We start from the raw sequence: 257446 nt of genomic DNA, 5'->3' as shown, positions 1-257446 counted from the left end.
TTCGATAGCTTCGTTAGACCAGATGACTTCGGTGGCAGCATGGTGGAATATTTAACAGGCTATTCGTGAAAGATAGCAGACAAACGGGATAGTTTATTGCCAACTATGTGACTCACTCGTGTCGAAACAGCCAGTAATATACTTGTTTATTAGGTGGCGCCAACAGGTATTTGTGACCAACAAGTGGCGTGTGCCAGGTACGAATATTGATATAGGCTGTTCGATTAGTTTTGATTTTATGAGGTTTCTGTGTGAAATTGATTTGAATATTGACAACTATTGTTGGCAATAGGCGGTAGGAAGAATCGCATCGAACTGGGCAAAAAGTTGGAGTGTTCTGTAAGTAATATTTGTTGATGTCGAGCAATAAATAGTAATTTACTAAATTGCAGCTCTACGAAAATCGTCATAATCTTGTTTTTAGGAAGTCCCGTAAAGCATTGAATAATCATGCGTAGAAATAATTATAAAATGAAACAAAGTGGAGTGGTAACTTCTTTGTTTCATTGTAGAATAGGGCGAGGTAGCCAGCAACGTTTCATTAGCGCACCGTTTATTCGAATCACGCGCCTTTTGATTGATACAATACTTAATTTTATTTAATTGGGCAATGATGCTGCATACTTAAAAAGGGCCCTCATCTCGCTTACAATGCCGGTTCCCGTTACGTGCCACCAGTGCACCAACCTCAACTTAGGTTAATCAGCTTGCTGTCTGTTACCTATAAGTATCTGCCATCGTACATCGTACATTGTACACAGGAAAATAATTAAACCCAAATAATATACCTTTTTTACTTAAATTTGGGTATTTTTGAGCTATGCATCTCATTCGCACTTACAAGGTGGGGTTGGTCTAAGAGACACGAAACTCTACTCACGAAACACGAATTTCCGTGGAATTATTTAAACAAAGCAAACTCTGCAGTCCTTTTTAAAGTTCTCACAACAAATCTCTGCAGTGACTTTGAATTTTACACACACAAGCATTTTCCAGGTATGGAGTTTGCTATACTCCCAACAGAACTTTCACCGACGCTGCCCAAGAACATAGTTGACTTATAGACGCAGAAGCAGACGTAACAGCTTGAAGATAAATTCTAAAAAAAATCATCGTCCACGTGGTCGGGTCGCTAAAACAAATAATTTTGCACGAAACCTTTCATTTTTCGACCATCCACACACCGTGGCAAATTCTATACGGCAGTAGGAAAGCTAGGTCGAGAATTAATGCTCTTCCCCTACGAGGACAATCTGGGCGGCAAACTTCAGACTGTCTAATCTACTGAGCCCTTCGGATTCCTTGTACCATTTAGTACAGCTTTCTCGTTGTGCTCCCGAACTACTCGGCCTAGTCCCCGATGATGGACCTAGCCTACTCCGACGGAGAGTTCTCCGGCAAGAGAAGTTCTTCCGAAACCGAGCCAACCAACCAGTTTCCGAGGTCAGTTCCGGTGGAGCAGGACGTTCGGTTCACTGGTGCCCCGACAACCCGCGACTGGTGGTGCTTCGTTGTGGTCTGCTCAGTCTAGTCCCCGGCGGTGAATTTAGTTTATGCCGAGGGAGAGCTCCCCGGCGAAAGAAGTTCTTCCGATGCCGATTCTTCGCTATACTTCTATAGGACCAACCGGTAGGGTGCAGTCGGTCGGTCCAGCGATTCCCGGGTTGAGCGTGGCGTCCGGCTCGCAGGCACTCCGACGACCCATACCCGGCGCTCTGTCGCTGTCGACTCGAGTAATCGCCGGGGGTGGATCTAGCCTACTCCGGCGGAGAATTTCACTGCCGTGATTACTCTCCCAAAACCGTTGCTCGCTGTTCATCAGGAAGTCTATCTCCGCTGTAAGTAGGTCGTGATCAGCGTCACCACTCTATCGACCGCGTTCCACGTTTTTACGTCGCTTGTCATTCTGTAGACGACGGTTCTCCCGTTTCAACCATCAAACTTATTACATGATTTTTGCAACATAAATAGAAAAGGCTAGGGATGGTCTGAAAATGAAAAACTTTCCAGCATTTAGCCAATCACAATCGGCACATATAACACGGTTTAATGGAAATACCTTCCCCCAAATCGATCATGTACTAATGACATGAATATGGGTCATTCCACGCGAAGTGATCAAGGCACGTGTAATCGACCTTCACGGATTTCAACCAAATTTGGAGGAATTGTTCATCTAGGGCTAATATATAAAAACCCAAATTGCCAAAACCCTTGATTTTCATTTGATCATATCTCCGGTTCTATTTACTCTAGAATCAAACCGCAAGATGGCTTGTGAAGAAAATTGTTCAAGAAATCTAGAAAAAATATTAATTTTTGGCGGCAGAGCTGCCAACTTTGCGATTTTTTCGGTTAAATATTAAAAGTTAATTTTTCTCTCAATACATATATTTTTATTTTGAAAATTCTAATGCCATCGTGTTCCTCAGACATTTTTACATAAAAAAACACTTATAACCTCAATATAATTTGAGCGAAGAGAAAAAACCGCAATTTCCCATATAAAATGGCAAGCGCACAGCTCTAAAAAAACTGAGTCGAATGGGATATGACACTCGGCCCTCCGGGCCGGGATTAGGTTGACGTTTTTCAGAGTGATTGCATAACCTTTCTATATGAGAAAGGCAAAACAATAAAAAAAACAACTTGAGTATTCTGAGTTCAAACATAATTTTTCGTAAAGTAGACGAGAAATGATGAAAAACTATGTTTTTGGTTTGCTTTTAGTAGGTCAGGGTCGATTTTTATGACCGTTTGAAGATTTTCTCAATTTTGGCCAATAAAAATGGATTTTTATATGAGAAAATGCAAGTCAAAACGGTATATCTCAGGATGCGCTCATATTATATTGAGATAAGTGATTTTTATGTAAAAATGTCTGAGAAAGGCTTTGGCATTAGAATTTTCAAAATTAAAATATATGTATTGAGAGAAAAAATTACTTTTAATATTTAACTGAACTTTAATATTGTTTCTAGATTACTTGAACAATTTTTTTCAAAAGCCATCTTGCGGTTTGATTCTAGAGTAAATAGAACCGAAGATGTGACCAAAAGTAAATCAAGGGTTTTAGTAATTTGCCAAAACGGGGGGTGCCCCCATGACCCGAGGGGTGGTTCAATTGGCACAAAAATTTGAGTTTTTATATATTAGCCCTAGATAAACAATTCCTCCAAAAATGGTTCAAATCCGTGAAGGTCGATTTCAAGTTTGCATCTTTTTTTGATCACTTCGCGTGAAATGACCTATATATAAAAGAAATACTTTTGCCATGAGCTCATCATCGACCATAAAATAATTCAATGTTCCCTAAAAAGGAAACCGGGATCCAAAACGGCAAAGAAAGAGCATACGAACTCGCAAGTAGCCCATAGCTACTGCAAATGATGAAATATGATCTAGAGAAACTATGATAGGACGATGAGCAACGACAACGTTTTAAAGATTGAATCGATTAGTACCTAAAGAAAATACCGCGGGACACAGAATATTAACAATGAATGGAAAAGAATACTCTTCTATCAAAGAAGCAGTAAAAGCAATTCTCGATGTACCATCTCCAATTATCTCAAATAGGTAACTTTCCAGTGACAAATAACTCAGAGCCCACAGGGATGAACTGGCTGAGACACAACCCAATACTAAAGCGATTAGCGAAGACGGTCCGAAAAAAGCATTACCAATAAATTTCTCGATACCATAAAGAACAAAAATGGTCTATCGCAAATGACCAAAACGTTCAGATTCCTAAATTAGCACAAAAGACTTAAAGAAACACGGAAACGAAAATACATCAGCATACCAAAGTGGAAATAAAAGACTAAGTTATGGGAATCGCACAGATCCTCGCCGCAAAACGTAGATATCGACGACGACAGAGAAGCGGGACTTGAGCCAACGATAGACAAAATACGCTCAATACGAAAAAACAGTACCCCGGGAACGGACAACCTGCCTAACGAAATGGTCAAACATAGATCAGCAAATCTTATCAAATTCAAAAGCATTCAGATTGAACTTAGCACCCAAAAGCTGGATAGAAACAGTAGAGATCCTGATTCGCAATAAGACGAACCCTCATGATATAGTGTGTTAGTACGACGCAGTTGATCAAATGATGAAATTGTTACAATCGGGCTATTCTAGTGAAGAAATGGAAAACCGCATAGTGGTATACTTAGGTCTCAGTGTCGCCAAAAGAAGTTTTGAAAAGTGCCCAAGTGTGCAAATACATTAGAGCCGGACTTTTAATGCAAGTGCCCGATGAACGCATTAACGGCTTCCATCTCGCCAACGAAAAACCAATTTTAAAAGTGCACGTGTGGAGAAAAAAGCTAGTGTCGTAGAAAAGAAGACCGTCCGCCAACATCTGGTGCCAGTTTCGACCACTATGAAAAAGCGGGACCCTACTGTGAGAAGAATGATGGGTGGACACCCCCTGGACGTGTGAAATTATTATCGACGGAAACAGCACCCTGCGCGTCGCTTCGAACCTCGGACATTTGAAGACCACATGCTCCGATGTCTCCTCGACGTTCTCCCACCGCGAGCACAAAGTTATGTTGTGTGTCCGAACCGACGAAAATACTTCCTGAAGCAGCCGTGTGTCAGCTGGAAGTTCACCTCCTCTATTGACCTACGTTGACAGATTTGGGATGCACCGGTAGGTCCACCTTCTCTTTTCCCTATTGCAGCATACCTGCTGCCACCTCACCATCGAATCGATTCTCACCATCTTCCTCACGTTACTGGCGACTCTTCGATTGTATCACTCGATATGCTACGCCACGGTAAGGCAGATGGGGATCATCTCGGCTATAATGCATACTGCCACCGCCGATATTGTTCTGTACGCGCTCGCGACTCGTACGGCGATCAGCCGGAACGTCCTACTTAGCTTTTCGCTGTTCCGCTTGGCTTTCAGCGCCGCACCCCAGCCGTGAACCATATATCGCAGTATCAATGACGAAACACTAGATAGCCAACGTCTCGTGCTGCTTCACGGGCCGCCGACGTTTGGCATGATCCTCGCTATTGCGTTCGTTGCCTTCATCGACTTTTCGCAAGCGTAGTCGAAGTGGTTGTTGAAACTCAACCGGTCGTCGTTTATAGCTCCAAATTGCTTCAGTGCACGCTTCGATGCAATCACGTGCTCTCAGACGTCGATCTGCATCCACTGAACCGCCTTGCAGTTTCTGATCAACAACACTCCCGTATTGTGGTGAGCTATTTGCAGCTTGAACCCGTTCATCCAGTTCTCGATCGCGTCCATTGTCTCCGTCACAGACACCTCCATTTCTTTAAGTGTCTCACCCATCACCGTTAGTGACACGTTGTTCGCGAAACTCACGATTTTCACTTTCCTGGGCAGCCGCAGTTTAAAGACCCCATCGTACATCACGTTCCAAAGAGTTGGACCGAGTATGGAGCCCTGAGGAACACGCGCTATCACTCGCGTTGACTTCTGCCCTTCGTTCGTCTCGTATAGAAGCACTCTGAAGTAGCTCCTCAGAATTCGGCATAGATAGTCGGAAACTGTCATTCTGAGCAGCACTATGGCGATGGCTCCCCAGTTGGCGCTGTTAAATGCTGTCTTTACATCTATCGTGACCACAGCGCAGTATCGCCTTCTCCGCACTCTCGAGCACTGTCCGAATTACATACACTGCCGATGCTTCTTTGCGGAATCCGAACTGCATCTTGAACATTCCGCGCTCGCCCTCCGTGCATTTCGTCAACCTGTTAAGAATCCGTGTATCCAACAAACATATAGGCCTATACGAGGCCGGATCTCCCTGTGGCTTCCCTGGTTTTGGCAGCAACACCAGGTTTGGTACCTTCCACATTTTGCCTTCATCTAGACACTTCTTCAGCACTAACCTGAAAATGTCCGGATATGCCAGGATCACAACTTTCAGTACCATGTTTGGTATTCCATTAGGATCAGGGGCTTTCTTTCCAGTCACTTCAATGCTTCTACAAGCTCATCGTTAGTCACTTGCCGATCGTCCGTGTTTGCTCCTTCTTCTTCGCCGTACGGTGTCGTGGCCAAGCAGTTGGATCGTGCTTCGAAAAGAGTCCGTAAACGATTATCTTCAGCTAACTTGGGCACATTTCAGCTGGCGTCGTTTGGGTATACTTCTCGTATACTCTCCAATCCATGTTTGCCGTCAGTGAAGTGCTAAAGAATTTGACGTCGATTGTAGACTCCCTCTCGTCTCTCCGAAATATTCTAACGAAACCTTCATTGCACAATCGTTCGTCTAACTTCGCTGGAGCTTTCTGCAGGTTACACCCTCTTGTGTTGGTGGCTCACCACCAATGACTACCGGCTTTCGGCCGATCAACTATTCGGTAAACTTATCCAGCATTAGGCTGAACTACTCCATTGTTTAACTTGGAGGAGCGCAGGAGCTGCACACGAAGACGCCGTTAATTTTAGCGATCACGAATCCTTCGTACGAGCGTTCTAACACTTCTTGAATGGGGAATCTGCCCATAACTTGTATCGCAGTCGCTCCCGATCTATCCGACACCCAGTCACCGTCATCAAGGGGGACTTGATATGAATCTGCAATCAAACCGAAGTCACACATCGTTTCTGTCGTAGACTGCCGCAGCATTTGCTGTGATGTGTCACAGTGATTTAGATTTATCTGGAGTATCTCCATTACCGTTAGCCTGCATTGGCCCTCTTACAGGCAGGTCATTTGAAGCCATCCGTGTAATGGTCATTTCCAACCGCTGGAGAACAAAGCATTCACTTCGGCCTCTACGTGCAGTCTCTCGCAAGATGGCCCGTCTCTCTGCAGCTCCGACACATCCTGGATCTATCCGGGCCTTTGCAAGCACCTGCCAAGTGTCCAAAGCCCAAACACTTGCAGCATTTCTCAACCATCCAACCGTAACTTTGCCTATCTGCAGCGCCTTGTCAACAGCAGTTACCGGTAAACGAATCGTTGCTGTCTGAGTTCCTCCGTTCTCCCTTTTTAACCGGATTGTCATGAAACCTCACCTAGGTTACACTGCTGCATCAGTGCACCTCTCAGTGATCTCATCCAGGTCCTTAACAACAGTCACCGTCTCTGGGTTTAAGACTTTAACTTCAGCCTCTTCACCCAGTGATTTGATAATAATCTCCTGCATTGTCGAGCTGTTAATCGTGAGATCCTCCTTCAACTCGAAGAGCATCTCACCTTTTTGGATACGCCTGGTTCTTATCACTGTTTCCCCCAATTTCCTCAGCTCCCAATCCTCTCTGACCTTCTTGAGGAGAGCTGCATACGTCATTGGCTTTGACAAGCACGGCTTCACTCTTTGGCGCCTTCTGACGAGCCAGGGGTTTTACTTTACTCTTCTGCTCCACTTTTCTCTCTTCGTTCCGCTTTTGCTGTTTTCCGTGTTGCTCCTTCTCACCTACAACGGTACTACAGGTTTCTCTCGGTTGATTGGCATCCTTCCCTTCAGCAGTAAGAGCGTTCTCTCGCATCTGCCTCTGAGACCCCCCTGGGCTTCCAGCTCCTAACGAGGTTCTTGCCCTCTTTAGAGTTACGGAAACTGGCGTGTTTCCCACTCCAACCAGCTTCTTTTTCCTCTGCTCCTATGGAGTTATACTCACCCCGTTCTACACTGGCTGTTCTTGCTGCTGCTTCTCATCCTCCTACTCTTGTTGAATAGCTTCCGCTGCTACTGGTGGTGGTTACCTCACCAAACCACCTCTGGTGAACGGATTCGTCGCACCTGCTCCGTATATGTGAGCTTCTTATTTGTTCTCTAATTTATTGGGTCGCCTGTCAGCCCAAAGTATGTAGACGTTCGCAATAACCAGTATGCCGTAATTAGGATGTTACTGGAGTCGATTCTGATGTGCCGGTTGGGCTAGGGTGCTTTGATTGCTAAGATCTTTGATTTCTACAAATTAGGGATCTTAGCAGAATCGGCACAGACTGGATTCGTTGACACTACATTCGGAATAATGGCATGTTGTAGAGGTTTAGCAGAGTTCGAAATGTGTGTGTGTCTTTGTATAGGTACACTAATGTCATGTAATTATATCAGCTATAGCTGAACCGATTTTAACGAAACTAGTTTCAAGCGAAAGGCCTAACGTGACCATCTGACGCAATTATTTTTGTTTTTGCACATGTGTTTTACTTTCTGATATAAGTGGTTTGATCAAAACACGACATGTTTTAAGCATGCAACTTTTAGAAGCATAATGCGTTTCCTAATGTATAGCTTATCAAAATACGTTTCTACCAATCAGAATAGAATGTTAAAATCCGTTCACGGACAGCGGAGATATTAAACATTTTTTATATGTTTATTCCTCACTCAGTCTTGACAATTTTTAATAACTAAAAATGAGACCGTTACATAAAGAGTACTGCTTTAATGGTGTTTTAGAGACAAAGTTAAGCCGATTTTGACTAACGGGATTTGAAAACACATCTATGTGATTCAAGGAACTCGATTCCGAAAACATTTTTTGAATTTACTAAACAATGAATGAACTATTATGCAAAAAGCTGCGTGCTAAATGTTGAAACGACCGAGTAATGAACAGAAGAAAAAGACCCCGAAGAGAATTTCTCATTGTTACTTACGTCCTACTCTAAATTTTCTCTAAATTTCTCAAAAATTGTAAGCTCACTTCTAAGACAAAATTATGTGTAAGTTCAACTCAAAGTGGAAATCCAGAGTTGATATATTTACTCCTTGGATTAAGCATTGCGTTCAGCGTTCGTAAGATCTTCTACTAATCTGTAATATTTGTTTATGTCCCAAGTTTGGGAAAACAAAATATTTTTTGAGTGATGTTTCCCTATAAAAGTTAGTGTATTTTATAATCAAGAGAAAAATTGCAAAATGTTTGCATTATGGGAAAACCACAACTAATATATGTTCAAACCTTGCTTTCCCCTGAAGATGAAGGGAAACGTTGCACTATGGGGAGGCATGTGGCCAAAAACCGGAATATAAACAAGCGAAACTATGTAACTAGAAAAATATCAATTGAGACTAAACAATTTTAAAAGTACATTAGAACACTGATATGTGATTTCCCATCCGATATACATGTGCTATTTTTAATACAGCTCATCTGGCGCCACTTAGACATCCAGCAATAATATTCGCAGTTTGAGCACCATCAGTAATACGATACTACGAGCATGGTGTCATTATCACCATCAATTTTATTATCGTTTTTTTTCTTCGATGGCCCATCCTGACCGACTATAGAAAATGAATTGGTGCTCCTTGCGACTATGCCTTCTGAACACTAGCATCCGGGTCTATACGGATTTAATACAGGCGCCTGTCTCATTATCGCATATCCGGGTTCATCAAAGGGGAACTATTGGATAGTTTGGATTCTGTCGGGATTGTGGAAAACATAGTAGAGTAGCACATTCTTTATTTTTCCCACTAGTTAGGCTTAGGCTTAGTGCAAATAAACACAATAATTCATTAACCTTTTGATCAAAATTTTCTTACTCTACATAAGGGGCTAGGTTGCAGCGAGGGGGAGGTGGAATGGTGTGTTTCTCCCCGGGCCCGGAGATCTAGAGGGGTCCCAGACGTTTAACATAAACTAAAATTCTAATACCAATGTGTAATTATTTATTGCCTTCAAAATTTTAATTGCGAAATTACATTGCAAAATTTCAACTTATGCATTCTTGCATTAAAAAGCGTAAACACTACATAGAAATGAAGCTTGAAATATATTCAAACAACGGACTAAATGTAAAACAAAGAAAAAGTACATATAATGGCAAAAATGATTAATCATACGTTCTTCAGGAATTTTTTTAAAAAAGAAAGGAGAAACGTATAGGAAATGGTAAATAGAAAAAGTACTTTAAAAATAGGCTAAATGGAAGAATGGAGAAATAATAATAATGAACAAAATGTAAGCTTAAGAAAATAAAAAAAATAAATAAACATAATTTAACAAAATGGAAACAATAGAAAATGAATAAATGGAGCAAGTAGTCAGATTTTAAAAATTGGATGAAAAGAAATAAATAAAAAGCGGGCTATTAAAATATCGAACAATACAAAAAATAAAATAAAGAAAGGAGAATTTCGTTGCGTGGAGTTGTGGCGATGATTTTGGCGGATGATTATTTGATACAGCATGATAACCACCATTGCTGGCGCCCCATCTCCAACACCGAGAGGGGCCCTTCTTTTCGATTAGAGCCTGGGACCCGCGGATGACGTTTGTGATGACCGTGTGCTGGACGTTTTAAAAAATTATGCTGAGAGTTCCTAATGAAACAAGGGCAACGCAAAGCTGCAAAATAATCCATTGGATTATTTCGGCCGAAATCCGAATTGCCTCAATGAAGACTCGGAATTCATCTCCAAAAACTCGGTGTGACAACCCTAAACCGAAGGTTGAGAAGTTTTCTTTTTTTTCTAATTAATTTTTTCGACGATAATCCAGCAGTTACGATGACAGGTAGGGGAAGATGGGGTGAAACGCACCCCTATGGAAATCATAACTAAGCTATATAACATCAATTGGGAGAATTTAATTAATGATGTCGTTCATTTTCCTCTCGAATCAAAATCATAACGCTTTGCAAAATATTCAAAAACATGAAAATAATTCAATTCTTCAAAATCACTAAATCTCATCTTTTGAAAAATAAGCGGGGCAAAATGCACCTGTGCGGGAGCAAAATGAACAACAACAAAGGGGCATAATGCACTACAACAACGGGGTAGAATGCACCGCAACAACGGGGCATAATGCTCGGCGAACAAGCAAGTAGTTTTGTTTTCTGACGAGATTTCACAAAAGTGTGCCATTAAAAAGCCTTAGGTTATGCAATTGGTAGGTTTGTAGCACGATTTTTCTGTTTTCGATCAAAAACCAGCAAAATCAGAGAAGAGGGCATTTTGCCCCGATGGAGCAGAGATATAAATTTAGCAAAAAGTGAATTATTTAGTAGATTTTTCAAATGTAGTGTGACAAAATAATGAACAACGGTATAAATAGAACTGGAATGCAGTAATATAATAATAAAACAGTATTTATAAGAGCGGAAAATCCTTGTTGCACGAGACACAATAATTACATGAGAAGAGCACGTTATTGTTTTTTGTTTATTTCTCGAGCTGCTATTGATGTACGGTTATCAAACTTTTACAGTGTATGTTTACTATGGCGGATTTCCGACTGGTGTTACCGTTTTCTAGAAATTTTCAGTTGTTTTCGATATATGCAAAGGGTGCATTTTGCCCCGGGGGTGCGTTTTACCCCATCTTCCCCTAATCTATATTGGGGAAATTCTAAGACAACACACACGAAAACCGGTTTCATGTATTGCTACAGTGTAAGCTTTACGATGAAAATTACTAACTGGGCTTTTTTTTGTTATTTCACTTTTTATCATGACGATATGTGAATTTTTGGCCCCGATTTTCGCCAAACAAGTCTTTCCCATTTACTGAAATTGCTTTCATCTAAGTACCCCCGCTATTAGAAAGCTGAAGCAGTTCGAGTGCTTCATTGGCCTAGTCGTTCAACCTATTAAATATTTTTGACTATAGTTTTCGTGTTTGTTATTTTGATTGTTAATAGCTCAAAATTTAACACTTAGGTTGGCAATCAAAACTTGGAATTTGGAACAATATTTATTCAATAAATTTAATGGCTGGAACAAAGATCATTTTTAGCAAATAGGTATGTAATTTTTCAGTGCACGTCATTGTTTACATATGTTTATTCTAGATTTCTATTGTCTTTTTCAATTTTTGATTAATTTAAAAAAATCTATATTTCTTTCAATTTCTTCTTTTTATTTTCTCTATTTTGCATGTTTCTAGCATACCATTTTGATTTTTCTACTATTTTTGCCTTTCTCATATAGACGCAATCATTCTGAAAATCGGTAACCTGATCCTGGCCTGGAGGACCGAGTGTCCTATACCATTCGACTCAGTTCGTCGAGATCGGAAAAGTCTGTATGTTTGTGTGTGCGTATGTACGTGTGCATTAGGGTGACAATGATTTATATGAAGAAAAAAAATCGCAACCTACACCCCCTAGCGTCGTTCCAAATCATGAAAAAATGACACTGTCGAAATTTGAGCGAAATCGGTTAACTCTAACCCCTCCCCCAAAGAGCTTAAAGTTTGTATGGGATTTTCGGCCAAAATGTATGGGGAAACACTCGCAGTTCACAAAATCGCCGCTAGAGGTCGCTGTAAACTTCCAATCACTGACCTAGGAAGGAGTTAAGCTTTTGAAGATATGCTGAACAAGTTTGTCGAAGACTGCAAGACAATCCAACCAACCATTAAAGAGTTATTAACGTTTAAAGTTGGATACTGCTTCTAAACATTCGCAAAGGGCGTACTCCGCTTATCTCATGTATGTGAACCACGAGTGAAGGTGGGACGAAGTTAGGAAAAACTCATATATCTCTGAAACGATAAGAGATAGAAAGTTATGATGTTCCACAAAGTTGTAGAGGAATAAAAGGACTTTTTGGTTTCACTAGAAAGTTTCAGGATTTCTCCGCAAGGTGGCGGTAGTGAGCCAAGCAATTTAAAGGGAATACTCCTATCTGTACAACGATAAGAGATGGAGCATTTGAATGTTCTACAAAGTTGTAGAGAAGCAAAAAATATTTTCTTTTCTCGTTTGAAAAATGCAGAATTCTACCACATGGTGGCGCCAGTGATCAAAATTAATTCAAGGTAATACTCCTATCCATGCAATGGTAAGAGCTAGTGCAATCTGATGTTCTGCGAAGTTATACAGTATTTCAAAGGCTTTCGTGTCTCGTTGAAAAAATAGAATTTAGGCCGTTTAGTGGTGCAAACAGCATAGAGTATGAATATATTTTAATACACCTTTTGAATGTTTTCTAATTTTTTCGAATTTTTACTCCTATTTCTTGTGCAGAGATTCTTTTATTATACATAACATGTTACAAAGTTTTCTTAAGACTATCATGCTATGATAAAACCTATATTCTTAAATTTCTTCGTAACCCCATTTATATTTCTCCTGTTGCATTCATTTATATAGCATTTTTAATTTTTTTATCTAACTGTTGACTAACTTTAAGAGCGCTCTTGTCTCAGAGATGTCGTGTATAGTGCCGCGCGTCAGTGTTCGTTTATTACCTCTCGCAGAAGAAGCGTACACAATACGCTGTGAATCCAGTTAGACTGGCATTGGTTGCACGATTACAGAGCTGATAATTTGGTGATAGGTGAGAACTACTAGGGTCATTCGAATGCCTAGAATATTGCCGGCCTGGGATAAATACCTAAGTAGGCTACAATCCAATTCGCGCTGTGCTTCTATTATATTCAGCATCCTCCTTTTTTGCAAATAAGCAAAGCGTGCATGCCAATTGCGCTACCTGCCCACCAGATCACCACATCACCAGATATTTGAATTTTGCTTTTGCAGATCTTCTAGAATGGGTGGATCGTCTCGACAGCTGGGTATTTTATGCGGTTCATCGCGCATGTTGCTCGCTATCGCCGGAGGCATATAGTGTATGTTGTTGTCGTCGGTGCTCGTTGGTCGCCTCAAGGCGTGCCATGTGCTGCGAACCCAATTCAAATGATATTGGTTATACGAGAACAGGACTGATATTTTGGTAGTAGGCAAAGGATACTACGCCCATTTGAAGACCCGATGGTCAATTTTTCGTCGTATCTGATACCACACAAAACTTCCAAACTGAACAATTCAAATCAATACTTTGGAATTGTAGTCCATGTGAGGTCATAGAAATAAGGATTATCATTCCACAGTGATCCAGAATGTAAATTTAGCAGGAATTTTGAGATTTTTCTAAAACTAAACAATTTAGCCTTAATAAGTCTTTGGAGAAGTTTTCGTACTTTGTGGGCCTCTTCTTTTTGTTAAAAAAAACAGATAGGGTAATTGTACCAAGATCAAAAAAATAACTTTTAATTATTCCAGCTAGAGCCAAATAACCTTCAGCGAAGTTGTAGAACGACAAATCTTGGAAAAGTTTGCTGAAGACATGTGAGCTCTACCTATCATACTTTTCATTTTACAACTTATACTTTTATTTTAAAATTGAAGGTTAGGGTGTTTCTTAGTGTTTATCAGAAAAACTGTTTTAGTCAAATAACTTCTGCGGTATTGATTTAAAAGTGAAGTAGTCTACAGACAACTTTAAGATTGTTTTAAGGAAAATAACTTGTTTCATGGCAACTATTTATATCTGTTTCATGGCAACTATTATATCTAACTATTTTTGCTGATGAGTTATGAGCACTTTTTCGCCAACAATAACAATATCACTCATTGGGGCAAACAAATAATAATTCTTTTTCAAGTATAACTAAGGTCATTACTAGAGTTATGATTGAGCACAAAATAACGAATACGTTATTTTCTAAAAGTTCATAAAGTTGATTACAAAAATTCTATTTTTGATATTATAAGTTCTTATATCTTTTGAATAATAGAACCTAGCGTTTTAATGTGGGTGGTTCTAATTGTTTAAAATCCTAAAATTAACTTTTAAATGGTTCGAGATAGAGCTTCGTAGAAAATAAAATTTTAAAAAACTTGGTCGAAGACACTGGAACTCTATGTCGTGTATTTTCCATTTTACAAGAAATTTACAAAAAAATAGGATGTTTCTTAACAAATGGTTTTCTTTATATAACTTTTGCAGTTTTAATTTTTCATAAGGATCACGTAAGAAAAACTTTCAGATATAGGAGAGATAGGATAGGAGAGCATTTTGTCTCAATGTACCGAACCTCTAGCATCTCTCGTTAGAAAGTTATATATACTTTTTACTAAAAATAAACTCTTTTATGAGTAAATATTGCAAGACGTAAAAAATATTGTATTTGCCATTTTTTGCGCTCTATACTACAAAGCATGCTATATCATATGACAACAACAATATTTAATGTTAAGTGTCCTAATCGAAGATAATGCTATATGAAAAAGTTATATTTTTTTATAAAAAAGTTCTCATACCTTTCAAACGACAAATTTTTGGTAGTTGGAGTTTTAAAGAAAATTATGCACCTTAAAATAATCTTGTACCCCTGTCCATAGGGTACTTTAGTGTAAAATGAAAACTTTTTATAGAAATAAAACCGTTTTTAAGGAACACCTTACAGCTTACATTTGGATTTGTCGGGCAATAGAAAATATAAAAGCTAGAGCTTGCGTGTTTTCAGCAAATTTGGCTAAAATGTGTTGTTCTACAACTTCATCGATAATAGTCAAGCTCTATCTCGAACCGTTCAAAAGTTTCATTTTAAATATTGCTAAAGTTAGAACCACCCTAGCTTCTGTTTAAAGCAAAATAAAGGGCTTGTAAAGTACAACAACTTTGCCAAACATATTGTAAGGCTAAATAATTTAATTTTATCAAAGAGATAAAATTCCTGCTAAATTTACATTCTGGAGCTCTGTCCATTCCAAAGTACTAAGTAACTCAACAGTGACATTATTTCTAGGACACCAAAGTAAGCCAGTAAAAGTGTACTTTTTCGAAAATTGTACCGCGGCGGAACCCATTATACTATGAAGTGCTGTTCCGTTTTTGTCGTGGCTAACGACTTATCATTCAATATACGGGCCCTTTTCAAAATTTCGGAATGAAAGTCGTGTAAGGTTTGGAACGCTCATATCTTTTTATATCATACTGCATGGAATTAATCAATTTTCGGAATTTGTCGAAAATAAGTTCAACAATGTTGTATAAAATTTTGAGGTATGTATGACATGCATTAATAACGAAAACCTGTTTTGAAAAATCTTTCGAAAAAAACTACTTGGAAATGGGGAAAAGTTTCAGCTCATCTCAGTCAGAGCCTTCAATATGATGCACCAACGGGACACTTAAATGATGAGAAATTTTAAATGTAGGTCCGCTACAGTTTTATTTCAATTTTTTGTGTAGAGATGTTTAGAGCGTACAGGGTTCTCCAAGGGCTGTACAATATCGGGAAAAAAATATTTGTGAACTGTACACGGTTGGTGGATGAATCAATTTGTGTCGTTATCTACTACTAACAGAAGAAATTATTTTCATTTCTGATAGAGAGTAGCATGCACGACGAAAAACCGGATTTTAAACACCCACCCGTAACCAGTTCGTGATTCATTACTGCTAACTTCATGCACCGAGCCGAAAAAACGGATTTTACAACACCCAACTAAAACCAGTTCGTGATTGGTTACCGCTAATTTCGTGCACCGAACCACACATCTTGAACAAAATAATTGTAATTTTAGTCGGTTTCTATTAGTCGACCTAGTTGAATAACATTTCAACATTTTTCCTGCATTCGTGAACCTTTTTCCTAATAAATCTCTGTTTTAGGCTTTTAAAATTGTATTAAAAAATTCTCATCTACAAAACAAAAATAAAAAAGGAATTGTTAAGGTATGAGAATTACGATCAATTTAAAAAAAATAAAGACAATCGGTTGAGTGGTATTTCAGGAATCGTGATCACGGGAAAACTATTTTTTTTAAATCGATATTTCGAGATAATCGAGTTTAAAATTACCACTGCGCTTGGTAGACGAAGCACGCTTGGAAGCGCTGTAACTTTCGATCTATTTCTTGGATCTCTATAAAATTTGGAAAAATATTCTCAAGGAGTTGTACTTTCAGATAAAGTAATAAAAAATTCGATTTTTTGAAAAATAAAAGAAGGTATGTAACCCCTTAAGCCTCATACACACAGTATATATGCGTCCTTATTCCAATTTTAATAACGAGACACGAAAGCCTTTGAAATACTGTATAACTTCGCAGAACATCAGATTGCACTAGCTCTTACCATTGCATGGATAGAAGTATTACCTTGAATTAATTTTGATCACTGGCGCCACCATGTGGTAGAATTCTGCATTTTTCAAACGAGAAAAGAAAATATTTTTTGCTTCTCTACAACTTTGTAGAACATTCAAATGCTCCATCTCTTATCGTTGTACAGATAGGAGTATTCCCTTTAAATTGCTTGGCTCACTACCGCCACCTTGCGGAGAAATCCTGAAACTTTCTAGTGAAACCAAAAAGTCCTTTTATTCCTCTACAACTTTGTGGAACATCATAACTTTCTATCTCTTATCGTTTCAGAGATATATGAGTTTTTCCTAACTTCGTCCCACCTTCACTCGTGGTTCACATACATGAGATAAGCGGAGTACGCCCTTTGCGAATGTTTAGAAGCAGTATCCAACTTTAAACGTTAATAACTCTTTAATGGTTGGTTGGATTGTCTTGCAGTCTTCGACAAACTTGTTCAGCATATCTTCAAAAGCTTAACTCCTTCCTAGGTCAGTGATTGGAAGTTTACAGCGACCTCTAGCGGCGATTTTGTGAACTGCGAGTGTTTCCCCATACATTTTGGCCGAAAATCCCATACAAACTTTAAGCTCTTTGGGGGAGGGGTTAGAGTTAACCGATTTCGCTCAAATTTGGACAGTGTCATTTTTTCATGATTTGGAACGACGCTAGGGGGTGTAGATTAGCGATTTCAAAAATGGTCGTTTTATTGTCACCCTAGCGTGCATGTACCAAAAATGTCACTCATTTTTCTCAGAGATGGCTGGACCGATTCGCCCAAACTTAGTGTTATTAAATTGTGTGTCGATCTGAATTCCGGTCCCGGAGTGACGGGTTCAAAAGTGCAACCAAATAGAAATTACCCATATGAACTGGTGCCACTATGGTATCAAAATGATGCAACGCTTTTTAAAATTGATGTAAAATTGAAATTATCGAGATATAATGTAATCCTAAAAAAATTTGACATTGATTGATTTTTTTGGATTTTGGTACATTTTTGCCTTTCCCATATAGAAAGGTTTTGCAATCACGCCCCCTTTTTTTACTGGCATAGGGTTTCTGGAGTTTAACAGGGGTGTACGGAGAGGGTTCCCCCTTTCACTGATAACCCCCTCCTCCATTTAAACCCCTCTTAGATCACTCCTCTTTACACGTTCCTCAGAGCGCCACCCCATCCATCCCTCATACCCCTCCCTACCACTCAACCAAATCATCTTTCATCATCATCACAAGACATACCAAATTAAGCTGGGGAGTGATTCGTACGTCCGTTTTCCACCCTTACCCCGTTTTTCTTACACACCAACTCTCGCATGTCAAAATTAGATAGCAGGAAGACAACAATGCTGATTAGGCTAAGTATGATATTTTTTTTGTTTCAAATATGTCACGGTCGACACGTAGCTCATCAGGTTCGTGGTTGGCGAGCCATTGTGTTTAGGTGCAAAGTGTACTAAGAATGTAATAGACATTTCCACATTTATATTGATTATTAGCCATAGTTTGGAGAAATGAGAAGGACACTACTAGGTGTTTTAAAACAAGTTTTTGTTTCTAATTTTGTCCGTTTGCTCCTTTTTTGTTTAATCCAACCTTCCAGATTTCATTTTTTATTTGTCTTTTCATAATTCCAATTTGCCATTTTCATTGAATGTTTCAAAATTTTCCGCGTTGTCCATTTTTTTAATGTTTCATGTTAATTTAATTTTTATCCTTTATATCTACTCCACTATATTTATGCATTCTTAACGTTTTACTCACGTGTTCTATTGCTTTGAATATTTCTTGTTTTTTATGTTAAATATATTTTATCTTTTTAGGTTATTGAGTTTGTCAGTTTCATACATTTTTAATATAAAGGTGCGTATTCTTTAATTTTTGACGTCTTAAATTTTTGGAATTCGCTTTTGTAGTTTCCTGTTTTCTTTTATCAGTTTTTTATCGTTTCTGTTTTGGTTTTTATCAATTTTTTTTTGTCGAGAGTTGTCCTACTAGAGCTGTAGAGCTAGGTTCTCGGAAGGGCTCCTCGTCAGAATCACATACTACAATTTGCAGACGAGACAGACAATGTCGCCCACTAAACCACTGCATTAGGCCAATTGTAGCGGGCCATGATTCTGAATGTGATATTCATTGTACGGTTCAGGTATGTGCGGGTGTAGGGACTCGCGATCGCGTCTATCATCGCGAAGAGCTCGCGTGTGCGTTTGTATGTCGCGTGTGCTAACGTGTATGCAACTTCGCGTGTATGAATTCTATTTTATAATCGTGTGCCTTTCGCATATTCGCGTGAGTTCTTGGATAATCGCGCGCGGACTGTGAATTTAATACTTTATTTTTTGGTGTACTGAGGCCTTCCATATCACTAGAGTGCCCGGTGATGTCGCCATGGAACGTGTTGTCTAGTGGATATGTGCTTTATTTTTTGATTGGTCCTACTGAATGTATGAAGCTAAGTTATTAGGACAGAGAGTAATAGTTTCCGGACGTTACCGATTCATGAGCGCGCGAAAACGGACGTTTGTAAGTTCGTGTTTGAGACAGCGTTTGAAACTTCATGAGTGCTAAAACGTTCTCCTTATTACCGGGGTGTTATTAAGTTTGCGCGATAGCGAACGTAGGTGTGCATTGTTAATCGCGAAGGGCTTAAGCGTTCGTACGTTAACGTGTTCGCCACGTGTGCTCGCGTTCATGTGACTTCCCGTGTACAAGACTGCATTTTGTAACCGTGTGGCATTTCCTATATACGCGTGCGTTCTTGGAAGGTCACGCGGACTTTCATTCTGATAGTTTTTGGTGTACAATTCACATTCTGACAGGGAGTAAGCTACCCCATATCACTGGAGTCCTCGGTCATGTCGCCATGTAACGTGGTGTCCGGTGGAAATGAGAGCTTTCTTTTTTTTCCAATTGAAGGCAAGGACCTAGTCTGCTGATATCAAGGATAGAAACATCCGGAAGTGACCGATTCATGATCGTGCGGGAGTTTTTAGGTTCACGCTTGAGACCGCGTTTTAAAATTTATAGGAGCTGAGACATTCACTTTATCACCGGGATGTCATCATGTTTACGAGATCACGGGTGCAGGTGCCGGGGATGGTCGCGAAGGGCTCAAGCATTTGTATATTAACGTGTTTGTCACGTGTATGTGACTTTGCGTGTATAATTTTGATTTTATAATGATGTAGCGTGTATTCTTGTTTGATCGTGCGCGGACCGTGAATCTGATGCTTAATTTTTAGTGTATGGATTAGATGGTAGTTCGTTTCCCTATGGGGAAACTTGAGTTCCAGACTGGTAAAACTTTCAGACGTGACCGTTTCATGGTCGCGCGAGTGGTGGGTTAATGTTTGAGACCGCGTTTGGAAGTTTAAAGATGCCACGTTTACTTAACTACCGGGGTGTTTTCATGTAGGCGAAATCGCGGGCGTAAATATATGTGGATTATTGCAATTGCATGATCGCGTTTGTGGCCAGGTTTGTGTTATCGCGAAGGACACGAGCGTTTGTAGCTATATGAGTATAGATAGCGTATAGTAGATATATACTAATAAAAGGAATCATAACATGCCGAATAAAGAAAAAAAAGATGAAAAGAGCTTGACTAGAAGTGTATAAATTGAACAATACTATTTTGGTATACATAAATTATGGAAAAGCAAACTAAAAGATGTACAACAGACTAATGAAGTAGAATAGAAAAACACATGTAAAATGCAGTCAAACTCGTCTAAATGCAGCAAATGTTGTATATTTATCATTAATGACAATTGCATGCTGTTAGACTTTCATAATGCTATGTTGGCCAGGAATGGATGACTCACGTGCGTCGGTAAATTTATTTTACCCTAATTTATCCAACCCGACTTTCCAGAATGAATAGAACCAAATGCTCAGATTGATCACCAGAAGTATTAGCCACTATTCTATCATACACGTCAGTTCTGCATCCATTCCCTGACCCAACTGTCACAAATACTCAGACGAATACATACATAGATAGACATACGACAAGCACATAACACTTGTACACTAGTACGAAAAACTACGATTATCGCAAAGCTACAACTAATAGGTTTCTACTTATTCTACTTTATTAAATTAATTTAATTATTGAATTAATTTAATTAGTATATGCAGTGCACGATGACGAAGTCGACCGATAAATGGACACACAATGACTCCCTCCGTGAGCCCCGTCCACGAATACCACCAATAGAACAACATTTGCAAACACGGCACACAGCAAGTCAATCTACGTCGATCTGCCAGTCGGCCACGCCACCGCGCATAGACCAGTGGTTTAGCGTAGGTATGCGCAGGTGCAGAGTATTAAGAAACATATAACATAAAAAGGCGCATAAGCCCTCTCGGTCTCTTCGATGCACCACTATCGAGGCGTAATGCAATACCCATCTTAAAGCAATTGATGCTTGCTAAATCTTGGGGAGGGGTTTCTGTTTTGGTTTTTATCAATTGTACATTTTTAGCAATTGACTGTAATTTGATAATTTGGGTGATTTTGTAAAGTTTTGTTTTGTTTTTGTACATTCTTTCAATATTCAGTTTTTCCATTGTTTTATTTTTTCCTTTTTTCCATTGGTCTTATCTTATTCCATTGGTTTAGAAATTTTTAAAATCACTATATTTTTAATCTTTCCATTAGCTCATATTTTTAATCTTTCCATTAGCTCATATTTTTAATCTTTCCATTTGCTCACGTTTACTAATATTTTTACATTTCTTATAAAAGAAATGTATAGAATTCGCTCAAACTTTCACGATTTTTTTCGAGGCCCGGAGGGCCGAGTCTTATATACCAATCGACTCAGCTCGACGATTTGGGACAATGTCTGTGTGTGTGTGTGTGTGTGTGTGTGTGTGTGTGTGTGTGTGTGTCTGTGTGTGTATGTAATGGACAAATTCTCATTCGTGTTTCTCAGCAATGGCTGAACCGATCTTATCCAAACCAATTTTAAATGAAAGAACTAAAAAACAGTATGAACGCTATTAATTTGTTTTTGATTCTGATGTTTAGTTTCCAAGATATGAATGTGTGAATGCGCAAAAATGGTGTTTTTTGCAGTTTTTTGAAATTATCTGCCGAAATTGACAATATAGATTAACAATTTATATGTTTTTAGACAGCTTTAACGAATACCTTTCGAACAAGCTATAGATTGTTGAAATCGTACTATTATCAAAAGAGATATTTAACATTAAATGCGGACGAAAGATTTTTATCATTTCCCATTGCCAGAAATATGACCAAAAACATGTAATCTATTATTAACGTCAAAACGGCTTATTTTAGGTCAGTAGTATCTTCGGAGAATTTAATGGAGGCTATATGCCCTTTCTTTTGGTATTGTACTTTTGCTGATTAATCCCCCTATGAGTGAGATATTTTCACAAATTTTCTTGGAAGTGATTATATCGAAATGATGTCTTCAGCAAATTTGTAGCTCTTACTTTTGCGAATACCTTTACTGAAGACTTCAAATATCTATTTTGAATACTTTAAAAGTTATGGCTTGTTGTTTTTGGATTACTGTTTGTCGCCTATTTATTGTTCAATATAGTAGTAATCCATTGAAATAAGCCAAACATTATTTCGTTAAAACGAATTTTGTATTTCATTTTTCTATCTACAACCGCTAGAAATAATCACCGAACACTTCCAAGTTGTCTGGAAGGAACTTGATAACTTATCAGTACAAAAATGTTCATTTGTGCGAACCTTCTGACTGCAATTTTTCTAACTTATAACCATCGGATCGATCTGAAACATATCGGAAAATGAAAAGCGAAATAAATTACTCCAAGCATCGGCGTAGCCAAGAGAAGGTTTTGGGGTTTAACACCATACAACCCCCCACCCCCCACCACACCCAAAAAAATATTGGCTGGAAGTTGAAAATTTATTGATGCAGACTGATTTAATTCAATACTACAATAACAATTATCTGATACGTAGATTGATAACCTGTTGTCGTAAACATCATGAGGACTTTTGATAAATTGTCGGAATGGGGTCCTGATATGTAACTGATCTATTGGTCTTGATTTCACAGTTGTCTAATAGCATCAATATCAAACTCCTGCCTGAAAACATTCCAATAGAAAATTCCAGAGTTCTGTAATCAATCATAATCCTCAGATTTATTTTCAAATTGAGCTCGTTTTTGTAGAAATGTACTGTAATAAGGATCTTTATTTAATAGGAGGCGAAGTTAAAATTGATTTAATGTCTATGAAACATAGAACTGCTCACCAAAAAAATGCATAACTTTCAACATTTGCTAAAAATGTTTTTGCCTTTCTCATTCACTCTAAAATTCGTCAATCTAATCCCGACCCGGAGAGCCGAGTGTCATATGCCAATCGATTGAGTTCCTCGAGATTGGAAAATGTCTGTGTGTGTATGTGTGTATGTGGAAAAAATGTGACCTCTGTTTCTCAGAAATTGCTGAACCGATTTGCACAAAGTTAGTCTCAAATGAAAGGTACAACCTTTCCATCGGCTGCTATTGAATTTTTTTTATTGATTGGACTTCCGGTTCCGGAGTTACGAGTTGAAGAGTGCAATCACACAGCAAATTCCCTTTATAAACTGAAATGAAAAATTTTCAAAATCAAATTTGTATTTTTGATGCCAAATGACTTTAAAATGCATGAAACATTGAGATGTTTGACAAAAATTGACTTTTTTGGACTTTGGTACATTTTTGCCTTTCTCATATAGAAAGGTTATGCAATCACTCCAAAAATCGTCAATCATAACGGCCCGGAGGGAGTATGCAGTGAGGGGTTGCTACTTTAAAATTAAAACTAGTTTAAAATTTCTTAACAAGTTGAAAATTTTCGGCAGGACCTGGATCTCCCGGATCTTTCTATATGATCCGCCGCTGGTTTCAAGCGATGTTTCAGTATCACATAGTATTTCAAGATCGTGGCTGTCGATCCATTGTATGTATGTGCAAATCGTACTGAACATGTAATATTCATTTCCACCATTATATTGAACATAACCAGCCATGGAATCATAGTCTGGACAAATGAGAAAAGCACAATTGCACCACTAGGAGGATTAAAACAGGTTTTTTATTTAACGAGGATAACACTTTTCGAATGTAGAGAGAAATTTATGAAAAATGACGATTTCCATTCGATTCTAGCAGGTTCTGATCGATTTTGATGAGCATTTGATTTTTGTTGTATGACCAATTATATGTATAGGTCAAATGTTTAAAAACAGTAATTTAAGGTCAAGATAGCATCATTTTGAAACCGCCAATTTCGGAGGTTTAGTATCTTCGATGAGTTTTACAAACGTTAAACAGCGCATCATTTGATAAAATAATTTTGACGGTATATCGTGCAAGACGTATTTATGGTGAATTTTCTCAGGTTAATATTCATGACTACAATAAAGTCTCAACAAATTCGCTAAAGACACGAACTTTGTTACTATTTTCTGAAAAATTAATTCTGCATAATTTTAAAACTTCAAAAATTACGGTTTCGGAATTATGCCGTTTGGACAGTATGATCGATTTTCACCAAACCCCCACCAAACCGAATTTCTGGCTACGCCGCTAACTTCAAGTAAGTAGAAACAAAGTCGTTCTACACTCGTTCACAAGAAACTTCTTCGAATGCTGAATATCTATTATAATACATTGAAACCCCGATTTTATCAGCCAAATATGAACATATGTTTGATGGGCTCTAGCAGACGAACAAGACTGAATTCGAGTAAATCCTTTCTTGAGCATGTTTTCCTTATCATGAAGATGGAAATATGCAAAAATAAAAAGTTCATCATGAACAGAAATAGTTATCTGACTACATCAAGGGACGGGAAGAATATTTTAACAGGTTCAGTTTATTATAAAGAAAAAAATGCCCGATTTAGTCAATGTCCCCATTTTGTCAGCCTAAAATACACCATGAGATTGATAAAAATGGTTCTTTAGTGTATGTATTATTCACTGTGTTTGAAATTAATAGGTACATTTCATTTTTGGGGATTTTTTTATTGCATCGAACTACAACCATTTTTAGGTAGCTTTCAAGGGGTTATTTTATAGACTTCTTCCAAAATTTGGCGAACCTATTCCAATTCGTATACCAATTAATTGGTATACTTAAGGGTTTATATGTTGCAGATAGAGAAAATACTGAAATTTTCAGCTTTTTTCCTACACAATACTACGAAAGCTTATTAAACCATTTTTCCTAATAAGTTTGTGAAAATTATAAATTATTTGAAATTTTTTAATAGTTTAATTTTTTATTTAACCGTGATTTTTTAATTAATAGTGACCATCGCTTCACAACGTAGTCTATTTTTCATGGCTTGCGGTGAGCACGATCTCTCGAATTGCTGAACTGAAAATTATGGAATAGAAAAACAATTTTTAGTATTCTTTACAGATTTAGCTCGCCGCGCAGATGGAATTAGACCCGCTGGTGCCCTAAGACGATTTGGGTAGATTTTCAGAGCACTGTGCACCCAGTGCATTAACGCAAGTGACGGAAGGTTATCGAAAAGATTCGTGAAAATGAAAATTCCAGTAATGATGATGATTTTCCCAAACGGTTCGTTTTCGAGAGGTTTTTATTTGTTCTTTGGCATTAGGATTAGCGATAATAATTCAAATCAAGGATACTACTGGGAAGTCACCTTTAGAAAAAGTCGATGTCGAAGTAAAATTTGGAACTATGCACGCATGCACTTCAGAGATAGCGTTATATCAGGAGCTGCGATTTCATTTCAACCCTTTTTTGTGAAAATGGCGATACTTACAAATGTGAACATAAGGCTTTTTTCATACATGCGAATGATAGCTTTGAAACGCAACCAATTAACCTAAAAATTTTGATTGTACTATATTGCTTTCTTAAACAACAGCAAAAAATACAACGGGCGAAACTGTATTTTTGTAATTTAAAGTTTCGCCCTCCACGCTCCATGCAAACAAACAGGGCGATACTTTTTTTGCTAGCAGTTGATAGGCGAAACTGTTATTTTCGTATTTTTTTAGGATTATCAAGCTGATACCAGCTGTAAATAGTAACAATGATTGCTATTGAAAAAACACGAACAAAATCGGTGGTGTAGAACGGTAGTTATTGTAAAAAAACGTAAGGGCGATACTTCAATGCTGGGACCGAAAAAGTAAACAATCGCCAAAGGGGCGATACTATCATTTTGTCAATTTCAATAGCAAAAACAAATATTAATTTAATAATTTCAAATACTTTATGAAGTTTTGGGTTTCGATCACTGAATCATGCAATCTAGGATGTAAAAAACACAATAGTTCTTAAATAGGAAATAAAACCAAGTCTGGAAATATTCACTGTTGATTTTATGCGAATGGTGTCACTGATAGTATCGCCGTTTTCTAGAGAAAGCGTTGATTTCTTAGTTCTCAGTCGCGTTGGACATTTGAGTAAAGTATAATCTTCAAATCGATTCAAAAAAAATTTCGATTTTTTTGGCTCAGTATAATATATAACCCCTTTAGGAAAATTCAGTTTTCCCACCACAATGCATTGATTGAAGAATTTAGATATTTTATTAACAGAGCATTAGCAATAATTCGTTTGTATGTCTATTTTATGGGCCATTTTTTCGCTTTCCCATTGATTTGGTTTGAGATTTCTAGCACTGATGTTGTCCTATGCTGATTTGAGTGATTCTCTGAGTCCTTGCACTATCCCATGTAGTATGTGTTATCAAAAACATCGCGAAGCATCAAGTTCTAAATGTTCTCAAACGATATAATATCAGAAGAGAGTGATAAGAGTTATAAGAAATGTCTCATCACACTGTTAGGTGGATTAAAAGCGTTTTTCCTTCCTAATTTTCATTTTCTTAATGTTTTCGTTTCATTCATTTTTTTTAACATTTTTAAATTTAAATTTAAAGCTAGCCCGGTGTGATGAAGAGGCTTTATCAGCAGAGTTAATTATTCCTTGGGGAGAATCCAAGCTGTTTACTATTTTGTATGGTGATTGCATTGTGTTGCCATTTTCCATTTCCCTACCATTTTCTTTCATCTCGCTTTCGCTTCCCATCAGGAAAGTGGTGAGACGACATGGCAAGGCACAATTTTTTGAATAACATGAAGAACGTACCAATCGAGCCAATATATTCGGATTACGGATTCAAATTCGTCAAAACCAAGTTGTAATGGAAGGTGTCATTGCCTGTTTAGTTGGGGTCGATTTATTTCGGAAGAAATGATTTGCCTTTCCAATATTACCCGTCAATTATAACGGTAGTGAAAGAACAGTCACACCGAAAATAACGTTTGCATTCCTTAACATACAATAAGAACTTTCTCAAATAGGTAATACTAAACGATCGTACTAGTTCATTGTGTCCGTATATTTAGTTTTCACATTTGCCTGGCTATGCGGTATCTTTCGTGTTCGTATATACTGGTTTGTTTATTAATATACGTATGGTAGGAATAAAATGCACTCGTGATTTCTACTATATTGTTATTTTACCTTCATTTAGAATTATCTTAACGGCAATGGTTTTCACGTATCGACCATCTTCTCTACTGACTGTGTGTACACACTAATCCAGACTTATACATATTTTTTTTTTCTTTGAAAATATATCTCCATGATATAGTAGCTTTATGGGTTAAATAATCTTCATATAATTTGGATTTTGCAGTATGCTGCTCTGGGATCAACTCCCCTTTTCAATGGTAGTACTGTTTTTATTGGGCTCTTCACTATTCTATAGCATTTCAAACATTTCTCAAACACAATCTATTGCTTGTGATTCCAACTATTTACATCTTACGACACCAGTTCCCATTTGATGATGTGTGGCTCGATTGCTAGCTTCTGCTGCAATATGGACTGCATTACATACTCGGTTGTGCAGATCTGACACGCTCCGTGTTTGCTCTTCTGAATGAATGGCTGAATAAAGATGCGGTCCTCCGGGCAGCTTACGATCACATAACATCCCGGTTTATCTAGGTTCGTTTCTCGGATCTTTTTGACAGAGCGTGGATTTTTTTCTACCACACCACCGCTCAGTTCAATCATTTGTTTTACATCCTTAATGGATGGTTTCACCTGGGGAGTAATAAAGAAAATCTTTCCTTCGAACAGTTTATTCCGGTTGGTCGATTCAAGCACTTTATAGAGTTCACATTTGAAGGTGTCGTCCAGTTCTTTAACATCCAACCGGTAGTTGTCGACCGGTAGGAAATAACCGGCATTGGCACTTTCGGTAATCCACTTGCTGGACAACAGATACCGGATACTGGTCAACGCCGTAATGAGCTTGACAGTTCGAGCAACTCGTGTCATTACCAGATGCGTGGCATCCGCCGGTCCGTTAGCGATACGACCACCAAGTGTCCTACTCGAAAGAGAAATAGGAATTGAAAACCTCTGACTAATCGGTTTATCAAAATCAATTCATGTTAGTGAATACTTACATAACGGCCCTGGTAAGTCCTTCCGTATTATCAATTTGAGAGAACAAAATTTTCGGTATGCTATCGGCATCTGGTTGACGCTGACAGATGATCTCGCTGGGAATCGGTTCCAACGGCGGAAGCGTACGAATCTTCTTCGCCGCAGACACCGGCTGTGGAGGTTCCGACAAGCTACGCTTCACACGTTCGTGTGATTCTGGAGTAAGGTTAATCGGAGCTTTCCAGGCAGCTAAAATAAATGAAAAATTGTTTAGTTAGTAACGATGATTAACACGTTATCTCAGAAAAACTAACTCATCAGATGCATCACCAGATTGTAGTCGATCCGGAACGAGCAGCTCAGATTGAACTGTTGATATTTTGGCCCGTCGCACTGCTGCATCGCGCTGAGATTACCGAGCAGGATGTCGCTTAACCACACCGTGTTGACCGTCGGGATGTTCCACTCTTTGGCATACTTGTACTTCTGGTTGTCGATTCGCTTGCAAACCAGCACCGTGTTCGACTTGCTGAAGTACGGTGTCATTTTTGCTCCAGATTCTTCAATCATCTGTTTGATACGGATACGCTCGTCGCCCTCGAATCCAGTGATAGACATGTTGTGCTTCGGGGCTGGTTTCTGATTACCAAAGATGGATGGTGTTGGAAGATGTAGCGCTTGCCATGGTGGAAGCAGTTGCTTTTTAAGCACTATGTCGTTCAACCAGTAGGAAGTGATGCATCGTTTGGCGTCACGGATGGCCTGCATGACAACGCCATGTCTTTGAGTTCGACAGAGAACGTGGGTTACTTTGGGACTGTAGTATTGTTCAATTTCACCACCGTGCTTTCTGATGATGGTTTTCCAGTCTTCAATATCGTTTTTATGCGTTTCATCGTACTCGATGATGACGAACACGCATCCGAGAAGGAACAATTCCGGCGGAAGCTTAAGGTTAGGATTGTGTCCATAGTATTGGGGTCGTGGGAGAGGAGCACGTCCAGGACTGAATGGAGGGGCACTTTTCATGGTTGAGGGCGATTGCGGAATACCTGGTGTTCCCGGTGGAACCTGCTGAACAATTTGGTTGACTACAGTGCCAACCGGGGCTCCTCCGGCGTTGGTGATATTGCCAAGACTGCGACGTTGTTGCTGTTGTTGAAGTACGATTAATTCCTGAGGAGACCGAGGGGTCATTGTTTGTTGTAAAGCGGCATTATGTTGAGCTGTCATCATACGTAATGTTCCAGCGGCGGAAGGTTCAGCTGCAGAAGCTCCCTCTGGAAGATTGGGAACGACACTGCCATTCGATCCTAGTCGATTGCTGAGCATATTTGCCAGGGCAGTTTTTGTTTGATTCTTCATCTGCTGTGCACCGGGTGTACCATTCGGATCCTGCGGTTGTCCAACAGGGGATCCGACAATGGTTTGCTGAACTATTGTAGCAGTGCCATCGCCAACGACATCCGATGGAAATCCAGCTCCACGCGGAGAAATGACTTGGCCTTGCTGAGATTGACCCTGGGCACCCTTTTGAGCTTGCTCTCGCTGCAGCTGCATTTGAAGCAACCGATGTTGTTGTTGACGCTCAAGCTGAATTCGCTGCTGCTGTTGTTGCTGCTGCTGGGGAGAAGTGTTAGGATCCACTGGAAACTGACCCATTGGAGAACCGGGTGGTGCTACATTTTGTTGTGTGATAGGACTAAGGCCTGGAGCACCGGGACGTACCACTCCTTGGCGAGCATTTTGCTGCTGAATCCATTGCATTTGTTGCTGCTGGTTAAGTCCCGGAGGCATTGGTCCCCGGTAAATTATTTGCTGCTGGCGAACTCCTGGTTGGACCCCCGGATGACCCGGACGAGCTTGAAAAGCAGCAGCCTGCTGCTGCTGCCGTTGCATTAAAACCCGTTGCTTGCCCAGTCGATCAATATACTCTTGCCGACTGGCGGGATCTAATTTTTGTAGAGTGGCGTGAGTTTGTGGATCCAGCTGAATGTACTGTCGTTGTACTTGAGGACGAAGCGTAGATCGAACAAATTGTGGAGGTCCTCCAGGTTGACCTGGTACAACACCGGGCTGCCCAGGAACGGCAGCTCCCGGTGGAACGATTGTTTGCTGGATAATAGTAGCACCAGGGGGGAGTCCTTGAGCTTGTTGTTGGAATTGATGTATTGGAGATTGATTCGGTTGTTGGATGGGACTTTGCGGCGTCCACTGCTGTGATTGGCCAGGTTGTTGACCAGGTATCACTTGTTGGATAATCTCGCCTCCTGGGCCTGTTTGCTGTAAAATTTGACCTTCCATGGATTGAGGTGTTTGCGGGGGACCTTGTCCAGCGATCTGGTGTTGTAGAATCGTAGGGCCTTGCCCCTGTGATGGGCCAGATTGTTGCAACAACTGATGAACGGTGCCACCACTGGTGGAAAGGGTCTGTTGAATGATTTGTTGCTGTGGCTGTCCAGGGGCAGAACTCTGAATAATCATGGGCTGCTGTGCATGTTGCTGTTGTTGAGCAAGCATTTGCTGTTGTATGATTGTTGGTTGCTGACCCGGAACCATTTGGTGCTGCTGCACGACTATTGTTTGCTGTTGTTGAGGTGGGCCGGTTTGCTGTCCAGGCATCAAGCCTGGCCCACCGGAACTCAACACCTGTTGTTGTTGCTGCTGCTGCTGTTGTTGTTGCGACTGTCCTGACATAGCAGATTGTTGATTAATGCTCTGCTGTAACGATCGTTGTTGAATATGAACCACGTTTTGTCCGGCCTGTTGCAAAATTTGACCTTGCTGACCAGGACCAGCTCCACTAACGATTATCTGCTGTGGTTGCTGTTGTTGCTGCTGCTGCTGTTGCTGCTTCTGCTGCTGTAGGTTTTGCATATACTGAATTCGTTGTTGTTGTGTCATAGCTTGCATTTGACCCGGCAAAGGACCTGACGAGGAAGTGATAATTTGCTGCTGATTGGTTCCCTGGTTGATAATGACAATATTTTGCGGTTGTCCTCCTGCTTGATTGCTACCGGGTGGGCCTTGAAGCACTTGCTGTTGAACGATACGCTGCACAATCTGTTGCGGCGGGCCCTGTTGTTGGCCAGGTCCTGCCGGTTTTTGCATTTGTTGCTGATGTTGCATGATCTGCTGCTGCTGCTGTTGTGACTGCGACTGTTGCTGCTGCTGCTGTTGCTGTTGTGGATTTTGCGGTTGACCAACAATCAGCTGTTTTGTGATTGTTTGATAGTTGGTCGAAATGGGTGGATGAATAATTGTTTGCTGGATGATTTTTGGCTGCTGGCCTTGTCCAGCTTGTAGTTGCTGGATACTCTGCTGCTGAATTAATTGACCAGCTGAACCCGGTTGAGACCCTGCTGGGTTACCCAACTGCTGCTGTGAAAGTGTTCTCTGTATCATTAACTGCTGCTGCTGCTGTTGTTGTTGCGGTTGTACCTGCTGCTGAACCTGTTGTGAAAGATGACTAACTGGGATCTGCTGCTGACCGATTTGCTGAATTTGTTGTTGGGGCTGGGGCTGTTGTTGGACACTACCCGGAGGACCCTGGTTGATGGTAACCTGACGAATGATCTTCTGCTGTTGCTGTTGTTGTGTGTTTGGTCCTTCAGTGCCAGCAGTCAAATTGGACATAATCTGTTGGATCTGTTGTTGAGGAGTTTGCAGCTGCTGTTGCTGTGATTGTTGTTGTTGTTGCTGCTGTTGTTGTTGATTCTGAGGCCCTTTGAATACAACCTGAATATTCTGCTTTGGTTGCCCTGGCTGCTGTTGCTGTTGAATGACTTGTTGTATAATTTGATTTTGTTGTCCCTGTTGCATTTGGATTTGATTCTGGTGTATGATTTGTTGCTGCTGAGGATTCTGTTGTTGCTGTTGTTGCAGTATTTGCTGCTGTGGTTGAGTAAGCAGAATCTGTTGCTGCTGTTGTTGTTGTTGCTGCTGCTGCTGCAGTTGCTGTTGTTGCAATTGCTTTTGCTGTTGAAGCAGCTGCTGTTGAGCCATCTTCTGTTGGATTTGATTAACATTGTGTTGCACCTGCTGTTGCAGAGTTGGCTGCTGAATATTCTGCGGAGCCGTTGGTTGATTCGGTTGCTGTAGAACTTGCTGCTGGATTTGTTGAATTTGTTGTTGCTGCTGCATTTGGGGAGTGTTTTGTTGTTGTTGTTGCTGCTGCTGTTGTTGCTGCTGTTGTTGTTGCTGCTGCTGTTGTTGTTGCTGCTGTTGTTGCTGCTGTTGTTGTTGCTGCTGCTGTTGTTGTTGCTGCTGCTGCTGCTGTTGTTGTAACTGAATTTGTTGTTGGTGCATCTGTTGTTGTTGCAACTGCTGCTGCTGAAGTTGTTGTTGTTGCATAGCAGCGCTGGTAATACACAGAAAAATAATTTTAGTGACACATTGCAGTGAAAAAAAGCAAAAATGCTAAAAAAATATATTCCCGAGTTAGTAAAAGAGTACCCATCTCTACAAGGTCTCCTAGTCACCAGTTACAGTAAGGCAAAACCAGGCATGATCATCGGTATTGAGCACGTGTATTTGCTCACCAGACTGAATATTCAAATAGGTTAAAAGAATGATCCATTAGCGACGAGGACCCGAAAAAGCTAGCGTATCCATGGAAGGAATTTCAGAAGTGAAGGAGCAGTAGAACAAATTGTCGACAAAGGTATGAGTCACAGTGACCTGCATGGCTCGACGAAGAAGTTTTTCGCCGTCGAAGGAGCTCTTGATTCTGAACTAAACAGGTTAGAACCGAATCAACGAGCTTACAATATTTTGGAAGCTACGACGGAGATAGTGAATTGAATTTGGGTGGCTATGACGAAAGGACAACATTCAATTCAGTTACAAAATGGGACTGAGCAGACTCCGAGGTTCTTGTTTATGGCACGTTCCCATGTTGATCGATTTGTGCCTTGCCAAATTTGTCTTTTCATCATTTCCCTTCCAAAAGCGGTAAGGTTAGAGATAAGCAAAATAACACGGAACAATTGAAACAGGGTATTCTGCACTCCCGTAAGGATGCTGAACGATCTGCAGGTGCTGCAATAGCAGGAATAAAACATCTGACCCCCGGAGGGAATTAGAAATTTGTATTTAAACAGTAAGCGAATGTAACGAATATAATAAAATATTGTCATTCAAATACCTCTTAAATTATAGGTCTTTTGCGCACTGGGTTAGGAACAAAAGCATATCGTTGAGTTTCAGCTCTCTGCACATAGGTTCATCTATATATGGAGAACCAAAAATCAGGATACGCAATTTCATTCATGCCGGGCAGTTAAATATCAAATGAGATGAAGTTCCGTGACCGAATTCACTCACAAAGATCACATGAATAATACTCAGCACGCTGAATAGTAGCCATGCGATAATTGAGTTTGCAATGCCCAGCCAGTGCCCTGATTATAGCAATTGTTCTTGGAAAACGCAACAAATTCTTTGACGTTTTCGAACTCACATCCGGCGGAAAAGTCTTTGTTTGCAAGCTACGCCAATGGTTGGCATGTTCAGATGCAGCCCAAGAGCGAATCTTGTGCTTTATCCAACTTATCAACAGTGTTAGAACTGGTTCTGGGCCAACAGAGACAATTGCAGCGCCCATTCATTTCCAGTAATACCGATATGGTCGGATACCCATAGAAGGTAGATAGCATTTGAAAGGCTAAGTTCTTCGATTTGAGTTTAACATTCGATTACTAATATCGATCTCGAATCCACCGAACAAGGTGCTTTCAAGGTAGCCTGTCAAAGCAAACATATTTTTTTACCGCGAATTCCCTGTTGAAGTGCCGATCGTACGCCACACAGAATCGCAAAGATTTCTGCTTGGAATATGGTACAGTATCTACCAAGCGAATGAGATTGGTTAAATCTCATTTCACGACAATAGACACCAGCACCGGATCGGCCATCCAACAAAGAACCGTCAGTATAACAAACTACGTATTCTTCAAGTTCAAGCTCCATCCAGCCAGACAGCCATTCGTCGCGAAGAGAAATTCTCATATTGAAAATTCTAAGGTGAGAGTAAGGTCACTGGGAGCAAGTGCATACTCATCCCAAGTGACCATTAGGGGCCACAGTCTTGTGTGGGTAGTTGCACGATCTATTGGGTTACTGTTCCAAAACCTAGTAACTTTAAGACAGAATGCAGAAGAAAGTGCTTCTTGTTTCAGAAACACATACAGTGGTTTTATGTTCAAGAATGCCTCTAGAGCAACAGTAGGTGTTGTCGAGAACGCACCAGTCATCGCCATCGAGACCATGCTCTGAAGACGGTTTAACTTTGATTGAACTGTCATAACTTCTCCCCTCTGCCACCAAAAAAGACACGCGTAAGCCAGTATTGGTCTAACAATTGTGGTGTAGATCCGCTGAATGTACTTGGGTAAGATTTGCCAAAAGCTCGTCTACATTGGTCGAAAGCCATGCAAGCGTCCTTGATCCTGAAATCGATGTGAGATGTTCAATTAAGTTTTGAGTCAAGAATTACCCCAACGCACTTAACTCGGTCTGCGATATTCATTTAAGAGTCAAAGAACTGATATGGACGAAATCCGGTTGTAATCCTTCGTTGCGTAAAAAGCACCATTATTTGGATTAACTGGTAGTCCAACATAAAGACACCATTGCTCAACAGCACATAAGGCTTGTTGTATCATATCACAAAGTGGGTTAATGCAAATACCGGTAATCATTATATGATAATCACGCAAAACTATATGTCGGAAACCCAAGCTCATTAAGTTTCCGCAACAAGCCATCTCCTATTTACGACAATGTTCCATAGAAGTGGTGACAGCACACCACCTTGAGGACATCCGCAGATACTCAGTTTCCTTACTTGTCTAACGATGAGCACAGATGTCGATTGCTAAGCATTGGCACTCCATGACCTCGTACTGCTTCCAAAATGGATTCGAAAGGCACGTTGCCACAAGCACCTTCAATATCGAAAAAAGCTCCTAAATTTGATTGTTTTTGTGAAAAGGCTTTTTCTATTTTGTAGACAACATTGTGTAATAGGGTGGTAGTATACTTCCCTCGCTAATATGCATGATGCATTGCATGCAGCGGGTGTTCGCCCAAACTAACATACCGAATGTAGTGGTCAATTAAACGTTCCATTGATTTGAGAAAGATGGTGGTCAGACAGATCGGTCTAAAGTTCTTTTCCTCCTCATAAGTAACTCGGCGACCTTTGGGAATGATTTTTACAGTTATTTCTCGCCACGCTAGTAGAATGTATCCTATGGCAAGACTACAAGTAAGTGATGAAGTGTTCATATCCTCTTTGTAGTAGAGCTGGAATGATTCCATCTTTTCCCGGAGACTTGTACGGAACAAAACTGTCAATTGCCCATTTGATCGAATCGGTTGTCACAATTCTACGAGCAAATGCCCAAGAATCAGAACTACCTGAAAATAACTCAATGGCAGTCATCAGTGATGACTTCATACAGCCTAAAAAGTGTATGTCAAAAAGACAGTTGAGCACTACATCTTCGTCCGGCGAGTATTCACCATTAGCAGTTCTAATCGAACGGACATGAAAATCTTTCGATTTCGAAAGTAACTTATTTAATCCGCTAATCTCGTTGAGACTTGAGACATTTGTGCAGGGGCTTTTCTGTATACTTTACGAGCCAACTTAAAGGCCTCCGACCCGTCCCTGCGTCTGCGACTTCAAGCTCTTCTACAAAACTTTTTCAGGGTGTCGACTCATTTCTAAAAATGAAATTCCCTGATTTTCCAGGTTTTTCCAGACCTATTTATAAATTTTCCAGAGTGCTCAAACAAATCAAATTAAATTAACATTTTTCAATGTCTATCGTTTGAGCTTACACCATTTTTTTCATTTTTAGTTAGTTTTAAACTTTTTGTATCTTCCATTTCAATTGAACCACTTTTGGTCTTTTAACTGTCATGTAATTTAAATATTTCCAAATCTGAAAAATGGTTACCAAGCTCGAGGGATGACCGACAAGCAAATGAGTGCATGGGGCCGTGTATAGAAGGAGGAGCTAATGTTCTGGAAAAATAAGTGTATTGACATTTTGGGGATGAATTTCCTCATAGTGTTATGTATTTTAGTCTGTGTGGAAATGGTGATGAGTCTGGGATCTTCCGTTAATCTTCCGGCAGTCGCGCTGGTGCACTGAGTGCACGCTGCTCTGAAAAGCTAGCGAATTGTCTTTGGGCAACTGCGGCTGCTCATTCAGTGTCATGCGCGACTTCCGGAGGGTTAAGTAGGCACCGTTTTAACATACTCTATTATATTCCAAACACCCTTGAAGGTGGTCATAACCCATTCTTAGGTCAATTTGCAATGTAAAGTTTGTTCGCGACAAAATATGGAAACCTAAAAACACATAGATCTCTTGATATATTCAACCAAAAATGAAATTTTTTACAAATATTGACGTATGTCTTTTTATCCAAAAATACATAATTCGTTGACATGTTAAATGCGCTTTTAAAAATGGTTCGAAAGAAATGCGAATTAGAAATAATATGTGCGGTCCAAACTAATACTAATACTCATGGCAATCATATAAAACATATAAAAGAAATGCAAAATACAATCTTAAGAAACGACGAAATGGATTCGATAGTGAGACAAACATTCTGCTCGTACACTAATAAAATAATAATAAAATAAAAACGTCAAATGTGTTTGTGTATAATTCGAAGCATCATTAAGGAACGAAGTCATTGAAGGTATTGATTATTTCGAATTATAGTGATAGGCAGCATCTGAGGGCTAAACATTTCTTCGAAAATTGAAACGTGGATATTCTGCCAATTTTTCCTGTGTGGCAACGGATTACAAAACTTGGACGTAGAAGACTTCAACCAAGCTTCATGGCATGTAAGGAAATGAAGTATTAAAGTAATTCTGAACGATAGAGAAGTCTAAGTTTCTCAAGAAATAATTGGTTAAGCAGGTCTTCTGCAACAGTGGGTGAACCAGTAAAAACTTCATACCAACAGGAAGGTATCTCAGAATATGTACTAAGAAGATTGTTTACAGAAACGATTTAACCACTTCTGTGCAGTAATAATCCGCTTTTTATGTTCTGGTTAGATTTGGATTCTTCTTTTTAACCTTCCGGAAGTCATGCTAGTGCACTGAGTGCACGCTGCTCTGAAAATCTAGCGAAATCGTCTGAGCGCACCAGCGGCTGCTCGTTCAGTGGGCCATTTGCACGACTTCCGGAGGGTTAATAATGATTGCGTTGTTGATACAAAATCATCCAGCACTTTTTCACAACTTTAAAATAGAGGCATAATTCAAGAAAATGTCGAATAATCACAAGAAAAAACAGACAGGTCTGCGAACAAATTATAGAAACCGGTTTTTGATAAGTTTGCTTGTGATTTGAGACAAACAGTTTTTTAGTCTCTCATTTGCCTGCCATTTCCCACCAATTCGTCATTTCAGAAATTAAGTACCCTCTAAACTGCCGTTGAGATCGTATTCGTCCCATGTTCTATGAGATTCCCTCTATACATAAGACAATTATGCGTTGAACGGCAGTGAATATTCCATCTAGGAATATAATAAATACAAACAAATAAATAAAGCGATTTTTTATGCAATCTGGCAATAGCAGCACGTTGTGAGATGAGTGAAGCTTCGCAGCAAAAGGGAGGCAAACTTCGGTTAAATACACTATTTGTTGATTTTAAATATTGTCGTATCCGCCCGTCTGTCGGAAGGTGATATTGAAACGGGAGCTTGCGAAAGTCATCTTCATACAGTTCTATTATATACGGAAACCCATATCGAAAACGTTGAATTTTTAAGCGGAGTGGAGTGTACGAGTGTAGTACGCGAGTACCTTTCCAGATTTCAATTAAAATTACAATTTGCTTTCCATAACTAGAACCTGAAACTTGGTGACATCATAGTACATCACTAGGCATAAATTTTAGTGAGATAAAATTGAAGATGTAGTAAATGGGCCTGAGGGGAACGTTTTGGTAGTTTCTATCACATAGCAGACTAACAGTGTAATGGTCATTACTATTACAATTTTAAACTTATTCAAATATTTGTAGATGGTTTGGAATCAAGAAGTCATCTGCTTTTTTAAACCTGCTATAAGGAATCGCATGAGATCTTGTTTCCGGACACCCGGTCCTGGAGGTGTATCCCAGCTATGAAATACTATTTGTAAATTTCAAAGAATCCTAGCAATATGGATGTCAAAATTCTTGGATTTGCCACAGAGATTGTTAACAATCGTCATGGGACTATCTGATAATTTGACCCCGGAGCGGTCTTCACAACTTTATTTAGTTGTTTAATAATTCTGTCTGTCAGATATGAAAGCTGTGCGTTACCTAATGCCGTTATGGACTAGCACTTAACACGAGTGGAATTGAGTTGCGCTTAGAATTAACTCGATGGCTAGTACATGAAAGAACTTGAATAAAACAAGTTTACGCCGTTGAGAGTTAGTTGATTACAAACCCCAAAATATAAGTCATATAAGCAAAAAGTAAGCTGCCGCAAAACAAGAGATCAGCTACAATTCGATATACTGTTATAGGTCATGAAGACTTATTTCAAGAATCGGCATTTTTAAAAGAATTTATTGCTTTATTATTTTGGAAATGAAACTAGATTATCAACAATATGGCCGATTTAATAGGCATAATTACTCTACCACTCTGTATCTCTAACATTATTGACCCATCTTTTTCGTCTACAATTTGTAAACATAAAAAATACCCACGGTTCGGCCAAGCTAATGCATTAAGCCGTGTCAAAGTAAACGGCCTGTGCACACCAAGCGTACTTATATGTATTTACCTTGAGTCAGAAGAATCACAACAAGGCCGTCGATAAATCAATTGGCATCCATATAAAATATTATATATGAGTAATTCCACGTCAGATTCACAACCAAATTTTTCTTTGCAATCTTTAGCCGAAAATTGTTCACACTATGTTTTGTTTTTGTTGAATATGATTATTTTTTTAAATTTACGAGTTTGTAAAATTTTGAATTTCATTGAATTGAACATTTTTCAATCACTGATAACTCAGAAACTATTCAATTTGTATGTATGTAGGTTGGTAGCAGCCATCCTAGCTCGAGTCTTGCTCTGCATGCAGCTCCACTTAACAGTACGCTCAAATTTCGTTAGAATTCTGCATTCAGCATACCACTGTATGAAAAACCAACAGGGGGGTAGCGGACCCGTAGGCAATTACACCTACTCAGTATCCGCTGGAATCAATGAATCTTCTACTCAGAAACTATTCAATTTGGAGAAAAAAAATTATATATTAAATATTAATTTAGTGTAAAATTGGCTTGTTTTCAGTTTATAACTGTAATATCTCGCATTGTATTTTGATATCCACTCCATATTTTTTCACAAAAAAATTAAACATGATTCTTAATATTTAAAATTGGCAACTTTAAAAAAAATCAATTTGTTTATAATAATTGCAGATTTCATAAGCTATATAAAAAAATATTTTTTATGTTTTTTTCCGGTAAGCTCATGCAAAAACTACTTTTTGTAAATAATATTTTTTCCATGTTATCAGTGATTGAAAAATGTTTATAAACATCAAAAGTAAGTGCGTTCAACCGAATATTTGAGCCAATATTTTACAGTCGCATTTAACCCATTATATCCTAGCGTATGAAATTTCATACGCAGAACTATCCATCGTTTAACGCGTATTTACTGCAGAATTTTGGCATCTAACTGTTTTATTATTGCACTAATGGGATCATTGCACCTGATATTTCATTGTGAAACAAGACAACTGCCATTTTTTATAATTTTGTTTGCATTTTTGAACCGTGTATTACTGGGGCAAATGGCGGCTGAAAAGTAAGCAATACATTTAATTGAATTTTATTGTTGGAATTCCTGCTAATAATTCCATTATGTGACAAAACGTTCCTACAGATGTAAAAGAAGTGTTGTCTATCAGAAAATTCGAAGAAATATGTCAAACAACTTAAAATTTGTTGTTTTTATTTAAGCGCACGAAATTTTTTGCACGAGAAATTTTCATTCTCAGAACCATTTTAAGCGGTGATTTTATTTTTCCCATAATCTTTGATACATTTTTTGGTGGAATTGAAGATATCACTGCATTTGGCTCACTTTTTGAAACCCCTGGGTTATAATGGGTTAAAAAAAATATTAACACCAGATCGAAATTTCTCCCTGATTTGAATACAAATTCCCTGAAAATTCCAGGTTTTTCCAGGTCAAATAGAATTCCATGAAATTCCCTGATTTTTCAGGTTTTTTCCAGGAATCGCCACTCTGTTTTTGAGGCGAACAAGTTCGGTATTCCACCAAGGTGTCCCTCTAGAAGCACTCATAGCTCCAATCGGGCAAACCTCTTGGTATGGTACTACTATGAGTGAGTTTGTTTTATCCACGACCTCATCCAACCCACTTGGAGATTCAATCGTCGGAAAATACCCATGAAACCTAGTCGCCAAACCCACTTCGTAGAGGTTCGTAGACGACGGTTCGAGCTACAACCCAGTTTGCCAACTCATGCGTAATTCCGTCAGAGCAGGGAGTTACATCTAACACCTCTCCTCCTCCAGCTCTTGCAAATGTAAAACGGTTGCATAAATTAAGGATGTGCAGATTTGCACTACTTACGTATTCCATTAATTTGGTGCCTCTCAAATTGATATCTGAGCTGCCCCAAATTATGTGGTGGGCACTTGCTTCACCGTCGATTATGAGGGGAAACGCATTTCTGCCACAGTATGATGCAACCCTTTTGAAATTATCAGAAGGGTATGGTTCATTATGCGGCAAATATGCCGAATAATAGAAGTATTTCTTGTTTATGCTATCAACAATCTTGACTGTGACAGCATAAATATCGCGAGTTGTGAGGTCGGATATGACATGCGTCAATGGTACTATTCGCTAGAATACATGCACGAGCCATTTCACATGGATTTGGCATGTCATTTTTGTTGAAAGCTACGAAGACTGGGTTAGGTAGCTTTCCAACATAGAAGATTCCTTTATAGAAATACGGCTCTTGAACCAAAGCTATGGAAGCTTTTCCTAACTGCACAAGGCGGGATAGACTCATAGTTGCTGTACGTTTATGCTGAAGATTAATTTGTGCTACTCTAACCATACTCGATTACAGCACTGTACATTTCATCATCAGCACTTGTTGTACAGTAACTAAAAGATACCAAATACGTTGATTTATAATCGCCTATAGCGAACTCCGAAATGGGTATTAGTGACATGACCATCATTTAAATACTGCGATTTACAAGACACAAACGTCCCCTGTGTCAGAGATTCGCATAACACAGTAAAGGTAAGACCCACGAATTACAAAATGGAGCTAAGCAGGCTCCGAGATTTAGAAAAGCGGCTAACTAAAGATCCAGAGCAACGACGAAGGGTGAACGAGCACATCGGCAGCTACCAGCTCAAACACTAGGTCTCGAAATCATCTCGAGAAACAATGACTAACTTGAATCCTCAGCGAGTATGGCACCTACCTTTGTGAACAGTGATAAACCCTAAGGAATCCAGTAAAATTAGAATGCTTTGTGAAGTCTAGTGGAATCTGCTTCTGAAAGAATCAGACTTACTTGAATCGCTGGTAGATGTCTTACTGCTGTTTAGGCAAGGCAAAATAGTGGTGTGTTCCGCTATAAAGGAAATGTTTTACGATGAAGATAGATGGTCACAATGCTTTCTATAGAGGAACAATCTAGAAGAAGATGTATAAGTCTGCGTGATCCAAATAACTATGTTCGGTGCTACAAGTTCGACGCATGTACGACGCGTTTTGTCAAGAGTTAACGGGAGCGTCTGGTGTAAAGTGCTCAAAACGAAAATTATTTTGCTTTACGATGTTGAAGGCAAGGCAACAAAAGATCTTTTGTGTAATGTTAGGATTGCTTTAGTAGACGTCCAACCATGTCCAAGTCGAGGAGCGCTGCGACGAACACGATAACTCTCGATAAAATGGTCTGATTTTGGAAATTTAATAAGTTTTGTAAAGCTTAGACTTGTAGTTAGTCGATGAGCCGCAAAAAATAGAAATAAGTTCGGGTTTCGGAAAATGGCTTCATGAAAACCGAAAAATCTCATATTTTCCTGTAAAATTCGCTCATTTTTTTCAAAATAATAGGGAGAAAAAATTTTATGCAGTTTTCTGTAGTTCATCGACACACATGTTGGGCATCCTCATAAAAAAATCAAGTCTTCGTTGATTAATTTTTGAGTTATCGTGTTCGCCAATTTGAAAAAAATTGAATAAGCTGATTCGAGAAAAACGCTATTAAAGGGTGTCCCACATCAAATTGCATCACGGAAACGCTGTACAAAATGACCCATTGGGAATTATATCTTGAAAATTTGGGTAGAAGTACTTCAGAGTGTATTGTTTACACTGTATTTTTATCGCTGTCAGCTTTTCGAAAATTCTTGCCGATAGATTGAAGTCTGTGTGCAAATACGCGCGTCGAATGATTCGCTCTAATAGCCGCCGTTACCATCAGTTGCTCACTGGAGTAGATGAATACATCTACGTACCTTATCGAGAAAACATTGCGGATGATGCCATGCAGGGACCTCATTCGACCCAACATGTCGTTGTTATCAATGCTCACCATTGCAGCTAGATCCGGAGAGTCAGTGGCCCACGGAACAGTCGGATGATATTGATGCAAAGAACGAGGAAATTCATACGATTGCCGTACATCGAACAGTATCAGAAGTAGTGAATGTGGAAAGTTTGTCCGGTTCTTGCGCGCAACGGTTGAACTTTCATAAACTTTTTTTTCATGTCTCCAGTATTTCAAAAAGTGCTCTCTGCTTTTTAAAGCACGCTTGATTACATGACACTACACGATACTGGCTTGCCCCCGCTATTCATTACAGCGAAAAAAACAATTGTTTTCTTTGTGGTAATACCACAAACTAATAGACATAACAATATGAGTGAATTCCTTCAAAAATATCGACCCGTCATTTTTACTATAACACTAGCTCCACCTTTTATACACGGTCCCAACCACTAATTTACAAAAGGACCAGGCTCGGGAACAATTTTTCACTAGTGGTCTATCCCCCATATACTTGTGCATATATCATTGACTCCATAAACTCAAAAGCGACTACAGTCCCAACTAAAAATATATTTAAAATGGCCGTTGAAGTGAGCGAAGCATTGTGTTCGTGTGTTATGTCTGTTAGTCTGTGGTAATACTTGGACGGATGACTAATATTTTTTTCGAATCTAAAGATTTATTTGAAACGGCTGAACGCGTTAGCACAACTGAGCCGTGGGTCTTTTAATGTTTTACAATAAGCAAAAATAAAAAAATTAAATGCTAAGAATGTCGGTCTTCCAGATCTTGTTGACGCAGCTTGCTGCTGCGTGTTGAGATCCTTTTCCTTGGCAGTGAAGCCGCTTGGGGGTTCATCAGTCTGCCTTCTCTCGCGTTATCGTTCCCGTCCATGTCATCATCAGTACTGCTTTCTTGCTGTTCACGATCAGAGGTTCTTATTTGTTTCTTGTTCTTACGGGTCGCTGTTGTAAATCCGTCTTCATCGGTATTTTCTTCTTTATTGGCGGTGCTGGCTGTTGGTTTGGGAGCGGTTGTCGAGGTCGTTGTACCTGCATTATTGGTTAATTGGATCGTTGTTTTTGGTTCAACTGAAGGTGTCGGTGGCTGCTTGTCAGAGTTGGCTGTAGTAGATGAGTTCTGACTGGTTGCTTCGGCGCATGTTTTTCCGTAGTGAGCTAGTTGTTTGCTTATAGGTCACACCATCCTTCGATAGTCATGTAAGAAGATATTGGTTTAGTCACTCGCATCCTCACAATACGAACGCCGTTGGGAATGCCGGAGAAAAAATTTATCCAGGTGTCATTCGTAAGATTCTACTTCTCCATATTGCGACATGATTTGTTTGATGTAATCTTTCTTAGTGCGCGGGGCCAAATCATGGCTACGTACGTCCACCATGTCGTTTTCCATATGCACGGGGATCTTGATTCTGGTGTTATTAAACTCGACCTCTTGTTACATATTGTTCTTTTCAATGAAGTTTTCTGCCTGTGCTAAACTTGTAAACGCGATCAAAACACAGTTTTTAACGTGATGTAGCTGAATGTATGTAACTTCAGTGAGATTAAGCTCCATTTTAACTTTAACTAATTGCTCCACTTCCTGAACTGTGGGTCTAACACGAGTTTTATTAAAGTTGATCGAAATCGTGTTATCCCGTAGCACGGGCACTTTTGTTTCATTTGGTAAACTCATTTAACTCGGCAGCCGGGGGTAACAATACAATATTGTTTGTGCACTGATATGATATGGAATGCTTGTGCGATAGGCACCGATCGGCTTGTAGGTAAAATTGACTGGTTCACTTGTGCGGGACGATTTTTAGCTTCTGCTCAGGGCGAGATGTGAAGACAAACTAATAGTTTTTGCTTTTATGTGGAGTCGCTGCTGCAAATATGCAACTCGAAGAATGTTTGTTTTTATTTATTTATTCCATCTTTGGTCCGAGGCACCACACAAACTATTCCTTAAATTAAAATTGTTACAATAGCAATACATGCATTTAATTACACATCATACAATTGTAAACAAAACACACGCTTAAGGTTTAAGTTACCTTTTTTGAGCATGTGTTAGATTTGAACGCTGGGTAGTATGGGTAGGAAAAATTGTGTTCAGCTTTGCCACCGGATTATCCATTTAAACCTTTTCAAAACTCTAAAAGAAGAATATCAGCCGATTTATTAGATCACAACGATTCAAATCATACAAAATAGCTGCTGGAAAAACTATCGGTTTCGCTAAATGGTGCTTTTGAAAAAGTGGCTATGATTTTTTGTCACACTACCACACCGTGCTGCGATACGCAACACAACTGCGCAATGAAAAAACCACAGCCACTTTTTCCAAAGCACCATTTAGCTAAGCCGATGGTTTTTCCAGCAGGTATTTTGCATGAATTGAATCGTGATGATCTAATAAATCGACTGATATTCTTCTTTTAGAGTTTTGAAAAGATTTAAATGAATAATCTGGTGGCAAAACTGAACACAATTTTTCTTACGCACACTACCAAGCCTTGAGGTAACTTGAGCCTTAATTCAACACTGACAGCATTAACCAAGTTGAATCTTCGAATAATAACAATGCTAACAAATCATTAAGGTTCCCAAACGCTGAAGTGCTAATGGAATTCACGAAAACAAATTCCGCGAGGCCAAGTAGATGGAGACAAAGGTCTACGTTTTAGTTTCATTTCGATACCCACCTTAAAAGAGATGATGCTGTATCCTTCCATTCGGGTACCAACTTTTTCACGTTGACAGCATCACTACCTAATGACTCTGCTACCATAGAGGCAATTTCATTTTCGCTCACGGTGTTTTTTTATTCTTGTGAAGAACAGCCAGCAGAGTGATGAGGCAGAATTTCTTCTCATCGAAGAGTGCGCAAATCTCGATACGGTACCAGTGCCTTGAAGTATTCGTGTTGATGACAGATCTGGAGAATTTTCTACTTTCGATGTACTATCGAAACGGACTCGGGAAATCTCGGCGATAGACTTTTGAATGACCACAATCTGTTGTTTCAGTTTGCTTCATGGTCATGTCACGTAGAACACAACTAAACCCAAATTCACGCAAGAGACCACGGCTGTTAATCCCGGATGAACCACCGCACCGCGATAACATTTTCGAAGGTACAAAAGATATTGAACAGGATGACGCTATACCATTGGTCTCAGCTATAAAGGATAAACAGTTTTGGCTGTACTTATCTGGTTTCGATCCTCAGACGACAGTGCATCAAATCGAAAAGCTAATCAGGAACAATTTAAAAACAGGCACAGCTGTGGACGTCGTTAAACTTGTACCTAAAGGCAAAACTCTCTATGAACTCTCGTTTGTATCGTTTAAAGCTGGCATTGACTTGCAGCTAAAAGATTTAGCACTATCCAAATCAACATGGCAAAAGGGAATTGTTTTCCGACCATTTGATTTCCAGCCCTCGTCGAACACACGTAATATTTTTCGCTTCTTGCCAACACCAGCAGACACTAAATCACAATAAGCCACTCTTCACACGTTCCTACTGTAACACAGAAAGTTCTACTGATGCTCAAGAATTACCAGCTGATTTAACCTGCATCCGCACACCTCCGTCTGCACATCAGTTTTCTGCTACCAACAGACGTGGTCCGAATCGTGAAAACAGTTACCGTCCAATCTCGCTTTATTATCAGAACACGCGCGGAATCCGGAGTAAGACAAATAAGTTACTATTAAATGTTTCTCAGTGCGATTATGACGTTATTGCCTTTACTGAAACTTGGCTGAATAACGACGTTTCAAACTCTGTGCTAGCTCTGAACTATATTATTTACCGTTGTGATAGAAATCCCCAAACTAGCCAGCACAGACGAGGAGGGGGGGGGGGGTCCTGATAGCAGTAAAAAACGACCTTCAGAGCTCTGCTATTTGTATTGCTGACTGTCATCAATTGGAGCAGATTATCGTTCGCATCTCATCACCAAACTTTGATATGATAGTGTGCTGTATATATCTGCCGCCCAACAGTGAGCCCCTGTTGTACGACCAACATGCAATATATGTGAAAAAATTAATTGATCTTGCGGGTGATCGTGGTCTGGTTTTAACTGTTGGGGATTATAATCTCCCTCATTTACGCTGGGTGTTGGATGAAAATTTGAACTGTTTGCTACGGTTAAATGCTTCGTCTGAACAGGAAATATCCCTGGTTGAGTCGGTTTTGGCAAACGGAATGTCTCAGATAAATGATCTCGAAAATGTAAATGAGAGACTACTTGACTTAGCGTTCATTAGTGACACTAATTGCGTTGAATTGTGTGAGCCACCGTTACCATTGCTGAAAATCGACCAACATCACCGACCTTTTATCTTATTATTCGAGCTTGACGTTGTGAAGCAAAACGCTCCTGGTATTGTTGTTCATCCACTTGGCTTTGAATTTACCAGCTGTGATTTCGAGAGGCTCAACACATTGTTAGCCGATGTTCATTGGGAGGAATTTCTTGTTGGTTGCAGTATTAATGAAGCTGTGACAAATATGTACGATTAAATGTATGATATATTTCGTGATGTTGTTCCTGTGAAGCGACCTCGTCGTTCGCGTGGTAAAAAGCAGCCTTGGTGGAATAACGAGCTACAGAATCTACGGAACCGTCTTCGCAAGGTTAGGAAACGATACTTTCGCTGGAGAGATGATCAGCACAAAGCTGAGCTGCATGCCATTGAGAGCGAATATAACTCTTTGCTTGCGCATTGCTTTCGTTGCTATATTCATCGCACGGAAGAGAACCTGAAGCAGGACCCCAATTCATTTTGGTCATTTGTAAGAAGCCGTAAGCAGTCGTCCGGAATCCCACAACGTGTTAGTTACAACGCATCTACAGCCGAGTCTCCGCTTGAATCGACAAATCTATTCTCATCCTTATTTCAAAGTGTGCAAAGTAATAACCGACCACCTTTGTCTGAAGCATATTTGAATAGTCTACCGTCGTTCGATTTGAATATGTCGCTATTCAATTTCTCGCCGAGTGATGTGGAGCTGAAGTTGCAGTCTATAGATGGTTCTAAGTGTGCTGGTCCGGATGGCTTACCGCCTATCTTCTTCAAGAGCTGTGCTGAAACGCTGGATGTTCCTGCGAGTATAATTTTCAACAGGTCATTGTCCGAAGGAATTTTCCCGAGTGTCTGGAAGACAGCATCTATTACACGGATCCACAAGGCAGGTAGCATCCACGATGTTGAAAATTATCGAGCTATTTCAATTTTGAGCTGTTTACCGAAATTTTTTGAAAGCCTCGTTCACGATTTGCTGTACCCGAAGGTTCACCATATCATTTCCGAGTGGCAGCATGGATTTGTGAAAAAACGTTCAACGAGTACTAATCTTATGGCGTACGTTTCGTCACTTAATAGCGCGCTTGGAAAGCGTCAGCAGGTTGATTCCGTGTATGTTGATTTTGCAAAAGCGTTCGATAGGGCGCCTCATTTGTTAATCGTGGTCAAATTTGAGCGAATGGGACTTCCTGAGTGATTGACACGGTGGATAATGTCATACCTCACCGAGCGTAGTGCATTTGTGCGCATAGATGAAACGAGATCATCTCCGTTTGTGATAGAGTCGGGTGTGCCTCAGGGAAGTCATTTGGGCCCGCTACTGTTTATTTTATTCGTAAACGATTTATGTTCCGCTATACAGTCTCCTAAGTATATGTTTGCTGATGATCTGAAATTTTTTCCATGTAATTGCGTCGGCAGTCGATTGCTGTGCCATTCAAGCCGATATTGATGTGCTGCTAAATTGGTGTACTCATAACGGCATGGAAGTAAATGTGCAGAAGTGCAATGTGATATCGTTCTGTCGAAACAGGCACGTCATGACATTCGATTATAGAATGGCAGAAAGCAGTATCAACCGAGTTAATACGATAAAGGACCTAGGCATTCTCCTCGATAACAAACTAAATTTCGCGCAGCACATTGCAATGACTACAACTAAGGCCTATGCCGTGCTGGGGTTCATTAAACGAAACACGCAGCAATTCAGCGATATTTTTTGCCTAAAACCGCTCTTTTGTGCACTCGTGCGTAGCATCCTGGAGTACGGCGTGCTTGTGTGGGCGCCTTATCATGCTGTGCAAATCAATCGCGTCGAACGAATTCAGCGTCACTTTGTTCGATACGCTCTGCGACTACTGCCATGGAATGATCCTGTTCGACTACCGCCATATGAACAACGATGGAACCTTCTACGTTTACCGACGCTTGCAAGTCGGAGGATAATGCTGCAACGGCTCTTTGTGTTTGATCTTCTCGGAAACAATGTTGATAGCTTAGAGTTGCTGAGCCAGGTTCGCATCAACGTACCACCTAGACCTACCAGACGAACTGATTTCTTTCGCTTAGAACAATCCGTTCAATGTGGTGCTGTCGTAATTTTAATGATGTAGCTAACCTGTATGATTTTAACATAACCAAGACTACTTTTAAACTTAGAATTAGTAATAATTAAGGAACTGTCCGTACGAATACTTCGAAGACCAGTACCAATAAATAAAATAAATGATCGTTTAAACTGTTTTCATCTGCTTGCGATTCTGTGTGAACAGCAACAGAAGGAGCACGGATGGGGAGAAAAGATTCAGCATCGGATATAACCTGTCTTTTATCACGAAACGCTCTGAATTGCCTAGCATCGCTCATAATATCTGCGCATGGAGTACACATCCAAAAAATATTTCGATGTTTATTGCAGCTTAGTGCCTCAGGAACGGTTAATGCAACGCATTCGGCATGGTACTGATCGAAACAAAAACCTTCGCAAACGATAGTATTCTTCCTGGAGCAAACAAGCCGACACACTTATTACAGCTCATCTTTACAATCTACTAGCAGCAAGCACTGTCTATCGTTTTATTTGTTTCTTCTTGATACAACACTTGTTTGTTTTGTGCGGAATCTTGAAATGTTTCTTGGTTTTCGATGGCGGGGAACAAAAATAACAATTTAGCGACTAATTTCAGATAAACTACAGTCAGCCAGTTAATCAATCGAATTGTAGTGCAATTAATACGACATTTAGAGAGTTCAACTTTACTACAAACAACACTAACACGGCAAATTTTACAATTATCACGAGCGACGTACAAGCACACCCAGCAGAACTTGACAATGATCAATCGTGACAATGTTGGATCACGTACTGAGGTAGATTTCACTATTGCAATTTAAATTAAAGAAAGTTACAAGCAACGTTTTTGGATACTAGATACATGGTAGCTTCGACATAGACATGGTGCTTACAGTACCCTCAAGGTGAAACTCAAAAGGGACCCAAAATTGTTTTTCAAATCCTTCAGCATGAGCCCAGATGTTTGTAAGAAGTTTTTGAACTCATCCGTCCAAAGCTTACCAACGAACGTGTGAGGGCTTTTAGTTCAGGAATTAGTTTGGCAATGGCCCTGAGGTATCTCGCTACTCCATTAGCTTTCCAATTTCTAGATGGCTTTTCCACAGCATGTAATCTGCCCATAATCGCAAGTCAATCCCATATTCTATGGGATTCCCTATATACATGAGACTGACGTGCAATTATAGGCAGTAATATCATTCGTGACACAATGCAAGCTATTTGGGAGATCTTAACACCAACGTATTTGTCGGAACCTACCGTTCAAATGTGACATAAACTCGACGTTGCATATTTCGAAATGTATCAAGTGCCACTTTGTCTCGGGTTGATGAATGGTAAACACCTTCAAATGTAAAAATGTACCATATATTCATATCCAGTGATATAACTACAAAAAAGATTTTTCATTCGTTCTATCTGCTGTATGTGATGCTAACTGTAGATTGCAATCTCAACCCATGCGCTGTTTCAACACAGTAAACTTTTACGTTTTTTTTCTTGTCAAAAATCAAATCTCTCACTGAAACAGCACTGATCAATTCCACTTCAGCACTTGAATTGCTGGGACTCTTGAATTCTGCCAACGAATAAACAGATACAAAAAACAGATCAATGCGCCGTCTTACACTATACTGTTCATCCATTAAGCCCAGAAGCTGTTTTTCCTCTCAAATTACTGTGTAGACAATTTGTTTACCTCCACATTAAAATGTCAAAGCAGCTCAATACCAATGCAGCTTGTTAAGACTATAGAGATATGTGGGTACCTATATACTGTACCACATTTTGGCAAAAAACATTTCTCAATCAAATCAGCCGGAGTCCTGCCTGACTTCCACAACAATGCCGCTTCCCTCTATTTTATTCAAAAACTTAGATATCCTTTTGTTCAAAATGCCATGCGATCGCAAAGACTTGTCAAATAAAAAGGGAAGCCAGGTTAAATAAGACCAATTTGTCCGCAAATTGATCAGCGTGGCATAACGGCAGATCTTCGTTTGATTCCCTCAAAGTTTTTAATAAAGCAAAAATATGGTTCTCGAATTTCGTGACATTCCGAGATTTTTTCGCGCTGTCCTTTAAAGGAAATATATATATTCGACCTACCTTTGTGCTTGGATTTGGTGTTGCTGATGTTGCTGCTGCTGCTGTTGCAAATGCTGAGTTTGGTTAGGCAGCTGCGGTTGTTGTGATGGTTGCTGTTGTGGTTGTTGCATTGTTTGTGGATGTTGTTGTAGCTGCTGAATCATAGGTTGTGGCGGCTGTTGTTGTTGCTGCTGCTGCGGCTGAGTATTTTGACTCTGAGGTTGCTGCATTATAATCTAGGGAAAAAGATGAGATCACCATCTTTAAAAAAAACTCGAAAAATCGATATTCAATAGTGTTATTGAAGCTTGCGCCAAACGCTAAATCCTGACACTAATGAGGTTTTTGTTTGAGGCGAAACTGAGTCAGTTCCTAACCCCAACTGCTGTCAAAATGTATGAACTGACAGCGGTTGGGGTTAGAACCTGACTCAGTTTCAGGTTCAAGCGAAATCGTCATAAGTTAGTGTCGGATTCTGATGAGAAGTCTAAACGCAAATTCCATAGCTAATTTTGTCGTAGGTTGTGCCTTTAATACGCAAATGTGGATTAAAACAAGTTAATCCTTAGCGGAGAAGTACCTAAATTTTTGTCCACTAATGATAGCACAGTACCAAAAACATAGATATTAATTTTGCTCGGTCACGGTCACGATGGGAGTTGACTCAGTACAAATTTAAATAAAAAACATGAAAAAATCATAGTTTTCATCATACCTTCTGGAACTGCTGCTGTATTGACTGTTGTTGCAACTGTTGCTGTTGTTGCAACTGTTGCTGTTGTTGTTGTGGCTGCTGTTGTATTGACTGTTGTTGCAACTGTTGCTGTTGTTGTGGCTGCTGTTGTATTGATTGCTGTTGCAACTGTTGTTGTTGTTGCTGCTGTTGTTGTTGCTGCTGTTGTTGTTGTTGTTGCTGTATTGACTGCTGTTGCAACTGTTGCTGCTGTTGATTGAATTGAATTTGCTGTTGTTGATGTAGTTGCTGATTCTGGAGCTGAAGCTGTTGCTGGTGTTGCAAGCTCTGACCGGTTGGGCCAGCGGGTCGAGTTAGATTTTGTTGTTGTTGAACTTGCTGCAACTGATCTTGAAAATGTTGCTGTTGCTGCTGTGCCGGTGGTCCTGGTGGTCGGGCAAATCGAGCGCCGGCAATCTGTTGCTGCCCTTGTATGTTTTGTATGACCTGCTGTGGTGGTGGTGGCGGTTGTTGATGTTGCTGCTGTACTGGTGGTTGTTGATGTTGCTGCTGTACTGGTGGTTGTTGATGTTGCTGCTGTGGCGCTTGTGGTTGATGTTGCTGCTGTTGCGCCGGTGGTTGATGTTGCTGTTGTGGTGCTGGTTGAGGATGTTGTTGCTGATGCGATTGAATTTGAATCGTCTGAACTGGTGCTGTACTTTTTTGTGCTTCTTGAGCTGTCTGGGGCTGTACTTGCGCACCAACTACGTCTTCTTCCTTCTTACCGTTTCCACTAGTCGGTACCTCTGTTTTGGCTATATTCTCTTCGAAATCAAATCCTATTATGCTGGCCAGAGGCTTCTCCGGTTCCAATTTTTGTATCGGAGTAGACGGTCGCTGCGTAGCTTGTTTGAAAAGCCTTGGTGTTATCACCAGCCGCGGATGATAGACTTCGCAGCCTAAAAGATTACCGCTTTTTACACACTCAATAACCCAGTCAGGCGTCACTGGTGTTACTCCGCCGGATCCAACTGCTTTCGTGTAAATTGATCCTTTCGCAGTACCGCAAATTAAATGTGTAGTCTGACGATCAAACTGATTTCGGAATGATCCTCCGTGAAAGGTAACTATTCCGTATAGCTTCTTTAAATCCCGGTTATCTAGCTGTGTAGCAGCAAATGTGAGATTGCTAAAGAGAGCGGTCTTTAGAGGGAAGTATGCTTTAGTTGAGGCAGGTCTGCCGAGGCGAACCGACGCAATGACCCACGCTTCAGAGACGGAAGGAACGTCGTAAAGATCTGCAGCTTGGCTTATTTCGTTTTCGTCGTAATTGGTTCCGCATACGACGTGAGTTATAAAGTCCATAAACTTAGAGATAGATGCTCCGCCATCTTCGAGCAGTTTGGCGACCTGTGTGAAAAAAGAACATGTAAACAGAACCTTCCCAGATATCCAAAAAACTAGCTTACCTTAACATCTAGCGTACCAGTGATAAAACACTTGACTGTCTTGAACAGATCGTCTCGAATCTTTAGGTTTTCCAGGGCACCGGTGACGACGGAGGAAGCACCGGCCACTGAATCGTTTACCCGGCTCTCATCGCTCAAACTCATCGTTACGGTCAACTCCAGCACAATCGGTCAACAAAGACGGAAAAGAGATTTTCATGGAAAACAATCCACAGCGACGATCATCGGTAAACACTTTCATCTCATACAATACCAGCACAACCAGTCACGAAAGCGACGAATGTGGACACAACAAAAAAAAAATACGCAAGCGTTTCTACAACACTCGGAAAAAACACCAACACTGCCGCCTCCCGGAGGAGCAGCACAAGAAGAAGAGTTTCAGGCTACTAATTTTCTCATCTTTTTCAAACACTGTTTAATTGGAAGAACACTCCGGCAACCGACGAACTTTAGCAAATTTCTATCCAGCAACACCGGCCGCACCGACTAATGGCAATTTTAGCAAGATATTTTCACTTTTAATACGGTTTTTCGCCTTAAATGCATAAAGTGAAAAATGCTGATCCGAAAACTTCTTGACGCACTCCGATTTTCAGCATACGGTTATGGGGTAGTATGTGTGTAGGATGCGAATGCAAAAATTTTGACATTGGTAACGGACAGGGTGACCCATTCGCATGTATACACTTCGTACGGAGTGGGATTCTGAGATGCCGTCACAGAGCGAGGCGGTGCAGGTGTCAGCATTTTGTTGTATACCGGTTGCAGTTGAAAATCGAAATATTGAACTTGCACCTTTCGTTTTTTTTTTCCTATTTTCAGCGTGAGCCAATAACAATAATCTTGTGTATATTGTAGAAAATCAACTAGCCCATCATGTACACTAGCTGCACCCGTTGAAAAAAAAACGAAAAGCGCGAGCTCACTGTTTCGAATTTAAACTGCAATCAGAATATTTGAATTTAATTTTTTTTGTGATGTAATTTTTTGCCAATTTTGTTTATGACAAAAAGCGGTCTATACGACATATTAGAATAGAATGAATTTTTAAAATTGTCCCCTATAATGATTTCTCGACAAACATATCTCGACAAACATATGATTACGGCCTAAAAGCCAACTGTCAAAATCCACTTTGAATGGAAATTCCAGACAAACCGTTACTAGTCGAACACAGTTCGCAACAGTTTATGAAAGAGAAAACTTTTCTCTTTCGTTTACTACCAACATCAGTGATTGGCGTGTAACGGTTTGTCCGAAATTTCCATTCAAAGTGGATTGTGACAGTTGGCGTTTAGGCCGTAATCATATGTTTGTCGAGATATGATTACGGCTTAAAAGCCAACTGTCAAAATTCTCTTTGAAAGGAAATTGCGGACAAACCGTTACTGGCTAAACACAGTTCATAGCAGTTTCGAGTAACGGTTTGTCCGGAATTTGCTTTCAAAGAAAATTTTGACAGTTGGCTTTTAAGCCGTAATCATACGTTTGTCGAGATTTGTAGAAAGTTCATTTACATAATTGAGGAATATATGCAACAATTCGCTGACTGTAGCGCAATTAAAACAGCAGAAATACACCAAGATGGGACCGGACCAACGTCGTTGACTAGGTTATGTGTAAGAATATATTAAATTTTCAATTTTAATTATCGGTCTCACAGGTGACATGATACCATGCAAATCTACTGAAAACGGTTAACTACGAAACAGTTATGCATCTAGCGAAAAAAATTTAGGAATTATAAAGTGTTATGATAAAAATAAAATATTTTCAAACTGGAAGAAAAAGCTACCTTACATTTAACTTCAATCCAAACTTTAAAAATAGTTCCGAAAAGAACATTTCTAATTGTACATACATTCAAAATCAATAAAAATATGTTTATATTCGGAAGACGGATATCACCCTTTTTCTTGTATATACGAAGAATGCGAGATTCGTTCGAAAGCGATTCGAACAAATAGTGAGGCCATTTGGTCGGTATTAAGTCAGACCGGACTAGGTCGCAAAACATCAAAATATGAGATAATGATATCGCTGGATAAAGAATTTCTTAAGCTACGCTCGACTTTCATCAGATTTAAAATATGTAGCAATAAACAAGAATAATGGCAAAAATTAATTTCCAATTATAATGCAAAGGATGCTGCAATTCAAACTTTAAACTCGTTTTTCTCGAAATCAATATATTGTCACTCAGTCCGGTCTGACTTAACACCGACCATTTGATTATGGAGCTAAATTGGAGTAAACCCCCGAATTTATACTACAGGTGCACTGCATATAGCTACTAAAAATTCTACAACAAAAATTAAGACGACAACAACTAATATTCCAAAATTTTGTAAATGCTCATGTTCAAAAGAAGGCCAAATTTTACAGAAGATAAATGACTTTTCGCACGATAAATTTGACATGGAGTGGCTTTGATTTTATTGATTTTTCGTGTATTTGTTGATTTTAGGAAATGATGTACAAGGCTTATGAACATTTCACGAGACACAGAATACGATTTAGCATCAAAAGGCTGAAAATCAAAAGGCCGAAAACTTAAAAGGCGAAAACTCAAAAAGCTGAAAACCCAAAAGGCCGAATCTCATAAGGCAAACTTTTTTTTATTATTCGATTATTTCACATTGTGTTCTTCCTGATTGATTAATCGCCTCATGTTTGGGTAAATCGAGCAATCGGGCGAATCGCACGTTTACGTACGAAACATTTCCAATACAAAAGAAGGATTAATACTCTAAAAATCCACCAAACCCTTTGTTAAATTGTACATTCATTGCGATTTTAATTCAGATTCAAAGAATGCTCGAAAGAAGGAATCATCCCCTATGTTTGAGTAAACCGGGCAGCCGAAGTGATCACAAGTGTGCGTGCAAGAGTTATTTGGCATACAGATTCAAAGAACTGCTCATATTTGAAAGAAGGAATCAATCCCTATGTTCGAGTAAACCGGGAATACGAACAGTTATGCAGTTGTAAGCAGCTGGCATGTAGCACAAATGTTTGAGCATAACGGCAACTACCTAAATATTTAAATAACTTTAAATGAGTTTGTTTACCAATAGTACTAATATTGTACTTGAACCAAAATTAATTAGATTATTCTTCGTTATTAAATAATAAAAAACATTTACGCCACATCGCTTCAAGTCGCGTGCTATCTAACATCGTTGTCGCTCCGTCGGACTTAAACTAATTTATAGCCCCTGTGTTTGAGTAAACCGGGCAAACGAGTGGATCACAGGTTTGCATGCGAGGGGCCGCCGCTTCGGATCCTTGGTCTCGGTTATGCGGCAAAGCCGCATTACGCTGGCTTCACCCCAAGTGCTAGAGCAGTGTAACAACCGATGGTTGAATAGATGTAAGATCATTCAATAAATCATCGTTTGAAAAACATAGCGAAATTCACAAATGATGAAGTATATAATTCGAAAGAACAGCTCATGATATAAAGAAAGATAATAAGGATAATTTTAATTATTGAAACGCTGTATGGAAAACCAAAACTACTGGGGTGGGCGTAGCGTAGTTGGTAAATCGATTGCCTTGTACGCAGCGCACCTCAGTTCGAGTCCCGCTATAAATTTTTCACAAGAGATTTTTCTAACCCGAAGAGGCGAATGACCTTATGGTTAAAACCTCTATAATTGAAATAAAAAAAACCAAAACTCACGTCTGGTGGATTGCAATTTTACACTATACTATACTAAAACGTAAGTCATAGCCAAGAATCCATAATTGCAAAAATGAACAAGCACAAAAATGAAACTCAAAAGAACTGCTCATATTTAAAAGAAGGCAAAATCAGTTATAAAATGTATTCACTCGAAATATAATCAATATCAGGTAACTGATAATAACACATTATTATCATTGCTTTGTTTGTTTCGTCCTGTAAAAAGTTTGCCTTTTGAAATTCCGCCTTCCAGAAAGTTTGCCTTTTGAAAGTCCACCTTTTGATTTTTCAGCCTTTTGAATTCGGCCTTATGTAATTTCGGCCTTATGATTTTCAGCCTTACGGCCTCGACCCCAGAATACATCTAATTATCAAGCTATATTGTATTAGTCAACAAACAAATTCACATTTTCATTTGAACAAGTTATTGGATTTATTTCCATTATTTATCAATTATCCATTTAATTAGTATTTTTGCTAAACAATTTTCTGAGCACCGCAGTGCACATCCGATTGACTTCACCGACAGAACACCGCTCAACGGTACAAGTAATCGGCGTTAATATTGGATGCAATCTCGGACTCCCACTTGTCACCATTGCTGAGCAGCTTTTCCTTGTTGTACAGCAGCTCCTCGTGCGTTTCGGTCGAAAACTCAAAGTTAGGACCTTCAACGATGGCATCCACCGGACAGGCTTCCTGAAACGTAATATACATATATACAAGAATCCATCCATAACCATTATCCACTTACCTGACAAAAACCACAGTAGATACACTTGGTCATGTCGATATCGTAACGAGTAGTTCTCCGACTACCGTCGGCCCGTTCTTCCGCTTCGATCGTGATGGCCTGAGCCGGACAAATGGCCTCGCACAATTTGCAAGCAATGCACCGTTCCTCGCCGCTGGGGTAGCGACGAAGAGCGTGCTCCCCGCGAAACCGGGGACTCAAGGGACCCTTCTCGAACGGGTAATTGATGGTAGCCGGTTCCTTAAAAATGTGGGCCAACGTTACGGCGGCTCCACGGAACAACTCGGTCCAGAAAATAGTTTGGGCTGCACGGTCCGTAATGTCAGCCATGTCCATGCTGCCATCAGTTTTATTTACATAATAGTATTGCTCCGGTTTGATTGAAGTACTGTACTGACGATACGTTACGGCCGGACGTAAAATTCGATTGCCTAGAAGGAACGTCGCAGTTGATTACCACTAGTTATTTAAGGCTTTATATAATTCACTACTTACTTTGTTTGGCCAGGGAGAAGATTCTAACAGTCGACATCCTCGGTTGAGAATATGCAAGGAAAAAATAGGCGGTCAGTGTTCCTCAAGTTTTCCGTACAAAAGTCGAGAAAAATACGGAAAGATTGGTCAAAATGTTTTTGACATCTATCTTTTTGTTGTTACGTAAGATTGGTAGCATTTTGACATGATGCATGCCATAAAAATAGAGCTGGGTAGGTATCGTGTTGGTAGCATTGTTCCAATGTCCTGCATTTAATGGGTGAGGAAGAACGTCCAATAAAATTTGGACATTTTTAGAGCTTTTATTCAAAACGACATATCTCGACAAACATATGATTACGGCCTAAAAGCCAACTGTCAAAATCCACTTTGAATGGAACTTCCAGACAAACCGTTACTAGTCGAACACAATTCACAACAGTTTATGAAAGAGAAAACTTTTCTCTTTCATTTACTACCAACATCAGTGATTGGCGTGTAACGGTTTGTCCGGAATTTCCATTCAAAGTGGATTTTGACAGTTGGCTTTTAGGCCGTAATCATATGTTTGTCGAGATATTGTCTATCTCGAGATAATCTAGCATTCAGTCGAGTTCTTGCTATATGGGATACACACGAGTGCGATCGAAACAAAAACAAACGTCAAAACGTTTTCTCACTCGCACTGCTGCAAACTAGGTGGGCGCGTAACTCAACGCACGGCCTGGTGGCGCATGGCTGAAAAGTCGCAATGTGGATTTAAGAAAAGATTCGCAATTTCTTTGTTTACGTTCTCTTTCGATTTTAACGGCGTCACTACCCGGATAGAATTTTACAATAGCATTTACCCTACAAACAATCATAAAACAATAAATATTTTAGTTATTACTGTTTCAACATTGTTCGATGCCAAGTTCTCACAGTAGATTTACAATAAAATTTCATGTACCAATGAATTTCACTGTACAGCAAAAAACTGATACAGTGCATTCACATTAAGTTTTACTGTTTTCGGGAAAAAAATTGATTTTATTAATATTAAGATACATAACCACCCCCCTTTTTCACTGTAAAAGTCTATTTTACATTGAAATTTACTGTAAAAACGTTAAAGTTTATTGTTTTTGTATTGTAGCATAACACTAAAACTTACTGTAAATTATTGTAAAATTACTGTACTGTCACAGTGAAAATGGTTTTGTTACTGTACATTTCTATTCGGGTACAGCACTTTTCACTTATTTGACAGTACAGATCGAAAGACGGTGGTTTTGACTACAGACGGTTTATTAGGCTTCCTCTTGCACTTCCCCTCTCAAAACCCCTCATGCTCGTTTTGCTGCACTTTTTGACAGTCCGTTTGGCTGCAATTTTTGACACTTCGCTAGTCTGTGTATAAAATTAGCTCGCCTAAATTATTTATAATAGTGTTGAAATGCACTATGTCGCCGTAAAACTTATTGCAGAGACGTACAATACCGATTGCATGTCGTTTCCCGGAATACCATTTCCCGGAACGTACTTTTTCTTGGCAGTTTATTATTGAAATCTAAAATACTTTGAGAACAATTGCATTTAGAACTATGTTGCTACACAAATATTTGTTTGGTTCCCTTCACAGTTTGTCTTTGTTCGCTGATCATGTTAATGAATTTGAAAAACTAATTCTCATGCATATGTAATTTTATATGAAATCATTATCAATCAATCGAAGGTCCAGAAAATAGCTTATGCTAAAAAGAAGGCGTTATCAAAGAAGGTCGTAATTTAATTTTAAATTAATAGCATTTCAAAAATATGCTACGAAAATGTTAAAGAAGGCAAATCCATTTCATTGTATTTATTGTATTTAAATCAATGAAATTCTAAAATTATTTCCATTGATTTGTTATTGTTCCAAAGAAGGCTAATTCACATAGAAAATTTTAATACAAAGTTAAATTTAAAATAACTGAAGGCGTTTTCAATGCACTGTTACTGTAAACAAATATTAGTGAGAATAAAAATCAATAAAAGTCCAAGATTATTTTCAGAGAAACTATAGATTAAAATAACATTCTACACAAAATTTCAAAGAAGAATGCATATTTATAAGAAGGCAGCATCTTAAACAAATACATTCACAATCTATAAAATTTCAAAGGTTCCAGGAATATTTCTGACTAAATTTTAGGAAATGTTCATATTTTTTCATTACATTTTACCTAATTTTTTATAAAAATCAATCAACGTATTCAGGGCATTTTTAGAGTACTGTGATTGGTTATCATATAAATGTTGCCAACGTTGTGGAAAACACTGCCTTTTCAATTTCAAAGATGGACGCATTTCGAGGTGTTCTAAATTGACCGTTACGAATTTACACTATCTCCTGTAATGTTTGTAAGATAATTTCCGCGAAATGGTTTTTCCGGGAAATAATACATTCCAGGAAATAGTTTCCCGGGAAGTGGTATTCCGGGGAATGGTATTCCGGGAAATGACGCACAATCACAATACCGATTGGTCAGGATCCATCATGAAAATAATCCGACCGAAAAGCTATTTTCGATGTGTTTTCCTTCACCTATGACAGCTGGAGGAAACAAATAGTTAAACACACTAATACAGTTATGGATTGTCAAGTACACTATTGTTTATATTATCGGGTTTTTGTGCCATATTGAAATGTGAATGTATAAGATTAGTATTTCTTGTGAATATACACGGAAAAATAAAACAACCCGCAGAATAAGTTCTTTTAACTTAAATTTAGGTAGTTTTGAGTTTTGTGTCGCTTTCGCACTTATTAGTGTTGTCAAAAACAAAGAGAGAGATTCGACTCAGTCGAGGCCTTCCATGGAATAAGGTATTTTTGAGTTGTTTAAGGTATACTCAAAATTAGGTAGATTCAACTTAAATTTAGGCAAGGTTGAGTATAAATAACCTGTCAATGAGTTGGGTTTTTGCCGTGGTTAAAGGGAAACTACCTTCAACACGGTTTACCTAATTTTACCTTATTCCAAGATACCCCGAGATTGAGTCAAAAGAGCTCAACTTTTGGTAACACATAAGGTTGGTTTCAGGAGAAACAAAAATATGCATTAGCATACTTTCTCTTTCCGTCTCTTTTCTTCTGCTGTGATTTTTATGCATTTTCATGCATATACTTCTAGCACAGACTAACAGACATATCACTATAAGGGAATTCCCTAAAAAACATCGATCCGACAATTTTCCCAGAACACTAGCTCCACCTTTTATTCACGGTCCCAAACACTCATTTACTGCTAAGTTACCTCTCAGGTTTGGGAGAAATTTTTCACTAGTGATCTATCCCCCATATGCTTCTTCATATGACAGTGGCGCCATAATTTCAAATGTGGCCACAGTCCCAACTATAAATATATTTAAAATGACCGTTAAAGCGTGCGAAGCTTGGTTTTAAAGTGTTATGTCTGTTAATCTGTGCTTCTAGTAAGTGTTGTGTTCAATGAGTGGATAGACCGAATATGTCCAATGCATAAAATTTACAGCAGAAGAAACGAGAGGTAGATATAAAAGTATGCTATCGATGCATAAATAAAATTCTTCGTGTATGTGCCAGGAAATAATGTCTTAATTATACCGCTAATTGCAAAAATCTATGTTTAAATTAATAGACACTACATTTAGGTTTTTAGCAGGTCCGCAGATGCTAATTTCAAAAAAATTGTGGCCTCTGCAGAGGACAGATTATTCTGTGTAAATGGCAACTCTGCTCTAACGGCGTGCTGATACGTCAACACGCTCATTCATAAAAACTCAAATTTGAGTGGCCAGCCACTCAATTTCATAAAAAGTGCAAGTAGTCAAAAAACGAGTTTGCTTCGTTTACTCAGTTCTGAGTTTGGGATGAAAATATCAACATTGAGTAAATTTTACTCAGAAAGCAAATGCAAAAAATAATCAATTCGTATTTTAATATAGCAACAAAAAATCTCACCGGCACTTCAAATAACGATGCCTGGAAATATAATCCGAGAATGTTTTTCCTCCTATTTCATGTAAATCAGCGCCTCGTTGTAATGACAGAAACTACAAAAAACAGGAAAGGATAATTGATTTGAATAGAAGCAAAACACTTACCTTTTAATTTTGTGAATGATCCGAATCAACTCTACAACTGCTATGTCCGCGACATGGTCTTTTATGCAAGTTTTAATTAACGTCGAAATTCATTAACTTTTTCTTGTATATAAGTGCTTTTTTCACTCGAAATTTTGAAAATTGAATAGTTACTCACCAGTTGAGTTAATTTTACTCAAATAAAAACTCATTTTGACATATTGCTCCCATTTTTGAAATTGAGTGTTGTGTACTCAAATTTTGAGTAGTTTTGAATGAGTGTGAAGTTCATCATGTCCAGACTTTTACTTGAGTGACATTAACCCTTTCTTGTTCTTTTCTCGATGCTTCGGTAGAGCTCTGGAAAATATCAGATTCTCAATTTGAAAACAGTTTCGTCTGTGAAGGTAGTGATTTGCAGTGAACAATAAAAGTAATTAAGATTATTCAAGTACTGGTATATACCTAAAGCTTTCAGTCACAATGGCTCAGCAAACTATTGACAATGTAAGTAAATGGTTGGATTGTAGATTATAATCGCGAAAATACATGAAAATAATATTCCAGCTCACTTTGGATTTAGAGGAGCTTCGTCGGTTGGCAGAGGACGCAACACGAACTCGTGTTCAGCAGATACTATCGATCGAAATTCGCAAATTGGAAACCGATATACAGCACAGGAAGAGTCTTCTGGCCAGTAATGAAACGCCTCATTCATCAGAAGTCGCAAAACCACCGGCTTCACTTCCGGGTGATTGCAAGCGCTACCATGTCGAGCTGAAAGAGTACGCATGGGATCAAAGTGATAAGTTCATTAAAATTTTCGTAACAGTGAATGATGTTCAGCAAGTTCCGGAAGAGAATGTTAACGTTGAATTCACCGATAATTCATTCAATCTTTTTATTGGTAACCTTAATAACAAAGACTACACATTTGTGGTAAAACATCTGCTGAATGAGATTGATCCGGTCAAAAGTTACCGGAAGATAAAGTCGGATATGGTTGCCATCTATCTCGCTAAAACAAAACCCACCAAATGGGCTCATCTTACGGTCACGGCCAAACGTCTGCAAGATCTTAAGGATGAGAGACTATCGAAAGACACGAAGAGCGCCGAAGATCCAACCGGGGGTTTGATGAAAATTATGCAACAGTTGTACGATAGCGGTGATGCGGAAACCAAACAAATGATCAATAAGGCTTGGCACGAGTCGCAGCACAAGAAAGCCGAAATTGCCGGCGCCAAGAATGAAGCGTAAATTAGCTCAACAGGGTCCGATTGTCTGGGCGGTCGTTAGTAGTCACCCGTTGGATAGCTAAGCATTTAACACTGATAATATGATAAGCGTAACGAATATTTCATGTAAGATAATAAACATTTGATGTTGATACAGCTTTCGTACTTCGTTATTTATATTTCCGCTGTATGGATCGATGGGACAAAAATCTTGATAGATCAAATGACCGGCTGAAATGTTTTGTTTATGTCGATTGTAGAGGTTTTTACTCTGGGGTGATTTGCCTTTGTTTTTCAGATTGGAAGCTTCGGGACTAATTTAAAACTGTTGTCGGTACATCTCGCTCGCCAATGACAACAATCCTGGACATCCAACAGATTTTCAAACCATGGTCTAGCCAACGTTACTATAGCTTTATTACAAGTTTCCTTATCAGCAAGTTAGGTTTGGAAGTCGTAAATTTTGTGGATTATACTTTTGGACTCTCTTCAAGATTAATATGCGAATTAAATTGCAGTACGCTTTCAGGTTTTATTAGAAAAAGTAACAAACACGTACTTTTTGCTTACATTTTAACATAGTAATATAAAGATGCGAGCAAAATCAACGATAAATGACACCAATCATTAACAAAACAAACAACTCTGTCAATAATTCATACTTATTCGATACTTTTTAGGTTTTTGTGAAATGTTGAATGAGCAATTTCGAAATAAGGGAAATTAAAAATAATCAGTCTAAATAAACTCAATGTTCAGCGGGTGCATCGTCGAATTCGCGCACCGCTCGAACCCCATAACGAAAGCGCAAAAAACCATCCCGCATGTATGCAGCGAGTTTAACCTGCGGTAGAAACTTGGATTGTCCGTGCAAACCTTGTTCGAATTCGTGAACCGTTGATATTTTGTGGCTCTGCTCAAACTGAGTTGCGTGCAGCAATTCGATGAAGTATTCATACCTAGAACGAGTAAACCAAATCAACTATCTTTGGGTCGTCCGTTCGTAGAAAACTAATATCCTACTTTCCCTTTGGTCCGTTACATTTGTGAATAAATGCACCCACAAATCCATCTGCAGAGTTCACATTCAGGCGCCATTCCGTCATGTTCCAATCGTAGATTTTCTGGCTTAGATAGCAAACTGGTTTGCTCTGTTCTATCGCCTGCAGATGGGAAACAACAAACGTGCCAATCACAAACTGGCTCAGTTGCCGAATTGTTTTCTTCAATGATACAATTTCGTTGCGCTGCCGGTCAATGAGTGTTTTGTTGTAGATCCGCTCGGTAGTCGGATCGGCTGGACCGATTCCACAGCGTAGTTTAAGTCGGCCCTCCGGGCATACATATTCATCCGATTGCAGTTTGGATGTCTTGAACAACTCGATCACTGGTAGTAAATCGGCTGAAGCAGGATTCGGAATCGTAAGTTGCACTTGATATACTTTAAGTGGGTCATCGTTAAGTAGAACAATAACGGCTAGGAAACTGCCACTCTGGTTGCACTCCTTGGTAATAATTTGAACAGACAGAATCTCGTCCTTGTTGAACACAAGCTCCCACTTGTTACCGTTATAGTCGGATATTGGAATCTTAGGCATCAAAAGGGCATCTCGCTCGCTACACTGATGATCAAAAATCTGTACCGATGTAGTCACCAAACGAATTCGAGGTAGCAATTTACTGAAAGAAAAACAAAGGCTCAACGCTAGTAGAATAAACACAATGCTAGTTACCATCGTATATCGTAATAATCTCCCTGCGCTGCCTGATAGTAGGAAAGCGGTTTATTCATAAGTTCATCCAACTGCTGGTGGATTTTGGCCTGCTCTTCTATGAAGCTTCCCTGTGACATTGTGTAGATTTTTTCGCAAAGATGATCCAACGCTCTATTCTTGCGACTGGGTATTCGAGAGTTCCTGACCAATAGTTGCTTCTGCTGTCTGGCGCTTGACACTATTTCCTGCTTTGCCTGCTGGGAAATCGAGTCCAACCGTTTTAGCATTTCCTGTTCAATTTTCATTACCCGATACTGGATCTGCTGTTTGTCAGCATTTGCTTGTCGTATCTCTTGAATGTAAATCTCAGTATTTTCCAATTTTTCTTTCGTTGTTTGAAACTTTTCACGGTACACCTCGCTAACTGAATCGATCGTGTGACGCTTATGATCTCGCCCGCTTACCAAACATTCGGAACAAACCAGCTGTTCACAGGTCAAGCAGTATAGTTTCAAGGCTCTTTTGATGTGTTTCGAACAGTACTCATTATACTCACTGCCACCATCCTTTTGAGACAGTTTGGGTTTCTTTTCAGCTGGAGGAGCGATATCAGGTGATTCTTCCTGGACGAAAACTTCGACGCCTGAACCGCTGGGCTCACATTCTGCATCCTGCGCATCGATTCCAACTTGTTCCTCGTTCGATTGCTCCAAATCGCAGTTGGGACAAATACAGCCGAAACAGGTGTAACAAAACAAGTGCAAGCATTGTCCACAGCTTTGGGAAAGCGGTTCTTGGCAAATATAACAATCAGTTTGGAGTTCGTCTTTGATCTGCGTTTCGCGAATATTATGTATGTACCCGTTCATTATAATGTGGCGTATCTAATAGTAGATCCAAAGATGGTTACAGAATTATCCGGACGTAACAATTTTACTTTACTATTCGAGCCTCTATCAACTATTTCCTTGACCTGAAATACAGTGTAAACTAACAGGCTTTCGTAAAAATGATAAAATAAAAATACAAACTTCGTTCGTTAATAATAAAGACGCTGAATTTCTGGTGTAAAGACCACAACGACGCTGAATTTCTGAATAAAGACTCGGCATCTCAATCTTTTGTTTACAACCAGGACTCAGGACAGTGCCCACCCAAGCTTGAGGAGAAGGAAGGATGTGCACCCATTTGGTACTCTTCTGAGTGTTTAGCTTTATCACAGAGAACAGAGGTTCATCTCGGGCTTTTAATTCTCCCATAGACAAGTCGACCGATTATTAGGCGTTGGATTAATAGACTTCTTAATTAGATATATCTCATTCAAATATTTTAACAGGAATCAGAATATATTGCCTTAAATGGCACGTTCCCCGTATGTAGTCGGGGATTTGTGCCTTGCCGCGTGTTTTCATCATTTCATCAAAAACAAACAGCAGGCAAGTTAATCTCACAAGTAGTTCAACTCGCCACCGAGTGAGCCTAAAGCTATTTACCACATTTGTAACCACCGGTTACGACAGTTGTTAGTTGACTTTGCCAAATTGATAAGTGCCGCTAGGTTTGCTCATTCCCTTTCCCAATCCCTAACTCCTACTCTGTGTAAAACATCAAAATGTGTGAGTGATGGCCTTCCAAGTCCAGGTTGTCATCTGAGACGGGTGGGTCACTCACGCAGAAGGGTTGCAGGCGCTCACGCAACGTTATGCTCATCACAACGGTGTGAGCATAACGTTGCGCAACATGCTATCCATCGCTGTCGCAGCCATTGGAAGGGCTGCCAAGGTTTTGACAATTTAAATGTCAGTTCGGATTATATCGCAAAAATTGAGGGTTTTCGGTATCATCCGAGCTGAGTTAGGCTCGGCGGTCGCCAAGATAGTTCTTTCGGTTCTCGACATTCGAGGAAATCAGAAGAGCGCGCGGTTTTTTCTCATTATTCAATGTGATTTTTCTTGTACAGTTTAAGTGGTGTATTGTGTGAATAATGTTCTTTTTTGTTTTAGATACAGATAGATTAGATTAAAAGTAAAAGTTATCATATAAACATTAATTGTAAACGGTTATAGTACGGTTAGTAAATAGTGATAGCCCGTATAAATAAATACCATTCCAGAAATCTTCGGAACCATTTCCAAACTATTCGTATAATGCTCACCATATTGGGAATACTACTGATATATTTCACCGTTATAATTGAACTGTTATACTACCATACCCATTTTAATTACCATTTCCAATACCTTCCGTGTATCCTATATTGGAGATTTGTATACTACATTGTCCTTTGGCGCCAGAGGTTAATATTGCTCTGGTGGGCTTTGTTATTCGTATATCTGTTTACCCTGCTCCAAAAATCTGTAGTTTAAGACGGTCAAAAATCCTCGTCTAATAATATTACGGAGATAGCTCAATTGGATAAAGTGTCAGTCCACTTAGTGTCAACGAAGCATTCTTCAGAAGATGGCGAGAGCAAAATAATATTTCATCAATCGATAGAATTGAAACGTGAAGGGGAAAAGATTTTTTCTCCAGCTAATATTTTATCCATCGCTAAACCTAAAATATGCATGCCACCATAAGCTGTATGGTTCTTGAATCGTATGTTGTCAAAATGTATATGGAAAACAGCACATTTTGGTATGGTGACTGTTCTTAACAACCCGTTGTTTGTACGGTCGAGTATGGAAAAACGACACTGGTTATGTTCGATATTATACTAGGCAATGGTTAATATATTGTTGAACGAACCATATTGAAAATGGTTTTGAGACGATTGATGCAATGGTTGGTATATGGTACACATTTATGCGGGAGCGTATTGTCCTAGTATAAAACAAATTGTAATTTTTTGTATGTATTTTAACAGTGTCACAAAACGAAGAAAAAACGAAGAAATTGAAAAGCACGAATCACATACTAATTAAAATCAAGTTAAAAAAGGTAAAATTACTACATACAACAGGTTAAAAGATGGTGCGGGATAGGATTTCGAAACACCTTAGTATATGCTAATTTGCGCTGTGTAGGTCCACAGCGGGCCTTTTTTTTCTCTGGCTTCGGACTACGTCGAAGGGTTTCTTCGCAGGAAGCACGCTAAACAGAAATCTTCAAAGCGAACCGATTAGAGAACCGAGAGTCCTTGCTGAAGAACCCTAGATCCGACGCGCTGGGAGATTCGCCGCCATTTTTGGCAACTCCGCCAGTGTGCTAACGCCGCCATTGTTATTGACGGTGTACAAGTACGAGGTCGGCAGGTTTGTCGCCTTCAAATTTCCGGACCGTTTTCCTGCCACCAGCGAACCCAGAACCACCGGAATTCGCCATGGCTGTAATAGTCAGCCGCACAACCACTGTAAACCTACACCATATAAAAAGATCCGCAAGTAGCTAAATCGTGACGTCACATAGCATTAAGTTTAGTTAGGGTATGGTAATAAATTGTATGTATAAATTAAATTTCTGTACCATCTGTATATTCTCGTATAACATTGTCCGTACAATAACAACACTACTTTGAATCGGTTTCCGGACTCGAAAGGAGTCGTAAGTCCTCGTCCTAGGATGTTTCCGCTGAAAGAGCATTCACGGTATCGCTTTTGAGCATATTAAAATATTGCTTTACCTTTTCAGAGTTGTCCACCTTGTTGTTGTCGCTGCAACAGCGATTGAAGGTCCGGTTTCCCCTGTTCCCGAAGTGAATGAGTACCGTGGTGAGTACAACTAAAACCCTGAATGTATACCAACAGTAGAGAGCATAATCCCCCTCCAACCACCCACTGAGCAAGTCGAGGGGCTACACATTGGATAAGAAACTTTAGTATGTATCTGAGTTTCAGTCGTCCAAACATGATGTCGTCTATGTAAGGACGGCCGAAAACTTGAAATCGCAATTGCCGTAGGCTGGACAGTTGCATATCAGATTATATGAAAAAGGCTCTTCGCGCTGAATAGTTGCCATGTGATAATTGAGTTTGCAGTGGCAGGTTAAAGCCCTGGTCAGCATATCGTAGTGGAGCTTCGAAAAATGTAGGAGATTTTTCGAAATCACTGGGCACGGTTGTTCTAGAAACGCATTTGTTTGGCGACACGTTTATAGATTTCTCCAATAATTGCGGTGCTCGGACGAAGCCCAGGACCGTATTTCATCCATTATCCAACTTGTCGAAATTGGCAGGGCGGGCTCAGGACCAACTAAGTCAGTCGCTGAACCTGCCCTGGCCAATTCGTCAACCCATTCATTTTCAGTAATACCGGAATGTCCGGGCACCCAGACAAGGTAGATAGTGTTGACAATGCTAGCTTGGACCGTGATTTGTCTGAGCTAAGGGCCTTGATTGCAGCCCAACTATCGGAGCAAAAGTTTATTCATGATCTAACGCTAGATGTCGACCGCCAGAGGGCACGAAAGTTCAATGATGATGTTTTTATTTTCATCTGTCAAAACGCATTGGAAAGTAAATTCTGATTTTTTTAAATTCAATCAATATTATAATTAAACGTTATTTCTTCAAATGAAAAGTAATATTGGCGAAGAAAATATGTTTCCTACCTCTGAAAAATATCCAGATGGTAAATTTCTTGTTACTTCACTCACATTTGTTCTTCCGGTTTCAATTTATACTAAAATGAAATTCAGAGATTGAAATTTCGATAGAAAACACGAAGGTGGGCAAAAATCACTGGATTAAAGAGTGTAGTTGTTGGTAGTCGAGGTTACACACTGATAAGTCCAATTTCTAGATAAACATTTTCCATATCTAAAACAACCAACCTAACCTCAACAATACAAAAATAATTCCGGATCTCAATAATTCGTAATAAAATATTGAGTTCAACTGAATGTTTTGGTGTCAAATGAAAGAACGAGTGTTTTCTTATCACCTGTAATCAAGCCTTTTGTGAAACTATGTGATATTTATTTTAAAACAATTAAAATAGAACAACCATCCTATACCATCAATGCAAGAAAATGTTTTCATCATCATTTGACTAGTACCCAAAATGAAATCCAGTTGGCGCATCGAGCGAAAAAGTTTCACGTTTGAGAGCCAATAATTTTGTCGGACAAACTAAGTTGAAGGGCCGATTGTACCCCGCACATAATCGCAAAGATTTTTGCTTGGAATACAGTACAGTATCTACCTAGTGAGTGAGATTGTTCCAATATCATTTCATGACAGTAGACACCTGCACCAGCACGTCCCTGCATCAGAGAACCGTCAGTGTAACAGACCACCTGCGTTTGTTGTTGTCTTTCCACAACCACTCCTTTCGAGAGGGAATCACCATATGGAATGTCCTGTAAGGAAAACAACATGTAAGTTCAATATCACTGGGAGCAAGAATAACTTCACCCCATGTAATCATTTGTGACCACAATCGTGTATGACTTGTAGGAAGATCAACATCGTTACTGTTACAAAGCCCAGTAACCTGCAGTCTGTATGTACATGCTTCTTGTTTGAGGTGTATGTGTAATGGTTTAATATTTAGAAGTGCTTCAAATGCAGCAGTCGGACTCGTGGTAAAAGCACCAGTCAACGCCATAAGCGCCATTCTTTTAAGATGGTTTAGCTTTGACTTGACCGTCACCACCTCTCCCCTCTGCACTACACAAGGCATCCGTATGACAGTATTGGACGTACAATTGGTTAGACTTCCGCTAGTTGGACCATTGTTCAACTAAAAAGCATCTGAATCCTAAATTCTGTCAAATTTACTTTGACAATCAGGACCCTTTTTTTCACAGTCACGTCGCTTAGTGACTAGAAGGAAATTTCCAAGAGAGTGAATGTTTTGACGTTTCTTTGTAAAATGAGTGAAGCCAACATAAGCTGGCTTGCTAGCTCGGATAGTTGTCAAAAATGACAGTGAAACTAGGGGCAGATCACTTGTGATGAATTTTGAAAAATCAGCGAAATTAAATGCATTTCTTTCCATCAAAATAGAAATTCAAAATGTATTTTGCGTTGCGTGCAATGTATTTTGCGTTGCATGTAAGACGTCAAAACCCTACAAAAAACTAGCCCTATATTCAACACAACGTCGAACAAAGTGGATCAGCGTAGGACGATTGTTCAACAGCAGCGCTAACTCGAGTCCCGACTTTTGCGGAATTATGCTTATTGGAGACGGCAATAAGTACGCCCCCTCCTCTGCTTTTTTTAGAAGAAATAGGATCACGATCGTTTCGGTAAACTGTGTAGACATTACCAAACAGTTGAGCAGAGTGGATTTCATTATTCAGCCAGGTTTCGGTAAGCACGATAACATCATATTTTTCATCTGACACAACCAAGAAGAAATCCTCAATTTTAGTTCGGAATCCTCGTACATTTTGCTAGTTCACCGTAATATGACCGTCAGTGTGTGTTGCTGAATCGCTATTGGAGTCTCCACTCGTATAATGACGATTGACGAAATGACTATCGGCCACCGGATCCGAAGATGTTTCAGGCGTGATGACATGAAAAGGAGGTATACTCTTGATATGTGTAGTTTCTGCAGTCGCTTCGGGTGGACATACACCCGTTAAATTATTACCTGTGAGAAAAGATAATCCCACGATGTCAGTTTGATGTGTGGTAGTGCAATCATTCTCAGGGTACAAGGGCCGATGAAAGGTTCTGGCACTAGCTGTCTCATCGCAGGTGGAAGCATCGATCGCCAAATCCAATGTTATGTCTACATCAGTACATAAAAGGAGATTACTTGGACTATGTGTAATATCTAAAGTTACTTCGGGTGGATATATACCCGTAATTGTATTACCTGACTGAATGACACGTCCCACGTTGTCAGGTATTAAGTCACAGCACGCTCATTCATAGCAACTCAAATTTGAGTGGCTGGCCACTCTATTTCATAAAAAGTGTACGAAGTCAAAAAATGAGTTTGTCTCATTTACTGAGTTTGAGATGCAAATGCCAAATTTGAGTACATTTTACTCAAAAATCAAATGTGAAAAATAATCATTTAGTATATTTCTTATTATTACAAAGAATGATATCGATACTTCAATTATCATTTACCTGTACTTCCAGGCGCTAGCGATGTCCGGAAATATAATCCGACGACGTTTTGGACATCTCTTTCATGCCAATCGGCACTTCGTATTAATGGCTTAAACTATAAAAACAAGAAAGAAATTTAGATTTGAATAAAAACAAAACTCAGAGAAACCTACCTTTTAGTTTCCTGAATGTTCCGCGTCGACTCTACAGCTACTAGTTCCGAGGCATGATCTTTTATAATGGTTTTATTCGGCGTTAAACTCCATGCTCTTTTACTTGAGAATAACTATTTTTTTCACCCGAAGCTTTAAAAATTTAATGGTTACTCAACAGTTGAGTTAATTCTACTCAAATTGAAACTCATTTTTTGACAGACTGCCTCTATTTTTGAAATTGAGTGCTCTGAACTCAAATTTTGAGTAGTTTTGAATGAGCCTGAGGAGTCGACAGCTGTAGGAAGAGTGGCTAAACTCGTTTCCGTTGTGTTGTTACTGTTGTGTAGCTTCTTTAATTGCTAGGTATAGTCGATTCGTTGTTTGGTACTTTTTAATCGTTTTAGATAAATCGGAGGTAATTGTCTAGTTTAGAGACTTTATGTTTAGAGGTCCATTTTTAATACGGTTTTTTTGCTAAAATGGTGTATTTTAACCTCAATAAACCGAATCCGAGAGCGGAGATGTAAAATTTATTACCAAAGTTTGATAAATTTAAAAAAAAAGTTGTGCTTAATAACGCTCATAACAATGACATATTGCCATAGCAAGTAAGATTATGGAGCGGAGCTGGTGTGATGCGGCTTTGCCGCATTGTCGAGGACGAGAAGATGACTAACTTCGGCGGAATAGTAAGCAAACCTGTGATCCCTTCGTTTGCCCGGTTTACTCAAACATAGGGGCTATAGCTAGTTTAAAGCCGACTGAGCGGTAGCGAAGTCGGACAGTGCGCCAAAAAGCGATGTGGCGTAGCCACATTCGTCAACCATTTTGTTATTTGAGACAAATGTACCATGTTCGTACAAAAATTGCATTATCTCGTCTTTGCCCATTACAAATACTTTATCTGCAGTATCTTGGCACCCGCTACACGCACTTGGATCGTCCGACATTTTTCGCGATTTAAACCAAATATGATTAAACATAACCTCACATTTATACAAAATAACAAAATGGTTGACGAATGTGGCTACGCCACATCGCTTTTTGGCGCACTGTCCCACTTCGCTACCGCTCAGTCGGCTTTAAACTAGCTATAGCCCCTATGTTTGAGTAAACCGGGCAAACGAAGGGATCACAGGTTTGCTTACTATTCCGCCGGAGTTAGTCATCGTCTCGTCCGGCGGATCCTCAGCGGCTTTGCGCCGCTTCGGATCCTTGGCCTCGACTATGCGGCAAAGCCGCATCACATCAGCTCCGCTCCATTGGCGATTCTACGTTGAAACCGCTCGCAGATAGCGCTGGAGGGAAAGTGTTGCTGATTTTATTCTGTTCTGTCATAGTGCATATATTTTATGTAAACATTGGTAAAAAATGACTTTTAAACACCAAATTGCCGATCAATTTGTTGATAATTGTTTATGAAAATGAAGGAAAACCATCATTTTATAAGATGATGAGTAAACATCTTGCGAAAAGAGTGTAAAACATAGTGGTTTCTAACATTATTCGCAGAGCTATATGCGCGCTGTTTCAAAATGTAATTTGTTGAGCACCGTAGCCGCCGCAACAGCATTTCCCGTTCGTCCTAAGTTAAGCTAAACCTTCATGAGATGGTGTAAATTCATGAAACTTTCCAGATCAGGCGAGGAAAGAATATATCCGGCTAATAGGAAAGTGTCAGCTTTGTATCATGCACAGCCGATCCTTCTCTCCGATAGTCTTCACTGAATCTCCTACGTAGTTCAAAATATGAAGGAGTTTGACATTGGTACTGATTGGGTCTCGGTTTCGAGTTGGAACTTTATTTATGGAACGATTTTTTATAACCACAATAATACCCCGATTACATTTCGAAGAAATATATGAGTGAAATAGTTGCAAATGGCTGTAATTTCAGAATAATTGCAAATAAAACTAAATTTCTTACTCGTTTCATTCATATTTTGGCAGTGGTAAGCTTTTTCCGAGAAGATAATGAAGATTTTGTTGTAAGCTACGACTCACTTACGGGTGAAAAAAAGCAAACTGTATCACTTTGCCAGTTCATGAGCTGAATCATAGATGTCGCATGACTAATTTTGGCTTTGCCGCAAATCGCCAATAAGCTTACTTGCTATTGCAGCATGTCATTGTTATGAGCGTTATTAAGCACAACTTATTTTTTCAATTTATCAAACTTTGGTAATAAATTTTACATTTCCGCTCTCGGATTCGGTTTATTGAGGTTAAAATACACCATTTTAGTAAAAAAACCGCATTAAAAATGGACCTCTAAACATAAAGTCTCTAAACTAGACAATTACCATCTTTTTGCAGTTAACACAAAATTGCAAATTAACTTCACACTCTCGGACATTGTGTGCATCAGTCAGCACATTTAGGACAGCATATGGGATTATTGCACGTTGACGCTTTGTGTCCATACTGTGAACAGTTATAGCAGCGCATTACATCTACAACCTCAGATATTCGGCAGCGTTCTCATCCAAAGTTGATGAATTGCAATTTCGACAAGAACTCAAAAGCACATGGGTTAGTTTCCAGGTGTACAGTAGTGGTTTTTTTTTGAAGCACTTTCAGACTGATGCAGGCGAACAATTTTCAAATTGCCTCCTTCCGGGAGATGGTTTTGTTTCTTCAGCTTGTCTACGAACTCATTGGCATCAATTTCCTCTGCAATGCCAGTTACTTTCAATCTTGGTTTCGGTGGTTTCTGTGATGCGATCTCGTATGTGTTACCGAACGTTTTTTGAGCCATCTGTACCTTCTCCGATGCAAGTGCGCTTGATTCACATCGGATTATCAATTCTCCAGTGTCACGGCAACGCACATCTTTCACACCGAACCTAACAGGGTCAAATTTACTTTGCACGAATTTCTTAGTTTCGTCCACGGATTGTGTTTGCTTAGGTTTAAAGACGATGTTTAGTTCAAATTGAGTGATCAGCGGATTTTTCGGTTTGGGCAGCAATGAATTTTGTTTCGAAGCGGAGGCAGATAACTTTTTCGTGCCTATGTCATTGGAGCCGTCAAATATTGCACCACGCCTTTTTTCCGAGCGAAGTAAGCCACCGGTAGTTACTGTCAATGCCTCCGAATCAGCATTGAGACTATCACTGATTGTTCGTTGTATTGCAGAATTAAACCTGGAGTTCTTTCTAGTTGATTGCTGTGCCTTTGGTTTGGTACTTACGCGAGCTACATCTGCATAAGTTTGGGTGACAGAGCCAACTGAATTTCCAGAAATCTTAACATTACTGGCAATTTCTTGTAGTTTGGACTGCAAAACTTGAGATATTCGATTCTCGAAATCAGTCAGATAATCCTTGCAAGATGCTGACAATTTAATCTCTAATTCTCTGATAAGCGATTCTGATTTACCTTCACGGTTAGATCAGAGCACTTGCTGATAATATCGTTCAAGCTGATTTGTTTTCTACGCCACTCGTAACACATATTTCAACGCTATATTACTATTCATCGCACTGACACAAGTAGATGAGATATCCAAGAATTTAGAGTGAAAGATTTGTTCGCATCCACCAAAGCAATAGACTCGATCATTTTCTGTAGTAATACGCTGGGAGCACACATTGCAAAGAACAGAAGTCATCGTGCTGCTTCAGCGCACTCCCCGCAACTGCCACCCAGGCACGGGCTATTGTGTTAAACTGAAGCTGCTATCACTGATGTATAGAGATCACCCAGTTGGCCAATAAATTCAGGAAAAAAAAACTCGTTTATCTAATTAATGGCGGAAGATGTGATAATCCGGGGAACAGTCGTCGTTTATTCTATTTACTGGTACAAAAAAAATTACTTAATGCGTCAACTTTAACATTAAAAAAGCGAAATAACGAAGCAGCGATAAACACGCGTACACGTACACGTAAACTTTTTAAACTTATCCTGTCGGAAAGGTTGACGTTGACGGAAGCTGATGGATTGTCTGAATCGTCCTTTAAACTAGATGCTGGCGATCGGTGGGCTATTGAAATTTTGTTCTAGGCTAGCCGCTGTAACTTGCCGTTTACTGTAAAAGTAGTGTAAGAGAGGAAGCCCATGCCCGCTTCATGTCACGTTTCAATACTATCCTTACGGCCTGTCCTTCACGTGTAGTGATGAACTGATGCACACAGTGCCACCTAGCTATGGAATTTCGAGCAAGTGAGTTTTCTTCATGCAAATTTTGAACACAATTTGGAACAGATGCTCATAGCGGGACTGTAAATCGACCCAGTGTTGAGCCGATTGGGTTTTCAATAATTCGTTTTTTGGGGCAATCTAAATACAAAAGTATATAGTCGCAACTAAAATATATATCTAAACAATAATCGTTAAAAGTAGGTGAAGTATTGTTTTTGAGTGTTATCTCTGAGATTTAAACCGCCGAGTTATTATCGGACCGAGGTTCTCATTTGCACTTAGGTCCTTTTAACATGTTTATCTAGAATTCCTCTCACGAATCTCTCTCGATTAACCACGTGAGAGTCTGTCAACTGTATCTGATGATAAGAAATGTCAAAACACGGATAATCGAGAATCACAAAAATTGTCTGTAAACGTTGGAGGTAGCCGCTGTTGGCAAGGGTGCACTTAATTAGAACAATAAAATTTAACAAGTTACTGTTTACGTTAATTAACAAAAAAAAACAGTGCAATTTTACGCAGAAGATCGAATCAACCTTCATTTTTAAGTATTTCAACGCATAGTGGAGGTTTTAAGTTGAATATTTTGCGTAAACCAAACTGGAACAGCGTCGGACGCTATTGCGAAAAAAAGGAAAATCGATTTTTCACCCTACACCGAATAACATAAACTTCTAGCCACCAGGTATACAAACAAAGACGTGTATCACGTTGTTAGTGCGTGAATTGCTTTACAATTTTAGAAAATTGATTATTAATTCTCTTACACCCTAACTAGAGTAAATCTTTGTTTCACAGACGTTTTCTGTTGCAAGTAATACCATCTAATAATACAGTGGTGGGTGGTGAAGATTGTTTCATCTCTTGACCCGAAGAAACATTAGTTTGTTCAAGTGCATTTTTTACATTATTTCCTTGCTGTTCGGAGCGTTTTGACATCCCTTTATTAGACGCCCGATTCACCGGTGTACCCATTGGAACAACCCGGAGTTGCATAGGTTCTGTCGTGATTACTACAGGGAAACGGCTTCAAAATAGGTCAAACCAATAGTACTCGTTCCAACGAAACCGGACCATTTAACATGAATCAAGGAGAAGTTGTGGTGAAGAAAGTGGCAGGACATGTGCCCAAGAGTAGCGTTCAACAGCAGCCAAAATCGACGGATCATCATCGTCGCACGTATCGTTTGCTAAGGGATGACATTTCCGGTGGACCGGTCAATTTGGACGAGATTGAGCCAGGACTGTGGCTGGGAAACGTCACGGCAGCAGCCGATTTGCCAACGCTAGAAAAGCTTTCCATTCGAAGTGTGCTGACAATCGACTCCTGCCCGTTGCCATCCCACGTGACCGAGAATCCAAGCCTGCGAACAAAGTACATTCAAGGTGGGTTGAATGGACAGGAACGTAAAATTATGTGATGATTGCAAAAAATATTTTGTTTGCTTTACCTGATAGCCTCCGATGTGCCAAGGGAAGATCTAATCAGACATTTTGAAGACACCAACAAATTCATCAGGGAAAGCTTAGCGGAAGAGAGGAATATTCTTGTTCACTGGTAGGATGGTGCTTTCATCGAGCAGATCATGTTTCAGCTATTAGAATAACATATATTTGCAGCTATTTTGGAGTCAGTCGGAGCGCCACCATCGTGATTGCGTACCTAATGGAAAAGTATAAACTGAGCTACGAGGCTGCCTTGTACCGTGTTAAATCCAAGCGGGGATTTGTGATGCCCAATCCGGGTTTTATAAATCAGCTGAGGTTGTTTGCCCTGATGAACTATACCATCGATCCGCAGAACGAGAAATACAAACTGTTTCGTCTTAAGCTGGCAGCGGATAACGTACGGAAAGGTATGTGGTAGGAGTGTGAAAATGTTTAGGTTTGAGGAGTGGAGGGTAGAAGAATTGTAGGTGGCGTAGCTGTCGCTTATGTTAGAGGAATAGGAATAATGACTGATGAGTATTTCCGGCAAACGGAAGCATGCTTCAATATCATCCATGTAGTACATTTTCGTAGGATAGGAATGACTTATTAACTGTTGTATTTTCTAACCAGTACTTTAAGTGCTTAATGTATTATGAATATGGTTCAAACGGTCTGATCTGAATTCAAGAAAATGGCAAAACCTCAAATTTATCGTTAGAAAGTAAATTTGTCACTTCACTCATTATCTTAGAGCATGATGTAATTTCTAATTGAATATGAATCCCGAAAAATCTGTATGGAATATTAGAATCTAAACCATTACAGCATGTTCAAAGTTTGACTATAAAATTTCTATTAATCTTTCTTGTTTCATCAGTGGCTAATGCTGCTCATACATTTTCAGCCAAACGTCTTCCGGTTAACTGCATGGACGTGGTGAAACCCGACCCGGCTGTTACGCAAGAAACTCCTGAACCGATCGTTTACCGGTGTCGCAAGTGCCGTCGTGTAGTCGCTAGAAAAAGTAATCTGCTTCTGCATAAACCCAAGCCAGTGGGTTATATGTCGGGCGGGCGGTTATTTGGCCCCGTCGACAGTGTGGACGAAGTTGATGAAAATGAGTCTGGCGATGAGAAGAAAGAAGAGGACGAAGCTGACCTCGAAAAAAAGGTTGAAGTTCGTATAACGACAGACGTCGAAGAAGTAGCTCGTACCGCAACAGAATCCCAACCGGATGCCTGTACTGCAACAGATGTCGGTACGGAAACTAATGTTAACCCAACAACACCAAAAGCATCAACATCCTGCGTTACGGAACAGATGAGACGAACTTCGATCAGCAGTGAACAAAGCAATAGGTCATCCGAAAAGAATGGCATGTGTAGCAAAACCTATTTCATTGAACCGCTCGCCTGGATGACGGATATTTATCACAACACGCAAGGTCGACTGTACTGCCCCAAGTGTTCGGTAAAGTTGGGGAGTTTTAACTGGGTGATGGGTCAGTACTAATTGGATAGGTCATTTCGATGGTATTACTAATGATGGTTTCATCTTTTTCTTCAGCGACCAAATGTCCCTGTGGAGCGGAAATATATCCAGCGTTCTATCTGATACCGTCTAAAACTGAGTACTCAACAGTTGTGCAGAATGTTCAAGTGACCGTGTAGATTCGAGCATCAATTCCAATGCAAGCGGAACAAGTAATATAGGAATCTTCGCTACAGAAATGTATAATCAAAATGATTGTTAAAAAAACAAAGGTATGAGACCACACATGAAACTACACTTCCCTACAATATTGCTTTAACCGTTTGGTCACATTGACTAATACAACATTCTGGTTAAACCAAGATATACATACATCAATAATAGTATTTAACGCCATTATATACAAAAATGATAATAATATAAGTCATAAAGTATTACAGGAATCTTCTATGTTACCGCGGTACATACTTGAAACTTTCAGGTGACACGTTTGTTATGGACATTCGAACTGCCCATAATCGCAAATTAGTTCCATGTTCTATGGGATTCCCTATCTACATGGGACTGATTTGTGATTATCGGTAGTGAATCAGTCAGAGATATTTGTTTTACAATGAGAACATGGTTTCTGACATTACTGCAAAATTAGTGAGTGATGGAATGAAATCGACCGAAGAGGAAAGGTGGATTTATCTATGATCTAAACGTTGAAGGCAATACTGAAGTCGTTTTTGATGATCTGACAGGAGTAAGCGTTAGAACCTGACTCAATTTCGGAGGTCAGGCATTATTAAGTGTCTTCTAGAGCGACCGTTAGCGATTCAAATGCGAAATGTAAGAGGATAGTTTATTAATACATGCATTAGCTCCAGGGTTAGAATAATTGGATTCCAAAATTACCCGAAATTATTTAGACATTTAAAATATTTATCAAAGCAATTAAAATTATTTTAGGTCGAAAGATGATTTCAATATGTAAGAATATCTGACGAACGTAAATTCTGAAGATCGCCACTTGCGAAGTGAAAACTGTTTGTTTTTTGCATTTTTTTACTTAAACTGGTCCAAATGGAATGCCATGACTATGTTGGTACTAGAAACGGGTTACAGAACTCCGGGATAGGTTGAGTTAGAAAGTTTAATGTTCGAATAAAAAGCAACCGGTGTGAGGAATGACTGCTTTTTTTCGTTTTTGAAGACTGATTTCCAAATATTTTTCTTTGAATATTAATTTGTGTTCAGTATTCATCCAGTTTTTTAGAATTCCAATGATTATTGCCTTGTTTCTGGCAAATTTGTTGTAGCATCCTTACAATAGAAATAAGCTTCTTCTGTGACTAATAAAAATTAAAAAAAAAGCATAATTGAAGAAACACAATGATTCGTACAATTATAAACTGGAAGGATCAAAAATATTCACATACACCAATGTTAGCTCTTTAGAAATCCCCTTTCAAATGTCGAAGAGTCGACGATTTGGTCAACTGAAACAAGAGCTTGAAAAGATAAATAAAAATCTGTTTCTCATCTTCGCCCTTTGGTTTGAACTTGAGAAACGGGTAACGGAGGTTACAACGGTTACGAAGATTCAAATAAAGCATATTACAATGTACTATTTCTAATAGTTGTTACTTAATTCCATTTTTCGGACACAAGAGATGATGCGAGTATGATCACGTAAAAATCGTAACCGTGATAATAATAGCATCAACATCATCGTGACCGAACAATCCGGGTACTCTGAACTATGATTTCCAGGTTAATCGATCTTGGGCCACCATTTTCTAGTCACCTAGTTTCTACTGCGCCGTCGAGTACTGAACGCAGAATTCTTTTCTCAAATACACCGAAGTATACTTCCTACAACACCCATGCCTCTTCACCGTACAGAGCAACAAGGAGTATCACCGAATAATCTTCTTTATCTTAATCTTGATATTTATCTGCCACAGTTCGTTTTATTCCGTTGAATCGTACGCCGCCATGAAATCCACAAACAGATTATGAGTCCGCAAGTTGTATTCTCGGAATTTATTCAGAATTTGTGGCTGGGTAAACATCTGGTACGTCGTTGATAGTCCTTCTCGAATCCGTCGGATGTGAGAAATATTCGTATCCAAACTCAAGACGACGAATCTCTAAAATGAATCCGTAATCGTATTCCTCGCCTATAGGCACTATAGTGGATGTCGAATGTAGTAGGAACACTGTTGAAAAAACGCTGAAGTCCTGTAAGAGCGCTGTCGCCACCATACTTGATTTTTCTGAAAGGTCGCAAGAGAAAATTATTACGCACAGCTCGGATGCAAGCTTGAAGATCCAGGCGTTCGAGTTTAGTAGAACAATCCACTCTGCCAGACAGTAAGTCCGAGATGAATAGGGCTTAAGAGCAGTTCCTCCGGATGCTTAGAGTTTCGAGTGAAATCTGTTTCTCGATGGGAAATGTCGAAGTGCGCGTAAGAAACGGTGTTCGATAGCCTCGATTCTGTCAACTGTGTTCTTAAAGTACGAATTCCAAACAACAGAACAATATTCTAATGTTCAGCATATCTACCGCATAACGAGTCATCTCCTTCTGATAACTTGAAAAGCGTTGTATCATATTGTAGCAGAAATGGGCTTCCACTCGTTATCGACAGTGACGCAAATGCTCATCACATAATTTGGGGCAGCAGCTCAGATAGTAATCTGAGAGGCTCTGAACTGATGAAGTACATAAGTAGTGCAAATCTTTATATTCTGAATGCGGGAAACCGACCTACTTGCGAGTTATGGGAGAGAGGAGGTGTTAGACATAACGCTTTGCTCTGAAAGAATTTCTCATGAGCTGGGAAATTGGCAGGTTCCAAACGACATCCGATGTATCTATCCGATGATAAATATATATTTTTCGATCATCTTAAAGTCGCCCTCAATATGGTAACATATCGCAATCCTAAATCTACAAACTGGGGCCTCTTTGTGGAAAACTTGGCGACCAAAGTTCATGAATATTTTCCAACAATTAGTCAACTAGACGACTTAGATGACGTCGTGGATACGACAAACTCATTCATAGTAGCATCCTACGAAGAAGCTTGCCAAATTCGTACTATTAAATTGACTAGGGGATACAGTGGAGGGCTATGCTTGAAAGAATGAAGAAGATGAGAAGATCTTGGAACCGGCGCACAGTGGCACCTGTTCATACAAAGTTGTGACAAAATTATAAAAATTGGTCTATGTGGCTAAAACTTGGAGTTTTAACTAATTTTGGGTCGCTGAATCCATTTCTGCTATCAGTATTGATATTCCATATTTCATTTTTTCGACTACTTTTATATAAACCCATTTGAATGCGTTGGTCGTTAAAGGGTTAATATAAACCTTAATCATAGTAGCCAATCTCATCGGATAGCAGAAATGGTTGACAAAACTAGTAAAAATCACTAATTTTTCAGTAATATAATGTTGTTTAGGCAATTAATTTGTAAGGATATTTATGAGCTACAGGGCGTCTCCATATGGGTATTTTCAAAAACATAGATATGCCAACTTCGGCGCAAAAATGCGCAAGATGAGCCCTATATATCTTGAAACTACACTAAATTTTGAGTCAGATTCATGATAAGTGACCCATGGGAGACCATCTCAAAAATTGGAAGACGTATAAAGATAAATTACTGATATGATATGAAACTTCTTAATTGGATTTTTTTGATGCAGAACAAACGTAAATCAGTTTTGCACAAAAAGCTCCCATCTATAGTTTAGCATATTCATTCTTCTTTTCAATGAATTTAAAATTGCTTCAATTGGCTGTGTAGTTCTTGAGATATCGCCATTTGAAACTCTAAGGTATTAAAAATTCTAATGAATTGAATTGAACAGGAATCCTCGACATCACTTGCTTCAACGACATGTTAAAAAATCATTTTTCATCCGATTATAGTAAATATTTTAAGATACCTTTATTCAAACTGAGAGAAAAATAAAATAAATATTTACAAAAGAATTACAAGACATTGATTTTTGGGGTTTTGTCACTCGTTGTGCCACTGTGCGGCGTGAGCGCGATGACTCCGGGGCTTTCAGATCAGCTCGTAGTGCATATAAGAAATGTCTTTGATCTGCAGAGCGGGATGACTGACAAAATTTATGCACTAACATCGCTAGACTGAACGAGGCTAGCAGGTTAAATAAAATTCTCTCAAAATCGAAAGATTTTCAGATGAACTCCTTAAAAACCATAGATGTTATGTGATGAACGAAAAAAGATGTTCTTAATTGTCTCTTCAATGCACACTTTCCAGGTTGTATCGATCCGGAGCTGAACGATGCTTACAGATCTCATTCTGGTGATCCGGACTCGTGGGCGTTAGCGCGCACATTAGTTACCATGGGATCGGTCAAGTGGGTAGTTGACAGCTTTACTCCATTCAAATCGCCCAGAAAAGATGGAATATTTCCCGTGCTACTGCAAAAGGGATTTGATATTCTCAAACATGTCTTGAAAAAGATAATGCTTTCCAGTCTTGCTACGAGGTATATCCCGAAAGTATGGCGAGAAATAACTGTCAGATTTTTTTCGAAGGGAAGAATTCAAGAGTTTTAGGCCTATCAGCTTGAGTACTTTTCTTCTAAAAGGTTTGGAACGGCCTAACGACATTCCTAGATATTGAAGGTGCTTTTGACAATGTGTCCTTCCAGTCTATTCTGGAAGCGACGCGCAGTTATGGGGTATCTGCATGTATCTCGGGTTGGATAAACGCAATGCTTAGTAACCGCATTCTACCAAATTACTAATTACTTGCAAAATACTAATTACTGGACTTTGGATCGGAACAATGCATGACTTAATGCAGTCGAACAGTAGAGTCGACAAATCAACCCTCTACTTCCCAACACCGCATCTAGGCGGTCTCCTAAAAAATAAATAAAACTACTAAAATATGATTGTATGGTGTCACCCGCACTAGCATTTCTTCCCAACGCCCGTACCTTTCATACACACACATTCATTGAATATTCGTAGCTTTCTGTCAAAGACAATTGGAGATTTAAGTTGAAAATTCACAGACAAATTTTAGCTATTTTTGGAAATTTCAATAGCAAAAAAAATTTGAGCATCCCATTAATAGCATTTCACTGTAGTAGATGTGAATTGGTTTCGTGGAATTAATCGAAAGTTTAGCTTTTTTGGTAAAATACTTTGCCTGCCTAAAGGCGGCGTTGGGCAGCTGAGCGAGAATTCAGCCTTCTACTGATTACTTATCGTACCGGAACTAGCAACATATGCTGAAAAGAAGCATGTTTTCAAAATTTGAATTCAAGTTGATGTGCACAAATTCACATGTACGCTAGCGCCACGTAGCGACAAACTGCAATGGTCACCTGCTAAGCCGCTTAGGCCTAAAGAACAACTTTGCTGAAGAGAGCAATAGAGCAGATAATCAGGTTTTCGAGATACAGCATCTTGAATTCACCCTTTTCTAGGTGATGCTAAACTTTTTCATGATTGAATTTTTGAAAATTTTGAGTGAGAACCTCTCCTTAGTTTGAAGTTTTTGCAGTTGAAACGTTCGTACCGTGCCATTGAAATACGATACTTCTAACGTTTCAATATGGGGGTCCCGTTTCAAAGTTTCTGCTAAGATATTTTCCCGGTCTTCAAATGCGAATAACTTCCGTTGTGCTGATCAGAATCACTATTTCACTATCTGATCGTAAATAAGTGCACGTATATTACATTTGATTCCGTAAACTGTACGACTGATATAAATAACGAAAACAACGTATTTTATGAAAGTAATAATTATCTGCGCTGATTGGTCCCTACAATTCGATCAAACAGCGAACGTTGCTAGGACTGCCCCTTTGTCATCCAACGAACCGACACACATATAAATATGGAACATAAGAATAAATCGTCAGTTTGCTTTCTTTGCTTCGTTTTGAGTCAGCTCGAAGCAATATATTCCATGATTGCTGCCAGGCATCATTTCATTGATGCACAGTCGTGCCAGTTTCATGCATACCTACAATGATTACAATCACACACCACAAAAAAGCAGAACTCTGTTTCTTTCGGAGCTCAATAAACGTTGGTTTATTGGATAGTGATATAAGTCTTTGCTGATGGTTTGATACTCGGGGCAAACTGGGAAAACGTTATACATATAATCGTATATGCTGTAAATTCAGTTTTATAACGATCCGTAGAACCAGATTAATTGCATAACGGGATTTGTACATCCACATTAACAGCGGCTTACTTTATGTTCTGTTAAATGACTCAATGTTCATATTTTACTTACATTGTTTGCGAATTTCGCTGCTCAACAAGTGAAATGCTCCGTTAAAAGTAATGTGCTGGTACTACATTCGTTGACGGTTATTATCATACGTGACAATTGCAGGGTTATGGCGAAAATTCCATGCTATGAAACCAGGTTGGTTGAGGTTTGAACATATTATTTATAGAGCATTCGCATTAACTCTCTAATGCTGACATTCCACGCGCAAATGCCTTTCCACTGGCTATTAACTTTTGAATTTTGCTACGCATGTGTCTGGGTACACAATAAGCACGTTTGAAATTTTCAAGGTAGAACCACAATTCCATTTGCACAAACGCATCGCAAGTGATTTTAGTGAATGTAATGCAAGCGTGTGTATTGAGAAAAGACGACATATTCCTAATAAGCAAAAACATATTCTAGATTCATTCTATTATCTTGAAGGAAGGCATTCCATCTTGAATATTTTCCATTCAAATGTACGAATACCATATTTCCACCAAGAATACCTGATAGCTTATTTTAATGCAACCATGCAAAAATAGTAAAAATTGCAGCATTAAAATTTTTAGCCTAATTGTATTCCACTTCAGTTCGGTTATGTCTGACATCTACCTATCTTTTTTATTCATTTTACGTTTTTGAGCCTCACCATATATTGTGAATAAATTTTAATGGGACTGACAGGACCGTTGTCTTTTGGCACCTGTGGTGGAGTCTCAGTTTTAAGCTTATTTGGTGTTTAGATTGTTTTTTTTAAGTTTCACTATAAGTAAGTCAAACTTTTTTCTTTCTATGTTTTAACGACATTCAATTAGCAAGGGATTGGAAGACATGAAGCATTTTAATTTTAAGAGCCATAATATTCATGGAAGAGCAAGGATGTGATGGAAGAAGGTATAGAAAAGAAAGGAATGAGCATGCTTAGAGTTTCCCGCCGACTTAACCGTTTGTTATCTATTGTAAGGGTCAGGATCAGGCATTGCATTTATCACTCATTCGCAAGAAGGGTTATTGGTACTCACACAACTTGTCCGGATAAATACAATGCATTATTTCTCCGGATAAATAAAGCCGCCGGAGAATGAGCGAATGAGTTTATCACGGTATCTTTTTTGCGCTCGCTGCCTTTCTGACGCTATTGAAAAACACGAAAAACAAATTTATCGTACTTCTTTGTGGTTTTTCTTGGAAATGAAGTGTATATTTTGACATTTTTATTGAGAAGGAAAATTCAGATAAATTTTATTCGGCAAATTATTCTCACGCTATTTGTGGAGACGGAGAATTTTACGACTCATCTTATCTCGGAAAAGTTGCACATCGGATCAGCTTTTTATCGCGTGAGTGAGTTATAATTACAATCCCAAGTAACAATTTTAGTTTTATAGCACGTTACAAGTGCGATCTAAGTTTTATGAATGGCTATAAATTTACCTTAAAACCTCAATTGTTACTAGCGAATACCTGGTCAGCATGTTTTGGGATTGCGTGATTTAACTCTTTATACTGTCGGTTCTGACTTTCTTCCATCGCATCCTTACTCTTTCTTGAGTACTATGGCTCGTAATATTAAAGTAACTAATGTCTCCCAGTCCCTTGCTAATTCAATGTCGATAAAATATAAAATACTCGAAGGGCCTCAGATCCAGCAACAAGTAGTACCAAAAACTATTAATAATATTTTAATCTGTTTCGCTCCCTAACATCCCCCCCCCCCCAAAGATCTTCCCAAGTTTAAAAGCATGAAACATCCACCATCATTCTACTCAGACCAAATAATGCGTCTTGCCTGCAGCTGATTATCAGATACTGCTAATGTCATCAAAACTGAATAAGCGAAATAAAAATAGGATTTGTACTATGCCTATCAGTGTTTACCTCCAGTAGCAACTAGGCTCTACATTCGCTGCATTATCATCGAGTTGATGTGACATTCTTTACGGCATACTGATGCTACTCAAAGCGCAGACAATTCTATGAAGATGACGATTGTCAGATACTATGCGCTTTCAGTACCAGGTGTCACTTCGCATTGATAGTTATAGGTAGAGTAGAGTGGGGTCAAAGTAGGTCAGTTTTTTGGCGAGCTCGTGCGACGGCATTTTTGCACTGATTTCGACAAAGAAGCACTCGTGGGAAAGGTCATACATCTGGCAACGTTTCGGCAATAATGATTTCATGCATGGTGTAATATTTTTCAAGGTAAATCCAATAATCCGAAGGTACTTTTTTCGACGTTTTTAAAATTTGGGGGTACGATAGGTCACTATATTCGAGGTTAAATAAAACAATGTACTCACCTAGAAAATCAGTGGTTCAACTAATATTTGAAGAGTACGAATACTGCTGATAATTAAAAAATAATAACACAAATAATAAATGCAATCCATTGACGTCATTCAGGTAAAAAGATGAGGAAGTGGCAAATGAGGTGAAAACTCAAGAAATGCGGAAGGAAACGTTGAAAACACATGTTTTTTTCAGTTCCTGCGTCTGGTTTTGTACTTGCAAATGACTTCTTCGGTGTTTTCATCGTCACCAAAGTGTAGAATTGAAGTTGTGCATTCCGGCTAACGTGGTTGCTTAGCTGTGCGACTGTCACGTTTGTGCTTCGGAGCATTTTTTTATTCTTTTTCTTTCTCTATTTCAATCATTTTTTTTTTCAATTGTCGACTTCAACAACACTTTAAATTGTTATATTGTTAACTCACGCAAAATATCTGATGCGATTTCATTGATGGTGAGCACTTTCCTTTGACACGAGCACGTAATGTTTCTAACGGAACCTTGAATTGTTTAGAGGCTGATCGTATACTGGCGCCATCTTGTACAGAGGCAATTGCGTTCTTTATGCCTACTTCACTTCGTTTGGCGTTTTTCACATGAAATTATGCACAATTTCCCTGTCAAAATAATTCAAATTTGCAATAATAGCAGTGTCCTATAGTGCCCCTAAACGGCTGACCTATCGTGCCCCCAAGTGTATGTTTCATGTAGATGTCCGTATTTTTTTCAAAAATAGAAATATCAACAAAACCAACACAATACTGGTGTTCAGCATTAATTTTTACGTAAGAAAAAACTCACTTGACATTTTTACACTGAGTAAATAGATTGTACTGAGGACGAAAGCCAATACGTTTTCGCAGAACAACACGCGAAAACCTAAACGACGCCGTAATTTAATATAGTTGATCCACGGTAACAGCCAAAATGACAGTCGTCATCAATGTTCTCTACCGTGCACGGCTTACATATACTAGGCTAGCTCGTTAGAGTGTAAACATTTGTCGAGTGCGCGTCATAGAAATCGTCGGTGAAAACAATTAGATGAAATTCATTTATTGTTTGCTGCTAACGAATGATCGGCACCTGATAGATCACAAGGAAGCTATGCCGACGTCCAAAACCTTTTCTGGTAACAGGAAATTACGGTGAGATATGTTTTCTATGGCATGCAGCCAAATTCCTGATTTTCGCTAATAATCACAAAGATGCACTGATTATCCACTGTGTCTAGAGTAATTATGGCGTAATTTACGTCATGAATCCGTTGCATATCATTTTTCACCCTAAGAGCTCAAATATTGTCAATTAATAACATTCGCGAAATCCATTTGTTTATCTCAACGATTTCTCTGACGTCACCGACAACTGTCAATTCGCGGAATAGCAAGCCTCGTTTCTGTGAGCCGTGTCTACCGTGTATCTAATTCACGCAACATAAGCGACCCCATTCTGATCTACATGTTAGGTACACTTTAATTATGTAGTAATGCATCCGCAAGGTGGCTAAGCAACTCTCCCCAACTTTTTATGGATAATTTGCAATAGCATGTATAAATAAATAGGATCCTTCTTACCATGTTTGCCCCAGCCGCTTTCGGTCGATACTCCACTAGTTGTATCTATGGTATTTTTAAACCGCTCTAAATGCCTTGTTCCATCACCAGCGCAATATTTTAGGGAGATATAATTCAGTTTGTCAGCTCGTCATTATCCACTTCGAATCTGACGTAGACTACCAATGACGAAAGAAGTCCAGTTCTATTTATTTTGTTTCTAAAATTAAAGAATGAATAAGGGAAATGTATTAATAAAAAAAATCATTTAGTTTGAAATACATATGACCAATATATTGCAATAGATTGAAGAATGATTAATATATCAGTCGACTATTCCAGAAAATCAGATTCTATTTAGGATTCCAGCGGAAAGCTTCAAATTATCTCCACTTCATAGCCTGATTTGTTTCTGCTAAAAGCTGATGATCGATCGTAGCGGTAGGACCCATTCCTATCTTTCGATCGTCGATCAGCACACAAAAAACAACACACAAAAACAGCGACACCAGGATGGACTGTGATATTGAACAAAGCAATTTGAAATTATATAGACGAACAACCGACCGCCAGCGGCGGTGGCTGGACTGGACTGCCTTAGATTTTTATTTTGTTCACTTGTCTACAGATAATGAAAATCACTGACTAGGGGATGTACAAATAGTGCGCTCTGCCGCAACATACTCCCCCTCCAAAACGAATGTTTTTTAACAATCCTTTGTCAGCATAGGTTCTTCTTCACATAACGACATTGGTATTGATCGTTCACGGGACACTGGTTGGAAAATTGCGACGTTTCCGAACCTCGCGGAAAGTGGGGACCTTTCCGAGTACATATTAAATACACTGACTGGAAACTGGGTCGTTTCCAAGTCTCGCAGAAAGTAGGAACCTTTCTGAGCGCTGAAAATGATACACTGGCTGGAAACTGGAATTGTTTCTGAACCTTGCGGAAATTCGGAATCATTTCGAAACGAAACAACGGTTACGATACAAACGGGAACTGTGGTGCAGGGTTCATCTTGCTTCAACTAGAATCCTGCGATTGGAGGACTTGGCTCCGATAGGTTGAAGACAGCACTTCGATGAATAGAGGACTGGACTCTGGCTGGTGAAGAACTAGGTTCCGGCTGAAGGACGGCTGCGCTACTATGTTACTCACGAAGGCTTCGGTTCGACTCACCAATTAACGAATAACTGGCTGGCGACACAATTGTATCAACCATTTTGAAATGATGGCAGGAACGCTCGACGGACGTTGGCTCGAATCCAGATACTTTTATCCTGGTCACGGCACCATTATGATCGATCGTAGCGGTAGGACCCATTCCTATCTTTCGATCGTCGATCAGCACACAAAAAACAACACACAAAAACAGCGACACCAGGATGGACTGTGATATTGAACAAAGCAATTTGAAATTATATAGACGAACAACCGACCGCCAGCGGCGGTGGCTGGACTGGACTGCCTTAGATTTTTATTTTGTTCACTTGTCTACAGATAATGAAAATCACTGACTAGGGGATGTACAAATAGTGCGCTCTGCCGCAACAGCTGATTTTTTTATCTTTTTATTTGTCAAAAAAACCTATATTTTTTATTACTCTATCCTTGAAAATATTTTCCCAAATTTTCATAGAGATCCGAGAAATCGATCGAAAGTTACAGCGCTCGAAGCGCGCTTTGAGAACACAGAGCAGCGGCAACTTGAAATTTTAAACTCGGGTATCTTGAAATGTCGTTTTTCCAAAAACGGCCTTTTCGTGATTGCGATTACCGAAAAACCACTCAACCGATTTTCTTCATTTTAGATAGTTTTTTAATACAATTTCTAGAGCATAAAAAATTGATTTTTAGAGGGAACGAATGCAGGAAAAAATTACTATTTATTGAACTAATCGTTAAGGTACGAGGATTACTCCTATACTAATGGAATTTTATGAGTTTTAGGATTTTAGTTGAAATTGATAGCCAAACATGTCAAATGGTCACAATTTCTTTGTTTACTTTCTCTTTCGCTAATAACACGGCAGTTTATACGTTTGTTACTCAACTCTTAGCAGAATAAGCTGGTCGAAATCAAAGTTTTTCGATATATCCTGAAACAATATTGAAAAGTTTTAAGATGACGACGTAATAATCGAAAGAGAAAGTAAACAAAGAGAGGCTCTTATTTGCACTTAGGACCATTTGACATGTTTGTCGAGATTGGTCTTTAATCATGATCACCGTCTCTTGAATAAAAAAATGGTTTCGGAGAAAAGGCCATAACTTTGTCAATTATCAATATATTTTACAAACTTATGCTAGTTTTTTGCACTGAATCATTGCTTTATGGATTTATGTAAATTCAAACATTCTTGAAATTTTTCTCGCAAAAAGGTATGTAATCCCACAACGTATATCACCTGGATTAAAAAATCTTGTACTTTCTGAACTCTACTACTACTGTAAAAGTGACTCGGTCCAGTTCACATCGATTAAAAACTCTTCAGAATCAGGTGCTCATAATATTTTACAAATTTGAGAGCAAAACCAGTTCAAGTTAGAAAAGTCAAAACAAATGTTCACCGTTTCTCTCAAAACTTTGCCCACCAAGTAAAACTACCCTACTCGACCCGACTACTCGTAGAAGTAACATGCTTATCAAAACAACGGTGATTGTTTGAGCGTTACAGTCAACGCCAATACTCAATTATCTCATAAGCATCCGCCCTTCCTTCAATTAGTCACCAAACAAACTCAAGGTCAGATGGGTCGTTACTACTTACTAACTCGCCCGTAATACTACTTAACTCTGTAAGTAGATACATCAAGAGGCACACGCTTCCAAACCAATTTTTTTCGAAGTAACCATATCAATCGTAAGCCACTTTCTCAACTGTAGTCCGTTAGGCAACTTTAAGTGATCATTTCAGCACCAGTTTCGCTGTACCGAATCACGTGAGTGGCGTCATGAAATCTGCCGAAAAGACTTTACCAGTAGTTTAAAACGATATCTGTTGATATTCTATTCAACCTAGTACGCATACCGTACACAACTCGACCCGCTGTTGTTTATACATAAACAACAGAATAGTTCTATTGTGAATTCGAAAAAAAGGACTTTGCGTTTAATCTTCCCAAACCGTCTAAATCAATTTCTCAGGTAAAAAGATCGAGTAGTAATTATTTTAAAATTTTAATTAACGTTTAGAAATATTTTCTCTAAACCTCATTGAGCTCGAAGCACTAGATCTTGAGTATGAAAAATGTGCAGTGCGCTTCCTCTTGAATATTTTTGAAGATGGTGTCTTGCCAATATAAGTTTAAATTTTCCAAAACGCGCTTCGAGGTGACACTAAATTTTCCAATGATTAGTCAATCTGTTTCCAATTGTAAAAGCTTGTATGTGAACGACGATATTATTATTGGAAACAATTTCGTTACTTTTTCTATCCCAGAAACCTACATTTTTGTAGCATAAAATTTCGATTCTTCTTACACCAATGATACTATTTAGATGACTTTTACGTTATTTTTTTCGGTTGAACTGTTACCGCTATATGATAGACACCGTAAACTCTATTAATGCAGAATAAAAACGTTTCGTTACAAGGGCCGCCGTTTCGACATTTTTATATGGAAATTTACAAACACATAATAAAATGTGCCATCTAATACTCTGCAGTTGGTTTGAAAACAAAATATTACTTGAAACAAATAATAAAAACCCATATTATTTCGAGACCAACCGCATATAATTTTCTAATGTTAATTTTATCGCGGTACATACTCACTGAAGAAAGAAATACGAAAGCTAGTGCATTTGTGAAGCCTTAAAAAACTATGGTGAAAATATCCTGAGCCTTCCTCTTCGAACTATTGACATTGCTTTGGGGTGTTGACCTGTTTCAGATGATAATAATTAATAGAAAACGTTGTAGTTGGAATCTATAGCTAAAGGCTATGTAAACTTATGTATTAAAATCAATATGTTCCAGTGAATGAGATAATACAATTGAACCTGTACTAGCAGAAGGATTAAACACACTAACCATATGAAATATTATAAAACCGGTGCATCAGATGCACTAGGTAGACATGGGAACCACAATGAGAAAAAGAAACCAAAAAGTAATATCGAGAAACAATAACCTATTTACATTGTTTTATAGTGTGTTCCGTAGCTGAAAGCGCAAAGTAGGCCCAGTATTAGCAATTTCTAGATCGATGGTATTGGTAGTCCTTTACTAAAGCAGCATCAGCAGAATGCTATTTCGAGGAGTGTTCGTAGTATAGTCGAGTTTTATATAACTGCATTTACGTTGCCTGATATCTGCGAAAACAAATTGTTATAAACTAGCTGTTAGCATAAAAGTTCGTACGCCCATCGCGCTTTTGAAACTACTTATACTTTTGACGATACGGTATGTATCGTACAATAATTTTGGTGAAATGGTAACGTGTAGGGGAAAGAGGGTAACAGTGGAACTATGAAAACGTATTGTTTTCATAGTTCCACTGTTACCCTCTTTTCCCTATTATGAACAATTGTGTAAATATTGTCGAAACGCTCACAAACCTACAATGAGGTTATCCAATAAACATGACAAATTAATCAAAACTGTAATGAATCGGGGCTTTCGGATTGAAAGAAATCCTTGTTTGGTCGAAGTAAATAAACGAAAATAAAATCCAATGCCTTAAATATCATTATTTATATCACCTATACAATATAATTTGTGTTGTTCCAAAAGTAAGAATACATCGTAGTTTTATAGGTGATATTAACCTAATATTACCTAAACTATCATGAATAAGAATGCATGACGCTGAAATGAGAGTGACAGTTGATAGACAAAGCCGAACTAAGGCGATAGCGAATTACTACTACTATATAAATGAGCTAAACAGTTGTCAGCTCGTGGGGAACTTTTGCATATCACGTCTCTACCACCGACGAACTCTCTCAATCATTGCTTCGCACATTACTGAATTGCTTCAATGTAGAATTATATAAAGGTTGTGTTGGCTAAAAGAAACATTAGTTTCAACGCTCCAAGGCTTTTGCTATAGGTGTGTTCTAAAATAATAATTTCTATCCTAACTATAAACCACAGCTTCGCACGAAGTGAATATAATGCTTCAATGAGTCAACACAATGTAATAACGATTTGATTTTATATGATATAATTGAGGAAACGAATCGGAGCATATAGCAAGAGATGTTTCTATAACAATATAACGTAAGGATTTCCAGTCTAAATAGGATGCTGACATGGCCTAAACTTTTTTACAATCTATTTGTTCTGTTGTTTTTTTTTTTATAATTTTGTTTCTTTTTGAATAATAAAGCGTTAACAGTTCGATGGAATAATTTTATTTGTTCGTCACTAGTAAACACTTTTTACACTGATGCATTTGGTTGTCGCATACCTACACCACATTGATATTGGGGATATGTTGTGAACCTTAGCAATATCGGCATTCAACTAGAGCACTCTAGTTAGAGTGTGGTCAAGAGGCCATGACGTATCCAAACGAACATGGAATTTGACGTATACACAATAGAAATACGTCAAATTTCATGTTCGTTTGGATACGTCATGGCCTCTTGGCCACACTCTAACTAGAGTGCTCTACATTCAACGCCTCGCCTTTATTGGTAGACAGTGGACATCGGAAGGTTTGATTCCCTCTAACATTACCTATGCTCAGTTTTTGATGGAAGCGTTTTGATCCAAATTTACATAGTTGTTATTTTTTGGTGATGGTATTTGTAGGTAAGGTAAGTATTAATCTGTTTATTTCCTGTGTGGCATGCTGATTCGTTTAAAATTTCGAACAGTGGCGAGAGACAAACAAAAACAAAAACGAATTTTTTCTCGGTGTTTTTATGATTACGACAAGACAGTTCAACAAAAAATCAGCTAAATCAATGCTTTGTTTTTTTTTAAACTCTTGTCCGAATATGTTCAATCAAGCTATTACGATGTAATTACACACGTCATGTCGGGTGTTGTTGTATGGCATCACGCGCGCGGAATGGGTTAACGTATTACGGGTATAGTTTGGGAATAAAAGATGTCCGGGCCAAGAAAAATCAAACCCGGAACATAATTTTTTTTAGAATTAAACCGACCCACCCCTAAGATTGAGTATTGTCCAACTTTGAGAAAAATTGATCAAGTCTAATTACCGAATCAGCATATTTGCAGTTTGCGTGGAATTATTCGACAATCTACACTGATAAAATAAAGTACCCATTAATGCGTAGAAAACTACGCATTTTCAATAAAAGTGGAATAACCCATTAAATGGGTAAAGAGTTTGTACCCATAAATGAGTACAGACATTGTACGTCGACCTGGGTATTTTTTACCCATTATTTTTCGCAGAACTGTTACAACAAAATGCATAAAAAATACTGTCGATAGAATTATTTCTGAATTTAAAAAAACATAAAATAACATTCATTTCACATTATTGTCTCCTTATAAAAGTATCGGAATCTAGATAGAGATCCTATTCCAAAACTCCTTAATAAAATAAAACCGCCAACTCGATATATTTTTGATGGCTGGATCTTTTGACTGCTCTAAAAATGCCGAACTGGTGCATATTTGCTACAACCTCAGTAATCTAAACAGCCGTTGTTTTCGGAGCATTGCCAAAATGTTCCGTTTTCGCCACGGACTCCGATGCAGGCCGATAATTTGCAGGTTCCGCTACGATCCTTTGCAGGTTAATTCGCTTGAAATAATTCTTAAGAATTTTTCACCCATTGTTAAGATCAATATACCCATTGACATTACCTGTACCTCATAGAGTAGTTGTGAAATGGATAAAAAGTACTCATTGTTAGAAACAAAAAAATACCCATTTTTTGACAGCTCGAATAACTTCCGAAAATGGGCAATTTGAATACATAAAATGGGTAAAGTTTTTTTTACCGTGTAAATTGGGAAAAGCCACATGTACACATGTTTGCCAATAGGTGACATTCTAGGTATCAGAATATAACTAGAATTCAAATTCTGATAAAAAAAATACTGCCTACCGCTTTGTCGAAGTTTGATAATCGATATAAAATCTTCCGGAAGCTACTCAATTTCTAACAAAGTAGTGTCTGAAGTAGTATTGCAAAATACCTAACTTTGGATGGTTTTAGCATAGAGTAACAGACTTAACACTCGAAAACAATTCTTTACTTGTTTAACGGTCATCATAATATGATGGCAGCACTGACCAGAGATGCCACATTAAAAAGCTGTGTTTTGGTTACAACCAGCTGTGATGACTAAAATAGGAATAAAAATCTGTGCTAAATTTCCAAAAAATCTGTGAAAATCGCAATGGTTCGGTGGAAATCTACGAAATTTTCATTAAAATGCCAAAAATCTGTCATCTGTGAAAAAGAACCTGTAATTGAAGAATCAAAGCAAAACTAAAACGTGTTGTGAGAAACCTGTCTGTCAGGCCTGCAATTACAAAAGGGATGATGGGTTAATTTTTATAGAGGAAGTGAATTTCTAAACTACATTCTTACAGGTAAATACAAATTATTTTGATATGGAATATAAAAGTGATGGTAAGAAATAACTTTTACTTTATTGCGCAATTTGGTAAAGTTATAGTTCATGAAGTTTTGAAGTATTGCAAAACCTACTCTGAATTATAAAAGGTTATGTTATTTTTGTCATATTGCGATCATGAACGTCATGCATTACGTCGGAGAATCCATCCGTCCAATAAAGGAGGGATATGCGGTTTTCGCAGCTTTTCTTACTTGCAATAATATCCGCCGAAGTAAAATGAGCTGAACATATAATTTCGGCGCTTACCGGAGAAGTGCAAGAGCTGCTTTCATTTATGAAACACTGGATAGGGAATTTTGAAAAAGGTGGTAGAATTTCCGGATGCACGCGTGAACAACACATTTTTTCTTTTCTGAAAAATAACCAATATCAGCGGTTATTAAAATAAAAAAATATTTAGGTAACGTCAGATTTTTGCAGTTATATCTTTGATAGATTTCTATAACTTACCTAACGTTTTGGATTCCGTGTTGAAGATATTAGAGAAGGTTTCGTAAATACCAAAAAAATTCACCGTAGTTTGACGGATGTCAAATTTCCCATCGTCATTTTTACATACTTGTCATCTGTGAGTCAATCACGCTTTGATTCGCCAATAAAAATTATGAAATAAATCTTTGACGTTACAGAAAAATCTGTGAATACGGTGACCCTACTACTGACATGCACTAGTATATGGGGGATAGACCACTAGTGAAAATTTGTTAACGATCCCTAGGGATAACCCACTGTTTGGGACCGCGTATAAACGGTGGAGCTAGTTTTCTGGTAAAATTGGCGGATATTAATCCGATATTATTATTAATTGTTTCGAATAATTTCCGCACACGTTTATGTCAGAATAAATTTCCACAAACTTATTTGTTTATAGTAAAAGAAATGTGGGAAATTTAAGTTCCACATTGCACGGAATAGAGGGTGCAAACGATAACTTTTTAAAGGAGAGACCTAGAATGTTAACAAATTTAGGAGACGTCAGCTTTCTATCTCAATTCGTTTAAAGTTGTCCGCAGACGAGACGACAGAACACACACCAAATAAAATATTCACTAAGGATTTTTTTTCCCTAGATATAATGCGATGACAGCAACATCGTGAATATATTATGTGACGTGTATCTTGTTGCCCCGTCTGCGGCGAACAGAAAAGATAGTTTTGGCGCCCTCTTAGCGGTAAAATTTTAATCTAAAATTATGGTCCAAAAATAACGCATCCTGTACACTAAAATTCTTGCGAGCACACTATTAAGCTAAACGTAACCCTGTTTTAGCAAAATAAATAATTTCGTTGCATTTGATACCTGAACAAAAGCCATGTGCTGTTAGGCCCTGGGCAAAACGAACTCAGACATTATATCGTTAAGGGGATCCTCTACTCGCGAGACCCGAAATTGAGCTGTCTTCTGTGGAACAGATAGTAAAGCATCCACAGGGAACATTCCAAATTATTATTTTCCACTTTGAGCCACTTGTTTTGATTTTTGAATTTTAATTTTGAAGACCACAAAAAACATAGGCAATCTTGAAACGTCATTGATTACATTGATGTTGAAACTGAATGCATCCCGCTTAAGTAAAGTAGTAACTTAAAAACAGGAAACAAAACTTTAAAATCCATTCGATAGACACTTCGTAATCGATTCCCCAAAGAAACAGCTCAATTTAGGGTCTCGAGAGAAGAAGGACCCTCTTAACTTCCCCGAATCCTTTTAGATCAATTAGCAGTCTACGACAAAGTAGTAGACAATAATATTTTCATTCAGAAACTCAATACTAATAAAACTTTGGCAGATAGAATCCGATGTAGTGGTGAAAATGTGAATCTGTGAGTTTTCTCCATACAGGTTGTCGAAAAATTCCATATAAACTTCAGATTTGTCGGTCTGGTAGCTGGAATTATTGATTTATTTGGCTTAAAATTGGAAATGAAAATAGATTCAAAGGAGTCACAAATCTTCAATTACATAGGGTAACGTGCCATTTGAGCCAATATACTCTGATTCCTGATTCTACGGGTGTCTTACAGCGGTCATGACGGTTATTTTGTTCAGGTCACTATTATTGATGTTGAAACTTGGAATCTCGTTACAGGAGTGTTACCACAGTTTCATCCAGCCGAAAAATGCCAACAACTTCTCTTTCGACGAAACCATCAGGAAGCTCGAGAGCTGCGTTAGCGCTTCGAAGTCCGGCAAATGTTACGTCTGTCTACAGGTCACGAAGTAATTAACTGAGGACTACGTCACTTACGTCCAGTTCGAGCTGGGTACAATGGCGAAGGGGTTCAAGTATTTGATTTGTGTGTGCGGACTAAAGAACGAAATGGACACACATACACTGCAAGTCAGTCCCAAGTTCTGTGCAATTCCACATCTTCATGACTTGTGATTATAGGCAGTACAAGAATCACTTATTTTCATTGAAAAAAGAACATCTCTCGACAAAGTTCCACCACTTCCTTATTGAAAGTGGTGAGCTGTGCACTACAGTACTTCTAGAAAAACTATTGCAGCAACCACTACGGCTTCAAGGAAGCCTATGCAGCACAACAAAATTATATCACGAAAAATAAAAATAATTTTTTTTACAGTTGATACAAAAATAGTGTAAGATAACTCAGCAAATCGACGTCAACATTTCATAAGGCATTATATACAATATGCTCATGTTGAGAAAATGGCGACTGGAAAATTACCTCGTACTTTATATTCCCATTTATGAAAAGGAGTTTGATTTAAGGACCAAACAACTCAATGCCGTGTTAAATTAACCATTTTTTCCGAATAACATACCAGATTTAAAAAAAAAATGTATTTTGAACGTTTTTTGTAGATAAATGTTTTGGTCCCTTTTGAAACATCGCACTGGTTTTGTGCCCTCTCCCATAATCCCTTTTCGGCGAGACGTTAGCTTATAGTGCGTGCGGGTGAGCCCTTTTGTTTACAGCAAATGATTATGTGACGTTTATTTTGATCCCTTTCTTGGTGTTGCGATGTTTTTGTTCCCTTTTCAAGTATAGTCTTTTTCATTAAAAAAGGGCCCATAAACAAATTTTTCCGTTTTGTTGTTTGGTTTTTTTTATTTTTTATTTCGATTATAGAGGTTTTAACCTTAAGGTCATTCGCCTCTTCGGGTTAGAAAAATCTCTTATGAAAAATTTCCAACCCTATGTGCGGGGTCGGGACTCTAACCCAGATGCGCTGCGTACAAGGCAATCGATTTACCAATACACTACACCCACCCCCCTTGTTGTTTGGTGTATATGAACCGTTAATTTTTGAGGGGAAGTGAAAGGGAACACAAGCAAAACAAGTTATTTTGCTTATGTGCCTTTTCGATAATCCATTATTTTGCCAACAGCCAGGCTTCAGAATCGGCTTATTCAAGGTATGTATAAAGCTTTGTTAGTGTCTATTTGAAGTAAGTATTAACCGGAATTGTTTACGTTTTGTTTATCGGCCCATTTGAAATGTTCTCGTCGAAATAAACAGTGCAAGCTGAATGGAATGTAACAGCAGTAAAACTACTGTTGAACACAACTACAAATTTTACCCAGTTTCTCTTTAGAGTGTACTGTTTACATCCGCACAGTTGTGTAGTGAGTCAGTCAGTGAGATTCCGATCAGGATCAGCCAACCGTTTGCGAAAAGATTTTGTTCGCCCACTTGTAAAAGACTGCACAGTGGAAGAAATCCGACCAAAAAGGCAATTAATTGGAAGCCGCTGAAAAAGTATGACAATATATACTCCAAAAGTTGCGGAATTTTTTAGGAAATAAGATGCAATCAAATTTGTTCACCGCACGCACTTGTGACCGGAGATATGAGATATGATCGTTAAATAGTTTGTACTTGTTGTGCGGCTTCCAAATTGCCAAAGTGAATTAAGATCAAAATGCACTCCAGCTCTAAACGCTTCCAGTAAAATGTATTTCAGCTTCAAATGCTTATTACGTTTTGATTGCTGGAGTTTTTCGCAAATTTCGATATATAGATTTTGGTCTTTTGCTGTATGGGAGCCTGATTTGATGAAAAACCGTTAATGTTCCGGATCTTCAAAGCCTTATATTTCCGGTCACGAGTGTGTGCTGTGAATAAATTTGATTGCATCTTGATCACTGGAGTTTTCCGCAACTTTAAGGGTATAATTCTTTGTACTTTTTCAGCGGATTTTGAATTAGGTATCAGATTTGATGAAAACCGTTAATGTTCCGGATCTTCTAAGCCCCATATCTCCGGTTACAAGTGCGTGCGGTGAACAAATTTGATTGCGTCTTGAGTGCTGCAGTTTTCGTCAACTTTAAGAGTATAATCCTTTGTACTTTTACTGCGGCTTCCGAATTAGGTTTCAGATTTGATGAAAACCGGAAATGTTCCGGATCTTCAAAGCCCCATATCTCCGGCCACAGTTGCGTGCGGTGAACAAATTTGATTGCAAATTTGATCCTAAAAAATCTGCAACTTTTGGTGTATATATTGTCTTTTTCAGCGGCTTCCAATTAATTGCCTTTTTGTCGGATTTCTTCCACTGTGGACTGGATTGTCGCATCATGTTTTGGAAAAACTAGTAAATAAAAATCATTCGACCGTCTCAAGGGTCCTCCAAAGCTTCCAGAAACGAATCCACCAATCAGGACCTAGACGAAAACCAACACACACACAAAAACGAGCCCGCTGACTGCACATTTCAAGCGGAATCCGAACATTTCGACATGACCAAAAACTTGAGAAGAAATGCGCACCCGGAAAATCTTTACAATGCTGTGAAATACCGGTGCTGCGTTATTAAGGACGAGACTTACATCAACGTAGCTATCAAGCAGTTGCTGGGACGGGTATATAGCACGGGTAGGGCAAACAGAGGCCAAACTTGCTGTGGATGCCCGTTTCAACCGGAAAAAGCTGTCGATTTGGCAGGCCATATGCAATTATGGCAAACATAGTGAACTGAATTCGTGATCAAAATCACCATAAAGGGCGAGATTTTCAAAACTGAGTGCCTTTAGGGTACGTCTTTTGGTGTTTTTGAGACAGCACGATCAAAAACCATTGTTTTCGTCCGATTTCGCTTCATGCCAGTATCCCAAAACTACAAAGGAGTGGTATCCACCTAATTCTGTGCTGAAAGACATGAACTCACCAAACTATGCTGAACTCCGTCCAATCGAAGGCTATTGGGACATGATGAAGCGCGTATTCCGGAAGACCAAACGAGAGGCGAAGGATGAAAAGGAAATGGTGAAGATACTGATGGATGGAAAAACTGAGAAAAAACGTACCGGAAAAGACTACACAAGTTCTGATGGAGGGCACCAACTTCCTTTGTTAGCCGAACTACCTTTTCGTGTTTAGTACCTACATGTAGACGCTGCACGAAAGGTGAAGTTGGACCTGGACCAGAAGCTAGTGTTCCGCTCAAATTTACCGATTATGCTCCTAGTGGAGTTCGGTTAAAATAATTGCGCCTATCGGTTGCGCGGAGTGGGGTGTTTCGGTTGTGGTCACCCGAAAGACGAATAGCCTGATCGGAGCAAACACGGAACTTACTGATATCGATCTACTCTCAACTGGGCACTCCAAGCTAAATCATTGGTTTACTATACTGAAACGCCTGACATGTGACACTAACAAATAGACGCCATGTTGACAAGGCTCAAGCACATCTCTAGTTATTTATTGTATGTAGTGGACTGAGTCATGCAGGAAGAACACTGGTATAAACCTCAATGCACTTTTTCAATGCCTTCAAGAGTTTGGATTCACCGTTTGACTGAAAAAGTGTTCGTTCGACCGAAGCAGTTAAATTATCTGTTGCTTTAGCAAGCAAAGGTGTTCCCTACCACCGCATAGAGGAACGACAGCAAATCCCTAGTTAAGACAATATTTTTTAAATTTTTCGTATGGTTAGATTCTATATATACCCAAAAGCATATGGCATATTGTAGCTTTGCTCCGAAAGATGATCGATTGCAATGACACGCAGATCAAAGCAGTGTTGCGCGAGAAATTATTTCGTCCTCATTTCTGAGGGGTGACTCACAGATTATTTCAATAAGCGCCACGTTGTGTCGTTGGTTTGATGACGATGAAATCGAACTGATTGATGAGCTTGAGTATTTGGGCGCACTGGTGACCATTGCAGCTGTATCAGATGCAACATGATGTCCCGATAACGATCGATTGGGTGATCATTCACCTTGGATACAGAACTACCTCCACGTGGGGCTACCTGGGGTAAGAGCAGCCTTAGTGAAAATCGTGTAGCCAACCCCGGTGGAATCTTTTGTATGCTGACGGGGAAGGGGAAAATAGAAGAGCGTCTGTTATCCATTAGAAGCGGCTCTAAACAGCAGTGTCTGTTCCAAAAAGGGCGGTTGAAGAAGGAATACGGTGCCTTGTCAGTGTCGCAGCCGTGGTAAGGCAGCATACCAAATGACCAAATAACCCCGGAAAATATAACAATAGTTACAGAGTGGAAGTATGAGCAAAGATCATTGAAATGTTTAACGAGAAACTGACTGAAAATTCAGTCTTGGAATCCAGAACCCGGTTCGGACAAACGAAAGATTCCCTACATGCTTGGAACCTGCAATAAACGAAGGCGGAGATCGCAGCTCTTCAGGAAATTCGAGGTGGTCTCACGTATAACGAGCATTCCACGCAGTAAACCCAACTGCATGTACCCCGTTCAAGTACCACTTCTACCACAGTGGCGGCGAGAAGGCAGAACATGGAGCTTGTTTTGTAGTTCTTGGTAAGCAACAGTGACCGTATTTGCGTGTTGAGGATAAAGGGCACGTTCTTCAACTATAGCTTGATCAATTCCTACGCTTCTACAAACAACGAGCTGTATGATGTCAAAGATGAATTCAATGAGCGTCTAGACAAGACCTACGGAGAACATCCAATCCATCACGTAAAATTCATCATCGGGGACACAAATGCATAGACCCAGAGGGAAGAATTCTTTCGCCCAGTTATTGGTATAGCGAGCTTCCTCTCAAACACCAACGACAAAGGCCTAAGGTTGATAGATCTCGCCGCAACCAGAGGCATAGCTATCTGTAGCTTGACGAACGAATCGAATATCGACCAGCAACCGATGACCTGAATGCAGCGTGGCAACAGGTGCATGAAGCGGCCAGTACAACAGTTACAGAAGTGTTTAGTGCCAAAGAGCGACGAACGAGATAATCCAGGTTAAAATCCGAATGCTTGCAGCGGCTACACGTCAGAAAAAGGGACGATATGGTCGGCTGAGGGCAGCCGAGGATAAACTTCATCGGTGTAAGAAACGTAAGCATGAGAGAAGCTTTGCGAGGAATCACGCGCGGAAGTTCTACAAAACACAATCAACAACATGAGGAGGAAAAGCGCCCCGATGCCGGTCATGCTTAACGATCGAGATGAAAATCTGTCAACAGAACCTACAGAAGTGGCTGCCGGGTGGTAGGAGCACTTTGAGTTGCTTTTGAACGGATAAACAAGTCGGGAATGCATAAACAGATTGAGGATTGGGAATTGTGGACAAGCTGTGGATACATTTGCGGTAGACGAAAGACTATCCGAGAGCTGAAAAATGGTCTGTTGTGAAGAACAGAATCCTGTTTGAATTTTCAAAAGTAGGGAGTCACCGGCTGCACGTAGCAATCCACTGCGGGATTGGGATGATCTGGGTGCAAGAAGATATGGTTCGATGGCCTCATATGCCCTATCTTCCAGAAGGGCCACAAACTCAAGTATAATAACAATCGAGGGAAAACAATACTGGCAAATACCAAAGCGGGGTTTCGAGAAGGACGATCAACGACGGACTAGATGTTTAGCCTGCGACAAATGCTGGATAAATTCTGGGAATACAACTTGCGCACTCATCATTTGTTTGTGGATTTTAAAGGGTCGTACAATTCAGTGAAACGAAACGAACTGTGGCATGCTTGATAAAACTGATATTAAGGTGATTCGTATGATGCTGGATAGATCAATATCAAGCGGCAAAATAGCCAGAGAAACATCCCATTCGTTTGTGACGTTAGATGGAGGACGATGAACTCTCTATCCTATTGTTCAGCATACAGCTCGAAAATGCGATACGAAGATCTGATGTGCAAAGGAACGGAACAAGCTTCATGTATTGTGGCTTCACGGAAGACATCATTGGCGTTGATCGCAGAGCAGCGGAAGAGGCGTTTTGCCCTTCAAAAGAGGCTGCGATAATCGGACTGACTATAAACTCGGGCAAGACAAAATACATGGTAGCTGGTAGAGTGCGATGTAGTCCGAACGGCGTTGGTTCGGAAGTGCAAATCGATAGGTTACAGTACGAGGTTGTCGATGAATCGCTATAGTTTGCAACACAAGTGACATCTGATAACGATACTAGTCACGAGGTAAAAAGACGTGTTGCGGCTGCGAATAGAACTTTCTATGGTTTACACAGACAGCTAAGGTCTCGACGTGCATAAAAATTACTCTACGCAAATCGCTGATATTTCCTGTTGTTCTGTATGGTCACGAGGCTTGTCTAGTCTAGTCTAGTCTACACATACACAGTCAATACATGTAGGGATCCTGGAAAATTGCAGACGTTCGCCCACAATTTTTCTTGTCATTATTAATGTTTGTGGCACATATTGAATATGACACAAACATTAAAGCGGCCAGGCCAACTGTGCAGCGTACAAAATAAAGATGTTTCTAAATTATACGGCAATCAAATTATTCATTTAATGAATAATTTAATCAACGGATTATGAGCCTAGGTTATAGCGTCTTTATTCGCTCTCTGAAATAAAGAAAGTAAGGTACAAGACAATGATAGCCGAGACCTCGGGAGCCGTCGATGATGGAGAATGTGTGCCACTATGGACCTACCTGTGATTATTTTTCGTGGCATGTGGCTTTCAAAACAAAATAAGTACAAGATAAATTGGGTAAGATTCAAAACAAAATAAGAACAAGATAAATTGGGTTAATCTCACCAAAGGGTATTCCACTGGTACCGTTGGCCGCTTCGTCGTAGACCGAAAAAGCAACTCATTTTGCACTGCATTCGAGGACAGTGGAGTTTGAACCAATTTATGTATCCATCTTGATGTTGGTATCCGTAATGCGTTGAAAGAAAATCTGTGCAAGCCTTTCCGAGCCCCTGGGAACTTGCTCGCCAATTCTTATTGCCCCGTTTTCGCCACGTCTCCGAAAGTGTGCCAGAGTAGCTGGGCTTGATGCACTACACTTCATTTTCCATACGCTCCACGACGGAATTCGACGAAAAACTTAATCACAAAAATTTGACGGCAGCCACTTTTTTCTGCGTCCCGCAGGCATCGTCATTTACATTTGATGTTATATGAAAGTGTCGGTTGCGAGTAGAGCGACATTTCCGAAATCCCACAAATGAACGTGAGCTCCGTATCCCCATCATTTAAATCTATGACAGCATACAAGTGGATTCACGAAACATTCGCTTCGATATTACTCTCCCAGATGATCGAGCGAGATGCGGCTAACCACGGAGCGAGATTCCCGAAGGCATGTTGTAGCGGATTCATTTCCAGTTTTAAGTCGGAATTTTTTTCGTCTGCTCAGAATTATGCACCATTGCGAAACTGTTCCAATCGATGAAACCGCAGCAGGATCAATCAAACAACAACTACTGAAGACGATGGCGATGATGCTGGGTGGCTTCTCTCCGACGTTGCAACGATAACCGTTGGGTTTCTTGCTTCCATTTTAGGCAGGTCGTTCTGAACGCAGAGTAGCGGAGTAGCGGAACTTCAACCGATGTCGCCACTATTCATGACCGCACCAGAACCATTCTTCACCAAATCAAAATCACTATTAAAATCTTCAATACTACACTTTGACATCTAATGAAAATTCAAAAGGACTCAATTTTTGTTCTGTATGGTCACGAGGCTTGGGCATTAAAGTACTTTTGAATGCTTGGTGTGTTTGAGAGAAGAAAGCTGCGCTAAACACTCGGCGGCATATATAGAAAATGGTTCAAACACATAAATCACGAGCTGTACTAAGTATGCAAACATGATGACATTGAAAGGAAGGTAAAACAATGCAGATAACAGTATGCTGAAGATGTAGCGCGAATGGTTGAAGAAAGACCAGTTAGAGTAGGAAATTAGACCCTGCGCTCGCTGACTGTGTGATAATAAAAGAAGATGCACGTGCGGCTAGTGCTCAAGGATGCTGGAGATAGACGACCCGAGATCGAGTAATCTAAAATACAAACAGTAGAGAAATTCGGAGGCATGTTTACTTAGGGCTCCGAAAAATTCTTCGGTAGGACAAACTATTCTAAGGCCACGCAACCTGGGTTGTGCTAGTGGATGACCAACGCACCCTATAGCGTTTACGAGGCGAAGATGTTTCGAACCTTCTACTACAGGGTGCAGATTATGGGTACGGTGTGCCTTGAAAGCCGGGCTATAAACATCCATAAATCTGATCTGCAGGTGATTCCTTAGTACAGAAAAGGGCAACACGGTTTTAGACTGAATGATAAGGTAAGAATTTAACTTGCTGCAACTGTATGTTGCATACCTGAATCCTGGTAAGATTGAGTTCATCATTTTTATGGCGGCTACCACTACCGTGTTTCCTTCATAGGAGTCAAACTTGATCCGAATATGTGTAAATCTTCGTTATCCCTGGATAAACCCTGGAATGAATGCCAATTTGGAGTTGGACGTACGAAAGCGATCTTGCATTCACAGGTCCAAGGATATTTTCTCTCTGAACCTACTTTTGACGCATTACAATCGTTTTTTGAGACCAACGTTTCCGTCTATTGGTCTCGATTTCCTGGACGGATCGTTGTCCCTAACTACTGCGTGAAATAGTAACGACTGTCAATACACAGCTAAGAGTAGCCCCACTGTGGGTGAATTATGTTTTTCGAAATGTCCCGTGAGATCAGTAATTCAGGAAATGTAACAATGCTAACGGAGCTCAAGCTGGCACAAGTTAACACTTCGCAAGTTCACCACAGCAAAGTAGTGTTCAAGAATATTGTCCAAACACGGTCATTCGTTTCGTGGAAGAACTTGCAGCACACCACCAATTGTGGCAACGTTAGAGTCCTCATCCCCGCCCGTATATATAAAAAACGTACCGCCAACGGCGTGATTAAAAGATACATGCAACAAGTGGACTCCGTTGCAACTGATACTTAGAGGGAGTACTAGTTCATCAATGACTGTACTCAGCACTATCAAATATACATCCAGCACTACCAACAACGTAGCTTATAACATCAAAGGAAGATTCTCAATCGTATCTCACGAAGTGAAAAGCTAAACAAAAAGCAATCACCAGCAACTAAGGACAAAGTCGACACTGCCACACGAAGCGAACTGAATCATATAAATGATCCCCCAACCTCTCAAAGAAGAAGACTTAGTTCCAGATCGATTCTTCTATATTTTCAACGTTTTCCTTGAGCGGCCGTACTGCCTCCAACACCCCTTATACTTTCTGCATCGGGCTCGTACCACTGAATGTTAAACGAGTCCAATGTTAATTATCCATTTACAAGTGACGAATAGCATAGATCTAAGCGGTGGTAGCTGATTGTGGACTGATGAAATAAAGACATGGTTTCGTCATAAATTATTACACTTCAAGAGAGTAACTTTTCTACACTTAGAAATTTTCATAGGCAACTTTCATTGAAGGCAGTTTTAATTCTCACTCTTTTGTTCAACATGTTGAATATCTGTTAACCCTTCAAATGCATGCATAATGTTTATTTCTCAGTAGTCAGTAGATAGGTCAAATTATTACCTTCACTGTGATTAACGCAAAAAAATCGGGTCGTCTAAAAATGGAATCAGTTATAATGCAATCGGATGCAAATTATTGCGATTATTCGTATAGTAGTTCCATTTGCATAGAAACTCAACCAAAAAGAAGCAATTACACGAAGAGCGGTAGAATAAGGATATTTTCTCTGACCTTCACTTTTACGTCTATGATTAACTATCTCTGTGATGCAGAATGTTGAATATTCTAGGAATTTTCAATTCACAGCTATGAGAGGCTGTAAAAGTGTGCGCCAAAAAGGAAACCGTGAAAGGGACTGCCTATTTGCGCTTCTAGCAATGAAATGCTTAGGGAGGCTGTGGGTAAGACGGAAATTATGGGGTCTATTCTCACAGTCCCGTGATTTAGTGATTAGAAGGAAATTTTCTTCTAGTCACTGGGTGACGTGTCCTGGAAAAAAACGGACAGCACATTTGTAATACAGGTGTCCGGTGCTGCTTGACAAAGTAGCAATTTAGGCCTTCTCTATGTGGTTGATTTAAAATAAGAGATTATGATAATTTGAAGACATGTGTCTATACTCATAAAGTGTTTGTTTCATCCTCAGCAAGAAAAAAGTCGTTTTCAGATCGGTTTCAAACTTTCTTAATACGTTTGTTAACATTTTCTACTGTTCCCATTTGAACTGTTTTTTATATTTGACGATATCCCTAAGTTGTCCGTTCTTCCCTCTAGTTTTTCTTACGAAATAGACTCCATTCGAACATTTTAATTTAGAATCGCAAAAAAATTACTAACTATTCTGGAAGTGAAATATCGAAATTTCGACAATTTTGTTGCAACAGTTGTCGATTTTAAGTTTGCAGGACAAATGCAGGGCCACTATTACCACTGAAACTAATTATTCTGCACCAAGTTCGATAGTATAACAACACTAGTTTATAAGATGAACGTCTTACCTCAGTACACCCAGGCGAGTTTAAATGGATGAATACCTAATCTTCCTTCATAGCTGTTAATTACTAAGGTGGTCGTCCTGCAAGATTTTTTTTCTAGTACTATACAATTACTGAGCTCAATTCCTTACATTCTTACATCTTTACACAGAATGTGCCGATAAGTAAAATTCTATCCACAACTCTCTCCTACGCGTGTATCATCTATCCATCTTTTGAGAATCACAATCTTTTGCATGAACCAAAATTTGTCCGTCACAAATCAAACGTTCCAAATCGCTGCGACTCTAACCTCCTTACGCTCTTTTTTATTAGTTTCAAAATCGAACAATTTATCAAGTCTTATCCTCACAGTATATAACAATTATTATAAAAGATTTTTTGAGTTTCCCTTTTTACAGATGCCGCTCTGGCTTCCTTCTTCCTATCGGCAAACGTGTGCTGGCTAGCACCATCACTCATCCACACTATCGTTCACAAAGCTTACCTGATTTATAGCTAGAACTCATCTCATTGTTTGCTCCAGTGGATGCAAATTCGAAGTGTCTTTTTAATGTGGTGGGATGGCGGAGCACACCAGCGTGTAGTACTATCGGGCCTGCGGACTAGTGGCAGTGCTCGGTGACATCGACGACCACCGATTTCTTCCAGCCGAACAGGAAGTATCCGAGGGCGGCACCGAGAACGACCGCCACGCATAGCCACGTGTTGTAGGTCATGAAGATAAGCATCAGCAAAAAACTGAGCGTAACCTGAAGGATGTGCAGGAACGTTTGATACAGGTGCATTATGGAAAGCATCGTTGGTCTGTTTGGAGTAGACATGGAAGTGTGTTACTTATTGGAATTGAATACGGTGCAATGAGTTACTTGAGAGGAAATGTTAGTACAAGCTTAAGGAAATAGTAATGTGCAGGTTGAAAGAAACAGTGCCACCAAAATATTGCCAACGAATTAAAAGGATTTTTCAGTTGCAGAAGGTAGATAGAAACCTTAAGAAAGTGCAATAGTTTCAATTATGTAAATACTTTTTTTTGAAAATTTAGAATTAATTCAAACAGATTATCATATTGCAATAAATCGTACACACGGAAAGCTTTTCTCAAAAGTATTTTTTGCATGCATATTTGTTTATTCTGGTTGTGTGTGAACTAGGGTAAAGTGCCTATTTTCACCATACTAAGGACGGTGCCTCACTAATTCATTAATTACTCGGCCTACAATCAATGGAATGCGTACAAATTGGCATCAACAGCTTTGCTTCGTTGTTAAGAACCAAAATAGTAACACATATGCGCTAAAAACGATGACATTCTCATGAAACGAAATTTCGAATGGAGCGCCCCTATTATGGCAGACACTGCTCTAACCAACGGTTTTAAATGAGTAGAATGATAACCTGGCGAAAACAAAGGCTCATCACCCTATGTTGTTTTTCGGTTTGTTATATCAAACCTGTCTGAAATCGAAAGAATTAGGACCATATAGCATGCAAAACAAGCTTAATCATACATGCATAGCCGCAGACCAAACCGTGAGGACCAAAATAAATAATCCAAAATCAATACAAATTGAACAATTGGTTGTTTGTGCAATGGTAATACTATGTTAGATCTTCAACAGATTTTTTTTTAATTTTTTTTTCAAAATTAGCTAAAAATAATTGACACATAAATAATAAAGTTACTCTTGAAGTTTATAAAATTAAACATTTTTCAATCACTGATAACACGTTAACTATTCGAAGTATGCAAAAAATAAAGAAAATGTTTTCGAATGAGCACACCGGAAAAAACTGTGTCGAAGGGAGTATTCCTAGGTACACAGGTAACGTTCGCAAGATGTAATTTAGTTTGAATCATAGAACTTTGGATAGCTAAAGCACTTTTGGGAAAATACCACCACCATACTTCATTGGACAAAGTTGTTAAGCCCTTTTTGGACAATGCTTCCACATAATTTATTGGGGGAGAATTAAAAGTTAAGTTTTCCTGTAGTAATTTCCATACCAATTTCGAATGAAAATACAACCAAGTCATAATCAATGTAGTTAAAATTTTGCACAATGTTATTCGACTCTAAATCAAACTAAAAAGATTTGTTCTCGCTGGATGCGGTTGTTTAGTTATTTTTCTAGACCACAGTACTACACAGTGATGCCAGATTTATTCAACGGGGAAAATAGATCGAAATGACGAGTTGAACGAAAGCAATTATTTGAAAAAATCACCTGAGGGACAATATTAGAACCCGCAACCCTTGGTACTCCGGCCCAATGCGCAAACCCTTATACTATCCCTGGGCTATGATAACGTCCCAGGAAAAACGTTATCGCATTGGCGACAGTGATCGTACCCTGCCTCTAAAGCAACCGCTGCTGCCACTCAGCACATTTGATTTAATATTTGTACATATTTTTTCACATAATTACTTTCGTTCAACTCACCATTTCGATCTTTATTTCCCCGCTAGAAAATTTTTAAATAAAGTATTGATATTTACATCAAAACCAAAAAAATGAATTATTTGTTTAACAAAGGTATCCCAAAGAGTGTTTGTATTGTGTGCCAAAACCCGATTGCGAGTTGTGGTTGTTTTCAGCAGCGAATTCATATTTAGTACTCTGCAAATGCTTCTTGTCTGTATTTTGAATGCACAACAGTTGTAAAAAAGCATTTTCAGGGCATAGTGGCAATGTAGTCATATAAAGCTACTTTAAACCAGCATACAAAACGATTTAGTTGACGCATTTCCCAGACTAATTGGTTACCTGAGTAGTGTCAGAAATTTTATTAAAATTTTAAACGCCAATATCTCTAAAATTGTCCAGTCTAGTCGAGCGATCTAACGATCCAAATTTTGCTACAGGCGTAAATTTTACTGAACCTTTATCAAATGTCCAGTAAGATGTTTTAAAGATAGACCGACGTTCAGAGCCGTATCGTGTGGTTGGTCAGGTTGCCAACCTTAGGGGGCGCTATAATCTTGATCTGCTTTATTATATAAGTGAGGTTAAGTCATAAAATAAGTCAGGATAGGAGTATCATTCCCAGGTATACATAAAATGATTGTTTGAAACTGATAAAGAAAGCCAAAGCAGATAGCACGAAGGCGCATAACTGAGACTCTACCAAGGGCGCCTGATGACTACGGTAAGGTCCTATTAGTCCAGAATAAACAACGAACAAGGCAAAGACTTCAAATTTCAACAAAAATAGCGTAAATTATTGTAAATTTTTTCCGCTCATTTTCTCAGTTTCATAGGAACAAGGGGAACGGAAATGTGGTCAGGGGCAGTAAAGCAGGCCGCCTTTATAAAGCGGTAGCAAAGATCGTGGAGTAAGCTAGATCAATTATCATCGAGAAGATAAACCCATGCCGTACCATGAAAATTGCTAGCAGGAATTCCGCAATACCACAAAGTTACCGGTTCCCAATCCTGCACTAAGTTAGATCTCTGGTTGAAATATCACATGAGATTTTTGGTGTTTCTAGAAGCGTTAGAAACACTTTATTTCTTCTGAATTGTCTAAAACCAGGTGCTATTTGCTTCGGATTTGTGACAGAGCTTTTTCTTGCCGGTATATTTAGCGACCTTTCAAGAGAGAGAGAGAGAGCAAAATTATTCTTGTAAAGACCCATTTGTTTGTAATTAGTGATATACTACATGCATGACGCGCAGCACAAACAATCAACCATGCAGACGATCCTTGTCGAAGAAGACGCGAAGCAGTCTCGCAAAGGGTCACCCGACACTAGTTTGAAAGGACACCCCATTTTGTCCCGTCCAGTGCGATTGTCAATCAAAATCTTCGCTCATTGAAGCAAGAGGTCATTGAAATAGACAATTCCGTTCTTCAGTAGATCCACGCATGTCAAGTTCGATGACTATACTATCGATCTCAACTTTGTTAGCGGGCATGTAAACGCGTTAGTTCTTCATGAAAGTCTAGTCGCCAGTAACGTAATTTGTTTGCTTTACAGAAAATATCACAATACTGAACTTATCTAGGAGAGCTTTCGAGATATCTGCCACAGCTGAATATTTCTGCGACATGCGTAATATTAGACCGCTTCGCGAACTATATTTGATCCGAAAAAAGATCGGATACGGAAGCTCGGAGTCTTTGGCGACGAATCTTGTTCGACATCCATTTGAGGATCATTTGGATGAATTCAGGAGTTTATTTATGCACTGGCCTAGAGCCATACGCAAAGTGAAAGCTGAAGAATAAGAAGGAAGAGACAGAAATCATGGGGGATATTATTTGAAAGACAAGTCTGAATTTGATAGTAAAGGAATAAAGTGGTCATTTATCTTCACATCAAGTTCCTAAAATTGTGTCCTCAGTATACTTGACATACGGTAGAGTGCCAATATTTATGGTCTTCCTGAAATTTCAAATCGGACACGCCCCAAAAGTATTGGTGCCTCGAAAAAAAGTCCCCATGCAAAAATTGAGCACAATCGAAAAACAATGCAATGAAGCCAGTTTTCCATACATGCCATTGGTAGTCAAATATATAGTCTTCTGAATAGATGTTCCTTCCGTCGCCTTCAAACACCGAGCGTTAACTGATTTCATAAACATACAGTAAAAAATTTGTGGTTGGAATTTACATGAAATGAACGACAGTCAAATATAAATTATTATTTGAAGGTCGAACTGAAAAAGAAAACCTAAGTAAACACCAAAGAGGGCACAACTGAGACTCCGCCAAGGGCGCCAGAAGACGTTAGCCAGATATGACTTCATTTTAAGCAAAGGGCACGTTTGCAATAACAGACATAATATCGGAAATTTACAAAAATCTGTTCGTTGTAAACTGGAATGACTGGTAAATGTTACACTCACATTGTTCGTTCTGAAATCATTCTTGTTCGGTCTACAGTAAGAAACAATGTTTTAAAAAAATATATATATTATATCAGTAATTTATATTTACTAGGGTGGGGCAAAATGATCGTTTTTTTCAGCACAGCACTTTTTTGGTTCCATTCGGGGTCCCATATAACTGTGCAAAATTTGAAGTCGATTGGTTTTACCCCGGCGTAGCGCAAAATTTTAAACGCCAATATCTCTAAAATTGTCCAGTCTAGTCGAGCGATCTAACGTCGGTTGCAACTTCATCCAAATTTTGCTACAGGCGTAAATTTTACTGAACCTTTATCAAATGTCCAGTAAGATGTTTTAAAGATAGACCGACGTTCAGAGCCGTAGCGTGTGGTTGGTCAGGTTGCCAACCTTAGGGGGCGCTATAATCTTGATCTGCTTTATTATATAAGTGAGGTTAAGTCATAAAATAAGTCAGGATAGGAGTATCATTCCCAGGTATACATAAAATGATTGTTTGAAACTGATAAAGAAAGCCAAAGCAGATAGCACGAAGGCGCATAACTGAGACTCTACCAAGGGCGCCTGATGACTACGGTAAGGTCCTATTAGTCCAGAATAAACAACGAACAAGGCAAAGACTTCAAATTTCAACAAAAATAGCGTAAATTATTGTAAATTTTTTCCGCTCATTTTCTCAGTTTCATAGGAACAAGGGGAACGGAAATGTGGTCAGGGGCAGTAAAGCAGGCCGCCTTTATAAAGCGGTAGCAAAGATCGTGGAGTAAGCTAGATCAATTATCATCGAGAAGATAAACCCATGCCGTACCATGAAAATTGCTAGCAGGAATTCCGCAATACCACAAAGTTACCGGTTCCCAATCCTGCACTAAGTTAGATCTCTGGTTGAAATATCACATGAGATTTTTGGTGTTTCTAGAAGCGTTAGAAACACTTTATTTCTTCTGAATTGTCTAAAACCAGGTGCTATTTGCTTCGGATTTGTGACAGAGCTTTTTCTTGCCGGTATATTTAGCGACCTTTCAAGAGAGAGAGAGAGAGAGCAAAATTATTCTTGTAAAGACCCATTTGTTTGTAATTAGTGATATACTACATGCATGACGCGCAGCACAAACAATCAACCATGCAGACGATCCTTGTCGAAGAAGACGCGAAGCAGTCTCGCAAAGGGTCACCCGACACTAGTTTGAAAGGACACCCCATTTTGTCCCGTCCAGTGCGATTGTCAATCAAAATCTTCGCTCATTGAAGCAAGAGGTCATTGAAATAGACAATTCCGTTCTTCAGTAGATCCACGCATGTCAAGTTCGATGACTATACTATCGATCTCAACTTTGTTAGCGGGCATGTAAACGCGTTAGTTCTTCATGAAAGTCTAGTCGCCAGTAACGTAATTTGTTTGCTTTACAGAAAATATCACAATACTGAACTTATCTAGGAGAGCTTTCGAGATATCTGCCACAGCTGAATATTTCTGCGACATGCGTAATATTAGACCGCTTCGCGAACTATATTTGATCCGAAAAAAGATCGGATACGGAAGCTCGGAGTCTTTGGCGACGAATCTTGTTCGACATCCATTTGAGGATCATTTGGATGAATTCAGGAGTTTATTTATGCACTGGCCTAGAGCCATACGCAAAGTGAAAGCTGAAGAATAAGAAGGAAGAGACAGAAATCATGGGGGATATTATTTGAAAGACAAGTCTGAATTTGATAGTAAAGGAATAAAGTGGTCATTTATCTTCACATCAAGTTCCTAAAATTGTGTCCTCAGTATACTTGACATACGGTAGAGTGCCAATATTTATGGTCTTCCTGAAATTTCAAATCGGACACGCCCCAAAAGTATTGGTGCCTCGAAAAAAAGTCCCCATGCAAAAATTGAGCACAATCGAAAAACAATGCAATGAAGCCAGTTTTCCATACATGCCATTGGTAGTCAAATATATAGTCTTCTGAATAGATGTTCCTTCCGTCGCCTTCAAACACCGAGCGTTAACTGATTTCATAAACATACAGTAAAAAATTTGTGGTTGGAATTTACATGAAATGAACGACAGTCAAATATAAATTATTATTTGAAGGTCGAACTGAAAAAGAAAACCTAAGTAAACACCAAAGAGGGCACAACTGAGACTCCGCCAAGGGCGCCAGAAGACGTTAGCCAGATATGACTTCATTTTAAGCAAAGGGCACGTTTGCAATAACAGACATAATATCGGAAATTTACAAAAATCTGTTCGTTGTAAACTGGAATGACTGGTAAATGTTACACTCACATTGTTCGTTCTGAAATCATTCTTGTTCGGTCTACAGTAAGAAACAATGTTTTAAAAAAATATATATATTATATCAGTAATTTATATTTACTAGGGTGGGGCAAAATGATCGTTTTTTTCAGCACAGCACTTTTTTGGTTCCATTCGGGGTCCCATATAACTGTGCAAAATTTGAAGTCGATTGGTTTTACCCCGGCGTAGCGCATTGCGTTTGAAATTTGTATGGAGTTAAGTATGGGAAAACCTACTTTTTTGCATTTTCCATTCTACAGACTACAATTCTTCTTGCAGTATGCCAACAATTAGATAGAAGATTAGTCCAGGATATGCTGAACAACTTTGCTGAAGGATGTATGGTGTTAGAATGTCTCTAAAATAAGTTATAGCTGTTCAAAGTTTGATCGATCGAATTAAATGCCAACAACCATTTTTTGTGTTAACACTGCGGATGGACCAATGATATTTCATATAGCATTTTTTATTTTTTCATGTTAACTTTTTTAGTCATTCTCCTATGTTTTTGGAGTCTTCCACAAAGTGGTTTATGGTGTCGAATCACGACAAACAAGTCAGCCACTATATGAAAGTAAAAAGCTAGTACTTTCAGTGTTGTTTGCTCCGAAACGGGTTATTAAAGGCGGAAGTTATCGCAAATATGTCGCAAAATTTGGAACATTTTTTTAAATACAACAGATAGAAAGTTACTTTATGAAACAACTAATTTCAAGGGGTCTTCCATATAACATGTTCCATAACTCGAAAACTATTAAAGTTAGATATATTGTGTCTTCAACAATTTCTTTTGTTATAATATTTTCTACAACTTTGCCGAAGACACAAAGTTTCTATCTTAATTAGCTCAGAAAATAAATTTCGTATATCACTTATAGGTTAATTAATCCCTGAACAATATATTTCTTTAGATGCTTAATTATAAAGGCAAGAACTTCTCCGAAAAAAACATACTGCTGAAGTTAACGGTTTAGACCAGCCTTCTGGCAACCCTATATCATCATATGGAGTTTTACAGCGACCAACATATATTAGGCGTTATAGCTATAAAGCCCCAAACAAGGAATTATGTTCGGCACTATACACGATACGCAAGCATTCCACATGACGTTTTGCATCTTGTGGGATGATTTAATACCATATTATTCAGAAAATCAACTTAGTAACTAATTACAGCTTTTAATCATTCGATTCAAAATTAATGTTTTGATTTTCATGGCAGTGATGCTGGCTGTACAGAGACGTCGTCCTTGACAGGGGGCTGGTTTAGACGCTATTAATTTTGAGCACGAAAGCGACGTTTTAGAACACTGTGCCACGGTTTTAATAGCCTCGGATTCCCCTATTCAAAATCCACCATTGAGGAGTTGGTCCTCCAATACGAGAATTTATGATACAAATCGATAGATATTGATGTGAAATTTTAGGCAAAACAATGGGTGTTTTAGTTGGTTTAAACTCAAAAATAGCTAAAAATAACCATTTTTGAGATCTTTTTATCACAATGGTTATTACAAACTAGCATTAGCATGAAAAGTTTAAATAAATATTATTTAATACAATAAACAATAATTACAACTTTAAAGATGTTTGTGCGTAGCATCATGCCTACTGTTTGATGTTGTTGACATTTGCTGTTCAGTTGTGAAAATGGCATCGAAGCAGGAAGCAATGAAGCAAATTTTGCTCCCGCATCGCGAAAATCCGAACTATTCAATGTTGCCAAAATGGCTGTCACCAAAGTAATAAGTGTTTGGAAAACGTTTGTCAACAGGCGACAGGAAGACGCGATCGAGGTGAAATCGTAATCGGGAGCCACAAAAAAGACAAAAAGAGTGGCCAGTAGTTTCAAGCGGAACCCCCACCTCTCTGTCCGAGATGTTGCAAGCACGCCGCTGAGAGTGTCGTCTACAACCGTACATCGAGTCAAAAAACGAGCCAGACCGTCGACTTTCAAGAAGGCTGTGAGTCCAATTCGTTACTATACACGAAAAAAGTCGACCATAGCGACCATAGTCATAGCGAACCCGAACATGTTCAGGCTAGCTATGCAGAGATGCCTTGACGAGTGCCGTTTCCCCGATAGATGGAAAAGGCAGAAACTGGTGCTGTTGCCGAAGCCCGGGAAGCCGCCAGGCGACCCATCGGCGTACAGACCAATCTGTCTGATAGACACGACTGGCAAACTGCTTGAGAGGATCATCCTCAACAGGCTCACCCCGTACGCGGAAGGTACGGACGGTCTGTCAAGCAACCAGTTTGGCTTTCGGAAGGGTAAGTCCACAGTGGACGCTCTCAACTCAGTGATAAATACTGCCGAGATAGCGATCCAACGAAAAAGGCGAGGTATTCGATACTGTGCGTTAGTGACACTTGACGTGAAGAACGCATTCAACAGCGCAAGCTGGGATGCCATCGCGCTCTCGTTACACCGGCTTAGCCTACCGGTGGGTCTGTACCGGATCCTGGAAAGTTACTTCCAAAACCGCGTACTGATATATGAGACCGATGCCGGTCAGAAAAGGGTTCCGATTACCGCCGGAGTCCCGCAGGGCTCGATCCTAGGCCCGGTGCTATGGAACCTCATGTATGACGGGGTTCTGAGACTGAAGTTCCCTCCTGGGGTCAAGATCGTCGGCTTTGCCGACGACGTAACCTTGGAGGTCTACGGGGAGTCAATTCCTGAGGTAGAACTAACCGCAGAACACGCGATTAGCACGGTGGAGGAATGGATGAGCGCGAGAGGCCTGGAGCTCGCTCATCATAAGACGGAGGTAGTTATCGTCAACAACCGCAAGTCGGCACAACATGCAGTTATCCATGTGGGAGAAGTCGCGATCACTTCACAGCGAAGTCTGAAGTCTCTCGGAGTCATTATAGACGACAAGCTGACCTTCGGCAGCCATGTCGACTATACGTGCAAGAGAGCGTCGACTGCTGTTGCGGCACTATCGAGAATGATGTCCAACAGCTCAAAGGTGTGCGCCAGTAGACGTAGGTTACTGGCAGGCGTTGCCGTATCTATCCTCAGGTACGGCGGCCCGTCATGGTCAAGAGCACTGAGGGTAACCAGTTACCTACAGAAACTGGAGAGCACCTACCGCGTGATGTGCCTCAGAGTGATATCTGCCTACCGCACGGTATCACACGATGCATCCTGCGTGATAGCGAGCATGATGCCAGTCGGGCTGGTCATTCGGGAAGATGAGGAGTGCTTTGAGCTACGTGGAAATAGGGGAGCCCGCGAGCGCACCAGGGTGACCTCGGTCGCCAGATGGCAGCGTGAGTGGGACAACTCCTCGAAAGGTAGGTGGACCCACCGGCTGATACCTAGCATATCGAGCTGGTTGGGAAGACCCCATGGGGAAGTTCACTTCCACCTGACACAATTCCTGTCAGGCCATGGCTGTTTCCGTCAGTACCTCCACAGGTTCGGGCACGCGGAGGTCCCAGTCTGCCCGGACTGCCCAGGTGTAGATGAAACTGCCGAACACATACTGTTCGTATGTCATCGGTTCGACGTCGAAAGAAGAGCAATGCTTGACGTCTGTGGCTGGGACACAACCCCGGATACCCTTATTCAGCGGATGTGTCAAACGGTGGAGAAGTGGAACGCAGTCTCGGCTGCTACCATCCAGATTGCCAGTAGGCTACAGGTAATCTGGCGAACCGAGCAACAGACGGCGGGCACGGCTAACTAGTGATTGGTTAGCTGGAGCGAAAAAGGCCAAGCGCAAAATAAGAGAGTGAATGGTCTGTTCATGCCGAGGTAGGTTGGCGCAGCGAATGGCAACCGTGTAAGGGGTAAACCCAGCCACCCCGAAGCAAGACAGAAGAGTGAGTGTATAGGCGTATGAGTGGACTGCCTCATGCCAAGACGGGAGGGTCGTAGCGTAGTATGTTGGAACTAAGCTATCGATGCCTCATGGCGTGGCAGAGGAGTGAAAGGGTGAGCATCCAAGTCAGTCTCACACTGCATGTTAAGGGTGAGCATAAAAGTCAGCCTCACAGGTTGGTAGAGGCTAGCACAAAAGTCAGCCTAGCAAGGAATGAAAAAGGTGAGCACAAAAGTCAGCCTCGCATGGTATGTCAGAAGTGGGGCCTAAGAAAAATGTCCCACATGGGATGCCAGAGGGAGTGACAAAGGTACAATAGAGTGGCACGATTGAGAGTGAATCAGGTGATAGGGTGAGCACCCAAGTCAGCCTCACATGGATGGGTAGGGCGAGCACAAAAGTAAGCCTAGCAAGGAATGAGTAAGGTGAGCACACAAGTCAGCCTCGCATGGAACGTAAAAGGTGAGCACAAAAGTCAGCCTCATGTGGGAGTGTTTGAGAGTGAATCAAAGTGTGATTGAGAGAGCACCCAAGTAAGCCTCATACAGGATGTATGATCGCGTGAGTGAGAGTGAATGAGTACATTTAGTACAGCCATCCCCCCAGAAGTAATACCGAGAGGTAGTTCCTGGGAGGAATGATGGCGGAGCCCAATGGAGTTTAGTCGGTATTAATGGCTGGTCACCATTCGAGTCCGACACGCCCCCAGTGCACCCCGTGTGGTAGATTGGACCCTACCGTTAGCACGTGTACTGGGCTAGGACATAAAGGTCTTCTCCATTGTAAAAAAAAAAAAAAAACACGAAAAAAGTCGACCAGAAAACAATCGCGGAAATTCTACATGAAGATACTGACGAAGATTTATTACGTGGTACAGGATGATGAAACCTACGCCACGGCATACTTTATATAGCTTCCTGGACAGGAATATTATACGTCGACTAAAAGAGGAGATGCGGCAGAGATTTTTAAAACACTTTAAACTGACGAAGTTTGCGAAGAAATATCTCGTATGGCAGGCCATCTGCTCTGCGGTTTGAATAGTGAAATTTACATCGCAACCGGGACTATGAACCAGGTATTTTAATGTACAGGCCTGGCCTGGAAGGCCTGGAAAAACGTCAGTTGTCTTTCCTCCAGCAACACAGTAGTTTCAGATTTCGCCGCTGTAGTGCTATCTTATGACAAACACCATTTTGGGGTAAACAGAATTAGATATGCCACATCACTTGTCAAAAAAATCGCTACAAAGTGGCGTTTTCAAAATTTTAATATTCTACTTGGTTACTGACACATAGCGAGAAATATGATGACAAGTTTTTAATTTTTTGCTTCAAATGACTGTGTAGGGTTGTGGTACCGGTAATACCGGTACCGAAAATCCCGCGAATACCGACCCATTTTTGGTACCGTAATACCGGTACTGAACAAAAGCCAGTACCGGTATTTTCGGTACTATACAATTTTTATGACAAATATGTTAACTCTGCAGGGGGATCTGTTTCAAAATATCGGTCTGCAAGATAGCGTTTAATTATATTAATTTGCCTTCTAGATAAATCGTTGAGATAACACCTTTGTGTGGGAATGAGGTGGGGCCTTCATCATAATAATTCTAGAAATTAAAGTTTTATTAGCGACATTCTGATTGGTTTCCATTATTCACTGGATGGCGCGTAATAAGACTATGGTCTAAGTCGTGTCTGTATTTGGTTTGCTCTTAAACCTTTATAAAAGAACGAAGAGCGATTTTGTAGCTAACAGTTTTAGACTTGGTGAACTGCTTCAAATGGGGCGATTTGTAATTATTGGTGATCGGAAAATTCAGCAAAACTCCATAGTTTACAGGAAAGCAAGGAGCCTTGATATGCATTAGAGAATAGTAGGCAAACGACCTTAAGTGTCGGAACCAATTTTCAGAAATGCAAGAGTGGAAATGCGATTAACCTGCTCGAATTTACTGCCATTCTCGCTTTGATTTACTGTTGTTAATAGGGTTTCATACATGTACCATCTGTTCAAATCGACCGAAAGTCGCACCACTTAGCAGTTATTGATTTCAAAGTGGCCTAGATTTCGAAATAAAAGAAGGTGCCCTATACGAAAAATATCTTCTGTGAAATAAGTCTTGCCATTCCGAAGCAATTAAAAACAATAAACATGTTTTTTGATCAGCACAAATCAATCATCTGAGAATAATCAGATCATCAGTTTGAGCATTCAATTTCAATTTGAAACTTTTTTCGATTTTTTTTTAAAAAATATTCGAGTACCGGTACTTTACCGGTACTGAGGGCTTCAGTACCGTAGTACCGGTTCTTGCCAAAAAGGGTCGGTACTGCGGACCCTATGACTGTGTCTGGAGATTGGCTCAAGTTAGCTTGATGTATAAGATGTTTTTATGTGAGAAACTATCAGAGAAACATAATAGCATAATCATTTCAAAAAGATAAATACACGAATTGTAAGAAAAATGCAGCTTAAGTTTTCAAATATAGCATATTTGGCAACACTATAACCAAAAATAACTACTTTTTCTAGATTCCCTGACTCATTTCCTTTAAAATAGATTTCGCCGATATTTTATAGCCAATAATATGAATAAAAGTTAATAATTGATGATTTTTTTCTATGGAAAATTTTCCATGCACGATTATGACACGTCATACAATTTTTTTCATTAATACCTATGACACGTGTGAGTGTGACTTTTGACTCAAGTGTTCATTTTTGACAGTTCGCTTGAACTGTTTACATGGACTTTGTGAATTACCTCGAGCGAATCTAGTCGTCCACAAAATTTGTCTAAGTCCATGTAAACAGTACAAGTGAACTGTCAAGAAAAGTGAGGTTAACTGTGTCCGTAAAGAACCTAATAGAAGAAAAATGTTGGGCAATCATCAAACGGAACCTCAAGGACACGCAAAAGACAGTTCGTCGCTGTTGTGCTATCTTATGACAAACGCCATTTTGGGGTAAACTGAGTTAGATATGCCACATTACTTGTTTGAAAAATCTCTACAAAGTGGCGTTTTCAGAATTTTGAAATTCTACTTGGTTGCTTAGATATAGCGAGAAACATGATGAGAAATTATGAGTTTTTTGCTTCAAATTACTGTATCTAGGGATGTGCTCAAGTTATATTGAAGTTTTAGATGTTTTTATGTGTGAAAATGTCTGAGTAATAAAATGGCATAAACATTTTCAAAAGAAAATTACACGAGTTGTGAGAAAACACAGTTTTAGTTTTAAACTGGAAATAAAGTATATTTGGCAACACTGCAACCAAAAATAACATTTTTTTCTAGATTCCCTGACTCATTTTCTTCAAAATGCATTTCACTGATTGTTCATAGACCCAGAGATGCCAGATTTGCAGACAAGTCTGCAAATTCGCAGACTTTTAATTTAAGCTGCAGATTTTTTCGATGACGCAGATATTTGCAGATTTTCTAGTTTGGTTGCAGATATTTGCAGATTTTTTAGTTTTGTTGCAGATATTTGCAGATTTTTGAATATAAAGGCTTTTGGTTACACTAGCTTTCCTGACATTTTTGTTCTTCCCAGACATTTAAAATTATTGTTGCAGACATTTGAAAAAAGTACCTGGCATCTCTGCATAGACCATATAAACGCAAAAATATGAATAAAAGTTAAAAATTGATGATTTTTTTCTATGGAAAATTTTCCATGCACGATTATGAAACGTCATACAAATGTCATCAATACACGCCTATGACACGTGTGAGTGCGACTTTTGTTTACATTCATAGTACAAACTCGCAAACTAGTCAACCGATCTTCGTAATATTTGAGAGATTAATGCAGAATTGATAGAAGCATCAATAGTCTTCTTTGGATTGTTTATACCATTTATAAATTTCAAGATATTCAATCTCAAACTTTAAAAATCGTTTTTCTCGAAATGTGCTAAATGGCGCTTGTCATAAGATAGCACAACAGCGACGAGTTGTCAGCGAGATGCAGTTCAAGGCAAACTGGCGTTCTGTGGCGAGTAAAATTGCCAAGGTGGCTGTGCAAACTTGAAGGAATGAGTCAAACAAAAGGTCCAGCAATTCGCATTCGTTAAAAAGGAAGCTTGGGTGAATTGTTTTACTTTATTATGTACGAATTGAACTTGAAAAAGAAACATGATTTTATTAAAAACTACAAGGGGCAGCCATATGGAGTTGCACGAACTGTAGACGTAGGACTTAATATACAATATTTGTTTTCTTAGTACATTTAGAGTAATAATAAATCAAATATATTTTTTACGTATAGTTTATGTACAACCAACCAACATCGAATGCTACATATTGAACCAAACCTTCTTGGATATCAGGTCATTTCATTTGTAGTAGGTGATCGAATCCGATTAAACTTATTTGAGAAGATCTGAAGAAAGAAGACAGAAAACCGTGACCGAACTAATATCTGCACCTAAATCTTTATAGCACAAGATCAGCTTTTAAAAATTGTAAAAACTTTTCGATTGTGTGTTGTTAAAAACCCGGACCGGTGAAGAAAAATATAATTTAAGACAATATAATCACATTTCATGTATAAACTAAACTTTCTAGTTATATTTTTCCATTATTGTAACTTTTCTTAAGTACGCATAAAAATGTAGCGAATGCAGTGTTCTTAATCATATATCTAAACTATAAATATACAAGAATCGAAAACAATTTGTAGTATGTACCTATTAGCAGAATAGGATAGGCTGAGTGGAAATAAATCAATGAGTTGATCGAACGTAAATAAAAAACTTTCGTTGTACTTTCCATCGATCCGCGTAAATTTGTTGCTGAGAAAGTTTTCGTCTTTGCGCAACGAAAGCACAGATTGCTATCATGCAGGTTACGCATGCAACCGCTAACAAACAGTGCCTGTGTGGGTCTGTGTTTCGGCCAAAAATATCTTTTTACCATATGTGATAACTGAAACAGGAAAACAATCTGCGATAAATTTCCGAAAAATCACAATATTTCCAAAAATCCGTGAAATTTTCGTCAAAATGCCAAAAATCTGCCATCTGTGAAAAAGAATCTGTGATCAAAAATTGTGAAAAAAATCTGTGGCAGTACTGAAAAATTTGTGAATATGGTAACCCTGCTAACAAATTAGGTATACCTACGTACACATTCGCCTCAAACATTGAACCCAACCGCACAAAGCAAAATGAGTTAACGCTGATGATGATGGGTAGAGCGAAAGAGACAATTTGTACCACGACACTATGTAACCCGTGTTTGCAAATGGAGCTAGAATCTACACGCGATTCTGTATACGAATAATTGTGTTTGAGATTGTACATAAAAGTGTGCTGGAAACGAACACAACATAAAAGAAAGCATAGTGTTTGAACGGAGAAGCTTAGTCGCGTGTTGGACAATACTGAGTAGCGTACCTCCACAGCCAGTGTAACGGACATCTAACTCAGCTACGCTGGCTGTGAAAACACACAGCGCAGTGATCTGCTCCGCCTGCCGTTCAACAGGCAACTCAGCTTCTCCGGCTAAATCCGTTCTTTAAATAGTCGATGATGACGTCATTCATAGAAGTGTAGCGCGCTTGGTACACAAATCTGTCGCGCTGGAGTTGGGAAACGCTATCTTCTGTGTGTAAATGCGCGATATTTTGACTAGAATGTACATTATTTAAATTTTTAATGCCATGATATCAAAAATCTTTGGGTTTATCTATTGGAATCTATTCTCAGAAGTATTTCGGGTTGATATGTGCAAAAAATTTGAAAATTTATCATGAGATCGTTGAATTATATGCGTTTAAAATTGAACAACTTTTCGTTACATACCATTTTTGTAGAATTTGCAAAATGCACCCCCATATCGAAACCAAAGACGTAGTCCTACGTCAAAAAAAAAAAGGTTGACAGATTAACACACATTCTTGTTTGATCAATTTTTGATAGTAACACCTTTATTACCAACAGACTGTATATTACTAATATTTGTAACAAAAACCCTGTTGATTTTTCTATCAGTTATACACGGCTGTGGTCACAAATGATTGCATGGGGTGAAGAAATTCTTGCTACAAACGGTATAGTTTTTCTTACAGGACAATCCAGTAGATGATGCCCTCTCGAGAGGAGTGGTTGTATGGCTATATATGGCGAGACAAGAACAAGCACAAGTGACCTGTCACACTGATGGTTCTCTGATGGAGGAACATGTTGCTGCTGGTGTCTACTGTCGTGAAATGAGATTGGAACAGACTTACTCACGAGGTAGATACTGTACCGTGCTTCAAGCAGAAATGTTCGCGATTAGCAGTTTTACGGTCAAGATTACACAATTTTGAAACCGTCAACTTGATGTTAAGTATCTTCGTAGAGGTTTTATAACATGATGTAGTGCATTTTTTGAAAAAATAATTTGGATAGTATTTGAAACAACTATTGAAACTATTCATGAAATTTTCATCAATATAACTTTATTATCGTGTGTTTTAGAGATTCATACTATGCATAAAAATGTGTATTTCATTGTTCTAAGCATCTTTGCAAATCCAATCCATGCACTTTCGGGAAAACCGTATACTCAGGAGGTCACGGTTTTGAAAAACAAAACTTTCGGTTTTGACGTTGCAAAGCATAATCATCCAATTTTATCCTGCCTGCATTTTTTCCTAGTTTTCTTGCATACAGTTTGTGTACTATAAGTGTGCTGTAGTCATAAGTCATTATTTTAGTTGAATATACAACAAAACAATTCAAATATTGGAATATGTACATTCCTGTATTCAAGCACCTATAAGAAGATGCCTGATTATACTATGATAAGGATATACTGTTGCTACAAATTAATTGATTTGGATTCGTCAATATTTCTAATATACATGATTGTTATTTTAGATTAAAGGAAAAGTTTAGAGTGCAGAAAGTAAACAATGCCGTAACTAGTAAGAGGAAAAGACAGAAAAGAATGTCAGTGCAATAGAATTTTCAACTATTTCATCGTTCCAACTACGACAGGCAAGCTACAGAGAAAAGAGTAAAAACTATGCAAATGGGTTAACACTACATAGCGTTGGTAATGAGAAAATAGAATTTCAAGCAGCGCATTCCCCAGAAACTTACGGTTGTTTGTGGATCACTTCACCAACCATGCTGCAGCGGTTGAAGTTTTTTTTTTGTTTATTTATCATAGTTATTATCGCATTATCCGTTGGATATGATAATAAACAGAATGCGATCCGCATTGACACGATGAGTCATGGTTACCAGGATGACATCGATGGTGAACACCGAAAAGGTGAGTTGAGTTTGATTTCCGGAAAAAAATGGCATAAGGACAAAAGGAGGAAATATGAATTAAAACGTGCAAATATGCATGTTTCTCCGTGGCAAGACACGTAACCGATATGGGGAAATCATATCGTCATGTTGACATTCAAGTTTGATCAAGAGAATCACGGAATTAATTATTTCGGTTCTGGATGAATATCTATATCGACTGCTTTAATTTACAAAATGATGTTAGCTATCTACGAGCGCGGAAAAAATAAATGAAATCATGTACATGAGCTGTATGGGTGTTAAATTTCTAATTTACGCAATAATAAAGGCGATAAAAAACTTACTGAACTATTCGGGATCCATCGTCGCCATCACCGCCACCCCCATTCACTACCGTCTCGTTGTTATTCGAGACAGTTCCATTGCGGGGACTTTTCTCCGTCACCGTTACGGGTCGATACTGTAGCGCGTTGTACGTCTTCCAGAACAGATGTTCCCGGTAGTATTTGAGACCTTCGTACAGTGCTGCCATGATGAAGATGAGCAACATCGACCAGAGCAAACCGGAGAGGCTGTCAATTTTCCACTGCTCGAACAGAATCGTTTCATTGTAGCCTCCGTGGAACTGCGATGGAAGTGCGTAGAAGAACAAGGGTGCACTGATTAGATTGCTTGCACGAATTCAAAAACTGGGGTAATCGTGCGGAGTGTCTGAGTGCATGAAACACTCTTAGTGTAATGGAATCACTTTGTGCTATCACCAGTAAACTTTAGAATGTTCATTGTATCCAATTTTCAGGCATATCACTGTTCCACAAAGAAAAACAACTTGAGTGTGCTACTGAAAACTGATCGTTATGTACTAGAGATAAACGGAAAATAACATTTTTCGTAATTTTCCTTCCACTTTCCGAAAAACAATAATCGGTCTCACCACAATTAAGTAAGTATGATTGTTAATCTGCAATTTTCAATACACTAAAGTTTTACTTCACTTTTATCACACTTTCAAATTAGTGTCTCAATTAATCTCAAAAAAGTTCTATATATCTACAACCAGCAACTTCCAAAACAGCGGCCAAACTGTCCCCATAACTTACCGACATCGACATCATGTGGTGCACCATACCTTCCATACCACCGGCATTGTGACTCCCATGGCCGGCGTGGCCGACCATTGGTGGCATCTGAGTGCCTACCACGTGATCGTGCATACTATGATCCATGGTTCCGTGGTGACCGTCATGTACATGGGCATCGGATCCGGCCGACTGGTTCATCATATTGTGACTGTAGTCGTGGTGCTCAGAATGGTCCATGACTGTAGGTTGGGCGATGGTGACTAACGTTGGGTGGTAGTAGTCTGAAACAACAAAAAAAAATCCATCAGCAAAAATAGTATCCACTAAAAATAATCTTTAAAATTAATTTGAAAAAAAGTTTCGTTACAGATATTGACACTCTTGGAATAGATTTTAATTTAGATTTAGATCATTGTTAATTTTTTTGGCTTCTAAATAATTATTAGTTATTGTAAAATGTAACTTCACTTATGACAAGGCGGAACCCGGCAGTATATTTTTTCGGTCAAAAGATGCTTTTTGCAAGTACTCAATTTTTTTTGAACACACGGTTTTTTTACTCTTAGTGGATGTCTTGTTATTTTCTTTAGTTTGCCCACAAATAATTCATGCATTTGCATTTTGACGAAAATATCAATACCTTATTTAAGACACGATGATGTCCCAGAAAGAACATATGACAATCGCACTGGCGACAGTGAACGTACCCTGCCACCATGGGCCACAAATCGATTTTTTTGGTCGAAAATCCAGAACTTATAATCCGTTAGTACTAGACCTTCAGTGTCTTTGGAACAAATTCTCTACAATAAGTGCCCTTCATTTTAGGGAAAACGAAATTAGGGTGGTCCTCTCGATTTTTGAAATAAAAAAATTATCTCCCGAATGAAAAAATATAGGAGAATATGACCTTCCAAAGAAATGTAGAGAAATCAATATTGAGTAACTTTGCTGAAAACATCGAAACCCTATCTTCAACGGTTGTTATTTTACAGCGATTTCCCTTATTCCTTTTAGGGTGGCTCTTATTCAGTTTTTTTAATATAACATCTTTGAAGTTGATTTTTCGTGAATGTCGTCTTCGAACAAAAGTTAGCTCTTTCAAATACGCACATTTCTTCTCAGAGACCAACTCATTAATTGTTATATAAACAGAGTTATTGACGATTTTATGCTCAAAATTGGACATTTTCTAAGCTAAATAACTCCGAAGGTGGCAAAAAGTGGCAATCAATGCTATATATTAAGTACGAATTTAGATGAATACCGCATACCTTCTCTATAACAGAGGTAGTTTATAAGCAAACATTTCACATGAAGAGTCGCTAGGAGACAAACCATGTACCCCTTATTTTGTAGTATTTTTGAAGTACTATCAGATGGTCATAACATTGATTGCCACTTTTTGCCACCTTCGGAGTTATTTAGCTTATAAAATGTCGAATTTTGAGCATAAAATCGTCAATAACTCTGTTTATATAAAAGTTAATGAGTTGGACTTTGAAGAAGAAATGTGCGCATTTGAAAGAGCTAACTTTTGTTCGAAGACAACATTCACGAGAAATCAACTTCAAAGATGTTATATTAAAAAAATTGAATTTTAAGAGTCACCCTAAGCGGAACAAGGGACATTGCTGTAAAATGACAACCGTTGAAGATAGAGTTTCGACGTTTTCAGCAAAGTTACTCAAAATTGATTTCTCTACATTTCTTTGGAAGGTCGTATCCTTCTATCTTTTTTCATTCCGGAGATAATTTTTTTATTTCAAAAATCGAGAGGGTCACCCTAATTTTGTTTTCCCTAAAATGAAGGGCACTTATTGTAGAGAATTTGTTCCAAAGACACTGAAAGTCTAGTACTAACGGTTTATAAGTTCTGGATTTTCGACCAAAAAAATCGATTTGTGGTCCATGGTGCCTGCATGCAAAGCGAGCTCATACACAATCGCAGATGCCACTTAACAATACTATTTAATTTCCCCGCTAGATATCAAGGCCCGGGTTTTTATTACCGTCCGGTGTAAAATTTTTAGTTCATTACCCATCGTACTTTGGTGGGTGACAGAGCTAATAAAGACTGTCGATTTCTGGTCCCTTGGTTAACCTACCGGAAGTCGCGCTAGTGCACTGAGTGCACCTTCAGTGGGCCATTTACGCGACTTCCGGAGGGTTAACAGAGGTATGACGGAAGCGAACTCGTCGTTCAAATTAAACAAATAATTCATTTATTTGGTTTTTGGCGTAAGTGCCAATACTTTATTCAAGACTTTTTGGTGACATCCAACGGGGAAAACAGATCGAAATGGTGAGTGAACCGAGAGCTAATATGTTAGATTCCCCATCCTTATGCTATCGAATTTTTCTGGTATAGTAATGTTATTTGTGTTCATGATTTCAGTATCCTTAGTCACGATTTTCGTAATTTCTTTTCGCGTTTTCGTGACACTTTATTCTTGAGCTGACTTTCGAATTTGACACGTGGAGTAATGTGATTCATGCTCAAGATATCTTTAGTTTTATCATGATATTCGTAATTTCTTTTCGCGATATGTTATTTTTTGGTTACCACCGTATCTTTTTTCTCGGAGTAACGTGACTGAGCTGGATCATAAAAGTTCGACTAATTGGCGATATCTTGTTTTGTGAACTACATCACGCACCCGATTTGTGACTCTACAATGTATTTTTGGTGCTCGTTTTCTATCCGGACATCACACTAAACCTTACCAAATGAATAACCATGTTCGAGGTCCTAATAGTTTTCTTATATCAGCTGCTCTTATTACTAATCACTAGCGGCTGGACATAAATATATGACATTTAATGAAAAATTTGAAATTTTATGAAAAAGTTTTCATGAAATAGAAAATGAAACACTCATGAATAATGTACTAGGAATTATGAATTAGCTTACGAATCCTTGAATATTTCATGGTTTTGTGAACTATTTGACGATCACGAATGGTAAGTCGTGATTATTTCTCTGGCAATTATGAATCCGTTCACGTCCACACGAATAATATTTTATGATTTTGTGAAGTATTTCACGAGCATGGATATTGAATCGTGACTAATATATTAGGAGTCATTAACTAGTTCACGAGGATTGAAAGTATTCGACTTTCGTGAAATAGTTCACGAGAAAATATGTTTTGATTTTGTGCAATAATTCACAACCCCGAAACCCCCTCTTGCAGGTTGATGGGATTGACGGTATTGTAAACATCAAGCAACAATAGATTCAATAGAGTTATCTAAATATAAAGACCTTCGCTCTTTTTAGTTTCTATTTGCACCAAGTTCTACTACTAGAGGTTAATTAGTTCTCATGTTAATAATCCACCAATCATTATGACTACTAAGGGTTTGACTTATATAAGAAGCCCGCTTCAAGATGATTACAATACGCCTCGATAGTGGTGCATCGAGGAGGCCGGGAGGGCTGATGTGAGCCTTTTTTCTGTTCTGCACCTTTCCTCTATTTACCCGCTCACAACCAACAATCAACCAGTAACAAATAGAAAATTTGTGGTTGGCTTTTCAAGTATTAGTAGTGTTTGAAGTACTAATATACATCTTTCATGTGATGATCATAACTTCAGCTGTATCTGTCTAATCTATTACGTCTCTCATATATTGTCTTTTATTTCTTCTTTTCGAGTCCTATACTGCCATTCTACACCCGCCTTCAGCTGGGTCAGCAAAGATGGTGATAGTGACGTCTGATCACACATTCTCAAACGCGGTCTCAAGCGGGAACCTACAAAAATGCCATCGCGCACGCGATTACGAATCGGTCACGTCCGGAAGTCTATCCTTGATTCTAGAAGCCTAGGTCCATGCCTTCAGCTGGACTAATTAAGAAAATACGCTCATACCTATTAGACAACACGTCTCATGGCGACATGACCGGGAACCCTACCTATATAAGGGATCCTACTCTCTGCCAGAATTCTAAAGGCGCACCGAAAATTTAATATCAGACTCACGGTTCGCACGACCATTCAAAAACACTCGCAAATATGTTACAAAATCACGTCAGCGAACAAACGTTAGAGTCCCTCGCGATTTTCCAAGCATCCTACGCCCATGAACTCGCAAACATGATTACACCCCGGTGATAAGGTGAAGCAGCACTCATAAACTTACCAACGCGATTTCAAGCGTCAACCTACAAACTCCCGCGCTCGCGCCATCATGAATCGGGATCGTCTGGAAGTCTCTAACCTCGATACAGTCTAGGTCCATGTTAATTAATAAAAAAAATAAAACTGAAAAATTAAGAAAAAATAACTCCCATATCCACTAGACAAAACGTTCCATGGCGACATGACCGGGAACTCTAGTGATATGGGGTAACTCACTCCCTGGCAGAATCCGCGAATATGTGAATGGACGCAGGGTTTCAAAATCGAATTTATACACGCGAGCACACGCGTCAACATACGAACGCTAGAGTCCTTGGCGATCATCTACGCACACATATGCCCGCGATCGCGCAAACTTGGTAATACTCCGGTAATTATGTGAACATTTTAGTACTTACGAATTTACAAACGCGGTCTCAAACGCGCACCCGCAAGCGCGCGCGATCATGAATTGGCCACGTCCGGAAATCTTTATCCTTCATTCTAGCAACTTAGGTCCATGCATTCAGTTGGACCAATCAAAAAAATAAAGCTCATATCCACTAGACCACACGTTCTACGGCGACATGACTGGGAACTCTAATAATATGGAAGAACCCACTTTCTTCTGGAATCTGAACCGTATACGAAAAATTAAGTATCAGATTCACGGTCCACGCGCGATCATTCTAGAACACACGCGAATATGCGAAAGGCACACGGTTATAAAATAGAATTTATACACGCGAAGTTACATACACGTTAGCACACGCGACATACAAAAGCACACGCGATCGATCACGTTAACATACAAATGTTCGAGCCCTTCGTGATGATACACGCGATCGCGAGTCCCGATGCCCGTACATACCTGAACCGTACAATGAATATCACATTCAGAATTACGGCCCGCTACAATTGGCCTAAAGCAGTGTTTTATTGGGCGCCATTGGCCGTCTCGTCTGCAAATTGTAGTATCATCGCTGTTGTGCTATCTTATGACAAGCGCCATTTAGCACATTTCGAGAAAAACGATTTTTAAAGTTTGAGATTGAACATCTTGAAACTAATAAATGGTATAAACAATCCAAAGAAGACAATTGATGCTTCTATCTATTCTGCATTAATCTCTCAAATATTACAAAGATCAATTGACTATGTTGCGAGTTTTTACTACGAATGTAAACAAAAGTCGCGCTCACGCGTGTCATAGGCGTGTATTGATGACAACATTTGTATGACGTGTCATAATCGTGCATGGAAAATTTTCCATAGAAAAAAATCATCACTTTTTAACTTTTATTCATATCTTTGGGTTCATATGGTCTATAAACATTCGGTGAAATGCATTTTAAAGGAAATGAATCAGGGACTCTAGAAAAAATTGTTATTCTTGATTGCAGTGTTGCCAAATATCTTTTATTTCCAGTTCAAAACTAAAACTGTGTTTTTCTCACAACTCGTATAATTTTCTTTCGAAAATGTTTATGCCATTGTGTTCCTCAGACATTTTCACACATAAAACCGTCTAAAACTTCAATATAACTTGAGCCAATCCCTAGATATAGTGATTTGAAGCAAAAAACTCACAATTTCTCATCATGTTTCTAGCTATATCTAAGTAACCAAGTAGAATTTCTAAATCCTGAAAACGCCACTTTGTAGAGATTTTTCAAACAAGTAATGTGGCATATCTAACTCAGTTTACCCCAAAATGGCGTTTGTCATAAGATAGCACAACAGCGACGGTATGTGATTCTGACGGGGAGCCCTTCCGAGTACCTAGCTCTTCAGCTCCAGTAGGACAATTCTCGAAAAAAAAATTATTCACAACCACGAAAACCAGATCATGTTCAAGATGCAATAAATCATGAATTAGTGCACGTCAAATAGTCGGATCCAAATTATGTTCTTAAATCAATGAATAAAATCACGAGCAGGCATTGTAATTCTCTCTCACTCACGCGAGAAGAAGCTTATCCGAGGTCCAACTTTTCCGAGATAAGATGAGTCGCAAAATTCTCCGTCTCCACAAATAGCGTGAGAATGATTTTCCGGATAAAATTTATTTGACTTTTTCCTTCTCACCGGAGAAGGTGATAAAATTTTAATTTCGTGGAAATCAATAAAAACTTAAAAAAATACACTTAATTACAAAGAAAAGCGGCAAAGAAATATGATAGACTTGTTTTTTCGTGTTTTGGAATAACGACAGGAAAGCAGCGAGCGAATGAAGAATACCGTGACAAACTCATTCTCTCATTCTCCGGCTGTTTTATTTATCCGGAGAAATAACACGTTGTATTTATCCGGAGAAGTTGTGTGAGTGCCAATAACTTTTCGTGTGAAAATGTGAGTTTTTATTGTCGCAGTAGCAAACTATCCGGGCGCATTTACTCATATGAGCGATAAATGCAATGCCTGATCACGAGTCAAGTTTTGGTTATATGAATAATGATCATAAAGTTGTGAACTAGTTCTCGTTCAGAAAATAGATTTAGTAATGACATGACGGAAACCGTGACTAAAGTTCGCAAAACAAAAACAAATATCTTCACTACTACTGTTACTGAAGGGAACTTGAACGTAATTATAAAGCACGTTATTTCTGTTCATGGTCCTGTTTTCGTAACGTAAAAGCATGATTATTCCAGAATTTATGGCCTTTATTCACGATTTTGGAAGCATTTTTTTCCCACGTGCAACTTTTGTTTTAGACAATTTTTGTTCCCAAAAACAAGAAAGGCTACTAACGCGGACTATTTCCTTTCGTTTGAGCACTAACGGGTAAAAAAAAGATTGAATTTGGTAAAATTGAGAAGGAATTCAATTTCAGGTATTAAAGTAAAGAGTGTAAATTTATTTCTCTCCAAGAGAATTGCTCTCCGGACTCCCTAGAAATGGGTGGCATGTTTCTTTTCTCTCGGGTGCTGTCAGTTCAATCGAAGATGGCCTCGAAACAGCAAGCACTCCGCGGGCGTGTTGTACGGTTTTACGAAACGCATGGTCACCGCGGAAAAAAGTTTACTGTAGACCACTACTTTCGAGACAAAAAAGTGCCCGTGAGCACAGTTTACCGGATTCTGGCATCCCTGAGCGTGGAGCGGAAGGCCGAAACGAGTTTGTGTGACGCCGGTCAAAAATATCACTGCTCTTATATTATGATTCACCGAACCCTTACAATGGAGGGCATCATCTGTCGGGAGAAGACGCGGTCCCGCGAGTACACGGACGAGCGACGACGACGAACGACCGTGGGACGAAGAACTGCCGTGGGACGTCGTTCGCGCTGGACGACGAAAGTTACTTTCCGCTCTCGAAGACCTACATTCCAGGAAATGACAGCTACTATTCCAGGGACAAGTCAGCCACATTCCCCGAAGTAAAATATAAGTTTAGGCATAAATTTAAAAAAAGTTATGCTGTACATCGCTATATCGGACAGAGTGATTTCAAAACCGTGGGTCAAGCCGAGCGGTCTGACCATCAATCAACAAGTTTACCAGGAGGAGTGTCTTGAGAAAATTCTTCAGCCGTTCTTAATCTTAATCTAGAGCAGAAAAGGATACCATACGTGCCGAAAGAAAAAATTATTTTCAATTGGATGAAAACCATAATTTTATAATCAGAGACCTGCTCCTGAACACTCTTAGTAAGCATTTCAAAAACAAATATCCAACGGGAATGTAAGGATAACAAGTAAAAATTTGTTTCGCATAATTCACCCCCTACATTGGTCTAATTTACCCCTGGGGTGAATTCACCCCCGGTGGAAAACCACTGCGCTAAAAGATCTATAGACACAACATTAATTAAAAAAGCGACCACATTGTAAACGGGCATTAATTGTAGTTCCACTGAGGGGATCAACTTCAGTTTCCTGATATTAGAAAACGGCACAATGACCAATTTCGCAGGTATCATGCTGAGGTCTTCTTCGGAATACCTGGTCATAGTAAAGTTCAAAGTTACTTGAATTCGATCACTCGATGGGTGTTCATATTTACCCCTCTCAATTAGGGTTCTGTCTCGGGAATGTATAGCATAGGAATAAAGGACATTAGACTCTCTTTATTTCTATTTGAATTATTACGGCGTAACTCTAAAACTTTCCACTGATTTTCCCGACCATATCGAAAGACGATGGTTGGGCTAGTATATCATGCAAATAGTTGAGGGGTACACGTTAAAGCGACCGAGCTATTAAGAGAAGAGAGAGAGAGAGAGAGAGAGAGAGAGAGAGAGAGAGAGTAAACAGAGGATTCTCATTGTTGTATAATCTCTGCATAACTGACAATGTCGAGCTAGCTAGAATATTGAGCCTAGCTATTGGCGATTCTACGTTGAAACCGCTCGCAGATAGCGCTGGAAGGAAAGTGTTGCTGATTTTATTCTGTTCTGTCATAGTGCATATATTTTCTGTAAACATTGGTAAAAAATGACTTTTAAACACCAAATTACCGATCAATTTGTTGATAATTGTTTATGAAAATGGAGGAAAATCATCATTTTATCAGATGATGAGTAAACATCTTGCGAAAAGAGTGTAAAACATAGTGGTTTCTAATATTATTCGCAGAGCTATATGCGCGCTGTTTCGAAATGTAATTTGTTGAGCACCGTAGCCGCCGCAACAGCATTTCCCGTTCGTCCTAAGTTAAGCTAAACCTTCATGAGATGGTGTAAATTCATGAAACTTTCCAGATCACGCGAGGAAAGAGTATATCCGGCTAATAGGAAAGTGTCAGCTTTGTATCATGCACAGCCGATCCTTCTCTCCGATAGTCTTCACTGAATCTCCTACGTAGTTCAAAATATAAAGGAGTTTGACATTGGTGCTGATTGGGTCTCGGTTTCGAGTTGGAACTTTATTTATGGAACGATTTTTTATAAACACAATAATACCCCGATTACATTTCGAAGAAATGTATGAGTCAAATAGTTGCAAATGGCTGTACTTTCAGAATAATTGCAAATAAAACTAAATTTCTTACTCGTTTCATTCATATTTTGGCAGTGGTTAGGTTTTTCTGAGAAGATAATGAAGATTTTGTTGTAAGCTACGACTCACTTACGGGTGAAAAAAAGCAAATTGTATCACTTTGCCAGTTCATGAGCTGAATCATAGGTGTCGCATGACTAATTTTGGTTTTGCCGCAAATCGCCAATCATAACAGGAATGTTTATACAATTCCCTGAGACAAACCATACTGTGTACGACGGATTTTTGTTGATTACCTTCAATCCCGGCGATCCAGTTAGTACGTTATGGGCAAGACGGATACAGGTGTACATTTTTTTCTGTGTGTGAGTGCGGTTGTCATTTTTCTTTGATGAAGCCGAAAAACAAGAGGATATGAAGAAGAAGAAAAGCACAAACAAGTGACGTAGTGGGCCTTTCTGTTGCCATAAGTTTTATTTCGGTTCGGTCATAATTAATTTAATCGGGTTTTTTTTAGGTAAAAAGTGTCCATAAGTGTTCTAATCGGTAGATCCGAGGTGAAGCTCGACCTTTTCTCACTTTTCATCGTGCGCCAAAGAATCAGGATGCTCATTCGGATGTTCAAGGGCCCCGGCCGCCATGCTTAATTTTGCAAGTATAATACTAATACACTCAAAAGTGTCAAATGTTCCCACCTTTCTCTCCATCTTGCGGTAAGGGCACCACGCAACAGTATTAAATATTAGTAATAAGCGTACAGGAGAGCAGTACACTGATATTTAGGATAATGGCTCACAAAACTATGCAGAAATTTAAAAGACGAAGCGAAATTGTCAGATAGCTACCCAAGTAGCACGCTTTGTTACTGTACAGTATCTGTAACTCTCTTGGTAACAACTATGTTATGGAAAAAGCGTACTTTGTTTGTATGTTGTGCAACATGTTCCTAATTGCAGCAAAATAATGAAAACAATAGCTGTGCCATTTGTTGAGCACTGGGTAGTTGGACAGCTTTGTTTTAGGGTGGAATGGCAAACAAAGAGGCATTTGCAACTTGTTAGACTGTTTGTGCAAGTTAACAAAGTTTCTGTTTAGTTTCACAACTGTTATTGATGTTTGCATACTTAACACTATTGGCCAGCTCTATAGTTACATAGTTGCACAATCAGTTTAAAAACCCGTGGAAATTCTTTTCAAATATATCCAACAATAAAAAATATTGTTTAGCAGTTGTGCAACATTTAAAACTTTCAACAAGTTGCAATTGCTACTTGGGTATTGACGGGATATCGTCATAGGGGAATATAAAACTATTTCACGGTTCATAGTAGTGCCAAGAATGTGATCTGTCCGTATTAAAGAATTTCCGCGAACATGGTAACTAGACACGATCGGCAAAACTTTCTGCAGCAATGTTGGAAAGAAATGATGCGGAATTATCAGTTTTGATATCAATATACACCACATCGATTTGCCATCCGGAGTCCATTTACGCACGTAGTTCTAATTAAATTGCACATGTTTAGAAGATTTGGCTTGAAAAAAACCACGTGGTACACTATCTGTGTAATTAACGCAGCAGACGAACAGCGTAACGTCACGATTATTTATAAAAGATTTTAGCAGACAAAATTTGTCTCCATATAACTTTTGAAAAGGGCTAATAAGATTTGTAAACAAACTTTTGTTTCACTGATTTTTCTAAATTAGCTATCATTTCAACGCAGAAAGCATTTCGAATTGCTGCTACGAAGGGTAAAATTGTATATTAATGTGTATTTTTCATGAAATTCCACTTTGCAGCGGAATAAGGAGCGAAACAAGTTTGTTTACAAATATCTCTTTAGCCCTTTTGAAGAATTAATATTTAATATACACTTACTTGAGTTAGGCTGAGTAATCAGCAAATCCGGAAACTGATAAGTGTCTGAACAAAGTGACGTTCGTTTTCAGCGAAACATTTTCCGAGTCTCAGGAAACCATTTTAGCTTTATCTGAAATCTTAACGAATATGTAATAAGTTTTGCTGCATGTTCAACTGTTCAAATCTTGGTACAAGAGGCAAAAAACACAAAGATTCGTCAGAAAAAAAATAGTGTACAGAGAAGCAATTCCTTGAAAATATAAATCATTACATTTGTTGCCTTTTTCAGAGCTGGACAATGCGAGCTCTTTCAGCGTCTATTAAACTAACTTTACTGAACCGAGAGATTGAACAGCTTTGCCAACGGATTACAAAGAGCGACTGCATAACTATTTGGCACTGGCGCTAGAATACGACCAGGGCCGACAGCTTCAATTTCTGCATGGCAGCGAAGACTACATATTAAGAAGACTGATACCTCTTTCCTTCCCCCATACAAACGAGAAGCGACAGAGGTTACAGCGCCTCTATTGGAGGAAGGTAGGAAGCTTAATGTAAAAGTGTATATGTGTGTGTGCATCACTATGGGAAGTGCCACAAACCTTTACCCGCAAGTGGCGTGGCTTTTACTGTCTCCAGATTCTGGACAGAGTTGCCAGTCTTCTTGATATGCAGTCTTTGATGGCAGTCACTGCCTTGTCTTTTGTTACATGTGGGATACCGAAACCAAACATATCACGGGGCATCCCCACACCACACGTTACTCCCTCTATCTGGATTATGGTGATGGAACATGCCTACCTGTATATAGTGTAGTGTAAAGGTATTGCACTTCTCGTTTTCATAGCAGGCTGCTAACTCTATAAAACATGAAGTATGATAGGCCAGTTTCTACCAAAAAAGTGCAAGGCTCCAACGAAAGTTCTTTTTAGCACGCTGCACATGATGTTTGTTGAGAAAATAATTGTAGTGACGATACTGGCTGCATTTTTTCGTAGATATATTCCAACAACTAACACAATGCAAAAAAAATCCTGAACAAAACTAATTGAAACCATTACAGTCGTGATTCGCTGGTTGGACATTTTTTAACTGGACCGCTTTTTAGTTGGACCTCCGCTAGCTGGACCATTGTCCAACTAAAAAGCATCTGAACGCCAAAATCTCATGTCAAATTTACTTTGACAATCAATCTGACAATATTTAGAGATGTGAATAGATGCATTTACACTGCCAACATCTCCTTTGGGTCATTCGTTATCGAGCACTCAGTCGAGATAGAAGTCTTTTGTCATCGGTCCGTACACTCTATAGCGACAAATAGTGTTAATCCGCGTTCAAGGTTATTTGCACACTCTACGCCTAGTTGAGGTTTCAGTATTTTTTCCCTTCTTTTGTGTTTCTGTTTCTGATACCGTTAGCCGGTCAGTGAAGTGAAAGAGTGTTCTTCTAGTAAGCCGTCTGGATACCGTTACGTACACAAGCTAAGTATTAGTTTTCGTTTCCCCTTCTTGGTTGTCTTAATAACGTGCACTGGGCAATAGGCCCGTGCAAAAATGACTTCCCCTGACGGCGGTTCATCTCAAGGTGAGATGGACGTCGAAATAAAATCGGCTCCCCGGCTCAAGGTATATCCGAGCACGGCCATAGGGCCATTTGTGATCTTCTTTCGGACCAAAGAAAAAAAGTGTTTGAATCTGTTGCAGATTTCTCGAGTTCTGACGGATCGGTATTCGGCCGTGACAGAAATATCGAAAATTCGCCCTGATAAGCTTCGGGTGGTGGTTAACAGTTCAACTCAGGCAAACGATATTGCTGGCTACGAGCCCTTTACGAGGGAGTACAGGGTGTATATTCCAGCTAGCAGGGTTGAAGTCAGTGGGGTCGTTTCCGATTCGAGTCTGAATTGCGAGGACCTGCTAAAATATGGGACTGGCTGTTTCAAAGACCCCATGCTTAAGCCAGTGAAGATACTGGAATGCAAACGTTTGCATTCAGCATCAGTCGCAGCTGACGGCAAGAAAATATACGTCAACTCAGACTCTTATCGGGTGACCTTCGCCGGCTCTGCCCTGCCCAATTACCTCCTCTTTGACAAGGTTCGTCTACCTGTTCGCCTCTTTGTGCCGCGGGTCATGAACTGTACTAATTGCAAACAATTGGGACACACAGCCTCCCATTGTAGCAATAAAGCCCGCTGTGGGAAATGCGGTGGGAATCATGCGGATGATTCCTGTGGTAGAGATGTCGAAAAGTGTCTCTACTGTGGGGGAAACCCACATGATCTCCCTTCATGTCCCGCGTACAAACAGCGCGAGGAAAATCTTAAGCGTTCCCTTCAGGGACGCTCTAAGCGATCTTTTGCAGAAATGCTTAAGATAGCTACGCCACCTGTCTCTATGAACATCTATACCAACTTGTCTACTGACGAAGGCGACTGTGATGAACCCCAGGAGGGAACATCTTCTGCTGTGCCTAGAAGTAGTAGAAAAAGGAAGAACATTTCCTCTTCCAAGCTTCGTCGTAAAGGCCAGAAGGTGTCTCTTCATGGTCCCCCTAAAATAACTACTCAAGGAAGTACTGGTGCAAAACCGAAGCAAGTCGCTCCCGGTCTCAGTAACCTGAGCTCAGAAAAGGAGTTCCCAGCACTTCCAGGAACATCAAAATGTGTTCCCATATCTCAGCCAGAGAAAGAAAACAGTGCTGGCTTAATAAATTTCTCTGACATTGTGGACCGTATTCTTACAGCGTTAAACATTTCTGACCCCCTTAAAAGTATCTTGATAAGCTTTCTCCCCGCAGTAAAAACATTCTTGATGCAGTTCACTGCGAAATGGCCCCTCCTTTCAGCGATTGTATCCTTCGATGGCTAATTCATCGAACGAGGTCAAGGATTTAATCACTGTTCTACAGTGGAATTGCAGAAGCATTATCCCGAAAATCGATTCGTTTAAAATCTTACTAAATAATTTGAAATGCGATGCATTTGCCCTATGCGAGACATGGCTCACTTCAGAAATAACCCTACACTTTCACGATTTTAATATTATTCGCTTGGATCGAGAAGACTCTTACGGAGGAGTACTTTTGGGGATCAAAAAGTGCTATTCTTTCAATCGGATCTACCTCCCCTCGACACCAGGCATTGAAGTTGTCGCTTGCCAAACCAGAATTAAAGGCAAAGACCTTTGCATTGCTTCCACCTACATCCCCCCTAGAGCCTCAGTTAGCCACCGACGGCTTTGCGATATTGCGGAACTCCTCCCCGCACCGAGGCTAGTTTTAGGTGACTTCAACTCCCACGGCACGGCATGGGGTTGCCTTCATGACGATAATCGATCTACCCTACTCCATGAGCTTTGCGGCAACTTCAATATGACCATTTTGAATACGGGTGAAATGACACGGATTCCTGCCCCTCCAGCGCGTCCGAGCGCCTTAGACCTGTCCCTCTGCTCGACATCGCTGCGGTTAGATTGCATGTGGAAGGTAGTCTCTGATCCCCACGGCAGCGACCATCTGCCAATCGTAATTAATATTGCTAACGGTTCAGGGCCACCGAATACAATCAATGTTTCGTATGACCTCACACGAAATATTGATTGGAAGAGCTACGCGTCCGCGATATCCGAAAAAGTAGAATCGACACAAGAGCTTCCTCCGGAGGAAGAGTACGGGTTCCTGGCTGGCTTGATTCTCGATACCGCGATTCAAGCTCAGACTAAACGCGTACCAGACGCGAATTCACGTGGGCGTCCTCCCAATCCATGGTGGGACAAAGAGTGCTCAGACGTGTACGCGGAGAAGGCCGCTGCGTATAAGACCTTCCGGGACGCGATGGCGGAAACGCGCATGAAGAGTTTGATAAAAGCCAAAAAACGTAGCTACTGGCGCCGGTTCGTCGTCGGACTAACGAGAGAAACATCGATGAGCACTCTTTGGAGTACGGCCCGGCGCTTACGAAACCGAAACAGTACTAATGAGAGCGTGGAATATTCAAACCGTTGGATATTCGACTTTGCCAAGAAGGTTTGTCCGGATTCCGCCCCGGCACAGAAGATCTACCGCGCCGCGTCCCCTCACAATAACGCGAACGAAACACCGTTTTCGATGGTGGAGTTCTCACTTGCTCTCTTATCATGTAACAATAAAGCTCCAGGGCCAGACAGAATCAAATTTAACTTGTTAAAGAATCTGCCAGACTCTGCCAAGAGACGCTTGTTGAATTTATTTAATAAGTTTCTTGAGGGTAATATTGTCCCTCATGACTGGAGGCAAGTGAAGGTCATCGCCATTCAAAAACCAGGAAAACCAGCCTCCGACCACAACTCGTATCGACCGATTGCGATGCTGTCGTGTATCCGAAAGTTGTTCGAGAAAATGATCTTGTTTCGCCTCGATGATTGGGTTGAAGCAAATGGCTTACTGTCAGATACACAATTTGGTTTCCGCAAAGGCAAAGGGACGAACGATTGTCTTGCGTTGCTCTCAACAGAAATTCAAATGGCTTATGCTAGCAAAGAGCAGATGGCATCAGTTTTCCTAGATATAAAGGGGGCTTTTGATTCAGTTTCTATCAAAATTCTTTCTGAGAAGCTGCACCAGCATGGTCTTTCACCGACTCTAAACAACTTTTTGCTAAACCTGTTGTCTGAAAAACATATGCATTTTTCGCATGGTGATTTATCGACATCACGAATTAGCTACATGGGTCTTCCCCAGGGCTCATGTCTAAGCCCCCTTCTCTATAACTTTTACGTGAATGACATTCACGAATGTCTTGTCAATTCCTGCACGCTAAGGCAGCTTGCAGATGACGGTGTGGTCTCTATTACAGGTCCCAAAGCCGTCGATCTGCAAGGACCATTGCAAGATACCTTGGACAATTTGTCTGCTTGGGCCCTCCAGCTAGGTATCGAGTTCTCCACGGAGAAAACTGAGCTAGTCGTATTTTCAAGGAAGCGTGAACCAGCGCAACTACAGCTTCAATTAATGGGTCAAACTATTGCTCAGGTTTCAACTTTCAAATATCTCGGGGTCTGGTTCGACTCTAAAGGTACCTGGGGATGTCACATTAGGTATCTGAAACAGAAGTGCCAACAAAGGATCAATTTTCTCCGTACAATAACCGGAAAATGGTGGGGTGCTCACCCAGGAGACCTGATCAGGCTGTACCAAACAACAATATTGTCGGTGATGGAGTACGGGAGTTTCTGTTTCCGCTCCGCTGCGAACATACATTTCATCAAACTAGAGCGAATCCAATATTGTTGTTTGCGTATTGCTTTGGGTTGCATGCACTCGACACATACGATGAGTTTAGAAGTGCTGGCGGGCGTCCTTCCGCTGAAAAATCGATTTTGGGAACTCTCATATCGATTGCTCATCCGATGCGATATCTTGAACCCGTTAGTAATTGCAAATTTCGAAAGGCTTGTCGAGCTCAATTCTCAAACCCGATTTATGTCCTTGTACTTCGATTACATGGCACAAAATATCAATCCTTCTTCATACTATCCCAACCGTGTCAATCTTTTTCATGCTTCTGATTCAACTGTTTTCTTCGACACATCCATGAAAGACGAGATTCGTGGAATCCCGGATCACATACGTCCGCAAGTGATCCCAAGCATCTTTCATAGTAAATTTCGAGAAGTCGACTGCAACAAGGTTTTACACCGACGGATCAAGCCTCGACGGCTCCACTGGCTTCGGTATATTCAATCAAAACCTCACCGCCTCATTCAAACTCAATGATCCTGCTTCAGTTTACGTCGCAGAACTTGCTGCTATTCAGTATACCCTTGGGATCATTGATACTTTGCCCACCGATCATTACTTTATTGTCTCGGATAGCCTCAGCTCAATCGAGGATCTCCGTTCAATGAAACCTAGAAAGCACATTCCATATTTTCTGGGGAAAATCTGGGAGCGCCTGCGTGCTTTGTCTGTAAGATCGTACAAGATTACCTTAGTTTGGGTTCCCTCGCATTGCTCCATTCCAGGTAATGAAGAAGCGGACTCTTTAGCTAAGGCGGGCGCTTTACAAGGTGACATATATGAAAGACCAATTAGCTTCAGCGAATTTTTCAGTATCACTCATCAGAGAACCCTCGAAAGTTGGCAAACTTCATGGAGCAATGGTGAACTGGGAAGGTGGCTACATTCGATAATCCCTAAGGTATCGACGAAACCTTGGTTCAGAGGGATGGATGTGGGTCGGGATTTCATTCGCGTGATGTCTCGGCTCATGTCCAATCACTACACGCTGGACGCACATCTCCGGCGTATTGGGCTCGTGGATAGCGGTATCTGCGCTTGTGGCGACGGTTATCACGAAATCGAACATGTTGTCTGGGCATGCGCCGAGTACTGTTCTGCCAGATCTCAACTATTCGATTCCCTTCGGGCCCGAGGAAGATCACCCAATGTCCCGGTTCGAGATGTACTAGCAAGCCGCGATATTCTCTACATGTCCCTTATATACTAGGGTGGGGCATTGTTATATGGAAAAACGTAATCATGGCCGCATCAACCGAGCACAGCACTTTTTTGATACCTTTTGAGGTACCAAACAACTGTGCAAAATTTGGGGTCGATTGGTGTTGACCCGGCGTGGCGCATTGCATTTGAAATTTGTATGGAGATTAGTATGGGAAAACCTACATTTTTGCATTTTTAATTCTACAGACTACAATTCTTCTTGTAGTATGTCAACAAATAGATAGAAGTATAGTACAGGATATGCTGAACAACTTTGCCGAAGGATGTATGTACATTCTAACGTCTCTAAGCCAAGTTATAGCTGTTCAAAGTTCGATACATCGAATTAAATGTCAAAAATCATTTTTATTGCCAACACTGCGGGTGTACCAATGGTATTTCATATAGCATTCCAAAATAACATTATACATTTTAGATTTACCACATTGGTATGTTTGGATGAATTATTCAAAAGCCTTAGCTCAATTTCATGAGCGTAGGTAGTTGAGCAATAGGGCGTAGTGAGGGGTGAGGGGGGGGGGGGGCTTTAATATGTAGAAATTCGAATTGAAATGTTGTCGAGTTGGAATGTTCAGACGAATTATTTCAAAACATTTACACAATATCCTATGCATAATAGTAACGTTGAAATAAAACATACTGTATCCTTTTGCCTTGACTTTTATCAATAGAAGTTATGTTACAGACTGAATCAAATGATATCGAGTTGATATGTCAGAGGATTGCATTGATTATATTTCAGTTTAATACGCACTATGATTTGATAGGATGCTCATTTCGATGCTGCTCGATCACCTGAAGCAAAAATTGATGTAGGGATCTGGTAGATTTCATGTTGAAATCCAGAAATTAGCTTCACGCCTCGTGATCGAACAGCATAGAAATGAGCATGCTATCAAATCATGCGTATTATACCGAAATATAATCCTCTGACATATCAACTCGATATCATTTGATTCAGTCTGTAACATAACTTCTATTGATAAAAGTCAAGGTAAATGGATACAGTATGTTTTATTTTATCGTTTCTATTATGCGTAGGACAATGTGTAAATGTTTTGAAATAATTCATCTGAACATTCCAACTCGACAACACTTCAGTCCGAACTTCTACATATAAAAGCCCCCCCCCCCCATCACCCCTCATTACGCCCTATTGCTCAACTACCTCATGAAATTGAGCTAAGGCTTTTGAATACTTCATCCAAACATACCAATGTGATAAATCTAAAATAAATAATGTTATTTTGGAATTCTATATGAAATTCCATTGGTACACCCGCAGTGTTGGCAATAAAAATGATTTTTGGCATTTAATTCGATGTATTGAACTTTGAACAGCTATAACTTGGCTTAGAGACATTCTAACACCATACATCCTTCGGAAAAGTTGTTCAGCATATCCTGGACTACACTTCTATCTATTTGTTGGTATACTATAGGAAAAATTGTAGTCTCTAGAATTAAAAATGCAAAAATGTAGGTTTTCCCATACTAATCTCCATACAAATTTCAAACGCAATGCGCTACGCCGGGTCAACACCAATCGACCCCAAATTTTGCACAGCTGTTTGGGACCCCAAAAGGAGCCAAAAAAGTGCTGTGCTGAAAAAACGATCATTTTGCCCCACCCTATTATATACACGTTCCTCAAAACCATCAATATCCAAATTTAAATGCCCCTATCTTTTCTCTTATCATTCCCAGAAGTGCCCTCTTCCGACTACCGTACCCCAACGATGGTTTGATACGACTCCAAGACGAGACAAAACATCTGTCGAATGAACCAACAACACGAGATCTACAGTACAACATCACACGCGCAGCGCGGTGTGTTTCCGATCCGTATCTGAGCCGTACTACGAAATCGTCTGGAGGAACCCCTGCCGGCTCGAGGAAAACCGCCCGGCGTCCCAATACTTGATACATCCGTTCGAATCTGTAATCCTGGCCGTTGATTCCTGATGCCGGAAACTGAAAGTTTATATCCCCCCCCCCCCGTTCAGCCTTGTCCACCCTCTCTCCCATGTCTCTGATACACAGATGTATGACTTCACCCCTTCTCCCCTTGAATATCTTCCCAAAACTTATGTGCCCCCCTATCTTCTAGTTTTAGTTGATCAATATTTAATCTTGTTAAGAAATGCACAACAGTACCACTACTTTAAAATAGCCCTAATTAATTCCCCTTAATCTTGAACCACTCTCTCTAGTTATTTCTAGTTAATAAGCTTGTAAAATGTTTCGCTTAGTTAATAATTAATTTCTCCTACAAACTCCCTTCTAAAAATCATAAAGTGAATTACAATACAGAGAACACACAAAATGACCCGTCCCCCAAATCTTACGAATATTATATTATACCCTCTTTTATATGTATAAGTTAGCTGTAAAGTTTTTTTTTTAGTTTCATTATATAAAACAAAATAATATTGAAATGTGTAACCCCCTAGTTTTAAGAAATTCAAAATGTAAAACAATGAAAAAAATGGCACCTTTAAGCTAACGCATACGTGCCTTATCAAATAAACAAATTGAAAAAAAAACTCCTTTGGAGAATTTTTGGCATTTGTCAGTCGGTCCAACTAGCGAATCAAATTCGTTAGTTGGGCAAGGCTGTGGCCCAACCAGCGAATCACGACTGTACTAACGTTAATGTGCGAACCTTAAAGAGAAATATAAGCCGAAATTTTCGAGAATTGGTTCAAAAATGCTTTTTCTTTTTAGTTGGTTGTACATGTTGAGAAACCCATTTATCGCACTAGTCTTGACATAAATTACAATAAATATGTTTCGGGATAATCTATATCAACTCATCCGCGTTAAGCCAATAAGGCCTATGTATAAAACAGTGAGCAGGCCTACAGTCGTGGTTCCATAACAAATTTTATATCATTTCAGCGAAATACAAAGTCGAGTTTGACCCCTACTTAAACATAACCACCACAGGAATCGTGACTGGCTAGCGACACTATAGAATGCAATGGGGCAAACGTATGCCATACAAGCCACTAACTGTATGCCGGAGACCGGTTGAATAGTTAGATACATTTGATGTGATAAACTGTACCCGTTTTTCTATGATCAAATACCTTCTGTTTCATAATTCCAACAGCTGACTTGACACAAAACTAAACTGAATAAACGGCCAAAGGAACACGGGCGCTTTCGCCCCACCTCACCCTTCAATGTTGTGCAATTTCCCTGCTAATCACGAAAACAGAAATGTGTTCGCTGCTCTCAAAATTAAGCCAACAGGTAAATCCCACTGAAAATACTGCATATAAGACTATCTGCCCATTGCTATTGGCGATGAAAAACAGTAGCTACCAACACATGAGAATACAACAGATCCAGATGGGTGGTTTTGAATGTTGTTTTAGTTGCACAACTTAAAAGCAAGGCCAACCAGTTTCGTCGATAGAATTCCTCACTGTCTGATTTCTCTTCGACTGGATTGGCTGGCTGTGTTTAGCTTGGCTCCGACGCTATAGCTTTTCCGGCACACGGTAGTGAAATTTCGCACATAGGCATCTAGATGAAGACAAAAGAATAGTTGTTGAGAAGTTAATGTTTATTTCTTATTTCAATAACATTTCGACTGTACAGAGCAGTGCCGAGATGTTAAATTAAAAGTTTTTTTCAATCTGTTTTCTGACAGTCGTACAATATCTCGACACAGCAATCACAAGCCATATTGGAATAAACAAGCAATCACTGTAATATAGCTAGAACTTTGCTGAATGGTTTACATCGTCAACAGTTTAAGAACTCTATGACGTAAGGCTTTCAGCGTTTACATATGGGTCATTCCACGTCCAACCAAAATTTCAATTGCATTCTTTATCTAAAAATAAAGGACATGTATTTTTTGTTTTGGCTGATTGATAGTTTTTTAACTTAAAAGTTTTTGAAGTTTGTAAAGTGAACATTTTTCAATCACTGATTACTAATTAATTAATTTTTTTTTGAGAGTTGTCCAACTGGAGCTGTAGAGCTGAGTTCTCGGAAGGGATCCCCGTTAGAATCACTCACTACAATTGCAGACGAGGCGGAATATGTCACCCACTGCTTAAGGCCAATTGCAGCGGGCCGTGATTGTGATTGTGATATTGAGAGTACGATTCAGATGTACGGGACTTTACTATCGCGATGGGAATGAGCGTTTATTTGTGCGCGCTTTAGACCTCGTTAATCAGATTATAAGTGCTCTTGCGTTCGCTAAATCATCCAGGCAATTTTGTGTTTGCGAAATTTTGGGCGTAGTTGTGCGTGAATGATCGCTATTGCATGTTCCTCTTCGTGTATCATCGCGAAGGGTTCGGGCGTTTGTTCGATCGCGTGGTCAGAAATTGATTTTTGACTCCATTCTGAAATCCAAGATGACGACAGCAGGTTTAGCAAAATTCTCTATAACCCAATCAATATGGGTATTTTTGGAATGGTCTTGACGAGTAGGTGTCAGAAATTGACGATTGACGCCATTTTGAATTCTAAGATGGCGACTTCTGGTTTAGCGAAATTCGCTATAACCCAATCAATATGGGTATTTTCGACATGGTCTCGACGATAGGGTGCCAGAAAATGAGTTTTGACGCCATTTTGAAATCCAATATGGCCTCCGGTTTTGCGAAATTCTCTATAACTAAATCAATATGGTTATTTTCGGAGTGGTCTTGACGATTGAATGCCAAAAATTAATTTTTGACGCCATTTTGAAATCTAAGATGGCGACTTCTGGTTTAGCGAAATTCTCTATAACCCAATGAATATGGGTATTTTCGGGATGGTCTTGACGAGTAGGTGCCAGAAAGTGATTTTTGACGCCATTTTAAAATCCAAAATGGCGACTTCCCGTTTTGCGAAATTCTCAATAACTCAATCAATATGAGTAGACAAGAAGGAAGATACGTACTGATACTTTCGATATAATCGTAGTGATTGTATCGACAGAATCGTAGTCGAAGGTATCGTCATTCGATTTCTCACTTTTACAGTAGCTTAATGACGCAAATTAGGCAATCTTTAAGACGTTTGTTTGACAATTCAGCGGAGGGTTTTGCCAACAAATGTTTAGCTCTGCTCCTTCCAACAGAAAAATTCGCTTGACATATATCTCGCATCGGTCCAATTTTTCCGTCAAATGCAATCGGTGCTCCAATTTTTGTATCAACACTAGTCCATACTGCTAGGACCGAGGTAAGACTTCCGGACGTGACCGTTTCATGATCGCGCGAGTGGTGGGTTAATGGCATCAGTGCACAAACAATATTGTATTGTTTCCCCCGGCTGCGGAGTGAAATGAGTTTGCCAAATGAAACAAAAGTGCCCGTGCTACGGGATAACACGATTTCGATCAACTTTAATAAAACTCGTGTTAGACCCACAGTTCAGGAAGTGGAGCAATTAGTTAAAGTTAAAATGGAGCTTAATCTCGCTGAAGTTACGTACATTCAGTTACATCACGTTAAAAACTGTGTTTTGATCGCGTTTAGAAGTTTAGCACAGGCAGAAAACTTCATTGAAAAGAACAACATGCAACACGAGGTCGAGTTTAATAACACCAGAATCAAGATCCCGGCGCATATGGAAAACGACATGGTGGACGTGCGTATCCATGATTTGGCCTCGCGCACTAAGAAAGATTACATCAAACAAATCATGTCGCAATATGGAGAAGTAGAATCTATTACGAATGACACCTGGAGAAATTTTTTCACCGGCATTCCCAACGGCGTTCGTATTGTGAGGATGCGAGTGACTAAACGAATACCTTCTTACATGACTATCGAATGCAAATCACCGAAGGATGGAGTGACCTATAAGCAAACAACGCTAATCACATATCCTGGGCAGACACCAACATGCCAATTCTGTAACCATACAGTCCACTACGGAAAAACATGCGCCGAAGCAACTAGTCAAAAGTCGTCTACTACAGCCAACTCTAGCAAGCAGCCAGCGACACCTTCAGATAAACCAAAAACAACGATCCAATTAACCAATAATGCAGGTACAACGACCACGACAACCGACGATTAGCATCACCAATAAAGACGGAAATACCGATGAACACGTATTTACAACAGCGATCCGTAAGAACAAGAAACAAATAAAAACCTCTGATCGTGAACAGCAAGAAAGCAGTACCGATGATGACATGGACGGGAACGAGAACGCGAGAGAAGGCAGACTGAATGACCCCCAAGCGGCTCACCGCCAAGGAAAAGGATCTCAGCACGCAGCAGCAAGCTGCGTCAACAAGATCTGGAAGACCGACATTCTTAGCATTTTATTTATTTATTTTTACTTATTGTAAAAAAATTAAAGGGTTGTGTACAGGACACGACCACGGTGACATTAAAAATGTAGCTTTTTTCAAGAGCGTGCAAATGAATTTTATCTATCACACATATCGACTCACGTTCTTGTTCACTCGCCTGTTTTCATATGTTACAATTTGCTATATACCCTCCCCATCAAAACATAATTTATTGAACGTCTTTTAACGGTAATCTATTAATTAATCAAGTATCTCACTAGGTGATTGGCATTATTTGGCTGATCCATTTAGTAAAAATAGGCTGGTCTGTCCAGAAAATATATTCAAAAGAAAAGTTCCATATTGAGAGCTGTGATGAGGAAGCACACGCCCGCCAAGGGAAATATACAGATTCTCCATGAAATATGAAATTTCATTTTCCATTTAAATTTTCAATAATGTACTAATGAACTTAAGTAAACAATCTTAAGTTTAAGTATTTCTTGATCGATTAGTGGTGGAAAAAATGAAATTATTTGATAAATTACATTGTTATGCAACGTTCGCACTACCAGTTAAAACGGGTTTTTATGCTATCTTGGTGACATTTTTCTTGTTGCTAATTATTAAAACGTGTTATAACTCTGTAGTGTAAACATTGTATTATTAAACCAATTCTGCAGCGTTTTATGTTATATAGGTGTTTTATGTGGTAATAGGACTGACATTATATCTTCAGTACAGCGGTTTGTTTCATAATTTAAAACAGATTTATTTTAAAATTTAAATTAGTATACCCAACCGTTCTATTTGTTGTATACTTTAAAACGCAATTAGAACTGTGTTTTAAATACATAGGGTAGGACAGATATTCTGACTGGATAAACTGGGAAAACAATTTTAAGTCCAGTAAGCGACATGGCTTGAATTTGAATCGAAAAAGAACACCCGCTTCAACTGCTGCTGGGACGGTAAGTTCTGTTTTAAAATTTTCCGATGTGTGCAGTACGAAACAAAAGTGTTTGAAATTAGAAAACAAAAAGTTCTGCTGGGAATGTGATTGTTTCCGATGCAATTACACTCAGGTTTTTTTACGCAGGGGATACAGGCCGTGTAAATGAAAACCGCGTAAATTTCAAAAAAACGCATAAATGAAAACCGCGTAAATTTCAAAATCCGCGTAAAAAACCTGAGTGTACTCTCCTATATAAAATACTACGCTGCTGAACAGTGCAATAACTACAGAAGCACGTTGTCAGATGTCTTACTGATAAAAAACATATAACCGAAATATGAAACATGAAAACCAATAGGCTCTTTACCCTACGCAGCTACAAAGCGCCGTAAACATGGATTAACAAGTTACAACGCACACGCATGCATAAAAATATATTTTTTTCAAACGCAACACTCTTAAGCAGCACACACCGTATTGAATTAAATCCAAACCACCCCGCCCACCCACTTTGCAAATCATTCTGTGACATCGTGCTGGTACCCGAAAAATCCGCACACGGCCGCCGCTGCCGAAAATGCATAGCGTCTACCGCTTATTGTAGTGCCCAGACGCTGCAGCCATGATCTTACCCGTTCGACATAAGAACAAAAACTGATTCAGACGGGTACGCGTCACCTCTATTTATAAACTAACCGTATATGGTTTAGTCACTTAGGTGCGAGTGTGTGCAAATGCCAACGTTACCGAAAATCGATAGCGCTTATTGCATCGCCCGGAGACGATGTTGCTCGTATGGGATAAGAGCAACAACTGATTTAAACGGACATGCGTTGCTTCTATTTATGACTTTTCGTGTTTCATTGAGCAACTAAGCTGCCCTCTCTTGACGGCTGTGTCTGAGAAATCTGCCTCACGAATGGTAATTTTCCCGTTTTTCGTGAACTTTTTAATTTTACCAATTTCCAAAAGTCTACTTTTATTGGGGAGATATTAAATTATTACCAATATTTAAGTTAGGTGTTTCTGAATCGGTTGGTGTATGAATGATTAAAATCCATCTAGTAATATCGGAGTTATAAGCGTGCAAACCTTACATAGTTTCGTTACATGGGAGATAGTTTAGATTTTAGAATGACACCTAGCCCCAGATAGTAGAGTAAGACATTTTTAATGTCAAAATTGAAAGACCCACGGCTCAGTTGTGCTAACGCAGTGAACCGTTTCAAATAAATCAAATAGATTCAAATAGATTAAAAAAACAATTGCATGCTGTTACACTTTCATCATGCTATGCTGGCCGGGAATGGATGGCTCACGTGCGTCGGTAAATTCATTGTACTCTAATTTATCCAATCCGACTTTCCCGAACGAATAGAACCAACTGCACAAATTGATCACCAGAAGTATTAGCTACTATTCTACCATATACGCCAGTTCTGTATCCATTCCCTGACCCAACTGTCACAAACACTCAGACGAACACATACATAGAAAGACATACGACTAGCACATAACAATCGTACACTAGTACGAAAAACTACGATTATTACAAAGCGACAACTAATAGGATTCTACTTATGTCATTAGTCATTCAATTAATTTAATTAGTATATGCACGATGATGAATTCGACCGATAAATGGACACACAATGACTCCCACTGTGAGCCCCGTCCACGAATACCGCCATCAAATTGTGGAACAATATTTGCAAACACGTCACACAGCAAAAGTCAATGCATGTCGACCCGCCAGTCGGCCACATCACCGCGCACAGACCAGTGGTTGAGCGTTTGTATGCGCTGGTGCAGAGTATTAAGAAACATAGAACATAAAAAAGGCGCATAAGCCCTCTCGGTCTCTCGATGCACCACTATCGAGGCGTAATGCAATAACCATTTTAAAGCAGTTGTTCATCAGGCACGCAATGTGCCTGATGATGCTTCCAATACCGTCGAACCCCTCAACCTTGGGGAGGGTAAGTGAGAGAACCGTGTTTCTATTAATATAACATTCATTAATATCCCCAAACTCTGTACCTTATAAAGAGTTAATCAAAGGAGTTGTTTGATCAAATACACGAAAGTCTTTATAGTACTTACGAGCATCTTTCGTAATATGAACGATTTTTTTCGAAGAATCCCCAAAATAGTTATGCACAAAAAATCATATCGCTGAACGAATTTATTCGTAAATCTGCTATAAATAGATTAGATGCTTTTATTTCGAGAACTAAAAACATGGCGACTTGCTGAACGAAAATTTTCGTCATTATGAATATTTAGTGTACATTGCACGAAATTCATTGTAGAAAGCGAAACAATTTTTCGTGATTTAAACGAAATTTTTTGTGATTTTTTAAATATTTAGTGTACATTGTACGAAATTCATCGTAGAGACGAAACTATTTATTCGTGATTGGATCCGAAAATTTTCGTAATTTTCAGATATTTAGTGTATGTTGCACTAAATTCAACGTAGAAAACGAAACTATTTTTCGTTACTGAGCTTTCGTTTAACTCATGAAAAGTAGTTTCGTTTTCTACGATGAATTTCGTGTAATGTACACTAAATATTTGAAATCACGAAAAATTACGTTCATCAAGCCGCCATATTTTTAGATTGTGAAATGAACGAAACCAACTATTTACAATGCATGAAGCTACTTCGTTGCAGAGAACGACGAATGGAATCGTGCATTGTATAATAATTTTCGTTCTATTTACGAATTTATTTTATCAGTGTGAGATCAATTTTAAACACGAGTGTTGAGCCCATTTCAGTCATGTGCAATTTATACGCTGAAAAATTAACGCAAGTTGAGTTTCCGTAGGCCAAGCATTCGGTCTGTTTATTTTATTCAACAAAAGATTATACAGTAGACTAAAATGTTGATCTCGATGTTGATTCAAGCTTCCAGAGTAATTATACAACATCAAAAAAGTTCAAACGTTCACGCTCATATCATCCGAGGCCACAGTCACCAAAAATGAGTTCCTTGAAGTGATACATCAACATGATAATTTAAGCCTAGCGCCCATTATGCCAATCGTCCATTATGTATTACGTCCATTATGTCTAACGTATTGCCTAACGTATGTTATGTCTAACGACTTTATGTCTAACGTCCATTATATCTAACGTACGGATGTCAATCGTCCGTATGCCTAACGTATTAATGTCTAATGGGGTACACCCGTTTGGATTCATGTATCTGAGGGTCAGGATCCAGACATTTGTCTGGATCTAAGCACCAAATCTGGGTCTTGTTCAGGTCCGAATCTGGTAAGGGGAAAGGGGCTGAGTTGGATTCGGGAATCGGTCCTGATCCAGATTAAACTAGTTTGGATCCATGGACTGGTCCGAATCTGTGGTCTGCTCCAGACTCGTGGCTGAGCCTTAATCGAAACCAGACATCTAGAACTTAAGGTGGGGGCCCGGTATGAAGCATCGCATCGAATTTAAAAATTTTCATATTGTAACTCAACCTACACAGTCAAAAAATCTGACATTCCGACTGGCTCCTGCCAGTATTCCGACAGAAACCAGCCAGGATTCCGGTCGAAAACAGCCAGAGTTCCAGCTGGTTTGACTCGACACTAACACAATCCCAGGAATCGAACGAATTATCCCACATACGAGCAGAGCTGTTTGATTGTGTGATACCCAGGCATGTACAGCTACCGAAATTCGTCATTCCAACCTTTATTACCTTTGCGATAATATGGTTTCAATAGCGGAATGCGCAATCGAGTAATCTATTACCAAAAGGACAGTAGAATCTTACCCAATAGTAATAAAAAAGGTACCCGTCGGATTTTGGGTATACTACGAAGGTTATAAGGCTCATCCCAGGAGTAATAGAAAATATATTTAAATCATAATTGTTGCGGTTGAACTTTTCTGCAGTTTATTATCTTTTCAAAAATAGGGGTTTAAAAAACCTGGGGTGGCATTACGCATCTCGATTCGATCAAAACTCTATCGACTCGACCTTGTTTCGCATTATGCATTTCGAACCGAGCTCGAAAGTAAATTTTCGTTCGAGTTAGCTCGAAGAAGTACTAGATTATCGAGAAGTGTTGGCATTATGGAACCATAACAATCGAACTCGAAAGCGACTTGAGTCGAACGTATTTGCTCGATAGTTTTATTGCTGTCGACTGTCGTTCGAGATTATGATTTGTGTTTTGACATTAAAAATGTCTTACTCCACTATCTGGGGCTAGGTGTCATTCTAAAATCTAAACTATCTCCCATGTAACGAAACTATGTAAGGTTTGCACGCTTATAACTCCGATATTACTAGATGGATTTTAATCATTCATACACCAACCGATTCAGAAACACCTAACTTAAATATTGGTAATAATTTAATATCTCCCCAATAAAAGTAGACTTTTGGAAATTGATAAAATTAAAAAGTTCACGAAAAACGGGAAAATTACCATTCGTGAGGCAGATTTCTCAGACACAGCCGTCAAGAGAGGGCAGCTTAGTTGCTCAATGAAACACGAAAAGTCATAAATAGAAGCAACGCATGTCCGTTTAAATCAGTTGTTGTAGTGATGTCTAATTTTTGCAAATAATCGATTATCCGTTAATCGAACAATTTTTGAGAGCTTGATTAATTCATTCGATTAATCGACCAAGATAATCAATTAAAATCAATAATCGATTACTTAGTAAATCCTAGTTTGTCAACCAAAAAAAAGGTCGCTCGACACATTTTGAAAAACAGGGAGAAGTCTGGTCATATTTTTTTTTTGCTCCGCGACTTTAATTTTCAATGCCACCCTTAATTAATTATGCTCTCGATTAATAGATAGCAGCTACTCGATTTGCTCGATTATACCAAAAGCTTGTAATCGATTATTGATTTTTCGATTATTTTAAAAATTAATCGATTATTTGCGTTAATCGAGTAAAAACAGACATCACTAAGTTATTGCTCTTATCCCATACGAGCAACATCGTCTCCGGGCGATGCAATAAGCGCTATCGATTTTCGGTAACGTTGGCATTTGCACACACTCGCACCTAAGTGCCTAAACCATATACGGTTAGTTTATAAATAGAGGTGACGCGTACCCGTTTGAATCAGTTTTTGTTCTTATGTCGAACGGGTAAGATCATGGCTGCAGCGTCTGGGCACTACAATAAGCGGTAGACGGTTTTCGGCAGCGGTGGCCGTGTGCGGATTTTTCGGGTACCAGCACGATGTCACAGAATGATTTGCAAAGTGGGTGGGCGGGGTGGTTTGGATTTAATTCAATACGGTGTGTGCTGCTTAAGAGTGTTGCGTTTGAAAAAAATATATTTTTATGCATGCGTGTGCGTTGTAACTTGTTAATCCATGTTTACGGCGCTTTGTAGCTGCGTAGGGTAAAGAGCCTATTGGTTTTCATGTTTCATATTTCGGTTATATGTTTTTTATCAGTAAGACATCTGACAACGTGCTTCTGTAGTTATTGCACTGTTCAGCAGCGTAGTATTTTATATAGGAGCAGGGATGCCACATGTTTTTGTAAAATGTCTGTATCAGAATAATTAAAATGTCTGTAAAAGTCTGTAGATGGTTGTGTAAATCCTATTTACACTAGGTTATTACTTTAAAAGTAGCTTGAAATTAAAAAACTATTGTGAAGGAATCGCTCGAATTCGGATACAATTGTTCTAGTGCAATTTTGTTAAACACTGTTACTCTTTTAAAAGTCTGTAGATTTCTTATTACGTCTGTAGGAGACCATCAAAAGTCTGTAAAATACAGACATATCTGTAAATCTGGCATCGCTGTATAGGAGAGTACACTCAGGTTTTTACGCGGATTTTGAAATTTACGCGGTTTTCATTTATGCGTTTTTTTTGAAATTTACGCGGTTTTCATTTACACGGCCTGTATCCCCTGCGTAAAAAAACCTGAGTGTAATTGCATCGGAAACAATCACATTCCCAGCAGAACTTTTTGTTTTCTAATTTCAAACACTTTTGTTTCGTACTGCACACAACGGAAAATTTTAAAACAGAACTTACCGTCCCAGCAGCAGTTGAAGCGGGTGTTCTTTTTCGATTCAAATTCAAGCCATGTCGCTTACTGGACTTAAAATTGTTTTCCCAGTTTATCCAGTCAGAATATCTGTCCTACCCTATGTATTTAAAACACAGTTCTAATTGCGTTTTAAAGTATACAACAAATAAAACGGTTGGGTATACTAATTTAAATTTTAAAATAAATCTGTTTTAAATTATGAAACAAACCGCTGTACTGAAGATATAATTATGTCAGTCCTATTACCACATAAAACACCTATATAACATAAAACGCTGCAGAATTGGTTTAATAATACAATGTTTACACTACAGAGTTATAACACGTTTTAATAATTAGCAACAAGAAAAATGTCACCAAGATAGCATAAAAACCCGTTTTAACTGGTAGTGCGAACGTTGCATAACAATGTAATTTATCAAATAATTTCATTTTTTCCACCACTAATCGATCAAGAAATACTTAAACTTAAGATTGTTTACTTAAGTTCATTAGTACATTATTGAAAATTTAAATGGAAAATGAAATTTCATATTTCATGGAGAATCTGTATATTTCCCTTGGCGGGCGTGTGCTTCCTCATCACAGCTCTCAATATGGAACTTTTCTTTTGAATATATTTTCTGGACAGACCAGCCTATTTTTACTAAATGGATCAGCCAAATAATGCCAATCACCTAGTGAGATACTTGATTAATTAATAGATTACTGTTAAAAGACCTTCAATAAATTATGTTTTGATGGGGAGGGTATATAGCAAATTGTAACATATGAAAACAGGCGAGTGAACAAGAACGTGAGTCGATATGTGTGATAGATAAAATTCATTTGCACGCTCTTGAAAAAAGCTACATTTTTAATGTCACCGTGGTCGTGTCCTGTACACAACCCTTTAATTTTTTATTTCGGAATACTTAGAGGATATAAAATTACCAAAAGGTGTAAAAAGCTCCCACGTACTTTGAGTTACTTTATGTTATATCTATTTTCACCATCAGGAACATACTTTTTTGGAAAAAGTAATACTAAATATTGATAATAAATTATCTTACACCAAGTAATAATAAAAAGTGTTAAAAAAAATCGATGGAGCAAAGTGAAGACAGCTTGACTTGTCTAATCGCTATTTAATAGATGAATAGAATCACAATCATTCTTGATTTCAAAGTGGTGATTTAAACAATTTTATTTTCTAATTGATGCATTTGTTCCCGACTATACCTCAATTGTTTTCAATATCACAATATAGCCTTGGATTCAATGCCATAATGTACGTTTTATACACCAACAGAATTAGGTGTTATATCGTCATTTGTATTAAATGCATGAAAATACAGAATATTATCTTATATAGCAAAGAAATTTGAATCAAATTGAATTACTAACAAATTTGAATGCATCAACCGATTGAAAATTATGTCATCTACAATTTCTGGAAACACTTCATTTTGATTGTGTTCTCCCTATCTCTAGTTGTGTGCTATAACAGAATAATTAATTAACAAGTACACGGGCAACCCCGCAAACACGAAAACGCATTTTTGTCTTGACTACAATCGTGATTCGCTGGTTGGGCCACACCTCTGTCCAACTAACGAATTTTATTCGTTAGTTGGACCAACTGACAGATGCCAAAAACTCTCCAAAGGAGACGTTAGTAGTCTAAATGCATCAATTCACATCTCTAATAATTGTCAGATTAATTGTCAAAGTAAATTTGACATAAGATTTTGACATTCAGATGCTTTTTAGTTGGACAATGGTCCAACGAGCGGAGGTCCAACTAAAAAGCGGCCCAGTTAAAAAATGTCCAACCAGCGAATCACGACTGTATTTTAACTAAAAATGGCTATTTTAACGAACTAGCTTTTAAATTTTTGCGTCATCAATTGCTGAAAAAAGGTTGCTTTTGGAAGCTATCAGTTTCCTGAAAAACCCCTGAAAAACAAAATTTCAATTCAAAATTAGGCATTTTTATTGAATAGGGCAGTGCTCGCTATGATTATTTTCCAAAAGATTTGAGAAAAACGGTTTCGAAGTTGTGTTGTTTTAAACAATTATTTAGATATTAAATCTGTTATTTAATCTAAGAATTATTGTGAATAACTCATTTTGCAGATAATACATTCCATCATGCGACTGAGGTCCGAATAAGAAACACTACCAGCTAGGTATTTTGATGTTTCGGTGCATCAACTTAAACAGCGAGATATATCAAAATTTTGTGGTAAGAAGTTCAAGAATACAGTTATATCAAACTAAAATAATGCCCAAACATTGAAAGAGGTGGTGAGCGAGAGTGACGTGAACAAATTATGAACATGCTTGGGTCAATTTATTTACCACTATATTCTATATTCTGTGAATTTGACGCTCATCAAAAAAAAAAACAAAACAAACTGCAATTTTGTTTACACTGAAAAAAATTCTTAGGTGGAATTAAAATTATACGATGAACACAATCATTACACATTTTCTGCAACGAAGCATTTTCGTGCATTGTAAATAGTTCGTTTCGTCTAATGGCATCTTGATGAACGAAAAGTTGAGTAGTTTTACATATTTAATGTACAGGTTATTCCATGTCAAATTTACAACCACAATTTTAATTCCTACCAAAAAAATTTCTTGCATTCTTGGCACAAAATAATATACATCTATTTTTTGTTTTGGCTGAATACGATAGATTTTTTTTTTCAAGTTATGAGTTTTTGAATTTTGTGAATTGGACCATTTTTCAACCACTGGTAACTCGGAAACTCTTAGTTGTACGATAAATTTATTAATAATAAAAAGTGCGTTTTCGATAGAACTCACCAATAAAAATCTGATATAGTTTTTTTGTTATTTGTGTTATGAATTCTGCAAATGATGGAAACATATCGAAAAAACAAGCTCGGACTAATAAGTTTTTTATTCAATGAAAATATTCATAATTATATTGAGAACTTTAATACTTTACGAGATATTTCAATTAAAGCTGGCCCATAACATGGCGTTTAATGCAAAATTGCCCTTTTTAATTTTATATTTGTAATATCTCGCAAAATATTTTGAGATCCACTGCAAAATTTTTACACAATATTTCTGACATGATTTTTATTATTTGAAGAAAAAATAAGCAAAAAATTTGATCCAACTTTTAAAAAAAATCTCAATTTTTTCGGCAAGCTCATGCGAAAATGCAACTTTTTATATTTAATATTTTTTCCATGCATCAAATACTTTACGAGCTATCAGCGATTGAAATATGTTCATTTTTTCTAACTTCAAAAGTTGAAAACTTACCTTGAAGTAAATATTATATTCAGCCATAACAAAAATACATGTCCAATATTTTTAGCTGAAGAATGCAATAAAGAAATTTGGAATGAACTAAAATTTTATTTGGAAAACTGACGTTGATTGGCCCGTACGGTGCATAAAAGTCATCATCGATGTCTAAACTATTTTTCGTCAATGAAACGAAATGATTCGTTCTTTTATCAATTGTTTTATATAGTATAAATATTTTTGGAAATTCCGTATTTCCGTATTACATCGGTTCTTTTTGGATCTATGTTTGACAATATCTATTTTATTTCAAAGAGCTCACCCCTATATTTTACCAAAGTTGGTTTTATGAAACTTATTCGTCGCAGAATTAAAAATATTTTTTCTCAGTGTATACTCTTATTTGACAGTTTGCGCTCGAACAGGCAGTCGAAATCTAGTACCGCAATCTAACAAGCTCGAACACTTGATCGAATGCGATACGTAATGCCGCAATTTAGTCGAAACGACTTCAAAACGTTTCGAATCGAGTCACTCGAATCGAGATGCGGAATGCCACCCCTCGAAATAAATGTTCTAATTGATCGTCACTTCGCGAATCTCTGCTGCTATCTAAAAACTGCATCACCCTACGAGGAACGCATTCCCACTTATCGGGCTAGCACGTAATCAAGAGTGCAATTGTTTTGTCAAGGAGGCGAAACATTAAATCGTTGAGCCATAATAGCGAAGGCGAGCTCCGTCGCGATGGCCTGTTTAGTAAATATAAGGCGATTTAAATTGCTCTTTACGAGACGTTCAGTGTAAGCGGGGTAAATGGCATATCTGGTCGAATTGAACCTTTGCCGGAATTCAAAGCGAATTGTCCGGGTAGGAAATCAACCGGTTTATTTATCGAAGAAAATGCAAATTAATTGGATCTGATTGATTTCACCGTTCAAGCGAAAGGTGATGATTTCCCGGGTCGTCATCCTGGCGGAACATAGGATCGAAATGCTCACTTCTCAATTGGGGACGGCCTTTCAGACTACGACAATGCAGGAAAATAATTCGTAGTGCCGGGCAATGAGTCACATGTAGTGAAAATACAATTCGTTGTAATGATTGTCTCTACGACTCAATTTTGTATCTCTCTATACTTAGTCTAAGTCTGAGAAAGTTATAGGTTAGCTCTATTTTAACGATTTTGAAATTGCGAGAAACAAAATTGAGGATATACAATATGTAGTAATATCTTTCGTAGTACTAGGGCAGATCATATACTTCAATTTAATGGTTTTAAATGATCCATTTCGCAAAGTCGAGCGGTTTTAAGTTCATTTAATGGTGGTGGGCCTATGTCTGTTCGAGGTAAACTGAAATTCGATCAGCACTCGTAAACCGCGTTGTTTGTGTACAAGTATCAAGCGTCACCATTTGAGTTGTATAACACTCAATGATATCAATCAATTCAGTAGGGAACGTAGCTATACACATCTACGGGCAGACCATTGAATCGATTGTTATACGACAAACGGATGGATGTGCTGAAAACATGGAAACTGTTATTTTGATAGAAAATAGAACTAACGTTCAATTTAGAAGGGACTGAATTCAACGTATAAAATCCTACTCTCAATCCAATAATTAGAGTACTATTAAACGATCCTGTTCAATGATGCTTATCTATTTGTAACTGGAGTCATACCGGTAATTGATCCCTGTTACTGCAGAGACTAGCATTTGCAAGTTTCACAGACAGTTTTATCGCCACTACGCATTATCACCGTTATCAATTGTTTACATTCGAGAAACTCAGTACATTGCACACAGATAGCACTAGCACTTAGAAGTGCCGGTATGTGTGAACCAATAAAATAAACCATATTATGGTACATGTCGAAACAATCTTAGGTAAGGTTGCATTAAACTTCGAAAAGCTCCAACTCCGGAAAACAATAGCATCCACAACGCTATCTTCATGTACTCGACCCACTCTGAATATTAATTTAAATCCAACTAGCGTTGGCACCTCGCGAACGGACGGACGGTACGCCAGTTTTCAGGGCGTGTGATTTACCCCCTGTGATACTGATGGCTGAATGTGCGATGCGCACAGATTTTGCTGGAAATGTTCTTCTCGTGTGTGAGACCCGGCTTTGCCTCACTCAATTAGTGGCAATTGTCTCGTCCATGCAATCAAGCTGCAGCGAATTTCCGACAAGCGAAGCGATGGTGATGGCGGATGCGTGAAGTTCTTCGTCACGTCACAATTGCTCATAGGGATGCTAAACATGTTCTCGATTGATTAATTTTTAATCAAAGTTGGCGGAATTTGTGGCTAGCGACTCGACAGAATTTGGAGCAAGCAACATTGTTTAATTTTAATATGTACCTATGTGGCAAAGTATGAAGCGAGTATAAATACATTATTGTTTATTGGATTATCAACCGGGTGCAATGGACTTGGAAGCCTAGTGTAAACAGTTCATGATTGCATTTCACCTAGAGCACGTTCGTTCGTATGTCGGTTCACAAAAATCATACATATAGATAATTGGAAGTTTTTCAAAAATTCCGGCATTTTTCTTTCTTTCTGATCAAGTCCAGTTACTCATGTTATTTTTATCTTCTATGATAGGAATAGAATGTGAGCTCAGTCATATGTACAAAGTTCAAATTATTTAGGCCGTGAATTGGTTACGCTGAACAAATAAAACAGTTACAAGATTGGAGATATTTAAATTCAGTGTACGTAAACCAGAGGGAATTTACTAACTTTTTTCGTTTTTTGTTTATTCGACACGGCTCAATGCGCTACCGTAGGTGAGCCGTGGATCTTTTTTTTTTGATTTTTACAATATATAAAAAATAAAAGTTCGATGTCCATCGGGTCTTGTCGACGCAGCTTGCTGCTGCGTGTTGAGATCCTCCTCGTTGGCGGTGAAACATTAGATGCGTTGTCTGCCGCAACTTGAGGGTCATTCAGTCCACTTTCTCTCATGTTTTCGTTAACGTCCATGCCGTCATCGGTAGTGAATTCATGTTACTCACGGTCGGATTTGTTTTTTGTGCTTTTTTGTTGGAGACGAACCACTGCGACCAGTATTTCGATCTATTGTTTTTTTGTGCTTACGGGTCGCTGTTGTAGATTGGTCTTGATCGGAATCTGATTATTTTTTGGTGGTGTTGGTTATTGGTTTGGAAGCATTTATTGTAATCGTTGTAACTTCGCTGTTCGTAACGGCAGTTAATTTAGTGGTACTGAGCCCGATCGTTGTTGAGTTAGTGTTTGTTAGTGTGCGGTACGCAGTCGTTGGTTTAACAACCGGTTGTGGTTTAGCATACGAAGACTGCGTACCGGTCTTGGGCCGAATTTCTTTAGCAGCCTCCGAGCAAGGATTTCCGTGGAGGAGCGGCTGATCACAGAACTGATACGTAGGAATCTGTCCTGATTATATGTAACACCTTCTGATTTGCATTGGAGGGTTAGATATGAGGGAACTTCGAAGAAATTCCTCCAAGTATCTTCCTTAACGGTCTGTATTCCGCCGTATTTTGATATGAGTTGTTTGAAAGCGGCGGGATTAGTACGCGGTGCCAAGTCATGTAGCCTCACTTCAATAGTGTCATTATCTATGTATGTTGAGATGCTGTATAAAATGTTATTACACTCGACAACATGTTTCAAGTTGTTCTACGTAGCCAATAATTCTGTTTGGTTGATGTTTTTGAACATAATCAGTACCTCATGGCGTAGATGGTGGAATTGTACAGAATTAACTTCTGCTATGTTGAGCTTCATGTTCACCTTCAGCAACTGGCTTGGCATTGTCACTCCATTGTTTGTTCACGTGTCACAAACTAGGTAGTAGAAATAGGATTTTGCTTTTGTAACTAAACAAAGCGGCGCACGAGTAAATTTGATTATTTTCCATGCTATAGTAGCGGAGCGATTTTTAGCTTCTGAACTGTGCAAGATGAGAAACCGAACTGGAATTTACCAAAGTTCAATAACAATTTTGGTTGATCTAGCTGGTTTTCTCATAAATAGGTTAAGTAAAGATGGAACACACTAAAACCAATTCCGAAAACATCGTAGGAAACTGTTACGAAACATTAAATCGCTAATCAAATTCTCAATTCACACAATTTTCTTGCATGATTCTTAGTGACTTGTACCGATGCTGAATACCCGAGATCTGCTATCCTTAATTTATCATTGCCCGTGGATATCATGCCGTTTGCGGGTCATTCAGTCGAGTTGTCGCCTTCGTCCATGCTGTTACTGCTGCGGAAATCTCTCAGAACTGTTATCATGTGTGCCTTGCTTTGGGCAGGATTTATGATAGATTTATCGTTTGTTGAATTATTCAGATGCGTGAAAAGTGCAACTTCAACTCCGCACAGTCGACTGCGGTATGTGAAACGCGCAAAGATGGTTTTAAACAATTCTCTCCTAAATGTATAAAAATTAGTTTTTACCAAAATGTTGCTCCATTAGGGAGAAATATAACATAATGCATATAGCATTGGCTTGCTAAGCCAAACCAAGTTTCGATTTCATTATTTCTTATCAGCTTAAGCAGAACTCCATTTCTTGCGGGACATTACGCATGACTAGGGGTTTGCTCAGAAACATAAATAGTGTTTTCGTTTTATGGAGTTTTATTGGTGTTAATCCGGTGCTAGCTTCGTCCTCTCACTAAGTTAGTGTTGGATTCTGATGAGACGAAGTCGAAACGCAAGTTTGCAAATATTTTAGTTATAGGTTTGCTTGCGATTACCATTACTATCTCGAAACATTTGTCAAAATAGATATGCTAATATCTTTGTAATTGGAGATTTGATGGACTACAACAAAATCAACGAATATGACAATAAAACATTTGTTCTTCGTGCAGGTATGGTTACCACAAATTGGTAACTAGTTTTCGACTCTTCTCGCGACTTCATGATACATGTCGTAATTCTACTCAGACAAAACCATGCATATTCCCTAAACACATTAAATGCCCTGTGAATAGTTCCCTGATTGGTCAAGAGCAAATAAATTATTTTTCTCAGTTCAAATACATGTCAGTTTATTTGGCATCAACCAGCGGATACGTGCTCCACTACAACAACTTCGAATAAACGTACATTTAAAATTACATACGATAAAATATGTGCAATTTTTTAAACATAAAACGAAGAATACTACTTATTTGTAATAATGTAAAATAGAAAAAATAGTTGCATAACCATGAGGGTACATTATCAAAGATGGCACTGTTGATGAATCAACTTATACAAGTTGATGATATGGGATGCGGACGAAAATAGCTGCTTTTTCGTACTGGTTGCTAAATTTGAAGAACTAGACGGTCCTTGCAGATTAGGCACTGGTTTCTGAACTTGTATGTGGCAATCTGACCTTCATACGTATATAGCATAGTCTGACTAAAGTCTGCTTCACTTAGAATCCGGACACTTTTTCTGTATTTTTTCTGTAGCAGCGCCTCTTGAGGATTTGAAATATTTCGACAATCATTTGTTTATTGCACTTGTTTCAGTGGCGAAAGATTCGTTTTGATGTTTTCCTAAATGAAACACGAGAAAATAATTGATTCTGCACCTCCACATCGAAAATCCAACACTGGACTTATAAACCTAGGCGACCATTTTTTCCAACATCGAGCCAAGTGTGCTGAGTCGTCCTTCCTGTTTTCTGTATCTTCCGCTTTGTAATAGCTTAATACTTTTCGATTGGGCTTGCCAAATCGGGCCAAAACTTGACTGGACCTAATAAAAATAGTATGCATTTGCCCAGGCACTCTTGCTTGTTTAGTTTCGAGTCCAGCGGTTTGTGTTTGCTTTTTGTTTCCACAGCTTCAAATTCCTTGCCAGATCAGCAGTTTATTGGCGAAAACAATTTGAAGTGACGGGGGACATCACATAGTAGTGTGGCCACATACAGTTTTTGTCGGGGAGCCTGCGTGGAATACATCTTGACATTCGTCGTCTATCAGAAGGAATCCTTTGTTTTTCGACGTCGGTGTAAAATTTTCTTTTCTCATCTTTCATCTAGCCCGCCTTTTTAATACTGTACGTATTGCACCATTGAGACATGTGTTTTTTTCCAAACAAATCGTCAAAAATCAAATTGTCAAAACATTCCAAATTCGACCAGTAGAGGCGCGCACCTACAGAATAAATAGTGTCCGGATTCTAAGTGAAGCACACTGTATATAACATATAATGTCCATCACCACGAAGGAAGATTTTGGGTGAAACAACTACATTCTAATAACACGTATATCGTTATGTATTGAATAATTGAACGACAAAATGAACTTAGATTAAGCTCGGCTCGGTTGATTGGTTGGTTTGTGCATGTATTATATATATGAGAGTAAATCGGCTACAAAGCAAAATGGAGTATTCTGTACAGAAGTAATGTTGGTAATACAGACAAAAACATCTGAGAAAGATTTTGTAGAAATCCTCTTTTCGGAAAAAATCTCAAAAAATCCTCTACGTAAAAAACAAAAAAATAATCATGAAAATCACATTACAAAAGAAGGTATATTTATTTTGTCTTTGTTGACTTTTGATGATGGAGCTCAAAGAAAAATTGTGAATAGAAGTTTTCGAAGAACTGATTTTTGTTTATCTTTTACAATTACACTGAAGTTTTTTTTATGCGGGGGATACGTATCGCATAAAAAAACCGCATAACTTTAAAAATCCGCCAAAAAAACCCGCATAACTTTGAAAATCCGCATAAAAAAGTCGCATAAAAAGACTTCAGTGTATATTTCAATAAAAGAATATGATTTTGAAATCCAATATTAAATTAAAATTGCTATTAAGACAAATTACCAGAATTTATTCTATATTGAGACATTTTTGATACTACTTTAACAAAATCTGTTACCGTGCTCCAAATCAATACCGTTCAAAGCATTAAATTTAGAATGTACAGTTCATTTCGAGGTATTTCTGTTCATTCCATTTGTATATGTTAGATGACCCTGATATAATTCGGACCTAGTAGTCTTTATGGGCTACAGAATTGAAGCATGAGAATCGGTTAGCAAAAATGTATCATTGTGCGACATGAGGCGAAACTATGTAGCCATTCACCTCTGATACAAAACTCCTATTCTTTAGATCCCCTCAAACCGCGATGCCTTCTGTGATATGAGCCACCATATGTCTTTTTTGCTTGAACCCGGGACTGAATCTAGTCAGTTTCAGACTCAGTTTCGATTCGAGCAGAAGTGCCGTCAGTGTAAATCCGTCAAATAAAGTAAAGCTTTTGGTACAGTTATTGCTTATTTTAGGCCGCTCAAAATTATATTATACTCTTTACGAATAAGACCAATAGTTTTTCAGTACCACTTCTGTTTAATTTTTTCGAGACTATTTTGTTTTATTTCTTTTGCTGGTTTCTCTTCTGATAAAAATATTAGAAAAAAACCTGTTTTAATCCACCTAGTGGTGCAATTGTGTCTTTCTCATTTCGTCCAATTATGGTTCCATGGCGTGTTATGTTCAATATAATTGTGGAAATGTCTATTACATTCGTAGAATGCCTATATCCAATGGCACGCCATCCACGAACTTGATTAGCTTCATGTCGACGATGAAACACTTGAAACAAAAAATATATATCATTCTTAAGGGTAGGTTGTCATTCAAATGATCAAAAATTAAGCAAAGTGTGGTTATTTGGGGCGGGGGGGGGGGGCGTTGTTTCAAGAAAAAAAACATAGAAGAGAACAGTTTTAGGATTCAAAAAGCTTATATTTTCGTCTTCGCTTACAATTTTTTTCAAAATGAGAAAACAAAATGGCCCCCGTGGTGACGTTTTGTCTAAGGTTAGGTGCGCGTGGAATTCCAAAAGTGCGTACAGCCTACTGCCTTAGGATCGATCAGAAACACAAAACTAACAATAAGGCTCCAAAGCAAACTAAATTCATTGAAAGAATGATCAAAGAACGGGTAAAAAATTTGACGTAATGGTGCGATGTCAAAATTTGAGATCGATTTTAGACCTTTTTTCCACTTTAAGGTTTCACTAAAAATAGTGAATACAAAGAATTTATAGATTTGTATTTGTATTTGTAGATTTTATAGGTCATTTCTCCAATGAAAAAGGATTTCTTTCAAAAGGTTAAAAGATGAAGTCTATAAATTGAACCGTTTTCAAATGAGATTGTACGCAGTTTGGAAAAAATCATGTTTTGAGATAAACGCGTTTAAAGTTTTCAGAACACTTTCGATGATTCATACGTGGTAGAATGTCAATATTTTGTAACAATTATATGGAATTATGGGTTTTGGACATCACTGATTACGATTCTGAAATCAGTTTTTCGAAATTCAATAATGGCCGATCCAATATGGTCCCATTAAAAAATAAGTGGCATTTCAGGTTCCGTGATTAATAAACAGTTAATATTCATCAAAAAATATAAACTGAAAGAGATAGAAATTAGGTGTCTTCTAAAAAATTGTAGAACAGGCATTTTTCAGTAATTCTTCCGAACATCCCAATATTCTATCTCTCTTCTATGAAAAGTTAGTGTTGGCGCCCTCTATGCGGTCACAAACCATAACTCGTACCATTTACTACTATTCTTCTGAACATACTATTCAGCTAAATCTAACCATTATTTCACAAAAATGTATAGTTCGTGGGAATCGAGTACTGATACACAATAGGGCATTGCAAAAAAAATTTTTTTTTTGGATTCTCAAAGGCCCCCCCTCTCATATTGTGAAAAATGTCAAAGTAAGCTCAGATGCCAAATTTCACATCATTTGGACAACTTTAGACCCTCGCCCACTTCGCTTGAAATTTTTTGAAATTGATACTATGGGAAAATATGGAGGAAAAATACATTAAATGCTATAACTTTTGAAGTAGCAATCAGAAAATTAAAATTTATACCTCTTTTGGAAGGAAATAATCTAAGTATTTGAATGGAGATATATTTGTTTCTAGAAAAATACGGGAAAGTGGGGTACTGGGTCATTTTGGTCCCAAAATCCCCTATTTTTAATGATTTTTCTGCTCCGTGATGCAAATCATACATATTTTGTAGTTTTTCTAATGTAAAAAAATCTCAGAAATCGAACGGAATCCTTTTGACCTTAGTCCGAATACGAGAAGTTGGGGTTAAATGGCCTTTTGACATTTATATTAAATTTCATCATTTTTTCGTCAATATATCTCTATTATTCTTCTCTCAATTTTCATAAACTATACCTTGTTGAACGTGGAAAATCCTTAGGATTATAACAAAAATAGATTCGTTACCGGTAAAATTCAGGAACATCAAATTATCTGACATATAGTGTCGATTTCACATTTTTATCATAAAATCGCACATATTAACTCCATTTTTTTTTTTTTTTTTTTTTTTCGAGAGTTGTCCTACTGGAGCTGTAGAGCTAGGTTCTCGGAAGGGCTCCCCGTCAGAATCACATACTACAATTTGCAGACGAGACAGGCAATGTCGCCCAATAAAACACTGCAATAGGCCAATTGTAGCGGGCCGTGATTCTGAATGTGATATTCATTGTACGGTTCAGGCATGTGCGGGCGTAGGGAATCGCGTGTATCATCGCGAAGGGCTCGAACATTTGTACGTTAATGTGCTCGATCGCGTGTGCGTTTGTATGTCGCGTGTGCTAACGTGTAACTTCGCGTGCATAAATTCTATTTCATAACCGTGTGCCTTTCGCATATTCGCGTGTGTTCTAGAATAATCGCGCGCGGACCGTGAATCTAATACTTAATTTTCAGATTCCAGAAGGAAGTGGGTTCTTCCATATCATTAGAGTTCCCAATCATGTCGTCGTTGAACGCGTGGTCTAGTGGATATGAGCTTTGTTTTTTTTTTTTTGATTGGTCCAACTGAATGTATAGACCTAAATTGCTAGAATGAAGGTTAAAGATTTCCGGACGTGACCGATTCATGATCGCGCATTTGCGGGTTGGCGTTTGAGATCGCGTTTGTAACTTCGTAAGTACTAAAACGTTCACACAATTGCCGCAGTGTTATCAAGTTTACACGATCGCGGGCATAGGTGTGCGTAGATGATCGCGAAGGGCTTAAGCGTTCGTATGTTGACGTGTTTGTCGCGTGTATGTGACTTCGCATGTATAAATTCGATTTTGAAACCCTGCGGCGATTCATATATTCGCGGACCGTCATTCTGATCTTTAGTTTTCGGTGTACGGATCACATTCTGACAGGGAGAGAGTTACCCCATATCACTAGAGTTTCCGGTCATGTCGCCATGGAACGTTTTGTCTAGTGGATATGGTAGTTATTTTTCAATTTTATTATTTTTTTAATAATTAACAAGGACCTAGATTGTTTGTACCGAGGATAGATACTTCCGGACGATCCCGATTCATGATGGCGCGAGCGCGGGAGTTTGTAGGTTGACACTTGAGATCGTGTTGGTAAGTTTATGAGTGCTGAGATTTTCACCTTATCACCGGGGTGTAATCATGTTTGCGAGTTCGTATGTTGCTTGGAAAATCGCGAGGGGCTCTAACGTTTGTGCGCTGACGTGATTTTGTAACGTATGTTCTTGAATGGTTGCGCGAACCGTGAGTCTGATATTAAATTTTCAGTGCGCGGTTTGAATTCTGGCAGAGAGTGGGATCGTTTATATCGATAGGGTTCCCGGTCATGTCGCCATGAGACGTGTTGTCTAGTAGGTATGGGCGTATTTTCTTAAATGGTCCAGCTGAAGGCATGGACCTAGGCTTCTAGGATCAAGGATAGACTTTCGGACATGACCGATTCGTAATCGCGTGCACGATGGCATTTTTGTAGGTTCCCGCTGAGACCGCGTTTGAGAATGTGTGAGTGTTAAGACGTTCACTATCACCATCTTTGTTGACCCAGCTGAAGGCGGGTGTAGAATGGCAGTATAGGACTCGAAAAGAAGAAATAAAAGACAATATATGAGAGACGTAATAGATTAGATAGGTACAAGATACAGCTGAAGTTATGATCATCACATGAGACATACATTAGTACTTCAAACACTACTAATACTTGAATAGCCAATCACCACACATAGCACATCCTTTCTCAATTATCTATTTGTTACTGGTTGATTGTTGGTTATGAGCTGGTGAATAGAGGAAAGGTATAGAACAGACAAAAGGCTCATATCAGCCCTCCCGGCCTCCCCGACACACCACTATCGAGGCGTATTGTAATCAACATCTTGAAGCGGGCTTCTTATATAAATCAAATCCTCAGTAGTCATAATGTTTGGTGGAATATTAACATGAGAACTAATTAACCTCTAATAGTAGAACTTGGTGCAAATAAAAACTAAAAAGAGCGAAGGTCCTTATATTTAGATAACTCTATTGAATATATTGTGGCTTGATGATGTTTACAATACCGTCAATCCCATCAACCTGCGAGAGGGAAAATCGCACATATTAACTCCATTTAACAACAAAATTCTTATTTAATTTATTACTTTTAGTGTAAAGTATACTTAGGGATCACATGAGAAAAGTTTCATTCCTGGAAAAATAGGGGAAGTTGAGGTATTAGGACAAATAATGAAAAAAATGAGATTTGTAGAGTAAATATCAAAAAGTTTGATGTTTCTGAATTTTACCTTTAACGTTTTTATTTTTGTTTTATTCCTCAGAATTTTACACGTTCAATAAGTTACATTTTATGAAAATTGATTGAAGAATAATAGAGATATATGCATGAGAAAATGATAAAATTTAATATGACTGACAAAAAGCCCTATAACCCCAACTTCTCGTATTCGAACTAAGGTCAAAAGGGTTCCGTTCGATTTCTGAGATTTTTTCACATTAGAAAAACTACAAAATATGTATGATTTGCCTCACGGAGCAGAAAAATTAATAAAAATAGGGGATTCTGGGGCAAAAATGACCCAGTACCCCACTTTCCCGTATTTTTCAAGAAACAAATATATCTTCATTCAAATACTATAGATTATTTCCTTTCAAAAGAGGTATAAATTGTAATTTTCTGATTGCTACTTCAAAAGTTATAGCATTTAATGTATTTTTCCTCCATATTTTCCCATAGTACCAATTTCAAAAAATTTCAAGCGAAGTGGGCGGGGGTCTAAAATTGTCCAAATGATGTGAAATTTGGCATCTGAGCTTACTTTGACATTTGTCATAATATGAGAGGGGGGGGCCTTTGAGAATTAAAAAAAAAATTTTTTTTGCGATGCCCTAATACACAACCATGCACTGCTAGACTCCATGCAAAACTGACTCAGACATCACTTCGTTTAATAATTTCCTTCAACAAGGCCGGATTGACTAGCAGTCTTCGACAAAGTTGTAGACAATTAAATTATCTTTCTTATTTTCACTTACAGTGATAATACGATGCATATAGTGCCTCCTAGCGGCGAAAATGCGAGCTAGTGGGGTTTCTCTATGTAAATTGTCGAAAATCCCATACAAACTTTAGGCACGTTGGTCCGGTAGCTAGAATTGTTCGATTTGCTTCAAATTTGGTACAAGTACTCCTGGTGGGATAAGAAATCGACTGAGGGGTAGGTCGAATAAGTTTCCAAAAATTTATTATTTTTCTGGGCAGTCTATTGTACGGCGCAACGCAAAGTATTCTGGGAACGTGTATAATTCTATGGTATGGTTTCTACCTGAGGCGCAGGTCTCGAGCCAAGAGCATCACTTGGCGGTCAGGACGCCGCCGCTGCGAACAATGGTCTGTAGAAACTTTTTAAAGCGAGGATCGAAAATTCCGTTTAACACAATACAGTAGACACTTAATACCCTTTAAAAAGTAAAGCAAAAAATCACATTGTTGAAATTTTTGAATGAGAACCTCCCCTTAGACGGGTATTTTGAGCACGAGCAATTCCTAATTGAAGATCAAATCTGGGTCAAACTGCTATGAACCATACCCAAGAATCGAAAGGGTATATAGAGAGGTCGTTTTCACTGCGGCGGTATTTGCAACGTGCCAATTTTGTCAACAATATGTTCACTGTGGAGAATCCTACAACGAAACAACAAATATACACCAACATGATTCATCAAAATTATGCAAATCTATGTGTAAATTCTGATTTAGGGCTCAGGAGAGAACACATTCTCTGTGTTATCATGACATTAGGGTTTGTGTTCTTTAGCTTGGGATGGCAGAAAAGAAAACCAATTGCAACATTGGATTCGGTTAAACTTTTCATTCATGTTTTACGTGTGGTGAGTTATTGCTACAATCAAATGACCTTTGTATCAATTGTCGGAATTCTCGCACTTTGATTTATATATGTTTGCATAATTCACACATCAAACAAATGAGGAGATGAAGCAGCATTACCGAGGATCTGTTGTTCTTTCGAGTAGTGCAATGCTTTGAAACATGCTTAAAGGGAAATTTGAAATCAAATTTAGGATGATGTCTGGAATTCTTAAGTTCATAGCGACAAAAATTTCGGCATTTCAATGTAATTTTTCCAAGTGGTAGTAGAACAGCTTATTATGATTCGCTACACCCACCGCGGGATCAGAATAATCTGAGAAAAACATTAAATCCTTTCGGGTTAGCTCAATGGTCGAACAGACTCGTTTGTAATAACTATGTGGCATCGTGTCGCTCAATATCGATTGTAAGGATCTCCCTTCCGTTTTCTGTTTACCTGGCTGGGTCCGTTAACAGAATACTTTGTCCGGTAACATCAAAGCGGGTGTCAAGAATAGGTTTCAAACATTGGCCTTCAACGTAGAAGAAAAAAAATCCGTTCGAAGAATTTTGAACTCTCGTGTCATATGCAAAGACCACTGAAACGTGTCAAATTATCTAACTGAGCTTACATGAGCATTACTATTTAATTTGATTCGGAATTCGCACCTAGCACAATGCGTCTCAATCGGTCGGATGGATCACATTCACACAGAACACTAACTGACTACTGACATTTCACAAGCTAGTTCAAGCGGAATCGATTTGCGACCAACACTCGATGGTCTCTTGGAGCATGAATGAAAATTCAATTCACTCCGGAACGTAATGCAAAATCTGTAACACAATGTCTGATTTGAATTTGAGTGTGGAAAATAGATCACACTTGTTATTGAGTTGCTATGTTCTAGCCGTTTGCGGCTTGGAATGTTTGCATCGTGCAGCTTAGATTGGTGATAACAAACCACACGATTGTGGTTACATAATAATAGAGTTAATTGTAGATATGCTGATTATCATTGAAATATAATCAGCTCCATGCGAGTTTGCTGCTGACCACAAAAATTTGAACCACAAAAAAAGTATCGTTGTTCGGAAACAATCGCTTATCATTCAATTCGCAAGCAGCATTTTACCTACCTAATCACTACTGTGGAGAGCACTGAGTAAGCTGGCTACCGTAAAAATGGGGTAGCTTTGATCATATTAGAATTGTTTAATAAGATTTCTTCTGTCAAAATCATCGAAACAAAACATTTAATTTAAACAAATTGATTGTAGTGATTGTAAAAAAGGGTATATTGTTTACCATTCGTCTCACAATTCTCCTGATAAGAAGGGAAAGGGAGGCGAAAAAAAGGAAGGGAAATGAAAAATGACAACACAATATAATTACAACTCAAAACAGTAAGCTGCCAGGAATCTCAACTTATGAAATAATCATGAATGCTATAGATCTTCACCACAATGGGTAGGTAAGGAACAATAACATATCACAAAGTTTTGGCTATCTGTACATAGGATCCTTTGTTCGAAGATCGGAGAACCCACAATTCAGATACGCAATTGCATTACTGTAGTGCAGTTACACATCAGATGATATACATCCCGTACTTATTTATGCTTGAAAAAATGCAACAATTTCTGCGACATTTTCCGGTTGACATCCGGAAGAAAAGTTTTTGCTTGAACTCAAGTTTTCAGGCTACGCCGCCAACGGTTGGCATGTTCGGATACAGCTCCAGAAGAAAACTTGAGCTCTATTCAACTAATTGACAGTGGTGAAACTGGTTCTGTACCAACGAAGTCAGTCTCAGTGCCTGTTCTAGCTAATTCGTCCGCAAATTCATTGTCAGTAATATCTGAATGGAATGGCCAGTCGTAGCAACAATAAATTCATACTTAGTTGCGTTTCGGCTTCGCCTCATCAGAAACCGACACTAACTTATTGTCGGAATAGATTAGCGCCGGCTTGACGCAAATCTCTTAAAACTAAAACACACCTTGTGTTTCAATCGAACGACTGATCAAACGTGATGTCCCGTTCGAGCAGAAGTTCTGCTTATGCCGATGAGACACAGTGAAGCCGAAACTTGGGTTAGCAGGCCTATGCGAAAGCACTACGCTACCAGTCTTTGTACAGGAGGGCACAAATCCTTATTTCATACTTAGTTGCGTTTCGGCTTCGCCTCATCAGAAACCGTAGCGTATAGCGTAGAACAATAAATTCTTTTACCGCTTATTCCCTGTTGGTGTCAATTTTTCGCTGCACAGAATTGTGTTGATTTCCGCTTGAATTACTATACATACCAAGGAATTTATCTCATTTTACGACAGTAGTTACCAGCACCGGTTTGACCCTCTAACAAAGAACCGTCAATGTAACGCATTCACAACTCATGGCCCTATACATTCAGACAGCAATTCCTCGAGAAGAGAAATTCTTACACGAAAGAATATCTTACTGTTGGCGTCAATCAGTTTGTTTATTTTTTCGAATAAGGTTTAACGGAAAGATACACAAAAAAGGTATGCCTTCGAGCTGGAATCGAACATACGTTCTCTGTCTCTAGTTTGCGTTAACCACTCCAGCATTGGGAACTGTCATCACACATTTATGTCCCCTATAAGCTATCGTCACCATCCTTTTTCTTTGGTCGGCCATGTCTCTCTCGTTTCCTATTTTAAGCTTCCGTGGACAAGTTCAAGCTAGTGATATTAATATTACCTATAGTTTCTGATTAGCTAGCTCGGATACCCGCTTATGAGGTAGTTGTTGTCATCCCATGAAAGTGGTTTTGCTTTGACTAAATTGTTGTGACATCTTTCTTCTGCCACTACACTAGGCACCCGTCTGCCAGTATTGGTCTAATAATTATTGTGCAGATACAATAAATGTATTGGGGTTTGAATCCCCATGTTGTCCCGAAAGCCTGAGTCAAGAATTACTCCAACGTACACCCGAAACTAGGCCGTAATATGTTTGCGGCAATAATAAAAAAAATACTCTAATAACAAGGTGTTTAATACTAACAAGGTACCAAGAAAAAATGGCCCGAATGGCAATATTAACACACTCAAACCCTCTCTGTGTCGCAATCATGTGGAATACGAGATCCTTCGTGTTTTATCAATTATTATACATTACATATAAACGCTTCGGATCTTCTTAAAGTGTATTACATTTCGCTTGTTAGTGTATTACGTATCATGTGCATAGCGAGCATAATTCGGAACAGCAGAAAGATGGGTTTCTTTTTTCCCTACACGACACGTTTTCGTATTTACAGATCGACTCACATTTGTTTACCTTTAAAACGCAGTCAAACGAGTTGGAGTCGAGTCGGGCAAGTTGGAACGTGACCTCGTAAGAGGTGGCGCTTAAACCACTTGTTCAGTAATCCGGGAAACGCTAAAGCAGACAGATTGTTTATAATATATTAAGAATTATATGTTTTTCAGTATATTATACTGGAACAAAAAATTGTTTAGCAATGTTATATATAGAATTAAAAATGTCGTATACGAATCATAGTTAGTTAATAATTTTTAAAGCAGAAGAGTAAAATAAATAAATAAATCAAGATTACCGCCTAATGTGGCTACGCCACATCGCTTTACTTCGTGTGCTGTCCGACGTCGCTCCGCTCAGTCGGACTTAAACTAATTTATATTATGGTTGAGTAAGCCGGGCAAATGAGTGGATCACAGGTTTGCTTGCGAGGGGCCGCCGCTTCCGACGGCGAGTCGGCGGCCACCTCGTCCAGCGGATCCTCAGCGGCTTTGCGCCGCTTCGGCTCCTTGGCCTCGGTTATGCGGTTACACCACATTACGCTGGCAATGCGGTCAACTTCAAAGCAGTTTCGTCCTAGCTTCATCGAACATATTGTGTGCCTGGTTGATTCAGAAAAATTTGGACTATTGAATACTTCAGTCTTATTTTCTGTATAATTAATTGCGATAGCGATTCAAATATGATGTGTTGTACCCCAAATCTCAAATCATCACTGAGAAAGGAATCATCATATAAGTCAATCATCATATAAAGAACAGCTCATTTTATAAAGAAGGAAAAACTCAAATAAAAATTCAATTTGTTGTATTTTATAATTAGATTTTTTTGGGGAAATTCAAGTTCATGGTAGGCTTGATTATTTGTTTAACATTAACATATAAATTAAAATCGGCTTTCAGTAATTTCAAGAACATAGCTTTATTCAGATTATTTTTATATTTAAAAATAGCCAATTGTTCTACGCCAAGACAAACGCAGGTTTCAAAGTTGAGAAAATACTACCCGAAGAGAGTATAATTAGAATAAGCTGCGTATGAAACGGGTGATAAATGACATATAACAGACGGTAACAAAGCAGTTATCACAGGATTCCTATCTAATTCTAAGGCCACCATGAAAACAGAACAACACACAGTCAATAGTATTCAGAGAAGGCAAACATAAAAAGGAATAGTCTACTCCACTAAACACAAGACAGTAACGAACTCAGCAAACCAAAATACATGGTTATTAATGAAATGCAATTGTAAAACAACAGACAGTAGAAAACAGTAATCGTTCGTCTTGGTTGTTTACCCTCAGTTATGCTTCTAATCAAAAAACTAAGTTAGGAAATACTGCGATGGAATGAGAAACCGCGTGAAAAAGGCTTATTGTCCCTTATGTTTAATGCTTTTCAATATTGTATCTTTTCGACGTTTTCTCCTTTCGACGTTTTGTCCATTTCGACCTTTTCTCCTTCGACCTTTTGTCTCTTTCGACCTTTCGTCCATTTGGCTCCATTTGGTCGAAACCTTTTGTCCTTTTCGACCATTTGGCCTTTCGAACTTTTGTCTTTCGACTTTTTGTCCATTGTGTCTTTCGACATTTTGTCCCTAAACCTCATGCCTGTAAGTTTCAAATAGTTTAATTTTTTGGCTCCTAAAAACATTAAGGCCAATTTTATGTAAACCATATTTTCCAAAATTCTGTGCCAGAATACAAAAACAAACACTTCAATTTAAACTTAGTGTTAATAAGACCGACGAATTGAGTATTTTTTTAAAAAATGACCGAAGTATTTTACATTTTAATTTCTAATCACATTTATCATGTACAGAAAAGCCTCCGAATAAGAAAGTATTTCATTTTTTGGCTTCGGCTAAACATTATGAGCTGAATCTTGCACGGAGTTTGCGTTATACGCGGCGATTGTTTATAAATCCGTCATTTATTTTGACATCCAAAAAATTTTTTGTTATTGTCGAGAAAATATATGTTCAAAAATATGCAAAAGATTACACGGTGCTACAAAATAAAAATAATTGAATGCACTTTTAAAGTGTTATAGTAAAGGTTGTAGGTTTGGTCAAATACAACACAAAACCATGTTTGATCAATTTAATATACCCTCAAAATCTTGATTTAAAGCAAAAAACGATTTTTCAACCGATTTTAAATTTTTTGAGTGTTTTGGATTGAGAAATGACCTTTCCAACGATATGCTATGTTATGTCATTTTGTTAAAAGTACTATGCGGTTTTATGACAACAATATGAAACTTATCATTATTTTGAAATTTTTTCATTAAAAATATGAAAATTGCTCAATATTTTTATTAGAAAGCGTTTTTGTTTTAATAACAATTCAAGGAGAACATTTAATTCCGTATCCAAGGACCTATTAATGATCATAATCGGTTGAAAAACGGTAGAGTTATTAATTTGTTTCCAAATTAGAAACTTGCTTGCATGAACTTTTAAGGGGACGGTCTTATATAAAATTTTCAAAAGAACGATTTTTTTGCACGATTACGTATACATTCAAAAGTATGTGGGTGAACTTTGAACATGAAATTGGATAAAATAACGGATGAAATAATTATAGCATCTTATAGTGTAAGACAATACCTCACTAACCCCTTAGCTCATGCGAGCAGATTTCTAATTTGGAAAAAAATTAATAACTCAGCCATTTTTCAACCGATTTTGATCAATAATAGGTCATTGGATGCGGAATTAAATGCTCTCCTTAAATTTTTAATAAAAGAAAAGCATTTCCTAAAAAAAATGCTGAGTGATTTTTATATTTTAATGAAAAAATAGCAAAATAATGATGACTTTCATATTGTTGTCCCAGAACCGCATAGTACTTTTAGTAAAAGAACATAACATAGCATACCGTTAGAAAGGAAATTTCTTCTTCTTTCAAAAACACTCAAAAAAAAATTAAAATCGGTTGATAAATGATTACGCAAAAAGTTTTTAAGTGCCGAAAATTTCGAAAAATCGTTTTTTTTTGCTATGAATCAAGATTTTGAGGGTATACAAACTTTTTTCATACATTGTTTTGTGTTGCATTTGATGCCATCTACAACCTATACTAGGTATCTTGAAAAGTACAAAATCGCTGTAGTACCGTGTTATTTGTTACTCTTGATGTTTTCATGTTCAAAAAAATCCTGAAAAACCACCTATCATCAAGAATGCAGTACAATCAAGTTCGGAAGCTAGATTTCCCATGAACATCGACAGGTTTGTACCTGTGTACGAAATTTTGAGCATGCGTTCAACCTCAAACATGCTTCGTTTCGATGAATAGGTTCGCCAAACATCAAACATCCGTGTACGTACAGCGGGTGCGTACACGAGAACGATTCGCACAAGTCAAAAAGAGTCATCGCTAGTGATGATGAGAATGAGAAAGAGAACATTGGCTTAACGAAACTATATGTACGCACACCGTGTACGTACATGGAGTTCGGTTGTGCAGGCGAACACGTGCGCGTGTTTTGAAACAAAATAGCATGTTTGAGTTCATACACGTAGTGTTGGTTTAATATGAGCACAGAACCAGAACGAACATTGTGTGCGACGTTCATTTAGGGGATGCAAAATGCCTACTTTTTCTACGGCTGTAATTTTTCTGCCTGCATTCTCCTTTCTCATACGACGCTGCTGTCGTTCGCTAGTGCAGGACGCCCAGTGCTGTACGGCAGCCTGTAAGCAAAGCAGTAATATGACAAAAAATACTGCCTCAAGTACAGCCACCCGATGCGAGCGGTACAGTTTCCCTCTCTTTATTTTACACTTCTTACTATTTTTAATCTATTTGGTATGTTTAATCATAAACGACGACAATGAATGCGGTTCATTTACGCCACGACCGGCATCAACGCATTCGTGTGCGGGCCTCTCCCTTTGACTATACAGAGAAAAGTGTACAAAGCGAGAGAACAAACTTTACTACGCTACACTCTCACCGAGCAGTCGGAGTACAGCAGCAAAACAAAAGTAGTGATGCGTCGCTGTAGTACGGAATGTGCCAATGTAAATGTACCGGAAAAAATGTAGTTTACCGGTACCGTTCGCATCCCTGAGGAAGACTGCCAAAAGCAATAGATCGCAAAATCTTTGAATAATCGGCGTATAAGAGTTTTCCAGTTTTGATACGAGTGCAGTGGTCGTTTATGAATAAAACGAATATTAGAAGCATTAAGTGACTTCCTTGAGGGACTTCGGTTGACATTAAACGTATTTTTAGGTACCTAACAAGTCTCCTGGTAGCCGGGCGCCTAGAAACTTCTGAAATTTCGAACCACCCGTGCACGAGCTCCAGTACAATTTTGAATCGAATCTTCATCCCTGCTCCCGTAACACTTGTGGAAAATGTATTAGTATATACGACCTCTAGCAAAAACAAGATTCGGACTAACATTCCTTCACTTTCCTTCTGCAATTTAGGCTCAGGCCTGTCCGGCGCCGGCATAGATCAATAAACAAATTGGGGTCACCAGAAGTTTTGCATTGAAGGATGATTTTTACTCCCAGGCATTATCATCTATTGATTCTCTGTACACTTTCAGCTAGTACTAAGATCAAAAACAGAATATGGTTGAAGTATTCATATCCTAGTCGTAGTAAAACAGGAATATTCCCATCATTTATATGTAGTAAAATTGTAAGCGCTCATTTGATTAATTAGGTTGTCACAATTCTACGAGTAAATGTCCAAGATTCACCACTACATGAAAAGAACTCTGAGGTGGCTGATGGTTCCGTACAGAAGAAAAGTGCTTGTCGTATAGACAATTGAGTACGTCATCTTCGTCATACGAGTATGTACCGTTAGCAGTTCGAATAGAATTGAGAGGAAAATCACTCGATTCCGAATGTTATTTTATCTACAGCCTGTAGATTAAATAACCTAAGGCCATTACAAATCTTTTTTAAAAATTATGTCCAAGTACAAATTTTTATTTGAAGGGGGGGGGGACAAACAAAAAATAAATATTTATTTTAATAAACACAATTTTTTTTTTGCTAATGTTTTCGTTTTAAATAATTTTCCGAACAGTGCAATTTCTAAAATCCCAATAAAAGCATGAAAGTTCTCTAAGAACTTAATGTAAACATTTAAGAGTACATTAAGGTATTAACTTTTGGTTGCTTGAATAGGTTTCGTTCCGTTGTGGCGGCACATGGACCGACTGTACACACAAGGCATGAAAATCGGTCAAAGGTGAACATGCTCGATAACAATGTACAGAAACAGGATTGCAACATTTCACCTTTGGAAAACATTCTGGAATGAATCCAAAGGTAAAGTGTGCGTCAATGTAATTATTCATCTCAGATATGGTTTTCTCTGATATTTTTTTCTATTGCGTATTTCGTATACAGTAGCCTGGCGAACGTACATCCTGTGCATACTATACTTTTTCGAACTCTAGTGGAAACATCAGCTTTGGTTTATCGCTTGTGCTTGAAGACTTGTAGATTTGTTTGCTTGGTACATGATAGTAATTCGGCTCGGTTCCGTGTACAACTTCGAAATCTTTGCATGTTTCTCCATCTTGTTGCGCAGTAGGTAGCCACATCAGAGAAACTCATTTGATAGTCGTACGGATTTATGAAATGTATAGCAATCATCAGTTCATTTTTTGCCTTTTTCATATAAGGAAGACTGTGCAATCACTCTGAAACTCGACTTTTTAAGCTACACCCGTCATATACCACTAGATTCAGTTCGTCGATATCTGAAAACGTCTGTATGTTTTATAGTATGCTTAAATAGCTTCAAAACTGCATTGACCCTAGGTGGGACTCACTTTTGTGCCTAACCACTACTAACAGTCCTCACTTTTCTTCCTTCCTTTTGTTCCACGAGACTGCATCGAAGCGTTATATCGTGGGGAGGCTGATTCAGTCTTAAGACAAAATGATACATTAGAGCGGTTTAGCTCCGAACACATATCCGGCTAATCGCAGTGGTGAACTTCCGTTAGCCATTTGGCTCCCGTTTCTGTGAACCATTTAGTTCCTGTTTTCGCGAGCCATCTCAATTCCTCGTCGGAAGTTCTCCCGATACCGATGCCTGTTGCGCGAGTCATTTAGCTCCCAGTTTTGTCGCAATCTACTCGCATAGTCCATAAATCCTACTCAAAGGGCCAACCAGTACTTGGCGAGGACAATTCGGCGATACCGGATGGAGCGTAGCTTCTGGTTCCGGTTCGTTGAAAACTCGACGACCCACCGCTGGTGCTTCACTCGACCTACTCGATCTTGTTCCTGACGGTGAAACTAGTCTGCCCACATGCTTCGGTCCAGCGATTTCCGCTGGTTCGTGGTGCCCAGTACACTGGCGCCTCAAGCAAAGCTGTGGTTGCTCTCACAGCCTCCCCCTTAACATAATCGTCGTGACTTTAAAAGTTCAAGTCGATGATATATTTTCCGACCGCGCTGTCTTTCGGCTGCTAGTCATCACCAACTCTGTTTTACGATGGGCAATCGTCTCCGTGTCGAGTGTCTCCTCTTCTAGCGATTGTCCGATTACTTGGAACACCACATCATCCGTGAAGCCGAAAATCGTTATGTCTCTGGGAAGGTTCAGCTTCAATACTCCATTGTACACTGCGTTCCACAGCGTCGAGTCGAGGAACGGCAGTTGTAGTTGTGATTCCCCCTTGTCTGTCTCGTAGATCAGTGTTCGGTACTGAAAGTAGCACTATAATATCCTGCAGAGTTACTCATGCTGTACAGCGAATGGGCGATTGCTTCCCAGCTAGTACTATTGAAGCATTCTTCACGCCTAAGGGAACCACCACGCCAAAACGATATCCTTATCTCTGTTGTCTCCACAGTCCCCACAACCGTTTGGATGGATTTCACTGTAGACCTGCCTATAAGGAAGCCGAATTACATGAGATGCCGTTCTCACGGTCCGCGTACTTCGTTAGCTTGTTCAGGATTACTTAATCTCTCTAACATTACCAGGGATATATTAACTACGCTGAAAGATTTCCATGTTGTCCCGGCATCGGAAGCAACATCAGCTTTTGTCGCTTCCAATTATCGGATCGTTTTGAACATATCCGGACTCTCATGTATCGCTCCACTTTTATGGCTTTCGCCATCTCGATAAGCTGTTTGTTGGTAAATCGATCTTCATCTTTGTGATCATCCTCCTCACTGTACGGCGAAAATAGATTCATGTTGTGGGGAAAACCTTTCGATGGTGACCTCCATCTTTTCCGGGCACCTTTCAGGTGGTGCAGCTGAGCCTTTTATCTTTGTTATGCCAACTTTGTAGGTCTCTCCTAAGGAAATTCGCGTTGGCTTTGTGGCAAGGCTTTCTTGTACAGCTTGACTGCTTTGTTGAGAGCGGTTCTTGCAGCTCGCTTCCCTCGAGCTTTCTGACTTCTTTTTAATTTTAAATATATTTGACACGGCTCAATGCGTTAGCACAACTGAGCACAACATTTGCTGTAATCGTTGTTACTTCGATGTTGGTAATGGCAGTTGGTTTAGTGGTACTGGGGCCGATAGTTGTTGAGCTGGTCCGGTCTGCAGTCGTTGGTTTACCAACTGGTTGTGGTTTAACATACGATGATTGTATACCGGCTTTGGTCGTATCAGGTGGAATTTCTTTAGCAGTCTCTGCGCAAGGTTTCCCGTGGTGTAGCGGATGATCACAATATTGACAGGTAGGAATCTGTCCTGGGTGCGTGACTAGTGTTCGTTGAGAATATTCAACACCATGAGGTGATTTGCATGTGAAAGTCAAGTAAGAGGGAATAGGTTTGTCGGTCGCATTCTCACCACACGAACTCCGTTGCGGAGTCTTGGGAAGAAGTTCCTCCAACTATCTTCCTTAACACTATTCACCTCTCCGTATTTTGACAGGATTTATTTGATAGCGAAGGAACTAGTACGTGGTGCCAGGTCATGTATCTTTATTTCAATACTGTCAACATCTATATACGTTGGGATACTGTATAAAATGTCATTACATTCGATGACGTGTTTCATGTTGTTCTGGGAAGCGAATGATTCTGCTTGACTAATATTTTTTAACATATTTAGTACCGCATGACGTAAATGGTGGAATTGCACCGCATAAAGTACCGCAAGCTACGTTGAACTTCAAGTTCACCTTCAACATTTGCTCCCCTTCATGAATTGATGGTATTACCGGATATTTCATGTAGTCAACAGGAACACAGTTTGCCCGCATCGTGATATACTTTTGCTTGGCATTGTCACTCATTGTTTGTTCACGTATCACACACTAGGCAGAAGGAATCAATTTTTGCCAAGCGTCGCGCGGGTAAATTTGATTACTTGCCCTGCTATTGCAGCGGAGCGATTTCTAGCTTCTGAACTGAGCGAGATGAGAAACCGAAGTGATCTCCGACTTCTTCTCCAAGCTCGGAGGCAACTTATACGTAAATCGATAATCGTTGTATTGCACCCGGCGACCGTTTCTCAGTTTCCCATCTCTTGGTATGGTCGCATTACACGCCTTTGTTAGTAGTGCCGTGAACTCGTTCGCATTTAGGTTGAAGAGGATACCCTCAAATTCAAGTTCTTCGACGGACACGTTCATGTGAAAAATCGCTGTTTTCCATCTTCACTCCTTTATATATCTCCCACATATTCATATTCATGTGTAGTTCATAGTCCTGTTATCAATGCTGTACCAGATCGCTTGGTGGTCGCTGTGGATATATCCTCGCACACTTTTCAGTCCATCTTTCCGGTTACTCCAAGGCTACAAAAATTGACATCGATAATGGATTCCCGGTTCTTCCTGCGGTAAGTGCCGATGATACCATTATTTGTAAGATCTATATTTAGCTTTGCTAGAGCATTCTTGATCGCTGATGACCAGACAAAGTTCTTTTGATTCCAGCGTCTATCTCGAAAATTTCGCATGTTTCTGGTTCTTGGAATATTTCAGAATTAATGTCTCTTCGGCTTCTTGGAAAACGGCTTATTCGATTTTCACAAGCTTAGCCTTAAATGGAAGGTTTGGTAGCAGATTTTGATCTGATCAAGTTCATAAGAATCGCACATATGGCTGCGGAAATACGGTATGAATACTACGATCCCATATGAAATCTTTAAATGTCAAAAACCTTTCGCTAAAGCTCATGTATATTGAATATTGAACCACATATAAATCTCCAGGAGTCTGATTTGAATTCAGGTTGTTTCTTTATCGAAATTATTTTCGAATGCAACGATCGATTATGTCTCTATCGACTGTGGCGTTTAAAATGGAATCGATTCAGAAGTCGGTCTCTATTAGCCTTCCCATGAGATGTTTGTTTGATAATACACAGATGGGTCCTTCCTTCCGCGACCAGCAAACGTTTCATTTGATGATGGGATGGTAATTTCTAAAACTACCATAAAAGTTTTCAGTTACGAAAAGCAAAACTCTATGGAAGTTATTGTTGTTATATAAAACGTGAAATTTTTTTGAATTTTGATTATTTAAAAAAAAATTATTTGCCCCCTGATTTTTTCAGCGATTTTGAAGGGGGGGGGTGACATAATTTTTAAAAAATATTTGTAATGGCCTAACTACGTTGAGCCTTAAGATATTTGTGCAAAGGCTTTGCCAAACACTTCGCACAGAGGATCGAAGAGTATTTCTGCAAGCTTTGTAAGTCGACTTAAATGTCAGTCCTTGTTTCTGCGATTCCAAGCTCAACTACATAACAGAGCAAATTCGACATTCCACCAAGTTCCTCTAGAAGCACGTATTAATCGAAGCGAACGAGCCTCTCGGTATGCTGCTACTAAGAGTGAGTTTGCTAACTCATGCATAATACTGTCGGAGCAGAGGGTTACATCTAACTCCTCTTCCGTGCCAGATCAGGCAAAGCTTGGGCGATTTACTACATTGAGTATATTCAGATTCGTGTTACTTAGGTATTACAAATGTGATGGACATTCAGGCTTGTTATTTGCTCACACAATGAGCCACAAAGAGCGAAATACACCGATTAAAAATAGAGCAGCACAAAAACACTGCGATGTGCAGAACGACCGCACAAAGAGAAACTTGAAAACGAAAAAGAGTAAGATCTGTACACCAAGAGCTGCACAATTTCGTTCAAAGAGTCACCTTGAAGACCCACTTTTTTGTGCCTTCCTTCACTGGAAAGCAGGTAAGAAGGCGAATCAAACTACAATTCAGATAAAGTTTAATCGGAAGAACGTTTTAAAAATGTTTTTTGGTTGCCTTCTCTACTTACGTGCGCGTGGGACCAAGATACACACTAAAGAGCCTCTTTATTTCTACTCTTTGTGGCGTGCAGCCATGGAGTAGAATACACGTGTGGGAGCAACACTCATCGGAGTGAAGAGGTTTATTGTGAAAGAGAAGAACGGTGGTTCGCATGAAAAGCGCAAAGAGCGTTTGTTATTCTTCTCTTTATTTGCTCTGAGGTGCATAACATCCCTGTGTTGTGGGTGATAGCATCAGAACCAATAATGAGGAGACTGTGATAGTACAAATATCGCGAGTTGTGAGGTCAAATATGAGAAACGCATCAATAGCACTTGTCGCAAGTATGCATGCACGAGGTATTCCACGTAGAATTACCATGCCATTTTGGCGACGAAGACGGGGTTAAGTAACACTCCAACATAGAAGTATCCGTTATGGAAATACGGCTCTTGAACCAAAGTTGTGGAAGTATTCCCTTCTTGCATAAGGTGGAATAGATTCATAGTTGCTGTACGTTAATGCTGAAGAATAATTTCTGCTACTCTAACCATTGTTTTGTAGTCACCAATAGCGAACTCTGCAAGGGTATTAGGGTCATGGTCAATCCCCTAATTTGCGAAGAAATCAGACTTCCACTGTATCAGAGATGCGCTTGACACAGCTATAGCAAACCAATGATATTCAGTTCGCTTGCATATTTTATTTGCGCCAGACATTCAGTCCTCTGCACGGAGGTACACCTAGACTTAGACACTCCTGTTTTCAGTTGTCTCTTACAACATAGTAACAGGAACCCAGTCGATTAAAAATTAGATGCTGCATCAGGGTATTCCGAAAGATTCGGAACATCCATTACACAACTATAATAGTATAATTTTTTTTTGATTGGAACAGAGACCCTAGCTGCTTCGTAACAACCTTCCGCAAGACCCGAATCATCCGTTCAATTAATTAACTAACTCGGACATGGACAGTATCGCATTTCGCAATGGCCTTCCGGAAGATCAGAAACTTTCGTAAAACTGGTCAATTGATCGAATTGGTTTTCTGAACCGACAGACTAATACCTAGCAAATGTTTTAAATTGGTTTTTCGTGAAAATGAAATGAATTATATGTGATGAGCAGCTTCCATCTGTAGCTCATCTGTTTCAACATCGAAAAAATATTAATTACTTTGGCGTGGAAAATTGTTTATTTAATAAATACAACACGTTAGGTACAGGTGCCTGAATTATAATTGAATGCTGCAAACATCAGATATCAGTTGCAACATTTTCAGAAGTTGTATTTATTTGCAGCAGAATAATCACGGAAGTTCAACTCCAACGATGATTACTACACTCACACGCCACCGTAGGGCATTCCAATTCGATGAAAAGGTAAACACATCATGATATGTTCATTTGTTCTTCTGCCTTCTGTTGATACGACGATAGGCATGACGGACTGTTTCTAGATTGCTACAGTTAAAGCGTAAATCAGAGCACATCGTCACTTGTACGATTGAAATTTTCAATTTGAACTTACATATTCCAAACACACGCTTGTTAATCCACTATCAGAACAAATCATTCAAACCATCAGAGTGTACAATTTTCACTTCCACTTTTCACATAAACTTTTGCGTGTTTCAACAAAGTAAACAGCAATCAGCTGAACTTAGTGTCCTGCAGGGCAACCGATTTTCATGTGCGTTTTCTTTTGCACTTGACCTTGTGTTCCGGCAGAAATGCAACCGCCAGTACCGATAACAAATAACAGACTGAAAGTTCGCTGGCGTCCATCGCTACGTAGTGGTGGTGATAGAAGAATATGTATCACATCTACTCAACATTATGTTCATTGCGCAGAGTACACAATACCGTTGAAAAAGCTTTGTCCGCTCTTGAGTAAAGAAATATCTAACATTTGTCAGCGCTTCTTCTGAGTTACATTTGTTCAATGCATTTCATCAAAAACTAGTTTTATGGACAGATTAAGAGAATGTTGAGGTTTTTAATACCCAAAAAGTTGTTTGACGAATACAGTGGAGTCTTACAGAGTTCTTACCTCACTGATTTTGTAAAAATGTATGAAATTCTTCTAATTATTAAGTTTTAACATTGGAAAAACCCTTTCAATCTTCCTTTCTAGCAAGTAATGATCCTTAAAACACGTCAAACTTCCGAGAATAGTTTATTGGAGATAATTTTCATAGAAGTTGTTTGATTTTGACGACAGGCCTTAACCTTATTAGACGTTATTGGACAATTTATATTCTCGTGTTCGACAGCAACCATCTATGCCCAGGAGTCTTTGAAAATAGTTGCAATAAACAGTATTTATCTTGGTGCCTAGTATTCCGGCTAAATCGATCAATTGAATGCAGTGATTTGTGATCATTTCACTATAAATCGAGTTTTTCTTGATTTGGTAAACATAAACAGTATTAATACCTTTTCAAATAAATTTAAGGCATATTAACCGAAACGATTTAATCCCTAATAAAAAAAATATACACGTACTTTAACCCATATAGTTCTACGATTCCACATATTGTTTGGATGATACCCTGAATCGGTCGTTAGGCTCTTGAATCATAAGATGTTTATTAGGGATGCGTTTTATGGATTGGCGTTTTACACATTTTCCCAGTTGACAAATACTTCCTAGCGGCACTGTAGCACGTTCGAAGCATCAGAGTGGGTACACAAATGGACCGTGGCCGATCGAACTGTGCTGGGGCGTCAAGCCATTTGAGAAGAATACCAAGATCAGTTCGTGTTTCATTTCGGTCTCTAGGGTTTGGAAACATGAAACTAGTAATGGGGTTAAGGATTATGGAACATGAACAACTTGTTAACAGTTTTATAAAACAATTGGTAATGGCACAAGTGATTTTCACTGGTATGTTACCAAAAAATTCTCAGACTATATTTGCAGTGGAGAATGAGTTATTGAGATAATTTATAATGTATTACAACTTTGTTTAAACGTGTACCTTCAATTTTTCAAATTCGAAGAAATTAATTTTGATTGAGTGAATAGAAGTCACGAAATAAGCTGTAGAAAAGTCTGAGATAACAAACATGCATTCTTTAACCCTCAAAAAGGCAAGCTAAAATTGTGACTTCAAAAAATATCGCTCCTAAGACCCAATGAAATCAAAAGACTCTTTTTTTTCGTTTCATCAGTGAGAGAATCGAAAGCCCGAAAACATTCGAACATTTGTGCTTCGAATTGCTAGTTCATTGAAATTAGATAACTGTAACTAGCCGGGCCTCTGAGACGCCTTGCCTTTTTGAGGGTTAATTCAAACAAAATCGAAACTCGTAAGATAATAAATAACACGCAGTCACTGCACTATGGGAAAATTTGTGGCCAAAATTTGCATCGTCAGTAATTGGATATGAGTTAGTTTTAGGCAGAGTGAGGTGTAGGGTCGTTTGGTTGAATACCGTATAACCGAATGTTGTTTCATGGACCACCGGTTGTATTGATAGATACGCTATGTAAGAATATACAGTGTGTAACACATTTATGCGTTCACTCTGTTTTTGTAGTGACGACTAACGTTTCAAAATAGGTTTCCCTTATCAAAATTTCGGAAGAAACAGAAGGTAGAGTTTTTGAAGGTTAGTAACTTTCGTTGTACTGAATTATACGTATTATACAATGTTTGCACTAATCAGTCAGAAACATGTTAATGGATCTTCTATTACATTTCTAAGTATGTAGAATTGTAGACCTTACATAAAAACAGAAAAAAATGATTTTCAGAAGTCATTTATTATCTGTGCCATAATTTGCCAGTAATATTGGACCCGTGCACGCTAGTATTTCATTGCATTGTTAGCCCCGTCTTTTTTACAACGTTAAACCATACGGCGATTATTCTCATCATTCGTTTACCTGTCGTCGATAGCAGCAGAACAGGAGCAGCATGCTCCACCGGAGGGAAGTTGCCACAGCCAAGGATAAGCGTTGATACCGGCCAGAAATCGTCAGCCTGCGAGACATTCGTCGCATTAAAATGCATCGGTGTAGTGGAGTTCACTGGTTTTGCTCGTTTGAGCATATTTAACCTTAAAAAGCGTTAACCCTTTCATTGGATGGAAAATGTAAACGAACACAGTCTACATTGATAGATTCTATGCGGTTTTCAATAAAATCGAAAGATAGTGAAGGTATTTTAAAGTTTCATGTTTCAACGTTAACTGAAATTGTTTCTGGCAGCACTGGGCAAGCAAAACCCAATCACTTCAGTTCTACGCAAAATAAATATAACAGTTAGTGCTCCACTGAACGTTAACAGTCCCAAATATTAGTTTTGTGAGCAAATCTTGTCCAAACCAAAAGCTATAACTGTTTGAAAACTATGTTGTTTATAAACAACATAGGCGTGAAAGCGTTAAGTATTAAGAAATTTTATAAAAGAATAGTTTTTTTCCTAGTTCGTTTATTAACCACGGTTCTATGCATTAGCGTATCGGAGCCATGGGTCTTTCATATATTTACAATACGTAAAGATGTAAATATTAGAAACACGAATATTAGCGGCTGGCCGTCACAATTCGTATGCGCACGGAAACCTTTTTTTGCGGCGGGGAAACTTTTCTTACATCACCAACTGCATTTGGGTGTCATTAACTTTTCTCCCGTGGTATCGTTATATGAACTTGGACCTAAGAGACTGCTGGCTATGTTTTTAAAACAATTACTTCGCGCGATTGTTCCCCCAGTGCAAATTGAATATTATCATTTTCAATTATCCTAATTTTCAATTGTAAAACCTCAATGTTTATGCAGTAATCTTTCAAATGCAAACTAGAGCATAATGATTAGATACTTGATTCTTGAGATATAGGTGGGCTTATAGGGGCTCTGTTTGGTTGAATTATTTCCTGATTAATAGAGAGCTATTTTCTTCTTGTTTTTTTAATTGTACTGATTTGGTTTTTGTTTTATGACCAAAGGGATATTTGCGGGGCATTTGGCAAGCATTGTTGCGTTGATAGTTTCTTATGTTCTGAAACGACAGGATTCCCCAGGAGTTCGACAAGGCTATACCGAAACGTCAGCGACTAGAAATTCTTCAGTTATTGACTCGTTGATTACTATCGTCCCTTTCAAAACGATCCTGCTTCGTTAAAGTAAGTACAACTTGCTCAATCTCACTGGAAATACCATAAGTAGTTCCTCAAGGAAGCCACTAAGGACCACTGATATTTTTGTATTTATCAACGATATTTTTTGAGAGTTTGAAAGTTACTGGAGTTGTACAGCTTGGTTCTAGGAAGGGCTTCCTGTCAGAATCACTCACTACAATTGCAGACGCGATGGGAAATGCCAATCACTAAAACACTGCTTAAGCCCAATTGCAGCGAGGCGTAATTGATCAGATTATATGTGTAATATTATTCACTAAATCTTCGGGGTGTCTTTTCCCTCGGCATGATACTGTACCTTGATGTCGTCCGGGGGCTTTTCCACCAAAGCAGTATTACAGTGATTATATCACATAAACTTGGGATACGTTTATTTTCTCTTTAGTTAGTAACATTGTGAACAAATTTAGTACTTAACTTGGCGACCTTTATTATCCACTTAGGCCATAATACGAAGAGTTCGCTTGTCTCGCTCTGCTCAGTCCTTGTGCTGGTACGGCGAACCGTAAATGAAATAGAAGGCGGTCGGCGTGGGTTTCATTGACCGGGTGTCGATCATCGCGCCCTCCGCTAAACGCCAAAAACGACCGCGTTGTCCGAGGACCCGCCGCCACAAAAACATTGACGTCAGGGACGATCTGCCCTATCGCCATTACCAGAGATCACCGCCAGTGCACCACCTCGCTCGATGTAACCCTCCCGTACCGCCACCAGAAATTAGAAATCAGAACCATTTAATAGAGGAAGTAAATAAACCTAAATTTAAATTTGATCCACACCCGTCGACTAGAACTGAAAACCCCCAAAACAAAAAGTGCCTTCCGTGCACACCCCGGAACGTTGGGAGTTAAGCGGGTTCCCTTCAAGAACTGCAACGTCAATTTTTGGGGGTTGAGAGCAGTCGCGATCCCGTAAACGAGAACAGAATATTTGCCAGGATTCTTGTTCGTGCGGACCGCAAGCCCTATGTTTAATTTTGAGTGTATGGATCATAACATTAGAACATGACCGATTCATGGTCGCGTGGGAACGCGTTTATAACTTGTAGGTGTTAAAACGTTCACTTGATCATAAGGGGGTTTCTATGATTGCGTGATCGCGGGCGTCGTTTTTCGTGAATTATCACAATTGCATGTTGAAGTTTGTGACTAGGGCTGTGTTATCGTGCAGGTCTCGAAAGTTTGTATGTTAACAGGTTTGATCACGTGGGAGTGCGGCGAATTTAAGTGTACGATTCAGATCTAGAAAGGAGTGTGTTCCCCAATATCACTAGAGGGTCCGGCCTTGACGCCTCGAGATTTCTAGTGCATAAGTTTGTTTTTTTTGGGGACCAAAATTGAAGTCATGACCTACTAGAACCAAAAGTAGAGGTGCTACCATTTTGACTTAATCACCAGGATGTTTATAGAATTGCGAGATCCACCATCATATGTATGCGTGAATGATCAAGCCTTTCACGATAATACAATCGAGTTTATATCATCGTGAAAGGGTCGAGAATTTGTATGTCATTGTGTGCGTTCATTTCATCCCGCATGCAGCGTATTGTAGCTCGTTTGTAATTTCAATTCTAACCATTAGGAATACCTGGGAAGTAGTTTTTCCATGTAAATTCCATAAGATTCTACTTCTTCGTATGGTGACAGAAAACCGTTTTCTGTTCCTATCGCAAGTAAGTAGCTTGTGTCAGATCGTGTGGTCGTCCCTCTATTTTGCGATCGTGAATATACACGGGTAGTTTGATTTAAATGTCGTCATACCATAGTTGTTTAATGTTGATATTCAAAACTTTTTTTCCGCCTGGACTAATTTGTTACACGTTATTAGTGCTGTGTGGCAGAAATGCTGGAATTGAATAATTGAGTGATCTCCGTAAGTCGAAGCTTCATTTTTTCTCTGGTAAATGTGACTTGACCCATTGCGTATAGAAGTGTCATTCCTCTGCCCTCCTGCAATAAATCAATATATACGTGTCATTTTCATTTGTGAATAAACTTATAAGGGTTATTATATGCGTTTTTCACAAAATGGTAATACTGTCTTAAGCATTCAAACTTTTGAAAACAATAAGTTGCATAGTCGCTTAGTGGAGCGGTAGCATTTAAGCGCTGACCGTGTCTAACCAAACAAACCAAAAGTGCAAAATACTCCCAGCAGCATGCAAATTCAGACACACACATAGTGAAACGAGCCTATTTTGGCACTATCAGGGAGAGTTTCACACTATTTCGTTATTTACTCAACCTTCAGTCGATAGAATGCCTATTAATTGGTATCAATTTCTTTGCGTAGAATGTTAATGAAAATATCCTGAAAATGAGGAAATACTCGTAATCGAGCGCAACGAAAACTCCAATCGATTGCCCCAATTTTCGCCATACCAATTAAGCCTATGCGACGAACAAACATGGCACAGGCTGCTCCCACCAACAGTTTCAAAAGAGTGTGGAGATAATAGGAATAGGGTGCAAATAGGCTCATTATCCTATACAATAAATTCCATCTTAAATCATTTGGAATGTTCGTGCATGTGTTGAAACTTTGCCGCCCGTGCTAATAAAGGGCACAAAAGTGAAACAATTTATGCTTTGTAATACTGCAGAATGCTGTATTTGAATGCAAACTTATGAAACATAACTTTTGGAAGTTGAGCTTTTGATAAACCCTGATCTAAGTGCTTTGTTGGTTTGTTCTCCATTGCTACTCGTGGGACGAAATTAAATGGAATTCACCATAATTTGCTCATCGGTATTTTTAGTAGCGCCTGCATCAGCAACATACCAAAAAACTCACAGGAAACCACTGCAATCCATACCAAAATCTGATCACATTCATTACAGATAATTTGATTCCATAGCAGTACTAGGTACTAGTATCACTAAGAGCGACCTTCTAAATAACGTGTCCAGTGTCGCTTTCAGGCTTCGTTGATATGAACAGGGAAAGGCAACATTAACTGTGACCACAGCTTGGTGGCTTCCGGGCATATCAAAAGTTCGTTTCAATTTATTTGTTGTCAATTTACCGCAAACCACTGCGCTATCGCCATGCAGAACCATTTTCAGTTGTTGCCATCAGTAGCAGGTTTTCATAATAAGTGTGATTGTGATCTAAAACTAGCTATTTAGTTAAAAGTATGCAAGCTGTGAACATTGGGTGAAGTCCTTGAAGCGTAATAAATTTCAACAGAATTTAATAAACAGGAAGCTACAAGAACGACAGCAAGTTCAAATGAATATTTTCTCTAGATACAATTTTGCTGCCTCGTGAATCCGTTTGCCAGGATTTGACTAATGGAATAAGTTGATGTTTTTCAAGTAGATGTCATTATTCAACATTGAACAATCAGCGTTCCCGTTCTTATCTGCGGGCATTCGGCACTTTTATACTGGCCACATCAACGTAGTTCTGCTACATACCTACATATTTATGTATGTGGAAAATCGACAAAGGGGAAATATCAACGAGTAAACAATGTTTTTAAATTTTATTGAAGTACAATCATAGATATTAATTACAAATTTCTGTTCCATACCAACGAAAATGTAGATGTACGGCAAATCATACCATAATTGGTTCGGACATGTAATTAAAGGATATCCTATGAACGGCAAATGGAACGGGGATTTCAGGGAGAAGTTTACCTTTATTTTCACCAATTGTTTGCTCGATACATTGTATGTGCTAAAATAGAACATGAAATTCGGTAACCTTGACTTGATTGATCTGTTTAAATATAAGATGCTTAGACGATTGTTATTTTATAGAGATTATCGATTGTATAGATGCTCTAGATAACAAATTTGATAAGACCAAATTGTTTGCAAGAGGGCACAATATCTAATTTAAAAGTCGCAAATTTGTGTTTCGACTTCGTCGCATCAGTAGCTTACAGACCGTCTTGGACACTAAATTCGAAAAAATGCCACACTTTTTGTGTGCACGTTTAAACGACTGCTCGGGACTGACGTCTCGACAGCACAGAAATTCTTGTTTGCCGATAAGACCATAGCGAAACCGAATCTGCTGATGGGATGAAGTCTAAACATAAAAGTCTGATTTAATAAATTTAACTAAACAATCCCAGAAGGTACTGAATTATAACTGTAGAAATTCTAAAATTATCCAACATTCTGTGATGTCCAACATACCCCAAATACCGGCTAGAAAAGTTTCGTACATGTACTTTTGTCATTATTGTTCATTTCAATGGATGTCTGGTCGGCCAATTTTGTCCTCCCTGAATGTGAACATGTACACCGCATACATATCATTACACTCATCATGGCAACAGGTTGGAAATTTTATCAACGGACACCAACCAGTAGTTCAGAGGTCAACGGATGCGCACAATGTATCAGTGATAAATTGAGCAATCTACATCATTTTATGGTGCTGTGACTAGCACAACAGTATCCCGAAGAAGTCTTTGATTGTGTTATGCAGATGGGAGAATCAATTTATCACTTCTCTCCATCTGTGTCCTTGTCGGTCGAAACAAAGTATCGGATATGGTCGCGAAATAATTTTGCCAGCAGTTACAGAACCTGTGTGGGGCCAAAATTGATATACCGATAACAGATGGTATGCATCGAAATGCATTTCTATCACATGTTCCATTGCTCGTCCAATGCTGCTATCAATCAGCATACCACTATGTATAGTCAATAAATTGCGTATAAATTGGCGTCAATACATTGGCTTCATATCTGAAAAAACGGTGTGATGGCGTGATAAATGTGAACATTTTCTGTAAAGCATTTTAGAATCTAGGAATGTTATCATTAATAGTATTAGTCATCTAACCTTAAGGGGATCATCTTATATATATTTTTTTCGAGAGTTGTCCTACTGGAGGTGTAGAGCTAGGTTCTCGGAAGGGCTCCACGTCAGAATCACATACTACAATTTGCAGACGAGACAGGTAATGTCGCCCACTAAAACACTGCTTTAGGCCAATTGTAGCGGGCCGTGATTCTGAATGTGATATTCATTGTACGGTTCAGGTATGTAGGTATGTAGGACGTAGGGACTCGCGATCGTGTGTATCATCGCGAAGGGCCCGAACATTTGTACGTTAACGTGCTCGATCGCGTGCGCCTTTGTATGTCGCGTGTGCTAACGTGTATGTAGCTCGCGTGTATAAATTCTATTTCATAACCGTGTGCCTTTCGCATATTCGTGTGTGATCTAAAATGATCGCGCGCGATCCGTGAATCTGTAATACTTAATTTTTTGTGTGCGGTTCAGATTCCAGAAGAAAGTAGGTTCTTCCATGTCATTGGAGTTCCCAGTCGTGCCGCCGTAGAACGTGTGGCCTAGTGGATATGAGCTTTATTTTTTTGATTGGTCCAACTGAATGTATGGACCTAAATTGCTAGAATGAAGGCTAAAGATTTCCGGACGCGACCGATTCATGATCGCGCGCGTTTGCGGGTTCGCGTTTGAGACAGCGTTTGTAACTTCGTAAGTACTAAATCTAGTGATGGGCATTTTGAAAAATAAAATCGATTTTGCTACACCGATTTTTTCAATGCGAAAACATCGATGTTGTCAAACATCGAGGCGGGAAAAATCGATACAAAAAATCGATTTTTCGAGGTAAAAAGATTTGAAAGAAAAATGGATTTCACCAAATCGATTTTATTGAATCAATAAAATAGATGTCAAACATCGAACCGTTTGACAAATTTTTTTTTTGGATACAAAAAATCGATTTTTCTAGTTGAAAAAATCGATTTTGAAAAAATCGCATCGACTTCGCCCATTCCTAACTCAAACGTTCACATAATTACCGGAGTGTTATCAAGTTTGCGCGATCGCGGGCATAGGTGTGCGTAGATGATCGCGAAGGGCTTAAGCGTTCGTATGTTGACGTGTTTGTCACGTGTGCTCGCGTGTATGTGACTTCGCGTGTATAAATTCGATTTTGAAACCCTGCGACCGTCATTCTGATATTTAGATTTCGGTGTATGGATCACATTCTGACAGCGAGTGAGTTACCCCATATTACTAGAGTTCCCGGTCATGTCGCCATGGAACGTTTTGTCTAGTGGATATGGGAGTTATTTTTTTTCTTAATTTTTCAATTTTTTTTATTCAATAACATGGACCTAGACTGTTGGTACCGAGGATAGAGACTTCCGGACGATCCCGATTCCTGATGGCGCGAACGCGAGTTTTTAGATTGACGCTTGAGATCGCGTTGGTAAGATTATGAGTGCTGAGACGTTCACCTTATCACCGGGGTATAATCATGTTTGCGAGTTCGTGGGCGAACTTGGAAAATCGCGAGGGGCTCTAACGTTTGTACGCTGATGTGATTTTGTAACATATTTACGTGTGTTCTTGAATGGTCGCGCGAATCGTGAGTCTGATATTAAATTTTCGGTGTGTGGTTAGAATTCTGGCAGAAAGTGGGATCCCTTATATCGATAGGGTTTCCGATCATGTCGTCGCCATGAGACGTGTTGTCTAATAGGTATGAGCGCGTGCGCGAGGGCTATTTTGTAGGTTCCCGCTTGAGACCGCGCTTGAGAATGTGTGAGTGCTAAAACGTTCACTATCACCATCTTTGTTGACCCAGCTGAAGGCGGGTGTAGAATGGCAGTATAGGACTCGAAAAGAAGAAATAAAAGACAATATATGAGAGACGTAACAGATTAGATAGGTACAAGATACAGCCTAAGTTATGATCATCACATGAAAGACATACATTAGTACTTCAAACTCTACCAATACTTGAATAGCCAACCACAACACATAGCACATCCATTCTCAATTATCTATTTGTTACTGGTTCATTGTTGGTTATGAGCGGGTAAATAGAGGAAAGGTATAGAACAGAAAAAAGGCTTATATCAGCCCTCCCGGTCTCCTCGATACACCACTATCGAGGCATATTGTAATCAACATCTTGAAGCGGACTTCTTATATAAATAAAATCCTGAGTAGTCATAACAATTGGTGGATTATTAATATGAGAACTAATTAACCTCTAGTAGTAGAACTTGGTGCAAATAGAAACTAAAAAGAGCGAAGGTCCTTATATTTAGGTAACTCTATTGAGTCTATTGTGGCTTGATGATGTTTACAATACCGTCAACCCCATCAACCTGCGAGAGCAATGAAGATATAGATATTACATGTATCTAAACTACTTTTAGGTGTTTTGTGATGTGGTTCACGTGGATTGGATTTCTTCAAAAACTACGTGTTTCAGTTTATTAAGTTGATCTAGTTGAGCATTAACTAGTGGCTGAACAGTATGTTTAAGAGAAGGTTCCATCCGTAAGAGATTGTCATCTCTGTTTCTGAAAACAGCGAATCCGATTCGTTATAGACGAGTGTTACTCGCCATCTAAAGTGGAAAAATCATGCGAAAAAACGATACTTTATTTTCAAGTGGCCGCCATTTTCTTTCTATATCGAAATTTTTCATGTTTTTTAGATTGGGATGCCTCTACGGAATGTAATCTTCAAGATTGTTTTGGTTTGCTGCTTGTAGACGACGAATTGCGACCTGTATCGTGCCCGCAGATGAGGTCGGTTTTCAAAGCCCCTTTTGCTGGAGCCGCCATTTTGGACGCCACTTTTGACACCTTACACTCGAAAATTTTTAGTTTATGAATGAAACCTTAATAAATATTTTGCAGAATAGCGCACATGTCAAAGTCATTTTACTTCTTAAAAAAAAAAATATAAAGCATTAGGCACTTTTTGCACAATTTTATATGAGGACCCCTTTAATGGTGTATATTTGAGTGCTGAATGGAGTGGCGTAATAATTTTTGACGTAGGACTACTTTTTTGTTTTCGATACGGGGGTGCACTTTGCAAATTCAACAAAAATGGCATGTAACGAAAAATTGGTCAAGCTTTAAACGCTTATAATTCAGCCATCTCACGATAAATTTTCAATTTTTTTGCAAATATCGATCCGAAATACTTCTAAGATTCCAATGGATAAACCCATAGATTTTGATATTATGGCATTACAAATTTTAAAAATGCACAGCGCTTCCCAAGTCCGGCACGACAGATTTATGTATCTAGCGCGCTACGCTTCAATGAATGACTTCATCACTGACTATTTAACAAAAAGGTTTGGTCGGACATGCTCAGTTGTCTGTGGAACGGCGAGCAGACAACGGTGCTGTGTGCTTTTACAGCCAGTGTAGCAGATTGATAAGTCCGCTACACAGGCTGTAGAAGTTCGCCATGTTTGTTCAACAGGCGAGTGAGCTTGCCCGATTAAGCATCATGCTTTCCCTTGTGCTGTGCTCGTTTCAAGCACGCATTTTATGTACAATTTTTTGTATTAAACACGTGCACAAAATCGCTTGTACAGTCGAGCTCCATGTGCAAATACGGTTAACATAGTGTCGTGGTACTAGTTGTCTCTTTCGCTCCACTTATCATCACTAGCGTGGACTCATTTTGCTTGAGCGTGTCTTCCATTCGTGTACGGATATGTCCAATGTTTTATTTTTCATTTGCTGTGTGAAATAATTGATGGCTGAATCCGCTCACGGTCCATCTCGCCTGGGTGCAGCAGATAGCAATCTGTGCTTTCGTTGCGCAAAGACGACAACTTTCTTAGCAACAAATTTACGCGAATCGATGGAAAGCGCAACGAAGCTTTATTATTTAAGCGTTCGTTTGGTTCTACGTGATTCATTTCCGCATTGTCCCCCTTTTGATTCTGCTAATACATACTACAAAGCCTATTTATGAATGAATTCCGTTGCAAAAAACGTATCTAAGCCCATATACAGGGTGTTTGGTTCATGGTTAAGAACCTCTCGAGGGATGATTGACTGTCATATTTGGAGAAAAAAATCGTTCTACACATACCATGAAATCTCAACCGTTACTAAATTATTGAACTTTTTGTGTTAAAAACTTATTTGTCTTAAAATAGCTCTAACTCAAATTAATATACTTTGTATTTCAAATCTTTTAGATCCATTGCATAGGTGAGAAAATTTTCCACTGAAAAATGTCCTCAAATGTTTCAGCTAATGAGGTTAAGTAATCTTTTCACAGTAATTTATTTAAAATTTAACAATTTTGTTCGATTTTTCGTTCACATCGCGAGAAACTTAATAGTTAACATCACCATTTTAATAATTCAAATTGTTAGTCTTGAAAAGTTGTATAATTTGTTCTTTGATATGATGCACTTATCTTGTCTTGTTTTCATGTGTTTGGGTTATTGAACTTAGATATTTTTATCTCATATTCACTAATACTGAAAAATATGGCCCTTATTATACTTCTTATTTTTATTCGAAAGCCAGGAAAATTTTTCACAGAAAAATGTATTAATACTTTTCAGTTAAGTGAATTTAGTATTCTTTTAGAAGTTAATTAGTTTAAAGTTAGTGTTATTATTAGCATTTTCGTTATTTTCTTAAAATAGTAAATAAAAAACTTCACCATTCTTATCATGGAATTAATGCATCTCAGCAAGTTCTACAATTCTTCCTTTGACTCCATTCAATTATCTCTTTTAGTTTCGTAGCAAAATCGTTTATCTTCTCGTTTCATATGCAACAACAACGATTTCGAACCCACTGCATTTATGATGAGGTCATTCTGTGTTAACCATTAAATTGCAGCGAAATGAAAAGCGATAGGGATAAAGTGTCAAATAACAAGTTGTATAGAATATTAAGGGGCACCAAATGAACAATAGTGACGATAAATTTTGTTGATTAATAATTAGAATAATTACAAAAATCACCAAAAACGCAAATTTTGAGTTATTTTACTAGTAAAAAGTCATGTAGTACACTTAACTAAAAATATCTGTACATACATCGAAAGGAAATTTTCTCAGGTTTTCAATGAAGCCCTGGTAATAGCGATATAAAGCATTTGTTTTAGATTAGAGTCTATTAAGAACTTGCAAGTCAATTACAGGAAAAGTTTAGAAGTGACATTACAAGGAAACGAGAAGAGATAGGAATATTATGTTGAAGAACAAATTATGAATCGTCCTCAAACCCAACTTTTGGATAATAGATATTGCTATAATCATAATTCATTATTTTGAGAAAATTAGCAAAAACCTCATCAAAAACACAAACTTTTAACTACTTTACAACTAAAAGGTAATTAAAACTAATTATCTGAAAGATAGGTAAACATTATTCAATAGAAAATTTTCTCACCTTTCCTAGGGCACTAAAAGATTGAAAATACGAGGTATACTTTTTGAGTTAGAGGTGTTTTAAGATAAACAAGTTTTTTACACAAAAAGTTCAATTACTTTGTACCGGTTGAGATTTGATGGTATGTGTAGAACGATTTTTTTCTCCAAATATGACAGTAAATCACCCCTCGAGAGATTCTTAATCATGAACCAAACACCCTGTATAAAATTATTTTCGGTCCTGTATATTAATAATTACTTCGATATATTATTAAGACTACTGCATTCGCTAAATTTATATGTGTGCTTTACTGCCCATAAATGCATAAGAGTTCCATATTGAAAAACAGCAAGCCGAGAGAAACGCTGTTCAAGGTTTATATTTTCTTTGAGCCTTTTGGATGGGACAACCATGGTTTGGTATTTTTTTCGATATTTTCTACACAAACCTGGTAACCTTATTTGTGCATTGTGATTCAGTGGTGATACAGAATACAATCCAAAAGATAATTCATTCGCGACAAAAATCCATATGGGACTCTTACGCTTTTATGAGCAGTTTAAGAAAGTTACAATAATGCCAAAAGAAAACTAGAAAGGTTGTTCTATATATGAAATGGGACCATATTGTTTAAAATTTGATATTTCTTCACAGGTTCGGGGTTTTTACCACACACAATCGAAAAGTTTTTACAATTTTTCAAGGTTGAGATTGTCCCATAAAAACTTGAAACAGTTCCAGGTATAAGTTCGGTTTTCGGTTGCAGTTTTCTGTTTCTATTTCTTCAAATTTTCTCAAATAAGTTTAATCGAGCTCGATCGCCTACTACAAATAAAATGACCTGATAAGTAAAACGATTTGATTCAATATGTAACATTCGATGATAGTACTTAAACTGTACTCGATTTATTATTAATCCAAATGTACTAAGAAATAAAATATTTCACATTTAGTAGTGTAGTCCTACGTCTACAGTTCGGGCTGTCATAGAAGTTCTTTTTTTTATTATAATGGTTTTAACTTTAGGGTCATTCGCCTCTTAGGAATGGCGTAATAATATTTTGTATACTAGCTACTAGGGCTCGTTGTCAAGTTGTGAGCTTGAATAGTGAAGAAAAGTGAAATGAATGTTCGACAACTTTTTTATGGTCACAATCACTTTCATTCGGAACTGTCAAATTTCGATGTTAGGTATCATCGAAGAATTTTACAACGTAAAACTGCACATCTTCTGATAAAATAATTTTGGTGGTTTATTCTTCTAGAAGTAATTATAGAGAATTAATTATTTAAGAAAATTTAGCTCGAAACTTAATGAGTTCAGCAATGTGTGCTATTTCAAATAACTTTGTTGAAGACATTAATACTTTATATATTCAGTGTATCGAAATATAGTAGAGTATATGCAAAAGAAAAAAGTTATATTGAAGAGAACTGGCTTCAATTTTTTTCTAAATATTATTTTATATCTCGATATGCTGCATTGATGTAGCCTTTATGTTTTCAACAAAATCTTTTAAAATGATATTATCAACAACTTTGCTGAAGGCACCAAGTCACTTACGATTTTTGAAGAATTAATTTTCCACAATTACTTCTAGGAGAATTAACCACTAGAATGTGTATATCAGAAGGAACTCTGTTTTATGTTGGAGAACTTTTTGGAAGTTGTTAATCCTTCAAAGTTGATGATCTTGACTGTTGAGAATGGTTTCGAAAAAAATTTTCGCTTTAGAATTTTACATTCTTTTATTTCTTTGACATATTGTACAAGAAAACAATCTATAGAGGTTTGAACACTGTTCCATATTCGTTCTCCTTGTCTGTAGACTGTAATGGCATCTGTTAGACTACTTATATTTTTGAATGTTCAATAATTCGTGAAACTCCTATTTAATTTTAGTATTTTTAAAAAAAAATCAACAATTTTCACCAAAAGACCCCCCCAAATCAACTTTCTGGCTACGCCACTGGAGATCAGTGTTGCATTGCGCAAGTGATGATCCTGATCCAAAAGCTCTATTTTCACATTTACTTATTTTATTTATTTCTTATTTTTCATCTGAAAGCAATCCTCAAATAGGCGTAAAATCTCATCATCTTTTCGTATTTTTCACACATGATTACAATGGTTTTACACAACAATTAAACATAATCACATAGTACACAGTATTACAAAAACAAAAATCACAAATATAACAAAAAAATGGAATCTTGAAATCCAAATCAACCTCCACAGTCTGTTTTTAAAAACACCACAAGATACAGTCATAAACACTATTAAAAATATTACACATCGCCCTAATGGGTTCGTTCTGACCGTACTCTGTTCCGTTCTGAAATTCAAGTCTTAAGAAGCGGTCTGAGATTTCTCGCGGGCACAATGATATTTATTTCTGAGATAATATCTGGACCATCTATTTGGCCAGTTCAGGAATCAGGAATTTGGCCAGTTAATATCTTCCCAACAAATACTGCTCTAAATGTGTTACGCCTCTTCGCTAGAGTTTCCATATCGATCGATGTATGGTGGTAGCTCTGCTAGGTTACGCTACGGGAGAGTTCTATGAGCGAAACGGAGGAATCTTGCCTGCACTGCTTCTATTCGGTTGATCCAAATGCTCGTGTAAGGACACCAAATAGGTGCTGAAGCTTCCAGGACAGATCGAACAAGTGAAAAATAGAGTGTCTGTAAACAATATGGATCAGTGAAGTCTTTGGCGATTCTTATAATGAAGCAGAGATTTCTATTTGTCTGTTCTATAACATGAGAGTTATGATTTCTGAATGTCAGTTATGAGTCCAGGAGTACTCCGAGGTCTCTGATAACTGTCATTCTCTCTAGCGACTCTCCTGAGATGGTGTACCTCCAGAGTATAGAATTTTTTCTGCGTGTTAAAGATATTATGGAACATTTCGACACGCTGAGAGCCAGCAAGTTGCGATTACACCATTCACAAAAAGCATCTAAGTGTTGCTGTAGTGCCATGCTATTGACTGCACAATGAGAAACAGTTTGAGATCAACAGCATATATAAGTTTACATCCTGGAGGTATAACATAACAAACGTCATTGATGAATAACGAAAAAAGCAACGATCTTAGATTGCTCCCTTGGGGCACTCCCGACAAGTTGATGAAGCTGTATGACTCGTTATTTCCTAATTTTACAGATACGATTTACGAGATATGATTTAAGCCCCTCTGTGAAATTTGACGAAGCGCCCAGCCGCTTTATCTTTGCCAGTAGAAGAGAGCGATCTACACGATCGAATGCAGCCTTGAGATCCGTGCATACAGTATCGACCTGACATCCAACTTCAATATTTTTAATACAGACCGAAGTGAATTGGGCTAGATTAGTAGTTGTCGATCTACCTGAAAAAAGTCATGTTGATCCTTCGATATACATGATTTGGTCTCACGAAACAGTCTCCGTTTCTGCTTGAATCTGTTCCAAAATTGCCTTGGATTTTGTTTCAGGTTCGATTGGGTTTGTACTACATGTCTTGAAAAGAGGAAGCGTTTATAATATTATGTCTTGTAACTGTTGCTGGCTTGAAAAAATTCTCATTGTGTAATGGGGTTTCGTCGGCTGGTGTAATAGCGCAGCTGCTCGCAATCTTTTCATCTTACTTAGCTAACGATTGGACCATGCCGGTTTTGGTCGGGGACGCTTTAACAGTTATTCTGAAAAGCTGTTTCAGGACCAGTAAAAGCAACATCTACATCGATCGCGGAATTCAAAAAAGTCTACCAATCAATGGCCTGCAGTGAACTTTGGAGCCTAGAGAAATTTGACTCCCTGACACCCAGCATTTTGTCATAAACAAACTGAGGACAAATCTGCATTACTAGAAGAGGAGGATGATATGCGTCACATGCAACTAATGACTCAGGGGCTTCTGAAACGGCGCAGGAAGCTTCTACGTCATTTACGAACAGGAGGTCCAGGGTTCGTGAATGCGAGTGTTGAAACGACGCCGTTGAATTAAATCCGATTCCGATCTATCCAAACGAGTCTTATGTTAGTTAGATCATCGTTTGGAACATTTTCAAAATTACCCGTAGGGTAGAGCAATTTCAGTTGAGAAAAAACCACTGACCACCCATGGTGATAAAATATGCTCTTTTGTCAGAATCGTTGTCAATTTTATTCACGATGAAAAAATATTTCAATCGTGTGGCCCAATCTCCGAACGATGTACCGTTACGGAAAGGCTTAATAGTGGCTGCCATTGTATGCGCCATGTCAATGAACTATAAATTAACACTAATGAAAATCTTCACCAATTGAGTGACAAAAAAATAATAAAAGGAAAAAAAATCACTCACCGTAGTGCCGACTTACGATCACCTGCTCGTTAGCGGAAGGTCCACTAAAACTTCCAACTGCGCCGTCGGATACGTTTTCCTCCAGCAGTCCACTGGAATAACAGCGACCTAAACACCAAAGATCACAAAATGAAATTAGAATTTTCATAAAAAAATTGTTTTGTTTTAAATGAAACTAAAAAACGAACAAAACAATTTTTATTTTTACTAACTTTTGTATAAAATAAACCTTTAGTGCAAAACTGGCACTACTGTCATTTCCAAGCCGTCCGCTAGCGAATGACGGATCCCAATAGTAGCATGTCTGTAATAACATACGTATATGGAACTATTGAGAACCAGAGCTACAGGTCCAAAGCCCTGGTAAAGGAGGATGGTTGTGATGATCCGGGCCGAGATCACCACGTAAAGCAAGGTAGGGCATAACCCCAATTCCAAGGCGTGAAGCGACCCGTGCCGAGGGATGAGTGATCGAGGGGGTGAAAAAGATGCTCGATCGTTAACGGAGCCTGTGGGGTACCTGGGCAACCCCCACAGTAAGCGTCCCTTACCACGCTAATGCGGAGCTCTGGCGTGGCGGACATATATTTCTCGCGCTACTCGTGGGACTATACATGGAGGTAAATAAAAATAAAAATAAACAGACGGAGGTGCCAAACCCCTTCGCAAGAGGTGGTTTGGCGAGGTCTCCCCCCCGTGGGGAGAGTAGTGGTGCGATGAGTGCTGCATCCGAAAGCACCAGTGACCCCCCAGCAGCGGTAGGCAATATCCCTACCAACGCATCGGAGGGGCCAATAGCTGCGATGCGCAAAGTAGCGAAGCAACTCGATTCTATAATCGACTTCGCTAGCGCAAAGCAGAACATAGCCAAGGAGTTGAAGTTGAGCCTCTTGGAGCTCCGGAAAGCTGTTCGTGTCGCAAGACAGGAACAGCAGGCATATGTTGAGAGGGTGGAATGTCGGGAGAGGCCCGACAGAGAAACCCAGACAGTGGCCTCCAATAGGGAGGAAAGAGAGAAGGTCGATAGAGGTTCACAGACAGTGGCCTTTACCTTCTACGGAGCAGCCACGTCGATCGGAGCGGCGACCGAGTTCCCCTCGAAGGGAAAGGGAAAGGGCAATCGTAAGACGGCATCGAATGCGAAGCGCCCTAGGAAGTCGCCAGGCGAGGGTGCCAAAACCGACACCACTCGGCGTGCAACCGTCAAGGTCAAACGCCGCCTGGGTGAGGTAAGCGAGGGCGAGAGTGACCTCGCTGTGGAGAGCGATGGTACCAGCAACCCGGCACGACCGGGGCAGGGGGGCTCAAACCCCTGGACGCTGGTTACCAAGAAAAAGCCGGCACCGAAACCGGAGGTACCGCGGCCTGCGAGGAAGGCCAAGGACAGAGGCGAAGCCTTGTGGTTAAAAACCGACAAGGACAAATACGCCGATGTCCTTAAATCGATGAAGGCGGCCGAAAGTCTCTCGGCCCTTGGGCAGGATGTGCGTAGCGTAAGACGCACCAACACGGGAGAGATGCTCCTGGTGCTGAAGCGAGGCGCACAATCAAGTGCAGTATATAAGGCCTTGGCCCAAGAGGTCCTTGGTGAGGGCGCCCAAATCAGGTCGCTAGGTGCGGAAACAACTCTCCAGTGCAAGCACTTGGACGAGTTCACGACCGCAGAAGGCAAAATCGTTTATCTTCTCGTTTCATATGCAACAACAACGATTTCGAACCCACTGCATTTATGATGAGGTCATTCTGTGTTAACCATTAAATTGCAGCGAAATGAAAAGCGATAGGGATAAAGTGTCAAATAACAAGTTGTATAGAATATTAAGGGGCACCAAATGAACAATAGTGACGATAAATTTTGTTGATTAATAATTAGAATAATTACAAAAATCACCAAAAACGCAAATTTTGAGTTATTTTACTAGTAAAAAGTCATGTAGTACACTTAACTAAAAATATCTGTACATACATCGAAAGGAAATTTTCTCAGGTTTTCAATGAAGCCCTGGTAATAGCGATATAAAGCATTTGTTTTAGATTAGAGTCTATTAAGAACTTGCAAGTCAATTACAGGAAAAGTTTAGAAGTGACATTACAAGGAAACGAGAAGAGATAGGAATATTATGTTGAAGAACAAATTATGAATCGTCCTCAAACCCAACTTTTGGATAATAGATATTGCTATAATCATAATTCATTATTTTGAGAAAATTAGCAAAAACCTCATCAAAAACACAAACTTTTAACTACTTTACAACTAAAAGGTAATTAAAACTAATTATCTGAAAGATAGGTAAACATTATTCAATAGAAAATTTTCTCACCTTTCCTAGGGCACTAAAAGATTGAAAATACGAGGTATACTTTTTGAGTTAGAGGTGTTTTAAGATAAACAAGTTTTTTACACAAAAAGTTCAATTACTTTGTACCGGTTGAGATTTGATGGTATGTGTAGAACGATTTTTTTCTCCAAATATGACAGTAAATCACCCCTCGAGAGATTCTTAATCATGAACCAAACACCCTGTATAAAATTATTTTCGGTCCTGTATATTAATAATTACTTCGATATATTATTAAGACTACTGCATTCGCTAAATTTATATGTGTGCTTTACTGCCCATAAATGCATAAGAGTTCCATATTGAAAAACAGCAAGCCGAGAGAAACGCTGTTCAAGGTTTATATTTTCTTTGAGCCTTTTGGATGGGACAACCATGGTTTGGTATTTTTTTCGATATTTTCTACACAAACCTGGTAACCTTATTTGTGCATTGTGATTCAGTGGTGATACAGAATACAATCCAAAAGATAATTCATTCGCGACAAAAATCCATATGGGACTCTTACGCTTTTATGAGCAGTTTAAGAAAGTTACAATAATGCCAAAAGAAAACTAGAAAGGTTGTTCTATATATGAAATGGGACCATATTGTTTAAAATTTGATATTTCTTCACAGGTTCGGGGTTTTTACCACACACAATCGAAAAGTTTTTACAATTTTTCAAGGTTGAGATTGTCCCATAAAAACTTGAAACAGTTCCAGGTATAAGTTCGGTTTTCGGTTGCAGTTTTCTGTTTCTATTTCTTCAAATTTTCTCAAATAAGTTTAATCGAGCTCGATCGCCTACTACAAATAAAATGACCTGATAAGTAAAACGATTTGATTCAATATGTAACATTCGATGATAGTACTTAAACTGTACTCGATTTATTATTAATCCAAATGTACTAAGAAATAAAATATTTCACATTTAGTAGTGTAGTCCTACGTCTACAGTTCGGGCTGTCATAGAAGTTCTTTTTTTTATTATAATGGTTTTAACTTTAGGGTCATTCGCCTCTTAGGAATGGCGTAATAATATTTTGTATACTAGCTACTAGGGCTCGTTGTCAAGTTGTGAGCTTGAATAGTGAAGAAAAGTGAAATGAATGTTCGACAACTTTTTTATGGTCACAATCACTTTCATTCGGAACTGTCAAATTTCGATGTTAGGTATCATCGAAGAATTTTACAACGTAAAACTGCACATCTTCTGATAAAATAATTTTGGTGGTTTATTCTTCTAGAAGTAATTATAGAGAATTAATTATTTAAGAAAATTTAGCTCGAAACTTAATGAGTTCAGCAATGTGTGCTATTTCAAATAACTTTGTTGAAGACATTAATACTTTATATATTCAGTGTATCGAAATATAGTAGAGTATATGCAAAAGAAAAAAGTTATATTGAAGAGAACTGGCTTCAATTTTTTTCTAAATATTATTTTATATCTCGATATGCTGCATTGATGTAGCCTTTATGTTTTCAACAAAATCTTTTAAAATGATATTATCAACAACTTTGCTGAAGGCACCAAGTCACTTACGATTTTTGAAGAATTAATTTTCCACAATTACTTCTAGGAGAATTAACCACTAGAATGTGTATATCAGAAGGAACTCTGTTTTATGTTGGAGAACTTTTTGGAAGTTGTTAATCCTTCAAAGTTGATGATCTTGACTGTTGAGAATGGTTTCGAAAAAAATTTTCGCTTTAGAATTTTACATTCTTTTATTTCTTTGACATATTGTACAAGAAAACAATCTATAGAGGTTTGAACACTGTTCCATATTCGTTCTCCTTGTCTGTAGACTGTAATGGCATCTGTTAGACTACTTATATTTTTGAATGTTCAATAATTCGTGAAACTCCTATTTAATTTTAGTATTTTTAAAAAAAAATCAACAATTTTCACCAAAAGACCCCCCCAAATCAACTTTCTGGCTACGCCACTGGAGATCAGTGTTGCATTGCGCAAGTGATGATCCTGATCCAAAAGCTCTATTTTCACATTTACTTATTTTATTTATTTCTTATTTTTCATCTGAAAGCAATCCTCAAATAGGCGTAAAATCTCATCATCTTTTCGTATTTTTCACACATGATTACAATGGTTTTACACAACAATTAAACATAATCACATAGTACACAGTATTACAAAAACAAAAATCACAAATATAACAAAAAAATGGAATCTTGAAATCCAAATCAACCTCCACAGTCTGTTTTTAAAAACACCACAAGATACAGTCATAAACACTATTAAAAATATTACACATCGCCCTAATGGGTTCGTTCTGACCGTACTCTGTTCCGTTCTGAAATTCAAGTCTTAAGAAGCGGTCTGAGATTTCTCGCGGGCACAATGATATTTATTTCTGAGATAATATCTGGACCATCTATTTGGCCAGTTCAGGAATCAGGAATTTGGCCAGTTAATATCTTCCCAACAAATACTGCTCTAAATGTGTTACGCCTCTTCGCTAGAGTTTCCATATCGATCGATGTATGGTGGTAGCTCTGCTAGGTTACGCTACGGGAGAGTTCTATGAGCGAAACGGAGGAATCTTGCCTGCACTGCTTCTATTCGGTTGATCCAAATGCTCGTGTAAGGACACCAAATAGGTGCTGAAGCTTCCAGGACAGATCGAACAAGTGAAAAATAGAGTGTCTGTAAACAATATGGATCAGTGAAGTCTTTGGCGATTCTTATAATGAAGCAGAGATTTCTATTTGTCTGTTCTATAACATGAGAGTTATGATTTCTGAATGTCAGTTATGAGTCCAGGAGTACTCCGAGGTCTCTGATAACTGTCATTCTCTCTAGCGACTCTCCTGAGATGGTGTACCTCCAGAGTATAGAATTTTTTCTGCGTGTTAAAGATATTATGGAACATTTCGACACGCTGAGAGCCAGCAAGTTGCGATTACACCATTCACAAAAAGCATCTAAGTGTTGCTGTAGTGCCATGCTATTGACTGCACAATGAGAAACAGTTTGAGATCAACAGCATATATAAGTTTACATCCTGGAGGTATAACATAACAAACGTCATTGATGAATAACGAAAAAAGCAACGATCTTAGATTGCTCCCTTGGGGCACTCCCGACAAGTTGATGAAGCTGTATGACTCGTTATTTCCTAATTTTACAGATACGATTTACGAGATATGATTTAAGCCCCTCTGTGAAATTTGACGAAGCGCCCAGCCGCTTTATCTTTGCCAGTAGAAGAGAGCGATCTACACGATCGAATGCAGCCTTGAGATCCGTGCATACAGTATCGACCTGACATCCAACTTCAATATTTTTAATACAGACCGAAGTGAATTGGGCTAGATTAGTAGTTGTCGATCTACCTGAAAAAAGTCATGTTGATCCTTCGATATACATGATTTGGTCTCACGAAACAGTCTCCGTTTCTGCTTGAATCTGTTCCAAAATTGCCTTGGATTTTGTTTCAGGTTCGATTGGGTTTGTACTACATGTCTTGAAAAGAGGAAGCGTTTATAATATTATGTCTTGTAACTGTTGCTGGCTTGAAAAAATTCTCATTGTGTAATGGGGTTTCGTCGGCTGGTGTAATAGCGCAGCTGCTCGCAATCTTTTCATCTTACTTAGCTAACGATTGGACCATGCCGGTTTTGGTCGGGGACGCTTTAACAGTTATTCTGAAAAGCTGTTTCAGGACCAGTAAAAGCAACATCTACATCGATCGCGGAATTCAAAAAAGTCTACCAATCAATGGCCTGCAGTGAACTTTGGAGCCTAGAGAAATTTGACTCCCTGACACCCAGCATTTTGTCATAAACAAACTGAGGACAAATCTGCATTACTAGAAGAGGAGGATGATATGCGTCACATGCAACTAATGACTCAGGGGCTTCTGAAACGGCGCAGGAAGCTTCTACGTCATTTACGAACAGGAGGTCCAGGGTTCGTGAATGCGAGTGTTGAAACGACGCCGTTGAATTAAATCCGATTCCGATCTATCCAAACGAGTCTTATGTTAGTTAGATCATCGTTTGGAACATTTTCAAAATTACCCGTAGGGTAGAGCAATTTCAGTTGAGAAAAAACCACTGACCACCCATGGTGATAAAATATGCTCTTTTGTCAGAATCGTTGTCAATTTTATTCACGATGAAAAAATATTTCAATCGTGTGGCCCAATCTCCGAACGATGTACCGTTACGGAAAGGCTTAATAGTGGCTGCCATTGTATGCGCCATGTCAATGAACTATAAATTAACACTAATGAAAATCTTCACCAATTGAGTGACAAAAAAATAATAAAAGGAAAAAAAATCACTCACCGTAGTGCCGACTTACGATCACCTGCTCGTTAGCGGAAGGTCCACTAAAACTTCCAACTGCGCCGTCGGATACGTTTTCCTCCAGCAGTCCACTGGAATAACAGCGACCTAAACACCAAAGATCACAAAATGAAATTAGAATTTTCATAAAAAAATTGTTTTGTTTTAAATGAAACTAAAAAACGAACAAAACAATTTTTATTTTTACTAACTTTTGTATAAAATAAACCTTTAGTGCAAAACTGGCACTACTGTCATTTCCAAGCCGTCCGCTAGCGAATGACGGATCCCAATAGTAGCATGTCTGTAATAACATACGTATATGGAACTATTGAGAACCAGAGCTACAGGTCCAAAGCCCTGGTAAAGGAGGATGGTTGTGATGATCCGGGCCGAGATCACCACGTAAAGCAAGGTAGGGCATAACCCCAATTCCAAGGCGTGAAGCGACCCGTGCCGAGGGATGAGTGATCGAGGGGGTGAAAAAGATGCTCGATCGTTAACGGAGCCTGTGGGGTACCTGGGCAACCCCCACAGTAAGCGTCCCTTACCACGCTAATGCGGAGCTCTGGCGTGGCGGACATATATTTCTCGCGCTACTCGTGGGACTATACATGGAGGTAAATAAAAATAAAAATAAACAGACGGAGGTGCCAAACCCCTTCGCAAGAGGTGGTTTGGCGAGGTCTCCCCCCCGTGGGGAGAGTAGTGGTGCGATGAGTGCTGCATCCGAAAGCACCAGTGACCCCCCAGCAGCGGTAGGCAATATCCCTACCAACGCATCGGAGGGGCCAATAGCTGCGATGCGCAAAGTAGCGAAGCAACTCGATTCTATAATCGACTTCGCTAGCGCAAAGCAGAACATAGCCAAGGAGTTGAAGTTGAGCCTCTTGGAGCTCCGGAAAGCTGTTCGTGTCGCAAGACAGGAACAGCAGGCATATGTTGAGAGGGTGGAATGTCGGGAGAGGCCCGACAGAGAAACCCAGACAGTGGCCTCCAATAGGGAGGAAAGAGAGAAGGTCGATAGAGGTTCACAGACAGTGGCCTTTACCTTCTACGGAGCAGCCACGTCGATCGGAGCGGCGACCGAGTTCCCCTCGAAGGGAAAGGGAAAGGGCAATCGTAAGACGGCATCGAATGCGAAGCGCCCTAGGAAGTCGCCAGGCGAGGGTGCCAAAACCGACACCACTCGGCGTGCAACCGTCAAGGTCAAACGCCGCCTGGGTGAGGTAAGCGAGGGCGAGAGTGACCTCGCTGTGGAGAGCGATGGTACCAGCAACCCGGCACGACCGGGGCAGGGGGGCTCAAACCCCTGGACGCTGGTTACCAAGAAAAAGCCGGCACCGAAACCGGAGGTACCGCGGCCTGCGAGGAAGGCCAAGGACAGAGGCGAAGCCTTGTGGTTAAAAACCGACAAGGACAAATACGCCGATGTCCTTAAATCGATGAAGGCGGCCGAAAGTCTCTCGGCCCTTGGGCAGGATGTGCGTAGCGTAAGACGCACCAACACGGGAGAGATGCTCCTGGTGCTGAAGCGAGGCGCACAATCAAGTGCAGTATATAAGGCCTTGGCCCAAGAGGTCCTTGGTGAGGGCGCCCAAATCAGGTCGCTAGGTGCGGAAACAACTCTCCAGTGCAAGCACTTGGACGAGTTCACGACCGCAGAAGACGTCGTCGCAGCCGTCAAGGAGCACTGCGGCGTCACAATCGAGCGGGCCTCTGTGCGATTGAGGGATGGACCCTCTGGCACCCAAGTAGCCTACCTCAGGCTACTGAATGCGGATGCCAAAAAGGTAACCGAGAAAGGGAAGCTGAAGATCGGCTGGTCGGTATGCCCCATTAGTATACCCCAGCCGCCTTCAGTGGACAGGTGCTATCGGTGCCTAGAATCCGGCCATAAAGCTTACGAATGCAAAGGCATAGACAGGAGCAAGCTATGTCGTCGATGCGGCGAGGAGGGGCATAAAGAGCGGGGGTGCACTAAGGCATATAAGTGCCTTATCTGCACCGCTAAGAAGCAAGCCCATAAACATGCTATGGGCGGACCTTCGTGTCCCTTCGGCGAGTTAAATAAGAAGAAGCCGTGAGAGTCACACAGCTAAATCTTAACCATTGTGCAGCAGCCCAACAGCTGCTGTGGCAGTCGGTCTCGGAGTCGAGGACAGATGTCGCCCTCTTATCAGACCCGTACAGCATCCCTGCCGGCAACGGCAATTGGGTGTCGGACGGGTCTGGAATGGTGGCAATCTGTACAACGGGAAGGTTCCCGGTTCAAGAGGTAATACACCCCTCCGCCGAGGGTGTGGCGATTGCCAAGATCAATGGTGTGTTCTATTGCAGCTGCTACGCCCCACCAAGGTGGCCAATAGAACAGTTCCACCAGATGATCGACAGGCTCTCGTCGGACCTCGTGGGCCGGAAACCGGTAGTAATAGCGGGAGACTTCAACGCTTGGGCAGTGGAGTGGGGCAGCCGCTGTACAAATAGCAGGGGTCAAGCGCTAATGGAAGCGTTTGCGAAACTCGATACTGTGCTAGCTAATGATGGCTCCGCTAGTACATTCCGTAGAAACGGAGTGGAGGCGTGGATTGATTTGACCTTTGCCAGCCCGAGTCTGGCTCCAGGCATGGAATGGAGGGTAGACGAAGGCTACACCCATAGCGATCATCTAGCAATCCGCTTTAAGATCAACTATGGTGTGCAGCATCCGAGGGCGGGAGATCCCTGTCAGGTACGCGGGTGGAGTCCAATCACTTCGATAGCGAAGCTTTCACCGCGGCCCTGGGACTGGAGGCCAACACCGACAGTCTAAGCGGGGATGCGCTGGTAGCTGTTCTATCACGCGCGTGCGACGCCACTATGCCGAGAAAAACACTGCCAAGAAACGGTAGATGCCCGGTATACTGGTGGAGTGCCGAGATTGCAGCTCTACGGTCAGCCTGTCTCAGAGCTAGACGTAGGATGCAAAGAGCTCGCACCGAGGATGCAAGAGAGAACCGCCGTGAAGCGTTTCGAGCTGCGAAATTAGCCCTTAACAAGGCTATTAAAAGCAGCAAGAGAGCGTGTTTCGACAACCTGTGTGAGAGTGCCAACGCGAATCCGTGGGGTGACGCCTACCGGATTGTGATGGCCAAGACCAAAGGGGGCTCCTCACCCCCAGAACGGTCTCCGGACCGGTTGGCAACGATTATCGAAGTACTCTTCCCGTCTCGAGCCACAAGCCCCTGGCCACCTGCACTACGAGACAGTGCGGGCACGGTCGAAATGGTGGCTCCAGTGACGAATGAAGAACTACTCGCAGTGGCTAAATCCCTAGCAATGAACAAGGCAGCGATCATAGCGAACCCGAACATGTTCAGGCTAGCTATGCAGAGATGCCTTGACGAGTGCCGTTTCCCCGATAGATGGAAAAGGCAGAAACTGGTGCTGTTGCCGAAGCCCGGGAAGCCGCCAGGCGACCCATCGGCGTACAGACCAATCTGTCTGATAGACACGACTGGCAAACTGCTTGAGAGGATCATCCTCAACAGGCTCACCCCGTACGCGGAAGGTACGGACGGTCTGTCAAGCAACCAGTTTGGCTTTCGGAAGGGTAAGTCCACAGTGGACGCTCTCAACTCAGTGATAAATACTGCCGAGATAGCGATCCAACGAAAAAGGCGAGGTATTCGATACTGCGCGTTAGTGACACTTGACGTGAAGAACGCATTTAACAGCGCAAGCTGGGATGCCATCGCGCTCTCGTTACACCGGCTTAGCCTACCGGTGGGTCTGTACCGGATCCTGGAAAGTTACTTCCAAAACCGCGTACTGATATACGAGACCGATGCCGGTCAGAAAAGGGTTCCGATTACCGCCGGAGTCCCGCAGGGCTCGATCCTAGGCCCGGTGCTATGGAACCTCATGTATGACGGGGTTCTGAGACTGAAGTTCCCTCCTGGGGTCAAGATCGTCGGCTTTGCTGACGACGTAACCTTGGAGGTCTACGGGGAGTCAATCCCTGAGGTAGAACTAACCGCAGAACACGCGATTAGCACGGTGGAGGAATGGATGAGCGCGAGAGGCCTGGAGCTCGCTCATCATAAGACGGAGGTAGTTATCGTCAACAACCGCAAGTCGGCACAACATGCAGTTATCCATGTGGGAGAAGTCGCGATCACTTCACAGCGAAGTCTGAAGTCTCTCGGAGTCATCATAGACGACAAGCTGACCTTCGGCAGCCATGTCGACTATACGTGCAAGAGAGCGTCGACTGCTGTTGCGGCACTATCGAGAATGATGTCCAACAGCTCAAAGGTGTGCGCCAGTAGACGTAGGTTACTGGCAGGCGTTGCCGTATCTATCCTCAGGTACGGCGGCCCGTCATGGTCAAGAGCACTGAGGGTAACCAGTTACCTACAGAAACTGGAGAGCACCTACCGCGTGATGTGCCTCAGAGTGATATCTGCCTACCGCACGGTATCACACGATGCACCTGCGTGATAGCAAGCATGATGCCAGTCGGGCTGGTCATTCGGGAAGATGAGGAGTGCTTTGAGCTACGTGGAAATAGGGGAGCCCGCGAGCGCACCAGGGTGACCTCGGTCGCCAGATGGCAGCGTGAGTGGGACAACTCCTCGAAAGGTAGGTGGACCCACCGGCTGATACCTAGCATATCGAGCTGGGTGGGAAGACCCCATGGGGAAGTTCACTTCCACCTGACACAATTCCTGTCAGGCCATGGCTGTTTCCGTCAGTACCTCCACAGGTTCGGACACGCGGAGGTCCCAGTCTGCCCGGACTGCCCAGGTGTAGATGAAACTGCTGAACACATACTGTTCGTATGTCATCGGTTCGACGTCGAAAGAAGAGCAATGCTTGACGTCTGTGGCTGGGACACAACCCCGGATACCCTTATTCAGCGGATGTGTCAAACGGTGGAGAAGTGGAACGCAGTCTCGGCTGCTACCATCCAGATTGCCAGTAGGCTACAGGTAATCTGGCGAACCGAGCAACAGACGGGGGGCACGGCCAACTAGTGATTGGTTAGTGGGAGCAAAAAAGGCCAAGCGCAAAAAAAGGGAGTGAATGGTCTGTTCATGCCGAGGCAGGTTTGGCGCAGCGAATGGCAACCGCGTAAGGGGTAAACCCAGCCACCCCGAAGCAAGACAGAAGAGTGAGTGTATAGGCGTATAAGTGGACTGCCTCATGCCAAGACGGGAGGGTCGTAGCGTAGTATGTTGGAACTAAGCTATCGATGCCTCATGGCGTGGCAGAGGAGTGAAAGGGTGAGCATCCAAGTCAGTCTCACACTGCATGTTAAGGGTGAGCATAAAAGTCAGCCTCACAGGTTGGTAGAGGCTAGCACAAAAGTCAGCCTAGCAAGGAATGAAAAAGGTGAGCACAAAAGTCAGCCTCGCATGGTATGTTAGAAGTGGGGCCTAAGAAAAATGTCCCACATGGGATGCCAGAGGGAGTGACAAAGGTACAATAGAGTGGCACGATTGAGAGTGAATCAGGTGATAGGGTGAGCACCCAAGTCAGCCTCACATGGATGGGTAGGGCGAGCACAAAAGTAAGCCTAGCAAGGAATGAGTAAGGTGAGCACACAAGTCAGCCTCGCATGGAACGTAAAAGGTGAGCACAAAAGTCAGCCTCATGTGGGAGTGTTTGAGAGTGAATCAAAGTGTGATTGAGAGAGCACCCAAGTAAGCCTCATACAGGATGTATGATCGCGTGAGTGAGAGTGAATGAGTACATTTAGTACAGCCATCCCCCCAGAAGTAATACCGAGAGGTAGTTCCTGGGAGGAATGATGGCGGAGCCCAATGGAGTTTAGTCGGTATTAATGGCTGGTCACCATTCGAGTCCGACACGCCCCCAGTGCACCCCGTGTGGTAGATTGGACCCTACCGTTAGCACGTGTACTGGGCTAGGACATAAAGGTCTTCTCCATTGTAAAAAAAAAAAAAAAAAAAAAGCCGTCCTTCTCACACCATGAACGAAAAAAAATATCGAGAAAATCCACTTTCACTGTTTCTTTTGTTCTATACTTTAAGTACTTAAAAATTTTCTGCACTTCAATGGACACGCTCTAGAAGCGGCGTTTTAAAATATGTCCGGATGACCGGGAATCTGTCCGGTATTACCGTCGTACCGCGTTCCGTAGTTGACCTCGTCGCCAGTTATTATGTCCGTCCGGAAGGTGAACTAATAGAGGCAGCTTCAGTAAAATGCAGGAACCACTTGGGGTGAACACTATTTTCTTTGGGGACCACGAAAGGAGAAAAAGGAATTCTTTTCCTAGGTTAAAATACACACTTGTTGTCCACTTCTCGACAAACATACGATTACGGCTTAAAAGCCAACTGTCAAAATTCTCTTTGAAAGGAAATTCCGGACAAACCGTTACTCATCAATCACAGATGTTGGTAGTAAACAAAAGAGAAAAGTTTCCTCTTTCATTAACTGCCGCAAACCGTGTTTAGCCAGTAACGGAATTTCCTTTCAAAGAGAATTTTGACAGTTGGCTTTTAAGCCGTAATCATATGTTTGTCGAGACTTGGTTTGATCGCGCACTTGAATAAGAGACTGACGTCTCAAATCAAGCTGTTTTTATTTACCATTCTGCAAAGGAAGGTACGCCAAAAGAGTGTAATTTAGAGTATAATTTAGTGTAGTTTAGTACAACATATACCCATTTTCAGGTACACAACACCTGATTTTCCATGTTTTTACATGAACCGACACCCAATACCTTCTTTGCTAAGCAAAGTTTGTTAAAAATTGCTTTCGAACCCTAGAACTATAATATAAGGTCGAAAGGACAAAAGGTCAAAATACAAAAGGTCAGATAAATTTAAGGTCAAAACCAAATTTTTAACTATTCAAGGAACGAAAAATTAAATACCGTAGCTAATGTATTCATAGATAAAACTTTAAAGGATTGGCAACGTTCAAACAAAGGCGAATATCATTGAAGCCTTTTTCTTTGTATATTATAGTGAAATAAAAATTTGTTTAACAATATTATATATATATATATAATTAAAAATGTCACATACCAATCATAATTCATCATTTTAAAGCAGGAGAGCACTTGTTAAAATGAAATAAATGAATAAATAAATAAATAAAAACCTGTTTTAATCCACCTAGTGGTGCAATTGTGCCTTTCTCATTTGTCCAAGCTACGATTCCATGGCTCATTATGTTCAATACAATGGTGGAAATGTATATTACATATTCAGTACGATTTGCACATAGTACATACAATGGATCGATAGCCACGATTTTGAGATACTATGTGTCGACACTGAAACATCGCATGAAACCAGCGGCGAATCAAGGAGGAAGATCCGTTAAGAAATTTTAAACTAGTTATAGTTTTAAAGTAGCAACCCCTTACGGCATACTCCTACCTAAGCTTATACAAACCAAAAAAATATTTTGTTTGGGGATTAGGTTGACGATTTTTAGAGCGATTGCATAACCTTTCTATATGAGAAAGGCAAAAATGTGCCAAAGTCAAAAAAGTCAATCTTCTTCAAAAAAAATTTTCGAGGTTACATCAAATCTCAACGTTTCATGCATTGTAAAGTCATTTGGCACCCAAAATACAAATTCGATTTAGAAATTTTCCCTTACTCCCCTCTTTGAGAAAGGCAAAAACAAATAAATAAATCAACACTGCCGGCTAATGTGGCTACGTCATATCGCTTTACTTCTTGTGCTGTCCAACGGTGCTCCGCTCAGTCGGAAACGAGAACTGCCGCTTCCGACGGCGGGTCAGCGGCCACCTCGTTCAGCGGATCCTCAGCGGCTTGGTGCCACTTCGGTTCCTTCACCTCGGTTATCCGCTTACACCGCATTACGCTGGCTATGCGGTTAACTTTAAAGCAGTTCCGTCTTAGCTTTAGCGAACATATTTTGTGTTTGGAACATTCGAAAAAAATTTTTGGACTATTGGATACTTCTGTACTATTTTCTGTATAATTGTTTGCGACAGGCGATCTAAATATGATGTATTGTACCCCAAATCTCAAATCATCATTGCAAAAGGAATATTATTAGAAGATCAATATAAAGAGCAGCTCATGATATAAAGAAGGAAAAACACCAACAAACATTAAAAAAAATTATTGTAAAATTCAAATTCATGGTAGAATTCATTATTTGTTTAACATTAACATATAAGTTAAAATTAGTATAACAGAGCAACACTACAAAATAAATATATCTAATGCTTAAGAATTAAAGCAATTGATATGATGTCATTTTCGGGGCTAGTATTTTCAAATTGTATCGTTGCTTGAATCAGTGTCTTACCTTTCGGTTTGTTTTGTATTCTATTTGGCGCGGTTTTTCAGTAATTTCAAAAACATAGTTTAAATTAAAAATTGCCAAGGCTCGCAGTTGGTACTACACCAAGAACAGCGCAGGCTTCAAAGTTGAAGAACTACTACCTGAACATAGTATAATTCGAATAAGCTGCGCATGAAACGGTTGATGAATGACAGATAACTGACGACAACAAAGTAGTTATCACAAATTTCCGATCTAATTCAAAGGCCCAAAATTACCATGAAAACAGAACAACACTCAGTCTATAGAGTATAGTAGCCAGAGAAGGCAAACATAAAAGGGAATAGTCTACTCCTGTTCACGCACTTCGCTACTCTTCTCACTTTTGGATCTTTTCGAAACACTTTTCTCCTATTTTCACCTGCTGGATCAGGACTTTCTTCTGCATCCACTGCACCTTCCGCTGGAGATCGCGCGCGAGTATAACGGGTTTGTAGGGAACTTGGGATATCGCGAAATAAAAACGAACTTCGATTGATTTTTCTGCGACCGACACCACTGATTGCTTTTAATTATCTGTTTATTGTTCTATGTTGTTTGTTTACATTCGTCGTCTGTTTTATGGTACAGCTGATTGACAGCGGTTTTGTGATGCAGAATCCATTCCTGCCTTATGCTCGCACAACGGGTTTGAAGTGTGAATCTTATGGTAAGTATCTTTACATTGCATTTGTTTCTAGGGTTAGTTTAGTTCACTTATTCTTAAATCTAGGTAAGTATTTACAAGTATATACAAAACATAAAATTTCATTTTCATTTCAGGTTCGTATTGGAGAATTAGAGGTGAGTATTGAACATTCCGGCCGCCAATGAAATTTTAAGGAATTCAACGGGCATTAGCGGCGGAAGTTCGAGCTTCTTGCGATGACTGACGTTCAACGGGATATGAAGATCTGGATTCGTCTTGTCGGTACAGGCCTTCTTACAGCTTCCAGGATGATTTTTCGAGGTGCGTCGGGTCCGACTGCAAGATACTGTCCGGGAGTGGTGTGCTGTAAAGGAGGAACATCTGTACGCGAACTGTTGGTTTGACAAATTAGGATGGGGTACTTAACTTGAGTCAAGTCCCAGCCGGGGGTTCTAGGAACCCACACGGCGAGGCTTGGTTCTTTACAGGTGAACCACGAACCGCTCGATACCCCCGAGCTTGGGCCAGGATCTCGTCTGGCGACTCATTTCCCCGAGTAGGGGCCGGGAGCTCGTCCGGCGGCTCTGTACCCTGAGCAAGGGCCGGGATCTCGTCCGGCGGCTCTGTTCCCTGAGCAAGGGCCGGGATCTCGTCCGGCGGCTCGGTTCCCTGAGCAAGGGCCTTCCTTTGGCGTTGTTGACGTAGGGCTGCTAATTGGTGCGGGACTCTGTGCTACGATGGGTGGCGCAACTTCAATTGGAAGTAAGCAGAGCTTCGGGATGGCGCGTTGAACGATGCCGAAGGTCGACTTCACAGTGGCGACACGAACAAGGCCGTCAGGGCCGGGATGAACGCTGAGCACGCGTCCCAGGGGCCATTTCAACGGCGGTGCTCTCTCATCTTTGAGAGCGACGATGGAACCAACGGCTAGATTGTCCATGGCTTCTGTCCAGCGGTAGCGACTTTGCAGGGTGGCGAGATACTCCTTGTGCCAACGACTCCAGAAGTGCTGAGTTAGCTGTTGTACTCGTTCCCATCGAGACAACCTGGATTCAGGAACTTCACGGCAATCTGGATCAGGTACCGCATTCAACGGACGACCAATCAGGAAATGTCCTGGAGTCAGAGCCAGCTCATCGGATGGATTGTCCGGCAACGGCGTGATTGGGCGAGAGTTTAGCATTGACTCGACCTGAATCAATGCGGTTTGCAGCTCGGATTCGGTTAGGTGAGCATTTCCGAGGATTTTGCGAAGCAGGGTCTTCACGGATTTCACGCAGGCTTCCCAGATTCCACCGAATGTGGGAGAGCGAGGTGGGATGAAGTGGAACTGTATTCCGTTGTCTGCGCATTCGTTTGCTACGGCATCTTGGTGAACTTGAGTTCGGAAAAGCTTCCGCAGTTCTTCCAGTTCTCGATGTGCTCCAACAAAGTTCGTGGCGTTATCGCAGTAGATATGCGCAGGCTTTCCTCTACGGCCGACGAATCTTCGCAGGCTCGCAATGAATGTGCCAGTGGTCAGATCCGACACAAGGTCCAAGTGCACGGCTTTGGTAGCCATACATACGTATACGGTGATGTAGGCTTTGAAGAATGGCGATCTCTTATTTCGGAGTGACGTTCTCACGTACATTGGCCCAGCCAAGTCAACGCCAACATTCTGAAACGGGTACGCCTGGTTGACCCGAACAGATGGCAGATCCCCCATCAGCTGCTGCAACGGCTTGGGTTTGGCACGTGCGCATACCATGCAGCCGTGAACAATGTTGCGAACCAAGTTCCGTCCGCCGAGGGGCCAAAATCTTTGGCGCAACGAGGATAGTAGTAAGCTGGGACCGGCATGGAGCGTCTTATGGTGTTCTCTCGTGGCGATCATGTCGGTGAGACGATGTTTGGGGAGGACGATCGGGTGTCTTCCGTCGACAGGTATTGCAGCATTGTGAAGCCGGCCGCCGACACGAATAATGCCGTCTACGAGTGTCGGGTGCAGATACCGTAGCTTGGATTTACGGTTTACTTTTCCGACGGTTTCAAGTTGGCGTATCTCGTTGGCAAAGTACTGCTGTTGTATGCGACGGACCAGATTGAGCAGAGTGCGATCAATGTCAAGAGCCGTCAACGGGCCGACAAGAATTGGTTGGTGATTCTTCCGGTGAAGGCAGTTAGCGGCGAAACGCCGAAGAAGTGTGCCGATCCGAAGTAGCTGACGAAGATTGGAATAGCGATCGACGATATCTGACGGTTCTACGCTCACGACCGGAAGGGCAATAGTCTGTCGGACCTCCGGTTGGTCTAAGTTTGAGGTCGCTACGACGACGTACTTCGCTGGCCAAGGAGCGAATATTGGTTTTAGCCACTGCGGTCCGTTCCACCACAGTGCACTAGCGAGGAGTTCATCGAGGTCCATTCCTCGAGAAACGAGATCGGCGGGATTGTCTTCGGATGGGACGTGATTCCAAACGGCGTGAGACGTCAGCTCTTGGATTTCAGCCACTCGGTTGGCTACGAACGTCTTCCATGTCGATGGAGTTGCGGATATCCAGTTCAAGACGATGGAAGAATCGGTCCATAGATATGTGGTGGCGGTTATGTCGATGCTGTCCTGAACTTGTTTAAGAAGTCTGGACAGGAGTTGAGCTGCGCATAGCACGAGGCGTGGAATGGTTTGAGTCCCCATCGGAGCGACCTTGGACTTAGAAATCACCAGGCGAACTGTACAAGGGCCCTCGGCAGGTATTGACCGGAGATAGATGCATGCGCCATATGCAGACTCTGAAGCGTCGCTGAACCCGTGAATCTCCAAGCGGTCGTAACCCGGACGTAACACATGGCGAAAAACTCGAAGGTGGGCAAGTGCTGAAAGCTTCTGGTGAAATTCCTGCCATTCGTGAGCGAATCCGTTAGCCACGGGTGTGTCCCAGTCGAGATGGAGTTTCCAAAGACTCTGCAGCATGATTTTCGCCTTTGCAATGGTCGGTCCAATCAAACCTAAGGGGTCGAAAAGACTGCTGATCTGAGAGAGGATCGTTCGTTTGTTCAGAACCGTGCATTCCTTCCAATTCGGCGTCTTGAACGAAAGAAAATCGGTCGACGGTTCCCAGCGGAGGCCAAGTGCAGTCACGGAGGACTCGTGGTCCAAATCGAGTAGTGTTTTCGTCTCTCGGAGCTCCAACGGAATGGTATCAAGAATAGCTTGACAATTCGAAGACCATTGTCGGAGAGGAAGTCCTGCGCAGGCGAGCATTGCAATGAGCTGGTTGCAGGTAACGGCGAGAGATTCAGCATCGTCAGAACCGGACAGCAAATTGTCGACGTAGAAGTCGTGGCGGACAGCGGGTTCCGCCAGCGGAAAATGTTGCCCTTCATCATCGGCGAGCTTCTGCAGCACCCTAGTTGCCAAAAATGGAGCACTGCTTGTGCCGTATGTGACGGTGCGGAGCTGGTAGCTCTTCAGTGGAGCCTCGGGATCGTCGCGCCAGAGAATTCGCTGCAGCGGTTGGTCGGTGGGATGGACCAAAATCTGCCGGTACATTTTTTCAATGTCCGCAGATATCACGAACTGGTGGATTCGAAAACGGAGGACAATCGTCACGAGAGTGTCCTGGATTGTGGGACCAAGAAGCAGGACATCGTTCAGCGAGATACCGGACTTCGAGCGGCATGATGCGTCGAATACGGTACGAAGCTTTGTAGTGGTGCTGTCGAGTTTCATCACAGCGTGGTGTGGAAGGTAGTATTGCGGTTGCGCGTCGATTTCATCGGGGCCAATCTCCCGCATATGTCCCAATCTCACGTACTCGTGGATGAACTGCTGATACATCGCCTTCTTATCGGGACTCGCACCGAGTGAGCGTTGTAGAGAGAAGAAGCGGCGGGTGGTGTTGTATTTGTTGTCCTTTAACTGCCAAAGCAGCTCGTCACGCTTGGGCAGCTTGACGACGTAGCGGCCTTCGGAGTTGCGGGTGGTGTTCTTCAAGAAATGTTCCTCACAGTATCGTTCCGACGGAGACCATCCCTTTGCATCGTGGACTTCTTCGAGCTGCCAGAATCGGTTGACCAATTCATCGATTGTGCAGGGATTACTGAACTGGCACTTGCGTGGATCGCTGTGATCGTGGTTTTCCAATAAACACTCTCCGGAGACGACCCAACCGAACTCTGTGTTCTGCAGAAGCGGTAACTCTTCCCCGAGCGATATCCTGCCGTATCGAAGAATTTGGAAGAAATGGGCGGCACCCAGAATCATGTCGATGTCGCCAGTAACAGCGAATGTTGGATCTGCAAGCTCCACGTGCTTTGGAATCGGCCAGTGGCGGGCTTCTATCGTCGACTGGGGCAGCTTGACGGTAATGGAAGGCAGAACGAGCATGGAGCATTGTACGGAGAAGGGAGTGACTCGAGAGAAGATGGTTATCGTGGCCTGGTATTCAACCAGCGTTGTAGTGTTTCCGATTCCGCTTATCGGGATAGCATGCGGCAATCGGATGCGAGGAAGCTGCAGTCGTTCGCAAAGAGCCCCAGAAACAAAGTTGCGTTGGGAAGCACAGTCCAGCAAGCAACGAGCAGTGACGATGCGACCTCTACCGTTACGGATGTTCACTAGCGCAGTCGGAAGGAAAACGGTTCCAGGAATCACTTCACCAGTATGTGATACGAGGGCAGTCTGAGAACTCATGGAAGGCGCATGAATGTGGGATAAGTTTGCGATTGAGGTAGAGGTAGACGGTTGCTGGATGGGAGCTTGCGAAACAGACTGGGGTGACAGTGAGTTTGGAGCATGCAGCGCAGATGCTGCGGTGAGAGTCGGCTGGAGGGCAACACAGCAAGTTGATCCGGTGGCTTGACCAGAAGCGGGATTGTCGTCAGAGGGCTCAGTATGAAGAAGCGTGTGGTGCTTCTTGGTACATGTACGGCATCTTGACCCAGAACAGTTCCGGGCATAATGGGAACTCGATCTCAAACAGTTAATGCAAAGGTTTTTCTGTCTTACCAGATCTATCCGTTGGCGAAGGTTGAGTTTCCGAAATTCCGGACAGCTGTACAGGTAGTGACTCTCACCGCACTTGTCGCACGGCTTCGGCTTGCTGGCGCTGGAAGAGGGTGTACTGGATACTGCAGTTTGCTGTGTAGCTGCGACTGGAAAGGCTGCTAGCTTGGATGTCGGATTTGGCTTGCTGCGAGGAGGAGCGGTGTTCGAAGTGGCTGAAGAAACTGCTTGCAAAACTCGAGCGTAGTTCTGGAGGAAGTTTACCATCGTCACGTATGATGGCATTGAAGTTGACGCACCAGTGCTTGTGTCCTCTGATGTGCCGGCGGTTCCTCCCAGAACCGAAGCGATGTTGTCAGCATCGAGTTTGCTACAGTGGTTCTCCCATTCCCGGAGCGTACAAGGATCGAGGCGTATAGATAGCTGGTAAACCAGGATAGAGCTCCATCGGTCGGCTGGTTCACCCAAGCTCTTCAGAACGGATATCTGCTGCTCGAAGCGATCGATCAGCGCAAGCAGATCTTCAGCTGATTCCTTGCGCATCACTGGAGTGTCGAAAAGCGTCCGAATGTGACACTTGATTAACTGCCGGTTGTTCTCAAAACGCAGCCGCAACGTTCGCCAAGCGTCCTTGTAGCCCTGCTCGCTTATTTTGATAGGGTCGAGAATGCGCGCTGCCTCTCCTTGAACGAGGCCCTTCAGATAGTGCATCTTCTCGACCGCACTGATGTCGCTCCGGGAACCTACAGCGGATTCAAACGAATCGCGAAAAACACACCAGTCTTCCAACTTACCGCTAAACTTGGGTAGGTTAAGCTCCGGAAGCCTGATGTTCATTGGTCTCGATGGTGCGGGGTTGGCAGAAGGGGGAGAACGTATTTTCTTCGCCAGTTTGGCCAAGTAGAAGGACCGAAGAGCATAATAGCGACCGTCGAACAACTGCCGTTCCTTTTTCAGGTCGATTGGCTTCTTATCGGTGGAAAACATCTCCAATTTCACCACCGTCCGGTGAAACTCGTCGTAAAATTTCTCCAACTTTTCCGCCCACGCTTCTACTTGGCCCGCAAACTTACTGTCCTTGTCGAACTCCTTCGCATAATATTCCAACAAAGCCATTGAATCGACAATATTCTGCTTCGTCAGCTCCAACTCACTGAATTTCCTCTCGTCGGCCATTTTCTTCTTCGGTAGCGCCGTATTCCCGTTCACTCACGCACTTTTCAACCTCCAAGAATCCAAAATGCACCCGAACAGTCAATTTGCAAAATAAAAATTTCACCGCGAAACTTAAAAACTTTTTTGAAAATATTCCTTCAGAAATCTTTATGTTCCAGCACGGCGCGCTCCGTTCAGGCAGTAGGTAAACAATGCACACTACCTACGCTATCGTCAGCTGGCTGTGTCTCGCACGCACTACTCGTTGTAACGATGTAAATATTCTGCGATGGTGGATTCTTGGAGGGAACACTATGCGGTTTTGTTTGCACTACCGCGTAAAATGGCTAGTTTGCCGCTTGGGGACGCTACCGAAAATCACCTTTCGCGCACTTTTTCTGGCTTTACCCGTCTTCAGCGGGGCCGTTCTTTGCGATTTTTTCGCCTATTCTGGGCAATTTACAATCACCTTTTGCCTCTTCTGGGCACCTTTAGTTCACTTTTTGCCTATTCTGGGCAGTTTCCTGTTCACTCGCGGGCACTTTTCTTCAAGATCCGGCTCGAAGGACCAAATTTATGTTCACGCACTTCGCTACTCTTCTCACTTTTGGATCTTTTCGAAACACTTTTCTCCTATTTTCACCTGCTGGATCAGGACTTTCTTCTGCATCCACTGCACCTTCCGCTGGAGATCGCGCGCGAGTATAACGGGTTTGTAGGGAACTTGGGATATCGCGAAATAAAAACGAACTTCGATTGATTTTTCTGCGACCGACACCACTGATTGCTTTTAATTATCTGTTTATTGTTCTATGTTGTTTGTTTACATTCGTCGTCTGTTTTATGGTACAGCTGATTGACAGCGGTTTTGTGATGCAGAATCCATTCCTGCCTTATGCTCGCACAACGGGTTTGAAGTGTGAATCTTATGGTAAGTATCTTTACATTGCATTTGTTTCTAGGGTTAGTTTAGTTCACTTATTCTTAAATCTAGGTAAGTATTTACAAGTATATACAAAACATAAAATTTCATTTTCATTTCAGGTTCGTATTGGAGAATTAGAGGTGAGTATTGAACAACTCCACTTAAACACAAGACAGTAACGAACTAAGCAAATATAAATACATAGATATTAATCAACTGGACTTGAAAAACAACAGACAGTAGAAAACAGTAATTGATTGTCTTGGTTGTTTGCCCTCAGTTATGCTTCTAATGAAAAATCTATGTTAAAAAAAACTGCGATGGAATAAGAAGCAGCGTAAAAAAGTCTTATTGTTCCCTTACGTCTAATGACTTTCAATATTGTATCCTTTCGATGTTTTGTCCCTTTCGACGTTTTGTCTCTTCGACCTTTTGTCTCTTTCGGCCTTTCGTCTTTTCGACCTATTGTCCTTTTCGACCATTTGTCCTTTCGACCTTTTGTCTTTCGACTTTTTGTCCATTCGACGTTTTGTCTTTCGACATTTTGTCCCTAAACCCGACATTTGGTCACCTGTTTCCACCCACAGCACGCGCAATTTTCTCGTTTACACACAGCCAGCAAGGTCTATCCCGAATCCCCATACTCTTATATTCTCTGTTGAGCATAGGTAGTCTTTCTTCAGGCATTCGCACCACATGCCAAGCCCGCTGTAGTCTGATGTGTTGTATCAGCCTTCCAATGTCGACATGTTAGTGTACTAGGTATAGGACCATTGACCTTTATTCCCATGAAAAACATAATGGTGCCGAATTATTTCGTGAGGAAAACATAAAAAATGCACTGCACAAACCCTTTTAGGATAGGTATTTCGTGAGGAAAACAAACCGAGCTCATTTGGTTTGACTTTGCATCTGTGGTTATAAATAAGCTGTTCGAAATTTTAATACCTTCATACGGCAGTTTCATTAAGCGAAGAATTCATTTCTCAAACACGCCGAGCTCTCGATAGTCTGTCTTCTTTACCGTCTATGACTTATGCCTATTCAGTAGTAGTATCAAGCAACGATGCTGAATCCCTCTAGGATAAATCAACGCTTTTTTGTGAAAAGGGCGATACTTACAAATGTAAACATAAGGCTTTTTTCATACATGCGAATGAGGGCTTTGAAACGCAACAAACTAACCAAAAATTTTGAATTCTACGATATTGCTTTCTTAAACTACAGCAAAAAATACAACGGGCGAAACTGTATTTTTGTTTGTTTATTTAAAGTTTCGCCCTCCACGCTCCATGCAAACAAACAGGGCGATACTTTTTTTGCTAGCAGTTTAGAGGCGAAACTGTTTTTTCGCATTTTTGCAGAATTATCAAGCTGATACCAGCTGTAAATAGTAACAATGATCGCTATTGAAAAAACCCGGACGAAATCGGTGGTGTAAAATAAAAAAACTCTAGAAAGAGAACTGCGGAGACTCCATTTTGGATCGATTGGATTCGCGTTTAGCTGTCAAAAAACGAATCCAATTGAACATTGCCTATCCTTATAACATTGGACGTGTTGCCATACAATGCCGGGGCATACTTTTTTTTTTTTTTTTGAGGTCGCTAGCCGTGCATTGAAGAATGCCTAAAACTCTGAACTAGGCCCCGTCGAGTCCAGTCCGTCATCTGTCCGTCTCGTCCTGTCGTGTCTGGGGCATCCAGGTTACATGCATTCACCAGACGAGACTAGCTTATGTCAGCTTAATTGTGCACTGGTTTCGTAGAATCAAGGCGATCATCGAAATGATAGATCCTACGAGTGAATGCACTTGGCCCAGTCACCTGTCGAGCATTTGTATATTTGCGTGTGTGAATGTTTACGTGTGTATGGGAAGTGTTGCATGTTGAGATATGTGTGTTACCTGTAAATAATATGTTAATACAAATATGCATGATGTTAAAATAAGATGTATGCTACTTACAGTTTGTTGTTCGTTCCTACTTATCTGATTCAATTGAGTATGAAAGTACATCTCAATTTTTCTAAAACCTGGCGACGTCTGATGGCAGCGAATAGTCATTGTTGACAGCAATGTTCAAGGATGCAAAATGCCTACCTTTTCTGCGGCTGTAATTTTTCTGCCTACATTCTCATTTCTCTCTCGATGCTGCTATCATTCGCTAGTGCAGGACACCCACCGCTGTACGGCTGCCTGTGTGCAAAGCAGTAACATGACAAAAAACTACTGTCCCCAGTACAGCCACCAGACGCGAGCCGTACAGCTTCTCTTTCCTTATTTTACATTTTTTAATATTTTCAATCTTTTTAATATTTTTATTCAAAAATGACGACAATGAATGCGGCTCATTTACGCCACGGCCGGTATCAACGCTGTCGTGTGTGGGCTTTGACTATGCAGAGAAAAATGTACAAAGCGAGAGAACAAACTTTACTACGCCACACTCTCACTGAGCAGTCTGAGTACAGCAGCAAAACAAAAATGTATTCTACTGCTATACGGGAAAATGTACTCAGTTTGGGAAAATGTACTCAGTTTGGCAAGAGCTGTAGTGATGCATCGCTGTAGCGGGCTGTACGGCTTGTGCAAATGTAAATATACCGAAAAAAATGTAGTTTATAGGTACCGTTGGCATCCCTGGCAATGTTGCCCTTTTATGTTAAATTATCTCGGAGAAGTCATCAGAGGAATATGACGCATGAGATATGACGCATGAGATCGAAAATAAATAAAATGAAATAAAGAGTAGAGTTAGTACTGTTATTGAATATTAATTGAACAACACATGTACCATGCAATAAAACTACTTGGAATCGTCCAAATTCCAGAAAATGATATATATATATATATATATATATATATATATATATATATATATATATATATATATATATATATATATATATATATATATATATATATATATATATATATATATATATATATATATATATATATATATATATATATATATATATATATATATATATATATATATATATATATATATATATATATATATACATACATATATATATATATATATATATATATATATATATATATATATATATATATATATATATATATATATATATATATATATATATATATATATATATATATATATATATATATATATATATATATATATATATATATATATATATATATATATATATATATATATATATATATATATATATATATATATATATATATATATATATATATATATATATATATATATATATATATATATATATATATATATATATATATATATATATATATATATATATATATATATATATATATATATATATATATATATATATATATATATATATATATATATATATATATATATATATATATATATATATATATATATATATATATATATATATATATATATATATATATATATATATATATATATATATATATATATATATATATATATATATATATACATCTACCACCAACGACAATCAACTCCGTCAGAAGCCTCCCACGCCATGCCGGACGGGAACGGACCACCGACGTGCATCGGCAAATCAATCGCACCCCCACCCACCCAACCCGAATGAATCGAATCGAATGCACGAATCGAACACTCGTGTTCAATTCGTGCACCCGACCCGACCCACTCGGACCGGACAAATGAAGGCACGACCGACCCACCGACGCACGCCAATGATCCACCCCCGTCCAGCACAGCATGAGAAACCTCCAACGGAGCCAACCGCCGCCAATGGCAAACATACATACACATATACATACACATACATATACATATACATATATACATATACACACATATATATATACACACATATACACATACACACACATATACACATATACATACATATATACACATATACACACATATATATACATATCCACCACTAACGACAATCAACTCCGCCAGAAGCCTCCCACGCCACGCCGGACGGGAATGGATCACCGACGCGCATCGGCAAACCAATCGCACCCTCACCCATCCAATCCGAATGAATCGAATCGAATGCACGAATTGAACACCAGTAAAAAATGACCAACGAATCCCAAGAAGGATCACCCACTATTCCATCATATAAGTCAGTTCTGCATCCATTCCCTGGTCCACATGTCACAAATACTCAGGCGCCCACATACACAGATAGACACACGGCTAGCACACAACTGTACACTAGTACCAAAAACCACAATTATTACAACACAACACAACTAATAGGGTTCTACTGTTATTTTTTTTTAATGCGCCTGTGCACGTTGCCGAGGTCGACCGATAAATCGACACACAATGACTTCCACTGCGAGCCGTGCTCACAAAGACTGCCGTTAAGCTGTTGAACAATGTCTGCAAGCACAGCCCACAGAAAGTCAATCCACGGCGACCCGCCAATCGGCCACGCCAGTGTGCACAGGCTCTTAGTTGACTGTTAGTTTGGACTGGTGCAGAGTATGAAAAAACACAAAACATAAAAAAGGTCCATAAGCCCTCTCGGTCTCCTCGATGCACCACTATCGAGGCGCAATGCAATAACCATCCTAAAGCAGGTGTCTGCTCAAATATGCTTGAAGATGTTTGCAATACCGTCAAACCCGTCAACCTAGGAGAGGGGCCATACAATGCCGGGGCATACGTTGCCAAAAATGCTGTTTTTCTCTCCGCAGTTCTCTTACTAGAGTTTTCTAGTGTAAAACGGTAGTTATTGTAAAAAAACTTAAGGGCGATACTTCAATGCTGATAGGTGGGACCGAAAAAGTATACAATCGACAAAGGAGCGATACTATCATTTTATCAATTTCAATAGCAAAAACAAATTTTAATTGAATAATTTCAAATACTTTATGATGTTTTGGGTTTTGATCACTGAATCATGCAATCTAGGATGTAAAAAACACAATAATTCTTAAAAAGGGAATTAAAACCAAGTCTGGAAATATTCACCGTTGATTTTCTTTGAATGGTGTCAATGGCAGTATCGCCCTTTTCAAGAAAAAGCGTTGAAATACTCTACACGTCTATCGTTTGTTTACCATTTATCTGTCAGTGTCATTCCAATCGAGCACGAGACCTGTCAATGGCCCTCGTTCCAGAAGGATTCGAAGCGATTTTCTTCGGATTGAGGGGTTTTGACAGGTCTCGTGCTCGATTGGAATGACACTTACAGATAAGTAATAAATTAGAGATGGCGTGTCTGTATCCAGAGGGATTCAGTGTCTTTAGTATCAAAGATATATACAGAGCCAATAGATTATAGGACATCAGTTGACTACGCAAATGTTTGAAAGTCCTATTCAGAGCCGCAACACGCCTTCGCACCTTGCGGCTAACATCGTTATCACACGTAACTAGTGTTTCAAGATAATTGATTTCATCGACAACCTCGTACCGTACTCCTTGTATTTCCACATCAGAACCAACCCTTTTCGTTCTCTACCTTTGGTCAGAGTTTATAGCCAGTCTTGCCGATCTTTGTTCAACGCATTTGCTCAGATTATAGGATGAAAATTGGGGCATTCGATTCGTGTTTACGTTGCAATCCACCACGACTATTTCGTCATTTTATTATCCTAGGGTGGACGAGCTCTTATTCATATGATTAGTCAGGATTTCACATTATTAAATTAAATTAAATTAAATAGGTTTCAACATATTCGCTTCGTTCTTAAGAGGTGATGCAATGAAAAAGCTGACCTGAAAAAATTGGAATACTCGAATTTGAGTGAAGTGAAAAGCTAAGTACAACGCGTCCTGATTCATTCAACCATTTCAGCTAATACGTCGAAAAGAGATAGCAGACACTACTTTAACTAATGTGTTTAAATGAGTGGAATGAATAGGGGCGTTAAGATGAATTAGGGCACAGATACCCTACATCCCTACTTATAATCTAACTGGTTTAATCTATTCATTCGATGTCTATTTGAAGATTTTAGACCACGAAATTGTATCCAGAAGTCAACATTGCAATCGAAGCCCACGTAAATTTGAGACTGCCATGGTGGATGCCACCATGTAGACAGCCCACTAACTGTAGCGAAATGAAGTTAACAACTCATTAATATGATCACTCCGCCGACCCAGTGAAATTCCGTTCAAAGCACTTACGGTGAGCCACAGATTAGCAGGGGAAAACATTTCTCTTTTTTTTGGAGCAGCACGAATTAATTGACATGCTTTTATGTTGGGACACGTAACGTTGTTTCTATTGGTGGAAATTGTAACCGTTTGATACATCCGCTAGACAAGCTGGATCGCTTCAATTTGTTGATTTTTCTCGGTAAAAATGAAACAATAAAATCAATGCATCCAGAAACCTCCGCGAATGTGGCAGATACAAATAAGCTTCTGTTAAGCTTACCTAAAGTTGCTTCAGGTAATGCATACTTATCCCTAAGAGGCGGCTCTAATCTTCTGCATATACTAGACATCATCAAAATTGTACTTCTATACAGACCAATACTTCCAATTGACGTAAAATAACACATTTCGACGAACGAATCGGTAAACTATTTACTGTATCTGCAGGTTTCTCCATCGCACCGTTACTAAATGCCTGCGATGCATTGCGTAATCGATTCTTTGTGAGCGACTAACCAACTCACGAAGCTGCACGGGGGTCCCCCTTTCCCTAAGCCATAGAGGGTCCATGTACCAATAGTCGTATATTTGAGGAAAAATTTTGTTAAAAAATCGTTGAAAAAATCTACGGGAGATGGTAATATATTAAACGATAGCTTACAATCTCTATTTACCAAAAAAAAAAAAATTAAATTATTAATTAATTTATGTATTTAAAACGGCTTGTACCAGTATAGGAACACATGCATCAATAGTGGTGCAATTGCTAATTTCGGTCTCTCCCGCCGACAAATCTTATTAACTTCTTATGGGACATGCGCTCCACTTTTTTACAATTTTTTTCAATTAGGTATATTTTGAGCTAATTTCATGGAGTAAGCTTGTATTGTCGCATGTTTTTGGTGCGGCGTAACAATCAAAAATAGTTGGTAACGATTAGTATCTTTATTTAGTCATACAACGCGCTACGGCAACTATTGGTACACCTCAACTATAAGAGCCAACTCTTTATTACATTCACTTTTACCAATTTGCTTCACTGCGAAGAGATTGGTTGCTGTTTTCGAGTTTGTCTTTGCGTCTCTAGCATCTAAATCGCATTCGCAAAGTCGCTTTCAGGTACATATTGTGGTTGTGTTGCCAGGTTTTCTAGATTAATACCATGTTCCTTCAGTCGACTATGGACAAAGTAGTAGAATTGGACTCCCAAATATGCTTTTCAGAGATCAGGTCGATGACAGCAAAATATGAAAGTATGTTTACCGTTGATCCGTAACATGTGGAGAAATGGACTTGAACTGCATTACTAGATACCACCGAGCGGTGCAGAAAAGAAGTTTTAGACTTCCCCTTTCAAATCACTAATCAGAATAAAACATTTTTGGAATTCTATCAATGAGTTGTGATTTTTGTCGTGGTTTAAGGGATACTAACTTTAAAACGGTTTATTTAATTTTACCTTACTCCACGATACCTCGAGAATGAGTAAAAAAAAATAATTTTAGGTAGCTTTTCGTATGCGTGTACGGTTAACCAAAGGAGGCGTTTTCAACCTCTACTCAGGTTAGCGTAAAGCTCGAAGTAAATCTTCAGCTTAAATGGCGTGTCTGGCAACAGGTGCTGAACGTGGTGCGTAAACGCGAACTTGAATTGATTGCATCATAAACGCGAAAGATTTTTTGGGGATTGATTTTGTTGTAGCGTAAATGATTGTAAATGATTACTTCTGTTGTAAAATCTCTAAAACACCTTGTTAGAAGCAGAACAGGACATTGGCAAACAGATACAGATACTCGATCTGAACCGGTGAAAATCTGTCGGAAAAAAATACCTTTAAATCAAAACAAAATCTTGTTACAAACCTTATATTCACCAACAGCAAATGGGCGTTCCTACGGTGTGCGTTTTCTCGTTTGAAGACTGCTGCATACAATCCCGTTATCGCTTGCCCTGGGACCTGTAGTCACACTTCTGAAGTATGGAAACATACGTAGTAGGTATATCCGAAAAAGAAATCCGCTTTCAGGGTCACACAATCTTCAAATCGGTGTTTACTTCTGGCTCAGTAGATTATTTAACGAATTCCCGATAAAGTGCAAATTCACACAGGCATCAAATAGCTGCAATTTAGAACCGAACTGATATCACCGATAAACTACCCACGACTACTATGACAGAGCTCTCTTGTGCAATGACAGCAGGAGCACCAGATTTTTCTTCCACTAAATTCTGACACAGAAACAACACGTGAGATTCATTGACGTACAATCTTCGGATCGAAACAGATAATAACGGTTAATCGTTGACAGAGGTGAAACTCAAAAGCACTAGCCGAAAACGAGACGAACAAAACGAAATTTGTTTTGTAATATTTTCCTTTTTGATGCGATTTCTGCAAGCGAGTTGGCCTTGCAACTCTATTCACGATGGTTCGGATGGTGCGGTCAACTCTTTCGTGACATACATCCAACACAATCAACGAAACAGCTTCGACTGCGCGATTCGGAGTTTTCTCTCGCGAGTTCATCACTCTCCGCACCGCCTTCTCTGTTTTGTTCTCACAAAAAAAAGTGTTTTGTGACATTTCTCCTCTGGTGGAAGGTGATGTAATCGCAGCGCTCCTGAAGGGTACTAACTCATAGCACAGTAAAAATAATATGGAATATTTACTAAAGAGAGTAAGAGTCGATTTCTTCACGCTCGCTTAGCTTTCAAACCAGGTTCACCAGTACGTTTAAACCTGGCTAAAACGTTAGGCGAGGGTGAAGAAATCGTCCCTAAGAGAGTTTGAAAATATCGCATTCCTGAGCAGAATAATAGACGATATTCCTTCGGGTTGTATACCATTCCCCCGAAAGCCATTTCCCAGAAAGACATTCCCCAGAATTCCCTTACCTAGAATGTACCATTCTTCAGAAAGACATTTCCCAGAATGTACCAATCCGTAGAAAACCATTATCCAGAATGCCCCATTCCCCAGAAAGTCATTCTCCAGAATGCCCCATCCCCCAGAAAAGTTAATGTTTTTATTCATTATTTGTGGTTAAGCCAAAGGTTTGCGCATACCTAATTCAAGGAACTTATGCGGTGTTAAGCTGCTGAGGATGTGCCGTCGAAAGCGGTGGCTTCTCGCAAGCAAACCTGTTATCCTCTCGTATAACCGGTTTACTGGAACATAGGACTTGGTTCCTTCTTTCAAACATGAGCAGTTTTTTGAATTTGTACGCTAAGTAACTCTTGCGCGCAAACTTGTGATCTTTTCGTTTGCCCGGTTTATTCTAACATATATGTTGATTTCTTTTTTGGAGCTTTGGTTGAATCCATATTAAAACCGAAATTAATGCATATTTTGACAAACGGTTTCGTGGGTTTTTGGAGCATTTATCTTTCTTTTGTATTGGGAATGTTTCGTACGCAAATGTACGATCCACCCGATTGCTCGGTTTATCCTTACCAGCTTAACATCATGCATTATGCATCAGCTCCTTGACTTAGATAATGTATAAAGTTTTAGTTTCGCCACATAACCTTACTTACATAACATTGTTTCATTGAGCATCGCATGAAAATGTATAACCTCACTTTTCTGACAGCTCAGAGAGCTTGTTTAAGGCTAGTTTACAGTTCTAAAAACGTGTCACGGGATTTGAGTCCCTCTGTATTTTAAATGGAGCTCGGAATTTCAAATCCCGCGACTGGAAATGAGTCTACACAAAAATGACAGTTTTCCTGAAGTGTAAACCCAACCGCGGAAAACATCACGGGATTTTAAAACTCTCCACACAGAACTCTGGCCGGGAACAATTCAACACAAATTGCTTCCGACGGGGAAAATAGTATTTTTATAAGGTTTGCAATTCGCTGCAAGTTTGATACTGTTTGTATTTTTAAGAAGTATCAGAGTTTTTGGTTTGATAGTTTGGAGAGATCTCGGCGGGAAATTTTCCCTGATCAAATCCCGTGCGAAATCCCGTGATCCCTTTCCCGAACTGTAAACTAGCCTTTACATGGACTTAGAAAACAGTCTATTCGCAGTTCTCGTTCTAGAGTTTTTCTAATCCCGTGTTGAGTTCGCCGCCGCCCGGTTTGGATTTTTTGGAGTGACTAATTGCTTTAGCACTTGTTGAAATTGTGCGCTGGTCTCGATATTGGTTGAATAGGTATAGACAAAAACTTTAATCGTTTTATCTCTCCATCTTTGAAGGAGTCTCGGAGTCAAGGTCGTAGCACATAGTAATTTTTTTTCTTTGCTTGATTCTGGAACGTTATGAATGACGACGCGTCTTCGACGGAAGGTTTTTCCTTCTCCGACCACTGTGGGCTATCTTCATTGAAAATAACGAGCCGTTTTGTCAAATCTTTTCCTGCTTCCCAGAGACTTTGAATTACTTCCGCAACTGAATTACCAAAAATTTCCTTGATGAAGGTTTCCCTGGGTCGAAGTTGATTGCGGAAGTGGCTCCGTCTCGACAACTTCTAAATCACTTGTCACTTTCGACCGAGAAGCATTCGACAGCATTCTTCTCCTCGTCCTCTATGAATGGATTGCAGTCCATTGCGCTGCAGTCAACCATATCTGTTTCATTCCACAATTCTGACAGGAATTCCTCCTCGTAATCCTGATTCGCATCGCTGAAACCTCGTAAATACGTAAATATGCTTACATAATACAATAATTGAAATTAGTTTACCTGTTTCCGTGAGAACTCATCGTGAATATTTTTTATTCATAGAAAAATAAATAATAGAATACTGTGTTTTGACTTGCTGAAGTACGTTTAATTCGACACGTTCGCGTTTAAACATTTGAAACATAAATATTTATTTATTTTTATCTGTCTCCGGTGGGAGCTCCATTCATACACTGAACGCAAACAAATCAAAATTGCAGTGTCAAACTTAAGGCCAATGTCAAATCGATTGCTCCGATATTTCGATTTATTTCCGCATGGACAATATTTAGAAACTTCTATGCATATACAACTTTTCTGTTGATCGTGGTCTATCACTCAACCAAAATATCACTTACATTTCATATGCAAAAACATGTAAATATTTTCCATAATACTTTTCACATGAATGTTATTATTTTCACACATAATCTGTTCTCTCTTCCGCCCTATAAAAACTAGTATTGATTACAGATATATCTTACGTGAGGTTCAGTTACTTGCTATCGGAATGCCACATATTTTCTATTTGAAACTTATATACCTTTTATATGATATTCAGATGATTGTTAACTGAATGTATAATAGCAATCATGTTACGTGAAGTGGGTTTATCTGATATTCATGTGATTGTTAGTTGCTTGTATAATAGTATTCAAATGTTTTGTTAGGTAATGTAGCTTGGTTGCATAAATGTGCGGATAATCCTAGTAAAGTCCAGCTGGAAATTGAGCCGGTACTCTGACTGGCTCTAGTTAATAACCGATTCCAGTTACAAAACAATCACTGGAACCAGCTACTAACTAGAGCCAGCCAGAACTTTGGCACATTTTCCGGCTGGACTTACAGGTCTGTGTTGATCATTGATTTGTAATGCATTCTATGCCATCTTGGAATCTTCAATCTGGAGCAGTTATAGCGGATATATATGTATTTCTAACGACTTCACGTTTAATTAGAAAAATCACAAGTCCAGGAGCAATGTATTCGCCGCCGTACTGTTCCTTGACGCCATGTTGAATGTGTATGATTTTTTTCACATTATATATTCCCGTAATAATAATGTGTTTTACACATAAACCTAGAAGTATGTGAAGACACATAACATGTATGTGGGCCACGCTTGAAAGTTATTCATTTTGTATTTGAAATTCATCGGTGACTGTATAAGTTTTATTTGATGCATATGAATTTGATGTGCATAATCGTTTTTAAAATTTAGGTGTTTTTTCACATGAAACGTATGTGATTTTTTGGCTCAGTGTAAAACAATTCTCCATGCAGTGAAGTATTCTGAAGGGAGTTTCCAGCTGTCAAAGCGAATTTTATTCTTATCATAAAATTTTGCCTCTTTCTTTATTGTTTACGTTCGTATTTTCTCAATGAAGTTTTTTTTGGAACAACCAGAATCTGATTTTCGTGAAATTTCATGTTGGTGTTCATTGAACGGAGTACATTCAAACTGGATGTTGGCATTTAATAGTCTATTCTTAAAAGAATAATTAATATCGGAATGGAATCAGACCCATCAGCTAGCGAAGAATCACCATCGGAATTTTCCGCCAGTGAAGACGAATGGAGCCCACCGAAGGAGTGCAGCAAACCTGTGAAATCGAAGGCAAGATCAGTTTCGAAATGTAAAGCAAAACCTGAAAGGTGATTTTGGATGATACTCCATACGTACTGAGTGTATTTTTACAACTGAGAAACGTTTCTGTTCTAGGGCGAAAAAACTTGAACCTAGTGAAAAACTTGCGAGACCCACCAGGGTATCGCGAAGAATTGCTCACCGTTTAGGGAAATCAATTCCAGAAGAAGATGAAACAGTGAATCTACTTGAAGATGAGTCCTTGGCGTCTGATACTTCTGAAGAAAAGCCGAAGAAAAAAAAGAAAAGCCCTGCTAAACGAGGTCGCAAACCGGTGCTTGTTGCAAAAGAGGAGCCGATAAAGTTGACTACTTTTACCGTCGAACAACTATATCGGAAATACCGTCCGGATCTGGCTGGCCCGTCCAAAAAATGCGTTATCGAGAAGAAACGTTCCAAGCCGGAGGATGATGACAGTAGCGGGGATGATTATCTGTTAGACCCAGCCGAGATTGATCTGGATTCTGAATTTTTCAAACCGATTGCGGCTGATGAAAATCGAAAATCGGCTGCAGGGTTTGATTGTACCGTGGGTTTACCTTCGGATCAGTCGGACGTCGATGATGACACTATGCCGCTCAGTTCCGAAATTAACTGGCAATTGATAAAACAAATCAATCTAGCAAACATCAGTTGTTTTGATAAGCCAAAATTAGGAGAGACTTCGAAGCCGACCGAGCAAAATCAAGAAACTAATCGAAAAAGTATCGCAAGTGAGGAGCATGACGTATCGAATCTTCTGTTGACGGGGGAAAAGATTGGAACGAAAAAAATGCCTCCATCATCAGGAAGGCATGATTTTTTATCTGTGGTCGGTCGTAAAGACAAGGAGGAGGAGAAAGTAGTTGAGTTCACGGTTAAGGTTGATTCTGCTGAGCAGAGTAAACCGCAAAAGAAGAAATTAGATTTATTGACGGCTATAAAACGTCTAATGAATCGCGAAAAGCGTCAGAACCAAATATATTTGCATAAAGTGTCCATTCTCTGTTGGATTGCGCATGGGACATTCCTTAACAAAACGCTAGCAGACCCTCGGTTGACTCAAGAAATAGCTAAACGATTACTGCCTTCAACTAACTGCCGCCCCAAAGGACGCACAAATCTGCTCTATTTTGAGCAGGTCACCCGGTACTTTCGGAAATGCGTGCAACTAAAATCTAACCAATGGTGCTACCGATCTGCAAAACTGCCTCCACTGTACACGACAATCAAGTTCCAGATCCTACAACGGTCAGCATTCTCGAAACGGGATTATGTCTTACTGTTTCTATTAATGCTGCGAACGCTAAGTATTCACAGTCGGTTGGTGATATCGCTGGTTGTACCCCCAAAGCAGGTTCCCAACAGTGAGCTTTATCGTATGAATTCCCAAAGCCCCGAGGACGTTCAAGCGGATAGGCGATTGCTGCTCGAATTTCAAAGAGCACCCAAACATAGCACAATATTCAAAGTGAAAGAAAAACTGACCACCACTGTCAAGAAAAATGCCGATCAAATACGGAGAGATGCTTCAAAGAAACGGCGCCATGGCGGGTTTATGGCTACGATTCCGCAGCTGGACGGTAGTAACGATACCGTTAAATCCCGGCCCTCCGAAGCAAAACGGAAAAAGCTTAAATTAATGAATGAATCCTTCTTGGATATTGAACATAATACGCCGGCTAATGTATTCAGGAAACCGCAAAAAGAAGATAAGCAATTTTCAGATGAACTGGACGAGGTAGTACGCCGACGAAGGGAGAAGATTTTGGCCGCTTATCGTGCCTCGAAAGAACAGAAGGCCATCGGGGTAGTTGCTGATGAGGATGATCTGTACGGGGAAGGGAGTAGTAGTTCATTGCATGTTGGACGGTTAGGCGGAGTTGCGCACAGGAAAGCCCGTCGAAACCTTCCAGGCGTAGATTTGTGGGTTGAAGTATACTGCGAACACGAAGATAAGTGGATCACGATCGATGTGCTTACAGGGAAGGTGCACTGCCTGGAAGATATTGTGGTGAGTTCTGGTATCTGCACAGTAAACTGAATGTACCTAGAGAATTGGTACTAGCGCTGTACCCAAACAGAAGGTATGATTTACCAACTAATAGTTGGAAATCTCTATACTATGTATTCTTTTCTAAGTATAAGATAGTCATAATTGATTCGTAATTACCTAATTAAGGTAGAGTGAATATACCCACTTCTAAGTTCGTGCACTTTTCTGGATGTCTAAGTAAATTGTACCTAAATTCCACAAAACTGCACATACTCAGCAGTAGGTAACTTGAATCCACCTAAAATTTGGTAATTGGTTATCAAATCTCAGCGGATGTTACATAAAAGTAGATAAATATTATAGGGATTAAAACCTATTTGCGGGTAAATTTGTACCAATTTTATGGGTACTACGCCACTACAAATTTTCTAGGTATATCCAATTTACCGTGTGTAATCAATTTCATTAGTTGAAAATAATAATTTAATTTTCTTGTGCCACTGAAAAACACAGAATTGCGCCACTCAACCCATCTACTACGTGCTAGCTTGGAACAACGATGGCACAGTGAAGGACGTTTCGCCTCGTTACATCTCCCGGTTGGGTAGCAAAAAGAGCAAATTGCGCGTGGAAGATTCCTGGCTGGAGACGGCCCTCAGCCGGTACCGTATCAGCAGAGCAACGCGGCGCGATCGAAGCGAGGATTTGAAATTTGACAAATTACTCAATAAACGGCCGTTTCCGGTCCAAATTGGAGAATACAAGAACCATCCGCGGTTTGCGATCGAGCGGCATTTGTTGCGAAGCGAAGCAATCTATCCGCGGGACGCGGTCATCCTAGGATACATAAAAGGTGAGCCGATCTATCCAAGGGATTGTGTCCATGTGCTTTTCTCGAGAGAAGGTTGGCTGCGGCAAGCGAAAACGGTGAGAATGCATGAGGAACCGTACAAAGTTGTTAAAGCGAAGGCCAGGTACGATCGTTTGACGGGTACACCGATTGGCGCGTTGCAAACGGAACTGTTTGGTGCTTGGCAAGTCCAGGACTATGAACCACCGGTAGCCGAAAACGGCATTGTTCCGAGAAGTGCCTACGGGAATGTGGGATTATTCAAACCGTGTATGCTTCCGAAGGGATGTGTTCATTTGCAACTGCCTGGATTGAATAAGGTGTGTAAACGGTTGAGGGTGGACTGTGCTTCGGCGATTATTGGCTTCGAGTTCAAAAATGGTGCCTGCCATGCGGTGTACGATGGGTTCGTTGTCTGCGAGGAGTTTCGTGATCAGGTCATTGATGAGTGGTATCAGGAGCAAGTTGAGCTCGAGAGGAAACAGGATGAGAAATACAAAAAGCGTGTATACGGCAACTGGAAGAAGTTAATTACGGGTTTATTTATTAGGAAGAAATTGAAAGATAGGTATAATTTCGATAATTTGTGAGTTGTGAATACTATTAAAATTGTTTCCGTGTTTTTATGTAAATATGATGTATTTACGTAATTATTAACATACTATGATAAAATAAAATACTTCTAAAAGCAATATATAACTATGAATTGGGCCTATGTTATAAAATCGCGATTCTGTAAAAGATTGGCGTTTCGGTTTAATATGGTGTCATTCGTCATATCTGCAAGCATAGACTAATCCGCACAGTGTTCTTAACTTCCGGCGATATCTTTTTAGAGTCGTTGATCGTAGTTGGTGGCAAGATTCTGCTATTCAGCCGTATTTTGCATTACGACGGATCGCTTTTTCGAAGGAATGTGATTTGCATTCTCAATAACGACAGCAAAACCAAACGTGATCCGCCGTAATGCGGAATATGGCTGATTATCACTAAATGTTAATAGTAAAGATACAAGGAAACTCTTATAGAGTAGTTATTAAGCTGCGACAGTACTCGTTGTTCCTTCCTGTCAGTCCTGTCTACCCAGCTGCCGGCTGATCCTTTAAGGGACCATTCATAAATTACGTAACGCAAAAATTGCCCAAAATTGACCCCCCTCCCCCTATGTAACAAAGTGTCACAAATTTTTCCATCCCCCCCTCCCCTGTTACGTAACAAATTCCAAGAAAAATTTTTTTTTCTTCGATGAAAACATGTTACGTAACGATCTAGTTAACACCCCCTCCCCCCTATGTCACAACTTGTCGTACTCCCTCCCCCCCCTAAAAGCGTTACGTAATTTATGAATGGTCCCTAACGCGCTATAGATGCCCGGTACGGCAGCGTTAATGCCACCGAAAGCAGCGGCTATCCTTGCCTTCAACTTGCTCACAATATCACAGCCCCCTGTCAAAAATGGCGTCTCTGTACAGCCAGCATCACTGCCATGAAAATCAAAACAATAATTTTGGATCGAATCATTAAAAGCTGTATTTGGTTACTAACTGTCGATTTTTGAATGATCTAATCATCCCGCAAGACGCAAAACGTCGTGTGGAATGCTTCAATATTGTGCATAGCGCCGAACAAAATTCTTTGTTTGGGGCTTTATAGCTATAACGCCCCATATATGTAGGTCGCTGTCAATCTCCATATGTTGGTATAGGGTTGCCAGGAGGCTGCAATATCACCTACCGGGACTAATTGGATAAGACGTCGGCGGGAGGCTCACCAGCTGTCGTCCAAGTAGCCTTTTGTTACCGTCGATGCTGGACGAAGGGGTGGTGACACATTCCCGACTCAAGGTCGGAAATTATTGTCACTGAGTCGGACAGAACGGTGATGGGTGTGTCATCAGAGTTATAAGTCATAGCGAGTGTGATAGCTTACGTCGTGGCAGTGAATATCGAGTACTCCGACCATGGCATCAATCGTGGAATTAGCGGTGGATATCCGCGCGTGGTTGCATATGGCTCTGGCTTTGCTACCGGCAGCATCGGACCTGAGCTCTTCAGACAGAACAGCCAACGTTGGAACAGCTTTAGACAGTAGACAGCTCTCTGTAGACGGGCGATCAATGATATTTTAGTAATAATATTCTAGTAATAATCATCGGTTTTCGATATGTACTAGTAAATTAATACAAATTATTATAGTGACGTCGTAATAAACGAAAGAGAAAGTAAACAAAAAGAGGTCCTCAATGTTACTTACGTTCTATTCTAAATATTCTTCAGAAATATGTTGTTCCTTTTTGACGTTTTGTTAGTTAGTTTATCGCAATGAAAACACGTTGTTCAAAGTGCGCGGTCGTGTAATTTTTTATTTCGTTCGGATTATCCGTGGTCCCAGACTAGTTCGTGATTGTGGAAATCGGGTTCGCGTAAGAAAAGTTACGGAACGGTTCGTTTTATCGGTCGCTTGTTTGGGGCGTCGAGCTCCGGCAGATGGATTCCTGCAAGCGGCAAAATGGCGAATTAGCAGAGGTTTGCATTGTAGAAGTTAAACAACAACAACTACCAGTCGTGGAAGTTTAAGATGGAGATGTTGCTGGTCCGGGAGGATATATGGCACATCATCTCCGAACCCCAAGTGAACGCAGTAACAGATGCGTGGACGGAGACAGGCGCAAAGGTTTGGGTGACAATCGGGCTCTGCATTGAAGACGACCAGGCAAGTTTGGTGCACATTTGTGCGAATGCGAAGGACATATGGGATGCGGTGAAGACCTATCACAACAAGGGGTCGGAGGTCTACCTCCTGAAGAAGCTGATGCATCTGGAGCTCAAGGAGGGCGACGATATGGGGCAACACTTGCAGACTTTTTCCTGTCTGCTGCAACGTATCGCCAATGTTGGTGACAAGATTCCCGAAAAGCTGCAAGTCGCAATGTTGTACCATCTTGTTACGGCATTAGAGCAACGACCACGGGACTAATTGACGATACAGCTGGTGAAGTCCAAACTGCTGGCGGAAGCAGAAAAACGCTGGGAGCGCAGCGGACACGAGTTGCGAGCGAATCGTCGCTGCCGACGTGGAAGTGGTGGTGGCAAGTTTGCTGAGGCCGGAAGTAAACAAGCGGACACGTGATCCTGTTTCCAGTGTAAACAACCGGGACATCAAGTGTAGCTGTCGAATCAGCGACGAAGCCGATGAAGAAGTCAGATGAACCGAAAACCAAGCAAGTGCAGCAGTTTCCGAGGGACTGCTGGCGTGGATGGTGAAACAAGCTGAACCGTCTAGCTGGTTTATCGACAATGGCACTTCACGGCACATGACGGGGAATCGGAAGTTCTTCACTGTGTTGGAGCAAACCGGATGTTACGAGCGTGATGTTGGCCGATGGCGAGCGAGCCGAAGTAACTAGCACGAGCCGTGAAATCATCGTTGGCGTGACCGCCACCAGAGAACCGGTAGACATCGAGTTGAATGAGGTATTGTATTTGCCGAAACTTACCAGTGGACTTGTGTTGGTGAGTGTCCTTGTGAAGAAGAACTGTGATGTGGTGTTCACTGAGAATCGGTGCGAAATTCGAAGCCGCACCTGACAAATGTGTGTGGTAGGCGAGCGACACGAAAGCTTGTGCCGTGTATGTGTTCCGGAGCAGGCGATGATTAGTGTCCAGAGGTCGCACACGGCACATTGCTTGTATACGTGGCACAGACGCCTGGGACACAGGAATCCTGAAGCAGTCCGGTTGATTCACGTAAACAAGCAACCTGGTGGGATGAAGCCCATGGACTGCGGAGTGCGTACTGTGTACCAATGTTGGCTAGAGGAAAAGATTGCACGGGTACCGTCTCCGAAAAGTGTGGAGAGAGGCTCCAAGGAAAACCTAGACATCGTACACGCTAATTTCAATGGTCCAATGAAGAGCACACCGAGTGGAAACCAATACTTCCTTTGGTTGATCACCATACACGAATGGCGTTCATGTATCTTCTGAGGAATAAGTCGGACGCTGCAGAGAAAATCATGGACCTCATTTGCTTCTGCAGGACGCAGATGGGCAGTTCCAGCAAGGATTTGTAGCACTTTCACTGAGCGGAAGGTGGTGTGAGTCTATTCAGTGCGCCCTACTCACCGCAGCAAAACGGTGTGGTAGAAAGGCGAAAGCAATACCTGAAAGAGATGACGCTTTGTATGCTATTGGAGGCGAAACTGGATCAAAAGTACTGGAGAGGCGATGGCAACCGACATTCAAAATCGGGTACCTTCCAGATCCGTCGGAATGAGTCCTTACGAGAAGTGGTATGGAAGACTTCTGTCGTATGAGCACTTCCGGATTTTTTGGCTGCAAAGCCTGGGTATCCGTTCCAGCCGAGACGCGTGGCAAATGGAGCCTAAAGCGCGTAAGCTGGTATTTGTAGACTGCTCCAACGAGCATAAGGTCTATGGGCTGCTGGATATGATTTTGGGACAATCACCATGAGCCGGGATGTAACGTTTCTCGAGGTATGGACAGTAAACGCAATGCCGAGCGGAAGCTAGAAGCTACTGAATCGACGGTTGAGTTGGAGTTTCTACCGGTTCCGGTAATCAGTCGTGAGCATGGATTCGAAGAAGATCTTGAGGATGAAGAAGACTTGCTTGGATATGAATCGGCTGAAGAAATGTATCACTGTGAAAATGCTTCTGTTCCGGAGAATGAAAACCAGCGGGAGAATCCTAGTCGTTCCACTCGGAGTGTTGCCGACGTGATTTGGAGTTTATTTTGTTGGTATGGCAGCGGTGGACCAGGATGAGCCGACTACGTACGAGCAAGCAATCAGCTGCCCTGACGAGGAGGAATGGATTGCGGCAATGGATGCTGAGAACGAGTCGTTGGATTCGAACGATACATGTGAGCTTGTGGACCCGCCGCCTGCTTGCAACATTGTCGGCAGCAAGTGGGTGTACAAGAGAAAGTTGGATGCGGACGGTAAGGTCGAGGCCAGACTCGTAGCACAAGGATGCAGCCAGCATTTTAGATCTGATTTCGAGGAAATATTTGCCCAGTGGCGATGTGCTCTACCTTCCGTGTGTTGTTATCTGTTGCGTGTCATCGGCACATGTACGTGAAACACTTGGACATTAAATCTGCATACCTCTACGGAATACTGGACGAGGAAGTGAGAAGAAAGTGTGCAGACTAAAGCGAAGCATTTATGGCTTGAATCAAACGGTAAGAATTTGGTACAAGATGCCAACGGATATACTAAAGCAGGCCGTTAAGGAGACTCGGAGTTAACTTCGCGAGGATGATTGTTGCGCCATTTCCGTCGATCGATTGTCCCAACACACCCCACAAAATATTTTGCTATGGACTAGCGCCTGACTAATGCTAGTGCGGCGGTTGCCATAGCTTGAGTCGGGCGCTCATCGTTTTAATTAGTTACAACCGTTTGTGGCAGTCAACCTTGATCCGTCGAAAATTCCTCCGAGAGACTCGCGAACAAAGTTCATGACCACTAGCAACAGTTTGACGGTCAGGACAGATCTGTGGGGGACCCCGCCGACCTACGGGAAGGAATCGAACTGGTTATCCCTAATTCCCACCCGGAAAGTACGATTCAGCTGGTAGAAGCTCCTCAAGAAACGGCCTAGATTTCCAGTGATCCCTCAGTTGTCCAGCTGTTGCAGTAGTTCGTGACAGCACATCGTATTATATGCCTTCGCGACGTCGAGTGTAGCGATATCGGCATACCGACCGTTGGTTATAGATTGGCGTACGTCTTCCCCAATGCCGGACGAACTCACGCTATTTCTGTAGGTCCGTCAGCCGTCTGTTTACCATTTGCACCATTGTCTTAGTTGAACAGAGAAGCAGACTTCTAAGGGTGGAAATTATCGGCGACTTATTCCCATGGCATCTTTTCGGGATAGGGATTACCAGGGCCACTTCCATGAAGCGGTCATCGTCTCGCCGCTCAAGACCCGGGTAATATTGTCCAATATCGCTCGCTTGGATTTTGGTGAAGAATGTCGCAAAGAGGATAGCCAATATCATTCAATCTGACTGACTTGTTGTGTTTTCATGCCAATGGCGTAGTTGCTTTTCGCTGAGGGCGTTAATTACCAGTGCTCAGATGTTTAGGAGTCTCGGAAGATAGCTTCCAAAAATTTGGTACAGCTTGCGTTTTTGCCTTTTTCATACATTTCCTGGTATTGTCTCTGACCTTTTTGAAGTCAGCTGCACGCTGATTTCGGTGCTGGTCATTTATAGAAATGCTTTTCTGTGTCCGTAACTTGGTTCGGCGTGCCCTTATGGCTCTACTGACCTCCATGTACCATCCCATAGAGGAGGGTCGATCGTGTATTCTGTTTGTCCGCGAAGAAATGTCGAATTGACGTCATCGTTGTGTCCGACTTCTTCGGTAATGTCGTTCCTTCTATTGTTCCAGGCACGGGAGCCTCACCTCGTGTAGTACCCGTTCACATCTCCCGTGATGACGAATAAGGCCACCACTTAGTCAGTGAGCCGCCAAGGTTTGCATCCCACGTTTAGAATCTCGCAGAGAATGTACAAGAATATTACGATGCAACGGAGTGGATGTTCAACCCTGCGGGTCATGGCCACTAATTTGCAGTACAATGGGATGCTGGACGCACTAACCGACTCGTTAGTCGGACCAACGCCGGTTGTCATAGAAGGAGATTTTAACGCTTGGGCCGTGGAGTACGGTGGCAGGCTGACGAACGTTAGAGATTACAGCCAGTTGGAAACCCTGGCGAAGCTGGATGTAAGGTTGTGCAACGAAGGTTCCGCTAGCACATTCCGCCAAGACGGTCGCAAATCCATCATCAACGTAACATTCTACACCATTGGCGGAATTGCATTGTAACGCATAGAGCTGACTGGAAAATAAAGAACTTCGACAAGGACACTTATGTGGAAGCACTTCGTGCTGACAGCCTCGCTCCAATTTCGAATGCCGAAAAACTGTTGGAAGTATGAGAGAGGGCGTGTGATTTAACAAAATGTGGGTCCTATAGATTTTGTGCAAAGTTCTGAGAAGTTACTTTCAGAACAGAGTACGGGTGTACAAGACGAACAAGGGGCAGAAGTCGATTAGGATCACAGTGGGGGTACGCCAAGGCTCCATACTCGGCCCAACGCTCTGGAATATAATGCACAAAGAAGTGTTAACAATGAAATTGTCCATGCTAGTTGAGATCGTCGGCTTTGTAGATGGCATTGTTCTGACAATAACCGGCGAGACATTCGAGGAAATGGAGATGTTAATGGCAGAGACAACAGAGTACGTGGAAACCTGGATGACTGACGCCAAGCTGCAGCTGGTGCACCACAAGACGGAGGTAGTGCTGGTCAGCAAACGTAAAAAAAAAATCAGCGCATCGTGATAAGCGTCGGGGGACTTTCGATCCCATTGATGCGTGCGCTGAAGCACCTGGATGTGTTAGCCGAATATCGGTTAAATTACAACAACCATGTGTGAAGGGACCCACAATGTAGCGCCCTTCGACTAGAAAGCCGCCGTGAAACCACAAATCGGGTTTCCGGAGGGACCTCTCATATCGATTGCTCATCCGATGCGATATCTTGAACCCGTTAGTGACTGCAAATTTCGAGAGGGTTGTCAATCTTTCTTTCAGAGCAAGAAAATATTTTCATCATTTGCCTGGTACCAATATTAAAAATTAGTTGGCACGTCGAGCGGATAAGTTTCACATTTGACAGCCAATAATTTTAAATGAAATTATTTTGATAACTAAAATTCGGATTTGCATACATACAAAAACGTTCCAAATCTAATCAAAATAGAGATAGGTTTTGTCGTTAAAGAGTTCAGCCACTGACTCCCCGAGTATTTCTAGTCCATAAAGTAGTACTATATTAGCCTTTTTTGATTTCTTTTGGTTTATAGTGTTAGTAGGAATAAAAGCGAAAAAAAGCTTTTTGCTATCCTCCAACAGATGCCACTGCAATGCATAGCTTTCGCTTTCAGGATAAAGCTAAAAGGGATAAAGCGGAATAATGTAATGTTAGCGGCTAGTTATTTGTTCACTTCCAATGGAAACGCATGGCAGCTTAGTAGTAATCAGCGAATATAAATGTTTTATTATACTGTCAATGATTAGCATTCTTTTGCTTAGTTTTTAATATTTCTCTCGATCTCTGCGCGATGGCGATAGCTTCGGACCACTCCCTCAAAATCGCAGTTGTCATACTGTTGCGTTTTTTTCATTTCTTTTTTCGAAAAGTTTCTCCGTTGATGGATCTTTTCCGCTCCGGACGGATTCGATTACACTTTCTATGAATTTTGCTATTCCGACACATAGGTGCACATACAGCTCGTGATCATGCACCGTCACCGGATTACCGACATACTGGATGATGGTGGCAAATAAAACGTTGATCAAGCGCTGCATTTCGGGTTTCAGCTGGGACAGATCCGTGATGTCCGAGTCGAGTACCAGTGCGGGAAGTTTTTTGATGATTTCATTTACCAATCGATCGAATACTTCACGTTTCAATTTTGCTTTAAGTTTACTCATAACTTCCACAGTTTTTTCCTCGCTAAATTGCAATCGTCGGGAAGGGGGTGGGGTTGGAGTGGGGGCTTGAGTGCATTTTTTCAGATGCTGACAATTGGTGATATCTCTGAGAGGTACATGGGGTGTGAAAATCATTTGAGAGTTTTTTTTATTGTTATGAATTACCTCAATGATTTCGACTGTTTGATCTGCTTCTGGAGGTTTTCAACACTGTCTTTTGGAAGTAAATCCCTGAACCGCTGAAGTGTATCTTCTACACAGTAAGTCTTTGGTCGGGCTAATGCTTCCAGTCTGAGGAACATGGTTGACCGGGAAGATCTCGAACACACACTTTCAGCAGAGCGCACGACGGGAGAGGTCGGAATGAACACTACTCCTTCTGGCAGTTCTAAATCCTCATCGGGTACTTCGTTAATAGTTTCCAATTGTGACGGTGACGGGGATTGTGCCAGTTCCCTTATTTCAGTATCAAGTTCTTCGATTTGCTCCTTCGGTGCAAATTCATCCAGGGACGGCGACGGGTTCATTTTTATTAGGATTTTGGATACCAAAAATTTAGATATTTGTGTGCCAAAGTCTGATCACTCTTATGAAGCCAGAATTTTTTTACTAAGCCTACTGAGTTTCAATTGTTTTATTCCTTTCTTATTTGTTTGGCTTGGACGCCAACATTTTGTGGTAATTTGTGATAAGGTCGAAAATGTCAACTATCAAAACACACGTGTTAGTATAACTCATTTTAAGGCTTTCGTTTATACTGTATATTTTGTATAATACAAAATATGCAATATAAACGAAAGCCTTACAACGTCTAGATGTTTAAATTTTGAACCTCTATTGCCGAAGCTATGTTGTGCACAATGTTCAAATTAATATCACTATTCTGTAGACCTATTACCTCATCACATATTGATCTAGAAATAAATTATTTGAACTTTGTATATACCGATGTATTTTCTTAATCCATGGAGTCTCAGGAAACTTTACACTATCAAAATATGATGAATTATAATTATAAAATACAGTACCTTTTTCAAATCATTCGTAAGAATAATCGCTGAGAGTTCATAGTCCCAACAATATCTCTTACTGTATTCTAACCTCCTCATCAGT

General features: G+C 39.8%; 10 protein-coding genes across 20 annotated transcripts; 4 read left to right on the top strand and 6 right to left on the bottom strand.

Moving 5' to 3' along the window:
• Nucleotides 1–27126: 27126 nt before the first annotated feature.
• LOC131684975 (PAX-interacting protein 1) lies at nucleotides 27127–54139 on the bottom strand. 3 transcript variants are annotated; one of them, XM_058968285.1, is made up of 7 exons: nucleotides 53548–54139; nucleotides 52121–53488; nucleotides 51427–51641; nucleotides 32579–32666; nucleotides 28621–32530; nucleotides 28327–28555; nucleotides 27127–28250 (listed from the first exon to the last, which is right to left on the bottom strand). In XM_058968285.1, the coding sequence occupies exons 1-7, from the start codon at nucleotides 53689–53691 to the stop codon at nucleotides 27674–27676; spliced, it is 6531 nt and encodes a 2176-aa protein (XP_058824268.1). In that variant the 5' UTR covers nucleotides 53692–54139; the 3' UTR covers nucleotides 27127–27673. The 3 variants fall into 3 exon arrangements, with proteins under 3 accessions (XP_058824268.1, XP_058824266.1, XP_058824267.1); XM_058968283.1 differs by having other exon boundaries at nucleotides 27128–28250; nucleotides 28621–32666; XM_058968284.1 differs by having other exon boundaries at nucleotides 27131–28247; nucleotides 28621–32666.
• A 3507-nt stretch (nucleotides 54140–57646) lies between these two features.
• LOC131684974 (NADH-ubiquinone oxidoreductase subunit 8) lies at nucleotides 57647–58648 on the bottom strand. Its single transcript, XM_058968282.1, has 3 exons — nucleotides 58488–58648; nucleotides 57993–58423; nucleotides 57647–57937 (listed from the first exon to the last, which is right to left on the bottom strand). The coding sequence occupies exons 1-3, from the start codon at nucleotides 58522–58524 to the stop codon at nucleotides 57776–57778; spliced, it is 630 nt and encodes a 209-aa protein (XP_058824265.1). The 5' UTR covers nucleotides 58525–58648; the 3' UTR covers nucleotides 57647–57775.
• Nucleotides 58649–62875: 4227 nt separating this feature from the next.
• On the top strand, nucleotides 62876–63947 carry LOC131684973 (calcyclin-binding protein). The gene is made up of 2 exons (XM_058968281.1): nucleotides 62876–63059; nucleotides 63120–63947. The coding sequence occupies exons 1-2, from the start codon at nucleotides 63036–63038 to the stop codon at nucleotides 63810–63812; spliced, it is 717 nt and encodes a 238-aa protein (XP_058824264.1). The 5' UTR covers nucleotides 62876–63035; the 3' UTR covers nucleotides 63813–63947.
• Nucleotides 63948–64297: 350 nt separating this feature from the next.
• On the bottom strand, nucleotides 64298–67521 carry LOC131684972 (uncharacterized). 2 transcript variants are annotated; one of them, XM_058968280.1, is made up of 4 exons: nucleotides 66537–67521; nucleotides 65524–66495; nucleotides 64814–65470; nucleotides 64298–64749 (listed from the first exon to the last, which is right to left on the bottom strand). In XM_058968280.1, the coding sequence occupies exons 2-4, from the start codon at nucleotides 66372–66374 to the stop codon at nucleotides 64539–64541; spliced, it is 1719 nt and encodes a 572-aa protein (XP_058824263.1). In that variant the 5' UTR covers nucleotides 66375–66495; nucleotides 66537–67521; the 3' UTR covers nucleotides 64298–64538. The 2 variants fall into 2 exon arrangements, with proteins under 2 accessions (XP_058824263.1, XP_058824262.1); XM_058968279.1 differs by having other exon boundaries at nucleotides 65524–66478.
• Nucleotides 67522–77204: 9683 nt separating this feature from the next.
• Nucleotides 77205–81356, top strand: LOC131684970 (dual specificity protein phosphatase MPK-4). 3 transcript variants are annotated; one of them, XM_058968275.1, is made up of 6 exons: nucleotides 77205–77507; nucleotides 77621–78208; nucleotides 78281–78380; nucleotides 78443–78678; nucleotides 79131–79754; nucleotides 79820–81356. In XM_058968275.1, exons 2-6 carry the CDS (start codon nucleotides 77905–77907, stop codon nucleotides 79921–79923), a joined length of 1368 nt encoding a protein of 455 aa, XP_058824258.1. In that variant the 5' UTR covers nucleotides 77205–77507; nucleotides 77621–77904; the 3' UTR covers nucleotides 79924–81356. The 3 variants fall into 3 exon arrangements, with proteins under 3 accessions (XP_058824258.1, XP_058824259.1, XP_058824260.1); XM_058968276.1 differs by having other exon boundaries at nucleotides 77601–78208; XM_058968277.1 differs by having other exon boundaries at nucleotides 77208–77507; nucleotides 79158–79754.
• Nucleotides 81357–94547: 13191 nt separating this feature from the next.
• LOC131684969 (high affinity copper uptake protein 1) lies at nucleotides 94548–241135 on the bottom strand. 6 transcript variants are annotated; one of them, XM_058968269.1, is made up of 6 exons: nucleotides 209872–209981; nucleotides 140472–140583; nucleotides 129539–129801; nucleotides 128783–129063; nucleotides 128280–128309; nucleotides 94548–110993 (listed from the first exon to the last, which is right to left on the bottom strand). In XM_058968269.1, exons 3-6 carry the CDS (start codon nucleotides 129755–129757, stop codon nucleotides 110792–110794), a joined length of 732 nt encoding a protein of 243 aa, XP_058824252.1. In that variant the 5' UTR covers nucleotides 129758–129801; nucleotides 140472–140583; nucleotides 209872–209981; the 3' UTR covers nucleotides 94548–110791. The 6 variants fall into 6 exon arrangements, with proteins under 6 accessions (XP_058824252.1, XP_058824255.1, XP_058824256.1 ...); XM_058968272.1 differs by lacking the exon at nucleotides 209872–209981 and adding an exon at nucleotides 191757–191986; XM_058968273.1 differs by lacking the exons at nucleotides 140472–140583; nucleotides 209872–209981 and adding an exon at nucleotides 240514–241135.
• Nucleotides 225154–233811, bottom strand: LOC131684968 (uncharacterized). The gene is made up of 2 exons (XM_058968267.1): nucleotides 233089–233811; nucleotides 225154–233042 (listed from the first exon to the last, which is right to left on the bottom strand). The coding sequence occupies exon 2, from the start codon at nucleotides 231641–231643 to the stop codon at nucleotides 226025–226027; it is 5619 nt and encodes a 1872-aa protein (XP_058824250.1). The 5' UTR covers nucleotides 231644–233042; nucleotides 233089–233811; the 3' UTR covers nucleotides 225154–226024.
• Nucleotides 241136–244682: 3547 nt separating the features above from the next.
• LOC131684967 (DNA repair protein complementing XP-C cells homolog) lies at nucleotides 244683–248473 on the top strand. The gene is made up of 3 exons (XM_058968266.1): nucleotides 244683–244977; nucleotides 245045–246962; nucleotides 247458–248473. Exons 1-3 carry the CDS (start codon nucleotides 244835–244837, stop codon nucleotides 248382–248384), a joined length of 2988 nt encoding a protein of 995 aa, XP_058824249.1. The 5' UTR covers nucleotides 244683–244834; the 3' UTR covers nucleotides 248385–248473.
• A 1898-nt stretch (nucleotides 248474–250371) lies between these two features.
• LOC131680865 (uncharacterized) lies at nucleotides 250372–250770 on the top strand. Its single transcript, XM_058961580.1, has one exon. It carries the CDS (start codon nucleotides 250372–250374, stop codon nucleotides 250768–250770), a length of 399 nt encoding a protein of 132 aa, XP_058817563.1.
• A 5136-nt stretch (nucleotides 250771–255906) lies between these two features.
• On the bottom strand, nucleotides 255907–256934 carry LOC131681817 (uncharacterized). Its single transcript, XM_058962869.1, has 2 exons — nucleotides 256499–256934; nucleotides 255907–256439 (listed from the first exon to the last, which is right to left on the bottom strand). Exons 1-2 carry the CDS (start codon nucleotides 256858–256860, stop codon nucleotides 256001–256003), a joined length of 801 nt encoding a protein of 266 aa, XP_058818852.1. The 5' UTR covers nucleotides 256861–256934; the 3' UTR covers nucleotides 255907–256000.
• Between the last annotated feature and the right edge of the window lie 512 nt (nucleotides 256935–257446).

Source organism: Topomyia yanbarensis, chromosome 2 (assembly GCF_030247195.1).
Source record: "Topomyia yanbarensis strain Yona2022 chromosome 2, ASM3024719v1, whole genome shotgun sequence".
NCBI classification, from domain to species: Eukaryota; Metazoa; Arthropoda; class Insecta; order Diptera; family Culicidae; genus Topomyia; species Topomyia yanbarensis.
Note: the sequence above shows the minus strand (reverse complement) of the source record. Positions and strands in the feature narration are given on the sequence as shown.

Coding starts and splice junctions, on each gene's coding strand:
- LOC131684974 (XM_058968282.1), bottom strand. CDS start 58,524: ATGTCGACTGTTAGAATCTTCTCCCTGGCCAAACAAA. Junction 58,424..58,487: donor CTTCTCCCTGGCCAAACAAA/GTAAGTAGTGAA, acceptor CGTTCCTTCTAG/GCAATCGAATTTTACGTCCG. Junction 57,938..57,992: donor TCTACTGTGGTTTTTGTCAG/GTAAGTGGATAA, acceptor ATTACGTTTCAG/GAAGCCTGTCCGGTGGATGC.
- LOC131684973 (XM_058968281.1), top strand. CDS start 63,036: ATGGCTCAGCAAACTATTGACAAT. Junction 63,060..63,119: donor CTCAGCAAACTATTGACAAT/GTAAGTAAATGG, acceptor ATAATATTCCAG/CTCACTTTGGATTTAGAGGA.
- LOC131681817 (XM_058962869.1), bottom strand. CDS start 256,860: ATGAACCCGTCGCCGTCCCTGGATGAATTTGCACCGAAGGAGCAAATC. Junction 256,440..256,498: donor AAACAGTCGAAATCATTGAG/GTAATTCATAAC, acceptor TGTACCTCTCAG/AGATATCACCAATTGTCAGC.
- LOC131684968 (XM_058968267.1), bottom strand. CDS start 231,643: ATGGCCGACGAGAGGAAATTCAGTGAGTTGGAGCTGACGAAGCAGAAT.
- LOC131684970 (XM_058968275.1), top strand. CDS start 77,905: ATGAATCAAGGAGAAGTTGTGGTGAAGAAAGTGGCAGGACATGTGCCC. Junction 78,381..78,442: donor AGGAATATTCTTGTTCACTG/GTAGGATGGTGC, acceptor ATATATTTGCAG/CTATTTTGGAGTCAGTCGGA. Junction 78,679..79,130: donor AGCGGATAACGTACGGAAAG/GTATGTGGTAGG, acceptor TTGTTTCATCAG/TGGCTAATGCTGCTCATACA.
- LOC131684975 (XM_058968283.1), bottom strand. CDS start 53,691: ATGAGTTTGAGCGATGAGAGCCGGGTAAACGATTCAGTGGCCGGTGCT. Junction 53,489..53,547: donor CTGGTACGCTAGATGTTAAG/GTAAGCTAGTTT, acceptor TTTTTCACACAG/GTCGCCAAACTGCTCGAAGA. Junction 32,667..51,426: donor CACCAAATCCAAGCACAAAG/GTAGGTCGAATA, acceptor GTGTATTACCAG/CGCTGCTATGCAACAACAAC.
- LOC131680865 (XM_058961580.1), top strand. CDS start 250,372: ATGGAGATGTTGCTGGTCCGGGAGGATATATGGCACATCATCTCCGAA.
- LOC131684967 (XM_058968266.1), top strand. CDS start 244,835: ATGGAATCAGACCCATCAGCTAGCGAAGAATCACCATCGGAATTTTCC. Junction 244,978..245,044: donor TGTAAAGCAAAACCTGAAAG/GTGATTTTGGAT, acceptor TTTCTGTTCTAG/GGCGAAAAAACTTGAACCTA. Junction 246,963..247,457: donor ACTGCCTGGAAGATATTGTG/GTGAGTTCTGGT, acceptor TGAAAAACACAG/AATTGCGCCACTCAACCCAT.
- LOC131684969 (XM_058968273.1), bottom strand. CDS start 129,757: ATGGACCATTCTGAGCACCACGACTACAGTCACAATATGATGAACCAG. Junction 129,064..129,538: donor ACCACATGATGTCGATGTCG/GTAAGTTATGGG, acceptor CTTCCATCGCAG/TTCCACGGAGGCTACAATGA. Junction 110,994..128,279: donor GAAGTGATCCACAAACAACC/GTAAGTTTCTGG, acceptor TACTCCAAACAG/ACCAACGATGCTTTCCATAA.
- LOC131684972 (XM_058968280.1), bottom strand. CDS start 66,374: ATGAACGGGTACATACATAATATTCGCGAAACGCAGATCAAAGACGAA. Junction 65,471..65,523: donor GATTATTACGATATACGATG/GTAACTAGCATT, acceptor TTTTTCTTTCAG/TAAATTGCTACCTCGAATTC. Junction 64,750..64,813: donor TGTAACGGACCAAAGGGAAA/GTAGGATATTAG, acceptor TACTCGTTCTAG/GTATGAATACTTCATCGAAT.